The sequence below is a fragment of the Galleria mellonella genome, unplaced genomic scaffold, assembly GCF_026898425.1.
Source record: "Galleria mellonella isolate WM207_F2 unplaced genomic scaffold, CSIRO_AGI_GalMel_v1 utg172, whole genome shotgun sequence".
NCBI classification, from domain to species: Eukaryota; Metazoa; Arthropoda; class Insecta; order Lepidoptera; family Pyralidae; genus Galleria; species Galleria mellonella.
This window is the reverse complement of record NW_026442015.1, coordinates 16,969-260,934: the sequence shown is the minus strand read 5'-3', so window position 1 is coordinate 260,934 and position 243,966 is coordinate 16,969. Positions and strand designations below refer to the sequence as shown.

At 30.5% G+C, this 243,966-nt stretch overlaps 1 protein-coding gene across 1 annotated transcript; it reads left to right on the top strand.

Annotated features, from left to right (window-relative positions):
* The first annotated feature begins 13,013 nt into the window (after positions 1-13,013).
* LOC128200267 (alpha-2C adrenergic receptor-like) lies at positions 13,014-211,306 on the top strand. Its single transcript, XM_052893161.1, has 4 exons — positions 13,014-13,185; positions 106,836-108,384; positions 190,369-190,512; positions 210,844-211,306. Exons 2-4 carry the CDS (start codon positions 107,836-107,838, stop codon positions 210,946-210,948), a joined length of 798 nt encoding a protein of 265 aa, XP_052749121.1. The 5' UTR covers positions 13,014-13,185; positions 106,836-107,835; the 3' UTR covers positions 210,949-211,306.
* The last annotated feature ends 32,660 nt before the right edge of the window (positions 211,307-243,966 follow it).

The window sequence follows — 243,966 nt, the reverse complement described above, 5'->3', positions numbered from 1 at the left end:
CGGTTAAAATAAAATATTTAATGTGGCTAGGGTTTGTCTCTCGATTCTCACCATTACGATAGATTGACCTTATCAAAACGATCACACATCAATCTGTTGTGAGATTCTCTCGATCGGCCGTAAGTAGAAATAAATGGAGATACATTGCGAGCACCTTAATTGCGAAGAAGAGTCTCATCGACAATCCACTATAATCATGAACACTACGACCTCTCTGTCAAGAGTGTACAACTAAAGAGAGAGAGAGTATATGTTAATTGCGCGTAAGTGTATGCAAGTTATAGTGGTGTCTCAGAATGGTATTAGTTGGTTTCAATTCCTGGATTCATTTTCGGAGTATTTTTTACCTTTTTTATTACAATATTACATTATGTTTAAGAGATATAAAGAGTAGGGTAAAGAAATAAATGGGCAGATGGCAAAAGAATAGATTTATTAGAATAGCATGCGATCTAAGAATGTAATTTTTTTCGTTCTTTTATAAATTCACTATATACATAAGTTATTATCATAGCTAGAAGTGTATTACGTAAAAGTGTATATTATTATTATTTCAGTGTCTTGGCAAAATGACAATATAGTATAGTACATTTATTTGGTAGCAGTTTTATTTGTATACCGGAGTTTTATCAATGACGTAAAATAACAGTTACATCTATGCCTTATATTTTGTGTAATGTAAAAGAAAAAATATGGTCGCAGTGTGGTCCCAGTATAGAATAGGCCACCCCTTCCTTTCCCGTGAGTGTCATAAGAGGCGACTAAGGGGACCTAATGGTCCAGTGATAAGCAACAGTGTCCTACTTAAAACATCACTAAAATCCTTACTACAGTTGCTACCCCGCCTTCCTAGCGTGGCAATTACTGGCAAAACTCTCCTTGAGTTTTTACGGATTTAGTAGTTACTACGGAGAATGCTTATGTTCAGCAGTGGATAGTTAACGGCTGATATTAAAAGAAAAAATATTAGAAATATTGTTACAAATCTGTATGATACGTGGAACTATTCCAACACAAAACATTCATGTATTCTAAGTATACACGATCTGAGTTCTTAGTGTGCCGCCAGCTGTGATAATGCAATTAGTTCTTAAGCAATTAAAAAAGCTAGAGGTTTTCAATTTGTTTACACACATGTGTATTGTGTGAATGTTATATTTTTTTGTGTTAACTCATTTATTTCTAGAAATATTAAATAGTAGACTTTTTTGTTTAGTCCATTCCATAAAATATTTTCACAGTTTATAAGTCTATTAATTTTTACCCGCGATTTCGTTAGTATACTTATCGCATATAAACCATCTATATATATGTAGAGGTGATGAGCAACTTTTTGAATTTCTTATCAACCTTTTTTTTTTATAGAAAACGTAGTGATTTTTGTGAAATAAGTAATTATGTGTATTCATACCTTGGCACTAATTTATGCCTTATATATCTTTGATATATATCTTAGTCAAGACTGTACAGAAATAGATTGGATAGTTATTTTTAAGATATAATGAACTAATACAGTCTCTTAAATTAAAATTATCCAGGGTTATCCTTACTATACACATTATATCCTTAATACATCCGTAATACACATCCTGGAAATAATAATACACATAGCTTTTCGGGATAGACAAGGACGTACGCTAATTTTTAATATATCCTGGTCCTGAAAGATGTGAGTAAAAACTAGTTATATAAAAGATAATCGGTGAATGAAAGTATCGAATTCAGAAAATATTTTTCCAGGTTTCCTTTGTTGCGTCGACAACACTGCACAGAAGTTCCTGTTTATTTATTACCATCTTTTGCTTGTGACTTCGTCTACTAAATACACAAGGCACTTTGTTCTATATCCCAGAGGTACCCTACATATTAATGGTAGAAAAGTGAACTAAGTACCCCAGAGGATTTGCAACTTGCATCGTATGTAGACATTCACAATATCTCTAGCGTTCTAGTATTGCACTTTAGGGGGTTAGATTGGGACGAATTTATCAAAATTTTAAAATTCTTTATAATTACACTATGAGGCCCATGTTTATATGATATTAGATGTACCCGCGACTTCGTTCGCATGTTACTAAAGTAAGTAGGTAAGTAAAGTGGACTGAAAAAAAAAAACAAATTTGTGTAATTAATTGGTTGCATTGCTGTAGCTGCTTAGCAATCAGCGTATGATTTTCATTACACTATGTATTTGTCTCCAAGCCAGATTCCTTACAGAGTAGAAAGAGGGAACCTAGTGTCTGTCGTATTAGATATTAGCAAAACCTTACTTTCAGGTCGGAATTTATAGATGTAGAAGAAATAATTTTCATTTTTGTTTCTTTTTCAAATTATTTATTTATTTATATGCTTTTGTACATTCACTTATAGTATAGATATTAATTTTGATGTGTGATATTTCGATTTTTGTTGTTTGGAATTGCAATTTCTACATGATAATAGATGGTATTAGCCTTATTACGAACAAAACTAATTTTATTTCTTTTTTGCATTAATTTTATTAACTCTTTTTTGCCTATGTATCACCATGTTCATTATATTAAACTAAATATAATGTTAAAATTTCAACACAATTGGTCCTTAGTCATCACGAGATGCATATTATAAAAAATAATTTCTTACTACTCCGCTTTTGTATGGAACAGTGTGATGATAAGTAATTTTAGATCCTTCCCAAACCCTTACGCAATACATTATTGAATGTTTCATTAAATCAATCAGCGGGTTTATGCGTGATACTCAAACACAAAGATACACACATATGCAATAATAAATTAAAAAGTTTTGGGTTTATTAAATTTTAAAAAAAATATTTAATATACATACAAAGTGCAGTTTTAGCATTATTATAGTATAGAAGATGAGGGATTATTTATATTTGGACATTTTTATTGCTTTATTAATTTTATATTATATTAGTAGGTATCAGTCTAGTAGGTATCTTTCGCCTCGTTTTTTAAATATTCTTTTACCTTTGTAGACTATAAACAGTCATTATACAATCTAAGTATCGTGAGCTATTGAGAGAAATTGCAACTCGATTTGTATTCCACACAGCTAGATCAAGCTACTTAGTCACTCCTTATGTTGTAAGTAGTAAAGTTGAATATTGAATAACTTTAAGCGTCACCTCATAACAAACTGTCGATGCCTTCTTATAAAAGTATACTGATGCACTTTTCAAACCAGTATTGCCTTCGTTGTTGGATTTCAATTGCTTTACTCGCTTTCATAAGGTGGCAGTGGAAATAGTGGGAAATAAGTGGTAAGAAAATCTTAGAAACTTTCGTTTAAAACTAATATTTGTTGCTATTGTATATATGTTATTACACAATTGTGTTATGTGCTAACACTAAATTAAAAATTATAGTGCTTGTATGTATATTTTGCTTTTTTCCTAAATGATCAATAACTGTTATCCGCAGATAACCCTTGCTGTTAAACGGAACGCGTGCAGAGGCGAGTGTCAAAAGCACTTAGAGCTAGCTACAATACAATACGAGCTAGAAACAATTTTTCATTTCTACTTAAACATCAAACATTTTCTTCTAAATTGATACTGTTTCCTTATCTTTATTCAATCATAAACTTTTATAGAGTTTCACTATGTTTTAATTAGCGTAAAATTACGAAGCGAATTAATCAATAGATATAATAAAATTTTGTAAATCAGTATTGTTTGCTCCAACTTGAGAGATTATTATTGTATAATGCTCACGCCTATTTGAAATTATAGGCGTGAGCATTTTTCATTCATATTATTATATTATTATAAAATAATTATGCTAATGGCCATTTAGTATTCACCTAAAATTCTGAACTGCTTATTAAAATTTCAATTTATTTGAAAGTAACAGCTGAGTTTTTTGTCCGTTCGCGAACTCCGACCGGAATAGAATCAACTAATTGACATTCCTTAAGTATCTAAAGTCTATATTAATAAAAGGATTCAATTAGTTATTCAAATCATTTGATTAAGTATAATTTGAAACGTTGTTTAATCAATTGGGTAAGTATGTCGAGGCTAGTAATTTAATAGTTGTAAAATTGTATTTTAACGGCAATATGTAGGATTAATTACTAAAAATCTTTTTACTAAACTACTTTATTTCTGATTATATCTTATGGGAGATAATATGATTCTGTATGTGAATTGCGAGAAGCAGCTACACATGTAGACAAATAATAAGTACCTAAACTGAAGTTCTCATGTATCAAAATATTATTTTTCTTCATTTCTAAATAATAAAACTTAATCTCGACATGAAATCAGGGACCTGTGTCGTGAATTCGGATCTGTTCGAAACCTACACTAATATTATTTTAATTACTTAGTATAAATTTCAGATTAATTTGGTGAGAGTGGCTGACAAACTGGCGGCTCACCTGATTGAAAGGGCAATCGTTGCCTATATAAACACGATCAACTTCCCATCTAAGTTGATCGTTGATGTTAGAGTACACTGTGCGAATCATAGTACTAATCATGTGTTCTTGTACTTGAGAATGCAAATATTTACTTTATGTGTGTTAGAGGTTATCTAACTGCTTTCTTGCTTAATGTTTAATTATGTGCTACATCCCGGGCACTTCATATAAAAGTGGTGTGAACCATAACTATCACTACTACACTTACATGTGATATCTAAACACGCTAAAAAGACACGCAAATGCCGCACGCAAATATAGGCATTGACGAGCTGAGGTCAGTTCAAAACAGGGCAGGGAGTGGCAATCCTGTCGTACAAAACAATAACATAACAAGCGACTCATCCAGCATTGCAGCTTCATGGCAAAAATAGGACAGGTATGGTGTGGGATTATGGGGTTAACATTACTATCAATATTGAGATATGAAGAGAAATATATTAGGATTTATTATATAGTTTCAAATAAATTTTTAATAGTAATTTTTTCATAAAAATTTATTAATTTTTCATTGATGTATCCATATAAAAGTAACTATCAGTTTAGAACTATATTTAACAATTTTAAAATATATCTATTTATAATAAATTATAGTATTATTAAAATTTTACTGAGACTGAGGAAGTTAATCCTTTATGGCTCCTAATAGGGCTCGGACTTTTACCTGTTTATATATTTGTTATATGAAATATCGATATCTATCCCTGCTAACTCAATGATTTTATATTTAATTATAACATCAAGGAACTGAGCGAGAATCTGTTTTCGTTTTCATTGCGTAATTGGAAATATAATACTGGACTCCAGAATCCAGTAACAGTAAGCTTTTCAAAATATTTTTGAAAATTATGATTGATTAATAAATTAACACTCTATATGACAACGATAAAGAACTACAATGTTTATATTATCATTGCACGCGATTTTGAAAAATCGCAATTCATTGTAATTGTAGTCTTCGTCGACTTAACTCATTATTATGTGATAATTGCAACAATTATCTTTAATTACGGCTGGTTTTATGTGTTGGGACGAAGGGATTTTCTTTGTATACTGCGAATATGTGTTTTGTTCCGACATTGTATGAAATTATGTTGTTATTATATATAAATAAGTTACGAGAAGGGATAGGCGTTCTAATTTAGAATTATTATCCTATTCCATCTATTTGAAGTAGATACCTATTACATATCTATATTGTGTTGTTTATTAAGACCCTTTTTATTTAATATTTGTATAAAATTTGTAACGTGATTAGAAGGTTTAACTACAAATAACAGTGGATTGTTAAATATGAGTGCAACATTTACTTAGACGTTTTAGTAACGTTTTATAATTTACTATTGTATAGTTGTATATTAAATACATTTGTCACTTATAATTTGTTAAGTCCTTAATTTATTTATTTTGTAGATTGAAGTTGGTAATTATTTTTATGTAATTTACCCATTGCCTACCTATAGTGTACTGGAGTATATGCTCTGTAAACCATAGGTATTATTATATAATAGTAAATAAATAAATAAATAAAAATCTTTTGAATAAAAATATCGACTTAATTAAGATAAACCCAGTTATTTTTATTTAAAAACTAAAATAGTGAACCAATTTTAATAAATTTTCTATGGCACTAATCTATAAGTGTATCTCTTCGAATAAAAAACGTATTTTTTAAATCGGTTTAGAACGAACAGAGTTATGAGTGTAAAGCATAAAAAAATACATTCGAAATAAGTGAGAACTTTCTTTTTTTGACATTGGTTGAAAATATTTTGATTGCCTGCTACTTTCTTTCACATCGCAGATAGTAGTTGGGTTCGATCACGATCACGAGACTATGTACGTGACGTACAATCATCACAAATTGATATACCACTGAATAAATATTATATTATTCCTCTCCATCTACTGGTTTCCTGGAAGAAATCGCTCTTAGCGATAACTTCGTTCATTGTTTTCGCTATGTGAGTTTTTTCCTGTAGTTTTTCTATTTGCTGAGTTTAGGTACTATTGTAATCTTTTCGTGGCAACAATAAAGTGTATCTGTTCATCATGTTCTAATAACAATAACATATTTATGCTACAATAACAGAAACTGAGACAGCATTTTCATAACCCAGACTCTCTTTAAATATTTTTATTAAATTTTTTACTGGAACTAAATAAGGATAAAATGGTTCATTTTTAGTCCTAAAGGGTGTAAAAAGATTGAGAATTCATAAGGACTAGGCCTACGTACAACATGAGTGTCAAATTTCATAACAAGTTATAGACATATTCTGATTGATGTGTAATGTCAAGAAAAGATTTTTCCATTTTCGCCGATATTGTTAGAATGTTCTTTCGCACGTGTTTTGTGAAAAAATATTGAGTTTGAATATTATGTTGGAAATTGGTTGTCTTAAAGTATATTCTGATAATAAAACAATATTTTGTTACAAATGCTTGCTGATTTAGTTTCATAGAAATGAAAGAAGTTAAAACGGATATAATATAGGTAATACGCCATACTTATTTTTTAACCACATTGCTCTTGGGCAATGGGCGGTATGAATATAGTTTAATACTGACACCAGCTCTCACAAACAACGTATTGTAATAACCGACTGGTCTTTTAATGTATACTTACCTACCTTTTATATACAAATGTACAAGGAATAAATAGGTATATACAGAACAAAATATAATTTGGCAGGGGTAGAGCGACCGTAAATATCTGGATTAATTACTTTAATTAAAGGTATTTACCATTACCGGAGAGTTACTTTGAAATTTAAATTTATACACCAAAGTATTTGTTTCAGTTTGTTTATTATTCTCAGTAGTATGAACAGGCACTTTGCAAAAAATTCTTAAATCATAACAACACATCGACGAATGACGAGATGTTTCGTACATTGGATTGAAAACATTTTAATTTAGAACGCAGATTCATGTATCTTTTTACAAGTAGTCCTTACATGAAATTTCATTATTTGTTCAACAAACAAAAAGTGACAGAGTTTTATTCATCATTTGCATTTTATTATTTATACAGGTATGATTTTGATAATAACTAATTTATAATGACTTCCTTGAATGGATGTATAGCAACAATCATTAAAGCACATATTTCAGTGTTCATCATGAGTTTATAAATATGTTGGTTCTTTTTATTTATGTTGGTATTTGTTAATTGTATTATATTTAAATGAAAATAGCGTCTGTTGACGTAATGACGTAATGTGTAAATTATATTTGTGTAACAATTCACATATTTTCAATTTTCCTTTTATAAAAAAACTATAATTGTCAATATCTATAAAGGTTCATTTTGATCGTCATGGACATCCCAAATACAACATGTTTTTCGGTTTACTTTGTTACTAATTTGTTTGTTACTTTGTTGTAAATTCACTATTGGACCCTACTTTTATTTTCTACATAGAGTAATTATGTACCGTTACGTTCGTGTAGGTGCGAGCTTAAGCTTAAGTAGGAGTAACTTTAAGTGCTATAGCAATGGATTGTCCTGTTTATCTCCACGCTAGGTCCATTACGGGGTATGCAGTGTGAACCGTGTGTCAAAGTACTCTATCGTTATCGTTATTATATATATCCTCTTTTGCTTAATTTGTTTAGTTTTCATGCTGGTTCTAGAAATTCTTAACTGTTATCTACAACAGTTCATGTTGTATTTGATCATTATAACATAGCCTTGACTGAGTACTAGCATTTTTACTTACACTTTGTTTTGTGTAATCATCATCATCATCATTTCAGCCATTATCTGTCCAATATTGGACATAGGTCTCCCCTATAGACTGCCATAAGGAACCGTTCTGAGCCACCTGCATCAATTGACTCTCTGTACCTCTGTGTGTAAATGTGACCTCATTTGAGGTCATCACCTGTGTAACAAGCCTAAATCTTATTGATTTATGATTATAAAAATGTCATAAAATATCGAAATATTTAAATAAAAATACGTGTTTATATTATTATTAACTCTCATATCTTATTATGCCTTTTAAAAGGTAAGTCAAGTAAAATATTACTTTGTTTTTCAGCTTCACAAGTCAAATCGTGATTATCTGGTATGGCGTCATAATAAAAGTAATAGATGTAATGAAAGAAAACATGTTTCAAAATCGCAATCCAAATTTGGAAGTCGCGTCATTGGGTTTTGCTAAGCCATTAATTGCAACCACAAAACATTTCTACCACAAAACCAGTGAAGTCTTCCAATGAATGTCGTAACTAGAGATTTAACAATTTTAAGGGTCACATTTCCCCATCCCTTGCCACTACTAAACTGTAACAAAATAGGTCATTCGAGATAATTGTCGACCTCTATAGTATAATGGTTAAGCTATCCATACTATACGTCCTTGTTAATGCAGTCACAGGTCCTGCAATAAGGTTTGTTAAGAAAGTGATTTTGAAGCTTAGTAATTGGTTACTTTGAAAAAGACCTGCCGAGATTTCCTCTAGAGTACAGGTTTCTTAAAAAAAGTCATAACAAATTTTAATTAGGTTTGAGAAAGCGTACATGACAACCCTGGTGTTACTTACTAATCATTATTTATTTTATTTTAGAATTAAACGGCCCGTATTTTGTTTGTCATCAAGTTAGTATAAAAAGGACTTTAGTGGTCTAATCTAATAAGATTTCAGAATATCTTGTATTACTAGTGGATTTTAATTATAATATGTAATTAATAGTGGCATATTTATATATATTATTACATTATTTATATTCGTGTACTTGATGAAGTAAGCTGAAAATCATAACAATAAAAAAACATTTGGTTCAATGTTTTCAAATTTGTATACAATAATAGATTTTCCGTAAACTGTATAAGTAGCTACTAACGAGTTATTCTATACTGCTACAAAATTTACGGAGTGAAATTGGAGGATAATCATCATCATCATATCAGCCGTTAACTGTCTACTTCTGAACATAGGCTTCCTTCATAAAGGGAGAGATAATAATTAACAAAAAATAATGATCGGTTGTATTAATACTCGCTTTAATATTTTTATGCTATTAGTAGATAATAAATTAGTATTAGAATTAGTTGCACCGACAAGAGGAAACTCTTAAATGAAAAGAGAGTAATATCATAAAAAATGTGAAATTGAGTTTATTTGTTACTTCTTATGTTTAATCACCTTAACCAATCACTATGAAATTCGGTACACATGGACTATATGAGATAGTGGACATAGGCAGTTTTTTATTCCGGTCAGTAAACACATTTCGGTCACGCGGAAGAAGTCGCGCGTAAAAACTAATAAAAATATAAAAGGAAACATATTCATTCATATATTGTATCTAACATAGCTTCGAATGTTGACAAAATATGAAAACAATGTGTCGCCACTTCGTTTCATTTCGAGGGGAACAAAGTAAAATACACCCGTGCAATAGAAGGAAAAACCCGAAATAAAAACCCTAAAATATATAAACACCTAACCCATATCAAACCCCTGGTCAGGATGGTGTTAGTAGGCTATATCTTCTTCTTATCGGAAGAGACCCGTGCTCAGTTGTCGTACTATAATGGCTTGTTAAGAAAATATGTTCACGGCTGTATCCAAACGTGGGACAATCACGGACAAGTCATGAGTTTAGAGGGGAAGTGATTGTTAATAATAGCGAGGTTATTTTTTTTATGGATAGAAACAGAAAGTTATCTCCGATTGTATTATCCGTTTACTCTGGCACTTGTGCCGGATGATAGATAAACGAGGATTAAAACAGGTTAGTTGGCCCATCGTGAATTAACTATGATGTTACGCAGGTAGAACCGCATGGTGGTCTACCTGATATGGTCTATACCTGATATGGTATATAGCAATATACCATATATTGCTAGCAATGGAGCTGTAAGACCCTATTACTAATAATCCCTTTCCTCTTTAATAGCGAGGTTAGTTGAGGTTAGTTAGTGCTAACAATATACCATGTCAGGTCAATCACTATGCGGAAACATTATAGGTTAATTATTGAATAATAATGAATTAATATAATGTTAATAATGAATTACAAAATAAATGGCTTACAAGGCACAGATTACCCTAATTTGTAAGCTAGGGCAAAAAACATGTAACTGTGCAACCCTGTATTTGTTAATAAAGTTTATTATTATTATTAATTTATCACAATCAGTCAACTAAACTTACTTGTTTTTTTTATATATTTCTTACTGGTACTCCGCAAGTGAATATCGATAGAGCAGGTGAGGTCTCCATTTCATTTTCACTCCATTAAAAGAGTTTTGCTAAAAATGAGTCATGAACACCTGGTGTAGTTCAATATGTCCAGGAATTATATTTGGACAATATTTAAATAAAACGTTCTCAGTGTATCGCACTTTATTAACAAAAGTTTATTTTAATGCTCTGAAGCACGATTGTGCAACAGACTTCTCTAACTAAAAGTAACTCGTGTGCTTTTAAAACTAAACTTCGTAATGCAAACAAAATTTATTATTTATGTTATGAAAACATTTTAGAATTGGCTCAAATTTTACTGAACCTATAACGAAAGAGGTTAATGAATTTTCGGATGAATTCATATATGTGGGTGGGTATTCTGAATTGTTGTGACGTAGCCATATTTACTAGTGCAATGAATACATCTTTTTATTATAAATCTAATCTAAATTAATATTAGAGATAAGCTTGCATTTGTATATTACTTTTAAAATTGAACGTTTTGTCACTATATTGTGTATGATAATGAAGAATAGTATTATAAAAGGGAAAGTTTTGATTTTTTGTTTGTATAAATGGATAAATTAAATACTTATGTATTTTAAAAAAATCGCGCTAAGCCAGGGCAGATCACTAGTATCTAATAAGAATGGCTACAATGTGTGATTTTAATATTTTATACGTGTACAACATTTCTGAAAAAAAAACCTCGTTCTTTGAGCCATACAAACGCTGCCGGAATCTAAAGGCTCTACTATACAATTACATAAAGATTTTTGTGCGTCTATCATCAGTACAAATCGCTTTACGGTTCCATAAACAAATGACAAAAAAGTAGGTATATGTATAATACATATGGTGTGTTTATGCCAAGTTTTATGCATGTATAAAACATGATTTTTGCTTACGCAGATGTCACGGCACCGTTTAGAAATTCCTTATTGAATACATACCTATTTTAGAAATTCAATAGCAGTCAACTTTGCAAATAACATGTTTTGCGACATACATATATTTTGGTTAGTATATAGGTATTTTCTTCAGGTGAATATATTATGTCTCGAGAGATTTTTTTATGTGGAAAATTATATTGTGAAATGAGCGTGTAGTTCACCTAATGGTAAGTGATTACTTCAACCCATGAACACTAACAACACTAGAGTATAGTCGTCTATTGTAAAAAATAATACAAATAATATACAATGGCGGACTTACCGAATAGTGGGATCTTTTACCGTCAACCTAATAGCTGAAAGAAAACTATAGAATGTTCAAGGGTAAAAACAGTGCAGCTAAAGATAAAACTCAATAATATCTAGTTAAAATTAAACATATAATAATAATAAAAAGTAACTGTATTTATCTACATAAGTATCTACAATGTTAATTATTTACACTTTATTGTACATACAATATACATTATGATATATGATTTGGAACCAAAGACGTACAATAAGAGACTAAACGAGCATTATTTAAAGGAGCTATATTTATACATTTTTAACGATTAATTTAGAATAAATTTAATAATAATTCCACATGTGTTTAAATAGTACTTAGAAGTTCAAATATCTAGCTTATTTGAATGGATTTCGATATGGCAATAACTAATATTGGCGCCATTAAAGTTATGGCGTATTAAAAGTAAGTTATCTATGTGAGACAGTTAATTGTTTTAATAGGGTAGTAGCAGATGCATCGTGCAAACCTAATTCGTCACTTCGATTGGCGGTAAGTTTTCGTCGACAAAGGGGGATGGGGAAGGGTAGGGGGTCCACGCAGGCGCCAGTTCCCGCCATTTTCTCGGGATCGGGTTGCTAGCGTAACGGGAAGTGCCGGGAATGAGGATATAGGTCACGTTTCAGTTTTTGTTACAGTATTTAATAATATCTATTCTGAACATTTGTGAATCTTGCATTAAATTGATCAGGTGATGGATAAGTCTAAAGGGTTCAAAAGTATTCTTATATTTCGATCTAGTAACCATTGTAAATTCGAACGAACACTATATTGTTGTATTCTATCTTTACACCCTGTCCACTTGAATTTGTATTTGTCTTTTCATAATATGTTATTTTGTACCTCCTCAAAATTTTTATTTACTTTATTTACAATAAATATAATGTACATTTTCACCAAAACAATTTTCTCGTAATTTTTTGATGATGGAAAAATTACGTCGAGAACTGTTTACGTTGATAGAAGTCGACAATTATTATAAAATAATAGTTATTACAAACATAAGTAAGACCTTTTTGTTGTTAGTTTTATATAAAATTTTCGCATTTGGTTACCCTTAAATCAATTTAATTTTTCCTGGAAGTATCCGATGTGTGAACGGCAACACCGTCATCCCGAACGGTCAGTCGTTTTGGCGCCGCGGTCGCGTATGCCCGACGAGTCTTATTCCTGTGCTCCCGACTACGTATACCAACACAAATTATAAAAAATAAATTAAAAAAAAATGTGTTAACCATAGTGAGGTCACAGTGCAATGCTATAGTGCCATGTGATTTTATTGTGTAATCTGAGGACTGTTCGCGCGAGAAAGGAGTAAGTACTTGTTTTTATTTTCCATCTCGCGAAATGCATTTTCGTGGATTACAGTAGCTCTTTACTCAACCATGAGGCTTTATCGTTTGAAAACTTTCTGTTATTTTTCAGATTGAGCTGAGACTTACTTTGTTTTGTTATGGTTTACATACCTACATTATTGTATTTTTTTTCTGCAAATATACTGTTATCTGTAAATATACTACAGGTAGGTTGTAGGTTATCTTTTGCTTTTCAAATTAGAAGCTTTAATTCTAGCATTATTTTCTGTTTTTCTTTTCTAGAGGATATAATCTTTTTTATTGAGTTTTATTCGTAGGTATTTTATGCAAAATAAAAATATTAATATTGTTTTCTATTAATTTTAACAATTGTTGTTCATTACAACTACATATTATAATGTAAAAGTTTTAGTACATTGTGCAAAACAGTTCAGTATTAAAATTATATTTTAATAATTATAAATAAAATTTTGACAAAAAAAATGATTTTAAACTTTTTTTTTAAATCATAAATATAAAGATGTTAAAATTCATTTCTTGCTTTACCATAAATTCCCTTTTAAAGTTTTTCATATTTATAAGTAAGGTTTTGTTAATTTTTGATATATATTTTAATTTACAAGAAAACAATAATAAACGCAGATAAAATATACTTATGTTAGCAAATGTTTCTTTTTTAATTTGCAAGTTATTTGAATTTTTCATTGCAATGAGATTTTATTGTTGATTTTTCACAGAATTATCTAATTTGAGTAACATGTTATAAAAAAAATTATAAAATTAGCTCACGCCGAAGTTTATTTTGGCCAAGAATTAATTCGTGACCCCAATATAGTGGGTTATAAGCCAGAAAAAGAAAAAAAAGACACAATAAACGAAAAATATGGAGATAAGAAAAATTTAAGGTGTGTATTAATTTTACATCTATTCAGACATATTTTCGTTTTAGGAATTTTAATAAATAAATTAATGCTTCGCTTCCATTTATATGGAAATACTTGACGTAAAATAGGTTGTATTTTTGGCATTTATTACGACATTATTGTAATATCTATAAAAATAATTAGAACGAAAAATAAGAAATATATTGGTGGGAATGAGGGTCGTGACATTTATAAGTACACATAGCAAAAACATATTTAAAAATAATAATAATAATATATTTTAATTTATATGTAAAACTTGGCATTGCTAAGATCTTACCTACATTTACGCATGCTACGACGTAGCCATCAGCAAAATGGTTCAGAGAACTTTACAATAATTTTACCTAACTACGAGTGCTACGACGTAGTTTCCGTCAAATGGTTGAGTGAGAGTGATAATGGAATTTTAGATTGTATTTTATTAAATTGCGATAGAAATGGAAACATCATGATAAAATTTTTAGATGTGTGTTAATAAAGACATAATTTTTTGTTCTATAATAGTGTGTACTTTAATTAAACGACTTCAAATGTCACTAAATTTATATAAGTTCGACTTATAGATTACTAAAAGTTTAATTTTTGTAATAGACTATGAATAACAACGTCGCCATCTACTGTATTTCATGTTTTTACTATTTTTACATGATATTTATTGTACATAATATAGATGTGTCTGGTGGTACCTATATTTCTTTTATAGATTCTGGACAGTCATAAAATTTGTGTTAAAGTACCAAGTCTCTTATAATAAAAAATAAAGTTAACAAATGAATTCTAGAAATGGTGGTAGGTTCGCCCACTGACTGTTAGTTTCATATTATGTTCAGTGAAATGTGGGTAGATCGACTGTTTTATTTGATCGATGAAAATGAAATGGTATCCTCGCTTACGCTATCGGTTTACGCTGGTGGGGAACCAGTGAAGGATGATAAGTGAGGATGAAATCAGCAAAATTAGCCCATCGTGATGAATTATAAAAGAATTAATCATGGTGGTTTCTAAGGGGAACCGCATGGATGTCGACCTGTTAAAGTATACTGCTAGCAATGGAGGTATTACACATCGACACTAACAATCCTTTTTATTACGTAGGTCATGCTTTAGATACGTTTTCGATTCAAAATTGTCACACACAGTAAACCATGAGTAGCATTTTTGTCTCTGAATATCTCAATAAGCATTACAGTTCTATGTGTATTTTTATATTTAATAGTATTTTTTTCCTTAGTATATTATTATTGACACTTGTAATTCTTTGAACACATATTGATACTATTAAACAATACTTATTCCCTTCCATAAAGATTTTTATATGGCTTTCTAATAATATTAAGAGTTATTTTTTCAGTCGTTATGGAGCATCAAATAAATTTCGGTTAAAACGCAAATTAAAATACGACATGTGAGTACATTTGTATTATACCTTTTTAAAATTTAAAATAAAAATGATTGCAGGATTTTATTTTTTTAAATGTACGATGATGGTCATCAGTCTGTGCTAACGATATACAATGACAGGGCATCAGTGAAGCATATAGCTCTGAAGATGTAATCAGACCAGTTGATTCATCGTGACAAAACTTGATTTAATTACAATGATTTCCGGGGAGGACTGCAGGGGTCTTCTTTACAAACAGTACCTTCCCTTCCTTTCTTGTGAAATTTTAAAAATGATAATAGACTATTGTGGTATCAAACAACCGAGTCTTATCAGTAGTACTAGCCATTGGGTTCTCTATGAGAATGTTCGTCCACACGCTGCACAAGGGAGCGTCTCTAAATTATGGAAGTTTAGATTGGAAACTCTACCCACAGTACTCTATACCTTGCTCCCACTGATTTCCATTTTCTTTGAATTTTCAATATTTCCGAGCAGGGAACAGTTCCAACTATTCTGATGTGGCGGTGAAACGTCTACTTCAAAGAATTCATTTCCATTCATATGATTCCTGTAGCAAACGTATTATCGTAAATTAAAATAGAAAAGCGTATTGTGATTACAATATAAATTAACAAATGCTTCAATTAATTAAATACATATTAACTTTTCATTGAAATGACAGTAAATAATTTAACAAATAAACGAAACCGCAGAACTATAATTGTATTCTTTTTTTTGTGCTTTGTTGCCTCGTTTATAATGGGTTTAGTGTCAAATTGTTAACGTTTAACTACATTTACCTGCCAATACAAATATTCAACACATTCATTCATCACATTCATTCATCAATCATTATAATTTTTTATGTCAAAAATGCCATTCAAATATAGTGTCAAGCTTACAAACTATTCCCATTATAACGATAGTCTTATGCATCCTGCATGTTAATTATTATTTTGAGGTACGAGTATCACAATAATAATACTACTTAATTTTAGGTAGTAGTGACAGATATTAGATAGCACAGCACGATAGTTTGTGGTTTGGCGACGGGTTTTCAACTTAACTTGGTATTTTGTGAATGTAAATCTTCCAAGAGAGACATATGGACTTACTAAAAAGAATATTAGATAATGGAATAGTTGCTAACCTTCTTTAAATCGTCAAACAATTTTTTTTAAGATTTTGATTGACTAAGACATTGATTTATTACTAAGCGACTAAAACCAAAGATTTCGGACTTGTTCTTAGACTAAAACTCAATAAATATAGTTTATCTTTTAGTTTGACGAATTATTGGTAATTTTCACGAGATTCCAAATGAATCAGTTTTTATATTATTTGAATTAGTAAACAAGTTCGCCGTCAGTTTAATGGCAAATAAACAGTCAAATAGACATAAACGGGAATTTGTACATAGAATACATCATAGATATATATCATATCATAGAATTCAGTGTTTGATCATAGTACTCGTCACGCGTTATAATTCCTGAATTCAAAGCTCAGGAGCCTAGACCATGAAATTTTTCAAATTCGTGTTTGGATCGTTTAAATACTGACTGTTATATAACATACCTGTATGTACGTAATAATTTCTTAGATTTTAGTTGAAAGGAAATTTTATTACTTTTTATTAAATACAATTTTGAATTAATAAATGCTGTTATAATATATCCGGGAGAGACGGAAAAATTATAACTTCTAAAGTCTGCAGTCACACGAGATATATTTTCAGTAAAGTAAATAGGAATAACTTAGTTTAATATCGTAGTTAAACACAGTTACAAGTCAAACGTTAAATCCGCTTGTATGTAGTAAGATATACATTAACTCTTGGAAGTAATTGAGCTCGGTAATGCAAGCACAACGGTGCAACAGAAATGACACAGTGTAGTAATTCAAAAGATATAAAATTGAATTAAGTTTAATTGACTAACAACTATATTTTGCTCCATGAAAAGCGACTTTAGTTGAATGAATATACACCGATGAACTACGAAATATTTTAAAAAGGCATTATACTGGAAATATTTATTAATTTTATACTAAATATAATAAATATTTGAATTTTGAACGCGGAATCAATGAAGAATTTTCTTTTTAGATTTTACAACTTGAGAACCTACTTCTTTTGGCATTTAATGGAACTATAGTATATATTTCTTTGCCGTTATTTCCAGTTCTCGAAGGAGTCTCTAAAAACTTACCTACATTACAAAAGAAACCCATGTAAAAAAAAATACATTTATTGTTGCGAAGATTAAGCAGTAGATAAGTGGTACTTTTTTGCTCGTTTAATGTCTAAACTTCACAGATTAGCTGATATTTACTCCTCCTCGGTCTAGAACTTTAGGAACATTCTGTTTCAGTTGTTGTAATAGCTATTTTCTAAAGTAATAAGTTTGGTGCGTTTATAATTTTTCCTTGGTCTTAGCTTATCATTATTTGTCTCTGTTTACTTTATATTATTTTAGCATATTGTATTCGATTGTACACTTGTTTATCATATATATATATATATATATATATATATATATATATATATATATATATATATATATATATATATATATATATATATATATATATATATATATATATATATATATATTTTCAACTGACCTTAAAAAGGTGAAGGTTCTCAATTTGGTTGTATTTTTTTATGTTTGTTGCCTCATATTTTCGTTATTTCTAAACCAATTCAGAAAATTATTTTTATCAGAAAGAATGTACTTTTATATTTTTTCCATAGAAATGTCACTAAAATTGGTTTAGTGCTTTAGTTTTAAAGTAAAATTACTGGATTTTCTACAATCAAAATCGGATTTTCGTTAAAAACAAAATCTTAAATTATTAAACCTTTTTTTAGATCGTTTTTTGTTCCACTGTTTTGTTTGTTTTTTAGGAGCAATATCTTTGCTATGTCTTTCAATAAAGTTTTAATAAAGACTTTTATTGATTTCTTAATTACTATATTTTACGAAAACATTACTAACTGTAGCCCGTGACTTTGCCCGTTGTCATATCGTCATATCGCCTATAAACTTTTTAAGAAATAAGCTATTAATAGCAAAAAGATTTTTTTACATTCGACTAGTAGTTCCAGAGACTTGTTTAAACAAACAAACTCACTTCTTCGCTTTATTATATTATTATGGATAAGAGAGAACCCTCGAAATAGAAACAATAACATATGTATTAGTGTTTCACAATAGAAATAGCTATCGGTCTACCAATAGGAATATTTCTCGATCGTCTGGTCAGGCTGCATTTAGTCATTCAAAACTGTTGTAGTGCCTATTTTCTAATCACCTAAAATATACCTATTAATTTCATGGTTTGCTTCAATAATTATCTGATATTTTTCTTACGAGATTCTAAGATTTTAAGTAGATTCATATTTGCTCAGAGATAAAACTTATTATTATTTACTATTACTGTAAGCTTTGCCGTGTCAATAGGAATAAAAATTATCCAAGTATTAATCCAGGGTACGGTCCATCTGTGTATTAAATTTCATTAAAAACCGTCTAGCCATTTAAACGTGATTGAATACTAGACATACAAACATCTGTAATTTACATCCAAATATCTCAATAATATTAGTAGGATTGGTAATGTTATATTTCTAAATAGCTATTTTCAGTAATCTCTAAATTAAGTTAATGTTAATACACTGTGACCACGTAGTCTGTGTGTAACAGCAGTGCAGTATTCTACACTGCTGTGTTATTCTGCCCGGGAGTAACTCTAATCCATCCTATTTCAGTTTAACCGATTCCTAGCTTATATTGCTCCTTTGGTACGGCGTCTGCTTATTTAAATTGAGTTAACAGATTTCATTTGACTTTGCTTACTTAACAATATATTTTTATACGAGGGTATATTTATTCTATTACATAGCTGACTTTATTATAATTTAAAGTAAATTTTAAACTAATTAAAAAAAAAAAACTATTATTTTTTTGCGTACGAGTTACGTGATTTTTATTAATAATTGTTGTCTCATGAATATTATTTTTATTTATATGTAATGGTACAATTATGAAAACAGTTTATTATATAAATATAAATATAATTATATATATAATTATAAATGATTATTTAAAAAGTGAAAATGAATATTTTTATTATATCACATTTTTGTGTCGTCTCTATAGCCTGAAATTATGACTTCCAGACGTAATCACTCAAATAACTTAAAAGAACCTAAGAACCAGTCTATACGTGCTTATAACGTTCAACTAACTCCTAACCGTTAAGGAGTTAAATCTATCATCATAAACTCATTTGAATAACTTAAGGTAGTGTATCAACTAACGGGTTTACGTGTCTATACTATTTAAAGCTCGTCACATGAGTTGATGACTATCATAAGCAAATATCTTGATAAATTCTGAAAAGTGTGAATGTATGGTACATGTGTCTATAAAATTTAAGGGTTGCCCTCGATTTCTCTAGAATCCCCTCATCAGATTTGGCGACAATAAGACCACCTCAGCAGTATGCTCGAATGCAAAAAGGATTTTTAAAATCGGTCCACAATTGATGAATAAATCCATAGACATACTTAAAAAAATATACAATGGTACATGGAAACTCCTTCTTTTTTGAAGTCGGTTAAAGTTTTTAACCGATGTTAGTTATGATCCAAATAAATTCCGATATAGTTACGGTATTAATCTGTGACATGAAACAACTGTGAACTAATTTTGATTGAGCAACAAACAGTATCACAAATTGCTTCATTTATAACTGATCGTGGCTTTAGAAACAAGGTTGGTTTTTTCAGGACAGATCTCTGTAATATCGAATAGCCAAGATAAAGGTCGAATGCTTAGAAAAAGAACAATCTATTCTAAAAATATAAAGGGCGTTCCTTCACTGTTTCCACATCGCTGAGCTGTAAATATTGATGCTATAAATATGATATTTGGTCAGTATTTTTGTTGTAACACATGGAGACTTACTTAGTAGAGTTATTCCAAATTCAACTCTAACACTGTCTTAATAAAGGATCAATATTGGTATGAGAAATTTAGATGGTATTATATAAATTATATTATGTTTACCTATAAATATATTACTAACCTTTATCTATTTAATATAAAATTATCCTTTACGATCAAATAAAGTTTAGTGCTAAGATATATATAGAAGTATTGTTATTTAGATACTTGGGTATATTACAACTTTTGGTTTATTAGGTTCTCTTTTACAGGGAAAATTCGTTAAAATATTACAAAAAAAATTGGATATAAAATCTATTGAATTATTCATCTTAAGAGTACAGCTCTTAAAATGAATAATAATAATAATTATTATTACTACAGATGCTAATTATACTTTAATAGTTGTGAGTAGCAATTGAGTCAGAAAAGTATTCACTATAATTAGGAAATTTGATTTATTTAAAACTTTTATTCTTATTTGAATTATTTTAAAAGTTATCTGTACATACTTGTACTTTCGAAAGCATGTAAAAATGTTTAGGATATAGATCACGTCAGAAATCTTTATGAAAATTAGTATTCTCCGCCCCCCCCCCCCCAAGAAGGGCACCGGTTGAAGTTCTGAGGTAAACCTTTACAGAATGGCTATATCTCTATGGGTAGCTAGTTGGCCCAAATTCATTGATCTTCGTTCTTTGAGGGGACTGGTGATATCTTTGCTTTGCTCAGCTTTTAATATACCACCTTTGTGATTTGTTTATTTTTATATTAGAGAGAGAGAGAGAATAAAATACAAATAAATAATTAAAATTTTGAGTTAAAATCGAAAGCCTTACAAAATGAACACAAGTAACAGCTAAGTCTTCGTGTTTATTTTATAATAAATTCTAAGGACGTCGTGTTTCGTAAACTTATTAGTAAGGCTAATAACGCATTATCCAAGAATGGCCAGGTGTCCTAATTATGCCCTCTGCTAGTTCAGCTTGGTCCCAGAGCGCAAATGTAAATGTTTGATTATAACGGCCGTTTATAACTTAAGATAAACTAGTTGAGTGCCAGCGACTTTGTCCGGGTGATCATAGAAATAATATTAATATTATACACGCGAAAGTGTGTTTGTTTGTTACTTTTTGGTTTTTTAAGAGCTTACACATCGTCATAAAGTTTGATATACCTAGTATTTGGCATAAACAATAGTATAGACTTATTTTATCCCGGTCACTTTACATATTTCGATGAAAGAAGATAAAATTGTAAAAAAATAATTTATATATATTTATAATAATATAAGATGTTGTTTTAAATACTGCAAAATAATATAATAATTATCTTATTTTATTGAAATAAGTACGATATTAATTCTTATCGATTGCAAAATGTATTAACAATAAACGGTTTAGAATTGAAGAAAAAAATCACATTACAAAAATTACAGGCGAATAGAGAGATTCCTTATCGAAATTGTACTATTCAACTAATATAGTAAATGTGAAAGTTTGTACAGATGTTTGAATGTTTATTACTCAATCACGGTTAAACAGCTGAACGGATTTAAATATAGGACAATTCATGTTGGCAAAGCCGCGGCTTGCGTAAATCTTTTATTTATTATGTTTGTTATTTAATGACTGGTTTAATTGGAATAGGTTTTGCTATATTTTATGACAGCTGTTCATTTCATTCTTATTTTATAAATACATACATATATTTATAAGCTCTTCTAAATATTAATGCTTTCACTTAGGTTCTTAGGTTTCAATTCTTGATGTTTATGGAGAAGAACCTGTAAGAAATAAGGTTTTTTTTTTGAATATTTTATACATTTATAAATATTTTTTGTTTGAATCTTTCTCAAAAATTAGTTCAATATTATTCAGTAATTGAAGAATTAATTTCTATTTTTCAATAATGCCGATTGAATTATCAGAATTTACGTTATTAATTTTCAGTTCAACTATAGTTTCATGGGTATCAATCATGTATTAATATAAATCATCAAAATGTGACTTGAGAAAGGCTGGATTAATTCGACATTTTTTTTTTTAAATTAAAAGTCCGAGGAAGATTATTATGAATAGAAAAATGGGAATGTTTGCCAGGAAAAACGAAAGTGTTTTTTCTTTTTTCCACATTTTTTTTTCCAAATATTTTTCCGCATTTTTTTCTACATAAACGGTTCCTAACTGCTAATTCAAATGTTTCAATTAAATATTGACGTCAAACATGGTGGTAAAACAACGTTTTCCGGGTCAGCTAGTTAATCTAAAGCTAATGTCTTATATACTTAGCTATTAATCGATCTCCAAGCTAGGATCCACAAGAGTGATATTTTAAAAAGATTAAAAAAAAGGAGGTTTTCAATTCGGTGGTATTTTTTTTATTTTTAATTAAATTCTATCAATTATAGGCCGATTTGGAAAATTGTTCACATATATTAAAGTATCTACTTAAAAATTCGTTTCGTAGAAATTTTATCAAAATCGGTTCAGTAGTTTAGTTTTGTAATCAAAATAAGTGGGTTATAACACATTCAAAGTGGATTTTATTGTAGAAATTAATATTGTATTATTGATATTTCCTTTGAATAACTCGATAATCGTATATCAACCATAGTAAGTACATACACAGGGCAAACATTTCTGAAGTATGTTACTATGTAACTAAAAAAGAAAAAGAAAAGGTTACACTGAACAAAATACCGGATAAATACTGGTACAAAATAAAGCAATTATTCAAAGTAATTTAAATCAATACACAACGATGTTTTCACAGATAAAACACATTATTACACACGCCTGTCATATGTTTTTTCAGGAAAAACAATTGTTCCGCGTGTTACACGTGAAAGGAAAATCACACAGAACACAAATATTGGTACACAGAGGTACAAGTTCTCTTTGTAAATGTTGTTGTTAAGAAAAATTGTAAATTTAAGTTATTATGTTTAAATTGTAAATTTATTTTATTCATGATTTCGTCTGCGAGCTTATTTTCTTTGTCCTAAATAATTCCTTTATACTAATTTTCACAATCGTTGGTTGAGTAGTTGGTAAGAAACAAGCCAGATGGTAAGAAACATACAAATTCGTTTTCACTTTTATAATATTTCTAAGGATTACTGATTGTCTTCTATGGCTTTGCCAGCGCGGAACTTTTTATTGCTTTAGGATAATCTGGTAATTTCTTTCTTTGTACTTACTTATGATGTATAAGTAACACTCTATAAAAATTTATATTTCTAGATTCTATTTGTAGAAATAAATTAACAGAGATCTCTATGTGCTATATGGCTATATAATGGAAGCGTCAATTTGTATCTCACTTTTTGCTCTACCGATTCTGATAAACCTTTCATTAAACATGACATTAAACTATTCATTCGCTTAAATACAAAATTTAATTGAAATCTATTTACTTTCTGTACAGCCTTATTTTTGTGTTGACCTATTAATAGACAGATATTAATTGCAAATTTATTATTCAAAATAGATTATTAGAAACGTAATTAAGTATATTTTTTTTTATACAACTTAGAATGGCAAACAAGCTGACGGCCCACCCGCTGATGGAAAGTGGTAACCGTCGCCTATAGACATGAGCAGTACCATGGACATAACAGAGTATACTGTTTCGCCCATGATACCCCCCCCATGCGTTGCCATTCCTGAGGACTCAGATGTTATTCCTCTGTACCCTGTAAATTCACGCCATATCCCACCCTTCAAACTGAAACACAGCCATGCAAACAAAACTGCTTCACGGTAGAAACACGAATGGGACAGAGGTACCCAAGCAATCGACTTTTGTACAAAGTCTCCCTCAATAGTAATTTCAATATATTTAAATAATTATAACTATGTAAAGCATTTTTTGACAAAGTGATTTGGTCAGGCAAATTATTTTGAGGTATTATGGAGTACTTATATTTTAAATAAGTAATTCTATCAAGTGAAACATAAAAAAATTCAGTAGCTACAGCCTTTGATAATTTTCCTTATGTGCCTCAGAGCGCTTATATATATATATATAACATTGTTACAGAGGGTTTTCGGCGGATGTTTTAAACTGATAAGGCAATCACACAACTTCCGGTTTCAGTAGACAGATAAAAATGTGTTGGTATTAAGCCTGAACACTGTGATTAAGCAGAGGCGGAATTAAAAAAAACATCCGAGAGATGTATACTGTAAAGTGTATACTAGTGCGATCGTATTGATAACGGGTTTTATTATTTAAGCAATTCTTAAAATCTACTAGTATCTACTAAAACTATTTTTACTAGCTTTTATTAGCCACTTCTCTCGCGTTTGATATTCGATTTCTCGCAGGTATCACGTTTCTGTCTTGGTCTCATAAAATGTTAAAACTGTTGACCGCGACTTCGTCTGCATGGAGTTCAGCTATATTGAAAACTCGGATATATATATTTTTTACCAAAATACTAAATTTTTACTTTTCCTTTCTAAATTATAATTAAAAAAAAAACATACAAATTTTCATCTAAATGAGATCATTTCATATATTACTCCCTTAGTGTTAGAATTTCAAAAAACTTCTGCAAAATGTTTTATTTTTAATCAAAAGCTATAAAACTCTTCTAATTTAAAAAAAATAACAGAATACCCACACAAATTTTCATCCCGCATTTCACTCTTTTAAGGGTGAAATATCCAAAAACTCTTAAAATATTTTAATTGTTTCTAATCAGAAGTCTAAATAAAAGTTTCATACTTTTAGCTTCAGTAATTACAGAACTTTCATACAAACTTTTATACCCTATTTTACCCCGAATTCTTAAAAAAAATGTTTATTGAAACATTATTAAAGCCTAATTTCACGTGTCATAACTTCTGGACTAATTAAAATCCATATAGAATTTCAACTCCTGTTTTACTCCCTTAGGAGTTGAGTTTTGAAAATTCCTTTATTGTTTACCTACGCTATATAGTGAACTTATTTGAAAAGTTTCAAGATCCTAAATTTAGTTGTTTCGGCTGTGCGTTGACATGGGTTAGTCAGTCACTCGTCATTCCCTTTTATATATATATATGTATATAGATTATACATTTTTATAATATTTTTATCTCTTCATTCAAATTAACTCTTTTACATACTTACGTTATACGTAATTATTTTCGAAACTATATAAATAAAAATGAATCGCTAAAAGTGTTGCTAAGCGCAAAACTCATTAACTGTTAGATCAATTCGGCAAACTTTTTTTTTCCAAACGTTTGTAGAAGGTTCTTATTAAAAGAAATTGCTCGGAAAAACGTAAAAACACCATTTTTCTTTTCTCCTACAAATTGTCCATAGCTGAGACGGACTGCTACAGTCCTATAGCTTTTGACAGAACGACATCTGTCGGGTTATCTAGTACTGAAAAAAAAAATACTTCAATATTATTAACAAATTATACGACAAATGCATTTTGGAGAAACTATACATTACGCAAAAAAAAACAAAATTCTACCAAAATATTTTTTTATTTTAGAGTGGCCAAGCTATATAAATTTAAAATCTATCTAACAATGTAGAAAACTACCATATTCGGTAACGAAAGGCTTTTGGGGTTATTTTTTTATTTTAAAATTAGTTTGAAAGAATCTACTTAAATCCAACTAATATGGGTGTGGAATTTAAGAAACCAAAAAAAGCTAATAAAAATAAAGTATATATAATCAGCTATTACGGAGCGGTGGACTGTGATGAAGTGATGAAATGATGTAGACACGGAATTTAGTAGCGAAATAAATGTATTAAACAGCAAGCAAGGAACAGAACAATATGATATGTCAAAAAATATAAAATTGAAATTACAAATAATAAGAACATTCTAAAAGTAAATGTATATAAAAAAGTATAATAATGTCTAAAGAATTTGCATCGGCTGGTCGCCAATATTAGCTATATATTAACTTAAATTTCGTCGTGTTCTTTTATGTTCATAATTTGTCACAGATAAATACATGTAGATAAACTTTTATTGTACACCGTTATACTTTGGATTTACTGAAATTTGTACTCTTTTCCACTTTGGATTTACTGCAAGAGAACTCTTGTAGAGTCAAACTTGTCTTCTTTTCTGTACAATAAAGTAGAAATAAATAATATAAGAAATTATAAAAAAAAATGTGCATCATAACTCATAACTTTATCTGATTGAATAAATACAAAAAGAGGATTATTTATAAACATATTCATGATTTACTATATAATTATATATAGTAAATCATGAAGTTTGTTTAGCCAAACTTCTCATACTTCGCTGTTCCCATGACCATATCCCGAACGAAAGTATACCCTGCAAGCTCAATTTTTCACGTCTCCAAACTGTCAAAGCGAAAGGGTGTTCCGAATTAGATTCGGCCACAAAAGAATGAGTTAAGTGCTTGTTTGCTGTCACCGCATTGTAGGCACTGAGATAAAAGAGCCCGCCATTGTATTGGGTGAAATGCCTTTTTCATTAATTCTTATGGATGCCATTGGGATAATTCATTCTTGGTGTATATAGGGATAATTGTGGTCCTCAGTCCCTCGCTGGAGTATAAGCATGGTGCTAAATATGGATAGACAATGGACACGGTATTTGGGAGATTTCGTTGATTCGAATTTAGGACTCGTGCACACGCGCGGCGTTGGAATTTTTATTTGTTTCATCCAAATGTCCGCTCTTCGTAGTTGAATGTTGAGTTTTAGTTACTATGACAATGTAGGTAAGGAATTGAAACAATATTAGCTTTTTTTCATTATAATAGTAAAAAGGAGTATTTATACTATTTTAGATGATTTTGGTAATACGGTGGTTTGCACATTGCTTTGCCTATCGATAGTTGCACGTAAGATTCACGCGATGTATTAAAAAAGTATTTAAAAAATATCAGAAAAACCATTTAGAACCAAAATTATAATATAATATAACAATTCAATAATAATAAATTTAAATAATAATTTTTCTTAATCAATATTTTGTAGCTTATTAAAAAAGTAATGAATAGATAATATATTAGATGTAAAATAATATTGTATATGCTGTGGGTGAAAAGGAAGCTCTACCTTTTTACATCTCACGCGCCACGTTCTTGGCTCAGGAATATACTTAGTTCAACATCAGATGTACATACCTGTTGATTACCCAACTAAGCAACAGGCTGCAGTGCCGTGATATTTTGCGACATCAACTGTTGATGACTGGTGACATGTAGCATGCTACCGTATAAGGATCCACAGATTCTGTGATATCCTTATTACATTGAAAACATGTTATTTAAATCTTGATGATATATTATTTATTTATACTTTCTACATTTTTATAGCTCTATGGATGTGCAATAAAACTTTATGGATGACCAAAATGCGTACACATCACATAAAAATTGCTGAATAGATTTTGACAACATTTGATCTGAACTGATGAAACATATAGGACATTTCTATGTTATAATGTTTAATTTCAATAGAAAAATTATAGTCATTAAAACTACGACGAAAAAAATGCAAGTAAAGTTATTTATATATATAGCAAAGCAAAAAAAAAATATTTTCTCCTATTTTTTTTTATCGTATCCTTCAGTATTCGCGTTATATGTTTGCATTTAAATAACGATACAAAATTTCGATTCATTTATTGAAGTGATTGATGTAGCTGTGAACTGCGCGCAAACAAAACTCGTAATTTGAATCGAAAAAATCTGTCATTCCAACAAAAATAGACAACCAACTCACAAAGCGTGATAATCCAATAACAGAAAATTTCTATTTCCACGTCACAAACGTCGATCTATCAATATGATAAAAAAGCAAAGCTCTAAAAAAGACATTTTTTTTCCCCACCCGACCCACAAAGCTCGCTGGACGTAGACAAATGACGTAGAATAATGAGAAAACGTTTATTTTGGGGGCAAATTAATGACGCTTCTACGAACCTCTCCTGTCCCAGCTACTTATCGGCGCGGTTAATTAAGCCGGGAGTACGATGCAGTGAAAGTTTCCTTTCAATTCAGCGTACTCATGCCATTTAATTTTTTTTTTATGCAACGTGGAATGGCAAACACGTTGATGACCAACATGATAGGAAGTGTTCATCGTTATTTATGGGCCATATAGCACTATGGACATGGTAATATACATTGAGGCCGATTTTGAGGTGTCATTTCTTTTTTATCCCTAAAATTAAAACTACAGTTTGATATCACAGTAATCTTTATTATTAGAGTTCATTTCATAATTTCAGCCGTTAATTATGCACTGCTGAATATAAGCCTTCACTATAAGGGGAGTTTTGCCAGTAGTTGCCACGCTTGGTAGGTAGGTAGGCAACCGCAGTTAGACTTTTAAAAATGTTATAAAATGGGAAGCTGCTGCCCATTCCTCTACCATTAAGTTTCCTTAGTCGCCTCTTACGATACCCTCAGGAAAAGAAGGGATGACATATTTTATGCCGGGAGCACACGAAAAATTATATGAACTAGTTTTACTAATATGAACTATTCTCCTAATAGATTTAAGTCAAAATTATTATAAATATTGTTTATGATTGCCCACAAAATAGTAATGTCGACAAATCATCAAATTATAATATTAGGTTAAGATATAAGTTTATAATTATAAAATGGCACCCTAGAATCACTTTATTGAGTTGCCATTCCTGAGGATAAAGTTATGATTCTGTATCCTGTATTTTCACTACCATATCTCACTCTTCAAACTGAAACGAGTCTCTCTGCAGTGTGTATAGGCAGTCGCTAATCGAGAGTCTTTCATTCCCATTGATTGTGAATCCTTCCAATTGTGTGATTAGTCTATAATCATTTCAGTTTGCGCATATTTTGGGTTATATCGATCACTTTACTTCACAGTGAAACTTAGGTTTCAACATAGATTCATACATGGACTTGCGTGCTCTGGCAATGTCTTATTTGATTATTTATTTATTAACGGACTTCAAAAAGAAGGAGATTATATGTTCCACTGTATATTTTTTGAATATATCGACAAGTGTAATTTATGATCACGACATAATTAAATTTGGGTATGAGTTAATAATAAAGATAAACGTTCTCCCTTTTTTTGTCGTTTAAACAGATATGTGACAATTGGGTATATATTGCTTGGGTACCTCTGTCCCATTCGTGTTTCAACCGTAAAACAGTTGTGTTTGCATTGCTGTGTTTCGGTTTGAAGGGTGTGATATGGCGTGAATTTACAGAGTACAGAGGAATAACAGCTGAGTCCTCAGGAATGGCAACGCATGGGGAGTATCATGAGCGAAACAGTATTCTCTGTTATGTCATGGTACTGCTCATGTCATATTACCACTTTCCATCAGGTTGCCCATCACCTTTTTTTTGCCATTATAAGTTATATAAAAAAATCTACATAATTATGTCTATGGATTATAAAATATTTCGATATGTATCACTATGTAATACCAATAGTACTACGAGTATACAGTTTAGGTTGATGATAAATGGCGTCGCGTATTATAAAAATATATTACGAATATTACAACTGAAATAGCAAAATTGAGAGCTATGTATCAATATACATTATGACTTAATAAAGTAGTGTATTTACTTGGTACAGGTGCACAGAAGTGGCTATATTTTATCTCCAAAATAAACTTCGCCAATTTAGATTATTTGCCTAAGAAAATAATAGATATTTCTACATAGATTTATAATAAACAATATATATATTATATATTGTTTACAATATAGAAATTATAATAGACAGAAACTGTTCTTTTTTGTGTGGGTGTCATGTTCTTATTTATTAAATGTTTGCTGTGTCTATGGTTAACAAAATTAACTTTGTCGTAAAATGATAATAATAACTGTCAACAGTAACTCTTAGTTTATTATCATAAACTAAGACTACTATACTAACACCATCGAAACGTTTTTTTTATATAAACGTATTTACTTAATCTTACACATCTTTTCTTTAAACTTCATCGTCTTTATCTAGAGTCGCAGTGGCCGACTTGATTAGACATACGATCTATAGTTAACTGACGAAACTGTGTGCGATTTACCAATTACATAATTCTTGAAATCTCAAATGAAACAACATAGTTCAGTACACAATTATGTAGTATTGTAATATTTTTATATTAAGAGAGAAAGCAACAAAACTGAAAATTATTCTTAGTAACTACTTATTTATATTAGTGTGAGCATTGAGATTAAGCATCTTCAGTTAGATTAGCAAAATGATATATTTTTTGCCTTGACACGATCGACTAGGCTAATAGTCGCGATCGACCGGTTGGCACCCCAGGTTTAAAGTTTAAGAGCTTAAACAGTACTTTATGATTCGATTCACTGTTTTTAATGAACGATGCAGTAGCTTGTGTGTTGGTACTTATAAATATTTTAGATATTTTTACATGATGACATTATAAATACATTTCTAATGTCTATACCTAGACAGGGTAATTTTCTTGTACAAAATCCAATACGTACCTAGATTTTTCGACGCTGACAATTTCTTTATATTACACAGTAATATATATGTGTATTGAGAACAAATTAGAATCCCGTGCATGATCGACTAAAGCCAGGCACGTTTGTCTCCCAAGTACGTAATCTTTCGTTCTTGTAAGTAATAGGGTATTTCAAGATTGATATTTATATTATGTTGCTGCTCCAATATTAATGTTGATACAGATAAAAAAGAAACACCTTGACTGTATAGTGTAAAAGAATATTATTAGAATATAAAAAAAAAAACAAATTTTATTTAGTTGTTTAACACAGAGCCGACCTTTAAAAGTTAACTCTAGAAATATAAACAGAATAACTTAAAATAACCATATTATATATTAATCATGTTTTTAATTGTTTTATATATAATTGGATAGTGGAAATTTAATGAACTTGCTATGTTTGTTATTTCCGACAATTGTAAGACATAGATATTACAGACATTTGTACATTACATAAAGAAATTAATGTAAGATTTAAAAATATCATGATATAGTTTATGTTGTTGTCGTTTGTTTTTAACAGATTATTTCTATTTCTCTTGGGAATGTGGGCGGTAACAGTTTATTTATATCTAAAACAGAGTAAATATTTACAAGTTACATTTATGGACTTCATTTTAGTAACTCACAAAGTGAACACGAAGAAAAAAATCTAAAATATTAATAAAAAAAATCGTGTTCAAAATTGACAGTTTAATAATTACATAAATAACTATATTTTACAGATGAATTACTATATGTTTTACATATTTAAATATAAATTTATATTCATAATAGTGTTTATACCTATAGATATATACTCTAATGTTTTTAGGAAATAAAATTCCCGGTTTGATTGACAGCACGGCTTTATGTGAAGTTGCTAATAGGATACAATTACAAACTCTTATTTATGTATGTTACAAGCTGTCATGGATGTCACATAATACACTGCGATTCCTATAGTGCCTTTCATGTGTAGTTGTTTCTGAGGACTAGATATTATGTTTAATACTATTAATCTACACTACACTTTAATCCACACAGTAATTCAGGGGCAGCTGGTGGTAGGAATACGAGTAAGACCTTTACCCATGCAATCGACTTTCATACCGCTTCTTTTTGGCAAACATTTGCTTAAGAGTTACTTATGTACTTGACATTCACTCAATAATTATCATTATTAAGTCTTTAATTACAGGGATGTTTCAAATCAACGCCAGTGACGCTCGAGAGGAAATTAAAAATGAATCTAACAAAAAATTAACACAAATTAAATGTAAAAATTTGCGAGTTAATTAATGGTCTTAATTATAATTATCAGTGTTTAATTAAACCGAGAAATGAATGAAGACGAGAATTTAATAGTTACTTTTTCTGCTAAAGCATTTGAACTTACTTTACGTACCATCCTAATATATACCTATTTATTGTCTGTGCTTATTGCTTATAAACCATGTAGGTTTAATATTTTTTTCTTTCGCAATGAGAATTAATCTGATTAAAATTAAAACAAAAACTTTATATTTATATACAAGCACCATTCAAAGGCATTGAAACGATACGTATAAAAAACTTCTGTGGTTGGATTTCTCTCGTTTAATTTTAGGAATGTTTTTTATTTTTTATCTTTTTCTTTGTGGGGGTTTCTAAAAGCTGTTTCTTGGCTTATAATATCAATATAAACAACGACAATACAAGCGAAATAAGTGTGATTTATAGTCAGTTACGCGGCTGTAGTGTAACGCGACATGAAAAATTCAGAACCTCTAAATTTTGTAAGAGCTGGAAGACAAATCGAAGACCCTTTGGATACACCAATGGGACTGTCCCTTATTTACTTTGTAGATACAAAAACACATAGTTATAGATATTTTTATGTTTATATTGTTAAGGAGAAGTAGATATGTCTCTATAAATATCATATATACCACAGGGAGACTTTGAAGAAAAGTCGTTTGCCTGGGTACCTCTGTCTAGTCCGTGATACTGCCGTGAAGTAGTTGTGTGTGCATGGCTGTGTTTCGGTATGAAGGGTAGGATAAAATAGTGAAATTACAGGGTACAAAAGCATGACACCTTAGTACTCAGGAGTGGCAATGCATGAGGGATATCATGATCGACACAGTGTGCTCTGTTGTGTCTGTAGTGCTGTTCATGTTTGTAAGCGACCATGTTACCATCAGGTGGACCATCAGCTTGTTTGCCATTCTAAGTCGCATAAAAAAATATAAGTCGTGAGATTTATTTAGTACTAGCGGTATCCCGCGGCTTTTCCTGCGTGAATTAGTACATAAATTATGCTGTGTGTTAAATTAGAATGTAACCTATTTCATTCAAATCCGTTTAATAATTTTGGTGTGAAAGAGAAACAGACATCAATATCCATCAATATTCAGTATCCATCTATCAATCCATCCATCTTTACAAACTTTCGCATTTCTAATATTAATAGGATACAATATATATTAATGGGTGGATGAAAGCGTGGCATCAAAAAAAAGTAAATTAAAAAAACATGAACAGTCGAATATCTTGTCATTTTTTTTTACTGATATCTGTTACTAGTCTGTATGATAAGTGGTTAGAAATGTCCATTATGAATAATTGATTGATTTCTTGATTTTTATGATGAGTTTGACGCGAAACCATACTATGTGAACAAGTTTATACAAAATGCATGACAGCATTTTTTCCCTGTCTCTGATGTGTACTGCCGGGGTTCGCAACCCCTGTTGTGAAATGGCTATATTATTATTTATATAACTGACTATTCCATTATGAATCCAAAATACGAGAAAGTAATACTACAATTACGTTAAACCTTTAATTAAATCAGGCACAAAATCTAATTACAGACACAATAATTGTAAATTCGGATTATACATTCAGTCCATTGTGAAATACCCATTAACGGTCCACTATCTCCTGATTATGGGAACAAAGGACGCTATTATGTTATCTGTATGAAGATCTAAATTGGTTGTGTCAAACCTATCAATATTCGGATTTAAGGGTGTTATGTATAATGTGATAGGACACACGCAGTTTAATACCATCTGGGGCACATAATGGAACGAGCCTGTGATTACTTTACGACTAGATCTTTAACACATAGATAGTGTCTGTAAGTAGAGACTTATAAGACTAGACAAAAATAGTGTAACTTTTTTTTAGAAGAACGTTTTTTAAATTTTATTAAACTTGAAATTGAGAACTTTTATAACGAAAGCCGTAAATTTATTTATTTACATTTGATGTTAATGAATATTAAACTAGCAAAATTTTATTTAGTGCGTAATAATATTGTAGTACCTTAAAAGAATGAAAGAAAGAATTGCTAAAAATAATTTAAAAATCAGGAAAATAGTAAAGACATATAGTATTATATTATCTGTGGTAAAGATGTCACGTAGAAACACACACACATGCACGCATGCACGCACGCACATATTACTTTTTAGAAAGAGTGAATACAACGAAGGTTTCTAATGATAACATTAGAAACCTTCGTTGTGTAAATAAATATTAACATTAAGATAACTTACTATTAATATTTAATTACTATAATTCAAGGAACAGCAAAGATACTCCAGCTCTATTTTTTGAATGGCCCGGTTTCCCATTGGTAAATACAATTTTACAAAATAATATATAGCCTATGTTACTTTCTGAGAATGTAGCTTTTTATAGGTGAAAGAATTTTTAAAATTAGATTAGTAGTTTTTAGTTTATCCATTACAAATAAACAAACAATCAATTCTTTTTCTTTATAGTATAAGATTAGACAAGAGTTCTTTAATTTTTATATATGCATAGTAAATTATTCAATGGACACAGCACCGAAATGCTTTTGTGTGATTTCTTTTCTAAAAGTTTTACTTTAAGTTAGGTTTTCTTCGACAAGAACTTACGTAATTTTAAATTTGAGATATGAAGAATTTTATGAATTTTTTTACACAAAATTTGTCTACGATTATAAGGAGAAATAAAGCAAAGGTATAAAGATGAATATTGTGAGAAAGTAAATGTAAACATAAGCGTAATAGAGAGAGAATAGGGTGACGAGCTAACGACTTACCTGATAAAATAACCAACTAATATGAAATATTTACAATCTAGATTATCTATGAAATGCCTTGTATGTAGAATATCGTATTATGAACACGCAAACTTAGATAAACCGGCGTATGTGTGTCTTAATGGCGGAAGTAGCTTCTTTTGCAGAGTATTATAAAATAATTATAATTATTAGGCCTATATTCAAAAGCTCTTAGTCTAATAAATCACAACTAGTATGTGCTATAAATAAAATTATATCTGGAATGTCTATCAGTCCATGAATAATATAGCCGGAAGGAACGGAGTAGCCAACTTTCCAGTTATTAATTAAACTGCGGGCAGCGTCATTAAACTTCGGTCTCCTCCAATACTTCATAGTGCAATAAGCTGGAAAAAAACTTAGTCTTATGAAATGAAATTCACTTCAGTAGGTATGACCGGATTGAAAGGAAAATACTTAAGAAACAATAAACGATTGTGTCAAGATATTGTTTCGCAACTAATATATTTTTTTTTTGCATAAAGTAATTATAGATAGATACAAAAATAGATAGACAGATTACAGTGTCTTTTCAGTTTGATAAATACTTCGTTATTTTTTCTATTATTTTATTCTGTAACTTGATGTGTCAGATGGTGACATAAATTACTTATAAAAATGTCATAAACGAAAATAAGTGAAACTTGAGTTTTCCAAGTCATGTAACATAGTTCATAAAAATTAAAAATAGTGCTTAGTTTGTCGTAGTTTTACAAATATTTTATTTAAAAAGAGGTATTTTATAAATTTAATTACGTAAGCATTACAAAAAGTAATTAATAAAAAAATATCGTGAATTTTGTTATAATATGTCGTAAATATAATAGCTCCTTGAGATACGGCCGACATCTCGCTGTATGGCTGAGCTAATACGTTGAGTGGGGGATCCTCTTGAAGAATTGCTCTTTTAAATTTGATTTTATCACTTCTGTTTGTCTTTTATATAATTTTATTTTGATTTCCAAAGTATTGACAATTGATTATAAACATTCACTTAGATAACATATAGCTGATTTTTAAATAATAGTATGTATATCTGTATAAGCTTTTATAGATGTATTGCTAAATATAAGCTTTTATAGATGTAACAAAAAATAGCCTATGCCCTTTTCTATGCCATATAGTACGCGTATACCAAATTTCATAGTGATTGGTTAAGACGTTTGCGTAAGTATGTCGCTAAAAGGTAACAAATAAATTCGCTTTCACATGCTTTCCGTACTAATATTTAAAACTAGTTGTATGCCGCGGCTTCGTTTGTATGAATAAAGTATAAAGCATGTAAGTCCTAAGTGCTAAGTTAGACTATAACCTATCCTTGTATTAAATATCTTTTAAATCCGTTCAGTAAATTTTTGCGTAAAAGAGTATAAAAAAACCATCATTTATAAACTCTTGCATTAATAATACGAGTATATTAATAAGTTAATTTAACACATACATTTATGTACTGATTCCCGTTTGTGTCCGTCGCGTTGTGTCTGATCCGCGGGCACAGTAGTTTATAATATTAGTAAGGATAATAGTAAACTCTGAACAGATTCTAAATTCAAAATATTTTAAATCTATTTGTGAAATGTCTTGTTATCTATCGCTGCGTTTTATTCGTTTTGAAATAAGAATAGTGACTTGACCTGATTACTGTGTCAACATTAATCTTGTCGCGTTTGATGTTTATTTTTACGGAACAAAATATACAATCGTAAAATATCTTTTTAGGAACTCTATAATACCACTGATGACATATTTTTTTAATTTTTATATATCTTAATAATTAATTATAATGGACACAGAAATATTATGCAACACGATAACATTTGCTATATGGTCCTAGTATAGAATGGGCCACTCTTTCCTTTCCCATAGATGTCGTAATAGGTGACTAAGGGGACTTAATGTTCGAGGGTAAGGCATCAGACCTTCCAGTAGGGGAAGGCCTATGTTCAGCAGTGGACAGTTAACGGCTAATATGATGATATGATATGATAACATTAGTAAGTTTTATGAATTTTTTTGATGCACAAAATTTGTATATAACTACGATTTTAATGTCGAGTTAATGAAATAAGCAATATTCTGTAACAATGATGAATTATCATATGCATTTTATTATTAAAAGTTCGTAAACATAACGCAGCAACATTAGAGAGAATTTGTTGTCACCAACTAATACTTAAAGACGTTCTACATAAAATAACTTTGGTGTGGATGCAACTTTAGTTTACAGACGCTAAAATTTACATGAAAGAAGCTCCCAAGACTTCCATATTTACGAGAAAATGTCTCAAAGACAGCCCAGTTGCAAACTTTGCGAGTTACGGAAAAAGCTAGACCATTAAAACGAATATAATGTATTCTGCTCCATTCAAGACTCGTAGCAGATATTGTACAACTGTCGACGTTGATGGACTGTCCTTTGTTGTTTACTTATTTTATGGGCACTTTTTAACACTTTCAAATGTAAATCGAATAAGAAACCGTATTATAAAATAATTATTTCAATTAACAACCACCGTACATATATTCAAAAGCTACACGCAATAACATATAATAAATCGATAGTGCATTAAATATATTTCACTGTATAGTATGAATAAATTTTTTGTTTGTATTTTGCTATATCTTTGAAAAATGTTTATCAGTCCATAATAATATTGAGTTTAGGAACAGTACAGATATAGATAAAATTTCCATAGGTATTAATTAAACTGCATTCCTAAAAGTTCCACTGCTAGTCATGGGTGTCATCCCTTAATATAAGTGAAGAATTTTTTTTTTTTTTTTTTTATTTTTATTTTTTTTTTTTTTTTTTTTAAATTTTCATCCTTATATATTAGATAATAATTTAATAATATAATACTTAAGCTTATATTTTATAACAAGGCATGTGATCATAGTCTTATGGTAATATAATATATATTTATTTATGTCACTTCACAAACAACTTAAATTTACATTGAATTTAGGAAAATATTAAAAACAATAAATATACAAGATATTGTTTCAGTCCCCAAACTAATATATTTTTTTGGGGACTATGAGTGCATAATTTATTATAGATAGATACAAAAACTAAAATAAATAAATAAATAAGACTAGAAAATTACAGTGTGTGCGTTCAGTTTGTGCGTGTGCGTGTGCGTGTGCGTGTGTGCGTGTGTGTGTGTGTGTGTGTGTGTGTGTGTGTGTGTGTGTGTGTGTGTGTGTGTGTGTATTGATGTGTCAGATGGTGACATCAATTACTTATAAAAATGTCATAAACGAAAATAAGTGAAATTTGAGTTTTCCAAGTCATGTAACATAGCTCATAAAAATTAAAAATAGTGCTTAGTTTGTCGTAGTTTTACAAATATTTTATTTAAAAAGAGGTATTTTATAAATTTAATTACGTAAGCATTACAAAAAGTTTTAATAAAAAAATATCATAAATTCTTTTTTAATAGTTTTGGGTGGTCAAATGACAAAGTGAATTTTTATGACACGATTTAAAAACTTGTAGAATGTATCTCGCTGATGGCTGAGCTAATACTATATAAGTCTGTTGTAGGAAATCGAACCTCTTTTAAGCATTGCTTTTTAAATTTGATTTTATCACTTCTTCCAGTCTTTTATATAATTTTTTTTGATTTAATAAGTATTGACAATTGATTATAAAAATATATCAATCTGAGATAACATATAGGCACTGATTTTTAAATAATAAATTAATTTATATCTGTATGCTAAATTTTATAGATGAATGATAGACTCAATTTGAACACCCAGAACAAAAAATATGCCATTGCATTACACCTTGTAACATTGTGCCATATAGTACGCGTATACCAAATTTCATGTGTGATTGAGTTAAGACGTTTGCGTGAAGTATGTATTTAGCTAAATTCAGGTAACAAATAAGTCCAACCACTGTGACATGCGAGACCGTGCTCGGCTACTAATCGCTTCTTCCCATTTAAAAATAGTTGTATCATCAGCATAACAAACTATTTGTATGAATAAAGTATAAAGATGTCATTCATATAGATAATGAATAAAATCGGAGACTATAACCCATCACAATGTATTAAATATCTTTTAAATCCGTTCAAAATTTTTGCTATTTAGTAGATAGCTATTAAAAAAAAAAGCATCATTTATAAAACTCTAACTTTCTCATTAATAATTGGTAAAGACATATTAATAAGTTAATTTAACACATACATCTCTTACCATATCCAAATAGTCTGCGATTAAATTCGTCAGCAGAACAATTGCATCCTCTGTAGATTTACCTCGCCTAAATCCAAACTGTCTTTGTGAAAGAAGATTATGTTTTTCAAGATAATAGTTAACGTTTGTTCAACTTTTTCAGATTCTAAATTCAAAAGATATTTTAAATCTATTTTTGAAACGTTTTGTTATCTGTCGCTGCGTTTTATTCGTTTTGAAATAAGATAATATGGGTTAAAGGCTCATTACTGTTTTTTATACTTTTAATAAATAATCTTGTCGCGTTTGATGTTCAATATATTTTTCATAGATATCCGGAATCAAAAACATATACTTTGTGATCGTAAATTTTAGATACTATTTCGTCTTCAGTTACATTTAATTTTTTAAGTAACATTGGCTATTTTTACCACTGATGACATATGTTTTACATTGTTTTCATAGTTCTTAATAATCTAATTATAAAGGTCAGATTTTTTGTTTGGACACCTCGGAATATTTTTTAACATATAACATTTTTTAGCTATTTTTATGGTCATTGTTTTCATATTCAATTTTAATCTTATGAAGCAAATCGTTACAAAAATTTCTATAACGTTTGTAGGTTATTTCTAAAAGAGTGTCATTAGGATGTTTTTTAAGTTGACTGTGTAGTCTGTCACGATGACGTATGCATCTGATAAGACCTGGGGTGATCCATGGTCTGAGATTAAATTTTGAACGGCTTATCTTTATCTTGGACAGTTAACGGTAAATAAGTTTTCTATGATATTATGATATGATAACATTATAAGTTTTGTTTGGCTGTTTATTTGATGTCAGTTCATCAAACATAACTTTCTGCATATATAACATAACTTTTTCGTATGTCGACGTTAATGAGGTAATGCTAAGCAATATTCTGTAACAATGTTACTGGTAGTTATCATATGCATTTTATTATTAAAAGTTCGGTAAGGTTACATAACGCAGCAACATTAAATAATTTTCCGTTATTTGTTGTCACCAACTAATACTTAAAGACGTTCTACATAAAATAACTTTGGTGTGGATGCAACTTTAGTTTACAGACGCTAAAACAATTTACATGAAAGAAGCTCCCAAGACTTCCATATTTACGAGAAAATGTCTCAAAGACAGCCCAGTTGCAAACTTTGCGAGTTACGGAAAAAGCTAGACCATTAAAACGGATATAATGTATTCTGCTCCATTCAAGAATCTGTAGCAGATATTGTACAACATTCGACAAAATTGATGGACTGTCCTTTAAACCGTTGTCAATACTACTAAAAAGTCATTAAAATTATTGCAAACTTTTATATTACAGCTTTCAAATGTAAATCGAATAAGAAACCGTATCTACCATAAATACTGATAGATAACGTAATTATGTGAATCTATATATTGAGATGCTATTAAATGATTAGTATTATTTATTGATTCCTTCCTTCTTTTGTAACAAATCTTTTTCAAAATATCACGTATGATGTAATTTTTGTTAAGACTAAACTTTAGTGGATATAAATTTCATGTAGGAATTTTGAGTCTATATTCAGCCGGTGTTCAAAAAGGATCTATGAGTTTGTTTAGGTACAGAATATGTAAGCATACTTCGTAAATTAGGGCCAAATAAATGAAAATCTCATTCTTCGAATCGAAATATAGTCATATAAGCAAAACAATATGAAGTCTCCTTCTAAAAAGTTTAAAAAGGAGATAAAGAAATTCTTGAATGTATTTTAAAAAACGTGCCCTAAGCAAAAATCTACCAATTTGTACTAACAATGCATCTCTCGAGAAATGTTTAATAAAAAGTAATGGTACTACGTCTTCCCTTTGAAAAGTTGAATTATAAAAAAAACAACTCGGCTAAGTAACGTCTGAAAGAAGTTTTAACAACGTCCTGCTCTTGGACGATTTTTCCATCAATTATGATACTTGGAATAATAAATTTTGCACTCGGAAAGATTTGATTGGTTTTATGCCGTTAAAGTTATTATTACATTTTTATATATTCAAAAATGAATCGTATGCGCATTTATGCATTTAGATTCAATTTCCGTTTTTCCAGATGGAGGCTCATGTTCGGGTAACATTTTATCTGCATCTAGCCATTTCCCGCGGCTTCGCCTATGAAAGCTAGTTATCTTTTGTAACTGTGAAATTTTGGTAAATTCCTTCTTAGCACTTATTTTTCACCTGATGGAAAACTGTAGCCATCGCACCATGCATATGATTGTGATGACAGTGGTTCTTTCATTCGTTGTTAATCCTCAAGACTATTATATTATATATATAAATGTCTGTGTGGTCCCGGTATAGAGTAGGCCACCCTATCCTTTCTCGTGGGTGTCGTAAGAACCAACTGAGGGAGGGCGAAAGATGGGTATCACCGTCCTCCTTAAAACATCTCTAAAGCTTGATTGCTTCTCTAAAGACTGTTACCCATCCGCCTGCCAAACGTGGCAACTACTGACAAAACCTCCCAAGGGGGAGGCTTATATACAGCAGTGGGCAGTTAAAGGCTGATATGATGATGATGATGATGTTATACCTCTGTAATTTTATTTCTATATCCTATGTTTAAACTGAAACAGTCATGAAAGCAATTTTTGATATCATAGAGAGGCAAACGAGCATACAGCTCACCTGATGGTAAGTGATTACCGTTGCAACATCAGAGGAATTTCAGGTTTACACCTGCCTTTTAGGAAGGAATATATTCTTATAAAATTTAAATGTCATATCTGTTCGGAAATACTGCTGCTGGGAGTTGTTTATGGAACTATGCGTGCGTGGAAGAAAGTATCTACAGAAACGCGTGGTGGAGAATTGGCATTCATCTATATGGTCAGGATGTAATTTAAGTTTGTGGCGATTGTACGGTGATGAAATTTTGTAATAATAAAAAAAGATTCTTACTACCCTTTCAAGTAAAAGACGTAATAAACAATAAAGCTTGGTGCTTTATAAATAACAAAAAGTTGAAGTCGTTTAAAATTGAATTTATAAGTACAGACTTCGACGCTGTTTACCTTTGGATCGTTTATGCTCACCTTAAAAAATGCAATCAAAACTTTTCAAGTGAAGTTTCGTGGAAAAAAATGTTACGCAGACAGTTTGGAAGTTATTTATTAAGCGGCCAAGTTATTTTGTCTGCTTGTCTACTACATAGACATGAATGGTGCGGAAGAATTTTCTTAACTGATTCTATAAGTTGGGCGAATGTAATACGACATAATGTTATGATAGGGCACGATACGGTACAATACAATTAATATGGTACCGTACGTTACGATATAATATGATGCGATATCTAAAAAAACTGGTTTGGTAAATCACATTATTATTATTTTTAGCTCATTATAAATTTCTATATTTTTGAAACGTAGAGTTTACAATATTTTACATTTTTATCTATACCTACTTAGCTATCTATTTCATTGATGTGCCCGCCCCCATCTGTCCCTCTTCCGCACAGCTAAAATAGGTATCTACGAATAATATGTACAACGCGACTGCGTTATTTTTTCTATTTATATCAATTATTAAATTCGTAATATTTATTGAAGGAATAGCCGATTTGACGAATATATTTAAAAATATAAAAATTAAGCAATTATTATCGCAGACAATTTGCTTTAATCGACGTCCAAAATTAAATGACCGCATGAATGGCATAACAACATGCTTGTACTGTCAACACTGAAAAGTTTCAATTTGACAACACAATCCCCATCTTAAAAAAAGTTTTAATTTGACACAAAAATCCCCATTAACAAAATAATCCGCCATTTATTGAATTTATTTGTTACAAAAAATGTGATAAATGAAGAACCGCTCGACCGATTTTGTGCAAACTTTACACAAATCATCTACTAAATAGTCCGAACAAAGCCTAAACATTTAGTTTGGATAGGTGAGCCCGTTATTGAGTTAAAAAATTACAACGAAAAGTGGCATTAATTTTTATACTGCCCATAGGCACCCGCAACGTCAGAGAAATTGTATGTGTGGTTGGTTGGCTCTAATATTAAACCCGAAATGTTTGAATTACTTTAATTTCTATTTGCATCAGCACACCTACAATCCCTCCAATGTTACAGGTGCTCATCTGAGCTGCATACTTGTTTGCACCCTGTATTTTAAAAAAATATTTAAACTAAATTACCTATATACATGCTATGTGTATCGAAAAACACAGAGTTATCGCCTGATATAATAAGTCTGAAAATCCTCTTTATGGGCTTATATTCAACAGTGGACAGTTAATGGCTGATATGAATGCCAGATGCTATCATGTACAAAGGCGGTTTACAAACTTTCGGTAATAGAGCTTGCTGTACTTGTTTTAGGTGGATGTAATTTATAATAATTATGCTTTCACGGAGGACAATGAACTTTCTATATTAATAATACTAATATCTATTTTGTCGCGGTTCACCGGCAAGAGAGTATTATGTCGCCGCAACGGTCATTGTCATGACGGCACAATAAATCCTAGTTAGACGACATCTTATCCGGTCCACTTTGCTGTACGCTCATGTGGTAAATATATGAATAGTATTGTATTTTCAACCGACTTCACAATAGAAAAATGTGTTGAATGTTATTCGCATAGTAATCAGAGCTTGCCTCCTGAATTAGTTAGAGGAAAGGCGAAATCGCCATTGTGGTGTTATGTGAACGAGTCCTTAGTTAGCTAAGCAAAATAAATCATATTGGATTTTTCCACGGGCTGGTCGCCATCCGCTAGCATTATGATGTATATACTATTTGCGGGCTGACGTCGGTATCAATGACGGCTTTTTGCCTTTCAGTTGTAACTGTGATCACGGCTTGTTGCTGTTTTTGGTTGTCAGTTTACGTTACAGAGTTTATTTACGTTTAAATAAATCTAGAGAAATCACTTTTCAATAGATAGGTTCAATTGTAATTTATTATAGTATAAAAATTGACATGATGAAATTCCAAATATCCGATTGTCCCAAGAGAAAATTTTTCAATATTTAGAATTCGCGAATTAAATTAATGTTAAAAACAGTAATGTAGATTTTGAGAGTTCGTGGCTATTATATTTGTGTTGTTTCATCGTCATGTAGCCTTATAGCACTTCTACAATGATGAAATTTGTCGAGGCAACGAGGGATATTGGAGTCAGAAGATGCTGCTTATAGGCTTTTACAGAACAAAATATTAACTTGTCAGTATTTGTATACGTGATTTCGCAATTCATTATGTAAAGTACAATCCAGAATACATAGACTCTAGTCAATTTGGAAAGGATTATGCCCCAAATCTCTTCAAGAAAATGTCGAACTAAAGTATCGACTTCATTTATTCATTATCCACTGTAAATTGTCACAGCTATGCTAATAAATCTGTTAAAAATCCAATTATTCAGCGAACCAGTTTGGACCAGTTTGATCCGATTACGGACTCGTTAAAGATAAATCAGGATTAGTGTAACTGCATTCATTAGATTGCCGCGGGACTCGAATGGGTAATGGCTTTGTACCCGCACGCCGAGTGGGGAGTAATATTCTATTAAACTTCCATTTAACCCAATCTCCCTAGTAAGAATTTTATATAAATTTACTTGCGCGATCGGGTTGAAATAAATATTATTTTTTCGACTGTGCAGGTAAAGCTTAATACCTAAAACTCGATTAATATCGACTTTTCCTTTGAAAACTAAAAACATAGATGATATATAATTAGACAGAGCACGGAATATAAAAAAAAGCCCCAAAAGACGGTCTGTATATTTTTGGTTACGTATCGTTATTCATATTAAGTGTTCAAATTGTCAATCTAATGCCAAAATATAATAAATTATGAGAGTAAAAAAATTATGTAATAGTCAAAATAAAATAACGGTCTGCTTGATAAAAGTTACTAATAGCAAAATTAACACAATTAAAAAATTTAAGACATTAAAAAAAGTTGGTCTGTTTTTGTCGAAGCATTTGTCAGGAGACACCTATAAATGTTATTGGTCTAAGTAATGAACGTACTCAATTTTCACATTTCACAGAACACAGTAGGTACTGGGGGACGGGCCCACCGCCGTCTCTCGGATTAATTTGGTAACAAAGTAAATTAATTAAATACGAGTACTATATGTATAAAAAGTAAATTAATTGCTAAGTGATATATAATATTATTGTACAGGTACTATTTTACACTATACTAGTTGTATCTAGCGTTTTTATTCACGTAAATAATATATATTTTGGATATAGTCCATATATGTGTGCTAAATGTTAAAAAAATGTTTACTTATTATTTTTACCATCTATATGAAAGTTTGTTACATAATAATACTCTATATTACTCTATATGTTCCTTAATAGGCTTAAACCTTTGAATAGGTTTAAAAAAAGTTTAATCCATAATTATTATTTATTTATTTTATTCCTTAAAAGTTTAATAAGTATACATTATATTTTAATATAATAGCTATCGGTTTAAGTCTAATGTGCTTACGTGTCTATCAGGCTTGCGCTTGCATCATAGTCATCAAATTACACATAAGTTAATTATTACATTAAAATATTTATTAATTTATTGATATTATTATAATATCATAACCAAATCAATAATAACGATAGTGCTTATACATAAAATTATATTATCAGTATTAACGTAAATCTAAATATTTCTGAGCCATTTCTAATGTCTTTGACAGTTTATTACAAAAAGTGTAAATATTATAAGAGAAACAAATGCGTTTTAATTAGGTTAAAAGAGCAAGAGAATGTTATGTTTTGTACAACTGCATGTAATTGGGAAATTAACACATAAACAGTGTACAACTTGGGGTTAGGTACATCAAATTACGGCTTCTAGTTCGTATTTTGAGGATTTCGTTGTTAAGTTCAACTAAATAATACCAATTAGTATACATTCTTTGTTTGCGAGTACTTTGTGACGTAAACGGGAAGCTACTATTACTTTAGAACTTATCAAGAAAAATAATTAAAGTTGTTTTCAGTGGATAATGAATAAATATTCTATGTTCGGAAGAAGAAAAATGTTATAACAAGTTAGAAGAAAGTAATTTAGTAAAAAATTGTTCGTACAGTTCTGTAACTTAATAGAAAATGTGTGTGTATGCGCTTGTTCTTAACAGCGTTGAGTTTATATTAAGTTAAATTGAATCAGGTCTGTGAGGTAAATATTAAATTTGTGTTCATTTAATTAAGTACATAAGCAATCGTAAATTAGATCTAAAATTGTTAGAAGCATTTAACTAAAGTGCCTCTCTAGATGCTTCGTAAAAATGGCTTGATTTTTTTAAATAGTGTGTTTTTCGGAATGTATAATGATGACATTTATCATATATATGCAAACATTATTTTATTTGTTTATGTTATTAATAATTATATAATTATATTTTTAGACTTTTGTATAGCGTAAAAAGATAATGCGTCGACCACTTCTTACTGACCGTCCTTTGGGACGATTTTAAAATTCAACGCTCCATCTAAATGTTATAAGGACCTATGATCATAAAGACCTGCCCAGTATCGCAGCTGTGAACTGAGAGGTCTGCTCGCAAAAATGTCAATGCTCATCTTTTGTGTCCGGGGTCATGGGTCTTGTGGACATTAATGCAGGCCGCCTGTAGCTGTCGGTAGATACATTTTCGTTACACATATGAGAACAAATTAATTACTAAGTTGTTGTCTAATTCTATATGTTGCATAATGTATACAATAGTAAAATATAAGTATTGATTATTATTAAACAGATATATTGTTTGATCTCACTGGTCGACATTGAATGAGAAAAATTGTTAATCAATTTAATATTATATAATTGAATATAATTATCATATTGTATAAAACTCCATGAATAACTTTTTCTTTAAAATTATTTAAAATTTTATTTTATATGTTTACTTAGGCATATCTATTTATTTTTAATATTACCACAAAGCTGTATCCTTTTCTGATTGGCCAAACAGAATAAAACTAGCATTAATCCAACAGAATCCATGATTCTTATCACACCACCGTGCAGAGCTTCTGCATTATACGAACCTTTAATGTAAAGCAGCCCTTTAATTTGACTGACCTAGTTAGTGTCCTTTACGAGTTTGGAGCGGGCTTATCTCAGATACGTTGATTTATGTCAGAAATCAGTCAACATCCCGCAGTATATAAATAACATGATTACATTAAGGCGTCTTCCTAGTTAGTTATAGTCAGGTAGGAGTTTTCTCTTTGGTGTATCTACATATTACTAACATATATTAATTGACCTTTATTTGTGTTTGTTGTAGTGTAGTATTTTTACATGACTGTCCAAAAAAAGAGTGTAATGTTCAGGGCTCATATATGGAAGTTTTTTTATTTCATCACATCTTTTAAATGTTTGAACAGATTTGGGATATCGTTAGAATCCTTACATCATCCTAAATGATATCAGCTGCCATTTTTTTATAAAGTCCATTTTTTGGTAGGACAGTAGTATTTTATTAAATTTGCGTAGCAATATGATTTATTTAAAAAATATACGTAGGGTAAAAGTGGGAGAGACTTTTTTTGAAAAAGGGTTATAAAAAATAAAATAAAACCTATAGTGAAGTTGTTTATTTTTAATTCTCAAGGCAAATATATTTAGTTTATTATCATAGCAATACTTTTTAGTTTGGACTATATTTGAAAATAATAATTAATGAAAAATGAAAGTTAGAAACTGGTCATCTCTCCCACACAGTGTGGGTGAGAAAGAGGTGCCACATGGTGAGGGAGAGATGCCATTGGAGTCCTTGTACGTGAATTACAATTTATTCTGTTTTATTTATTCGCACTATTTCTTTTCCACGATTATTACAATACGGAGAGTACATTGTTTATGACTCATGAAGCTATTATTGACAAGAAGAACATTGAATTTGTGCCTCATTTTTTGATATTTCACCTTTTTTTACTTTTTCCATTGCCAAACCTAAGTTTTCTTCGGTCCACTGACCTCTGACCACTCTGTTGTTCCTAATATATTTTCTTGGCATACTGCATACTTGGCATATGGCATAATATATAAAAATAAAAAGAAAACAGTTGAACAATTGCATAGTAAATACAGCTCAAGTAAAGGATGGCATCTCTCCTCAGAATGTGGGAGAGATGCCACATAGCTAACAAACATGATAAAATACTAAACCAACACATTAATAACAATCTCAGCAATACATTAAACCAACACTTACTTTGTCGACTCGTTGTTTTCATGAACTATGTTCACCGAAACCATATAAACACGCAATTCTTAGCAAAAAAATTCTGCAACAAAACATTCATTCCTCAACATCCAGTTACGACCGCGTACAGCCGAATAGGTACTGACAAGTCTATGGGGTAGCGTCCAAGAGGTGTCGAGTACAGTAAGAAATATGCATTTATTTCTTTCCCACACGGAATTAGCGGGGGTATGGCATCTCTCCTCATATGGCGTCTCACCCACTTTTACCTTATTATTTTATAAAATCTTTGTGAGTACTATGCTGTATTTCATAGCTTTAGTCTCATGGATTAGGATCAGAGATTCAAAAGTATCGTTATGTTTTAATCCAGGTTATTATACTCCGATTGTGTACCAAATTTAATTTTAATCCGTATAGCCGCTTGAGCGTAATTCAGTAAGAAACATCTTTAAAAACTTTCACGTTTATAAGATTAGTAGGATGTGAAAGTTTGTGAATATTTTATTTAGATATTTATATGTATGTTCAGATATTTGGATGTTTGTTACTTAAACAGTTAAATAAATTTAAATAAAATTTGGTACAAATATTGGTAATAATTATTACAATATTGTGTACCTTATATTTTAATTTATGTAAGTAAAGTCAGAGAATAAATACAATTTATATTAGTTGAAAGTAGAATTTAGGTTTCATTTTTAACAAAAAAAATATGTTACCATATTAGAAATAGATGAACGTTATCGATTAAAATAGAATTATTAAAATCTGTTCAGTGTGAAGTGAGATATCTCGTAACATGGTAGAAAAGGCCGACTTATCGCTTAGGCAATCTCTTTCAGTCAACCTTTGGGCTTTTACCCAAAACTTTTGAAAAGGTAGAGAAAGGTAGGTGGCGCAATGTTATAAAATAGAATTATAGTATGTATCAAATGGATACTTTTAGAATTACATAATGACGGAACAGGAATTTAAAATTTAATGATATTGTCATAAAAACAAAAGTATAAAATATTTCAATTAGTTTTGCTTCTCGCGATTATATCACTAATTTTAAATACATTTTTCATTTGATAGAAATTAAGTTAATTTTTGTTCGCTTATTGCGATACAATATCCACTTGCAAGTATTTGAAGTTTGATTATCAATTTTTTTACGGAGCGAAGTGTACGTGTTTTTTAAAATGATACGCTTCATCATAAAGCAAGTTCTGCTTAAAAAGTGCTTTTCATGGCTGTAGGCGATACTACATACTTTCCATCAAGTGGCCCGTCAGCTTGTTTACCATTTTAAGTTGCATAAAAAAGTGTGGATAGCAAATTTAACTGTTGTTTTCCTTCTTGTCTTTTTCAATAAAGATTCATATTATATTCTTATTGGAAAAGAAAAAAAATATGTTTAGATTTTTATGTAAATCCAAAATACTAAGATAGCATATGAATACACTAAAGTAAACTTGTTGTATAAATATAGAGTAGCCAAATAAACAAGTGTACATATTTATTGCATAGGTGGTATTGATTGAGAGCACATGTTTATGTAAATACGAGTAGAAATGTAATGGACCTCATTACGTGGTATTGACCGAAGGAGTATTAAATTCATCCCTGAAGATTATATATAGCACAAATATATCAGTAAACATTTATATATGTCTCTTATATGTATATATTGCAAAACATTTGTCCATTATAGCAATTTCGAATGAAAGGTTTGTGACGTTTATCGCGTCACTGAAAAGTAGAAAAATTATGTTCTAGATAAATATAATTATAAGAAAGTTAAGCGAAAATTACGGGAGATATTTGCCTTTCTTGTTGGTATAAAAGGGGGGGGGGTTTAGTATTAAGCTCAATCGTTAAAGATCGTTTGAGTGTTTAGATCAAATATTTCATTTTAAATCTCTCGAGTTTTTAATCTCTCGAGTTTTAATTAATATAAATATAAATAAATATATATACGGACAAATCACACAGATTGAGCTAGTTAGACTTGCAATTTCTATACAGATTAAACATATTGATTCTGACACCAACTTAGTTTAAAACTTACGCGAGTGGACACGCGAACATTGTTACTTTCGAATAGCGTTCAAAGCTGTCCAATTTATTTTCCCTCGCCATATTCACAAATAGAACTTCTAACAACCCATATATACATTTTGGTGGTTTCTAGTTATTCAGCTGATCCAGATCGTCATAATCGAGTTACTAGAAGCGTATTTGACTGGTACGGGTGTCGTGTACACCGAGGGAAATAAATTGGTGCTCTACAAGTTGGAACTTTTTAAAAGCTAAAAATGTGGCTGACGAAATACGTTTTAAATAAAAAAGTGCACACTGTGATATGTATAGGAGTGTATATTTAACTAGTAGTTTATCACTAGTTTTGCAACAAAGTGCATACGTTTCTTTTTTATATGTTTTAGATTGGCAAAAAAAGTACGTGACACAAGAAGTAATAACTGTTTCGTTAAGTGTCTCAACTGTCACTATTAGACATTTATTTTATTACATGTATCTCTCTTTTTTATATTCACATATACCTTACAGGTTAGATAGAGAGATCCGAGTATTAAAAGCTACTATTCTTATATACATTATTTGTTTCATACATTTTCATAACTCGTCCCGTCCACGCAATGCGACACCACATAAGCGAGAAATCTCTCTATATTCTCTTATATCCTTTTTATTCAAATTAGGACGTGATACATATTAAACCTCAAAAGGTAGCAAATGTAATATAACGACAAATATTTCTGATGTAAATAGTTGAAAGGATCTAGATAGCATTCCAACTTTGCTAGATACTGGTACCGTGTTAGAGAGACGAGCAGTCACGTAACTCCGCTCACCCTAGTTGGCCGTTCACTGTATCTCACGTATTGACCCGATCTAGAGATATACATTGGATACTGGAATGGATTAGATGCTTTATTTATCTAGAGATGTTTGTTGAAAAAGTGTAGGTATATTTAATGAATAACTTTTAAGTTGGGTTTATGTATGAAGTAATGAAAACAGAGATAGCCTTTTAGATGGATCGTCGATGGATGAAGGGCGTTGTACTGCGAAATGACGAATTCGAACTTTCTACTATTCAGAAGCATTCAGTAGTTTGCACGTTTTTTATTACGAAATCCATTGGAATGTTGGATTAGACTCGCTTATTTGGTCCTACTATTATATATTAGGTTTAATGTGTCATATTGAAGAAGGGCTTCTTCAAATGTATTTGATTGGAAACATAGTTCGAATTATTATACAAAGCAATGCAACGCTCTGCGAAATATAAATGACGATAGGGTACACTAATAGTAATGGATATCTTAGGTTTCAGATTTTATTCCGCTGACACAAAACATTTGAAATAAAACATAGACAGATTTTATTTTACCTACGAATGTAGGTATGAATAATAGATTATACTTATTGTTAATGGAATTATTGTTGTGGTGAACGAAAAATTAGTCTTATCAAGCCTTCGCCGATATATTTTAATCAAACTCACCACTGTCTCACGAATTAATTAAATTTATTAACAATGTTTGTTATTATTACAGAGTAGGTTGGAAATTGAAATTGTTTCACAAAGTTTTGTGGTCCAGATTCGAACTTGCATTAGACATCTTTTTACAATGGATTATTAAATTACTACGCTATGATGTACACATCATCAAAATTTATTATTATTATTTTTACACTCATAAATATATTAAGAAAATTAATAGTGGCATTTTTTGTTATTTTGTCTCATCTACTTCATGTATTTTCTTTGTTGTAGAACTTCGAACTAGCTTTAACTAGGGCATCGAAGTTTAAATTACACGCTCTTCCATATAGATTTATGACAATGGATGGGTCTGCCCGCCGATGTGTTGTCAATGCCCTCAGTTCGACTCGATGGATGCACTGCTCATTAAGTTAAAACATTAGATATCTACCTACATATTTGATTTGTCAACATATTCAAATTCATATTTATAAATAAAAATTAACATGCTTCTAATTTACTTGTATGTAAAAAGAACATAAAAAATAAGGACATGTTTCAGAATTTATAAATTAAGCCCTCTTTTTATAATGAAAAAGTTTCATTTGCACAGTCTAAAACAAATTCTTTTTTATGGTATACTGTTTGAACTAGTATGCCAATTCTGAAATTTCGAACTCCCCTTTTGTACTTAGAGGTGCAAAAAGAGACAAAGAAAATGAAAAATATTTTTTGTATTATTTCATTTGTAGTAAAAGTGGGTCGATAATACTTAAAAATTAGTCCTTAGGAATGGTAACATTTGAAGGGTGTCATGAGCGACACAGTAACTGTTATGTCCACGGTACTGTTCATATCTAAAGGGGGTGGTTATCATTTTCTATCAGATGAACCGTCAGTTTGTTTGGCATTCTAAGTTGCATAAAATAAAGAACTATTTAAAATTTAAAATTAGTAAATTAGTTGCACTAGTAGTTACTAAGATATAAAAAGCACTATGTCATAAGGAGGAAGTCGCGCCAATGCGGTTCCTTTGGTACGGAGCCCTAAAAATATAACACCTTATCAACAATGTTTCTAGCAAATAAATTTCATTTTATTTCATTATACGTCCAGAGTTTGCCTGAAGAGACCGCTTTTAGCGATAAGGCCGCCCATTGTTTTCTCTGTGTGATCTATTTCTTGTAATTTTTGTTTTTGCTAAGTAATCTTTTGGAAGGAACAATAAAGAGTATTTATCTATAACAATAAATTTTTCCTAGAGACCACATTATAGGGCTCTTTAAATAAAACAAGTCAAATGTGAGCTGAACTCTCTAGCCGAGGGTTCCAGCTAATGAGTTCAACTGATATTTGAACGTTTTTTTATTTTTAATATTTGTACTTTTACTCTATTTACAGTACAAAAAAATGATTGGTACAAAAGGTGGATTTAATAATATATATAGTATTGTCTCCAAGTCAACTTTGGACAAAACAGAAATGTAATTATGCGGTAAAAAAATGAAAATTGTTGTAGATAAACAATAATAAACGTATCAATATTTACTTACAAATTATAAAACATGGATAACTAATGTATATAAAGTGAACAATTATTGCACATAAATACAAATACTAGTTTTTATCTTATATACGGGATACAGAAGGACATAAGCTACTTTTTATCCTGGTCAGTAGACATATCCTGGTTATGCAGACAAAATTGTGGGTAGAAGCTGGGATATGTTTATTGATCAACCTATATTCTTCTCCAATCCCTGTAGGACATGTACACCAAATTTCATAATAATTGGTTAAACCGTTAAGGTGTTATGAGATCACAAACAAATCAACTCATTTTCATATTTGTAATATTAATAGGGATATTTATTTTTTCTTGTATTAAATAGATATTTACTTTATAATAACAGTAATTGCTATTATAGTAAAGAATTTTTTATTTTGGGTTAAAAATTAAACCGCATAACTAAGTTTATTTGCACAGGTTTTTGGAAAATTTCTCAAAAACTAGGCTAGGTAGTTAAAAAATAATGATCTATTTTTTCTGTTACATATACATCTTTATGAACTGTACCTAATGATTTTAGATTTTTCTTTTTATATATTCTATTATAAATTTAAAATAATATAGTTCAAAAATAAATAAAAATCAGTTTTAGAATGTACAAGTGAAGCCCTTTCATAAGATATCTCACGAACAGAAGGACGGGCAGACCATAATTTCATTTGTACTATTTCGATACGGAATCCTAAAAGGACATTATGGTTTCTTTAGGCGTTAGTAATGTACACAGGTTACGCTTCTACTGCAGGCATCGCAGTAATAGGCATTTGCAATTAGACAGACTGTATGCTACTTTATTATCATTATGGTATAAAACAATTCAATATATGTACTTTGATTTAAATATTATTTCTGCCAAAAACACTTTTCAAAGAAGTTAAAATGAAAAAGGCAAAGATATAACTATACCACCTACAGAATGAATGTGGTTTTATAAAGTTAAATCCCCGTACGCAATAAGGTAATTCGTGTTGAATGCCTCGCTTGACTCTCGTTCGGCCGAGTTCGATTCATTTATATTGGAGCATATAGAAGCTCGCAGTTACCTTTTTTTTTCAATATTAAACGATTAGCCTTCTGATCTTTTCTCCGAACAGTTTTATTTGCAGTATTGTCAGAGTTTTTCAACTTAATTTTATTTTTCTGGCACACCTGATGAAAGTGATTTTTTTTTATGTAAAGTGGAATAGTAATCAAGTTGAGGGCTCACTTATGAAAATTTGTTATCATTGTAATTTTTGAGGACTAAGGGGCATCTGTGCTCTGTAATTTTATGCTATATCTCACCTTTCAAACCGATACAGCTATGCGATAAGCTATACAACAACCTAACGACAGAAACATGAGTTCATGGTTACTGACAGTTATTTTGCTGGTGGGTGTGAATCTCTCTCTATATATCTCATTCGCCATGTGTGCCCCGACATAGAATGGGCCACCCTTTCTTTTCCCGTGGGTGTCGTAAGAGGTGACTAAATAAGGGCGAGAGATGGGCAGCAGCGACCCTCTTGAAACATCTCTAAAAGCCTAACTGCGGTTGCCAACCCGCCTGCCAAGCCTGGACTTTACTGGCAAAACTCCTCTTATGGCAAAGGCTTATTTATTTATTTATAAATTGTTGGTATATCTTTTAAGACATACCAACAATATGTTCACAATAACTAAACAAACCGTTCAATGTTATAAGGAAGCAAGTAATGAAAAATGACTATTCAAAAATGCTTAAATCTAAGTTTAAGGCTAGATGAACACATCAATTAAAGGCATATACAGCTTTTACATATAAGTGTTAATGTATACTAAGTAACAATTATACAATTAGTGAAGACTTAATTATTAATCTATATTATTAATACGCTTAGTAAACTGTACTTAAGAATTACCATGTACAACAATGGACAGTTAACAGCTGAAACAATAAATAGTTCTCTCTTCATAAGAGAGGAATATAGCCTAATATTCATATATCACCGTGTGGCTTATGTTCAGCAGTGAACAGTTAAAGGCTGGTGTGATAATGATGACAGCCTAATATTACCATGTTGTCCAGGCGATTTTCATTTAGGTTTAATTTTTTGTCTGATGTATTGTTTTTGTTCTCTTAGTTGTTTTACGACACTTTGAGGATGAAAAGAGTGGTCAAAACTTTTTATATTATCACGACACGCATAGCAACCACGGGCATTCTTAATCTATGGATAGGATTCGCCTTTAGTATGATAGGTTGATGGTTGATAGATTACGACTACTTCAAGCTTAATGAAGTGCAATAATAGGTTGAGAAATATGCCACCTGATAGTACAAATTTCGTGAGATAATTTGTAATCGCACTGTATCTGAATAGTTGCGGGATGCAGGTTCGAATTACGTTATTTTAAGAGAAATATATTTCAATTTGTGTCGAGCAAACTAACCCCCATCAACTAAAGATAATGATATTACTTCGTTACCACTTAACCGTTTATATTGATTTACTTTTATGAATAGGGATAATCAATCAAATAATAGTTAGGAATAATCGTTTAATGTGGTTTCCGAACAATTTCGTGTGTTTACTATGTATATAATGTTACAATATTGTAATTGATTAGTTTAACAGGGTAATCGTTTTATAAGACGGGTCTCGTTCGTCATGTTGGAACAAATATTTATCTTCCTTTACAAATATTTAGATACCTTAATTGTTGGATAAACAGTCATTTGTAATGATACATATTATTTTAATTTATGAATACTTATTTTTTTTGGAGACGAGGAATCTGTAAAACGGTCGGCGTAGATACCTCTATTCCACTTGTTTTTTTGCCACTAAGTACTTGTGTTTACATAGTATTTGAAGGATACGATATGGCAGTAAAATTACAGTCTATGTATGTATAACGTTTTCACATTTGTATATTATATCTATTAATATTTTTTACTAGCTTTAACCCGCAATTTTTTACGAGTGACCGGATATGTTCTCTGACCAGGATAAAAAGTAGCTTATGTCCTTTTCTACTTATATAGTATGTGTATACCACATTTAATAGTAACAAACATACAAATTAACTTTCATATTTATATTGATTATAGTAATGATAAGGATTTATATATTATACTATATGGAGAGTTACTAGCAAACATGAGAACTCATTAATAAAACTAGATTAAAACTATATATAAAATGTCTGGAACAGCCACTTTCTACTTTGAAGCGTTAAACATTGCTTATCTCAAATCAGCAATCCCATTTCGCGCATAAACCGGCTACTTTGCATAATCACTGAGACAGTTTTTATCTTTTGAGCTTTATACAGCAAATATATATATTCAATTAGTTTTGTATGACCAGAAGCGTACTGATTCAGTAGCCTGTTTCTAGAAATTAAAGTGGGTTTAGCTTCTGGTCAAATATGTAATTTTGGAACTATAAAAATTGTTTTTTTTTTTATAATAGCTCGAAATGTGATGGTAAAATAAATGACTGCAGAAGCAAGATTCGTTGTCCAATCTACAAACACGATCAACTCGTGAGCTAAGTGAACCTAACTTACCACTTGATTCAGCTATATTGGATTTTCCTTTCTTCTCTTTAAAAACCCCAAGCAGCAAGGCAGTCACCATGGTACAGATACTAGAAGATGCTAAACGAAGCCACGTGTCTTTGTAGCTGTAGACTTTCCAGAGTTATCATAGCAGCGGTATCAACCAAGCAATTTTATCGCTTTTAGGGTAGATCAAGTACATTAAAAAGATTCTGGGATATAATTTATGACAGTCTCTAGGTGACGCATTCACAAGTCAATTGTTTCTGGAAAAAATAATAGCTAGTTATAAAACCCTATCAGGTCACTCTCCCTGTGGTTCATCCTAGAAATCATCGTGGTTAATTCTTGTTGAGTTCATCACGATGGGCCAACTGAGCTGCCATCAATCATCCTTACCTATCATCTTTCAGTGGTGCCACGTCAGCGTATACTAATGTAACTTATTACTTTTTTTACCCTTATAAAAGAAATAAACACGCAGACTAATACAAACTAATGGATATGAATATTTGTCTTGTATGGGGATCGAATTAGTGTCATTCAGACGAAGAGTCAGTGTGTCAAACTACTACACAATCGAAATAATCATAAGAGATGATGAATATATTTCATCACCATTTTTTCACTATACTATTGTAATATTAGTAAGGATTTGCTTACCACTATCATATTTTAGTCTGCCATCTTGAGTTCAAATAAGCTAAACGAAATAACAGTGGTATTTATAGTAACGACACCGGTCGAAAACACCTCTAACTATTCAGTTTGGGATGATAGTCAACTATTTTTATATAAACTTAAATAGCTTACCACTAAAAGTATCAGATATTTTCCTTAAAACCTACCAAATATTTTTAATTAACTTCAAATATATTTTATCCGAATACATATTTTTCTGAGTGAACAAGAAATAGAAATCAGTTGGTTTTCGACATACTCGTAATAATATAATGGGATGTAACATCATAGAATAATGAGACAATCCATTTTTGTTTTCATGTATATTGTGTATGTTATACGATATCTCTGCCAATTACGAATTGATTTTACTCATGTTTCCTTTATTTATGTATCGATGGAGTTTATTTTAGTGTTGTTTTGTATAAATACGAGAATGCCGTAGTCGACAATTTTTGGAATACATTTTCACTATACAAAAAAAAGCGGCTTTAATCATGTTTTTGTTTTATTGTTAGGAAGGTAAACGAGCAGACGCTTCACTTTATGGAAAGCGGTTACCGTTGTTCATGACCACCTGTAACACGAGAGAAGTTGTATGTGCGTTGCCGGCCTTTTATAATGATAAAATTAGAATGGACAAGTAATACTCATTATTTTAAGTGAATAAAATGTACCGATGGGTGGCGAAGTATTTCATAAATTTATAATTACAAATATGTTTTTTTCCACATCAAGAAGGATTTTACTCCGTAGAGAAAAATAGCAGCTTTAGTTGTGAAAAAATTAACATAAGACCCGCATGGGTCTATCGATTGTAAAAAATATAATTTCTATCGATTGTAAAGAGAAAGATTAGTTTAGATATTTTATATCAAAAGCAAAATAGAGGCGAATACAATCTCTTTTAGGAAATCGCTTAAAAATCCTATTTTGTAACTAAATTCCACTTTCGAAATATAGCAATGTCTTTCTCGACTCTAAAGCCTATATACTCACTGAGCCATATCTAACCAGTTTCTCCTAAGATGCCTTCAGAAATAATAATTGGCTTTTGCTCTCAAAACATATTTTCCTCTAGCTACCAAACTGGAACGCGTTTGGCTTTGTGCCAACCCTTGCTTGGTATCTCAAGCTAGCTTCTAACCTGTTTCAGTGCCGATGAGACAGCGATTGGTGAATAACAATTCGCCATAGAAATGTGCGATGTCGCATTTACTTGTGGGCTTAGACCAACGAAATATTACAAACCATAATAATAGTAAACCGCAAAACAATGCTCACCAGTTTAACAAAATAAATATAATAATTCATGTTTACATTTGCACAATAACTATATAGTGAGTGTCAAGACTTATTTTAACATAAGGAATATTGCTAGAAATAAGTTTTATGTAACTTGCAATTATTAAAAAAATTTGATAGCATTGGAGACATTGTTTTTTATAAAATTGGGTATTAGGGTATATAATCTTTACAAACAAAATAAAAATGGAGCAAAATGTATGCAGTTGCTTTTACTTTTGTGAAGTTATCATCGATGTGTATAGAAATTTAAAAGGGTTTCATACAGGTAGTTGCAAAATTTTAAGAAATAAATTGCGAGGTGTAGTGCTTCAACGAACTGCCTCTTTTAGTTTCCGTTGTTTGTCAGCTAATTTAATATATTATTTATTTAATCTTTATTGACCACACAACAAAAAAATTTTAGGTACAAAAGTACCCTAATATAACTATATTATATAATACTCGTATATATTCGGGCAATTAGATATATTAAGGAATTTTCTAGAGTTCATATACTTGAGAGGTATCCTTGCCAGAATTAAGAGTATCCGGAATCGACAAGGAAGCATTACAAGTAGCTATGTCGAGACAGGAGTAAGTGACATTTGTGATTTATGGCAGATATATAAAGAACTAGCTATACCCTGCAACACCGTATTTGTGGATCTCTGCAGCCCTTGAGAATTTTAGGAAATTCTATCCTATTTACGTTATATAAAGAATTTCTGTGTAAAATAAATTATGTTTTTCAGGATTCAGAAATTTTAGTAATACATTAGTTATTATTGTTATTTGCAGTTAGACTATAAAATTATATTATTTTATTATTTTAAAGATCAAACGTCTCAGGTGCGTTTGTAATCGTGGCATTATTTAGGAATCTGGTAGAATATTAGCATTGTTGCAGTAGTAACATAGGCTACGGTAGTCAGGGACCCATTAGCTCCTATTATGTACATTTACCTTCAGTATTATGTTTTTCATTGTATAATATTAAACTAAAAGTAATAAATGTTTTTCTTTTTTTCTTATTTTAGGAGAATTTGTTGGAATATCATAGAGTATATTTTTGTTTACGCACAACGTTTAATATTTACTTTATTCTTTCGAAAATACAGTGGATAGTAAAGTAATCTAAAATATAGAAAAAAATATGGTCTTTTATTCACTAGAAGCAATTTCTAGAAAGTGATTTGGTGAGCACATATCTGTATCACATAGGAAATTATTGTGATACAACACATTTTAAATCTCTTCAAGTTTAAAATTCTATTATTCATTATCTCTTTCATTTAATCAGTTTGTTTCATTATTTTATGTTAGTATAAAATGTATACTGTTCTTTTATTTTTATTATAAGATAACTATAGGTCTATAAGAAGTCACTATTCGTTATAATACCACGCAAACAAGTCCTAAGTATATATATGATTAATGCTTTCACAGAATTGAGATTATTTTTATTACAATTATTTATTTTTTGTTCGTAGTTTTCGGCAGATTAGATTATGATCAGATTGTATGACGTATAGTTTATATATTTTTTATCGCATATTAATAATTTTAAACGTTTATAATAATCCAATTTTCAAAACTAACATTTGACTAACTGTAGTAATAGAAAAGTCACTATATTGTAGTCTTTCGTCATTATGAGGTCAACACTGTATACAAAATTTATATGCTTACGTACTTATATTTTTACATAAACCAATATCAATATTGACAAAATTATATATTAAAAATAATTAAATTCGGAATAATATTGGCAAAAATAAAATTTGAATTAAATTATAATAAGACTGCAAAATTTTAATTACTGTGTGGTAATACAATAAATTTACAATAGAAATTACATAACAATGCAATACAAAGGGTAAATGAACAAGATGTTAGAAAGAGTAATGAATGAATACAAATATCAGAGGCAGATATAATATATGCTTCAAGTTTCTCAGTCTATATATGTACAATATATTATCTAATTTCTATTGGTGTAATTTATTGACAGCAAACGTACTTTCACATTATATGTATCATACAATAATATTAATAATATTATTCATATATCTACAATAATCCATTATTTGTTTATAGATTTAACCAGTCTACCTATTCACCTGCTTTTGGTAACTGTACAAATTCATTCAGGGTTTATTCCCGTATTAATTCCATATATGGTATATATCAGAGGAAAACTTTGTACAAAAGTGGTCTGCTTGGTTACCACTGTCCCATTTGAGTTTCTTCTGTGAAGCAGTTGTGTTCGTATGGTTATCTCAGTTTGAAGGGTGGCAATGAAGTTACAGGGTATAAAGGCATAACAACTTAGTCCTCAGGAATGGCCATGCATGAAGGGTTTCACGGACATTATATTTTGTTATGTCCATGGTACTGCTCATGTCTATAGGCGACGTTTACTATTTTCCATCAGGCGAGCTGTCAGCTTGTTTGCAATTCTAAATTGCATAAAAATATTAATTTTACTACAATTAATTATTATAATATGGTGTTTTGAAATGAACTAGAATTTAAATTACAGTAAGATTGTGCTTAGAAATTAAATCCGTTCATGCGATTTGTTTTGAAAACAATACAAGTATGTATGTAATTAGATTGTTTTTTGTCTATTACTACTATTGCCTATATTTTAAAATTAACAAATTTTTTTTCAGAGTAACAAGATTTTTATATAAATTATGAATTATTTATATTAATTAAGAATTTTATATTGGCTATATAGTCAAAATAATCAAGTATATATTTTTTCCATAACTTTTATTGTTATATTTTTTTCGTAAATATATGTATATTATTAGATAACACCTAGATCAATACAAAAATATATAGTCACGAATACTAATGTTTGTATTGTGCAGGATCCGAACCCGCAATCATTGGTTGATAAGGCAGTATACTTTATAAACAGCTATTGTATAATCGAGATCGTCATGATAAAAATATTTTTAACAGTATTGACTGGTGAAACTGTCCATGGAAGTTTATATTTTGGTACTGGTATATTTATTTATCTGCACCTTCTGATCACGAAAGGGTCCAACTCGATTTTATATGCCCGCAGGGGGCCGAACTTGACATTCATTTGCATAATACGGAAAACAACAGTTCCAATGATCCTTTAGCACTAAGATGGTTGTTTTTAAGAAAAACATTTTTTTTTTCTATAAAAAGATTCTGTCATGAATAAAGAGGAAATAAAAATAGTTATAGTGATTTGCAGGGTTTGGTATGGTCGAATAATCTACTTTGAAAGAAAAGAAAGAAGTATATTTATTTCAGTCATAGATCCATGGTATCAATAACATGTATATGGTCCATCTAAACATAGGTTGTTGCCGTAATTAATGTTCTCCTGGAATACTAGGGGTATCAGTTGATGGACTGACCGACGACACTGAACAACAACAATCTTATTATGCCGTTATTTTAAAATCTTGGCTTGTTGTCATTCTTGCACCTGCGTACATTGTCTCTTGCTACTGTGACAGAACTCTTAACAGTGTCTTCCAACCAAACATGGTATATTTGGACAGATGATCAAGTATATTATAAAATAAGCTTAACTTGTTGTTGCTATAAAGTACACAAATGGAGTTTTCCTCCTTCAAATCTATGGAATACCTTGTTATTTATAATTTAAGGACGTCATTTTGTTGTTAGGAGCTGGGTAGATGTAAAATTCAGTGTATATTTTGTTTGCATTATAAAGAAGATTCGTTGGGTTAATTCTTGTCGAATATAATAGGCGAATAATCAAACTTTAGGGAAATTTGACCAGGAAATATTATTTGTTGCCTTTTCCTCGTGTTGTTTTGCAGGTACATAGGATAAGCCATCCATGCCATTGTTTATCCTCATTTTAACCTATACATTGGCTTTATTTAACAAAATACACATATAACAAATAACAGAGGAGTAAATATTTTGTAAATACGTTCCTAAGCCATTTGTGTTTATTAAACATGCAATATTTTTAAGATGGGCGTTCAATCTTATGAAGGATCTCCTTGTACTCATATTATTATTGTTTGAGTTATATGGCTGGTCTATAATTTTTTCAGCTTATTAATTTTTCGAATTTTGATGATAACATCTTTTGTAGATTTTCTCATTTTAGCAGTCTTCTTGTAAATAAAAACGTTAAATGAGATTACCAAAGGGAGATTTTGTACAAAAGTCGTTTGCTTAGGTACCTCTGTCTCAGTCGTGTCTTAACTGTAAACCTGTTGTGTTTGCATGGCTGTATTTCGGTTTAAAGGGTAGGTATTAAATTTACAGAGGAATTATACCTCAGTCTTCAGGAATCATCAGGGTATCATGGGCGAAACAGTGTATTCTGTTATGTCCATGGTACTGCTCATGTCTATAGGCGACGGTTACCATTTTCCATCAGATGGGCTGTCAGCTTGTTTGTCATTCTTAGTTGAATAAAAAAAAAATATACTTAATCACAATAATAACATACGACGATTTTTAAACGAAGAAAGCAATAAAAGCTTAGTAAAATTTATGTATGGTAGGGGATCTCATAAACCAAATTGGTTTCGTGTATGAACAACACAAACAAACATGGTGAACAGTGTAAAAAATAATTATTAGTAAACGTGGTTTGTACGACGTTTAGTTTAATATTAGCACTTGGAAGAACAATTGAAATCAATTCTATCCTATTTTAATGTAAAAACTACCGGTTTAACTTACGTGTAATTTACTCGAGAATGTTCACCTATCTTCAAGACCATTCGGAGCCCTTCTTGAGTGGTTGTGATGCGAGTGTGAACCTAACTGCGTGCCTCGGCCCGCTGGGTGCGACTTGTAGGCGTTCACGGCATAATTTTTCGCGTTCTGTTGATTCCGAACTATTCGAGATTTTGCGATTAAATTACACGTAAATTAAATTGGTAGTTATAACATTGAAATATAATGTGTATTTACAAAACTATCAACAATAAAATTTATACTAGGTGTAGATACTCTATGGTTGACTGCACTGGAAGCGATCTTTGTTTAGGAATCGTATATTTATTTTCTTACATATGTGTATGATAAGATTTACAAACAAATTCTGAATTTTTTTATGATTATGCTCAATTAATCCAAACATGCAATGTTGTATTATAACACCTTTGTTAACGGCTGCGGTCACGTATATTTTGGTCTGTTTCTCCCTTAGGAAGCCTTTAACTTCTTGTGAAAAAGTACCTAATGTAAGCACAGGCTATTTGACCTTTATCTCATGGGAATGCTTCGTTTTCTCGGGTTCGAGAGTCTTGGGATCGAGTGTATCATTCAAAATAAATTATTTTACGTGCAACATCAAGATAACAAGGTGCTTACTCTTTAACTGACTTGTAGATTATTAAACTACTCATTGGGCTTTAGGACTGAATTATATGTATTTGAGTTATTTGAGCCACAAAAACAAATATATAGTTACATATAAAAAAAACAGTCAGTTACCCTGTTACTTATATTTCGTGATATATGTATACTATTGATTTATTTACTTTTTACTGTATCATTTAAAGAATAATACAATCGTACGGTTCGCCATCGACAGGGAGTTCACCCTTATATCCTACAGCCTAAATGGTCGTGTACAACGCGGTTTCGCGATCTTTTCTGCCACGAACACTCAGGTTATGTAATGAGCTTCCTGCCAAGGTTTTCTCAAAAGACTACAGCATGAGGTTCTTTAAAAGGAGGGCAAAAGAGTTTTTTTTAGGGTCGGCAACGTGCGCGTGATACCACTCGTATTGCAGGCGTTCATAGGTTACGGTAACCGCTGACCATCAGGTAGACCGTATGCTTGTTTGTCACCTCAGTGGTATAAATATATATTACAATTACTTTCAATGTGTTCTGGATCACGATGCAACAGGAGAATTTTCCATCAACTGTACATCTTAAATTGTTTGATTCATTTGCGTGTTACCAATTCTACATGTTACTGAAGGGTACCTAAAATATTGGAAACGAAGTACTAGTATACTGCAAAGTTTACTACGTATATGGATATAGTAAAGGATGTGGTGTTTATCCTTTATAAGTCATTTTAAACGGCAGTTATTCTTTGCATTCAATTGTTCTATAATAGAAAGAAGTGTACCATGTAAACGTCCATTGTGATTGATAAAAAGGAGATGCTAATATTGGTATAAGTGGTTAGTTACTAAATTTTAGCATATATATAATGAAAGTACATACAAAAACTAATTGAAAAGTAATTGGGAAGAGTTTTTTAGAGCGTGCTTTGAACAGATACCTACTAAAAGCGTTACATGTGTGTAGTTAACTTTGTGTGAATCTCTTCATATTATTTTTGTCGAACTCGTGCTCTTAGGCAGGCACTGGTACCATTTTTTCAATTTCATTATGGGTTGCCATATATAGTAGATGCCATAGGGGTCGTAATCAATGGTGTATTCAATATAGATATTAACGCTATAACCCTTGATATTCATAATATATATATCTTCATCCTGTGTACAGTTTGTTAGTAGTTCTTTCTATGTATTATAAATGGTGGCCAAAAGATGGACATAGGAATCTTAATATAAATTAAATATGACAGGAACTAGTTTCTGATATTAATTGTGTTAGAATTTATTCATGAGGAATGTTTGGTAGTTTGAATCGTGTCTTAAAGAAATCCTATAGTTCCTGTTCGCATGTAAATCACAAAAACCAAAAGCTACATCCTGTCTTAGACTAAGAATTCTAGGTTTATCTTCAAGTGGTATACAAAAAGGGTTTAAATGTGATATTTGCGTTTAAAATAGCGTTGTTATTTTTAAGACGAACTCTGGTTTCAACGTGATAAGTTTTACGTGCCTCGGCTTTTATAATATTCATATTTTGTTACCGTCGATGCTATTTTTGTTGTTTCTTATATGACTTGGGTCGTCTTCAAAGATACGATTTAAAGTCCTTTTTCTTGGCTTATATTAGAAATGTAAATATGTAAAGGCAAAGCGTACTATCAAGGCAGTAAGTATGATGATTATTAGTATTATTGATAGAAATGTCATCATCGTTATTTGAATTGAAGAAGATCACTCTTATTGTAAATCCAAATATGGTTGAAAGACACGTCTATTTAGATATGACAATCGTAGGAAACTTAAACTATTTAAGTAGTTTAATTCTAAGATTCTATTGATGAGAATACCTTCTTACAATCAGTGGAGTCGTAAACAGTTCAACAATTTACTTTTGATATCTGAATATGCTATCAAAAAAATTAAACTTAAAGCTGTGTATTTAACTATATATATGTAGAAGCTTGAGTTAAAAATTGCGTTTCCTTGATAAAAGCGCAATTTTCTCCGGGTTCCTCTGATTTACTGCCAAGCAACGCAAGCGTGACTCCTCGCTATCCTTTAAGGGTCACAATGGCGAATCGCAAAGGTATTTCTGTCTCTAGAGTGATCCTGTCTTACTCCAAATTAGGGTGTAATCCCTAGTGGACCACGTAGGTATTACCCTAAATTGTTCCCTTTTTTCTTGCTCGGACTGTCAAAATACAGTGTTACGTGTTAGGGGAATTAGTCGCACCCTTTTATGGTCCCAGCTTTTTGTGGGGTATGTAATTAATGAATTAGAGATACCTACGTGCTCATTAGAGAATTTATCAAGTCCGTGTTCTAAAAATAGATGGTTCTGTTTCGTGAGTAAATTTTACTTTAGATTACGAGTAAGTACTTACATAATATTAATGCTATTATTTAGAAGCTTTATGTATTTATATACCTGTTTATACCTTTATTAAATATTACATAAAGATCAAACAATATAATTACAACTGTATTTCTATATGGGGTATTTAGAGGTACGAGTATTATTCAATTGTCGCTGTTGTATACAGACACAAATATTGCAGGGCGTATTTGAACTTTATACGATAAAGAGTATGATTACTATCATTTTTTAATTTACAGAGTGCTCTCAATAGGGACATTATAACATACTTGGCACTATGATGAAGAGGAGGTACACCGTTAGGTTTTAGGTAAAATGGATTTAATAGTATCCACCCATTTATCCTAGAACGAGTAAATTTCCATGATATATATCTCTACGTTAAAAAAAGGATTAGTTTACCACAAGCTGTCAAATCAAAGGTATTATTATTAAATAAACAAATAAAATAAAATTTCTGTATCCGTAATGGTAAACGTTAATATATTGCGTTAACCCAAGATTTACCTCTCACAGTCTGCCCGTAGCCGCTCGTTTCCCTCGGGGTGAATACAACTCCATGACCGATTTACCCATGTTAAAAAAGAGAAAGTTGTTCACTTTGGTATACGAGTATAATTAATATAAATATTCAGTTTTTGCTGCTTTATTATACGTAGGTAATAAACAACAGAGATCGATATACTCTTTGTTGTACGAATACGCAACTGCTCGTTTATTAACACAAAACAAATTCGAACACAATACGCGTTATACGCGCCATCGCGAAGTTTTAAGGCGCGAATTCACTTACGTTTCCGAAATTACGTTTCACGAATGAATGATCAGGATACGCAGCCTGAATATAAATAAAGCCAGTTTTAATTCTATACCTCACTTTTTACACACATTTTTTATAATCCTGAGAATGGACTGATAATATCAACAACAACTGCCTACAAACACGAGAGAGACATAAGTACATTTTACGCGATATTTTTACAGAATTCATGTTACTCTTGAAAAATAAAATATTAACAAAAAAGATACAAACAAATTTAAAAAGAGTATAATTTGCTGCTATTATAGTAGAAATGGGTTATAGAATGTACTATAGAAGTAATATTTTTTCTTTGGCAAGATAGGCGAAACAATACAACATCATTAGTGGACTTTAAAATAATATATTTATTTTTTCTCAAATAAACAGCGTGTATACTAATAAAAAGAAATCAAAATATTTATAAGTAGTATTTATTTGTAAGTCAATACTATCTGTATTGTCAGTAACCGTTTATCTACAACTGTTTTTACCACATTTCTGTTTTGCCAAATATTGAATGGAAGAGAATGCTGTACAGAATTAAGTCCGCCTTTTGTACCAAAATTTTTTTGTATTGTACATGTGGATATTAAATAATTAAATAAATAGATTTATTTCAATACTTCTAAATATAATAAGGTTTGAATCATAGACTTGGAATTAAATACAGTGCATTTTTGCTCCAGGGAAGAAAGTGACCAATTGCCAATGAGAATGACGTTTAATGTCTAAATGTCCAATGTCGGAGGCTTCAAATCACACAAGTCGGAAACCATATTTTTTCCAAGTAATATATAGTACATAGTGCTATATATAACACCTATAAGGAAATGATAACACAACTCGTTTACTATACTGTTGATTATTTTGATTATGGGACAAAAGATTATTAATTATTTACATTATAAGCAATTCCTCTCATCTCATCTTCACTTTAATAATCTTCGACATGAGTGGGTATTAAATTTAAATTTTAGCATTCAAGTTCATTTAATAAATTGTTTACGAGTACCGTGTAGTATTTTTGGAATTTGTTATCAAAATTTTTATATTTTATGCATCGAATTTTTTTCACGTAAAATTATTACTGATATGATACAGTTAGGGTCAATGTTTTTTATAGAAAAAAAAAAAAAATAATCTAATAACTAGACGCGACGTGTTAGTATTGGAGGCTTTAATTTTTTTTTTATTTCATAATTCGACGTATATTTCATTGAATAATGGCCAGTTTTACTGGTAGAAAGAATGATAATAATTTTGATTTTAGCTTGTATAATTTTTGCTCCTCATTTATTTCATTCTTCCATTTCGTTTTCGTACGAATCTCTTTAATCCTCCAAACTGACGGAAGTTTTTTATATATAAATATATTTCAGCTCAATGGCTTCTGCGGCTCTGAAATTAATTAAATCAATTAATCTGCAATCGTAATCAACTTTGAATACCAAATTCCTTTATCTCCAATCGTCAACCCTCCTTCACGGTAATTTTAAAAGCGAATATTCTGTATGTATTTAGTAAGGCGTTTGTATATAAAAAGTATAAAGTGTTTAATTCACTATAAATGGGTCATTATTTTGTGATTCTGATGAAATAATCGTGGCAACTACTGGCAAATCCTCCCAAGGGGGAGGCTTTTGTTAAGCTGTAGACAGTTAAAGGCTAATATGATGATGATAACGTATTTTACATTGGACCATTAAAAATATTTAATATACAATGGCGGCCCATAGAGGGATCTCTTATAGTTAACCTGTAAATAGGAGTATCAGGTAAAAATTTTATGACATCTACTTTAAAGAATTTTAATATTATTTATTATTTTATTTTATTATACTTGTTAAATCAGAAATTTTTGTGCTCCTAATTTTTAAATTATATATAAATATAAAAGTGTTTATGTATTTATGTATTATACATTATATATAAACTGCATTTGGTTGACTCCTGATAAACTTTCTCACTAAGGTTTCAATGCTTACTTTGTAATGGATACCACAGCTGAAAACTGAAAAAAAAGCATGAATGAGGTATCATCTGTGTTTAACAGCTGCATGGAAGAATCAGAAAAAAGCGTTCAGCAGCAGGCTTCTACTTCATCAGGTACCACAGTGACGGGTCTATCTGCCGACTATCCCACTTTCAAAACATTTATATGGCAGAGTTTTGGATTACTCAAATCACAGGTGGAGCTGCTTCAAGTTGGGCATGACCATCTAGATACCCACTCCCGCAAAAAGGTCTTGCTTTTTCATGGTATCAAAAATATTCCTGGTGAGGACATAATAATATAAAAATGCAATTAATTGTTCATGTCTATAGGCGATGGTGGTAGACGCCGTGTAGTTCCGGTACGGATTAGGCCACCCCTTTATTTGCTGTGGGTGTTGTAAGAGGCGACTACTCAAAATATCTTCAAAGACTAACTGCGGTTACCAATTCGCCTGCTAAGCGTGGTAACTACTGGCAAAACCCCCAAAAGGAACGGCTTATGTTTAGCAGTGGACAGTTAAAGGCTGATATGATGATGATAACAGACGATGGTTCCCACTTTCCATCACGTGGGCTGTCAGCTGGTTTGTAATTTTTTTTTTAATAGATGGTAATAAATTTCCCCTCCTGCGCTATCGGTATATACTGGCGGGGTACCAGTGAGGGATGATAGATGATGATGAAGCAGGTCATTTGGCCCATCGTGACGAATTCAACAACAAATCAGGCAGGATGTTTTCCAGGTGTAGGTCGACCTAATAGGTAATTTTGCTGGCAATTGGATTGCTAATCTCCGTAACTAACAATCCCTTCTCCCAGCCAGTTTGTTTGTAATTAGGTATACGAGTATAAAGGAAACCATCCATTTTTATATAGTTGCTTGGGAATTTCTGTCCTTTCGTGTTTCAACCGTAAATCAGTTGTGTTTGCATGGCTGTGTTATCCCTATTCATTATTATATATATACATACACACAAACACACATACATTCATACATACACACACATTATACCTTAATCCTCAGGAATGGTAACGCATAGGGAGTATCATGAGCGGAACAGTATACTTTGTTATGTTTATGACACTGCTCATGTCTATAGGCGACGATCTTCATTTTCCATCAGGTAGGCCGTTAGCTTCTTTGCTATTCTAAGTTGCATAAAAAAAATGTAGCCCGCGAAAGAACTTTTCCGCTTAGTGTTTTAATATATTGCTGAAAGGATTTTAGAAAATATTTATTTGAGCGGGAAATAATAGATTTGTATTTACGAATCCGCGGTAAGTTATAAAACCAGAATTAATCGTGTAAGTGCATTTGCAACAAAGTTGCTAGTTCGCAATAAAATTTAACGATTGTATGTCTACAAATTTGCAAAAAGTCGAATGCGATGACACAAACTGAACGGAGTCAATAGCCGCAAAAAGAAGAGCAACGAATGCAATAACAATAACGAGTAGTGTGTGACCAGTCAACGGTGTCCATTTGTAGGGTACCGCGTTGATAACAAGCTAGGTTACTATTTCAGATATTGTTCCCAAAAACAGTTTTTAATTATTTTTTACAATGATAATATAAATATAATAGAGATCCTTTAAAGTCTTATTATTAATTTTAATAACTTTTAATAATTAATAACGAAGTAAATTATTTATCAAAATCGCATCCAAATTAGCGAAAATACGAGTATGTTCTTTGATATGAAGATAGCGCATTGGCTGTAACCTAATACAATTCTATGGGCGTTGACTTTTAAGAATATGGAATGTATCTTCTTAGGTGTACATAAAATGAAGGTAATATAAAAATTTTGCTCAAATTACTTAGTTTATCACTCAAGCTACGATAGAAAGGTAATTTTCGTACGTTACTCTATCGAAAGTGGTTATAAAGTCTGGGGTGTATACTTTCAGTATTTTATTGTATATCTAAAAGTAAAAAGCATATAGTTATTTCATTTTAAGCGACGTCGATAAAACGAGGGTTATATACTTTTTAATTTATTTATTTTCACCAAATTAATTAAACTAACACAGCATATTTACAACGAAGTTTGTCTGATGCAATAACCATTGAGGTTTTTCAGGGAATATGGTTTTCCAGTTAAACCTCAGTGGCTTTCTGCATACGGTTTCTTATACAATAATTATAGATATAACTTAATATGTAGGTAAATACAATACTAGAGTTATGGAACTGATATATAATTTTTACTGATATATATATATTTTGTACTAGTGTGTTATATTGACCGTATTTTTTCATTCAATTTTACCACTGAGGTCGACTTTTTGTAGTACAAAATCGTAAACTATTCTATGTATGCCATCTATCTAAAAACTATATATTCCACTTAAGTACTATACGTATTGTTCATGGACGTGTCCAAGGTTGATTTTGAAGAAAAATCGCAGTTTAAAATATTTTACTTTTATGCGAGTTAAATTATTATTAAGAGAGAATTTTTGACGGGCATTCATTTTTATATGTTTATTTATTTTATATTATTTATGTTTATTCTAATTTATTGATCATATTACATAAAAAATATATAGATAAAATAAATACATAATATGTATTTATTACGCCATATCTTAGCTAATCATTCATCGATTTCTATGGTTCTTCTTACAGGTGATAGAGTTTATTCCCGTATTGGTCATTTCATTTTTTTATTTTTATATAGAAAAAAAAATTATAATTCAAAATCAAAATTAATAATTATTAACAATTAATAATTATTTATATTTTCAACAAAATAATTCTGAGTAGACGAAAAACTACAAAAATCTGTGATAAATTGAAATTATATTATCCAACGCCCACGACTCAAAAGCTTGGGTCGCTAAAGTGGAATGATATCTTTTTAGCTTGTTAGATTCAACGCAGTTTGTTTGGACAAGTTTTTTTCGAAGCTGAAAGCTTTATGTTTTCACTAGCCCACACTCAACATAGGGTCACGCTTGACCGATATCGGGCTCGTATTTGGATACTGTCTATTTGCTGCGCAAACAAAGTAATGGTTGAGCATAAACGGATCGGTTTTTATTGGACCTCTGAGTAGAATAAATAATTCGATTTTGCGTATACTTCTTGATACTCGTACGTGTATTTTTATTGGTTATATACTTTTAAGCGACTTCCAAAAAATGAGTTTTCTTTTGTGATTGTGTTACGTGATTATGTCGCTAATTTTGAATCGATTTTAACGGTTCATTGAAACCGGTAAGATTTATTGCCGTGTAAGTTTTGTTGTAATGATTGACATCAATGTTTTTATTTACGGAGCAGAAAACTATTCCGAGCACAGTTTACTTGTATTTTTCTTTCTGATGGGTGTAAATGGTATGGTAACCTTGCCTGCGCTAATGGGATACGCTGGCGGAGCACCAGTGAAGAGTGATAGATGAGAATGAAAACAGGCCAGTTAGCCCATCATGATGAATTCGTCAGGAATTAACCAGGGTATAATGCTAGCAATGGGATTCTCAGTCTTTATTACTAACAATCCCTTTCCTACCAACCTTTTCAATTAGGTAGCCATTTGTAAATTGCGAGGTCAAATTAAAGTTTCGTATGTTAAATACTATTCTCAATTCTGGATTACGTTTACCGGAATAGGTCGAAAATACCTACAAATAAGTCACAAAGTATTAAATATTCATGGGAATCGCGTAAATCTTTGATCTTTATAAAACCGTTAAGTTCATGAATGATTGATTGGAGCGAGCAGTCCTCGGACCGGGATAAGTACGGACAAACAACTGGTAGGTGTTGTTGTGTAGATCGAGGGTGATAATTTTGATACATGACATGGATATACGTAGAAATGGGGCGTTTTCAAAAGCGATTAAACAATATTTAGATAATTTCCTTTATTATACTGAAAGAAAGTCTGAAAGTATAGTGAAAAATAACTACTTTACTGTTAAATTCACTAAAGGTTATTGTAAAAATAATAAGATCGACTTAGTTATATGTATTTTTATTAACAATGCTCGACTAGTTCTCAGACCATCTGAGACCATACACAAGGAGCGTTTATGAAAATTTCATAAAAAGTCACCAATTAAAATGTGAGAATTATTCAAGTTAACTACTTCTGAAAAGCGTGTAATTTTTAATTAGTCAAAGTATTCCTAAAGAGACACTATATGGATATAGGTATGTTGTTTATTATAATATAGAGTTAAGTTTTAGAAATAAAAGCTCTATTACAATATTATATATATACCTGTGATGTTTATATATATAAAAAAATATTGATCAACGCATTTGGAGATTCAATGCATCATACAATCCAAAATTACGATATCGGAAGATTAATCAAAGAGATCGATATAGTTAGTCTAAAAGATCAGCAAACTGTAACAGCAGTGAGCTATTTGCCAGCCTGTACGACTGATGAAGGGGAAGAAAGTGTCTGTAGTATACATTGCATTTACTTATATGTTCAGGATATATAAGAAAATGCAATGTAGGGTGATTCCCTACGAAATGGAGTAAGGATCTCAAATATATTGCAAGGATTAAAGGATATCAAGATCAACGTATGCGGGTGGCTCAGGACCGTTCCTTATAGCAGTCCATGGGGGAAGCCTATGTTTAGCAGTGGATAATGTAATGGCTGAAATGATAAACAATGCCCATTTCACATAAAACTGAAATTACAAAAAAAAGTTATTTTATTAGATTCTGTGTAGCTATACTTATATGAAAATGCTAGGTTGAAATGAAATTAACGTAAAAAGTGAAGACTAGGTATTTGTTTATTACAAATTATAGTACGAAGTAAACACCAATAACAAAATTGTCATGTCTATAGGCGATCGCGTTCTATCATATAGGCTGACAGTTTGTTTACTATTCAAAGTAACAAATGAAAGAATATTTGTTTTTAATGAAAATATTTATCAGGTGACCAACATCTTTATAAAATCATTAGTAATTAATTTTTTTTAAGTTTTACTTCATTTTCATTTTATGTAGAAAGATTAGCATAGAATATTAAATTGGAAGTTCAATTAAATTTTTATTAATGACTAATTAATATTGAAACAATTAAAAAAAGTTGATAAAGTAAGAGGTGTTTGTATTTAACAATAGAGGTTCTAATACTCAGTTTTATATATTCACTTCAAATAATGGAGCTAGACGATATTAATATAGATATGATTAAAGATATAATACACACATATAATCAAATAACAAAAAAGGTCAGGTCAGTCCTAAAAATAATCAGAAATTATAAAATAAAAAAGGAGAGAAAAGTGAAACAGACTGGTTGGACGGTTTGAATGATTAGGGTTGCAGATTGTTTAAGTAATGTTCGCGCAATTTTTGTTTGAAAGAATACCGAAAAAAAAACTTCAAATTATTGGGAAAATACGATCAGGATTTTTGCCATATCTAGTTTGAGTCAAAATAATGAATTCAAATGTAAATAATTAAGAAATATAGACTAAATATCCAAAATATAATTAATAATAATAATCTAAACTAATCAATAGCGGTTTTAATACATATATTTACTTAAAATTTTGTTTTGTTTTCCTTCATTAAAGTAGTTACGTATTCAATATTTGTAACATGCTGAAATATTAATGACATTTTTTTGATTTAGATTAAAAGAATAATCCATGTGCTATATCACAGTCAAATAAGTGAGATTTTATTTTTACATTTACAATAACAAGGCACACGATGAGACGTGAGGAATAATAATTGTAAAGAATTGATCGAAAATATTTTGTGGTAATAAGAAATTATATGAATGAACTTTCTTTTATTTTTCCAATAACTCTTGTATTGTTTATAATTTTTTTAGGATATTGTACTGCGAGGTCCAAAATAAAACATCTATTATATGTTGTCCACATATATTAGGAGGGCGCTTGAAGCCAGTTAATTTTTTCTGTGCATTTCATTTTATTGAAGAAATATTATTATTTTTATTTAAAAATATTTCTGTTAGTAGTAAAGCTATCACGTGATCATTGGTGTGTTTAAGATTATTTTCTAGGGGAGATATGGCATCTAAAAAATATGTACTCTTAGATATCTTTCCCATAGGCGCCGCTCTAGTTTAGGATTAAAACGATTCCGGGGTGGGCATGGTTCAACCGGCCTTTCCTTAAATATGCACGTGTCTGTACAATCAGTGCAGTCTTTGCTGTATATATTTTTATTTAGATTTTTTTTAATGTGTGTTAATTTTTTTTTACAATGGATTGGTAACTCTGCCTGTGCTATCGATATATATTGGCGGGGCACCAGTGAAGAGTGATAGGTGAGAATAGAAGGAAGTCAGTTTGTAATCGTCGTCATGATGAATTCAACAATAATTAACTACGATAGTTTCCAAGCAGAAAAGCGTGGAGGTCCACCTGATATGTACTCCATGTTGCTAGCAATGATGTTGCAAGTTTCTATTACTAATATTTTTTTCTCTCTTTTCCCCCCTAGTTTAGAATGTTATCCTGCAACGAATCTTCAGATGTAGTTCTTTTTAATTAGAAAAGGATGATTCAGTTTTAAAAGTTTTGCTAGATTAGGGATTTGACCTTTCTTGTACCTATAACAGTATAAAATCAATTAAGATCAAGAAATTATTAAATTATTATAGAAAACTAGTAATACTTTATCTTTAATTCCCAGTTACTTCTTAATTTTGATGATTTGAGAAATTTTCCTAAATTAATCTCTTTGTGTTCGCCATACTACGTCTTAACAAAGGGAGCTCCATTACTTGCTAATTGTTAAATAATTAGCAGAGTCACCATAGTTATTGTTTAAATATTTTGTGCATGTCGATTGTAGTCGGGTAGCAAAATTTTGTATAAGTAGGTAAATATGACGCCTTAAATTTTCTTATGGTATTTTCTCAATAATTTGAAGTTTTTTTTCGGTATATTCGATAATCAAATTTCTGTCTACCTTAATGGGAGACAGGCGTGACAGATATGTATGTATGTATGTATGATAATCAATTGATTGTAATGAGTGCGATAAACATAGATAGATTAATATAGCTTTGGTTCCATGGGATGAATACGTAGTATTCTTGAAGATAACGAAGTGTCCGCTATTGGATACGTAAGCTTTCTTTTCTATAAGAGAGATGAGCGAAAGTGTATGGAGTTAGGTACTAATAAATACAAGTAGGTAAGAGTAAGATGCCACTATTTAATACGACACATTATTTCTTCCACATTCTATAGGAAGTAAACGATGTTTTTTTTTCTTTTTTTTCAACTGCCCAAGAAAGGAGAATAATGTTCTTAGAATATATTCAACTAGCGACCCAATCCAGTTTAGGTAAAATATAATTTTCGAAGATAATTAATCTACCTATGTTATTTGCTGATAATATGAATAGTTGAATAGTTTTTAAGTTTATCTATAAAATAAATAAATAATAAAATAGAGAATAGATAACCACGGAAATAGAAGATAATGGATTTCAAATGAACGACAGCTAAAGACAGTGTGATATTAAATTCATACTAACATTATAAATGCGAAAGTGAGTATATTGCCTTTTGTCACATTAATTGTTCTATCAATTGAAATTTGTTATATATATATATAATATGCATCTGAGATAGAAAAAGATATACATAATTTTTATGCTAAAACGTTTCGTTAACACAAAGTCGCGGGTATAGCTTATAAGGTATAAGATTTTGTATGTGTAGTATCTATTCAGGCCTTTTCATTAAACAAGCTAATGGAAACTCCTTCAAGCTTGTAAACGGCCAAATTAAATATCGTTCCACTCGGTTCCTCTGATCTTAGAACTTCAAATCCAAATTTCCTAACTCTTCCGAAACTTCTGAATTACTATCAAATAACATGTTTCTTAAGCCGAATAACATTAGATTGCGATCATCCGAAGTTAAGTAGACCAAACAAATTGGTGCCTCTACAAGTTGAGACTTAATTTGAATTTCTTAAACTTCCCCCGTGAGTTGGGGCCACTCGCGACGGCAAATTTAATTACAATTGCAAAAAACTTGCCCGCTTCTAATGTTGGGAGTGCTAGCAAAAAAAGTGACAAATTCAATCTGGTATGCTACCCTAATATACATAAACCTTCTATTGATAGTATGTTTCCTTACCGGCATTATACAAAAGAAGATTTTACTTGACAAAAATAAACAGCGACTTCAATCATGACACAGCACAACGATGAGTGACTAGATGTTTCGTAGATACATTAGATTGAAAATATTTGAATTTAGAATACGAAGTCGTATACTTATAAGTAGACTTTTCTTCATAACAATCAGTGCATTGCTTAGTAGAGAAAGGCTGAAAATTAATATGGGACCAACACGGACCGATTTTGAATCAGTGACGAAATCGCGTAACAGAGCTACAAGTAAGTATAGACTAATTGAGAATATCCTCCTTTTAGTAATCGATTAAAAGATCCATCTTCGATTGAAGCAAAGTTAATCTAACAAACAGACTAATACCGAAGTAAATTTTATTGATTGCAAAAAATCATCAAATATAAAAATACTATCGAATTGCAGTAGATTCCTAAAAAATAATGATTTAACACTGTTTGTAACAAGTCTACTTGAATAAATGTAATTTGAATTTGAATCACGAAATTTCTAAACCATAAACCTCTCAAATTTTAAATTTTGCACAAAGGTCCCATAAGTGATGTAGACATCCACTAAAGGGTTTTGGAAATTCCCATGGGAATGGCGGGAAATGGTTTACGCGCGGGTAAAGTATCGTAGTTTCCTTCTAGTAATATGGGAATCTGTATTTGTGTTTATTAAGGAGACATTTCCCATAAGACTCACGTTGACTTGATATGTCCGATTTTGCATTAAGTATGTAAGATTTGTAAATCTTTAAATGTAACCCATTGAGATTAATTATAAGTTTATTATTTTACTATTGTGGTAATTCTTTTTATATTACAAATAGATTGATTTCGTTTTAATTAAAATATGTAAACTTACAAAATAGCAATTTTTTTTTATAAAATAATATACAGTTTAATAATATTCTGTCGACCAACGTGTTTAAATAAATGTAACTTTTTTTTTCCATTTGCCAATATGAACGAGCAAAACACTAAGCACGTTTCATATAGGTAGTGATTTATAATCACGACTCCGGATTCAATTTCGCCCGATATTTCATCTCTAACTTTCTCAATAAAGTAATACTTGTATCAGTTGTTGGGCCGTTATAAAAATTCTTAAAGAGTCATAAATAAAAAAGTTAAATTCCGGCATTGTTAACGAAGTTGTATTTCGTTTAAAAAGTAAATAATGAAGGTCTGAAATCCCTTTGACTCTGTGTCCTTCGGCATATAAACTTTTTTTTCAGTCTACTTTTGTAAGGCTCGGAAATATCAAACTTTGTTATGAAAGTGACACATAATTATAAAATAATTATTAAAATAAATTTCTTTTAAGGGAAAGTTATTATTTTGAAAAGAACGCGTGACCCAAGTAGTTTGAGACCAACTGACGTAAAAACTTGGTATTGTTAATTTAAATTTTCAATGAATTCTATTTTACAATTTCAATTTTTAACCAAGATTCATGACTTATTGAACAGATCAAATAATTGTGAAATTTAATCTTATTTCTCGTTCTTTCTGATAGTTTATCTGTTCTCCTTGTACGTACCAGATTGTACTGTTTTGGTTTCACAACTATTAGTTGAACATAAATTAGTTATTAGATAATTTATGAAATTTATATGTTATCAAATAATTATTTGGTTTATAACTGTAATCTCAGGCAGGTCAATAAAGTCTCTAGAGTGTAAACCTTTTAAAAAATAAAAAACAGATTTTTGCTGTCTCTTTCTATCTCATGCATGGACTGGTGAAAACGTATTAGTGAATGGCTTCATTTGTCACTTATTTCTGCTGTATAGTCAATGCTGCACGACCACGTTTAATAAAATCATATTGCAATCCATCCTTTCATTGTCTTATGAATGTGACAAATTTTTTGATTTTTTTTATTAGTGTCCAACCTTGTTAAAACAGCAGAATATTAATGTAAATATTGACACTTGAGAACGAAATGTAAAGTATCAGATACAAGCTCAAGAGGTTTAAGTGGTATTAAGTAATCCAATCCAATCAAAAAAACTTTGAATGTATTTGTATGCTAATTAAATAAATTAAAAAGAGATAAATATGAAATTCTTTTTTTTTTAATCATTTCATAAACTGTTATTTAGTTTCCCCTAACCTGATGTATGTAATAAATTCATAAGCTTATTACTTATCCGTATTCAGTTATTTACTAAGTCAGATTACGATATAATACTTATAGTATTATTGAGATGGCTCGATAATGGCGCCGGAAGGCAGTCATAGGAACTATGCCACCGCAACCCAAGTTCTGTATGTACAAAACGCATTACATTATGTGGGCGTCTACCATGAAACTTAATTTCAAAGTTTCGAACCCGAATTTCGCGCATGCGATTAAATACGTTTATATCAAAATCGGAACGAAATAGATGGAGAGATACTTTAGTTATCGTCTCTTCGTTTTATTTCGTTCAGATTCAAAATTGGGAAAAAAATTCATAGTCGTCTGGTTATTTTTAATGGGATGATATGATGATGGAATATTAATTAATTAAACTTTTTATTGCACTAGAAACATAAAACTATACAATGATAATTCTATAAATCTCTGCTCTTGGTATGTGCTGGTAGAGCATTAGCGAGACATGATTGGAGGGAATGAAGTTGGCTGATGGTTTTCAGGGAGAACCACGTGGAGGTTGACCTGATATTGCATATTGCTAGAAATGTAGTAGTTAGATCCCATTACTAGCATTTTTTTTTCTCTCCATGGTCGATAGGGTTTTTTCAACAGACGTTACAAAAATTCTTCTAAAATACAAGTTTACAATTTTGTGTATTTATATATTTGCTGACGGTACCATTAAGAGCTTCGTTCGTTCGTTCTAATCCGTAGTCGAGTGGGCCATTTCTAAACGCTTCGATCACTTCTCTATATTAGTATGCGTAGAAACTTTTTCTATGATATCTCCTATAAAAAAAAATAAAGAAAACAAGAAGCATATGGATGACTAACTATGTAAGTATTTATTAGCAGCAAGGGTATTCAATTTTCTATAAGAGTGATGGTCTTACTCGTAATCTAGCTAAGCGAAAAATATAGGTACAGGGAGAGATTTACACTGATCTGTTATAAATATATAACAACAATATTATAAATGTGAAAGCAAGTTTGTTCGTTTGTTACCTCTTGTTGCTTTTACGGCTTAATCAACCGTTTTCAAATTTAATATACACGTGCCCAGTATTCAGAATGGAAAATTACATAGGATATATTGATTGACCGTGAATAAAGGTCAATCAACATATCCCGATCACACGAACGAAGCCGCGGGTCGTTTATTAGTCGTGTATATGTATGATAGAAGCCTTCCATTTTCAAGGTTTCTTACAACCACGGAACTCTAATGGTGAAATGTCGTCCGACTATTCAAAGCGGTTCAACTGACATATAAATCCCAGTGGAACAATGACAGCCAGTTGATTGTTTCAGCGAACTGACTGATCGATATAATAATTGAATTTTCAATTGGTAGTGTCAATGCTTGTTGTTGCTGTTGCAGAAATTAGTGACAATTATATATATATATATATATATATATATATATTCTTTATTGCACTAAAACATACAGTAACAACAATAAGTTAATAACAATGTTAGCAAAGGCGGACTTATCTCTAACAGAGATTTCTTCCAGTCAACCTAGCGCTGTGGCATAGGAAGTAGTGAGTGGGCAGTAGTAGTGCAAGATAGAAATTAAAATAAATATTTACATAAATTATAAATAATTATATATATACATATATACACATACACATACATACATTGTTATTTTAGGCATTATTTTTTTATAACACAGGGGCAAACGGCTCACCTGATGGTCAGTAATTAGTGTTATCAGGGAAATTATGTTTTTATTAGCCAAATTAAAGAAAGGGTGGATATTCTTAATTTTCCTCCCTTAATTAATTTTTATTTATTATTTGTGTTACAAAAAGTTGACTTCCGAAATAAGTAGAATATAATATTCGAAATCCGTCGGCGGTAATATTTTTTTTCGTTGCAAAATACGTAACCCTTCAATTTTATTATAATATTAAGAACATTTTGAATATAGTCTTGACTTTCGACCTTACAACATCCATGATACAAAAATATTTTGTTATTTCTGATACTATTAATAATCTTTAGACTAAAGTATGATGAAGGTATTAGTTTTGAGATGTTGACTGTATTTTAACCATCTGTTTCCGATGAAAAAAGACAGTTCTAAAAATATTAGAGTAAATATTCTTTAAACTGGTCATTTAAGATATGGAAAATGAAGAAAAATAAACAACTAAATGTAAGATCTTACCAAATGTGAACTTATACCACGACATCCCTAAGATTCAAACTTGTACAATATTATCCATTCTAATCAAGAGTCCACACAATGCCACAGTATTGTTCTGTGAGTTACTTCGCTCAAAATAATTTAATTTGGACCCAAACTGCTAACACGATTGTTGAGGAATTAGCAATTATAATCTGGAGTCCATCAGCGCAAAGTAGACACAGAGGGACCGCTTGCAGGAAATCTCGGTTACGGGTCACGCACACTAACACGATCGTGTATTGCCAATCTTGGTTGGTGTCAATATAATTTGTTTGTGGGAGCTATGAATAAACAAGTCACCGCTGGGTAACCGTGCTGGGTAACCGTACCGACTTCAAAGAGAACTGATTCTAACTTTAAATATCTTATTTTTTCTTCAGTTCTAGTTGCGGCTAAATATTTAGTAGAATCTGTTAAATTCTGTATTAATTTTGTGTTAATATTTAGCAGTTTTTGTTTTGTGTAAAAAAATTGTGAGAGGTAATTTTTTGCTGTGGGTATGTAATTTAAAAGCAGAATTGAAAATAATAAAGATTGTGGCTCAAAAAAAACAACTTTAAACTATTGAAACAATTTTGATAAAATTCCTATGAAACTAATCCTTAAGTTTATCCTGTCAGATAAAATAAGAATTTTTAAATCGGTTTACGACTGAGTTATGAAGTAACAAATATAAAAAAAAAAAAATTAAACAATATAATTGATAACCTCCTTCTTATTGAATCGGTGAAATATAGACAACATTTTTATCTATCTGAATCTCTGGTCTGATTGTAAAACTTAGGAAATCTTTATAACATTATGTGTAAATTTCAAGTTTCGTTCATTTCGTTAAGAAGTTAAGGGCTCAGGGCAGATAGATATTGTTACAACAACTGTCAGAGTAATGGGTAACCGTTGTCTTGCCAGCCTTATTATGGCGCAAACAACAACAATATTGTTTCAAGAAACACCAATAAAAACATTTTTCTATTTTAAGCTTTAATTTCCTCTAAACTTCGTAATTTCGTTCAGACATGTCCACAAAGTTTCAAATTTATACTATTAGTAGAATGAAGACCTTGAATATAGATATTATCTCTCTGTCAATTTTCATCAAAGGCATTTTAGAAATTTCCAAGTTTGCTCCCGTTTCTTGGTAATCATCGAAATTAACTCATAAACTTTCCTCCATAATATTAATATAATGTACAAAATGCCTTTTTCTTATTGGGACAAGCAGAATCTAAGATTGCTAACAGTTATGAGCAACGGTGGACTTGTATAAAAAGTGTTTGTTTTGAAACGATCGAAAGAATATCTCATTACGACGGAAAGGTATAAATGAAAGAAAGAAAGGCACCACTACGGCTTCGCTTTGGTCGCATTTTATGTGCAACTTTACCTCTGAGGAAATCTAGCGGTTCTATACAAGGGTGGAGTGGAATAGTTTTTCGACTTTTCTGCTGAGATTTATAAAAACTTTGTTATTTCTTTTCAGTTGTGAGTTTTGAGATGTGTAGTACATTTTGATTGGTTGTTCCGATATTGTTTCTGTAGTACCTAAACTAACTGGTAGGCTCATATATTTGAAAGATATAAAATTTATAAAATATAGGCTAATTATGAAATCATCATTAATCTGGAATAATACAAATAAATTTTAAATGTTTCTCAGAGGTTCAGGGGTACCTTTGTTCAATTTTGTATTTCCAGCTATAAAGAACAGTTAGGGAACTATTATAATATTAAAGTTAAGGTAAATATCTAAATAGTATTGAAAATTGATCATAACTTATGTAGTACCAAAGCTACTAGTTTAGTATTTCAATTGAATCACTTTTAATTATTGATGCGTTCCAAGAATCGATTTAATCGACTCGATTGGTATATATTTTGCATATTTCCTACAATTATTATTCAAAATCGTTTCTAAGAATTTACTGTTGCTGATTCTCTGAATAGAAATCGATACTTCGAAACTTATTTATGACATAACATAATAATAAACTCGTAGTAAGAACAAAAGTAAAGGAGGGATGTTATAAGTCAGAACCATTCGTTTCTCGAGCTTGTTTAGAGAATGTTTGACGAAAGTCATACGTTCAACTGTTTTCAGATTATGAGAATAAGTTTTATGTAAAATTACAAAATTATTTCTTCACACACTTTTACTATACAACTCTTTTTAATATTAAATATTTGTATATGTATTTGAATTTAAATTTGTTCATTATTTTTTTGTTAGACATGATGCAAATGCAAGACGTAGTAAAAATCTACTATGATAATTAATAAGGACTAGTCAAAATCAATTGATCACTTTTTTCGTTTTAAGAGGACGGTTGAAGTTGACTTCAGCCTAATAGATTAAGACACATGTCTAGTCATGGTGGTCATAATATTTATGGGGTTGATACTAGATATCTTTTATTCGTACCTTATTTATTTAGATTGCTATTATTTATTTTTTACTTCTTCAAATTCCATTAAAGTACGTCATGGTAACAAGTCAGCTTGTCGTGTGTATGTGGTATTATGCTTTATAGAATCGCCACTGCATGAGTGAGATAAAAAGAAACAGTAAAATTGAATCTATGTATTTAAAAGAGGATGCTAAGTGACTGTTTGGTTAATCCATATGTCAACGAGAAACTGAAACCGCTGATTGTAGAATGTAAAATAAGAAAGAAATTTTGAAAATTCAACCCCTAAGGGAGTAAAACTTCCAAGGTGCATGCGTACGAAGTCGCGAATGAAGGTTAGTTTTAGATAATGTAAATTTAAAAAATTCGGAGGTTTGTACTGAAATTAGAACATCGGATTTCTGAACTATCAACTGGCTGTCACCACTTCAGTAACTTCAACCGACAGAGTTGTTCTGGCAACAAAAGTATAACAATACTCATATATTGTTATGTTATCCACTTTCCTATACAAGAGTTACATAGGTCTGATTTTATACGTATGACTTATTCGACCGGATAACAAACATATCGACGAGTTGCTATAATATTGTGCTATAAGTATGTTCATTAGATAGGGGTGTCACATATTTTGGTAGACGGTCATTCTTAGAACGACTACTTACATTTTATATGTATTAATAATAAGAAGCACATTTTGGAATTAACTTTCAGTAGCAGTATTTCCAAAACGATATGACATCGTAACCTTCTAGAAAAGAGCGCATTCCTTACTTAAAAGGCCGGTAGCACATCTGCTATGTCTCTGATGTTGTGGCTGCTCATGGGTGGCAGTACTTACTTACTATCAGATAAGCCGCATGCTCGTTTGCTTCCTGTGTTATAAAAAAAGTGCCATACAATCATACCAACCACCTGGTCCTCAAGCTATGATATCCTTAATTAGGACAAAGTAAGAAACGAATATCTGGGCGCACAACCCGTAATATCTAGACCTGAGTCATTACAGAAAAGTTAGTTTACTAAATTGGCCCGACCGGGAATCGAACCTAGGACCTTATTTGCGCAAAGCAACGTACTCACCAGTGCGTCAAAATCTAAATGTATTGTCTATATGTCCGTTATTCATCTGTGTGTTAATTGGCTGGGATAAATCTCTATGTCTTATGTGAACATTTGAGCTGTTAAGATGAAAAGAAATATCAAATAAAATAATAATAAAACAAACAAATTCATACATTAGGGAGTATGTATGAGTGTATTATTTATTTTTCAATTTAAAAGGAATTTAATAAAATAGCTGTGTTCATGATATGCACCAGAAGGCAGCAAACAAAGTTTCATATTTATATTAACAGTAACATTATAATGAGAGAACCAGATGAAAGTTTTGATCATTATAAATTCTGTTGTGTGCAATTTTATGTAATTATAATACCCGTATTAGTGCAGACAACTTTCAAGCGTAGTTTTTGTAATAATTAGGTCCATACATCGATGTAGAAAATTTCAGAGATTTTGTGTAACTGTTATAAAAAATAAAGTTATATTCTTGATGTACATAAAAGGAGTAATGTTAAGATAGATAAATCGATTTTTTATAATTAATTCTTACGCTTTTACTAATATTATAAAAGCAAATGTAAACTTGTTTTTGTTACCTATTGGTATTTTAACGACTTATAAAATCTGGTGTATGTATACTATTTGGAATAGAAAAGGATGTATGTTACTTATTCCGGTCAATCAATATATTCGAATCACGCAGCCGAAATCACAGATAGTCACTAGTTTTGTATATTATGTATGTAGATTTGTATATGTAATTACGTTAGAACTTTTAGCACAAGATGCAATCTAAAAAAAAAGGCAATCTTAATAGAGATAGTGCAGGCTAAAAATTACGGCAGCAATAAACTGTTAAAACTTGTAAATGCGAATTATTTGACAATCTTGATGGTAAAGAGGCTTAATATACCGCCTTATCTTCGATTATTAGTTGCAGGTTTGATTCCAATACTGTATATATATCTATCTATATATATATATATATATATATATATATATATATATATATATATATATATATATATATATATATATATATATATATATATATATATATATATATATATATATATATATATATATATATATATATATATACCAGTTTGTATCGATCTGGATGGTTTCTATGTACAATATCTATGTATTTTCGAAATAATATTTATGTATTTTCTCTAGTACCCACAATACAAGTTCTGCTTAGTTTGGGACACGATGGCATTACGTATTTCCAATGGTATTTATTTATTATTTATATAAGCAGTAACAAAAATAATTTTATGTTTACAGAATTCTGAATCAAACATTTTTAGAAAGTGTTAACTTTGTAGCATAACAATTTTCTGCGTATTCAACGCACGCGCTCTCTGTCGGCTTTTCCTGCGAACATCAAAGCCTTTACATCGCGTCATATTTGAACGTGGACGCTTGAAATTTCGACTTTAACTGAGGTGTTCAAATTCTGATAGGAATTTTACGTATATACTCGTAGAATGTAAAAATACTTTACACCTACACATTTACAAGAAAATTTGTTTGTACCTATGACTTTATTATTTTATTTTAATGGAAATTATTTTTTTATTATTATTAAAATATATTACGAATAGTGAATTAACACCGAAATCGAAGTGCTTTGATAGTCTAGAGGAACGAGAAAAAATATAGCAAAGTGGCTACATGCAAACAGTGTGAACTAGGCTTTAATGCCATGGGACCTACAGATGACTTTTGATACATGTTTATTAATAGTTTATTGTATTTTGTTAGTTATTTTATAATACAAGATAAAAGAATAATAAATTATAAGTGAAATACGACAAGGATGAGCGAGATATTTGTAAAGACTGTCGCATACGAACATAATAAGTCGACTAAATGGGTAACATGTTGAAAAAGGGCCATATTAAAAATACTCATAACCGGCGAGATTGGATGAGCAGATAGAACGAGGAGGAAGTGGAGGAAGTTTCTTCGAATCGGAACATTAGCATTCTGTTTCTTATTACTGTTTTCTGATTAAGCTTATGAGGGATACGTGTTAGGTGTCCACAAAATATAATAGTTACATATAGTTTAGTACCGTGTCTGACCGAGATTGTGGTCCTAGAATCTATCTCACCAAAAATTATCTATTAATTTTAAAATATGATTTTCTTCGAATGAAAAATTTCGGAAATTATTTAAAACTTAATTTTCGCAGCAGTTCACCTTCTGTTCATGATTATAGACAATGGTTACTTTTTTCAGATGCATTTCAGTTTTTTTATCGTATAATTTACTTTTATCATACTCTCGAATACTTAACGACTTGACTAATTGTAAGGAATTTCGTAGGTATACAAATATAGAAAGGAATTTTGAGTTTCTAATTAGACTATGAGACTTTAAAAAGACGCGATCAAAATGATTAAGAGCTACATGTCACTGTATTTTTATTTATTTGTTAGGATTTTCAAAAACATCAGCCACACGACTGTCTCCATTAATTGTATGCGAAATGGCAACCCTATCTGAAGGAAGGTTGTAGTTCTCATTCATCTTGTGTTTGGGTTCTTGTTTCTGACAGGCCGAATCCGGAGCGTGTCAGTGGTAAGCCGGAATAAATGAGCGCGGGCTAACTCTGAGAGTGGCGGAGCGAGTAATTAAATGAAGGCATGAAAAAATAGTTTGAGGCCGCTTGAAATTGTTTTGGTTATAGTACCGTCATTAAAGATATGTGTTAATATATATCTCCCATCGAAATTAATTTCAAGAGAGACGTCTTTTGGTTCCTTATATATATTTCAATTGTGACATTTTCTAATTTCGACATCTAAATAAATTTTCTTTTCATTATACATTGGAATTCTAAAATTTTTTTTTACACACACAATATAACATTATGGTATAATCAATTTCACGTATAGTTTTTACTTTAAATGACAGTTTCACATTAGCTACAAGTTGTTGTTTAAATTTATATATAAAAATTTATCGTAAATTAATTTTTCTGGTGCAGTCTTTTAATTTTTTACTGTTTTAGGAAATTAAACTCGACATCATTTTATGAGAAATCATGATGAGGTCCAAGATTTATCTCGCGAGCCCGTTTATGGGTCAAGATATTATAATCAATTTATAAACATTTTTACAAATTTGTATATTTACATCATAATATTGGTACGCTAAGATCAGAAAGAATATCATCACATAAGAAATTTGTATCATTTGTTTGTATTCCCTCTGCCGCTTCGCTCAACAATAAATGCAGACCCAATAAGCATTGGAAAACAATTTTTAAACTATGTTGGGAATGTCCAGATCAGTGAAAAAATTGCTATCTTTCTAGGCAATAGTGCTATCTTGGTTTATTTATCTTGATGTTGAATTTTAATTTCTTCTGTCTATGAGTTTATAATAACATGATTTTTTTTTAATTTTATATGAAAAAAAATATAAGGTATTGGTAGTATTGGAAATATCTAAATATATAGTAACCTGTATTCACTTTTTATTTTTAGAAAATTATTATGTAAAAGAGAAAAATTAAGTTTTAATCAACTAATTTCAGAATTAATGCTTATTTATGACGTCATTATTAGATAAGTACATGGCTGAATGGATATCAATGAAATTCCTCCAATGTATGATATTATGTAGAATTTACAGATCTTTATTAGTTGGTTTTATGTACATAAAATAAATATAGAAAAATATATTTTTTTCAGGTATTAAGCGGTATAGAAGCATATATTAGTTATGATATTTAACATCAATTATATTATATTTAAAAGCAAATATTAGTTTTGGAAATACAAAAGCGATGATCCACCAGAGCACAATTTAACTATACATTTATAATGTTAACCAATTTATTACTTCCACTCGTATAATTTCACTGTATAGAACAAACAGCCGTAAAGCAAGTTTCTTCGATTGTCCTCAAATCAACAACAATAGATAGCACTCCGTGGAGAGAGCTCGGTAACCACTAAATGTTCCCACCGTGTATTGATATGTCAACTTAGTTTATTGGATAATATTCTGGTAGGTATTCATATATAAATGAAGGATTAAGTACGAATAACAATATGTACTGAGAATGTACGCTGACCAACTCTGTTTGTTCTCAGGAACATTTTTTTTTATACCACTGAGGTGGCAAACAAGCATACGGCCCACCTGATGGTAAGCGGTTACCGTAGCCTAAGAACGCATGCAATATCAGAGGTATTACGCGCGCGTTGCTGACCCTGAAGAAACCTCTTTACCCCCCTTTTGAAGAACCCCATGCTGTATTTATAAGAGTAGATGGAAACTATATTTACTTTTTAATTATTTTTGCATATTGTAAAACTTACATTGTATTTTCATTGATGTATCTATTCATATACCGAGTATAACTTGATGTAGCATTTCTTTGTATCATCAGTTTTATTGTTATTCATTTATTTAAACATTACTGACCAATAAAATGTAATTCAAAAGGCGGACTTAATGATATGGACGGCACGGCTGTTTATTTCACATTCTCATTTACAGCCATTTTGTTTGAGGAGGGATTTTGTCTCTCTTTGAATGTTCTATTGCCTGTATTATGAGCATTCTTTTAAGAAATTAATTGATTTGATGATGCCCATGGCCATATTTTTCCGTGGCATTGACTGTCCATCATTAATAGAGAATTCACCTCTATACTTTCGAACCTATAGATGTATATGCCGCAGTATATGTGATAACATATAGTGCGGTTGTAATAGATATGTTCTCTAGCCAGTGTTCGGGTTTTATCATGAGTTTTCTAATAAAAAATTGTCAAGAAAATACTGCGTGAAGTTTTAAAAATGAATGGTTTCTTCAGGATCCCTAACTAACATGAAATGTTCTTGGTTGGCATCCATAAAAAAACAGAATTCCACAAATAGAAAACACACATACGATAAAATAAACCATTTATTTTATTTTCATTATCAGAAATACAAAACAAAACTTGTAGTTCATAGAACAATTAGTATTAAAGATTCTAATGTAGTTGCATTTCAACTAATGTATTCTTAAGAAACAAACAACACAGATGTTACAATTACAACATTTAGGCGTTTTATCATAAAGTTTGTTAATAACGAAGTTTTAAGTAATTAAGAAAAAAAGAGCTATAAATTTCGAAGGCATCTGGTGAAATACAGAGTTAAAATATAGAGTTTGGACTCAAATGATAAATAAGTATAAACAGGGAAACTCTATATTAAAGATTTCTTATGAACAGATAAAAACCAAATAACCAGAGAAAGAGAGACAGGGCATATAAGAAATTTTCGGATTGATCTTTAATTATATGTAAACAATACATACATACATTCATATCTGTCACGCCTGTCTCCCATTAGGGTAGGCAGAAACAATGGAACGCCACATGCTTCGATTCAAATAAACCTCTTTCGCTTCTTCCACATTCATCAATCTTTTCATACACGCTCGCCGGTTACGGGTACTTTTAATTTGGCCCTTCTTCAGCACGTCGCCTAGTAAACAATATGAAAGTTTAAAATTAATTATTGATCCTAATAAATTCCGAACTGAATTCTAGTTATTAAATGTATATTCCGTGTCCACTTTTATTTGACTTTACACGATTGTTCAAAAAACGAGTGTAATGTTTTTTAGGGGTCTTTATGCGAGTCTGTTTGTTTCGTCATAACGTCTAAATGTCTAAATAGATTTGCATCTAAGGGGTATCGTTAGAGCTTTCCTGAGTGACCCTTGTTGGATTTTTTAAATAGTTCATTTTTGGCAAAACAATCGTGTATTTTTTTTTATTTGCGGGGCACGTATATTTCAATTAAAACAAATAATGAAAAAAAAAAACTATTATATAAAATTTTATATAAGATTCTAGGGTCAATTCTAGTATAACAGAGTTACTTAGGCAGAATAATTTCATTTTTAATATGAGAAGCAAGTCAATTTTCCTCAAACTGCGCGTTAAAGCAGATGGTATAGATGAATTTACCTTCCAATATTTGCATTAAGCGTAAGCTGAATAAATTGGATTGTATTTTAGACTAACAATGCCTTCGGTTTTATTTGATTGCGTTTTTATGTTAATTGTCCGAAGTTCGAATATTAAAATTAAAAAAGAAGGATATAGGTCATATTCCCTACATATTTAATGGGTCTCGCTTCTTGTACATATTGTTGTAAAACGGGGGTCTACTATGAAACTTATTTGCAAAGTTTCGTACCCAAATATTCTTGTTTACGATAAAAAACGTTCATAGTGAAATCGTGCTTATATATGAAGAGTGTTTTTCTCTTTCGTCATAAACCCTACTATAAAATATTGTTACGATCGAAATTGTATAAATTTGTCATTTTTTTCGCAGTTTTGACTTGCAGTATGTATTTCGTTGGGGCCCGAAATTCCGGATTAACTGCGACATCATGTGAATAAATAGTTTTAAGTGACGCACTCTTATACACTGTTGTTGATTAAGTGAAAGCTAATCAGTCTTACGCGCATACAAAGTAGCTTTTAGATATATGCAACATAATAGCTTGGAAATTATCTCACGTCTATTAATTAACAGGTACGTTACTATTGTGGTGAACATTGCGTTCCATTTGTCCTTATTTTACTTTATATATATAAATTTTATATGATAAGCAGCAATTCTACCACGGTCTCTTGGATTTAGTTATTAATGCTTTTGACTTGTTTTTTAAAGGATATTTATCATCACTGATCAACCGTAGATTTATATTGACGCATTGTTTTTAGTGATGGGCAGTTTTTAAAACTAACATTCGTTAGTTGTAGTTGGGTCTTAGATAAAAAAAATATTGTTTGATACATAAATAATATTCATTCTTGCAAGCTGTATGTCACATATAGAACCTGTATATATTAGGTACTGTAACACTATACTTATGTAGGTTTAAGGTATATATGCCAAAGGTAAAATACCTGATCCTTCTCATTAATTTGGCTTCATTCCAGTAGACTTGAGACATTTGTACGCATCTGTTCTAGAACCCTGTACTATTGCTATTCATCATAATTAAATCGCTATTCGGTTACGTGCGTTATTTTAAACTAGTGATGGGAATGAGTAGATGGATAAAAATTTATATATTTATCTAATAAGCCTTATTGATTAAGAGAAAAAGGTATAGATAGAGAACTAAATAAACATCCATTATCCATTAGCTCTAAGTCATGGTGCATAATTAATATTGTTCATTTATAATCCCTTTGACAAAGAGGTAGATATTCACCATTTAATGTATATTGTCGTAATAATCATTATAAACGAGTAGATAATAACTATAATACCAACTACTACTAGAAAATATTATTTTTAATCGATTTCAAAAAACAATTTAGTTCATCTATGTATTTTTGTGGATATGTTTGTGTATGATATATTTTCGATAAACTTGAACGTGTTTTTATATTTCTTATTATAATTGATGGATTTTATTCTCGTGTTGGTCTTACGTTAATTATGTTATGATTGATTATTTTTATTTTTTACGTAGCGAAATCTTAAATTATTTAACGTAAGAGAAGAGGAGTATTATTTACAAGCAAAATAATAAAAATATATAAAATTCATGTTTTAATTAATAAAAAAAAGTAAAAAAAAAAAAAAATTTTCACCTCTATTTATTTAGTGTGAAGCACACGAAAAGATTTATGACATGTACTTATAAAAACTGTATAGTTTATACAAAATGAGATGGTTAATATTCTTGAAACAGCTGCGAAACTCATTCGCTAGCAGAGGCGCTGTTTACGAGTATGCAAATGGACAATATCCGTTTAGGACGGATATTTCCTATTTACCGAGTATCGTCACATCACTACTTTTGATGTTAAGTTATTAATATGTAGCAAACGTTCTAACAGTTAATAACAGTTTATTAGAATTTAATTCAACGTGAGTAGCGCTATTAAATATGTATGTATGTTGAATGGTTTGTATGACACGATAATTAAAATGAACTGTTATTTATTAGCTTCAAATGTGAAAATTATTGCAAAGTTTTAGTTTATTAAATCCAATATGAGGTTAATTAATTTATATTACGTTTATAATAATTTAAATTAATTCGTTTGCTATATATACAGACGTATTTATTTATTAAAATATTAGGTTTAAATCTATGACTTCATTTGTGTGTATTAGGGGTAAATATTAAGCCGAAATTAATAATTATTACTTTGTGTATACTTCATATACTATACAAGTCGTTTCCCGCCGTCTGTAAGCTTAGATCTTTCAAATAATGCAACGGATTTTAACGTGGTATTCATCTATAGACAGCGTGGTTCAGTAGAAAAATTTATATGTATAATAAAATATAAGACATGCATATTATAGTAGAAAAAAAAACCGTGTGAAGCTGAAGTGGAACGCTTTCGCGGAAGATTCGCATATTAGCAATTATATAAGTTTCTTTATAATGTTTGCATAACTTTTTTAATATTAAAAACAAACATTATCGTAATTAAAATTACCGAGGAGAGGAGATAAAAGAGAAGGTTCTTAAATCGCTTGTATTTTTTTTATGTTAAGCGGTATCTCCGCTAATTCTAAACAGATATTGTTATTTTTGCATTAAAACAGTTTGCTCCCGTGTTGATAGATATCAAAATATTTTTGTTGTTAATGAAATAGCTGTTTTTTTAATGGATTATATTTATTGTTTATAATAATTTTTTTATATATGTTCGTATTTATAAACACCTCAAGCTTCTTGTAGCACAAATAGAGAAAACAGTATGTCAAAGATTATTATCTTTTTATATATCGTTTGCTCATCCAATTTCAGAACCTCAATTTTCAAGTATCATGCATACACGCCTGTATTTCGGCACTTACTATCTTTACTTTCTCATTTATTATCAATTTTGTCATTCATTGGATTTCCTTTCATATAGTTTGGAATCTTAATAATCTTAATAGTTTATTAACTATCTATTTAAAATACGTATGCATTATAACATTTGTTAAATGATGAAACCCAGGTGTGGAACTGTAATTTGGGTTGAAACCATTTGATTATGCAGTAGAACGATCAAAGTTGGACAACCAATCTATATTATTACGCTATCTCACTTACATGTAATATACAGTATATAGTGAACTTCTGTATTAGGTAATTTTAATGAAATGTGAAGATCCCTTCTTGTTATACATTATCAACTCTCTATTACACACTTGGCTATTTTAATTTAATACTAATCGTTCCTGTGATCGTAAAGGTTTTAAATTTATGTGAACAAATTACATAAATTTAAAACTTTTACGACATTAAACGAAAAGCATATTTAAAAGACTTCCAAAAATAGGAGGACACCAATTCCGATCTGAATTTAATATTTATTTTTGAAATCGACAGGTATTTGTGTATTGGTTCTATGTCAATTTTATCACCCTTTATGTTGATTTTAGTGGTGTTTTTTTTTTTTAAACAAAAATTTCGTATATACGAATTATCTAGTTTATTAATATGTGTAGGTACGTTAGGGTTAGGTTAGGTAGGTTAAAGTCGTTTTTTTGCGCAGTGATAATATTGTATTATTTGTATTTATTTACCATCTGTGAAACTTTAAAAAATATATATTATCTTGTAATATACAATAGTGTATAATATATAAATACATATATAGTCAAAAGGTAATAATTAACTATTCGTATTAAGCCAATAATAAGTTTTCGGTAATATGGTCAATAAAGAATAAGTAAATAAAATAAAGAAATAATTATCATTACCATAGTAACTTTCGAGAAAGAAATGAACTTAATTTTTTTATATGATCTCACTTTTCATCGAATTTAAGAATTTAAAAAATCGAAACCTAACAAATTACCGTTAAAGAGTAATTTTCTGTAATAAAAAATATAAGATGATTTTTTTTGCCTACTTAATGCTAATTTTATTCGAGTCCAATAACAATGTCGCAATACTTTTTTATTTTATCGAATTAGGTATTATTTTGTGAAAGTCCATATTTACTGGCTATTTAATTAGTATATTTTTTTCTGCTCCAATTTGTAAACTAACAAAACAAATTTTCGTCAAAGTCACTTAACACGCATCATAATCGTCCTTGACATTACTGTTTTGTTTCATTGTAATACCGATGGATATATTTCATTATTAAAAATATAATATATAAAACTTGGCTATGTATTTTTAAATTTGCAAATGTATAATGAAACGAAACAACCATTTGTCGAAACTTGCAATTTTTTATTAAGTAATATATTTATCTATAGAAACTCTATTAGCTAATATAATACTTTTTGTATTTATTATATGTACTATAAATTCTGTATGTTTCTCCTAAATAAATAAGTACCCAAAATACTTTTAACCTTTAGATTAATCAGGAAGTTTCCTATCGTGAAAGTAGCATCTTAAGTGACCACTCCCTTGCGCTGCCTTATTAAGGCCGAAGCTTAAAGCACCTCAACATAAACCACAACAATACCTTCCGGCTCCCATCCATCTTGTTTATGGTTGCGGAAATGTTAATCCGTTGCTTAACCCTCAATGCCTATCTGGTTGTACGTCATTGGATCCAGTTGCCGAATGCAAGATCCATTCCATTATTTATAGGATAGTTAATGCCGAGTTGGAATTGGTTGTCTGAAGATTTAAAGCTATCGGATGTTATTGTAAATTATGGTATCATTTAGTATTAGGTATTCTGTGTCTATAGATTTATGCCTGTAAGTAAGTACTAAGTCAATGAACTATGGTTTTGGTCTGTCTGTAATATTGAATTATATCAACATTATATTTATTCTATGGACTATATAACTATATTTTTAGACGTACAATATTAGAAAATATAATTATTTTGTCTTTAAAAAGTTCTTTATGGAGAAATTTTAAAAACTTTCAATCCGTATTATATTTAATAACCGCTTTTATTCATTATATGGCAACTATCTGTATCCCGCGACGTCGTCCGCGTGATTCAATACATAATGTATCCTTTGTGCTAATTTAAGATATAATCTAGCCATGTACCTGTTCTCATATAAATCCGTTTAGTAGTTTTTACGTGAAAGAGTACCAAACATCTATCCATCGCTATAAATTTTCGCATTTATTATAATAATGAGACTTTATCCTTCACTGTTAAATAAAATACAATTGCAACAATGTAGTAATAGAATACTTATTTTTATTTTTTTTGTCGATATAATTTTTATTTCGTGATATGATTGTTAGAAATATTTTTCAGCACGAAGTCGTAGAAGTATTGACATGAAGAAGGGTTTAACGATACATAATTAACATCACATCAACAATTTAATTTATTATATTAATTATATTATGACATTTATATACATATAATCTGTAGTCAATGTTGTGTACGCCTGCTATAGGTATGCATATCAGCATACTACATAAGAAATGTTTTTTAATTTATGTATAATATGTATACTGCTGGTGTGCCTAATTCAGAATAAATAAATAAAATAAAATCACCTGAGTCGATTTAGCTCGTTCTCTAAGTTAAATGAATATTGATCATCTAATAAAAAAGTGTTCAGTACTCAAATAGCAAATGATATAGTACTTCCTACTTTTAATATTCATGAGTTAATACATCATAAAATACTGGGACGTTTCTTCGAAGTGTCAAAACTTTTATAAAATGACAAAAGATTTGACAAAGTGCGTGACGTCACTCCCACCCTTTTGGCGTCCTTGACTCAACTACATTTACGTTTGGATCAAGCTATAGTCAACAGCGGATTTAGAGTAATCAGTACATACGGGAGACTCTTTATTGGGTTTTTTTTTGCAAAAATTGACATAAGAAATTTATGTTAATGTAATTTTTTTCTTCACATGTGTCATTTTGCTATTAAAAAAGAAATCCTAGTTTGGTATTTGTAAGAAAAAAGCAGAATGCGTCTGAAGGAGCTCCATATTTGCATCTCCATACTTGTAGTAAAGTATTCACTTTACTGTAATAAAGACAACTACGGAAAAAAAAGCATGAATTGTTGATTCAACCTACTTGGCAGTGTATAGATTTAAAAAAAAAACTGTATATTTTTCGTTACTGTAATCCATTTATAAAAAAAAATTACACATCTGTACTCCATCTGGTATCAAAGTCATGAATATACATATGTCTTATGACTTGTCCAGTAATACAAGAATTCCTGCCTCCCTCTTTAACGTCGGACGATATTAAAAATGATAAGTATTCGGTTGCTCCTTAATATAGCCTTATTGGTCGAGATTGGGTCTCTGGATTTAAAAATCACCATAAAATGGATGGAGTTGCCATTTTATATTGGACATAAAATCCAGTTGATTTTCTACCCGCGCACCAATTAGGCGCTGCGCAGAGATTTATTACTATCAAGAGAATTTCATCCATCAGGTGAATTCGGAATTTGGCATTATCATCTTTAATTTGTGTAGACCTTTCTCGTCGACGAGAGCGTCGTGGCCTGGTGATTTACTATCTATATAGATACTAGTTATATGGGTACATTTCAAATAAGTTAAATGTATTATGTAGTAATTAAATATATATTATATATTCCAATTGTAATGAGCACTCAGAAGTTGCAACATTAGGAACATTTTGGATCAATATTATATTATCACTAAAATGATATTGACCTTTTAATTAGTTTATACGTAATCGATACTTTTGTCGTTACTTTGACAGGTGCGTATTAATGTAATTTGTTTATGCGAACGTGATCCCAATTGTACTCCATCCCTAGTTGTTGCGTTTTAAGACTTCTGTACAAAATTGTTATTGGACTGAGATTAATATCTGAGATTCGATTTGAGATATTTATCTTTACAGCAGAGATTTTAGGATAGGCAGTGAGAATGATGTGCTATTTCATTCATATATCTCTTGCAACATCAATTTGAAAAAAATATCTCAGGCATTCCAGTTACGAAACCTCTAGACTGTGGTTTATATTTATAAAATTCAATTACTCATTGATTCACAATATATACACTGCACTTTGAATTAGGTCGGCTCTAAAACTGTACATTAATTAAAATTTCCCATCTATTAATTTACAATATAGGTCTTTTATACATGGATTCTTAATAATCAAGCATACGACTTGGCTTGACTTTACTGTATAATAAAGTATTACAAACAAATAAACAAACAAACCCAAATGGCCTGCCTGTTCGTGATTATAACAGCTCTTGCAACATCACTTGCGGTCTATGATCTTAAATGACAGTATCCATTAAATTTCACTGTCATATCTCAACATTCAAAGCAGGAGATAACATGCAGAGTAAGTTGTTTGTCGGTAGATATAGACGACAAAGAGTTATCCATGCCAACAACTGTACAAAAGCTCCCTCTATCGTTGACAAACGTAGATAATTAATCCACGAAACGACGGTAGGGTCGTTTTGTTGTGCTTTAAATTACACATTCTGTGGTTACAGTTGGTTATGCTTGACGAAATATATCTACTACTATATAGCTATAGTTATAAATCGATGCCAACCCTACCTGGTATTACACGATTTGTAGACTGCTGGAATAAGACTGAAAGTTATTTAAATGCAGCTTCATCATTCCGATGGGTAAAAATAATAAAAGATTCATTTTGTACAGAAAGGTAGTATGAAAAATATAAGATCTAGGAAATCTACAAAGGTTGTAACTGAAACACTGAAAAATTCACAAAAAAATTCAGCGACTCTACTACTACTACGGTTATTGAAGGTCTTTCGCTCACGAAATTGTTTTAATTGTCACGAGGAAGATGATGACTGACTTCTATATGCGTGGGGATTTTTTAGGATTAATATTTGAATTTGACTGACTAGATATATTGTAGACATTTACAAATTATTAAAATGTATATTTACTAGATGTAAACTTTATACAAAAGTCGTCTTCTTAGGTATTTCTGTTCTATCCATGTTTCTGCCCTCAAACAGTTGTGCTTGCGTGGCAGGTGTGATGCGGCAGTGAAATTACAGGGTACGGAAGCGTAATAGTTTAGTCCTCAGTAATTGAAAAGGTTTGCCGTGGAGCTCTGGCATAGAATGGGCTATCCCGGCAACTACTGGCAACATCTCTTTTATGAGGGAGGCCTATGTCCAACTGTGGACAGATAGCGGCTGATATAATAATAATTATAATAAAATGGAAAAGGTACTATATGTATTACAGTGTATTTTGTGTTATTATTGCTTATAAGCGATGTTAATAATCTGCTTTAGGTCCGTCAGTTTGTCTGTAGCACTATGTTAGTATAAAAAAAAATATTAAGTTTTAAAAATATAAAGAGTAACAAGCACCAGTTTTTAGAAATTAGAAACACCTGTTCACGAGTGTGACAATTGAGTGACCTGCCATTTCGTTCGATCATATTATTCACAAATTGTTAACGCAACAAAATAAGTCAATAAGTTTATAGATAAATCTGTGAAACAAACTAAACAATGTATATACGATTTTATGAGTAAAGTTCAACATTACACCATTATTATTTTTGTTATAGTTCATAAATCATGCCATGTAAAAATATCTAAACTTGTTTTCCATAAAACAAAGTTGAGCGAACGTGTTAAGTGGGAGGCAAGGGCGAACTTCATTTTTATGTGTTATGAAATGCTCATAGAAGATAAATTACCTTTTCCTAAGCATAATATTCTCTATCCTTAAACTTGGCTGCATTATGGAGCAAAGGTAGACCTTCATAACCACAACACAATGGTGTAATTTGTTTTTCAACCGACTTTAAAAAAGGTTATTATAATAATGTTACACTATATCTTTGACAAATGTAAACCGATTCTATCTTTAATGTTCTATCTTTTTAATGTACTCCTTAATTCTATATATAAATTTTATTAACATTCAAGTAAACTTATTTCATTTATTAAAGATTGACTAGTAAATCTTTCTAAGGTATATGTATATGGTATATGTATATGGTATAACATAGCTAATGAAAGAAGAGAAACTTACGTATATATAGATCTCTGAGATCTAATACTTAGATTGTACTCTATGTACATCATTAAGGGTGCATAGGCGAATAAAAGGAACGGTAACGAATAATAATAAACAAAAAATAGAAAATATACTTTTTATTTACTTCACTAAAAGATTATGTTTATATTTATATAGTTGAAAGCAAATTTTATCTACAAACCCTCATTTATTGCAATATGCTCTTTCAGCCGGACACATTGCGTTGGTCCTTCGAGTCAGATTTGTACCCTTCCGGAAGTTATTTTAAGGCCATTCGCCTCTTCATTGGTTGTATTTGTCCTCGATCTACACCCATTTCCTGTGACTGATTTCTTGCAATAAAGAAACGTGTATAAAATACAAGATTTTCCTAAAATAAACCAATCATTACCGCAATAAAAAGGGTAAGTGCGTTCGTACACGGGTCGTGTCGTAGTGTGTATGCATGTAGTACATACGAGATTGGCGTCATCGTCTCGTACTACATACATGTAGTAACATGTATTCTGTCGGATTACGCCTACGCTACGAATCGTGTGCGAACGGACCAAGGAAGTTGATATGACGATTTGTCAGGGAGACGGGCTGAGATTGGAATGACACAAAGAAAGATGGGCTCAGATTGGATTGTTAAAGAGAGATATTTGAAACAAGGACAATTCTATCAACAACTACGTATTACTCCGCAAAGAAATATTGCAAATATTTGAATTTAGTACACTAAATTGCTTACAAGTAGATTGTGCTTCACAACAAGCGGTTTTTTGCTGTGTAAACTAAAATAATAGCTTCAATAATTACAAAATTAATATGCGACAAATATGAGAGTAAATTGTATCAATTACAAAAAGAACTGTGAAAATCATCTCAAAATTGGCCACGTAATTGTGAATACAACTACAAAAAAAAAAAACTATTGAGCACTTCCTTTTGAAAGTTGCGTCTGAAAACATTGAAAAAAAATTTGCTTCGTTTATGTTTTCATGAGATTTTAAAATTAATAGATTTAATAGTGTATAATATTATAATTTCAGAATAACTTATATTCTAATATAAAGTTTTTTGTAAGAAATTGTTTGTACTTTGATTGCCTTTTACTATTACAAATTATATATATATACCTTTTGTATTATCATATATTGCATCTTTGACGTAAGGGTATAGAAATTTCTTGACATAATATTCCAAAAATTGTTTGACGATATATATAAAATAAAACTATAATAATTAAAAAATAATAATTATACCGTGTCTGTACTGTATACATAGTAAACATTTAAAAAAATTTGATGTGAAAGAACAATAGTAGAAGCAAAAATAATATTTTTAAGAATTTTTATGTATATTTGTAAATAAAACATATGTTTTATTCGGTATGACGTAAAAACGTTGTATAGTTTTCTCAGTTAAGTTTCTAAGTATTTAATTTAAAATTTTACATAAAACATTTAGTAACATATCTGGGAAACATTTTATAAATGCTAAAATTTATTTAAGTAAATATTATATAATATACACAATTTTATTTCATGTGAAATCTTAATTATTGGACTGTTTTCACTTAAACGCCCACATTATTCAAGGCTAAAGCAAAGAAAAAGACAAATTATTTACAGATAACTTTTTTACAAAGTCGCCTTTTTATTACACAATTGTAATTTCATTTGGAATGCGAAGATACAATGTATTTAAATAAGACAGTTCTAGGGTTCCGCGTCCAATAAATACTATGTCCTGCGATTTTTAGTAGGTATCTAAAATGTAGAGATTAATGTTTATGATATTAGAATTATTAATTAATTATTCGTAGACTGTCGGGACATGTTGTGTCTGCTTAGTAATTACAGATTATATTTTTTAAATTATATATTTTGATTTTAGATTAATTTTCTCTTTGAAAAAGTTGTTCAGTTTCACAAATTTTGTTACTATATTTATGTTTTTGTTAATATAAGTCGAAATGAAGAACTTAGTGACAGTTTATCTAATAGAATAACCGTCGCCTACTGATATGAACAGTATCAGGGAACTCAATGAACAATGTCAATATAGATAGATTGGATTTCATTTCGCAACAAGCAGTTTTTTTGCTTCATCAAGAAAACAGCTTCAATTATCATAAAATTAATACAGAACCAACATGGGAGTAAACCCTGTTAATTGAAAAAAAAAAGAATTATTAAAATTTATTCAGAATATTAATACAACCACAAAAAAATCTGTGGAATTGAGCATTTCCTTTTGAAAATTCTATAAATTTTTTCAATATTGTTTTTATATAAAATACCTACGGAACTTTGTCCACTTACTAAAAAATCTGTCTATCTCCATCGTATATCATCTGTCTCTGTCATACGTCAAATGAACACAGCTCTGTGCCGTTTCAACGTGATGACAACACTCACAACACCGAATAAATTGTATAATATTTATCATCATGCCGCTTTGTCAAGTTATTATTGTAGACAGGCACGTGTAATATTTTCATGTGTTAGATATGAATTGGTTTTTAACCGTCTCCAAAATATAAGGTGGCTCGTAAACACAATTCTAAAGGAGATCTTAAATCTAAAGGAGATTATCAATTCGTTTTATTTTATATAGCCATATTATACAATTAGTTCGCCAATTCGAAACAAATTTTCAGAATTATTTTCAAAATCAATAGAGTTTTCTGTGTTTAATATGTAGGTCCCGTATTAAGTTTGTGACGACCACAGCTGCTGTTTTCTTAACAAAGCAGAAAACTGTTTATATCAACGCAAAATTTACTTATACAAACCTGTTTTATATATTTATATGCTTTGTGATAAACATACAATTTTCTGTTTTAAATTCAAATATATTAAATTTAATATTTTTACGAAATATCATTCATCAGTGCGTGTATATTCACAAAGTTGTAGTTACTTGTTTGACAATTAAAATGTTCTTGTGATATTTATCTAAATGTATTTGTTCTTACTGATCGTTAGTGTAACTATGTACCTGATTTGTAATTAACCAAAACCAGAATTGGTTTTGTCGAAACCTATGTCCAGCTCGTCACTATTCAATCAACAGGAACCGGTTGACGTTGGTCAACTGTGTCAACTAGCTAATTAATCAATTCGATCCAGCAAGTGAGCTGTGCAGTATTAGGATGATGTATTTTTTTTAAACTGAAGTATGTTCACTGTAAGTCAAAACTTTAAACTAAATTTTTGTTAGGGTTGACTTTATAATAATATTTATATGGTATTAATATTAGCAGGGTTCATAAAAATAAAGTTCATTATTGACAATAAAAATTCTCATTATTTCTGTTTTTAAAAACCAATAATAAAACCCCTAGGTTTGTAGCGAGTTAGTCTGTCTCCCTTTATGTGTTTTATTGTTCGTCTATTAAAATGTGTTTTTGGAAGAGTTATTTAACAGATGTCATTAACGAGATATTTTTCGACAGGGAATGTAACCTGATATCCTAAAACGGAAATAGTCGTGTACAATTTGGTTTATATTCATTTATTTTAACATTCATTATATAAATAGGTAAGTATCTAAGGTATAATATTTTATTTGGTTTTATATTTACTTTTCAACTTGCTTAGGTTTTGGAATCATCTATTTGTCGAGGCTTTAGTTATATATAAAGAGACATAATCTACATCTCTTCAAAAATAAAAAGACAAGGAGATATGTATAGATCTTCACAAAGTGCGTAATAATAAGGATTTGTTCAGAGTCAGAGTTTGTGATACCCTTAATGTTCAGGCTTAATGTTTCCGACAATTGTTTCGACTCCATCCGGAAGTTTTCTTCAGGGCGAGTGTGGTGCTTACGTTGTTGGGTCGCAGCGTGTGTCTTATTTCGCACGCCTATTAATGTTTATAAACATCAAAGTATTTTGCATAGAAATGCTAATAATTGTCGTAACTGGTAAGCCAAGTGGTATTCGTTGAGTAGTTATGTATTTAAAATTACGGTTCTTCATTTACTATTAATTTCAATGCAAGATTTAATAGGAACTTATTTAAATAATGACTTTTTTATATAACTCTCTTTTTGTCTATATATATATATATATATATTGTTACTGTATAATCTATGGTTGCTGCAAGGATTGTGAAGTGTGGAGCAAATTGCGCCGACTTACCAACCAGCAGCTACATTCACATCATTCGTAATATTTTACTGGAATTATATACCGTCATCTCTTCTTTTCATATATATACAAAAAATATTGTAAATTTATATATTTCCTTTGCTTACGTATTAAAATTATATCCAAATCAAGGACATATTCGTTCTTACTACAAACCCAGTAAAGTAAATTTGGAATTGCCCAATTTGCAAGGGAAAACCAATACACGAATGCTGAAATATACATTTAGAACGAGAATTACAACTTTTTTAAAAATAAAACGATATGTGTTATTGAAAAATTCTATGTATTATTACATTTTAATTTTTTTTTTATAAAAAAACATTAAAATATATTTATTGTTTTTTAATATTTATACTTTGTGAAGAGTTTATTTATTACTATTCTAATATAAAGTATATTAAGAGAATTTGGCAACGTAAATCGTTGCCAATCAAAGCACTCCCTTTGGTTTTGTTGCAATACCGAAATACCAGCTTCCAGTTTATACAAGTATCGTACTGAGCTATTGAATCAGCGGGCGTTCGATCGGTCAACTGACCAATTAATTAACGACCGACCGCGCAAGTTTTACAAGATTACCCAATCATTTGCTGTTTTACGTTGCTTTTATACTAAAAATTTTTAAAGCCTAAGTATTTTTATACTTATACAATCGAGGTGGAATAGAAACAATATTGTTAAGCGGAAAAATCGGGATTTCGTAAAGTGAGAACAATTGTAAATTTTTATTGTCATATTAATCATTAATAATCATATCATTAAATATCACAAAGCTTATTGCCTGATTCTAAAATTGCAATATTTTATTATGAGACAAATGGGCGAAAGAACACATGAGGTGACCTAAAATAGCAATAAGAGAAACTAAAGGTTTGTTTCATGAATTGGTCTAACCGAAAATTTCTTTCTTTCCATTTATGTGAAAAATATATAATAAAATAAATATATATTATCTATATTTGTTGTTATTTAATGTAGGTACATACAAATAAAATTATTATCTACCTATTTATAATAAAATTTTATTTCATAAAAAAAATACTTCAATTGTGGCAGAACAAATATTGATTTAAAAAAGAAATAACTAAACTGATTTTATTACAATTAATATTTTATTATAAAGGAATAAAATTTCTATAGGATTACAGATTAGTCTTTTCAGATAAAAAAAAATCCAAATCGGTTTACAATTGTCGGAGTCATGTGGTAACAAACATAAAAAATTACAACAGAATTGAAGAACCTTCTTTTGAAGTCGGTAAAAAAAAGAAACAAGACTTTTTTTCATCAGAGATTTTATAGAAAATATTAAATTGCAAAAACTATATATTATGTTAGTCTCGATTACAAATAAACTCATGAGTCCAGTTTTATGAATCGAGGCATTGAACTACAAAACATAGTCACGTCATTCACAATTGAATGAACAATGATACTTGTATAATTAATCGATTAAAAACTCACTGAATAAGTCAAGTTATTTTTTTCAAACAATTCACAATGGCGTGAATTTATTGCTAATAACAGATTTGTTGAAGTTTTCAATTACCGGTAATTATAAAATGTTGTCAGTCACGTAATACTGTTTAAATACTCTGTTTGTATATTAGTTGGATTTACGTCATTTTGTTGATTTTTTTTTCAAATACGTATACAATACACACTCGCTAAAAACTTTAACAACTTTGCAACCTTTTCTCCCATCTCATCCCGTCTTTTGTGGATACCTAAAAACTGTTAAATTGGAATTTGACTAAACAAACAAAGAGCTGGAATATAGAATAAAACATTTATTTTATAAATACAAAAAAAAATGCCATTCATATATAACTCTCATTGTTGAGGGAAAAAGATATTGTCATTATTGAGGATTGGTAATTTCATTACTAGCAATACCAAATTCCTAATTAAATCGACTTCTACGTGGTTTTCCATGAAAATCATTGTGATTAATTTATTGTTGAATTTGTCACGATGATCAACTGACTAGCTTTATCCTCATCCATCATTCCTCATTGGTAGCCCCCCAGTGTATATTGATAGCGCAGGTGGAATTATTATCCATAAAAAAAAAATGCTCAATGTTGTAATGAGATTATACACTACATCGTGATTTTGTTGCATTTACGTAATCAATGATGCATCTCTTATATGACTCAATAAAATTAGATATAAGTGTGTCGGTGGATGTATTATAAATAGTGATTATTAATAGTGTATAATTTTCTTCATTACAGGTACGACAACGACGCAAGCGGACAATAATTGAGAAAATAACAGTTCTCAGTCCCGTCGAGGATATAGAGGCACATTCGATTACAACTCGCGTGTTAGAAAGGTCATATTACAGAAGTCACGCGGCAGCGGCAGATAAAATGGCACTTCATTTGAAAAGGAAAAAATAAAAATGTGATAATAATATCAAATTTAAAAATATATCTTTAAAAAAAATGTTTGCGAAACAAAACCGTTTTTGGGATAGGAGAAAGGGTAAAATTGCACGATGACGCCACGATACCGGTTTAACGATTGTATAAAATAATTGACACAAATTATTATTTTAGGTAAACGCTTCACTAGTACACTAGGATTGCTTTTTTGTGTGTTGCCGTTCGTGACGCGTGTGTGCGATTAAGGTATTTTTCTTTTGCGTATTATATAAGTTATTGGTATAATTTTCGGTATCGTTACATTATTTACTGTATTTTTTTTGTCGCTGTCCAGAAGCAATATTAGGTAAGAGGCCTTTGTATACTGCACGCGTTTCGATTATTTGTTTATAAATTGTAAATAATAACATTAAAATAATTTAAAATTTATCTCCACTAATTAGAATTGATATCGGTACGTGATTAAGGTAATCTGTATATAAATATTACGACTTTTATCGATTATTCAATGCTTTGATATTAGTCTTCGCATAATATAGTTCGGAAAAAACGGGTATTAAATTTAATTGTGTAAAAATTATCCGCTGTAAAAATAGTTAAAATCTTTAAATATTTGAATATATAATATTCCGTTCCTATAGGCAATACGATTTTAATAATTTGAACCGTGCAATGTTTTTATTCTAAATAATAGTTTTCGTATTCACATTACGGGGCCAAATAAGTCTACTTTCGAATCTCAAGTTTTATAAACAATAAACAACAAATCGTGTAGTTAGTTTAATTCGTTAATCTGTCGTTAAAAACCGGTACTGCCGTTCTTAGCCTCAATAATATAGATACCAAGATGGTACCAAACGCTACAACTCTGTTGGCCGCAAAGACGACGATGAGTACACACTTCAATGGAACACTTGGGTTGAATTCCACGTTCCTAGTTCCAACATACATGAGCCAGGAGGAATTTCTGGCGTTGCAGATGACGAATGCGTCGGACGCCAATACAACAGTGTCGAACGATACCACAATCAACCAAGTGGTATTAAAAACCTGGTACCCCAGTGGGTATTCGCCTGCGCACATCATTATTGCTTCAGTGGTTGTGACAGTGCTAATGATAATGGTGGTTGTAGGTAATATGTTAGTTATAATAGCAATTGTGACAGAAAAAGCATTGAAAAATATACAGAATTGGTTTATAGCGTCCTTAGCAGTGTCAGACTTTTTCTTAGGGTTAGTGATAATGCCGTTTTCACTCGCTAACGAGTTAATGGGCTACTGGATTTTCGGGTTTTGGTGGTGTGAGATACATTCAGCCATGGATGTGTTGTTGTGTACTGCTTCGATTATGAATTTGTGTCTTATATCGTTGGATCGATATTGGAGTATCACGCAGGTATGTGAGTTTTTTTTTATGAATAGAATAGAATAGACTTTAAAATTTATAATTTTTTTTTCCAGTAATTTAGGATAGAGTGAAGCCTGGAACAATATTAAAAATTTGGTAGATATTAGTAATTTAATTATAAAGAACAGAGATAAAATCGATGATATTAGTAACTTTATAAGAAATATTATTAAAGATAACGTTACTACTATGAACTAAGTGACCATTTATCGGTAAGTTTTTATTAGTAATGAAATATTTTTTTAGACATGGTAAAACAACTCTTATGACATATTTTACAATAACATTCTCCTCTCTGGTATTACTTGACGAGTCTTTGAGAATAAAAGTGTTTTATTATAATCAATCGGCAATGTGAGCAACGTAGTAATAAAAGAATATAAACAATTTATTTAAATAAAACCTTATTACCTATTTCAATTAGGTAGATCGTCAACACCTTTTCTATTTCCGAAAATACATATAAAATAACCATTGTGCTGGACAAGCGTTTTAAAAAACCATTTTGAAGTAATGATCGTTATTATGGAAAGTTAGAAAAGAACTTGCAACTTATTTTCCAATCGGAAACTATTAGTCAAAATCGCATAATACCGTCCATCCGAAAATTAATTCCGAATTGGATTGTCCACTGATTCCGATGAATATTGAATACCCGATTTGCCATTTCCAATAGTCCAAACCACTATGAACCAGTATGTACAGGTTCCTGTCAGTTCAGGGCAGTTCAAAACAGCTTAATGCCGGTTCCTTGGAGTTTATTCTAATCTGTTGTAAAGCAAAAATAAGAGGCCTATATAAATGTTAAAATAAAGTAATGTTTCATTTACTTTAAGTAAATATAAATTTAATAAATTTTGAGAATAAAATTTAAACGTTTACCATATATGAAACATATGTGCACGTTCATGACATATTTCTAATATTATGATAACGTAATAATAATAATACTGTTGAATATTAGGCAAAGTTTGAGGGCAGGTATTTAACATTTATCTAGATTTAGGTAAGCTTATTAGAATCCAAAGCACTAGGGGGTGAATATAATGTCCTTTCATGAATTGATTAGGTTCATTAACTGTGTTTATTATATATATATATATATATATATATATATATATATATATATATATATAGGGACAAATCACACAGATTGAGCTAGCCCCAAAGTAAGTTCGAGACTTGTGTTATGGGATACTAACTCAACGATACTATATTTATAATAGATACATATATAGATAAACATCCAAGACCCAGGACAATCAGGAAAAGATCGTTTTCCATCATGACCTGGCCGGGGATCGAACCCAGGGCCTGCACGTCGCAGGCAGGCGTGTTGACCGCTGCGCCATGGAGGACGACAGTACGAGACATAATTTATGCCATGTGACATTCTATACTGTAAATCGTTTTTCTATGTATATTTATTTACCATCTTCATTTGTTTTCTGTATTGCGATTGCTTACTATTATTATTTATTTATTAACTCCTAACTATGCTCCTAAATTCATGGAATAAATAAGTTTTAAATAAAATGATAAACATTGAAGAAAATGGTGTCTGTAAAAAATATCTTTATAGAATAAATTAATTAATGACAAATCGTCTCATGCTTTAAATTATTGGAAATTTTTATTGTATAGCAAGTTAAAAAGTAATGCAACGGTATTAAATGCTTACTTGAATAATCGAGTTAAAATCATAGATTGAAAATACAGATCAAATACTCATTATTATTTTTCAACCATTTTATATTTAACACCTTAACCTTTCAATTGAATATTTTCCGCATCAAAATGTAATTCTCTTACAGCTACTCGAACAGTAAAGAAAGCTTTGTATTTTCTTTGAATTGAAATGTACGTCAATAATACACTTTGCTGCTAAAACGTTGTTCTACTATTCTACTTTAATCGAGTGCACTACATAAGCTTCACAAACGGATGTGCGATTAACGATTCTTCGACAATCACTTTAACCTATTGATTTTATCAAAGAGTTTTGTCGTCCTACATTTTAGTTTTGCTTTAATACATATGAATCGAGAACATTGCTTTTATTTACCCTGGTTGCGTCGAAGTAGAGTTAAGTATATTTTGTCGGTCGTAATGCTGCTGGCAGGGACAGGGTAGCAACTGGACTGTATCTTATCATGTTTATTGCTATTGAGGTTAAACTTCTGTGCATTTTATGCCACGTGTTGTATTGTTCTATTTCTTTTCTAATCTTACATGTAATTTATTTCTGCAGGGTAGAATTTTGATTACATTACTGTTTTATAAAATTTGCCCATTTGTAAACAGTATCGTGAGTTCGAAGCTAAAAGGTAGGTCAGGCTAGTTGCTTATTTTATCGTAGCCATTGTCCGTTCACCGTTTTACATAGGCCTCCCCGATTGACTGACATAAAGAACGGTCCTAAGTCTGCATCCATTAACTCCCTGTAATACATCTGAGGTCGTCACATGTCGTTATGTCCATGGTACTGCTCATGTCTATAGTTGACGGGTACCACATTTCATCAAGCGGGCCGTAAGCTTGTTTGCCATTTTAAGTTGAATAAAAAAAGTGATGAAAACATGAACTTTAGCAGAGAAAATATATTTATTGTACAGTGACCAAACAAGAACACATTGTCAAAAGATACAATCTGCATACCTTCTATTCGTATTTTTTTTAATCTATGGTTTTTACTTTCACTTTTGCGTAGACTTTATGACCTTCGTGATTAGGCACATGTTTATTTAGACCATTTGTTAACGTATTAGCTACTCATCAAAACAAAATTTATCTTAATATATAGGCAGTATATAGGTAGTAGGATATATATCTGATCTCGGATCTTAAAGGTCACAAGAAGGTGACAACCCCATCGAAATTGAAGTCGGGTTCGTTTAATTTAGTTAATTAAATTAAACGATCCCAATTTCGATACGGTTACCATGTTTTATTGCAAAGTTCCTATCTACATGACAGTTACAGTATTGGATAATGATATCATTGCATTGTCAACAAAGTTTAGCACGATCGAATGTCAGTAAATGCTTCAAAAATAAATTGTATTTATGTATCGAATTGATATGCCAACATAATCTATCTATATAAAATCGTTTCTCCTCATACGGTTTTGTATAGATAGATTATGTTTTTATGATTATTTTGTTATTATGACAACACCACAGGGGTTAAAAACTTGAAATTTCGGAAGTTGATGCATTATATGATGTAAACATGCACTAAGAAAGGATTTTTGAAAATTTCACCTCTAACAAGATAAAATAAGGAATGTATATATATTCTTTATTGCACTTTAACAAAAGATATCTACAGTGATTAGTTTAACAACTTGTTAGCAAGGGTAGGCTTATCTCTAAAAGAGATCTCTTCCAGCCAACCCAGAATTGGTTATGTCGAAACCTATATCCAACTTGTTACTATTAAATCAACAGGAACCGGTTGACGTAGATTGTATTATTGTATGGAAACTCATCGTTTTTGAAGTTAAAAGCATGAAATTTCATATACAAGACTCTGGTTGGAAATAAATAAATATGTATTTCAGTGTTTTTGAAAATTTTTTCTCTAAGAGGGTTGAAAGTTGACAGAGTCTGTCATTATTGAAGTAAGCAGAATTAAATTTATTATTAAAGCTTCTCAGTATTTTTACTGACTATTTATTTACTAGCAATCCGTCTCAGCTTCGCAAGAGTGCAATATTTGTTTGCGTTTATTTGCTTGATTTTTGGCCTGTGTGAAAGCATTGCACTAATATTTTTTAAAATTTTAGAATGAACGGCCTATTTAGCTAATTGATGTGCGCGCGTTTATATAGTTCCTCTTATGCCCCTCATCATTGTACCCCGTCTACGATTCTCGCACGGTCAGCGTTTACGACAACGCAATAATTTTGACGGCTTATTATTTTTATTTCGTATTATCTTCTGACCATTAACATACTGTAAAAAGTAAACTTTATCTATATGTAATATCCATATTGATTTAGCTATTTTTTTTTCTAAAAATTTGTAAAGTTGACCTATACTTTACAAATTAAAAAAAAAATATAAATAAAATAACCTGTATCCAAACTTAATCTTGTAAAATTTATTTTACTGTTAATATAAAAACTATTTTTTGTTTAAGATATTATAATTAATCACATGGTGTCGCGGAAATTTTTGTAAAGCTTTTATTTCAAACCGATCAGGTAGCGCCCGTCGTGTTTTAGAAATTTTGCTGACTTTAATTACATTTATTATGATTAGTTAATAAAAATATATACTTACTAAAATGAAAAATAACCTATAGCGTTTAGAGATAACATACCTTTCTAACGTGTGAAAGAATTTTTAAAATCGAATTAGTAATACCGGAGATTACACCAAACATCTAAACTCACAAATTTACCTCTTTATAATATTAGTATTAGTATAGATTTTAATTGTTTATTTATTAGCGAATATTAAGTTTAGTATACAAATGCTTGTTTAGAATGTAGCATTAAGCATTACCAGAGGGAGACTTTGTACAAAAGTCGATTGCTTGGGTATCTCTGTCCTATTCGTGTTTCAATCGTGAAGCAGTTGTGTTTGCATGGTTGTGTTTCGGTTTGAAGGGTAGGATATGGCGTGAATTTACTGGGTACAGAGAAATAACACCTGAGTCCTCAGGAATGGTAATGCAGGGGTATTAAGGGCGAAACAGTACTCTGTTATGTCTATGGTACTGCTCATATTTATAGTCAGCTTGTTTGCCATTCTAAGTTGTATAAAAAAAAGTTAACCATATACTCATTACAAATGTGAAACTGTTTGTTACTTTAACATTTCAAATATTCGTTTTGAAATTTGGTATATAGATACTATTTGAGATGGAGCAGGACGTAGTTTATTTCATATTGCGGTCAATTACTAGTAGGTATATCCTAGGTATGTGGACCATGTCGCAAGTAGCAACTATTTTTTTTATTAAACTCAATAAATTATCCCTTTGACAAAAAAAATAAGTCTACTTAATACCGAAACCCCCAAACAACCCTATCTTCAAAGCATAGCACTACATTATTAGTGAACTTTCAAAGAGTTTTATACATTTTCGGTAAATTAAGTGGAGTATGTTTTAAAAAGGAACGCTTCAGCTGCCCAGCGGCGTGGAATGAATCGTAATAGGACAGCCCTGGAGGCATTCCCTAGTCGATGTTAGCAGGGGAGAAGTACCACATTTCTTGTAATGGAGGTTAATTTTTAAGTGGCTTCAAAAATGAGGTTTTGTTGAGCTAAGAAAATGAAAAAACATCCAAAGAAAAGAATAAACGAAATATTGTTGCAAAGCAAGATGTATACGTGACATTAATTAAAATATTTGTAACTAGCGATTCGGCCCGGCTTCCTGCAGGTAGATAGAAAGTAAAACATCTTTAGGTCTTAAACTTTGATATTTAGCTATCTATAGATGAAAGAATTTTTAAAACCGTTTGAGTACTTTTTCAGTTTATCTATTACAAACAAACAATAAAATCTTCCCTCTTTATAATATGAGTATAAATTTAGGGTATTTATGAAATATTACATCATTTATTGGCATGTGTTCAAAATTTAAATCCAAATATCAAATAAAATATCCTTGTATAATTTATGTTGTGTTACATATACCTACATATATAAATAATATATATAAATGAGACATTTTTTAAACCTTTACAGAAAATTTGTAGTGAATTTGTGACATTAATCTTATTGTAATTTATTGAAAATAAATATACGATGTAGGTATATAAATTATAAATTTTATTAGTTTGTGCATGTATGCAGGTGATCATTTTCATTCATATTTTATTAAATATTAAATTTCTACAAAGCTGTAGGTATTATATATTTTTTTATAAAATAGTTTGCTAAAGTTTCTCCAGTTAATTGGCTTTTAAATGAACTTTATTAAATTAACTTTGTTGTAACGTTGCAGAATTTATTTTAAATAACCATTTTTATAGACTTTTATGATCCAGAGGCTTAACATACCATATGGTGGTGAGTTAGAATTTTTTTAAAACAATAAAATTTTACAGTTAGTATCTACAATTTAATGAAATGGTTACCACTTTTCATCACCTCGTTTGCCATTCCAAATTGTATGAAAAGAATAATTGCATATTTTAATTTTATCCCTGCTCTGTTATGGATATGTATTTAAAAACCGAATAAAATATGCGACTAAGTATTTAATACTTTAAACCTCTGGATAATGGGTATGCATAATTTAAACACACGTCACGTTTGCTGTCGTTGGTACATGTGACGTTTAGCTAAGTTATTCTCGCAACTTTGGCCGGGTTTTGTTTAATTTAATTTGCTTAGTTATTATTGCGTCTTGTCGTTTGGAGTCACAAAGGGAGGTTGCTTGTCACACATAACTGAATCGAATGCTATAATTTCTCTTAACAGAGTAGGTTAATAGGTAGGGTTATTTAATGAAAACTTCAGTTTGTAATTTTCTGGGTAGATTTAGCCATAATGAGATTTAAATAGTAAAAATATAGACTAAATTAGATACAGTGATAGAATGAAAATTTCATTTTATTTATTGTATAATTAACGTTAGATTTTTTTTTAAATAAATAGACGTGACAAGTGCGAGTAAAAGTTGCACTTGCAATTAAAATAAAAAAAAATATAATAACAATTTAAATAATTTTCCTTATATGCTTGTGAAGAAAAAATCTTATATTAAATTTTAAGATTTTAAAAACTAAAGGTTTGTTAGTTTGATTTGGCCATGAACTGGTGCGGAATTAGGTACGTGTTAAAAGGGCTATAACTTTTTATTGAGTTTTATGGGATTATAAAACCCTATCAAGCGCTAGGTAATGTAGTTTGTACTCTGTATCTTACTTGCCTTTATCTAGCTTGTTGATAGATATATCAAAAAATTATATTTTAAGTTAAATTTTTTGTCTTTTTTACATACTTTACGTAACCGTATCTATGGTTTTTGATGAGATTTGATATACATTTTAGTTTTATACTTTTTGATATTTTTTAGAGGAAGGATATTAGTTAAGAGAAGGAAATTAAAAATATATTTTAATGAACATAATATTGTTTATAATTTCTGATTTGCGTCATAACGGTATCTTATCTTTAATATGTTTTGAGTCTTGAATGTAAAAATTAATGATAGGCGATAATTTAGTAAAAATAGATTATTTTATGAGAAGTAGCTTCCTCCTTATAACAGTGAAAGAAGTCCTTACACGGAAAACACTATCCATCCTTTTATGACATTGACATATCGTCAAGCTGATAGCTCTGACACCGTGTCAAGCCGTCACGACACGCCATCATATAACTTATGTATATTTTATTGACCTAAAAATGTATCATACATGGCAATGAAAAATGACTGTTGTCCATATTAATAATAATTTAATATAGAAACTTGATAGTATCTGGTCATTTTATTTTATGTAGAACTTAGATGATGGAGATATTATTGCATTGGAACAAGCATTCGGACATATAAGGCATCTGTCAAATAAGTCTCTGGTGTTAGCTTATATTATTGGGTATAATGTAGTGGGTTCCTAATACAAATAATGGGGCCCTAAATGAAAAATGCCATCAAAATCAGTTTATTCATGTTTTCAGTTCTCATTAAAAGATGAGAAATTATGGTACTATGTTTGTGTCAAACTTAGATACAATATTTTAAGTACTTTTTTTTTTACAACGCAAGGGGCAAACGAGCATGCGGCTCACCTGATGGTAAGTGACTACCGCCGCCCATGATCACCCACAACACCAGCGGCATTGCAGGTGTGCTGCTGGCCTTTTAAAAAGGAATATACTCTTTTCTTGAAGGTTATGTTGTCGTATCGGTTTGGAAATACTGCTGCTGGAAGTTGATTCCAAAGAATGGTTGTGCGTGGAAGAAAGTGCCTTGAAAAACGCACGATGGAAGACCGCCACTCGTCCAGATGATTGGGATGAAACTTTAGTTTGTGGCGGGTTGTACGGTGGTGAAAATCAGCAGCAGGTATCAATCCGAACAATTCCTCAGAACACTCCCCATGATAAATTCGGTAGAAGATGCACAGAGATGCAACATCTCTGCGCAAAAACTTATTTGATTTGTCAAAATGGTTTCGATATCAACTTTATGATAAAACGCAGTAAATCAGTTTTAATAAATAATTATAAAAATATACTCTCTCAATAATCCTTTGATATTTAGAAATATTATTGACTGAAGATAACTATAAATAAACTTCTAAATATGTAGTAAATTTGGCTCACATAATCATAGACAGTATTGTATTTTTTGTTCGCTATTTTTGTATCTACTATATTTATTAAACTCGCTATATTAATAAAAATAAATTGGGCGGAAAATAACTCTAGTCTGTTACGTTGTTATGGTTATACTACTATCTATAAATTTAGGAATACGAAACTAGTATATAACATTTTTGTTTTAATTGAAGAGCAGTTATTCAGCAAAAAGTTGGTACACCATTAGCGAAAGAATAACAAATATTAGTAACGTACAGATTTTATAACCTGATTCAAGGAAACGCATAAATATAAAATAAATTTTATTCTCACACCCGTACCACCGTACCATCGCCATTACAGTGATAAATGGTGGTGTAGTGTCACACAACCGTATATGAGAAACGGGTATAAAACATCCCCACATACCCTTAACAAAGGAAGCTATCGGTAGTTGGTGGAACCCCAGGGGATTTTTTTTAGCACAATGATATACAGTATACACGTTTTTGAATTATACATGGAGTTCGCGCCTCTTCCGAGGTCCGTACACAGATGCAATAAAGTCATGATAGGTGTATTTTCAGTTACAAATGACTTAAAAACGGAGATGATGACTCTCTATCCATTTGTATCTATCGTGCAAAAGACACATAAAAATTAGATATACATAAATATTATTATTTTATCGTTGGATACAAGTTACTTCCTTGTTGGTCTGAATTTATTTTTTTAAGATAAAGCAGTTGCTTTGTACACTAATATCTTAAATTATTATACAAGATACTTGATACCTCAGTTTTTAGAAGTGACAAAGTATGCGAAATGTTAGGAAGTATAAAAAAATATACGATTAAGGTGGCAAACAAGCGTCTGATAGTACTTTATACTTTTTAATAAAGGTAAAAGGTTTCTTTGATGGCAATGGACCTCGAAATAACCAAATAAAATAAAATGATATGCCCAAAATTCACTATTTTACGTTATTCGCATTACAGACTACGTATACATATATAGCACGTATGTCGTTATATAAATTCTGTATACAGACTCCTAATACGATTTACGCCGTCACTACCGTTGAAAAACAACCAATCTCCCTATTTTGTCAGAAATAAGTTACTCAAGTACGCTCGTCGAGTCAGCATGAGTTTGAGAGTAATTTCGTGTAAGTAATCTCAAAATGTCGCCTCCAAATAAGGGTAAATAGCTTCGTAACTCGGAGACCTGATGTATGGAGACGCCATTTTTAACAGTCGAAACTTAGTGAAAGTGTGGATGTTGTGTGTTTCGTACGTATTAAATTGATTGTGGTCAGAAGCTTTACCAGTCAAATAGTTTGTTATCTGCAATTTTGTTTTCATGAAAACAATTTTTTTTTTTATTGTTAAAAGTTTAGCACACATTTTATTATAATTTAATAACTTCTGATTTAACTTACGTGTAATTAGATCGAAAAAGCTCGAGTAGTTTCGGAATCAATTCGTGATCCTTAAATATGAGTGACTGTGTCGCGAGCACAAGCCTGACTGCATGTCTTGGCGTGCAAATCGGGTCGATTTTTTTAAACAAGATATAATAAAGAAGTCGAAGGCCCACCACGGAATAATGATGATAATTATCACGTAAATAACAATGACAATTAATACGGATGGGAGCAGAATATGCTGATTTTTACTTTTGTCTTTGGTCTTTGACACCCAGTCTTCTCTGCCTACAATATAAGTAACTGGGGGGGGGGGGGGGGTTATAATAATATAGAACAATTCGAGAAATATGTCTGGGGACATCATGACCGAATCCTAGTCTAAGAATAGTATAAATATTAGCTAGTGTTAATTTTTCGATGTTGAATTCTATTACTAAAATTTACTCTTTGCAAAAGTGATCCCGGTAAAATAACACATGATAAATTTAATTAAATACTCAATGATCGTTCAAAGTGCACCAGACGTTAAATTGAATTTCTATAAGAGAACCTATTTATCGAATAATTACACAGCGAGCCTACTTCTATTGACTATTATAAAATTATCTATTATGTTTGGAAAGGTCACTTTGAACTTCAATACTCCAACTTATTATTATTAGTCGTAGATATATATAAATATATTGATACAACTAAGTTATCTTAAAAGTACATTATGCAGAAACTGATACAGAGAGTATCAACTATTACACAGAAGAAGGAATAAATGTATCAATAATATAGTATAATCCAACAGAAGAATAAAAATTACTATTTATAAGATCCGAGTCATCATAAAAAATCCAAATGTATTCCTTAAGGAGAAGTTCGGGCCAGGAGAGTTGTGTATTAGTGTTGTTTTTCACTTTTGGTCTCTTTCAATAGAATTTTATGAAAATGTAAATAAACGGATAACTGACATGACCATAAACAATTTAGCGATGTTTAATGCATAGTAGTATAAATAAAAAATTGGTTAATAGATTGAATGTTTGAATTGGTTATTAATTTCATCTGGAGAATGTTTCTATGATAATTTTAACAAAATTATATTAATTTCTATTAAAATAGTATTACGAAGAGGCTACTTCTTCACTTATTTATATTAGATAAAAGTATATGTATTACATTTTTTAGATAATATTTTCTTACAGACTTAGTTGTCTCATATAAAAAAATAAGCAAAGTAAATCCCACATAAGGTTTTTGTTATCTCAAGGATTGAAAACGCACGTGTCATGTCCCTAGTTTTAAGTGTTTATGGGCTACGATATCTGCTTACCATCAAGTAGACTGTCCGCTTGAGTGACCCCTGTTATATATAAAAAAAAAATAGGAAGACATTTCCATCAGTTTTGTATATCTTCCGTGATATACCATAATTATTAGAAACGAAGCTCACAATGTGACAATTTATATAGTTAATAATTTAGGACTATTTACTATAATTCATTTGTTGTGTGGTCCCGGCATAGGGATGGGCTACTCCTTCCTATGCCGTGAGTGTCGTAAGAGGCGGCTAAGTGTACTTAATGGTCAAAGAAATGGCAACAGCCTCCCTTTTAAAACATCAAAGCCTAACTGTAGCTGCCAACCTGTTTGCCAAAAGCGGCAGCTACTGGCAAAACTTCCTTTAAGTGAATGGCTGATATGATGACATGAGGTTATTTACTAATTTGTTAAATAGTAACACACTATTATCATAATTGTAGATAAAATTCCAATTTTAAATAATATTTTTGCGCTCTAAAACTCCTGACTAGATATAATAGTTTATAAAATATAATAAACCTTCATTGTAGCAATCCCGATTAAATATGGAAATTTAAATAAGTATCAGAATAATTTTATTAATGTTTAAAATGTAAATAATATAATATTTAAAATTAAATAAATTACAATTATTGTCTATCTATATTATGACTTCCATCGGTACAGATAATAATAATGCTAGCCATCCGTTAGCTAGTCTAGATTTCTCCATTCTATTAAAAATGTTTTACTATTTCACATCTATAAACCTTATTTATATAAATAAATATAATTTGCCGAATTTATGTAAGCACATCACTTTATAACGGCTGAAACTATTTGGCTAGTATTTTTTTTTGGTAACGCATGGGGTATCATGGGCGAAACAGTATACTCTGTTATGTCCATGGTACTGCTCATGTCTATAGGCCACGATTACCACTTTCCATTAGGTGGGTCGTCAGCTTGTTTGCCATTCTAAGTTGTATAAAAGAAATTGTAATGGTCAGAACAATGTTTGTATGAGAGAAAATGTTGGAAAAAGAAATCCTATGGGAAAGTGAAAAATTTGGAATAAAAAATTAGTGCACCCTTGCAAAGGCGGGGCGGGTAGCTTGTATAAAATATTATAAATGTGACAATGATTTTGTTTGTTTGTTAACTCTTGGTGCTTTAATAGATCAAACAATGACTCTGTATTTTGATATATATATATATATATATATATATATATATATATATATATATATATATATATATATTCTTTATTGTACTTGTAAATTATATTGCATTTATAAATGTTATGAACAAGGGTGTACTTATTTCCAGCCAACCCAATACAGTTAGAATATAGTATATGTACTTATATGATATCTTTTATCCTAACGATTATGTTGTGACTAATAAATATTTTAAATACAAAATTGAATTTACTCTTTTATTACGTCTTCGTGCTTTAACAATTCACTAATTGCTATGAAATTAGTATATACTTAGTATTTGGGATAGAGAAGAACATAGGTTATATTTTATCACGCAACGACGTCCAATTTCATTCGCGTGACAGGGAATACAGAAACTAGTACATTACGTAGAACATTAACATACTCAGTGAATAAATTAATTTAAAAAAGCACATGAATACCAACACTTTATGACGTTACGCAAACTACTCAGACATTATTTTCATAATACAAATTGTCTACGGATTCAGGCACAATATAATAATGAAAATTGGTTTTCCATATCATTATTGGACTAAATTCACCATAAAATTGATTCCAACCTTATTATCCTTGTAATTTATAGAGAGATGTAAAATGACCTTCAAATTTTAAGTTAGAGTTCTCTCGAGGTGACGATGTTCCGTATTATATTAAAAAATATTAATATTAATTTGCATTATTAAAAGTATAATTTATTTTAAAAATGTGTCATTTATACAATAATAAGTAACGTTGATATTAATAATTGATAGTTGGATATGAAGTGTAAATTCATTGTTGTATTTCGACCTATCTTTATTTGAGAAACATGTTCTGTTTCAATGCTGGAACCACGTGTATATATGTATATTATAATGTTTGACTTTATTAATTCATCACGGTTACGGTAACGATTCACTATCAATGGGACGTAAGCTTATTTACCATCAATGTTGTTTGAACTTACAAGTTATTATGAAAAATAGCCACTATTTTGATTAATACACATGTATCAATCTGTATACAAAATGTACATGTGAATAGTTATATAATACATACTAGTTTTTCTCCATTGCTTTGTACGCGTGGATTTTAGAAGTAGGAAAATCAATAAAATAGACCACTTCTAGATAGCATATTAGGATAAAATACATACTTGATTAAGATCTTCAGTAGTTTTTGCGTGATGCCAGAACACACATACATACACACAGACAGACGGACCGATGGACGGACGAACGGATGGACGGGGACGGACAGGCATACAGACAAAATTTTTCAAAATTAGTTATTTGTCTTCTATTACTTTTATTAAGACCCCTCATATAATTTTTTCTTACATATCTTCCATGTACACACATGGTCTAGTTACAATTTTATTATATTAGTAAGATGAGAAAAATTACACGCACTGCCATCCTTTAGAATCAACTCCTAGCAGCAGTCTTTCCGAACCGATCATCGTAACTTACAACAAAGAGATATTCTTTTTTATAAGGCCGGCTGCACACCTGCGGCTCCTCCGGTGTTGCGGGTGCTCATGAGCGACGGTAATCACTAATCATCAGTTCAGCTGCGTACTCGTTTGCCCCTGTGTTAGAAAAAATAAATAATTAAAATAAAACAAAACTCTTTAAATTAAGAAATTTTTAATAAAATTACAAATTTACTTGCAACGTTAAAACCATTAAAAAAAGGTTTATAGAATATCTATATAGCCTCACTATAGCATTAATACTTTGTTATTATTACTATAGTGATTTACCATAAAGTATATGTTCGTAAAACACTATGCTTTTCTGAATTTACTGTATTATTGCTAATTTTGTTGAACCCTAAAAAAGATTGACGCCAAATTCTTAAATAAAATCGTATTTCACAAAGATTCCAAGATTAATTTCAGATAAGACAGTTGATATAATAAATCTTCTACGGCCGCCACTGGTATGCCGTTCATTATGCCGACTTTTACATTTTAAAATTTACTGAAATTTAAAGATGTTTGGGTCTTCCTTTATTAGCATTTGTATAAGCGTTAGGGCCCTGTGGTTTGCTGCATCGATTTTAAATGTCAATTGTTGGAAGTTCGAATTTGACGCAAAAGATTTTCTTTGCTAATTAAAATTTTCAATTATGGTGAAACTAATATTCCAGTTAAAAATAGTAACTTTAATCTTAATCTACCGTATTGACGAATGCTTAGATATTTCGTAGATAGATTAAATTGATCATATTTGAATTTAGATTACGAAATTTTATATTTACAGACAGATTTGCTTCGTAACAAATAGTTCTTTTGTTCTGCAGATACAAATGGCAGCTTTAATCATTACATAATTATTATGAAACGAAGTATTATTATAATTGGTTCAGGATTAGGGACATAAACCCGTTATATAGTCACCGAAATTGCAGGCGAATTTTAAACTTCCATCTAGAAGTTATAAAACGGTACACAAAATAAATATTTGCAGTTTACGATAAAGGTAAGGTTTACAATATCCCATTAATTTGTCTTCCTACTTTTGCAGTAGAGTACAAAAAAAATACTTAACCCAAAAGTTCTAGACCTCATATATATGTGAATAATTAATATGAAAAGGGCTAAGTTGGGTTCAAAACATATATTTATTTATTTAGCACACATCACAAATTGAAACTTAAATGCTTCCCATGATATAATTGAAACTAGATTTATTTTATTATTTTTAATAATAAATAAACTAGGTTCCAATACTTAAATTATTTTTAGATTAATTTTATTTACATATATTATATTTATAAGACAAACTAATATAATACGTAATATAATATGTTCAAATGTTATCTATTTTGTCGTATTATCACAATAAATTTCAGATCAAAATCAATATCAAGGAAACTCTGTAGACGTCCCAGCCCCTCCTCCCCAATGGATCCGTTTACATACAAGTTAAGAATTACTGTTGCCAAATATTCCTGTTACATAATATTTCTATGTAAATCTAATCTTTTATTGCCATTTTTATGTCTAAAGCGATAAGATAGCGGGGAAATGTGCCTTTGTTATACAACTACGAATAATGTATGTGCATATTCAAATATATGAAGAAAAGTGGCAGCCGGGAGAAGGCAAACTGTGTAGTGATAAGAGTGACACGAAAACTAAATTTCCCGACTGGGATGGAGCCGAAGAGTTAAATAACCGACTATAAAAAAAGGAAGTTGCCAATTCTTTTGACAATCGTCATAAATACCTCTGAATTTGATGAAGAGTATTGTTAATAAGTTTTCCAAGTAAAAGTGTTTTATATTAAAGTGAAGGTCTAATGATGGTATCATGGAACTGGACTGGACACTTGATGATTTGTTATAATCGTGAGTACCTACACTAAGATGCATGCACTACTGTCTTATGAAAACATTTCTGCTTGTCGCAGGAAAAAAGCCGAGACTGAGAGAGAGAGTAGTTTGTATTCACATAAATTTGTAATCTTTGGATGGTTTCCCAAGAGTCTATAATAGCATGGAGTTCTTCAGAAAAGGAGTAAAGAGGTCACCAATTTTCAAGGTCACCAATGCGCCCATAATGTTCCTGGTATTACAGACGTTCATAGACTACAGTAATCGCTTATTGTTAACTAGGCCATGTGCTTGTTTGCCACTTCAGGGATATAAAAAAAAATTAAATTCAATTTTTTGAAAAAAACCAATGTTTGTTGTAATAAACTAAATTTAGTAACAATAACAAATTAGTAAGAAAATAAGCAAAAGCGAACTTATCTCTAAAAAAGATTTCTTCCATTCAATCTAACGCAGTGGCATAGGAAGTAGTGAGTAAGGTAGTAGTAGTTCCAAACAGAAAACTAAAATTCGCTTGAATAAAAATTATTCTCTTTTTATTTCAGAGTTACTCTTACAACAATTACAATAAGCAGATAGTTTTGTACAAAATCACCTTCTGGCAAAAAGCCCATGCAGTTAAGTGACTGAAGTATTATGACTACATTAGTAAGAGAGTTAAGGATTATGCGGTCTTTCCATGAAGTGAGTACTTCATATAAAATCGGTAAGGTTCTATACTATTAGTGATAACGTCAGAGTAAACCATATAAAGAAAAGAGTACCCTTTATACGTTCATTTTAACTGAGTCAAAGACAAATAAAATTTACTATCACACGTGATGTTCTTACCTGTCTAAGGTCTCGGGGGTAACAAGTGAGTTTCCAGAGATTTCAGCTATATTCAGTTGCTGTGGACAAACGTAATCCTTATTGGCTGAGACTTTCCTATGTGTGACACACTGGTTTGAAATTCGGCGAACTTTATTTCAAGCCTGATTGAATTGAATCATTGCAGTCTCATAAGGTTACTAGTTGTACATTTGTGAGATTTATTGTTAGTCAATTTTTGTATAAATTTTCGTCTTTTATATCACATTTTTGGAAGATGAACATTTAAAAATTATTTTTATGCTTTTTTTTTAATCAGTGTGATGATATAATAATAGTATCTTATAGTAAGGCAATTAAGGAAGTAAAGAATATTAAAGAAGGCTGCTTGACTATCGTAGTATACCTAATAACCTCCTCTGATGAAATTAATAGATTTTGTTTTGCAAAAAAAGAACACTGACTTTTATTGTCAAAAACAGTTGTTATGATTTAAAAATTAAACTACTGAATCAATTTTGGTAAAAATTTTATGAGACCAATCTGAAAATATATCCTTACAGTTACAAAAAAAAATTGGTTTTTAAATGACGGAGTTCTGAGTAAGAGAAAAAAATAAAGCCGAATTGAAAACCTCCTCCTTTTTTCGAGTGAATTGAAAATAAAGATTGTAATCGGTACGGGTAAGTAAATGGTCCAAGTTCGAATATTGTAATGAGCTTTTATCTGTAATAAAAATAATGCAACTTCATTGCGTTTAAAATTGATTTCTCTTGATAGATATTAATTGGAGTCTGGTTACGGAACCAGATGGGTTTTATAGATTCCATTGAAATGTTAAATTATAAGTAACGAAGTTAATGAAACATAGATCATTAAACGAACCTTAGTTTTTAGTACGGATAAAGAATTTGATTTCATCGTATATACGAAAACTCTATTTAAAATAGTCTTTGCATTAAACTATTGCAATGTTTTTACTTTGTTGTTCGACAGTTAGGCCCGTGTGTTTATTATTGTTCATACGTGTAATCTAAAGGTCAACTGTAAATATAGCAGCGGCTGGATAGCGTCATAAAATTGTAGGACCCATTTTACGAGTGTGCGCCGAATGCTAAATGACCTACGACAATCAGATGTCTATTTCTAAAAGAAATGTACCTGCAATTCCGAGTGATGGTCTTAACATAACTGACCATTATTACTGTAACCAGTATTATAATTTTATTTACTATATTAATATAAATATTTAATTAGTTTTTACTTGTGACTTCGACCACGTGATGATGTTATATTAATTTATAAGGGATAAAATTAACTTATGTCCTTGTTTAATTCAAATAATATTATGCGTAGGTAAAATTTCATGACAATTGATTAAGTAGATAATGTACCAAGAGGCAATAAATAGACACACTTATTTTGACATCTATAATATTAATTTATGTGAAATACTACTAATAAAATTAATATATGATTCGAGGTCATTATAAATACGAAAAAAAAATGCTGCTTGACGTTTACTATAACGTTAAAAACTTCGTCGTATCTCTTATAAATAAATTACGATGGACAAACATTCAAAACATCAATCTATAAAAAACATCAACCCGATTCCGCAATATTTACCAATCCGTAGCAAATAATAAAGCGTCAACGCGGCGGATTCGAACCCCACGCCCGGGTAAACGTCAACCCTCTTTTAGGTCCACAAAGAAAACAAAACACGATAACGTTGTACAAAAATGGGTAAACAGCCCGCATTCGTGTTACACTGCTGACGATTTGAGAGCGGAAAACGCGTCGGTCAACTGAAACACGAGTTTAGAATATGAAGTGATTCTTGACAAAAATCTCCCAACATTATTTTTTTATTAGAATTCATGCCGCATGAAAGACAAAAGGACTATATCTATAAAGCCATATTTAGCCTGTTATAAATACGAAAGTTTGTAGCAATGTTTTGTATGGATAGATTTGTAGTTTTTATTCTAACCTAAAACAATAGACAATATACTAAGTGAGGCCGTGGGATACAAATAGTATGAACAAAATTTTTTTTATGCAACTTAGAATGGCAGACAAGCTGACAGCTCACCTGAAGATACGAATACTACTACTACGAATCTATATCTAATACTACAATATCTTAAATGGTGAAATTTATATAATATAGAGCACAAAATAGTTCTCGAGATAGTAAACCATCAACATAGATATTGACATTTAAAGACTGGAAGAGATAAGGTATTTATCTATCACACATAAGTATAATTTACAAATATTAAATGGTTCAATAATTACGTAAAAATTTAATACCATAAAACACCGTAAATTGCCATCTGAGATACATAAAGCAGAAAAGAGAATGCAGTCTTTCGTAACTAATAATACAAGGCAATCATATGTTATAAAAAAAATAAGTTTTATATTAAAACAGAATATCAAATGTTAAAGGTACAACACATCCGTACCAAAGCATGTCTTTCGATATCTCTCTCATACCAATCAATGGACTAACACACATGCGCAGACAATACTATATTTTATCGTCAAGTATTTGCAGACATCAACTAATATCGGCAGATTCTGTCCGATAAAAAATATACGCAAAGTGGATTCATAATTTGAATCCGATACCTATTTTTTTTATCGAATATTTGATACTCATCTGTAGGTACAGCATCTTCAGATGTCTTATACTTTCTTTATAGGGCTCCAGGTCAATCTAGTTTTCAGTTTATATTAGCTGATAGGTGTATAGAAACTAGAAAAAAAAAAAAAACTATAATCCATAATGGGGTTCTTTCAATGAATAATAATGGAATGGTACTGTGCTAACGTAGCTGTACGCCTGTGCTAACGGTATACACTGGCGGGGCACCAGTGAGAGATGATAGGTGAGGATGAAGCAGGTCAGTTAGCCTACCGTAACGAATCTAACAATAAATTAATCACGATGGTATCCAGGGAGAAACACGTGGAGGTCCACCTGACAAGGTATATTGCTAGCAATGGGGCTACTAATCTCCTAACAACCCCTTCTTCTTCCTAATCCCTTATGGGGTATTCAGAGACATTTTTTATTCAATACATTTCGAATGACAATCTTCCTTGCATCATCTATGCTAAGCGAAAATGAAATAAGGTCAGTTAGCCCGTCATGACAAATTCACTAGGAATTAAACAAGATAGTTTCTAGAGGGCACCGTGTGGAGGTCGATTTTATAGATCAATTGGCAATGGGGCTATTTGATTCTATTACTAATAATACCTCCCACCAGGCAGAAGCATTCGTCGCTACTTATCATTGTGATAAACATAACACTTGACATAACTACATGTCTCCGAGTACATTAGGATCCGACGTATAAGAGAGGATTGGAGTGCTGTAATTCGGATTAATTTGATTTGTTTGGATTGACAGACTAAGTTTTTGGTGTCAGCTAGATTCGAACTTACGATCTTTGTCATTTATAAGACGTAGTAGTTATACTACAAGGTTACGTTACTCTCACAAAGCTACTCATAAATGTTATAATATTCATCGACAAAGATTGCATAAAAGTACAATAAACATACCACTCGTACAGTACAGTTATATGTAGATGTTTATAGGAACTAGATAACGACCAAACGGACAGTTTGCCGACAGAACCCTAATATTTCGAACGAATAGCCGTCATCGTGTCGATCATGAAGAATTCAGTTCAACTGATACACACCGATCCCTAAAGGTTTATTTATTGACAGTGCACAGTTGTGTACACTGACGGCCAACGTGATGGTTACACTAAATTGTTTTATATTTTTACTTAACTAAAGTGCAGGGGTGTGTTTTATTCGCATATAAAAACTGGTACTTTTTGAAATATAGGTATTTTTCGAATAATTTTGTGATTTGTTTATAATAGGTATGTATACGTATACATATGTATGAAATACAAAAGATATTTTTAAAATAATAGTAGTTATTTACTAAATAAAACAACCTAAGATATTCTGTATAAAACATAACTGATTTTTTACACGATATCGTAGTGACCATGTAAACATAATTATAAATTAATGTTCAAGATACGTGAATGGTCATTAAGCTTATTATAATTACTATGATTATTTCATTGGTTGTTGCCTAGTTTATCAATTTGCTTACATAAAGAAAAAAATTAAAAAACGAAATCGGTTACCAATTTTCTTGCACTAATTTACGCACCTTTGAGACACGTCTATGTCCCATAGCAAAACATCAGCAACGTTAAGCCTCGACCGTGACTCCACGACTTTAATCTTGATTACTTGATGTTGCTCAGTATTTTTTCATCATTTAGATACTTTTTTTATCTGACTACAAATAGGAGGAGGTTCGACTGTATTTTTGCGCAAGAAGATATTACGCACAATGATATTTTCACGATGACTCGTTTTGGTAATGACATTCCTGTGTTAAAATTGATTTTTAGTGAAACATCATTATCATCATCACAGTCATTATCCGTCCACTGCTGAATATAGTCTTGCCCCATAGGGAACGGTCCTGAGCCACCTGCATCCACTGACTCTAGTGGGGGGTCGTTCTACACAGTATTTGGCCATCGGGGTCGCCACTCAAGTTGAAAAACTCTCAAACTTTCCTTTCCAAGAATTTATTTATTTTTTGGAATTTTTGCATTATATATTTCAGTTCACAATTGGTCAGAGGCTTGATTTATCGATTACTATATAATTTGGCAGATAATGGAGGTACCTACTATTGAAGTTATTGACATTGGTCTGCATAGTATGTTATCGTAATATCATTTTTCTTTTCAAATTCGAATTTTTCTAAGAGAATTTATAAATTTTGATTGCCGAAGTGTGGCAAAATCGCAATTATCTGTCAACTTTAAAAACTGTTTAATATAATTTTTAACGTGTTTCACTTATTATTCCATTATTTCATCAATCTTAATCCTTATTTATTTTATAAATGTGAAAGTATGTTTGTTACCTTACCGCGCCTTAACGAATCCTTATGAAATTTACATATATACATATCCTATATGAGATAAAGAAGGATATAAGCTACTTTTTATCCTCGCTAGGAAGCATATCCCGATCATGCGGATGAAGTCGAGAGTAAAAGCTAGTATTCTTATAAAGCCGCTACTGAAAATTCGCAATTCGAAGAAGGCGCATAAAGTTTATATGTAACGTACTCTATATTAACGTTTTAATTGATAGCAGAGCACTTTTGAAATATTCAATTAGAAATATTGGAAAATATTCAATTGTTTCTGATTTAAAATTCGCCAATAGAAATTGCCACATTTCGGCAAGTTATGAACGCTTTTAATGGTATACCAATTGACGTAAATGAAGTTCTATTCGTATTAATTACAATCCCGTGCCACATTGAATTTAATCAATCGTTTTTACCATTATGCCAACTCCGTCTAGAAATTTTCTCCCAAAACTATTTTAGATCCAATTGAATTAGTCTGATTCGAACATTAACTTTCTAATTGGGTGTTTGAGAAGGTCAATATCGCTCACTCATAGATTTGTCCTAAATTGAAAAGTAAACTGATTATATAAACTATTCTGATCTCCGGGACGTAGTGAGTCTACATGTAATAAGGTCCAGCGTTCGATTTTCGATTAGAACTACTTGAAAAATCAGTTTTTTTTTAATTATTGCTTTTAAGTAACTTAAACTTGTGCTTCCATATATGTTTGTTGACTAGTTTCTTATGATTTATACTTATTATGCACCCTACTTTTTTACATTCCAATACTCCAATTACTGAAATGAGACATTTTTTTGAGTTTTTGATATCTCTTAACAAAGTAAAATAAAATCATTTTCAATATTTATTTATTATTAAAATAACAATTCAACTGTGAGGCAAATCACAATATTATTCTAAAAATGGATACAGATTATGAAACCGTTGGAGGTAACTAAAAATAATTTTGTATTGCTACCAATGACAATTTAACCTTTCCCCTTGAAAACGTATTCGGCAAAATCAACAAATCGGAAACAACCTTTTCTGCTTCCCGACCCTAAAGCGTGCGAATGTTAATGTAGGTTTTAACAATTTATTTTAAGGTTTAGTTTTGATTGCTTTGATTTAATACCTAATGCAACGGCTGTCCTAGAAATCACTGTGATAAAGTATTATGGTATCAAGACCCGTACATTTAATACTTGCTTTTACCCACGACTCCGTCCATGTAACCAGAATATGTTTACTGACCGGAATAAAAAATAGCCTACAATATCCTTTTCCATTCAATAAAGTACGTATATATCGAATTTCATAGTGATTGGTTTAGCCATGGAAGCGCTTAAGGTAATAAACTAACAGAGACACACACTTCAACATTTATAATATTAGTGAGGATTATTAAAATGATTATAAATATTATAATATAAATAATATAGCCGTATGGTTCCGATATAGAACGGGCTACCTCTTCCTTTCCCGTGGGTGTTGTAAGAGACAACTTAGGGAGGGCGAGGGATGGGCAGTAGCGCCCCTTTTAAAATATTTTTTTTTTTTTTTTTTTTACAACACAGGGGGCAAACGAGCATGCGGCTCACCTGATGGTAAGTGACTACCGCCGCCCATGATCACCCACAACACCAGCGGCATTGCAGGTGTGCTGAAATATCTCTAAAGCCTAACTGTGTTTGCCAATCGGCCTGCCAAGCTTGACAACTACTGGTAAAATCCCCAAAGGAGGAGGTGTACGTTCAGCAGTGGTTATTTAAAGGCTCATATGATGATGATATTATGATTAAAAATATTGCTTCACAAATGAAAAGCGATTTCATGCGTGATAAAATAAATATGTGACCAATCCAAGAGAAAACTCTATCGATAGAAAAGAACAAAAATTAAAATCAGGAAATTAGAACGGTATAGTGTAATGTATATACAGATAAAAAATAAATATAGGTGATTTTAGAACCCCTTCGTTTTTGATTTCGCCTTAAAACTATCAACATGTTTGGAAAATATTTGTTATTTTAAAATAAACTTATTATTTGTTTTTGCCTACTTTACAGGAGTGGCAGATATGTTATATATATTTTTTTCTTTTATGCATTTGGTGTTTACCAATAATTGTTAGTGCAATGTTTGTAATACGAGTATACCTGTATTGCAATGTAACACCTTTATCAAAATATCATTGTAACTAATTTTGGTTAATGTTAATCCTAAATAAATAAACAAACAAATAACTGAATAAATACTTTGATTAATATCTGAGTTCTTACTCAGAATTAATTCTTATATAAAATATGATTATGTGTTTCAATTATCAAATTTGACTACCATTTTAATTAATACATGTGTATTATTAATTTGTAAGTAATATATATATTTATATTATACCAGAAAAATACTTCCTAATTCACGTATAAAAATTAACCAGAACTGGGATTTTTTTATCTATTTACATTGTAAAAAGACACGCTTTGTTTTGGTTTAAAAAAATTGCGCAAATAATTACAAATTAGCTTACTAAATGTTGAGCTGTGTTTAACACTCGATATTTATGTGGTGAGATGAACACAGAACGAAGAAGTTTCTATTCGAATCATTTCGTCACGAATTTGAATTCAAATGAACATGTTGATGTCAAAATGATGTCATTACTTAGGATTATTATTTCTTTATAATAGAGGTCTATGGATATGTTCAACAGTAATACAATAAATGGATAAAATAATGATGATATATAGTTTTAGAAAATACTTCCGTGATAAACTTACTTTACTATTTTAATCATAGCTTTATATTGTTATTGACTCTCGGACATCTAATTACTCTAAGTGGATCTATATTAAATTTATAGTACGTATTATGAGTTCGTGCTAGGGAAAGTTTACAATAAGTACCTATAACGGATACCATAAAGTAATCAATAACCTTTTAGGCTTCATGTTATGATTTGATTGCATGCTTGATAACATTAATTATTTTTAATGGATAAACATTTAGGATAATAATAATATCTTCTAAAATTAGATAAAATATTCTAAATTACAATAAGTGTACCTTTTAATTGTCTATTGATTACATATAATATCAAGCTTTTAATTAAATATACAACACATGCATGTAAATAAATAGATTAATTATTAAATTAATCATATGCAAAACGGTATGATTTAAATTAAAATTATCTAATGAATTATAATTATAACATCTCGTTACCATATTATAAATTATACTCAATATCATTGTTGTTTTGATTGTACTGAATTGATTCCGACCTAAATCGTCGATAAAGGAATGTTCCAAATTCAAAATTTTGCAGCAAATATAGGCTTTACTCTGCCGTTCTGAATGTGCATTGGCCGAGTGTTCCGATTTTGAAATTAATGATATGTACACCACAATGTTACGGTTGAATTGGCTAATACAATAGAGGCAGAATATGAAGCGCTTGTGTGTTTTGGGCAGATAATATTTAATAGCTAGCAAGTACAAGTGACATTTTAGTCAATTTGGTCGCTATGAGAATATTTGTGTCAATATTAATGCCACTTATGTCAGAGATTTCAATAACACTGTCCTGCACACTGAATTACTGTGCATGTTTTGAACTGAATTAATGGTCCTTACTTTATGTATCATCTGCGGTTTCAAACTTAGACAAATTTATCGATAAGAGGTTTCAGACAAATTTATAAGAAAATTGACGTGAAAAAAAAATTGATAAAAGGAGAAAAGAAAAAAAATACTCTGTATTTTTTACAAAGTAAAAAAAAAAAAAGAAAAAAAAGTTAAAAAAATTAAATTAATTTAAGTAAAATATGTTATAAAACCTCTTCAGGTTTATGGTAGTTCCATTTTTAGTAACTCATCATTAGAAATATCTAGGATTAGTTATTTTATTTGAATTATTTTGTATGATTCCGCTACCATTACTATATGTGTGACCGCCAGCACTCTTAACCACCACTATTACTACCAGAAATTTCACAACCTTCCATATTAGCTATCAATCTCCGACTGCCATTTTGTTTTCGCACGTTTGAAGACACATGTTTCACTTCTAAACAAGGCATCATCAGGCAAATTATTAGACCGTTCGACATCCGAAAATGCGAAACTAATATTAGCTAACAAGTTAACATTAGGCTCCGAGCAGCGGTCTAACCTTTATATATAAATGTAGATAATTTTGAAGTTGAACTTGATATGTATAGAATTTGTATACATTTTAAAAATTGAAAGCACAATTAAATTCAATTTAATCCCAAATGTATTTGTAATTTTTATAACAGTTGGCGCTTCAAGTTTTTTGAAGTTCCCTAGTTCATACTAACATTACACATATAAAAGTGGGTTTATTCTTATCTTGGTATATTAACAGCTCAATCAATTTTCATAAAATTTAGTACATGTATGTACTATTTATTCTAGAAAAGGACACAGCATCTGCATTTTATGCCAATTAATTAATATATTCCTATACTCGTATATTGTATGGACAGAGTTGAAAGTAAATTTTAATAGAGAAACGGAGAATCTCTAAAGGATGTCATTGTCAAAAGGCATAACTGAAATCAAAAAGAACAAGTATTGTAAAGGGACCTGTTCTCAATTATTCATAGCCATCTCACAGCACACCTCACTTCGAAACTGCAAACTCAATTTTAGTGTAAGCGACAGAAGCGATAACCTTTTCGAACGAGTAATTATGCAAATTTAACGCTCAAAATAGAATAGTGAACTGGCTGCACTGATTTTGCTTTTAAATGAGCACTTTCGTTTTCAGTAGGGTTATAACGGAATTATACTGCTGTTTAGAAGGTGGCGAAGGTCGTTTCGGTAAGTACTTAAAAATGAGATTGAATTTGTCAACTGAAAGTAACTACGTGCCGGAATTGGAAATACACTCTGTGGACAGTAGAGGGTTATGCGTTTTTTTTTAATGAATGAAAATAGAATGTTTACCCCGCTTGCGCTGTTCGTTTATACTGGGAGGGTATCAATGAGGGATAGGCGATGTTAAAGTCAGGTTGATTAGCTCATCGTGACAAATTCATTACAAATTAATTTGTGAATGCATATACATAGAAAGGTATGTAACTGTTTATTCAAAATAATTTTTAATTTCTTTCATCGTGTCCGCCTTTTGTATTAATTTTTTTTGTAATGTGGTCAATAAAGAATAAATAAATAAATAAATAAATCACAAGAGTTGCCATTTGGAGGTCGATCTGGCAGGTTATATTTTAAATAACGGGGTCGCTACACTTCGTTACTTACAATCCTTCCCTAGGGTTAAATAACTTTTTCGATAGAATATGACTGTGTGAAATCAATCAAAAATGTATTTTTTTTTCAATTTTACATAAATTTTTAGAATATAGGCATATGATAGGTCTTGAATGTATATCGGGTGAAAAGAATTAATAGAAATGGAAAACATACTGTGCCGATAGCAAATAAAGGGACAAAGGCAAGACAATGATATAAATTTTTCAATTTTTTTTTTCTCTTCATAGGAGTATTTATTATATTTAAATAGCTTCTTCAAATTCAGAAACAAGTGATCAAAATTTAACAGCGACTGGAACTCTTTTCGCGGCCTAAGAGATTCGAGTCCCGCAAGATAAAGTTTTGCAATCAAATCTTCAAAATATCCAGAGTTTCCATTATAAATTCATTTCAAAGATATCTAAAAGCTTATAATCGATAGATAAACATAAAAATAATTACTGTTTACCAATTTTGATATGATACCATAACAATGGAAAAATGAAATGAAAACATTATTAAAATTTTTGTTTAAAAACCAACAAACAATTTTCATACTTATATCTTTTTAATCACTTTCTGTTTTTTAAGTAAACATAGAAAAATAATCGAAAAAGTTGTCAATTTAATGTTGCAATAGGATAACCATAATTATTGCATTTTGTGATACGTCTTAATATTCGAATGGATCTGTAAGATGAAATCATTATCATCATTTATTACTAAAAATGTTTTTTTTTTCTCCTAAATAATCATTAAATGAAATGTAAACAAAAAAATAAATAATAATAATAATAATACATAAATAATTACAATACAATAATTATTATACAAAGAAAAATTAGGGCCTCTTATAATAACTCTACATCTGGATGTGCAATATTAGTATAGATGTTTTATGGAAAAAGTCTACAGTTGTTAAAACATTCTGTTAAGAGGATGTTAAGGTTTTAGATTTCATCCTATATATCATAAACAAAAGATTATTTGTCTTTCTACCAGGACCTTTTAAGTGTCTATCCTTACCTATGTATGTTTTATATACTTTAATTTTATAATTAGAGATAACAAACTACGTAACAATCAAATTCACTTTTACATTTATAATATTGGGAAGTAAATGTAATACAAGCTATCCGGATAAATTGTAAATTTTTGGAAGTCCTACTAGTTCGATGTGAATTGTTTTATAAAGTAGCATAAACTCAAAGGCTGTTTACTTTGAAAAACTTTTCGTGTAACTCAATATTTTTCGTTTAACTTTGATAAATGTTATTCCAATTATTTTTATATTACACCATTTTTCAGTCATTTTTGAGATGCAGTAAATGATAGCTATAAGTAAATGAAATATTATGATAAATTATATATATGAACAAAATTAATTATAGAACAAAATATGTTTTTATCTTTATAATTGTACTAGCTGTAATCATGTATCAAATTTTATTTAATTCTGTTCATAGTTTTTGCGTAAAATCATTCATCCATCCATCTATCATTACAAATCTTTAAAATTATTATATTTATGTATTGAATGTCACTATTATACAATAACTAAATTTTAATTACATGAAGATACTGATAAGGTGATAATTCTAGATTCTGCATATGTGAATTATGTACATGTGAATAAAACTTTTAATTATAACTATAAAGGTTGAAATTAGCCGACACCATAAATTCAATTTTCGATTAACTCTCCTGTAATGGAAAGTACTATGGATATTATCGAACAAAATTAATTCGAGTGACAGCAAGTTTGAACAAATATGCTCTGTGAAATAAGAGCATACCGTGTCACAGTCATTACGGTAAGGTAACATTCCATAAATGCCTCTAACTATCCTATTAGGGAATATAGCTGCGCGATAATGGTGACATTTTTTTCTTTTCTTTTTAAATTAAGAACAATTCTTTAAATTAAAACATGACAATTACTAATCTGCGGTTACAAAATAAACACATATGTTTATTTTGTGCTTAGATTTATTTAACAGGGTCAAGGGTAGTGCTGATTTGACAAAAATCCCAGGCGCAGCCCGTTTTTAATGGGCGAATTAATCATTCCGTAAGAAAAGCGGACTCAAAGTAAATTGATGTTGATTAATGAGGGGTTCGGAAGATATAGAAATTTCAGCTTGAAATTATATATAATATATCATGTGCTCAACATATTATCTGAAGTTCAACATCTGCACACCGATGTGCAAAATGTTAATTAGACTTTAAGAAAATTAATATTAATATAATGTAGGTAATTAACACTAATGACTGTGAAGAGCAAATGAAGATTTAACGTCATTTTGAGTTCGTTATAAATAATTAACAAAATATTTTATATAAAAATATAATGACATTCACCGTGATAAATTTATGAAACCAACATGTTGCTTTACGGTTTACTTGCGTAGTAATGATTTAAAAAAGAATTATCAAAATCGATTCAGAATTCATGCTATCATAAATGTATAAAATAAGTATCCAATTATAGAGTTATTATCCTTATTAGAGTATAAAAATCCGCCTTTTCTTTTTTAAAAGTCACTTTAAAATATCATATGAAATATGAATATCATAATCAGAATAAGTACGTATCTATATACGTACTTATTCTGATTATGATAGTCATAAGTCTGTGCAGATGTTTTAATTATTACTCTTACCGTACGTGTATATGTATACACGTAATGTTTGTCCCACAATGGGGTAAGCGTAAACAATGGAACGTCAAATGCTTCGGTTCAAGTGGTTCCTTTATACTCATTTGTCTATTCATATACGCTTATCCATTATTAACATACACTTAATAAACACTTAACAAATAAGAAATTGCTAATTATCAGTAAATCGTGTAATTATTATCAACAAAGATATAAATAAGGCAAATTAATCCCGGATTAACATTGTTAACGATTTTGATCGTTCTTCCTTTTATTTATACATATTTTAACATAGTACAATTTTAAATACCCCCTCTAGACTAATACTAGATGGAGTGACGACTTCAAATGCATTGCAGAGAGTCAGTGGATGCAGGTGGCTCAGAATCAGTCCTTATTGCAGGCTATGGGGGAGGCCTATGTCCAGCAGTGGACGGATAATGACTGAAATGATGATGATGATGACAGTTTTAAATATTCTTTAATTTCTTATGCATTATCAACATCATACCAGCCGTTAATTATCCATTACTGAATATAGGCCTCCCCCATAAGGTTTTGCCTGTTTTGCATAAAGCAATTCTTATGCATTATGGTTTATAGGAAATGGAAATTAACATGAGCATTTCGGTAAACTATAATAATTTACCTGAATCATTTTGATGTTTCGATTAGGTCATATCGGCCGTAGTCACGAGTAGACTGGGAAAGTGTTCTCGTGTTTCAGTTTCAGAGACTGAAGTTTTTTCGTCTACCCGCTCATTGTCCCACATCACACAAATTTGACTATACTGTGGATTTCTACATACAACATTGACCATGCCTATATTCGATTCATTCGAGATAATTTAGGTAAATTATTATTATAGTTTACTATACTAAATCATCGTTTTAATTCTCGTTTCTCATGAACCATAAAATATGTAGCACTAAAATTTAAATACTTCTTATGGAATTTTTTTATGCAATTTAAAATGGCAAACAAGCTGGTGAAACACATGATCGATATGAAGTAATAACCGTAGCTTAAAAACATGAATAGCGTCATATACATCACTGAATATAATGTGCCACTTACAGTACCTCTCATGGGTTGCCATTCATAAGGACATTGTTGTTATGTCTATGTATGATGTATTGACACTGACAAATTCCAATATAAATTGAAACATAGGCATGCGAGCATGGCTGTCTCATAGTAGGAACATGAATGAGATAGAAGTACATGCAAGTGGATGATCTTTATACAGGATCTTGTAACAGTCTCAAACTGAGTTGTGTTATCTGTTCCATGAAATAGAAAAATAATATTATATTTATATATCTTTATGTCTCGTGTGGTCCCGGCATAGAATAAGCCAACCCTTACTGTCCCGTGGGTGTCATAAGAGCCGACTAATAAAGGGCGAGGGATGGGCAGTAGCGTCCCTTTTAAAACATCTCTCAAGCCTGATTGCGGTTGCCAATTCATCTGCCAAGCATGGCAACTACTGGCAAACTTTCCAAGAGGATGGGAATGGGGGAAGAGATTGTTATTAATTGGATATAATTTCCCCATTACTAGCAATATATCCTATCAGATCGACCACTACGCGGTTTCCTTATTAACTATCGTGGTTAATTGTAGTGGAATTCGTTACGATAGGCAAATGGGCCTGCTTTCATTGTCACATCATCACCCATTGGTGCCCCGACAACATATACCGATAACACTTTCATTATCATCCATTAAAAAACTCCAAGGGGGAGGCTTATGCTTAGCAGTGGGGAGTTAAAGGCTGATATGATGATGATAATGTTAACCCTTAAGGAACAGGGTAAATACACGTATTTCTATTAAAATGTTTTTGTATATGTATCTCTTTAGTTTCTAAATAGTGAAAAAGAAAATAAACATTGATTAATGTTGCATTCCTTTCTTATGGGAACGAAGGCATAGTTTCTGATTTAAACAATAAATTAACAACTATATTATAGACAAGCGTCACTTACATTTATTTCTTGAGACAAGAGTTTAGTTTTTTTTTTATAAATTATAAACATTATGAATAGATACGTGAGACTAGAAAATGATTATTGGTTCCATAGTCTATGTAAGAAAATATTAATATATTATATTAATAATAACAGTTAATTTAAGTAAAAGTATACGATGGTGCAGCGTCCGCTACGGTTGCCGGTCAACTTTTGCGTTTCCATATGACCGTCATATATTATTATACACAACAAGTGCAATTAAAATATACACGATATAGAAATTAAAGTACTTAACGCTTGCTGTAAATGTACTCTGTATCGGTTAATTTCATTTAACTACACACCAGTGTATGGCCATGTAGCCGTTACAAAGAGAATAAATTGCCACTATTTATTTTATGTTAATACTTTTATTTTCACAACATCCTTGTTCGATTTTTATGCACTTCTTTTTGCCTAGTTTTTTTTGCATGGCATTTAATTATTATTATAATTAGTTATAAAATTTGGTAGGTAATTTTTAATACTTCATTAGTATTTGTTCCTGCTAATATAATAATAATGAAAAATAGTTTGTATAAACAAACAGTCACATTTATATAATTTTGCGTATGCGTGGAAAATTGGATTTTTTTATATATCTCGTAGAATAAAAAATAATAATAACAAAATTAAATACATTAATAAAATAAAATACAACATAAAAACATCAACTGACATAAATTATTGTTTACTGAATAAGCCGAGTAAGAGAAAACAGAATAAAAATAGCTGTTCAGTTTTAATCAGCAGTGAAAGAGACCGTTTTTGAAACGAGGACTACGGGTTCGACCTCGTCCCCATCGGACAAACATTTGTGTTATATTTTAGATATTCCCCTCGCGAGGCTGGGTATAATACAAAACAAATCGATTCCACCCTTCGGTAGGAACATTGTACTCGATCGTTACTATCTATTCAGTATATTTACAAATGCCAGTGACGGGTTAATCAGGGAAAACATCTATAAATTGATATTTTTCGTTATTTAACTGTCAAACTTTTGGTGGTGCTTTGATGTTTATCTACAGAGCAACATTCTTGTTGATAATATGACAGCCTAAAACATATATCTTTATTTACATAATATATGGTATATAAGAATTTGAATAATGATACAGCGATCCCGTTTTTTACGAGTAGGTAGACTTTTCGAAAATAATATATAGTCTATGTTAGTAGTAGTATAATTTATCTTTTTATCGGTGAATTAAAATCGGTTGAGTAGTTTTAACTTTATACAAACAAACCATCAAATATTTTGTCATTAGAATATTAGTATAAATAAGTCATATTTATTGGTTACAATGACGGTGAAATGCCACAACATAATTTTTGGTTGCAGCCCACTCATACACAAATATCTCCTTTGGAAAATACACTTTATATTCTGAGGAGATAAACAACACCGCTGCTAAGAACATCTTAAAATTCCCATCAGGAATTAACAGAGAGCTTTAAAAAAGGACGAATACAATAGACCACAGACGTCGCAGTGTTACTAATTTTATCTGCCTGATAACGCCCATTTATCAATAATAATACTCGTAATATAACTTACAATTTGGAATGTATAATTTTTTTTAATTTATAATATTTATATCACTATTATTTTAATAATATTATTTTACATAATAGGTATGTAAGGTAATTGATTGGATCGGCGAAAATACTCTTAGTTTATACAGAAAGCAGTAACTCTGCAGGTACTCTGATGTTTTCTACCTATTGAACTCAAAAGATAAAACTACGCGTGTCTATTCTACATATTTTCTATGCTTTTGTCATAAATAAATGTTATAATAAGATCTCACGTGTTATAAAGTCATTAATATATTTTATTTATACTTTATTAGACTATAAATAACAAGAATACGACGGTTATAAATATTGTAAGCAAACGTGGGCTTATCTCAGAATGAGATTTCTTTCAACAAATCAAATACTGAATATAATTAGCAGACAACTGTAGTAGACGAGTGTTGTGAGAACGATATAGATATTAATACATATTGAAGACACAAATATTTGCGTTTAGGTTTAGGTTTGTCATTGTATATATAACTAACCAACTTCCAGTAGGGCTATTTCCAGATCAATATGACATCGAACAGTTTAAAAATACCATATTATTTTGTTACTACATAGACAGCAACGCAAAGAAAATTCCTCTGGTATCGTTGCGGTGCTCATGTCAATTATCAATTTACTACATATTTCGCTTGTTCACAAGCTATAAGTATATTTTGATTCACAAAAAATACAGCGATTTAATGATGATGAGACGCTATACTCGTATATGAACAACGAAATATTTCTTAGAGATATTAAAAATATTTTATTTTAAAACGCGAAATCTTGTGTTTATCAAACAGACAAATTTAGAATTTGAGAATCTACTATTTTTGAAATATATCTAAAAAAATAAAACATTAGATCGTTAGTGCGATGAATCGACTTATTTTAATATATATTCTTTAGATTATTCAGATATAATTAGACGTAGATATATGATGAAGAATATCAATTTTCTTTTGTGTTTCGCTATTTGTAAACCTTAAATATAGCAACATTTCTTCGTGTATTTTATTACCAATTATGACTGAATAATATTTGTGACAAACATAACTAAACCTACACCTGTATCAAAAATAATAGCGTACATCGCAAATAAAAAATTTAATAAGTGTAATATTTAGAATTTTATCTAAGTGACTTCTAAATTAGAATAATTAAAATCATTAATGTTACGTTGCACTTAAATTACAAATCATCTTACAAGAACATATTTCATATTCAAATATGACTACATATATTTGTCTATCGGGTTCGATTATTCCAGACGTTCAGATGGGTTACTGTGTGCCAAAATTTCATACAAAACTCTTTGGGTGTAATTAAATAATGAATCCAGTGTCTCTAAATATCTTTATAAACATTTGTAAATGGGAAGCTCTATTTTTTTTTTTGCAAATTTGGAATTTATATTAATAATTCTTTTATAATCAATAGAGCATACTTTTATGTTGATCCATTTTGTGATGATTGGGAAAATAATATTATTATTATTTCTCTGATTTGGCGCAAATTTAACAAAATTGAGAGGAAAAAATAAATAGTTTTTTTTCGACGTTCATATGAAAATATATAAAAAGCACACTCTATTCATGCAAACTGCATGAAATTATTACCTATATTTATGAACATATCGATAGATGAAGTTTTTACTGTAGAAGGTTTTTGCTGAAGGTAATAACAAATTTTTGGGAACAAATTTATTTTATTATAGTGAGAGTAGGCCATAATAATATAAAATGTAATTAATGTACATTCATATTCCTTGTTATATTCTTACGGCGTCCCATTAATTAGTATGCTTTATAATCTTTAGCTCAAATTTTACTTTTTTTACCTTGTTTCACTTGTCACGAGCAGAACACTGAAGGTAATGAAATTTACAGATGTAAAATATTGTTTTCATTTATTAATTTAACTCCATAAATGGTTATTCCATATGGAACATATCCGTATGTGACTATAATAAAATAAGAATGGCAATAAATTTACTCTTATTACACGTATTATTATTATTTATTTAAAAATAAAAAAATATTTGAAGGTGAATAGTTTCAATAAAAATTTGACGGACATGTAATTTGCACTAAATTAGAGAAATACTCGATTGGTGTTGCCGTTTTTCTTTATAAAGCAAAACACTGCCCTGATTGAAGTTACTGTTATTTTTTTGCGGAACAAAATACACTTGTTCTTTTTGCAATCGATAAGACTGACGTGGCTGTTTCTATTCAATCTCTGAATATGTATTATTTTTTTAACTATTTTTGAGTAATAACTTTTGTTTTATTTATTTAATTGCAATAAATAGATACATAAACAAGACAATTCATAGTGCTGCCATACTGCTTTGTAATTTGGCTGCTGTTCTGGCCTCTTATACATACAGCTATATGCTTACTCTTACATGCCTATAAACTTATAAGCAACCTTTTTTATATTAATATGAAACATATACTAGTAACGTAACATTCGCCATTCATTTGCTTTGATAGTGGGTGCTGTCCACAATGAAATAAAACAGCCAAAGTAACCTTTGACATTATTGGGTACTATGTATACTCTGATTCTCATGATGTTATTTTTATCACAGTTTTCACCGGTTTTCATTCAGTATCCTATTAGCTAGATTGCCACTCCCTGTATAGTAAAAGAAAATATAAAATGAACTATGAATTATGATAATTACTGAATACATTAACATTTACAAATTAGACCCTTTATTATCTAATTACTTACTGCTTCGGTTTTTATAGTTCATTTCCTCATTAAGCAAGTATTAACACATCAGTGTTAACCAATCGATGTACATTACGGACCGCAAGCCATAACTAAAGAAATAAATGATTTAGTTTAGTTTTTAGCTGATTGTAAAGTATATACTCGTATTACTAACTTTTTGTACACCACTTACTACGCGTGGATTTCAAAAATGGGAAAACCAATTACATAATCCACTTCTAGATGGCGTATCAAGATACAATATTTTTAATATATACAATATTTTAAGTTAAACCTTCAGAAACACAACTGTGAAAACCACGTCCAATTCGGTATAGGAATTTTTACGTGATACTGGAGCAAACAAACAAACAGATAAGCAGATAATAAATATTTTGTCTTAGTTCCGCAAACCCATATCACTGATTGTTTGATTAGAATTATTTTGTTTAATTCCGCTACCATTAGTATAAGTGTGACTGCTACCACTCAAAGATTGGCCGGCACTATTGTTAGAGAACCGATAATTCCTTCTAAAACTCTTCCCCCCCCCTCTATTCATGCTGTATAACTACAAGCGCTCCCTGTTGCACGAAATGCGATCGTTAGTTTTTGACAGTTAAAAAAAGGAACTCATGACGTGTGGTGTGCGTAAAAGAAGAAAATTCCCGAAAGGCTGAAAACTAGTGTCCTGGGACTAAAGAAAAGGCAGCAGACGAAATCCAGTAAGTCCTTATCCTTTCCCTTTTATTCGGTTCTCTATGAAATAAATAAAAGAGCAAAATTTTTATATGAGTCGAACAACTATTAGAATATTATATTATATTCCTAGAAGTTTCACAATCTTCCATATTAGCTATTAAATCTCCGACTCGCATTTTGTTTGAATTGCTGCTCGGAAGCTGGTGTTAACCGTTCGGTCAGTTAGTCGGACGTTTATCGCAGTTTGGGCGTTGAACGCTTAAAACTAGGCTCCAAGCAGTGATCTAATAATTTGCCTGAAGATGCTTCGTATAGAGGTGAAACACGTGTCACAAAATGTGCACGTACAAAATGGCAGTCGGAATTTGAATTATTCATTGCAGTTTAGTGTACTCCTTTGAAAAATGAATAGTGTGGTAGTACATGACCATTACAGGCTAAGTATGTAGTCCAGGTGACTAAATTCTGTGCTGCAAAAATGTAATTTATTATCTTGCTACCGATTTACAAATATCGATTTATAAACAAAATAAAAAGTGGTTTATTGTGAATATTGCTACTTAAGAATCTGTAGAGAAAACGGTATAGCAGTGGCAAATAAAACTCACATCAGGAAAACAATGCTATAAAAGTTATTGTATGAAACAAGCAGTCTTTTTTAGAAGGGATTATCCTCTTCACTCAGTCAGTTTTTCTTTTAGATCTTTAAGATTATATATATATATATATATATATATATATATATATATATATATATATATATATATATATATATATTAGTGTTTGATATTATCAACTATAATACTAGGATCAATAAATATAGAGATATACCAATTTTACTAACATAATTTTAAGTATAATAACATCAAAGAATGAGGGTTGCATTAATCTTGCGGGCAATGACTTCACCAGCCCTGATCTAGATTTAAACGAGCTATTTCGGATGATTTCTCGTTAATAAAGCCAAGTCATCGCTCGACCTAATATACTGATAAGGGTTGCCTACACGGAACGGGTGGTTTTGTCTTAGGCTGTAAAGGTTTTCTTAATTACGGAGCCGGTTTATGACGCAATAACTTTATGAGTATCTCATTGATATAGTAATTAGTGAATATTAAAATGAAATATTAAGGTTCTATGTTGGATTCTGAATTGAGTACAACTTTATAATGAATTGTTTTATCTTCTACTACACTTTCACAGACAAATTTTAATAAACGAAACACTGTTACGCCAATATTACAAAAAAATTGAGATTTTCCGTATTTTTAACTTAAAAATATAAACTAATAATAATAACTCTATTCTAATTACATTTTTTAATATTTTTATATATTAAATAATATCATTATTTTGCAAGAAGAAAAGTTTATAACAATCACAATCTATAATTCATAAAATGATATACATTCTCCATAACCCGATTGATCACAATTACCCCCTGGTGATTCTCATTCTCGGCACTCAAAGTTCAATGTTTCCAAATAACTCCCTTGTTATTTGGAAACATTGAACTTTGAGTATCGGATACTATTAACTTGATATCATATAAAAATATTGTTTTATTTACGGTTTTAAACAACAGCACTAACCCAAAAGATAGGGTCTAAACTAGATAAATATTTGAATATCAAATTTTTTTCGTCAATATTACACAATTATTTGATGGGATAAGAGATTGCAAAACAAACTTTATGGACTCGCAACGTTATAGATCATAGATGCAGCAATCCTCGCATGATTGATGATATCAGCCGTACTGTCCACTGTTGAACATAGGCCTCCCCTTTGGAGGGTTTTGAAGAGTTGCCGCGCTTGTCAGACGGGTTAGCAAGCATGGCAACTCACATGATTATTTGAGTTATTATTTCCTTTTTGATTATTTATTTTTAAGCGAATTCAAAGAGAAGGGAGTTGTAAATGACTATGAGGCTATATAAGAACTTATTTCGACAATTTGATTTGATTTTAATCCTTATTTGTTCCCGTATTATTTTTGTGATGATTACAGTTGTAATTTTTTATAGAGCAAAAACTATTATTATTGCAAAGCCAAATTAATTTTTATTTTGCTTAGTTTTAATATTCTTTAATGTTAATATTCTTAATATAAATAATGTATCTATTAAATATCTCGTTATCGTTTGTCGGTATGTTTGTGATCACGATTGAAGTAGTTGTTTTTTTGTTTTGCGGTGTGAAATTTACTTTTGTCTATTATTTTATTTCAGGCAATAATAATTGTTATTAATTCCAGTTCTTAATCCTACAATCAGTACACGAAACAAGGGGATGACTCTCTTTAATATTCTAAACAGAACGGCGCTGCTTTTAGCAAGTCGCTATTAAGTTTATGGTACACTAGGTACATTAAAATAAGAAATGAAAATTGTGGATGTGACAAAGTCACAAAAAGTAGACTTTTATTAGTATTAGTTTATGGTGAACACATTTATTATATTATTTCGTCATTAAATATATTTATTGTACACTATTTTTTTTTCAAATTTATTAAGAGACTAATATATATTTTACTAAGATACTCTCATTTATTAAAATCCACCATGTTTGCACTAAAAATCGAAGCTAAAAAATATTATATTCTTTTTTAAGTCAAGTATTTTTTATGAAGTACCTACCTCTAAACTGTTTATTTATGTATTTATTCTATTGATAAAGAAATGTTAAATATTTTAGGTGTAGGTATGCGAAAATATACGGAGAACTTGGCGCAATGGGTCGCCTAATCGACTAGGAGACTAAATAGAACATCATTAGATTTATGATTTATAAGAGACGGGAATTGATGCGATTATTTAGGTTAACTATGATCTGAGTTATCTTAATGTTTCGATCAGGTTACACGACCGGTGTGACCTAGTTAAATGTCAACCAACCAACCCGCATGCCAAGCGTGGCAACTACTGGAAAACTCCCAAATAATGGAAAGACCTATGTTCAGCAGTGGAGAATTAACGTGTGATCTGATGAAACTATTAGAATAATTTTTATATTGTGATTTGTTACAGCATTGGTATATCTATCTATATTAAAATTGTAATCATCATCATCATCATATCAGCCGTTATGTATCGAACATACACCTCCCCTTTAGAATACCGTAAGAAACGGTAATAAAATTGAAAATTGTAATATGTACTTGTAAATTATTTATAGGGGGAAGGCAACTTGAAACTTTTTGTCATATATTGTCACATATTTCGTGCTCAAATTATTTAAATTTCACTTTGGATAGTCTTGTGGATGTGATTCTTTTATATAAAAATATTATAATATTCAAAGTAGATATTAGAAATGTTTTGGATATTAACAGCAAAGTTGTTAAATAAAATAATTTATTATGCAAATTACATGAATTTGAATTCTGCCAAGTGTGCCACGGATATTACTCGCGAAATTTTGTTTCCTTAATTCAAGGCAAAGTTAAGACAATCCGATAGAATACCTAATTACATTATTTTGCCCTTTTTCATATTGATGAAGGGCCGTAAATACCTACTAAGGATATTTATTATTTATGAATAGGTATGTCTTCTTTGGAAGACGTGCAGTGTTTTCACAATGTAATTTGTTTGTGGTATTGTGAATTGCCCGGTATCACCACATTCTTCTAGTTTATTGCTTTGCGTGGCAATTTTATTAACTAAGCAAGCTGAATACAGTTCATTTTGACTTTGACCGAGTTCGAAGTTTGAATAAGAAATGTATTTTGAAAACAATAACAAAACAGTATTACTGATGATATTTCGAAAGAGCTTATGATCAAAACCGGGTTTGAAAAATGTAATAGTAATCTCGGGCTTCATTTCATATATTTGATTCCTTTGATTCATTTGATATTGATCAAATATATCAAATGTTTGATTTAAAGTAGATACTTAACAGATGTATCTACTTTAAATCTAAAACCTTTAAATAAGTCTTTTTGTGTGGGCAATAAAAGACGTAATATTGTTGTCGAATAATTTGTTTATATCAAATGATCAATATAAATTTTTAGACATTTGCCTGATTTATGATTTATAAGAGACATGAATGAACGCCGTCATTTAGTTAGTGTATGATAATTTCCCTGAATTATTTCGACATTCTGACCAGATTACAGAGTAGACTGATATAGCATGGTCATGTAGTAACCACGGCTGGTGTAATCTGATTGTAACGTCTAGATAATTCAGGTAAATTGTCATAATTTACCTAAATGATTGCTTTATTTCACGTCTCTTATAAATCATAAATGAGAAGGGAGAAGACTAGTAAGACAGAACAGGACTAAACTACTAGGACAGAAGACTAATAAGAGTGAACCTTTAATTTCCTAATGGACCATCATTATACTACTAAATAAATATATGTTTATTATCGGAAGTGGAAAATAAGCCGATATAATAAAATGACGGCCTACCTTATGGAAAATTATAATATTTCGTTCGTTAAAAATAATGATTAAATGCCTTTTTTACTATCTAAGGTTAGTGTTTCTGCAAATTTTTCATTTACTTTAAAAATGTGTTTCCTTATCGTTTCCGCAAATGAATGTATGTGTTAAATAATATACTATGTATGTTTCTATTTCTTACATAATAGACGAAATTAATCCATTCGTCTGAACGTTTCCATCCAAATAGTTCCTTTCAAAGTAAGCTTAGAAATGATTGTGGTACAAATTATAAGAGAAAGCTTCTATTAAAAATATAACATCTCATATGTGTAAAATTTGTCTGAATATTACAAGAGATAAATACTTTTTAAAATAGAAATAGAGGGTCAAATGTATAGTTAAAATTATATCAAAAACAATAAATTAGTGTTGAACTACAATGTTTTACCTATCGAAGCTTTATAACGTACTAAAGATGGTGACTTTTAAATATCGATACAGTGTTTTTTAATAAAATAACTTCGTTGATGACCGCAGTCCACAGAAGAAAATAACACAGAAAGAAAAGATAATATGTCAAGAGAATAAAGTAAATGAAGAGAGTAAAATGTGATACCTATAGGTTATAATAGATTCCTTACTAATATTATAATGTGGGTGATCATGGGCGGCGGTAGTCACTTACCATCAGGTGAGCCGCATGCTCGTTTGCCCCCTGTGTAAAAAAAAGTGTTTTTTTTGTTACCTCTTGGCGACATAATGGTTCTAGAAGTCGGTGTGAAATTTGGTATACACGTATTACTACCCAATCAAATGTAGGTTTTATTAGAAGGAAAATCCAGCTTTCTGAACTTAATAGGTTTATTTTATATTTACTTTCAACAAAGAGGCGAATAATTTGGTTGGAACATTTGTTAAGTCAAGATAACAATAAAAGCCTTGCCTTATAAAATAAGCTTAAATTCTAAAATTAAATATTGCCATAATATTTAACATTAAACATGTTCCAGTCATGCGAATGAAGTCGCAGGTAAGAGCTAGTAGAATATAAACGACATTTATTTTGTGAGATAGGCCATTTCTTGATTTATCGGTATGGTATCGTTTTACAAAGTAAGCTCTGTACTGATTCAGTGCAGATACTTTACTGAGCGCCTATAATTCAATGAGCGCTCCCTGATTGCTGATGCGTGGTAAGCGTATTAACGTGGAAGCTAGCTTACTGACTAAAATGATATCGTATTGACAAAAATTAGGAAATTATTTTAGAAAGCGAATCTGTGGTATACAATATTTTCACATCATGAAATTTATTCAATGTAATAATGTCTGAATTTGCAAACACTCAAATGTAGATTTAATGGTATGTTATATAGATTTATCAATCGCTTCTCTTGTGACTTGCGCTGTTCATTAATCCAGTTCAAAACTAGTTGCAGACGTTTTGAAATATACTATATTCTATATTTGAGACTGTATTGAAGTAAAATTTTGCTAGAATTTTTGTTAACCGATGAAAAAAAGACGAGATTCTCAAATCGACACTTATATTTTTTTCCTTCATTTACTTCTTTTGTGATAAAGTTTGTCGTACCATAAGAAATGATAAACAAGCTGACGGACTATTGATATCTGATTCAGATTGTTACTTTTCTTATAATATGTATATGTTGAGCATATACATGTTTTGTGTTTTGTTTTTAATAATGTTTCGAGCTGGACTAATGACAGTTATTTGAAAGCACATAATTTTAATAAAGTTAAAGATATAATTTAATACAGAAATATATTAAGTTTTCAGTATTTTGTAATCTAATATTTGTCTATCACAATTATACACTTCATTTACGAGTATTAAATCACAATAAGGTATCAAAGGCGTAACGATTATTCAACAGAAAGCAAAATTGAATTTTCAAGTGTTTAATTATCTGTTAATCTGTGCAAATGACGACATTCAACAAAACGCCTCTGGCTACTCTATCTGAGATAACAATACCGAACATAAAAATATCAATTTAATTTTATCTATTCTACGGAACTAAGTCTGTGTATTTAAGTCGTACTTACCAAATTTTTCTCTCCTAATGTTATGTAACCTTATATTTTTATCGGCAAAGTTTCTTAATGCCATCACTTAGACGGTACCCTAAGGCCTGAAACAACTCGGAATTATCATAAAGGAGACGATAATCGCATTTGAACGAAACCAAATCTATCGTTTCCTCGGTTTTATTTTACTTAACCTTCTCTTGGGTCTTTCGTGTACTTTCATTATTTTTGATTAGTTTGATAACAGTGTTACAAGATGCTAAAAGTATATTTATTTTAAAAATGAAACCGCTTTTGACTTTAATAAACATTAGAAATACGCGAAATATATCAGGAGACGTATACAGTCTCATTATACTTCGATAATCAATCAATTACTTGATATTGACTTCGGAAATGATTTATATTATTATACGTTTCCGTATTCGTGTCAGAATATTATCTGATGTTGATATATTTTAAAAGAAAAAAAATAATAAAGAGGATGTTCTATGAAAATTATACTATGTTGAAACAAAATTAAGAGAAAATCAAATTATAAAAAAAATAAATTAAGTTGAAAAAAATATCTCTCGTTTTTTCTGTTAGCAGTACTAAAAATAGAATTGCCTTTGATTGTTTATTTATTCTTCTTTGAATTCCAGAAACTTCTCTGTAATTTGTATCATAAAATAAAATTGTACAATATTGTACAGTAAATGGTGATTGAATTTATTTAAATGATTATTAAAATTCTAAAATAGAAAAAAAAACTAGGACACAAGTATTAGCACCGTACTTCGAGGATTGTGACATGAAAATCTCTAGTAACAGATGTATTAGAAACTACCTTCTAGTAACTTTACTGCATAAATTATTTCATTCTTCAAACTGGAGCACACCTAAAATTAAGTTGCTTAAAGGCAGAATTAATAGATGACAGAGACATGTCCATGCAGACGACTATTATTGGATGAGTTTATTAAATGCAGTTTGTCGATTGTTACTGTGTTTATTTGGACCTAAAGTAGAGGAAGCCAAGTCTATTATTATTGGTCCGAATTAAGGTTAACGATTTGAACTACCGTTGGTCGGTTTTAATTGGTAAAGTTTTGGTGGCAACCAAATTTGAACTAGCGTCTACTGAGTTCTTTTGATTTAGATTCAAGCATTAAATCCATACTAAGTTTGCAACAGAATATCTACATACATATTTTAAATTTTATATCTAGGTTCAGTATCTACACGAGCATGACCGAAGTAATTGTAATAGATTGAATAAATCCAATTGGAGGTAATGAATGAAATGAACGGAACGGAATGAGCAAGTAAAGGCAATTTGAACGATTCTTTTCCTTTAAGAGCAATGTCAAATTGAATTTCAAATGCACTGCTTGGAGACGATTTGGTACTTTACTAAGTACTTGAATATAAATGAGATGTTATTTTAAATACTGTAAGTTTGCAGTACGCAAATGAAAGGATACAATTTTCAGCTGACGCTTGAATTTAACAGACTTCATAGTCAAGTTGCAATGTACAACTGATAATTGGTACCTACTATAGATATTTTTTGCTTGCATGTTATTATTTCTTCTATTTTATGTAAATAATAACATACCTAAATTTCATAAAAATAAATAATTTTATTATTGAGAGAGTATTCCACACTGTAATGTAATTTTATAGTCCTGGTACTCTAGTACTTTTTGAGAAATTTACATTATGCTAGATATATTTTAATGTTATCAATCAATTTCAAAACAAGAATAAATTCTCAATTCGATTGTATTTTTTTGTTTGTTATTGCAAAACTATTTATTCTATTTATTTAAAGTTGTTTATAATATACTTATAAAATTTATCAAATCAGTAGTTTTTGTTTCTAAATCAAAGTAACAGGTTTTATTATGATTAAAGACGATATTTTTTTTCCGTGAAACAAAATCTTAAATTATGTATATACAAATAGAACTTTAATTTGGTTACTTAATTTAGTTTTAATTTGGTAAATTTTTTTTATTGTTTACAAATTTAAAAAGTAATGAATGTTAAAGGATTTTTATGTGACAATATATGAGGATGGAATTGACAACGTTTTATCAAGAGTTGTCACCTTGTTTACCGCTCATAATGAAATGTAAAAAAAATATTTACGCACAAATGAGTAAAAACAATAAAACAATGCATCTTCAAAATATTTACCATGTCTAATATTAGTGGCCATATATAAAAATAGTATAAATGAGCACATTTTGCTTGAATACTCTGCCAAAAAGGAACTACTTAAAATTGATAGTAATGACACTTGGGATTATGTGAGAATTATTAAGATATCATGTATTCATCTAAATTTATTGAGGTATTTAAAAGTTAGAGTGGAATAAAGAAAGTCACGCATATAATTGAACCCTGAAAAAATTACATTCCTATTTTGGACAGTCATGTAATATTACCTAATTTGCCGTGTGGTCTCGGTATAGAATGGACCTTCCATAATCCGTGTGTTGTAAGATGAGATTAAGGGGACTTAATGAATGAGGGATGAGCAGCAGCGTCTCTCCTAAAACATCACCAAAAGCCTAACTGTGGTAGCCAATTCGCCTGCCAAGTGTGGCAAATACTAGTAAATTTTTCTTTATGGGGAAGATCTATGTTCAGTAGTGGACAATTACTGGCTCATGTGATCATAATGATGATATTGCCCAATTAGAGCGGAAGCAATATAAACGTGATGAAGAAAAATATGAGATTGATTAAAGAAAATTACAAAGAATGGTTGAGAGCTATTTAGCTTCTTGACTTGTAAAGGATATAGAAGAAAAGAGGTGCCTCGTTTATTTAAAGTGTCCTCAAATGTCTTTTTGGCCTAAGGACGCGACTTGTTTTGTTAAGCGTAGGTCCTTGTCGTTAACTACGTCTTTTAAGAAAATAACGTATATTTATTGAAGAGATACTTTGAATGAGTACTGAGAATGGAACATTTTATTGTGTATGTATATTTGAATAAACATGTTTATGAGCGCTTATCAATCTTTTTTTTTATTAATGCAATATTGTTATCTCCTGCGAAGATATACAAATGGACAGTTCAGTTATATATTAATTTTTAGTCTTTCGCGCTGCATGTTTTTTGTTTTAGAAGAAATGAAATTAACGTAATCATTTAGGTAAGTTATAATAATTTACCAGAATTATTTCGATGCTTCGACCCCGGCTGTGGTTAAGAATAGACTGATGTAACGCTGTCATGTCCCCGTTTCCGAGACAGGTAGTTTCTTCTACTCACTCATCCTACTTTACAATAATCATGTCACTATACTATTGTTATTAAGTTATTTTGAAATTGTGTTTAATGTTATTTACAGGTTTTCAAATTTTACAATATTAACAAATTGTAATATGTTTATGTATTCTTGGTGTATGGTCCCACATGGGTAAAATCCTCTTCCATTTTTCATTTATCTTTATTAATTAGTAGCAATACTCTTCCAATTTTTTTTGCCATTTCTATGATGTCATCGACCCTTCTTTTATCTTTTAATCTACAGTATTAGAACTAGAACTACAATTTACATCTATTATATGATAAGTCAAGACCGTACTTAGGATTTTAATGTAGTCTTTCCCTTTTTTGACAAATTTATAACAATATGTTTTTTCTTCTTAAAATCGCGTAACGAAAATGGAAGATTATATCAAAAAGTAATTATTAAATATAGTGTTAAAACGTCCATGTTGCTATTATGTCCAAAAATGAAATTATTAAGGTCGTAGCTTTCAGTGCCATCTTCAGCACTTCATTTGTGGATTCAATAAAGTGTAATGTGATTTGTCACAACAATGAAAATAAGTGGGGCAGTTATTTGTTGAATTGAAAGACAGAATTAATATTTTTATTGTAAAGTATATATAAAATTTATAGAATAAAACGGAAATTTATCTGATTTATTTATAGTATGTAAAGTCCTTTTCTTGTCCAATGAAAATCTGTTTGTTGGTTTAAAACAGAACTTGAAAATCGGAATATATATATATATATATATATATATATATATATATATATATATATATATATATATATATATATATATATATAGTAGTATATACATAAGTCCTTTAATATCCTGGTTCAAGGCCAGAGAGGAAATTTTGCGAGATGAAATTTTATTAGGCAATGAATAATTTTCTTAGAAAAAATCACAAATACAATGGTCTTAAATTATAAAGAACGCAGAATAAGATTTTTCGTAAAGATAAAGCTAAGATGAGACTTAAGTTGAAAATTTATTTGACTTTCGAGTCGACTGAGATATTTTTAAGAAGAAAAAAAATATAATGGAAAATCTTTTGTTACTCTCGGATGGCTAACGTCATTTTATTTGGTATGTTTGCGTTCACGTCTTTCTTAGCGGGAATATTTTAATTATAGGTAATGTTCCAAATATTGGTTATTAGATTTACTGCGAACTCAATAATTTCCATGGAGATTTAATAACAAATTAATATTTAAATTAAGAAATTTTCGGGGTTGTTGACAATTGATTTTAGTCGCAGGAGTAGTAAAATCACAGTTTAATTATGTATTTTACATTTGGCACTTAGTTCTTTCTGCTTACTCCACAAAAGGCTCGGTATGAAGTTAGATATCAGTAAGTTGCTGATGTCTACTACATGATAATAGTCATATTTTTTACATATCAGTATATTTCTCTAATGAAATATTGTACTTTAGATACTAATGAGCTGCCAATAAATGTATAAATTTAATAGAAATATTTTATTTCCAGACATTCAAAGTTCAAATGGTCTACCATCAATCAGTTTAACTGGATAGGCTTCCGTCATATCTCAAATCCTATACAAATCCTATAATTCCACTTAGTACGACCCATCAGGGGTGTACTCCTCGAAATCCCTGTAAGCCACTAGTTACAATTTAATATCGGCACAAAGTCCTTGGTTGCAGCCCTAGCCGGCAAAGATTAAGTCCACATGCATTATGTATTCTGCTAGGTTTTGCTAGGTTATACGGTTGTGTAGTTTTGTGAACTTAATGACGAACTTGTTGAATTAACAATTTCGTTTTAAAAGATAATAGTAGTACGATAAAAAATTATTCATCTTTGAAAGTTTTCCTCAACCTTTGTGATACAGTAGAATATTTTAAAAAGCCAAACATGTAGGTAGTATAAAATTAAATATTGTTGCCCAATCATAAAATAGAATATTAAATAACAAAAATGGGAACAAAACCTCATTTGTCATAAAGTGTTTAATGATCAGTTATCTTATTTTTTTTCTATTGACCCTAATTATGTTTGCTACTATACATTATTTATTACTACAGATAATATATCAGTCTATTTGCAAAACTGAAGATTAGGAAATATAATTGAAAAGAGACAAAAATTTAGTTTTTTATACTATTTTAACAGTATTTAGTTTTATCCATAAATGTATTACTAATTAATAAACGTGCTGTATGCTTGTTTGCCACCTTTGTGGTATAAAAAAAGTTTAGAGACTTTCTTACGGTTTCACCCTATATATGATATGTACTCCTAAATGCTATGATAAACAATAATATAATAACATGTCAGTTGTTCGTTATACAATCTACCCGCATGTCACTTATAGTTAGCTCACTTAGCTTGTATTTGCTTTTGTTTGACTTATTGAGGTGTATGTATTATAGAATATACATATATGCAAATCGATGAAATGGATATGTATATCATAACTTGATATCTATGATATATGCGAATAATATAAATAGTAAAGGGAGTTAGTTATCTTTATCAATTTGTTTTATGATTTGCAATTTCGATGAGAATCAGAAATAATTTGAATAACTTTGATCATAATGAAACTGTCTTCATAGTAAACATTAAAATTATGAGAATCATATTGTAATATTTACTTTACGAAAACTGTTCGATCAAAGCGAATAGAGTTTGAATAATTGCCAAATTTTTAATTCATATAAATATTATATAAATGCACCTTAAAATGGTAAACAAGATGATTCTCCACCTGATGGAAAGTAGTAATCATCGCGGTAATTAATTAGTAGTATTTATTTTATAATAAAACATATTATTTTTATAAATGTAAATATTAACTATTATTAGACTCATACGTTGTTATGAATCTCATCCATTTTCAATACTTCTAATTTTCTGGCCTTTCTAGATCAACACAATTTGTAATAATTAAATAAATTATTTTTAATTTGCTAGTTATTGATATTTTGATGTTAATATGAAATTGCATTGTACTTTTATGAAATATTGAAATTTTGATGAATGAATGTATAAATGAATGAATGTATGAATGAATGATATCTATTTATTGTTTCCTTCAAAGAATTTTATTTAGTATCAATTTCGTCGAATTTATTTCTCGGGGAAATATTCAAATGAAAGTTCATGTTTAATCGTATAATCACCAGGACATTGTTTCAAACAATACGCCATTAATAAAATGTAAACAAGGAAATCGGCTAGTATTGTGATAATGCGTTCATTTAAAATAAACGTTTACAGTGAAGGTAACATTTATTAGAATAATTGAAGACATTGCTAAAATGTCTACGCTTATTTCTCTTCTTGGGTCAACGTTGAAGTTGATTTAAGGTTTTCTTTTATGCTCTTTCATTTTTCTTCAGATATTATATCTACATTTTTTAGGAAATGTAAGACTTATGACACATGTTATATGTTTACATTTAGTACATATCATTAAAGTGAGGTAAATTTTAGTCATTTATATTAATTATGTTATTTACAATTAAAATATTAAAACCAGAAAAACTATATTAATAATGTGTTGAGATCAGACAAACCATAAAAGTGAAAGTTTAAAAGTAATAATAATTTAGGGCTTCAAATTAAACTTACCTTAATATGAAAAACTCGCAAACTCAAACACGATGGCGCACTATTTATTGTTTCTTCAAATTGTTTTTTAAACAAAATTAGATAAGGTAAGACCTATTTTAGAATAAATTCATTCTTTATTTATTAAGAAAGTTAATCTAATGCCACATGGGAATTCATAATCTTAATACCGGTATTTTAGTTTATTCAACTGTTATTACTTATATTTAGGTTTATGTTTTTTTTTTACAACTTAGGCGGCCCATCTCATGGAAAGTGGTAACCGTCGCTTATAGATATGAGTAGTACCATGGACATAACAAAGTATACTGTTTCGCTCATGATACCCCCATGCGTTGCCATTCCTGAGGACTCAGGTGATATTCCTCTGTACCCTGTAAATTCACGCCATATCCCACCCTTCAAACCGAAATACAGCCATGCAAACACAACTGCTTTACTGTTGAAACACGAATGGGACAGAGGTACCCAAGCAAACGACTTTTGTACAAAGTCTCCTTTTAGTAAAAGTTATGTGGCCAGGTGAGGCATTACTGGATTCCAAATTCATTGCTTCATTGATTGGTCCAATTACTTTGCTATCAAAGGTCATCTCCATGAAAACTAAAACAATAATGCAAATAGTTCATCATATTGTAAAGACTTAGTCGCTGTAGATCAATTACATCAAGAAACGTTGATTTCAATGATTTATTAAGTAGATAAGCGTATGAGGCATTATTTACGTGACAGTAGATAGTATTTATATATATATATATATATATATATATATATATATATATATATATATATATATATATATATCAATAGCTTTCGAGCTGTTTGGGCATCTTACTAAAACAGTTTGGCTAAAAGTTAATATTATATCACCTAAGACTACGGTGGTCATTTAAACTTGCCCTGGACTCACCAATATCTCTTATATTCGATGTTTTTAATCTGCTCAAACATAGAATTACTTATTACTATAATACCTATTTAAAATACCTGCTCTAATGTTTTGATTTATTTAGATACTTTCTAAATTATTGACTGTTTTAATATACATAAACATGTGAGAAAAACAGGCTTTAATAATGAAGATATTGTGAAGTAAGTTCGCGTATATTTGAATACTGTAATAGCATAGTGTAAGGAGTCTTTAATTCTTTTTAAGAGTACTGTAGTATGAATATATTATGTAATAGAGTAAGAAAATAGGAAGTGTTTACTAAATTCTTCAGCCTACGCATTTCATTAATGTTAAATTATAAATGCAGAATATCATAAATAGGCCATACTTTTTTTCCCGTGGGTGTCGTAAGAGGCTACTAAGGGAGTTTATGGTCGAAAGATGGGCAGCAGTGATGGGCAAACATCACCAAAAGCTAAATTTCGGTTGTCAATCCACCTGTCAAGCGTAGCAACTACTGGCAAAACCCTCCTTGTGGGGGAGACAATGTCAAGCAGTGAACAGTTAAAGGCTGATACAAAAATGCGGACATTTGTATATTTATTATTGAATTAGCATTTTAATCAAATATGAGTACTTAATATCATTCTGGATATTCAGTATTACTATTATTACAATCAGTACTTATTTAATACATATAATACAAGCAAAGCCATAGAATATATGATGATCTATAATAAAGATATAAAGAGCTTAAAGATTCACTAAGTTCCTTCAAGAGGCCATGTTTGGTTGATTACTTAAAGACTATATTTTTGTATACACAAATAACAGGAAAAATTTTAAAATTTCGTTTTTGATATAATAATTACCGGTTTAACTTATGTGTAATTAAGCCGAGATAGCTCGACTAGTTATAGGATCAATTCGTGATCCTTAATCATGAGCAGTTATGATATGTGCGAGCCTGACAAACACGAATAGTAAGGATGCATTAAAATATAACGTGTTCTTACGAAACTTTTACACGATCGTTTTTCGTATGAAGGTTAATATGTATTGAATGTAATTCTGGAAAAGGACAATGCCGCGACATTATTTGAAATATGGGTGCCATTTTTTTTATAAACCTGCCATTGCTACCCGCAAATTGTGTCCGTCGTTACGGGTAGCAAAAATCTGTCCCAAATCATATTTGTTCGGGCCGACATATGTCTACAATGGATGATTGATCTGTATAACATATGTAACTGTATATATGTTGGAGAACCGTAATAACATGAAATTGTTGGGACGAGTCTGGACTATTTTGACTGCTGATTTAAGAAAGCCAGAAATATTTTTAATACACTTTATTTCTATGTTCTTGATATGAGTATCTTCGTCTATTCTAAATCGATTTTAGTAACCTTTTACTATTGATAAAGTTTATTTCTGTGTCGTATGGTATGTTTTGTAAAAGTTTTGCCATTTTGAATTCTATCCAAAAAACACAAATATTATTTTGAGATATCTCCATAAAGTGTTTGAGCAAAACCGAGCTGTTAACACATACGCACTACGCGAAAAATATGTGCAATATATTCTGAGGTGTCCATGTTTATATTTTAGATTATATAGGTAGAGCGTCACCATAGAAATGATTTATTAAAACAAGCCAACTTTTTTACCCATGTGTGCGTGAATAGGATTACCATAATGTACATTTACTATTCAGTACATGGGAGAAATTATGTTATGTGGTCAAATTGAAAAATAATAACAATACAAAATGATTATAAATATACTTTATAGAACAAGATAAAGGTACGTAAAAATTTGTAATGATGGTTATTTTCTCTGATTGCTCTTTCTCTGATTGATTTATATCTAAATACATGCGTAAAATAAGTTTTCATTTTAAAATAACTGAAAATGATCGTCATTTTAATTTATACATGTGTATTAATTTGTGAGCAATACGTTCATATGTGTGTATAATTATATTACAATAGAAAAAAATTGTTTCTAATTCCAATTTAAGAAATAAACCAGATCTGGGAAAATTGTAATCCAATTACTTTCAACACTACAAAAATTATTACACTATGATTTAGAGCAATAAAGAATATGATAAAAATGGAGAATTATGATAAAAATGGCGCGATTTGTGTTTAAAAAATATGTATCAAGTTAAGAAAGCCAAAAGTAAATTTACTTATTTTTTAATTTTTGACATTTGATACTCTATCTATATAAAGTTCATGTCTATAATAGACGGTCACCACTCTCAATCCTTTTCCAGATGCGCTATCACCTTGTTTGTCATTCCATGTTGGATAAAAATAAAACAACCGCAAACAATATTTCGACAGAAATATAGGCAACATGGTAAATAAAATGTTTTTGTTTTGAACGTGCACGGTTCAATGCATTTCTTAGCAATCGCGTCTTATGGAATTTTGTGTAAGAAACAATGGAATGGAAGGGAAAGTCTCAGTAATCCCCCTTTTCGTTTTGCTAAAGAATTCCTTTTGCCCACATATTACATTATGTAATAAATAATAGATATACGAGTATGTGTTGTTGGAAAAGACGGCCCGATTCTGTTTCAGTAGATTGAGTATGTACATATTATGTATGTTTTGAAACATTGGCTGGAATGGCAAATGAGCTAACATCCTGCTTGATGGAAAATGGTTGCATAGACAGTATTTCTACTATATACTGGCAATGTCTGTGAACATTAAAAAGTAATAAAATAATTTTATATAGATATAAAATGAATGAAAATTTGTATTAATCAATTAAACCTTGGCGTGAAGTTGCTTCATCTTTAAATGACTTCAAAATAAAGAAGAGTTTCAATTTTTTTTAACTTATTAAAATTCATCAAATCTAAACTAAATTATTTTAATTTATTTACAATGAATATACAAAATGGATAAACCGTTTTGTATTTTTTGCTTGCATTTGCAATCTGATTATGTTAGCAGCGATCTGGTTCTTATTTAATTTAGAATTAAAAAGTGTTCCCATCACTATAATCTCTGTAGAGGGCATTTGTCAACATTTTGCCACTATGGTAAATATAACATCCGATATATCAATTCGCGCTAAGAATATAAGAACTGCGAAGGGGCGAAATTATTAATGTCACTTAGACTAATTTCTATTTATTTTATCAGATGTTGTGTGATTATATCAGACAATATTAGTTTTCTGTATTGAACGAGCTCAAAATTATATTTTAGTGTAAGAAGAACCGGATTGATTTACGTGTATTTTAGTGGAGAATATTCGATTAGCCCATAATTCTTTTATTTTCTCTATTCAATACCGTATTCAATAAAATGACAGTAGATATTATATTTTATGAACTCGAAGCTTTGAAAATATATCAAATGTTATATTTATTATCAATACCACATGAAAGGACCGCAAATCCTTACGAACAGAGATGATGGAAAAGTTGTAAATGTGGGAAATAGATGGGTTCACCTAATCCCAATCACATATTTCACAAATCTATTGTACATAAAGCGATATATCTCATGATTGATGCGTGGTGTAACCAGAGGTGCTCAAATGTTATTGCATCCGTTTTTAGGGTTCTGAAGGTAAATGGAAAAATAACATGTAATTTCTACTTATTTTTCTTTTTTATAAAAAAAAACCTTTTTTTATTATGACATATAAATAAAATAATAAAAAAATATGTACATTCAAATACCATTTGGGATGCCGCACAGTGATCTGCTTATCAATAAGAGTTTTTATTAAGACAGAACTTGTTGATCGGACACAAAGATAAAATCGTGTGTAAAGCTAATTGCCATTGCGGTGAATGTAATAGTCGATTTTTTTTCTGTCACAAACTTGGTAAAAAAAACATACCGCCTGTCTGACAGTAAACGGTCGCTGTAGCCTGTGGATATTTGTAATACCACGGATATCACGCGCGTCGCCAACTCAGAAGAAACATTATTATTCTCTTTTTAAAGAACCTCACTAGGAAAAGCCTCGGCAGGGAGTTAATTCCACAATCAAAACGTTTGTGGGAGGAAACTGCGTGCCTATATTTCGCCAAGCATACTACAATTTAATGTAGCAGGGACAAACCTATGATGGTTATTATTCAATAACAAGTTTTTAAGGTTTTAAATTGTAAATTTACAAAAATACATTCTATGACGATTTACAAAATAACCAATCTACATTCACTTACTTTGAGAACTTCTAGCGTATACTATTTGTGCCGAACGATATCCACTAAAGCATCCCATTGTGACACTATCTAATAAGTGTTCTCGGTATTATGATTTATAGTATGGAATTTATATAAAAGAGAATCTGAACAAATGGCTATGGATTACAGATTTATTTCGTTGACAATTACATTCTCTATGCGGTATAATGAAAAGGTGAAACAAATTAAAACATAATAGTAGTATTAATTTATCTTTATGCAACTTAGAGTGGTAATATAGTTAAGGGTCCACGGCTCAGAGTTTGTTTGTTTATTACTTCGAAATAAAATAATAAAATATATTATAGATGTTCAGTGTATTTGGTATAGAGGAAGAAATAGTTTACTTATAATCTCTCTAATGCTATCAATTTGAAATTTGGAACAGTTTTACATATCATTAGTTTGCATATATTGGAATGGAAATAATTTAAAATCTATTTTAATTTTCTTGGCTATGGGGTCCATTTTGGACCCCATAGCCAAGAAAAATTAAAACCTTTTAGAGAAAATTAAAACCTTTTTAAAGAAATTATTAAAAAAATCTCTAAAAACAAACTTAGTTATGCGGATCAGTTTTTACCACAATTATGGCCCAAAATAGAACATGACTAATTGTAGTATCAATAATATTATTAACAATTAGATGACTATTTCGTATGAGAAATACAATAAAGGCAATTTTATATTTATGTGCGGAACTCTCGACGCTCGAGGTCAATTGACCAGTTTTTTCCCATTGTTCCTTTCCATTACAAATTTGGTCTGATTTAAAACTCCTTGATATAATTTAAGAATAAATTTAAAAAGCTTATATTACACTGCATTCTCATTGTTGTTCGTGTATAAAATAAATTCTGCATTCACACAGTTTTCATTCAGTTTCTTTACTTAATTTTAAATGCAACATTAAATTCTGGACTGAACCATTCTGCGTCCTTTCTGCTGACTATACTTTTAACTCAAAACTTCCAACAATTTTTAAAGCAAATTCATTTCTATGCCACTAGTGTTCTCGTACTTGTTTGTGTACTAGGTACTCAGGAGAGAACTGAACAAATGCTACATAATTTTGCAAATGGAAAATTTGCAATTTTGTTATTTCAAAAACTTTGTAAGTAACAATGAACTCAGTATTTATTAAACAAGAGCTCATTGTTATGTTCATAATAAACCAATGTGTTTGGTTTTTTCATCATAATGTATTAATGAATATGTCTTTTGATTAATTCATCAAATAGTTCTGCACCGAAATAAAAAAAAAAAAAAAAGAAAAAATAGTACAAACACAGAGGGGAAAAAATTTACAATTCAAATTATAAAACTAAAATTATAAATTGTAAAGTAAAATCAAGTCAGTCTTTTTCTTATAGTTATGAACAAAATTTCTTTTTTAGTATAAGTAGTAATTAATACCAGAATAATAATAATAATAATTTATGTATATCATAAAAGGGGACGACTGACTGACTGACGCATATATTAACACACAGCCGGAATCACTAAATCTAGAATCTTGAAATTTTACAGATAGGTTATTTATATAATATAAGAATAAGACAGGAATTTTGTGAACCCCTAAGGGTGTAGAACGAGATTGGAAAGTTTATACGAAATTTCGTAGTATGTTTAGAAAGTAGACACACGTTTACACAAATTTTATAAAACAAAAAATCGAATACTCACGCAAGTGAAGCCACTAGCAATAGTAGAACCTTATGTTCTAATGTCCTTTCCCATAATAGTATAAAAATAATTGAACGGTAATAAAAATATGTAATTATACCATCTCTGACGATTCCAAAAGTTATTTAAAAATTGTTCTAAACAATGTTATGTTGTAAAATATTTAGTTGGCAGTTACGTTAAACATACTACGATTGTGAATTATATTAGAATTATTGAGTATTCTAATTTTAACATCAAAGTAATTGCCTGAAATATTATTCTTTACTAGCGATTCGGCCCAGCTTCGTAAGGGTAGATACAATTTTTTAAAATGATATAAAGCCTTTGTTACTCACTGATAATGTAACTTTCAGCTTTCTATAGGTGAAAGAATTTTCAAAATCCGTTGTGTATTTTAAATATACCTATAACGGGGGGGGGGGGGGGGGGGGGGGCGATAAGTCCTGATTGTGTATTTAAAATATGTATAAACAATGCAAAAGTTTAAAATTAACTATCAGTTGAGGAATTTTTGAGATTATCCGTTACAAACAAATAAATAGACTATCAAATCTTTCCACTTTATAATAATATTACATTATTTATTTATATACATTACAAGAACAACAACTGTGTAATTACACTTCGTTCCCAGTATAGACTCCAAAAATAGCTGTATTAACTTTCAAATAACTCTTTACACACTCTACCTCCGTCAATCCAGTTCCGTCTTATTACATCCTGAGTTCTCGACAGAACGTCCATCTTACTACACCAGAACAAATGCACGAATAGTGCAAAGTAGTATAATAAAATTATACTAAAATAACAATTGTTACAAACTTAAAATTTATCATAGTACGTAATAGTTTCAAACATAAAATCATACCAACTCTTCTGAAACTTATTATCCGATTATGTGGACTCAGTTTCTAGTTCTGTGAAGTTAGTATGTAGAATCACAATTTTGTTAGGGTTGCCAAATCTAGTTTGAAACAAAGTTTCAGTGTGGAAATATTTCATATCACTTTTAATAATCACTGAATATTGGTGACATTCTTTCCGATTTCTTTTAAAACTTATTTTGGCAATATGTAAGAATTATTAGAAATTTTATTTGAATTCAAATTCCACAAATATTTATGCAAATATTTGAATCTATACAGAATATTGATTGTCTAGTTTTTACTTAACAATTTTATTTGTATTAAATTATTAGTCTTAAAACGCAGTTCAAGCTTCTTTGAACTGCATCATGGCAGAAACATAAATGGGACAGATTTACCCAAGTCTCCCAAAATTTGTTTAAATATTTGATGTTGAAAGTTCTTTTGTAAAAAGAAAAATTTTAACAACTATGTATTATAATGTGAAATTTTGTAACGTACAGACGTTATTCGTAACTAAAATTATTTTAATTTATTTTTGTTTATATACGCAGGTATTGAGTTTAATCTTAATTTCAACATTATTAAACTACGAGTACATATTATATTAAATAGCTTAGAGTTTATATGATATTTATGTCATAGACAATTAGATATTCTGAAGAGGATATAGGGTACATTCGATACCGATAACGTATTATTAGGAGATAATTTATAATTTGTATTCACGCGGCCGTAATCATAAACACAACGGTTATATTTTTTATTACTACTGATAATCATTGCAAAGTTATTAAAAAGTAGTATGTTACATTGAATTATTCCAAAGAAAATAAACAAAGTGATAGATAGAAGAAAATCTGATGAATAACGAATCCATAAACCAGATAGTCATAAAACAAAGCTAACAAAGAGGCAATTTTCTTTTCTTTGTGATTTATTATGCAGTTCCTACATTGTACGCAAAGTATTGCGGGTGGTATTAAGTTTGCGTCGACTTCTATTGTGACTCAAAAACAAGTTATTGGTAGTTCTATATAAGTAGTGTATAAGTTAGTTTATTAGTAGAGCTCCGTGAAACTTGTATGGTTAATTACCATTATCATAATTATTTATGTCGTAAATCAACAATAAATGAGGTGCTTTATTTGTATGGTTCAAAGTTGGTATAATTACACCTTTATATCTTTTAGCTGCTGAAGAAGTTTCAAATGTATATATGTATGATAAAAATGAAATCATTAGTGTCCTTTTAAGAGAATGTACCTACTTACCTGTTAAACAGATTTTTAAAGAAGCAAGAATTGAAAAACAATAAAAATATTGATCCTTCTATACCAATTTGAAAATTGGACACGTCCATGTCTCCTATACAAACATGCGTGCCTCAGAATTTGTTATAGTTCGCCGGCAGATGTTTCTTTCTATCTTACAAATATATTAATGATTCATTCTGTTTATTTAAATGTATAAGTGTAGCCGCATCTATCAGTTTGCGTCAAAGCAAAGTGAAGGCTTGTTTACTAATAGATATTAATAAATCGTTGTCTACTTCTTAAACATTATAACTCTTTTAATAGTGAGTAATGCATTCATTAGATACGCAAGATAAGATTCTTGCAAGTAAGATTGTCTGGTATATTGGGTATCGCTGTATATACTATGACATCTTTTATACTAATAAAAATTATGTCAATGGACTTTTATACCTATTGGACTGTCGGTATATTTAATTATCAAATAAAAGCAACAATGGTTCGAAAACTATTATTGACAGCCCTAGGTCGTGTAGCGTGTTCAAGTCAATATGACAGAACCATGCCGACGTATCAGGGTGCAAAGTTTGGTATACTGGTGCGGGCCTTTGCCGAGTAGCGCGGGTGTGAAATAAGCTTTGTTTAAATCCTACCATTGTTTCTAGGAACCTAGTACCATGATGTTTATTTCATCAGTTTTGATTGATTATTTTTATTATTGTTACGACAATTGATTTAGAATGATTTAAAATTTCATACAGTTGTTATTTTGTATAATTGATATAAAATCAGTTATTTTGATTAAAAAATGCGGGTTAGCAATCGTAGTTAGGCTTTGGTGATGTTGCTGCCTACCATTGTTCCTCCATGATGTTTATAAATTGTTATTTTTATTATTGTTACCAATTGATTTAGAATGATTTAAAATTTCATTAGTCGCCTCTTACGATATCCACGGGAAAGGAAGGGATGGGCTGGGACGGTATCACACGGCCAATTAATATAGGGGTATTATAGCATAGTCCTAAAAAATGACAACTTTATACTGAATCATATAGTATTCAGTGATGTTCGTGGTGGTTTTCATGACTATAGGTGACGGTTATTATAGACATATGACTTTAGATTACGTAAAGCTTGTAGGCCATTTTTATTGCGTAAAAAAATACTCGATCACAACTCGATTGTAAATGTAATTTTATTTACTAACATGTAGTAGGAACCCTTTCAGTTGACTGTATGCATGTCAAGCTCAAGTTTTGTTTGACTTGTGATATGTGCATTGGAATTAATTCTCGTTTGTCCCAACTTTAGCAGATTCGCGTAGTATTTGTAAAATCATTAGCTTGCTTTAATTTTTATTTATTCAATATACATACATATCTAACACGCCCGTTTTCCCATTAAGGTAGGCAGAAACAACATACATAAAGTTTATTATAAAATAATAAAATGAGACTTACATAATTTAAAGTTAAATATTCCGTAGATATTCGAAAAAAATATGTGTCTTGTATATTTCACGTTTGAAAAAGAGACATTTCCAATTGACTTCAATAAGAAGGTTTCTGATTTGTCTATTGTTTTTGTTAGTATGTTACACGATATCATCAAGTTTGTAAAGATTTTTATTACGTTATGTGGATAAATCTCCTGAATGATGAAATATGTGTGATCTTGGTATAGGCCCACCCCTTCTTTTCCCACGAGTGTTTTAAGAGGCGACTAAGGTCGAGGGTGGATAGCAGCGTCTTTCTCTTAAAATATTGCGAAAAATTAATTCACTTTCCAAGCATGATAACTACTGGCAACCTAGGGGAGGCCTCCCCTTATGGAGAAAGCCAATGTTCAACAGTGGACAGTTAACAGCTGACATGATGATGATGATGATGATGTGTTGAATAATAATTATTGTGAGACATAATGTATTGTAATTATTTTATAATTTTTTATAATGTTTAAATTTTGTCAAGTCGACATAAATAATTGTAAGTATTTCTTTTTTTCTGACAGGCAGGTAAATATTTCAATTATATTAATGATTTCAGTTATAATATTTTTTTTCTTTAAAAAATTCTACAACAAAATATTTATATTTACACTCGTCCGTCCGCTTTGCTTGAAGAATGGGAACGTTATTTGAAAACACAATATTAATTTTGATATTTTTCGTATCTTTAGACACATCTGGGGCAATCAGAACAATGTCCTTTATACAACAATAAGGAATGAAATTCTTACAACTTTCTTGTTAATAAAAACCGTTTCAACGTGTAATTGAAAAATGAAATGAAAAATTTCTAAATATTACAAAATGGAATCGGCCGTCATTCTCGATATTTGTCTGTATGTTTACGAATTGTAAATAGATTTTATTTAAAAAATGATAACCAAAAAAATTACAATATAACTCATTTTTATTCGCGACATCGTCTGTGTTATCGAAATATGGAGTTCCAATTGAAAAGTAGCTTATGTTCTTCTTTATTTTATATGTATAGTAAATTTAACGACGATTGGTAATAAACAAACTCGATTTCATATTTATTAAAAGATTAACGTGTTGAGAAATACCTATTCTACTTTCCTGATGAACTAAGACAAAAAACAACTTTTCGTGCAGTTCGTGTTAGAAGGAATAACTTAATCTCCTTAGTTGACTCAACCGAGAATCAAAGTCGGAACCTCATTTATTTATAATGCTTTCATTTTGATACCGTCGTAGATATATCCAGGTATATCTCTTGATATCCTTTATTTAGGTCAAGGTTGAGAGTGAAAGATTAATTTTCTAGTCTAAGACTAACTGGGCGTAGCCTTGCTCGGAACTTGAAATTGTTATGTTGTTAGTTAACTCATTTTACACTTGGGGAATATAGGTACAGATAGTTTTCGAATTGAGCTTTGTTTATATTAAGATTATGCATTATATAATATATAGAATGAGTGATATTGTATTATAAAATAGCCCACAGCTTTATACATGTTTTATACCTGAATTTTTGAGTAGGTAATAAAATTAACACTAGATTTTGAGTTAGACCTTTAGGAACACAACGGTAAAAATCGTATTTAAGTTAGTACAATTAGTTTTTTTCTGATATTGAAACTCTAATAAATATTATTTTAGATTTCATTATCTCTTAGTAGATTATTCAGTTATTTGCCACTTTTTCAAACGCATGGGGGGTATCATGGGCGAAACAGTATACTCTGTTATGTCCTGCTCATGTCTATAGGCGACGGTTACCACTTTCCATCAGGTGCGCCGTCAGATTGTTTGCCATTCAAAGTTGTATAAAAAAAATTGCCACTCCCAGATAAACAATCTATGTTCTACTTATACATTTTTTTATTTAATTTTGCAAATACTGGAAATGAAACCTATGATCTCAACTTCAAATTGATTGATATATGTGCTGAGTTGAACACCAAAGACGCGTTATAGGAGTAAGTACTATATTTATCACCAGTGACTTTCATATGGGAAGTTGGTAACTCATATCTCACATCGCATTTACAACTTTTCCAATGGTTGATAATAAAATTCATAATGTACTTGGAAATATCGAGCCGACGAGGTGAAAGACGTTTTATTACCCTACCGTGAAGCTGAAAGGATAAGAGATCCTGTGAGAGATATATTTAGTATACGCATATAAACTTTGGCAAAAGTAAACTGGTACTTTGAGTAGGACATATATATTTGAATTTTCCTAAGAGAATGAAGTATACTGTTCTTCAAAAAGGGGGAAAATGGGTTCTTCGTGGTTCGCAACACGCAGGAAAAAACTTCGGTATTGCAGGTGTCCGTAAGCTACGATAACCTCCTACTATCAGGCAAGTAATACGATGGTTTGTGGTGTAATTTTTTTTTACTTCAAACGTTTGATCTTACCTAATCTGATGGTAGATGAGGATGAGATCCCAGACAGAGCATGCTTATCCAGAAAATACTTATTCACGAATGTCTTAAAGAGTCCCGGGTGGAATTTTGCCGGAAACAGAGAAGCAGGAATGTATAAAAAAAATGATATCCGTTATAATTTCACTTCACACGTCATTTGCATATAAAATTTTTAAGCAACTTAAAAAAAGCCAAGCGGTTCTAAATTCATCGGTATTCTATTTTTTTTTTATTCTAAACAATTTCTTATAGTTTTGTTCCATTTTATTAGTATGATCGACGACTAGCTGTTTTTTTTTTATATAATTTGGTGGTAATGATTGTTACCATCAAGTGCGCTTTACATGGCGTAAAAATTGGTCTACTGACGTCTGCATAGAAAATTTAATATCAGCTTATTTCATCACAATCTCTCAGATTATAATATTTAATAGTTATTTATATAATGCCTATGGCCTAAGATTTATTAAAAAACATGATAGATGTAGATGTTTATATCTATGTAGTTTAACATAGTAAAATTCCTTGAAACTGTCACAAACAAGAAAGCGATTTAGAAAATAATTTGTCACTTACATTTGAAATTTTCTACAGTCATTCTGAATGGAAAATAAGATACTCCGATATATATTCTAAAGGTTTTTGATCAAATACATTGTATGGTTGCCATATTGATGTATTGAATCGAAATATAAAGAACTATTCAGAAGCCGAGCAACTGAATAGAATAAAGCCAGAACTACAGATAGTAAATTGAATTTTATAAATATTGCAATTTCTTACAATTCTTCTGTAGTTATTTTGATCGCTATGCAAATTCTATATAAAGAAAACAATATATGTATGCTAACGTCCCTAGCGGAAACATCAAAGGATTATTATTGACCTGTATTCATTGGAATGACCCGCGGGTAAAGTTAGAATGCAGATATGTTGTTTGTCAATTAGGTCAACCTCCACGCGGTTACCTTAGGAACCATTATAATTAATTCTTGTTGAATTCGTCACGATGGGAACACTGACCTTATTTAATCTTTACCTGTCATTCCTTACTGGTACCCCGTCAGTGTTAACCAATAGTAAAGGTGTGGCCATGATTATACGAAATATTAAATATTAATGTTTAAATGTCAGATTATTAGAACTTATAGTTTGCTTTTGTAGTTTCTAAATGATATTAAGTGTATGTTCGTGTGTACGCGCGCGTGTGTGTGTGCGTGTGTATGTGTGTGTTTGTATATGTGTGGGTGTTAATGATTTTTTTATTGTTTGTATTTATCAATGCAAACAACATTTTAATTACGAAAAAGTCATTAGCAAATTTTTCACATTTCACGTAGAAAAATTCGCGAGCGACAGTTAAGTATTTATGACCTAACTTTTCCATCACCGTTTTACTATTAACCGAAATGTTTGAAGATTTAGCACCTATTCAACTTTTGATCGTATTAAAAACTTATTAACTTGTTACAACCTATAATGAAAAACTGGTCAAGTACATGCGGTGTACAAATTATTAGAGTTCCGTATGTCTTTAAATTACTTCAAATAAAAATTATCATATCGACTGTTTCTTTTTTATTACGATAAAAAAATAATTTTAAAACGATTAACGAAGGTTTTTGTTTATTGTTCAAAATTATAAATTATTAAGCATTTAAGTACATTGCTCATGTCTTCGAGTGATTACTAAAAATTATAAGTTAAAAAATTTAGTTAAGATTTAAGGATTACTTCAGGAGAAAAAAGGGAAAAGGTTCATCAAGAAAGAAACAATAAAAAAGTGTTTATAAAATACAACACATAGTGAAATAACAAAATCACAGTTTGGACATTGAATCCTAAAAACCTGAATCCAATTTGGCATAACTCAAACACCGACGCTTCGAGCGCGGTAGGTTATAAATAGAAACTTTTAATTAAATGTATATAAAGTTTAAGGGGATTATAAAAATATTAGATTTATTTCAGCGCGCTTGAAGTCACTTTCAATCTTATTTTAATATTCTTTTGTTATTGCTTTGGGGAAATTAATACTGAGTGACAATGTTTTATAGGATTATTGTGGTTAAACGGTAGATTAAATAATTTAAAACCCTTTCAGATGAAATGGGATAGAGTTTCTCAAATTCCCGCATACGTATATAAAATAAGATTTAGGTTTGAGTTAGCCAGAAATCAACTAGATGTAATAAAATTGTACCTGAACTAAATTGATCCTAAAATTGATATAATTTGCGAGTAGATACGTGCCTATTTCTTTTTTATTTTTATACTAGAAAACGATTTTTGATTAATATTTTTTTTATTTTTACTTTTAGTAATATAATTACACGTCCGTTCCACAAAAAAAGAACAGTTGCTTTTATTATAAGTGTTTATATTTATGACAAGTAAAAATGTAACTACAACGGGAGTCAAACTTATTTATTTTAAAACAAAACCGGTTTAGCATTAGTCAAGATATAGTGTAATCATGTAATAAGCATAAATAAATGCTTGTTGCGTTAGACCATGAAATAGTGTATTACCTATTCCATCCTATCCTTAACCCCTGTTGCAACAAGGCAACAACTTGAGCGGCTTCTTCTGGTGTGGTATCCATGGTTTCACAAAAACAAGGAATGCAATTTACTGAGATGTGTACCGGTCAACTTGTGATAAGCGACTTATAAGGTAAACCGGGTGTGGGCGGGTTTTATAGCGGGGGCAGGTAGCGCAATTCGTGAATACCTTATGGAGCAAATTTTCCCTGACCCCCAATTAAAATGCGTCATTAAATTAACGCTTAAGTTTTTTTTAGGATATTTATATTATGTGAGAGCATAATTATTCAGCTTTCGAATGCCATATCATTTTTATAATTGACATTTGTTATTTTAGTAAAATCAATGCATATGTGCGCCGTTAAAGATTGAGTCGATTTGGTTGCTCGCGACTGTATTAATAAAATAAATGGAAATGAATCTATTATGAAAATAGGAAAAAAATTAATTGCCAATAGGCACCATAGATTTATAATACAACTCAATCTGGGGTAGGTGAGACACAATATTTGTGACACTGTGTACTAACACTAAGCAAGGTAGATTATCCTAACTATTACTCTGTAAGGTAGATTATTCCAAAGTAATGGTTAGGGATAATCTATAAGGATACCTTATGTTTTATTATTTTACGTATTAATGTTTTGGCAACAAATCATCGCAATGAAACTTTTATAATTTTTTTTAATATTAATAATTTCACTATATTTATGTATATACGAAGTTATATCTAAAATAAAGTAAAGGTAACAAAATAAATTGAATAAATTAAAGATCCATACCAAATTCGACTACACCGAAAGTCAAAGCGAATTCAGATGATAAGAAACATTGGTTTTGGAATTTTGTTTGTTGTTTTCCTTAATTAAATTTGTTGAATTATTATTAGACCAGCTGTGGCCACGGACTCGTTCGCGTGGAAATATTATTATGGTAGACAGTATTATTTTGATTATTACATATAATTTGATACGGCCAAAATGAATCTGTTGTCCAATGACTTATTTCGAACGAATTTATTGATCATAAAATAATGTAAATTAATATTGTTCCATCGTTTATTCCGTTATATTTATTGTAAAATTATTAAAATTCAACAAACATTAAAAAAATTAAGATAAATTCTATGAAATATGATTATCTTTTCATTTCTATTACAACAGATTCATTTTCCAGTTTCGTCAATATAAGGGCAGTGCCGACTTTTAAATAAATTTTTGCTTTTCATATAATTACGTTTATTCATTGGAGTCTTTATATTCTTCACAAAAGCAGATCTTGAATGGCAAACATTTCATCACGTGCGACAATTACAGAGAGAGAACGTTATTTTCTCAGCGGATACACAACGTATATGTGAGGAATCAATTAAACACAGTCGAGGTAGGGTGCCAACGGGATGTGGAGAGAATAATAACTTGGATGTGGTAAAATAATGCCTACAGTGTGTGAAGATCGATCGACGAATGATTATGTAATAAGGTGGAATTGAACCAAGCGAGTGAATTCTCGATTTTTCCTTACTCCACTGACTTTTTTTCGGTTATACTAGACGTAGATAATTATAATTCTTACTAATATTACAAAAGTTTTAATCACTCCAGCCCTTTTATATATTATTATAATATGCTAAAATGTCTACGTGTGTAATTGCTGTATTCGAAATATTTTATCAGTTCAAATTCAGAAATATTATGTACATTCTTTTAAAATTCACTATCTTTGAGTCGTTATAGGTGGCAAGTACTATCCTTAATCTATAAGAAGCATTTTTTAATAATTTACAAACATAGATTAAGAATAGAATAAGAAAAGAAGAAAGAAGAAGTAGTATCTGCGACTCTCTTTCTACGTTTTTAAATGTCTAGTTCAGAAAATTTACAGCAGCTATTGCTTTACTTTAGGAAGAATGCTTTTCTAAACTAATGTTATAAATAGAAAAGATTTGATTATTTGATTATAATGGATAAACTCAGAGAATACTCATTAACTGATTTAAAAAAATACCCGTGTGCATCTGGAGTGGAGCAGGCCGCTAGTAACGTTATATTGAATGAAAAAAGATCGAATGACATATACCTGATCACCAATGTCCAAAAACTTTAACCTAAGCTCCAGAAAGCTAAAATCTTAATTCTCAAATACTCATATCCTAAATCTAAAATCTGAAAGACCGTTAAAGGTTTAAGGGATGAGAATAAAATAGTATTCACACGCGTAATATTTGTATGCATTGGCGGATTACCAGTAAATGATGATAAGCGAAGACGATATCAGGGTAATTGATTTAGCGAGATGGATTCACCAGGAATTAACACGATGATTTCAGCGAGGAACGGTAGGAGTTTGATCTGAGTGTACATTGTTAGCAATGGAGCCGGTAGTCCCATTTCCAGGCGGTCTTTCCTGAAAATATTAAGGTTAATTTAGGTACTTGAAAATTAGGCACGAAATATTGAAATAAATGTAAATGCATATATTACAGCACATCCATATGTTTACTCTGTAAGTCCAAAACAACAATAATATTATTATACGCACGAGTCTGTGTTAAGGCTGAGTGCTTTTAGTTTTTATCTTAGGCCATTTACATTATGAGGCAATATTGGTGTACTTCGAATAACATATTTTCACCAACGCGCAAACATAGCCAAATTTACATTGTCTACTCGCTTTTTATACACACAAATGCGACCTAAACCTAAACTATAGTAGTTGTAAAAAGTTTTACATTGTATTCATAAAATTAATTTGAGATCAATACGGGAGTAAATGTTATCGATTACAAAATGCAAAAATAATTGACAAAGTCGGTTAAGATTTGGTGACGTATCCGTATAATGATAATATTAAAAATCAGACGACCTGATACCTCATTTTTTACAAATTGCTAAATAAAAGAAAAAAAAAATCAAAGTAAAACTGAAAAAATAGTATAAGTATTTAATCGTAAGTCATATGTAAATAAGTCACAATTTAAACATTAGTTTTGTTTATAATTTACAAAGACAGAACATTTTGTGTAAAATTACGTCTGCTTCTGATCATTAATATACCTACTTGCTTCGGAAGAGGATGATATCTGCTAATACGTCTCTTATTATAGGTAAATACACTAAAAACAAAATCTATTTTGTTTTTTTATAAGTTCTTATTTATAATTTCACTATATGTCATACTCATCGTTTATGTCAAACCTCATGAATAATATAATTATTACAATGACAATTTCTTTAAAAATATATCTATGGACTTGATAGACATAGATAAGGGATAATATCTTTTGGGGGAGGGATTTTGTATTGTAATAATATATAATTACTAATATTTACACATAATATATAGGTTTTTAATAAATCAAAAATCAAAAAGCCAACTTGCCAATAACTATGTTATGTTATATGTAGGATATGGCAATTGAAATATATTCTGTACCCATTAAGTGCAGTGTATTCGTACTCCGAAATTTTATAGCGCAGATTTTTTTCTGAATAAGGAATATTATTTTTGCGTGTTTTTTCCGCATTATCTATAGCTTTATTCAGTCCTCATTCTTTCAGCTTTATTCTTATATGTTACAGAATTGTTCGAAAATAGCCGCTAGGTAATCAGTTACAGAATAGATATAGTACCTATATACGAGTATGTTATCTTACTTCCACGTATTAGATCATTCATTTATTATCAATTTACTGTATATTTTATACATCCTCCATACAAATGCTTCATCATAATCAGTTCTACTTTTTTATCCATGTGTGCATGAAATAAGGTAACTGTAATAAACAATTATTAATCAATATATGGGATAAATTATATAGTAAGGTCAAATTGCAAAATCAAAATGATACAAAAGTCTTATGAATATATTTGAAATACCAAGACAAACAATGATTTATATGATTTATATCTGAGTAAGTTTATTATTAAAAGTTTCGTAAATACATATTATATGCTAATGTAATAACTGCCAGTTTAACTTACATGTTATTATAGTTGAGAAAACTCGACTAGTTTTGGGACCATCAGTGACCCTCAGTTATAAGCGGCTGTAGCGCGAGCGTCAGCTTCACTGCGCGCCTCGGCCCGACAAGCTTGCGCGTTGTAGGCCTACATGGTCTCGAATAAAGTAAAATACATGTAAGTCAAATTGGTAATTAGTACATTAAAACATATATGCATAAAATATATTTTTGTTTTTAGATCACTGAAAATTGCCGCCATTTTAATAAATACATCTATTAATAGGTAAGTATTACGTACATACTCGGACATTTGTTTTATATTAGTTAACTAAACGTCAAATTATCTAATTAAATTTTGACTTGTTTTTGACACTCGATCTATGTAATCTAAGACTGCATTTTAAAATTTGTTAACAGTAAAACTACTAACCATCTTATATATATCTATATACTATATACTAGAACTTAGTAATTATGTGGTGTTCGTGATTGTCAGTTGTAGAACTGTGTCAAACCCTGTATTCCTAGCTCCGGAGCTCCCATTATGTAAATCGTCTAGAAAGAGCTGTGCAAACTAACGTCACAGACTAAATTAGCAGGCAGTAGTGCCGTCTTACTGCAATCGATTATGGTAGCTTTGTGCTATCCAGAGAAGTGGTCCTCTTCTCTGGATAGCACAAATATTTTATTGATCTTTAAATTATTTATAGATCTTGTTTTTCTTTTATATGTTTTTTTATCTTTTAGTGCTAGTTTGGAGACTGACGATAATGCAATCTTTTCATGACTAAATGGAAGCTCTGGTATAAGTGATACTTTTATTCTAAGTCGCTGTTATTCCTTTTTGGTAATAAACCCAATTTTTTTACTTGTGTTTAATAAGCTAACAATACTAGTTTAATAATATTAAGGTTCTCATAAATGGTAATGCCTGAGCAAAACCATAAACATAACAATAAATTGAGCGATGTTCACGGTCTTGTTCATGTTTTGTAGGTGGCGATTATCACTTTCCATTAGGTTGACCCATTTGTTTGATTGCCATTCGAAATTGCTTTTTAAGCCTTTGTCTACAGATTTGTTTTATATTTCAAACACCTTACTTGTATAACAAAGTATTTTCTGTTTCTAATAATATTTCTGTAGTAATTGTTAAATTTTTGGAAATTTTCATTTTGAATAATTAAGTAATTAAATTTATGAAAGGAATAGCTTTTAAATTAGGAATTACAGTTAATAGTTCTACTAGTGAAACTAATAATAAAAACATCTATACTTAGGATGGTGACACGTTGAAAGTCGGTTAATATTATCAATGTCTATGCTATTTACATATAAAAATGAAGTTCATACGAAGAAACACAGATGTCTCAACTTCTTATATAAGAAGTACGTTTGATATGACTTCGTTCAAAGTCGTTTTTGGTTATGAAAACTTTATTGCCTATATTCGCCTTTAATGTTCGGGCTAATAAATGTACACTGTGACATATTCAGCACTGATGGGCCTCTTGTAGCATCGCTACAGTACCTACCACTAGCTATAACTATTTAACTATTATCTTATACCTAGTTATTGTTGGTACTTTATGGAATTTGGAATTTATCTTTGTCTATTTAATTATATCAGACCACAATATTAATATAATACTAGCGACGCGCTCCATCTTCGCATGGATAGATAACATAGAAATTTGTAATTTTTATTAAATAATATTTAGCCTATATAGTTAGTTGATAATGTTGCTTTCTATGGGTGAAATTATTTTTAAAATTGATGGAGTATTTTTTTTAGTTTATTTATTTATTCAGTAGTACATATATGTGTACATGGCGGACTTAATGCTAAAAGCATTCTCTCCCAGTCAGTCATAGGAAAGTGTCCGAATACTCGAATGCGGTACTAGTAATTATTGATATACATAAATACTAAAATTACATATATATATAATATATATATATATATATATATATATATATATATATATATATATATATATATATATATATATATATATAAATAAGAAATATACTTACTATTATATATTATACTATATATATTACTACTTATAGATTATATTATATACGAAATTGAGAATAATATAAAGTACTTATTGAAAATTTTTTTGAAAAACAGTTTTGTCATTAGGAAAAAAATCTTTCCTCTCTATAACATTATTAAAGATACATCTTAGTCGTATATGCCTACTTTTCCTATAGCGATAATAAGTCGGCTTCTTCGACGAAAAATCTAATGTTAGGTATATAATTAATAAAATTATACAGAGCAAAAAAATTCGTGTAGAACTTAAAATAAAATGTATTAATATTTGCAGAAGTTAATGTTACTTAGAATTATAAAAAAGCTAGCTACACTACGAGTATGTCAACATTAATGAGTCCTTGCTCTTAGATAAGTTAGTGCTGTGATGAAAATAGTTTGACGGCCGGAAAAATTGAGATTCGACCAAAAGTTTTGAAAGCATCCACCATTTAAAACATCTAATAAATATACGTTTTTAAAATAGAATAGAATCAATGTTTATTGGGAGCTATACATTATAATAATTCGTAAGATGTTCATCATATGTACGAGGTCTGTCCGGAAAGTTCGTATAAAAGTGTTCTGGAATGCGAGAAAGAGGAGTGGGGAGGCCAGGTAAGCGCAGGACCCCTTCCTTATGTCCCTAACAATGCTTCAGTTCTGGTCTGACCGCCGTGCGGTGCGAACTGGCTTGTCACGCCATCTGTGAAGTTACCTCTTAACGAAACCCCGTCGGCATGGAGCCCGCTTCCGTTGAAGAGCAGCGCGTCGTAATCAAGTTTCTCTCGAAACTCGGCAAGAATGGCCGTGAAATTTTTGCCGATCTCAGAACAGTTTATGGGGATGATGCTGTGAAGGAACCAACCGTCCACAAGTGGCTAAAAAGATTCAGAGAGGGCCGAGAAAGAGTTCGATGTTCGGGGGATTGTCCATCAAGAATTCGTCCCTCCAGGCCAGACAGTTGATGGAAAATTCTACGTCGATGTGCTCAGACGCCTCAAAGCTCGTGTGGCACGAGTATTGGCGCGAGAGGGGCGTTGGATTCTTCACCACGACAATGCCCCTGCCCACACCTCTCTTGTTGTCCGTGAGTTTTTGAGTAAAAATTCCATTACGGTGACCGAACACCCCCCTATTCGCCGGATTTGGCCCCGTGTGACTTCTTCTTGTTCCCAAAAACCAAATTGGTACTTCGGGGGCGGCATTTGGGGGACATAAATGAGATAAAAAAAGCTACGACGGGGCAGCTGAGAAACCTACAACCAGAGGACTTTCAAGGAGCCTTCTCACAGTGGAAACGGCGTTGGCACAAGTGCATTATGTCACAGGGGGATATTTGAAGGGGATAAAATTGATTTACCTGAATAATTGTAAAATAAAATTTTTAAAAAACATACGTACTTTCCGGACAAACCTCGTATATCATAGAAATTACAAAACATTTCAGACTTTTTTATTGATATTTAATTTGCGTATATATAAGTAATTTCAGAAACTAATATATTCATGTATATAGTGTAAAATTTACCTTTTAATATCAGTGTAATCAAAATCTATTTCTATTAATTATACACATAAGATATAAACTCAACTGTAAATATTATTTTTAGTTCCAGCAAAGTTTGCAAGTGTGATTAATTTAGATAAGCGGAGGTTGATGTTGTTGATATTATTATGTCTTACTAAATGTTATTACGATCACTATCTATCAAAGTAGGCTAAGTATTAGGAATATAGCCCACAAAACGATTCAGTTTGGCGTGTTACAAATCAAATCTTGCTATACCCACAAAAAATACGGGCATCTAAAAGCTAGCAAACTACAAAACTATTTCAACGAAACTCCTAAAAAAACGGGGCCCTTTTATTCGACCTATATTCGACGATCAGCCAACTTTTTTTTGCTGAAAGGCGTAAAATGTTGACGGCCAAATGTTGGGCACGCTAGGGAAATTTGTAGTCGCAAACTGAGTTAGTGGGAGCTGAGAGCAGAAATAAGTTCGTATTAAATTGTTAGAGCGATATCTAATTATGTAACTTCCGATGAAAGGAACTGGGACTTCTTCTGAAAGTTTAGAACATATTTGTGTTTTCTTGGTTCCAACCCCGATGGATCTGTGTTAAACACCATTGTTGTGTAATGATATTGCTCTACTGGTGGTAATTTTGTTTCAATTTTCCGAGTATTTTCCACCGTTTTACTTATTTTTTCCTATAAGCAACAATGTGTTTTGCACTTTTTAGTTTAAGTCTGTTTTCTCACAGCAAAAAGTTTAAGATATATATACCTTATATATACCTAATTGCATAAGGTATATATATATCTAATATTAAGGTATTTGATATAGCATATACCTTAATATTAGAAAACTTATATAACAAACTTCTTTCACACTCGATCTGTCTGATGTGATTATAATACCATTTTGTAATTCTGTTTTTGTCAATTCTCTGCACTTGTTATAAATCGAGAGATGAGTAGCAGCCTCCCTCTTAAAACATCACCAAAGTCTAACTTCGGTTGCCAATCCGCCTGCCAAGCGCGGTCACTACTGGCAAAGCCCCCAATAGGAAGAGGTCTATGTTGAGCAATGGACAGTTAGCGGTTAATATGATGATGATGATTCGACAATTAGCCGGAGTCATCTACGCTCTATTGTATCTATTAATACAACTAATGCACGCAATTGAGGCATTTATTTAAATTAATATCTGTGGTGACTACCTATTCTAGTTACCTAGTGTTTAATAACAATACCTATATATATTTAGTACACGATTAATCGAAATGAGGAAAAACATCTACTCTGCTATCTGATGGAATTACATTGAAAAAAATTGCCCATCTTGTAGAAAATTGCCATTCAGAATGATGAACTGTTTTTTGGATATCCGGAAAAAAAAGATTCATTGTGCCCCCAAGTTAAAGGCGTTGGTGAAGCGCCTTTTATTAGAACCAATTGAAATTTATTAGTACGGACGTATTATTTCAGAGTAGGAGGACTCTTTTGCGTTGTCACTTGGTAGATGTAGGTATATTATATATAAAACGTTCTACGACTTTTAATATACTTAATGAAGCGACTTCCGCAAGGAGGAGGTTCTAAATTTGTCTGCCTGTGTATGAGATGAGACATCTTTGTCAACTGTATTAATTTTGACAATTCTTTTTGTAATTTATTGGTTTAGTTTAAGGGTTTAATCCTGGGTAGGTATTTATATTAAGATTATGATTGTATTAAAAAAAAAACATTTTTTTTTTTTTTGCTGAAGGACATCTCGCTTTTTGCGAAGAATATGTATATATAATCTACGTAGACTCAGTGTTCTAAAAACAAAATATTTTCAAACTAAATGTCTACAAAATATCTTGTTTATCTTTGTTGTATGTTTTATTCGTTTTAAAAGAAAAATAGTGAGTTTACTAACCAATATTAGATTCAAGTATATATAGTCTTTTATATTATTAAATATCATGTAGTGAAGTGTGATTAAATATCAAACGTCTTTACAAATTTTCACAATAATAAACGTAAAATATAATTATATATAATATACTATTGTACAATTATAGTTTATAAATAAATGACTAAATGAATTGTCTTGTCCTTTCGTCCGAAGCTCCTAAATCTCCAAGCAAAGCTAAAACATATACCTGTCGCCACTTCGAGTTTCCAAACTCATTGTGACTTCGAGAAACTTTTCTGAAGGTATATTTACAGTTCACCAACTTTCGTACCTTGGGAGTGTTGCCGCTTCACGTATCAATGTTGGGATAGGTATAATGAACCTTTATATATATATGTAATGTTTATACGTAATAATAACAATTGAAGACATGAATGGATGAAGGTGATATGTTACATTTTCGGATTTTCATTATTATATGCATGAACGGAGATGTTATATGCGTCATTCATCATCATTTCAGCCATTATTCGTCTACTGCTGGACATAAACCTCCCCCATAGACTGTCATAAAGAACAGTCCTAAGCCACCTGCATCCACTGACTTCCTGCAATGCATTTAAGGTCGTCACTCCATCTAGTAGGGGGTCGTCCTATACTGCATTTACCCGTACGTGGTCGCCACTCAAGAACCTTCCTTCCCAATCGTTTGTATATGCATATAATTGATATATGCATATACTTTTATTTATACTTATAATAAAATTGTAACTGACCGATTTCTGTACATAGAAAATATATTTTATAAATACGAATCTATACTCGAATTAGTATTATAGTGAAAGAGTGTGAAAGTAGATAGAAACCAAAATGAATATTATAGGGATATTTGTATGTCAGTATGTATGTGAATTTGTGCGCAAATTACACTAAAAATAGTACAGAACCCTTGGGATGCGGCGAGATCCATTTACACTCCATTAAATTTTGAAGTACATTTACAGATTGCCTTTGATATTGCAATTCACCACTAAAACGCTGAACTGAAAGCTGTCAGCAACTCAAATAGAACGGTCGACAAACGGCACAGTTAACCCTCACTGAACTTTTGCAATGTCACAAAACAGAAGTTCTCCTGCATGTAAAACATAAGGTTGCCGATCATATACAAGTATAGACAAGAATAAACAAGTAGGGAAAGTCCTTGAGGGAGTTTGCAAGTTGTCACCCTTCGCGTCGACCACTTGCATAATGATGAGTGATACCGTGGTACATAAAATGCAAAGATACTCGTACGAGTGACGGGCAAATTTATAAGACTATTGAATTAATTTCTTATCCGTTCAATATATATATTTAACTAGCTTCAAAATTGTCCATGAGTAGCAGCCTCTTAAAACATTACTAAAGCTTAACTGCGGTTGCTAATCCGCCAAGCGTGGCAACTACTGGCACAACTCCCCTATGTGTTATGCCTATGGAATATGGGAATGCCTATGTTTAGCAGTAGACAATTAATGGTTGATATAATAATGAAATAACTAGAAGCTTCCCGTTAAACCTAGAGTGGGTATTGTACAATTCTGGGGTGGGCAAGAAATTCATTTGAATTACAGTCGTTTACAATTTATATTTAATGCATTAATTTTTGATAAATATTTATCAAATGTGTATTTGAGTGTACATACTTCAGATTTTATAGAGCGTAATTATTTTCTACTTAGCCAACTTTATTGCTATAATTTGGGAAGAAATGACCTGAAAATAGGAGATTGATATAGCGAACTGTCGTTGGAGGCTATTATTACAGTATGTTACGCAATCGGCAACAATCAACGAGGTTAAGCAGAATTCCTGTAATGGAAGTGATTACTCTCGCATTGAAATGAGCAAAACTTTTTTTTTGTATTTGTTTTTATCAAATTTTTGATAGATATTCGTCTAAGGGAGTTGTAGGTACAACTCTCTCTCTCTCTCTGGCGGATTTAGAAATTCCAGTTTATGATGGTAATAATTAGTTGATAGTTTTATTTTACGAGTATTCCAACGATGTTCTCACTTCGAATTAGTTTGGTCAGTTTCGGAAAACGAATGACTAAACTTGTTATATTTAGACAAAAAATTCGAAATGTAGAACAATACAATTTGCTGCTTCACAGTATGCAAATATACAAGAACAGTTTGTAAAGATATTTGGATGTTTTTTACTGAATCATGTTTAAACGGATGAACGGATTTATTGAATTAATTACGTTTCTGCTAGTGATTTTTGGTGAATCGATAGTTTTCTCTTTTAATGAAATATGGTACACAGATGGATCATACTCAATTTTTTTTTATATCATCTTATTAATATAATAAAATTGTAAATCTGCACATGGGAGATACCTAAAAAATAAAATTCTGTCTACCCGTGCAAAGCCGGGCCGGTTTGCTAGTATTTAATAAATCTCAAAATAGATGGCTTTGGCAACACGTAACATTACATTATATGTTAAACAATTAATAATACATTGTTGCACTCGTGAACGACTTACGTACGTACTTTTTATGATCGCATTTTATTGCGAACCGAATGCCCGATGCATATACGTGCCGTAAACATTTAATAACTGTAATTTACATAAGCGTTAAGTGTTTTTGTATCATACGACCTATATTCATCCATCAATGACAACCCATTAACGTCCTGTTTCTGGGGGTGGCTCTTCTTATATTATATTAGCAGAGTATTATTATTCTGGCTCTCACTTCACAGTTCTACTAACCCCCCCTCTCCTCTATAATACTGACATAGATTTTTTTTTATTTATGAGTATGTCTGATTGCATTATTATAGGTGTCTTTTCTTTTATAATATGTAACATTATTTTATAATATGTATATTAACAACAGAAGTATTTAAGTATGTCCATCAAATATTTAGTATCTACAGTATAAGCTCTGTTTAGTTTGGTACTACTTGTAGATGGCGCTGTTTAATTTGTCCAGTATATTTATTATTACTATACTATCAAGACAGTTTAGTATATGGTTATACTGAGGTTTCCTTCTATGTTGTACCTGTTTTCTTAGTCCTTTAATATTGTATTTTTTTTTCTTTTCTAACACTATATTATTTATTAAAATACTTATACTTTATAACAATGGTATGGTATTTTGAGGCCTGCAAAAAGAAAATGATCCATCTTTGGTAGGTATATTTACTATAATAACTTATAAAGCACCACTTGTCTATACGGACCTTTCTTGGAAGAGACGGCGAATGAGAGTGTATTATATCATCTAATCTAATAGACAGATATATAGATAATTTATTTGTACTACTTACGGCACACAAATAATACAGATTGGCATGCACAAAAAGAGAAAAGCAATTAATTAATTTATAAATAACTGACATATTTTTTTTCATTTTAGGATTATAAAGATGTAGTTACAATAATAAAGAATATTTTACACATTATATAATATTACAATTTCTGTATTTGTATTATCTTCTAATATTATAAATGTGATAGTTCATTCGTTTCTTCATTAATTCATTCGTTCGTTCTTGGCACTTTAATGGCTTTAAAAACACCTTTATATTTGGGATATAAATAGTACTTGGGATAAAAAAGGCTACTTTTCTTGATTACCCGAATAAAGTCGTTATCGATAGTTTTTAAAATATGGTAACCATAAATGCAATAATAATAACTCGATTTTTTGTGACTTTACATACTGATTTATTTCTAAAATTATGATAAATTTGAGTTCGAACTACTAAATCCGTTTGAATCCAATGTGTAACGCAAAAGATGCTATAATTACGTGATACCCAAATCCGTTGATCCATAAAACGGGTATGATATGATTTCCGTTTGATCATAACAGCATGTAACTCAATCGGAACATTCAAAAGATCGGATAGCTTAGTCCTAATTTTGGTCCAAGTAATGAGCGAAATAAATTTATCGTATTATTATATTTGTTATTTTTTACAATTATTTTATAATTTGAATAAATAATACGGAATCGACGTGAGAATAAAACCGATCGATTGCTTAAAAAAATACGACAATCAGTCCAGAGTGACAACGATACCGGGTAGTATACAAATAAATATAATTAAAAAATTTAGTTGAATTGGCAATCTCCTTCTTTTAGAACTCAATTGAAAAGAGAGTAGAAATTTTTTGTACTTAATCAGAATCTATAGTCTCTTTTCGCTTATTCCACACCGTCGTGTCTAAATTCAAATGCGAATATAATCGGAATACATCATATAAATCATACACTAAATCGATCTTTACAGATCAGTAACTGGTACTAGTTAACCTAATGCCCCATAACATACAAATATTAGTACTTGGCCAGTCGCCATAAGAAAATAATTGTGTAAATCACTTCGTATATGTAAAAGGAGAAACTAGTGAAGTATCTAGGTTTAAAAACATAAAACTTCGTATAAGAAACAGGTTCTTAGAATATAGTCCTTAAATTATAATTTAGAAATATACACAGAATTATTTTCTAGGAATTGGTTTCAGTACAAAATATTTTTGGATTGATTATAATATTCTTTTTATATGGATAATATTATATGGATTATCTTGACTTAAAATATTAAGATATATTTTTACCGGAGGGAGACTATAAAAGTCGTTTGTTTGGGCACCTCTTTCCCATTCGTGTTTCTACCGTGAAGCAGATGTATTTGCGTGAATTTACAGGGTACAGAGGAATAACACCTGAGTCTTCAGGAATGCCAACGTATGGGGGGTATCATTGGCTAAACAGTATACTCTGTTATGTCCATGATACTGTCCATGTCTAAAGCCGGTTATCACTTTCCATCAGGTGGATCGTCAATTTGTTTGCAATTCTAAGTTGCATAAAGAAAATTAAAATCTGACATTTAAAGTAAGTTTACATGAAGTTAGTAGAAAATTGCTTTCTAGACTGCTATTCAGAATTGAGAATTATTTGGTTTTAAAAATTATTCATACACACCGTTCTTAATATAAGCCCACTGAAATACTAGGTGTAGGGTATAATATTATGACATATTTTGTAAAAAAATATCGATTAAGATGAAGTGTTCGAAGCCTTACAAAATCATAATATTTGCCACCAGGACATAGTTCAAGCTCGACTTGTGCGGAACAATACAAAAACTCAGCGCACGATATTTCCAGATGGATTGATGTCAAGGAAATAAAGTTTGTCAAGTCGATTGTATGATACTTTTCGCGGGACAAAACGAGAAATATTGATTCTGAGAACAGGCTTTTATTTAAATATGGTTATTGTTATTTATTTTACATAGTAATATTTATATTTTAACATGTGTTTAGATGTGAATGTTATATAAAATAAATAATACATATATACTCGTATCTATGGACCCTAAAATATATAATAAATTCCCGAAGGCATTTAAAGAAATAGACAATTTAAATGTATTTAAGAAAAAAGTAAAGGAATATTTGACAGCTAAATGTTACTATACGTTACATGACTATTACATTGATAAATATCTATTATTACACAAAAACTTACTTTAATTTTATATTATACATGTCGATATGGTAGAATGTAGAATAATGAACATGTAAATAATATTTTCATCTAATGTATGTACCCATATTCGTGCAATAAATGATTTGATCTGATTTGATTTGATTTGATCTATACTATTTAACTACACATATCACAGCCTAACATTTCATATAGTTAATCATTCATCATCTTTCTGCTCTTAACTGTTCACTATTAAACATGGGATTTCTTATATATCATATTCTTACTATCATTCCATAGATGATTCAGAGACAAAAGAGATTCATGATAGATGACCCTATATAGTCAAACATTTTTTTTATGCAACTTAGAATGGCAAACAAGCTGACGGTCCACCTGATGGAAAATGGTATCCGTCGCCTATAGATATATATCTAACATATCATAGATTGATTCCCAGTAGACGAGTACTGACCTGATACATTACAGAGAATCAGTGACTGTAGGTTCTGTTAAGCACTGTAGGAAGACGGCTCATTTCAGTAATCTTATTTTTATCTATTCTGCCCGCTGTATAGCCTATTTATTGTTTTTTCAGGTTGCGTATATTTTGAGCTATATAGATTTTCGAGCACGAACCTTTGCATAGTTTACAAAGTAATTAAGAGAAAACGAGATTTGCTTTAAATAACTAGCCATGTAGCAACATATTTAAGTTTCGTCAGTAATCAATGGTTAAAATATCACGAAAGTCTAACTACAATACAGCAATACATATTGGTTAAAAACTTAAATTAGGATGTATTTTGGTTGGAAGGTATTTTATCTGAAATTAATTTGCAGTCTATGGGGGAAGTCTATATCCAGCAGTGGCCAGATAATGGCTGAAATGATGGTGATAATGATGATGTTAAAATTAATTTCGTTATGATCCTGTCTATATATTTGATCAAGGCATTGCTCTTATTTCATTATACTATTAAAGATGGCAAAAAAACCTAACGGTCCGATCTGCCTGAGGGAACCTTCTCCCTACAGTGGGATATTATATTATTAAAAAGGTTACGACTGTCCATCAGATGAGGTGGATTGTTATTAGTTTTTGCGGTCACTAGTGGGAAAGGAAAATAGAAGCATTGTCTTGATTTAGATCTGCTCTAGTCAACTTTAACTCTGCGTAACTAATGCATTCGAAAATGCATTCCTCTTTATACAGTAACGTGAACTGTCGTAAATCTTATGTACTGTATAACTGAATTTATTGCTGCTTGCATTCTCACTGTACATGAAGTATTTTGGGTAACAAATTTTGGAGCAGCTCGGTTAAAAATAGAAAATATTGCGCACAAAAATTTCAACCTCTGATATTATTCATTTTGACACCTCGTTTCAGCTGTACGGAATTGAATTTCTGCATTTTATTCTAGTTTCGTTATGTTTATTTTTTGTGATCTTTTCCTTTGCGAATAATTTGGTTCAATTTTATATTATGATCCTAATTTAGATATAAGTTACGCTTCGCAGTTTCACCCGGGCGTAGAAATGAAAATAAAATTAACATGCACGAAACATCCTATATTTCATTTAGTGGTACAATTAGTGAATCTGATTTTTTAATGGAGTATATTCGTGTATATATAAGTATAATAATGATTATAATTCAGAATATAGTTCTGGATATATCACATACATACAAATTTATAAATGGAAATTGATTATTTTAGTCTGAAAAATTCCAAATTAAGGCAGTTACTTGTATTAATTTTACGAGTTTGTCTATTCATGATTATTCAGTATGTAAAGTTAAAAGATGGTCAATAAAAATATTGTGAATGTTTTACCTTGTTTTTATTATTTTACATACCAGAAAACCAAACAAAATTATATGAAGAGATGCGTTAAATTTAAATATGTTTTGAATTCGCTTTTTTATGATGCAAAAATATAATGACTGGGCCCAGGCTCTTTGCATACTGAAAATCTCTTTTATCTCTTTCTAACAGAAGCGTATATTTAATTTATATTTTCTTTTGTCTACAGGCCGTGGACTACCTAAAAAAGCGGACACCAGCGCGAGCAGCGCTTATGATAGCCGCTGTGTGGCTAATGAGCGCGTTAGTGTGTATACCGCCTTTACTAGGGTGGAGAGTAAGCCGTCCGCCTGAGCAGTTTCCACAGTGCAAGGTCAGTTCGTGTAATTTGTTATAAATGTATTTATATAGGTATATATATATTCATTTTAAGGCCATGGTCACTGTGTGTGCATCGCGCTCGTTTCTTTCTCGCATGTGTGGACTGTAGAATGAGTTTCCCTCTAAGACTACGCTATATCTACACTAAAATATAGGGCTCTTCAAAACACACGCCTCCAGTTTCTTACAAGACCGGCAGCGCATTAGCAACCTCTCTTGTGTTGCAAGTGTTCATGGGCTATTGTAGCCACTTCCCATCAGATGGAACGTTAGCTCGTTTGCCGCCTTATAAAAAAAAGTACTTGACTATAGTTTTCTGATACCACTGTCTGTATTGTACTGTCTGTATTGAGTAATTCGAGGCTTTATTTGCGTAAAGTCCACATCTTTACAGATATGTACTTATATTCATAATATTAGTAGTTCTATCTTGCGACTTTGCCGGTTTGAAATAGATTAAAAGTAATCACACTCACACACACACACACACACACACACACACACACACACACACACACACACACACACACGCACGCACGCACGCACATCCAAACATATTTACTGATTTTCACACTTATAACGTTTACTTCTAACTTACTGCTAATGACGTTTACAATGTAAGTTTGGCAAACTGCGTATAGATAAATTGTTGTATTATTTTCTATTTAATGGCATGCTCATTTCTGTTTGCAAATTGTATTGTAACTTGTAATAAATAAATAAATAAATAATATTGGCGGGATTAGATATTTTGTGAATCATCAATGTTGTCATTTTAGATCCGTGAAATTAAGATAGATAAAATTAATGAAATTATACCCGGAAGAAGTTAAGGGCAACAGTCGTCGCGTATAAAATATTTTAAGAAAATTAATTTCTTAAATTAATTTCATAAAGTGTTTTATACAGAACATCTTCTGTTATTTTGCACCGTTCCTGAATATTTCTTAATAATAAGTTGTAACTTTGAGTGTATTATTTTATATTACAATTTGTCTTATATTTATTGCTTATGTTATTTTATACCTTATTTTGTATACATATATATGTATATTTGACTGAAAACATTACATACATATCTGTCACGCCTGACTCTTATTAGGATAGGTAAAAATTCCAAATGCTTCGATTCAAACAGACCCCTTTCGCTTCCACCACATTTATCAATCTTTTTACACGCTCGCTGGTTACGGGTACTTATAATTTGACCCTTCTTCAGCACGCTGCCTATTTGGTTGAATATAAAAAACATTAAACACGTAAAACCGTTGTCAGGTAACTCACGTTAGAGACCTTTAATATATATATGTATTGCGTGTTCTCAGAAGAAGGAAGTGACAATTACTATTTTTTCTTTACTCAATGTCCTCTACCCAAAGGTTGTCTGGAAGAGATTGCTTAGCAATAAGGCCGCCTTTTGTATCATTTCTCATTACAATTAAATGTATTTACTATTTTATAAATGGTGCAATAAAGTATAAAATAAATAAATAAATGAACGATTTTTAAATATAAACATTTATTTTATTTAAATTTAAATTTTATTATTTTTACGTTAAGCTGGGATTCGATCTGCCGTCTATTGATAGTTAGTGGATATATATTTTTATAACGGTAGTAGTTGCTACGTTATAACAGGATCGTACTTGCTATTTTAAGTCCAAAGTACCTTATCCAATCAGCAATAGAGTATTCAATTTAGTCACATTATGAGTTAGTATATGGTGAAATGGATAATGTAAATGCAATAAAAAGAACTAAAATGGTACAAATTTGGTAAGTAATACAAAATTTGTTCATCATTAAAATCAGAGACAACTTAAAATCAAATAAAGAATATTTAAAGGTAATTCAAAACCAAGCCTTATCTAATTAAGATGATACATAATAGAGTAGTCTGAAAATCCAAACTAGAATTGGTTTGGACTCATTCCTTCCTACAGCCAACTTCCAAAAACTTTCAACACAACGGAAGACATTACAATAGAATATTACGAACTTTCCTTCTATACTACCTAGCGCAAACAGTCAGACATTCGATGTATATAATAAAATAAACCCGTATTATTACTAACGCGAAGGACTATGTAAACATTTACTAACTCATTCAAGGGTCTGGCTAAATTTTATCCGTAGTACCAATGTAAACACGTAGAAAGTACCTAGCCGTTCTCCCACTATTTCATATTTGAGATATCGTGCCAGAAAATTATTACTACCATTAATACTACACCAGTGTATTTAGAGTGTGTAGAATAAGTTTGATAAAAAAAAAAATAAATAAATACAAAACCAAAATAAAAAAGAGGCAGTTCACTTGCAACGCCCCTTGTGTTGCAAGTGTTTATGGGCAACGGTGGCCACTTTCTATCATACGGACATTTTTTTTTAATGGATAATGAAATGGTTACCCCACTTGCGTTGTCAGTATACACGAGCAGGATGCCAGTGAGGGATGATAAGTGAAGATGAAGCAGATCCATTCCAGGTGGTAGAGCCACGCTGTAATACCATATGATATTGCAGCATGAATGGGCCGGCTCGACCGGGGAAGTACCACACCCTCACAGAATACCGACGCTAAAAGTGGTTGCACTTTCACACACACACACACACACACACAAACACACACACGGACGTCACGCACACACCATCCACACACCCATCCCACACAAACACACACCTTTCCTATTCCTAAAATTTTTCCCCAACCCCGTCCCCCTATCTTACATATTTAACCATGTGATGGAATTAAAAAAAAATAACATACATATTACCATTAACCATGTTGCTGGAACCTTCTCGAGCAACCACGCTAATGTTTACCAAGGTAAACGTTTGGCAAGATTTCTACGGCATCCCCTTCGCTCAATGTGAGCTTCTGCAATATCATTTAATGGCATGCCTAAACGCTGTTTGCAAATTGGCGCGGCCGGCATTGTAACTTGTAATAAATAGATATAAATAAATAATATTGACGGGATTAAACTTGAATCATTGTTTTGTTTCGCGTGCCGGTGTAATGTCAGAGAGGAAAATTGCTGTCGCGATTGTTTTGAAGGGGAACCTGTCTATTTTATGGCTGCGCGTATAAAATATGACCATCCTAATTTCTAAATGCAATTTATACAGGCCCCATAGCGGTAACATCGAAACCGACCAACTCATTGAGCACGTCCAAATATTTCTAATATTCCCTGCTCGAACAGATTCCTTCCGCTGAAGTCGTGATTCTTGGCGATTTTAATGCCCATATATATGATGGCTTGGTTCACATACAACCGACTATGCGGGAAGATCTGTTCATGACAAACAGAATTACACGCATCCTCGCCTACGCGAATACCTGATGTGTTTTCACCTTCACTGCTGGACCTTCTGCTGACCACCCACCCAGACAACTATGTGATTTCCGTCGAAGCTCCGTTAGATCGTCGGATATATATGTATTGGTGTTCTCAGGATGCCTCTCATTTTTTCTTTCCACCACGTTCCACGGGTTGTAGAAGTCGATGTTTGGCACTACAGGTCAGCAGACTATGAGATGCTTTTTTTTAAATGCATTTACCCATAAATGGTTTAAAGTATAACAAATGGATAAATGACGCCATTTTTAAATATTCCATTGCTATTTTATTTCAAATGGAAATTTTATTATTTTTACTCTGTGGTGCCCGTCGGCGGAAATCCCAGCCCTGGTATATATTTTGTATAACAGCATCTCGTCTGAAACAGGATCGCTTCCTAGCCTTTTAAGTCCAAAGGTGTGGCGTCCTTATCCTAACACCAGTGCTCTTAAAGAGAATTAAATTTGCCTCTAGGTCTTTCAAAAGAGTTATAGCCATAGAAATGGATAATGTAAGCATATTATTGGCAAGAGATTTGGCTAGTAACTCGAGCTTTCTGGTCTCTTGCCAAAGCTGCACATAAAGAATTTCTAAATGGCGCAGGGAGGATGACTCATTGGCCCAGAACGCTAAGGAAAAGGCCGATCTTCTTGGATCCATCTTTGCGTCAAACTCGACATTGGATGACGGGGAAAATCACCAACGACCATCACGTGTTGTACGAACTTATGTACTTAAATTCACGCATAGCGTAAAGAGTCAGACTTTTCTCCCTATATAATAAAATAAACCCGATATTATTACAATTGTGCTTAGGACTATGCGCACATTTACTAACTCTTCTGGCGCGTCTTTTTCAAGGGCATAGTCCCAAAGTTTTGGAAGACTGCTCTGGTATCCGATCCAATGTAAACAACTATAGAAATAGCTATCACTTCCTTATTCTCGAAGGTTATGGAATGCTTCGCCTAGAAGAGCACCAGCTGATCTGTGATCGCCAGTACGGCTTTCGACATACGTTCACCAGATCTTTTAGTATTTAGATGGGCAGTGGTAATCGAATAAGTTTGATAAATATAAAAAATAAATAAATACAAAACCAAAATAAAAAGAGGCTAGTTCATTTGGGTTGCCTGTGTTGCAACTGTGCATTTGGGTCGCCAGTTTTCTCAACGGACATTTTTTTTAATGGTAATGAAATGCATGCCCCTGATTTAAAACCTTTGAATGCTGGAATGCCAGTGAGGGATGATAAGTGAAGAATGATATGTTACAGATAAGTTATCCCATCGTGACAAATTTTCTAATGAATCAATCACGATTGTTTTCAAGGGAACCACGAGGAGTTCGACCTGATAGGGTATATTGCTAGTAATAAGGTTAATAATCCCTGTTACTAACAATTTGTCCATTTAACCCCAAAATCTCACAAGTGGTATTTCATAAAAGACGCTTGCGTTATTGTATCTCCTAACTTTCAACAAGAATTTAGGAATTCTGGGCGTTGATAATATTTTTAATATGAAAAAAGTAGTACGATATTTCATGATGGTCCATCTAATAGAAAGGGGTATATTTTTAGACCGCATTCAGATAATGGAATGGGAAATCGATAGTCAACGCTTTTCCGACTTGCGCAGAGATGTTGCAGTGCATCTTCATAGGTGATGATAAAAACAGCTGCTTTTTCACCACCGTTTAGCCAAAACTAAAGTTTCATCCCAATTAATCACAATGGTTTCAAAGGGTAAACGTGAACGCTGACTTGATTGGGTATTATTAGCAGTGGGGGTTGGAATCCTCGTTCTTTCCACCTGCCGTTAGTTATAGGTAAACATGAATAAAACGAGTATGACAGATATCGTAGAATATACTGTGTTCTATCACTGCATTGATAGTCTTCTTTTCATTTAAGAATTTCCTCTTGTCGGTGCAACTAATTCATGCGTCTTTCTCCAGCCAGCTCTATCCAAGGCCATATCCTTTATCTGCATTGATAGTAATAAGGATAAATTGTTATACCTATTGAACGTTATGCAAGAGAAAGATTATAGTATGTATGATCTACTGATTACTACTGATTTGTTACAGTTTCCATATATGACGCAATAATCGTAACGTCGTTGTCCTTTATGCGAGGGATCGTACATGTGACAATATCGTATCAAATTTTTTTTATCAAACGACCGACGGCATTTCGCCATGAAAAAACACAGAAGATATCTAAAGATCGTACGGTCAAGTATATGCATGGTGACCTTAGTGCGAGTTTAACACAGATTCAACGTAGTTTATATCAAGACTAGTTTTACTCGCCATTTCGTTTGTATGACCGTCATATATTAATAGAACGAGACAAAAAACGGCGTTTGCTTTCTCAGTCCCAAATATATCAATTATATTTTATGGTTGAGCTGTTAAAGCCTCAAAAGGAAGCAAACAAATAAACAAATTCACTTTTATGTTTATTATATTAGTAAGAAAAGAAGAAAGCTTAATCTATATTTATATAATCGTTTCTCTTGACTAACTATCAAGATACGGTCAAAACTAACTGTACTAAGTCTAGAAAGCTGAAATTTAGAATGTAGTTTTATTTTATAACATAAGCATCCATGAAAAAAGTTTTTAGAAAAATTTAATAAATTGGGAAAAAGACACGGGCCACAGTTAGTTTAATAGACTGACACCTATATTGTCATGGCAATTGTTTATATTTACCTAAAAAATACATTTTCTATTAGAAAGTAGTCATGCAGCGGATTGAAAAACAGTCAGTCGGTAATTTTGCAACTTCTCTATCACTGGAATGAGTTTCACTCTTTCTCATGTATTTTTTATCCTGTCGTTCCTTGTTACTCTACACTTTAATAATATTCCGCCTTATTCTGAATTTATATAGTGCAATAAAAATATGCTCATAAATGTGGGCACAGATGGAATAGTCAGACATTATGTTAATTTGAGGTTGTGGTAAACGTAACACTTGACGATAAAGTTTCGGTGTTAGTCACATATGTAGACACAGACGAGGTCTATCTGGGTTAGGGAAAGTAATCCACTGGAGTCATAAGTTACGACAATTATCAAGGCCTAGTCTTTTGTAGATAAATATTTAACATATACCTAAATCAATGAATTCTTGTCTTTATTGCTGCATAAATATGGTGTCTTTTGCATACGTCATAAAGGATAGCTTTCGAAAACAAAAATTAAAGAAACATTAACAATGAACAAGAAAGAAGTTGCTACGTTTATAAAATTCTCTTTTCAAACAACTCAAATAATGAATTCGGCAGTGAATAAACTACCTTCTCACTAAGGCGAGCCATTAAAATACCTATTAAGGCCTACTAGGAAGCGATATTTGACTTCCTGATCTTGTAATACCAATGTAAGGGTAACATTTTTACGACCCTTTTTGACCTTTTTTTTATCGTAAAATCATCCCTTTCTGAATATTAAGATACTTTATCGTGAATGGATATTCGTTGCTTGTTGTCTAAGAATTTTTAAGGCTGGCTCTAGGTTTTGTTGTATTTTATTAAAAAGATTATCGAAGGTCCGTATAACACTTTCAGTGACGACAATTAAATTTATTGTTTTCAAACATATGATAAAATTAGAACAAACAAACAGACTGCTGTCCAGTAGTGGGATATAAAACCAAACTTAAAAAAATACATAATTTTGTAATATCTTAGCATTGCTTTGGCATTAGAATGATATACTTATTGCTTTGGAATTATATATATTTAATTTTCATATTTCCATTGACTATAAATTTGTACTAGGTGAAATCGCCGAGATACGTATGTAAATAATGTTGGGTTATTACAGATAATTATTTATCGTAGTTACTAAATCACTATTATACGATTTTAATCCCAGTCTCAATAATGTTAAGAGTTACAAATCTTTTATCATTTGTCATTTCATATTCCAATTTTCGTGATTAAAGAGCTCGTTTTATCAGATAAGTACTTAATATTTTCTTATCTAGGTCATTCCATTTGACCCCCGTTTAATTGGGGTTACTAACATCCTTATTAAAACATTTATCATAACTTCGTATCTTTTGGCAATTAAGGAACAATGTCTACCACTTCACTTTGTTGGCACAGAAATTTTGTCTCGTACTTTTTATTATACTCTTTTTACTCCTCACTTCACGCAACTATTTATTGGACTAGCAAAATAGCTCGAAAATTTCAAAAATTGCCAACTAATATGTCTTCTATGTCGGGATTGGGAATAGTATATTGAACTTAGTCTAACTTAATCACCAAGTGCAAATAAAAAGTACATAATTAAACTATCATTATATCAGCTGTTACTGTCCACTGCTGAACCTAAGTCTCACTCATAAGGGAAGGGAGAAGGGGTTGCGGATTGGCAACCGCAATTAGGTTTTTGATGATGTTTTAAGAGGGACGCTGCTGCCCATCTCTCGACTATTAAGTTCCGTTAGTCACCTCTTACGACACCCGTGGAAAAGGAAAGGGTAGCCCGTTCTATGCTGGGACCATACGGTATAAAATGGGTCACCCCTTTCTGTACTGCAAAACTAAACTATACGGTGATTATATTTTTCAGTGAAAAGGCATACAAAGTATTTTTTTAGGGTAGACAACACACATGCAATAATATTTCAAAGTGACCACAGGCTAAGTTTCCTTTCACCAATAAACGGCCGTATGCATGTCTGCCAACATAGTAAAATAAAAATGTAATGTAAATCAAATTGATGATGGTTAAGATTAAAAAGTTATGTTCCGCTTTTCAAACCTTTCGAACCAATTCCCATTTTAAAACGTTCTAATCAAAGTTTATGGACAATGGGAAGATTTGGAAATGTTTTATTCCGTTGAATTTATTCATTTTAATAAGTGGAAGAGTTTTGAAGTTTAGATTGTTATAATGCTCTTGAAACCGCAAGAAGCTCGAGGCAGAAAGGAAAGTTACTGAGAAGTTAGGTCATGTGGAAGGCAAGGAGTTACGTGGTGGGGAATTTTCGTTCCCTTAATTGGCAACATTTCAGTACGTATTCCAATTCTAACTTATAATAAAACAATTTAAATATAAATTTGTCGAGACGTTCATATGAAAGTTTAAACATAATAATATTTACATAATAGACATGTCTATATAATATTGTTTTTGCATATCTATATTACTTATAAATTTACTTTGTTAATATGTCTTTTTATTCGTTTTCTCAAGATTTTTTACATGCTCATAAGAAAAAAGATATTAAAAAAAAAACACGACAGATGCTAATATAGATTTTAGTGTGCATATAGATTTTAGTGTACATCATTTTGTCATACAATTTTAAGCACAATATAAACTCATTTCAACATCCTCTTCTCATCTCGTGAACAATTTTCAATCTAAATGCCGTACGCAACCGAAAATGCTCCGTTGATTTTGGTTCCAGCATCTACCTAAATCCTTTTAAAACATCCCCTTATGAATATGGACATTAAAATTGGATTTATTTCGGGGAGTTGGACGCGTGACTGATATTTTAATCTGAAGATTAGTAATTATAATGGAGTGGCTTACTTTTTAGAAATGTTTATAGCAACATTTCATGAATTTAACTTAAGAGCGTGAAATGGACATTTTATGTACTCGTATGTATTTTTTATGGTCCTGTAGCAAAACGTACAAACAAGGACTCTTTTAATTTATTTCATATTTGTCTATCTATATGATTTATGTACTGTCTGTCTGAATGTTATATGGCAAATCTTTTTTTTTTATTAAAATTCAGCAAGAAAATAATAATGAATTCTCCTTTTCATTCTGAGTTTGCTTGAAGAGAATCCTTACAGAGTTAAGGTCGCCTGTTGTAAATCATTAAAATAATTTAATATAATGTATTCTTTGTGTGCAATATGTTTACTAGTTTTACTCACGTTTATGTCCGTAACTAAGATATATTGATTCACTAGGAATATGAAATAAGAATAGCCAATTTCTTTTACGTTATTATACGTGTATGCTGGATTTCATGACAATTGGTTCAGCAGTTAAGATGTCAAGAGGTAATGAACAAACTCATACGTACAAAGGCGTCCATATAGTGCGACTTTCCGTCCAACCGTCTATCACAGCGCTAAATCTCAGCAATTATCAATGTAATTGATTTGAAATTTGGAATAATTTTACACATTTATAAATTTACACATCATAAAATTTTGATTTAGTCTCCTATTTCCTTTCAAAATTCTTCTCTATCAAAAGGAAAAAAGACATATTTTTCAATTGTGTATTTTTCTTACAATATATATATATATATATACACAATTGAAAAATATGTCTTTTTTCCTTTTGATAGGGAGACTAAATTAAAATTTTAAAATCGATTACTAATCCAATTGAAATATCGTATGTATGAAAGAATTACATTTTAAAATTGATTTTTATTTCTTTTTTCGTTTTTACTTAAATATGAGAGAATGTAAGAAATAAAAATAATTCATACCATTTTTTAAATGACCGATTTTTATAAATGGCGATGATTAAACATTCAATAGAAAATTTTTACAATAATTATTTTGTAATAATTACTTAACTAATTAAACAGACTGCTAAAATACAACAAATCATAATAATCGCCTCTTAAATTTTGAGCGAGACTTGTGTAATGGCAAAATAAGGCTAATATTTGAATAGAGTTTTGTTTTCAAAATTTATAGCTATGTTAATTGAAATTATATTCAAGCGCTATGTAAAAGGGGCCATTTGTAATAATTGTATCCCATATTCTATATATTTATTAATGTTTATCTTAATATGTATATTTTTTAATCAACTTAGAATGGCAATCAAGCTGATGGTCCACCTGATGGAAAGTGGTAACCGTCGCCTATAAATATGAACAGTATATATATAACCATGGAAGTAACAGAGTATATTGTTTCTCCTATGATACCCCCATGCGTTGCCATTCCTGAGGACTAATGTGTTATACCTTTGTACCCTGTAAATTCATAAATTGAATTAATTAATACTATTAGGTTTATTTCAATATTAATTATATATTTATTATATAATTTGTTAAATATTTTTATTTTGTAAACAGTTTATTCATTGAGCTTTTACAATTTGTTTAGTATTATTTAGTTTACCTACAATGGATCATCTATGAATAGAACAAAGGGTCAACGATCGTATAATTTGTATTTTTAAAAGAAATAGTATAATAATAGACATACATACATACGTGTACACTCGAGTGTTGATATTCGTAGCTGCGTATTTACTCTTCTTGATTGCACTACAAATGAGCCCGTATAAACTAGTTCTTACCAACGAGGAGTATACTTACATGAACCCATCAGCGAGAGAGGTTACGTGCATACTGCCGTGCTCTGCGTGAGTGTGTCTATTTCGGGCCGATTATATGGGTACCATGGGTTCTGTAGGGATACTCAATCATGTATTGTGCAGACTTGTTGTGTATATACGTATATACTGTTGAGCCAAAACGTTGACGAACACGTGTGTGATGAAAAATTCTAAGTTTAAATTTATATCCCTTTTATAATTTTCACATTATACAATTGTGGCATCCACACTACTATGTATTGTCATAGGTGAGAGTGGACGTGTTTTTTTTAATAGATGAAAATGGCATGGTAACCCTGTCTGCGCTATCGGTATACACTGGCGGTGTACAAGTGAAAGGTGATAGGTGAGGATGAAAAAGAAGGTCAATTAGTCCATTGTGACGAATTTAACGATAAATTTGTCACGATAGTTTCCAGAGGGAACCGCGTGGAGGTCGACCTGAAAGGGTATATTGATAGTAATGGGGACTATTCTACCCTTTACTAACAATCTCTTCCCCCGAGTAGACGTGTTAGGTATATATGTGTACATTGTTGAACCTTCCAGATTACAAGTGGGTGTGTGACGAAATATTCTAAGTTGAAATTTATTTCCTTTTTACAATTCAGGCATTACATAAGTGAACATGTCATGGTCTCTATATGGATACACATTTATGTATTATCATAGCGAGAGTATATGTGTTACATTACGTATGTACAAGTACGTTGATGAGCCTACGAGGTTACAAGCGCGTGTGTGACGAAACATTCTAAGTTAAAATTTATTTCATATTTACAATTTATTCATCATTAGGGTTCTGTATCATGCAAATAGCAAATACTGCACTATTATCTACAATTTAATCTTATCATTATTTCTTTGATATTAAATGATATATGTATAAATTCCATATTCACTGAAGACTGAATAGTGTAAATAGTAGACATCTATAGATCAAGACGAGCATACCTACTTACATAGCTACATATTATGAAACCCTCTTAATTCATTTACCCACCGCCTGTAACATATCAGGTAACAGGTCACAACGATCGTAAATTTGAAACGGGTAACTAATGACTTATTATCATATATTACGGTTACATAAAATATGATTTGAGCTTATATTACGAATGAATTTGTTGTGAAATGTATACATTTCTGTGCCTTTAGATACAGGACTATTGTAGGAGATTTGTACATCTTAGTAATATAGATCCCTAAGAGACATACAAAATTCTACCAACAGTTACTTCTCTATAATATAATTACTTTTCTAGTACAGAGTTTTACTTATATTTTTAAAAGAGAGTACATTTGTAAAGGAGAATTCCAAATTCTACACAATCGCTAGCATCGACATAAAGTTATATATTATTCATTTAAAAAAAGAAAATCTTACGTAGGTAGATAAATTCTTTTACCCAAACGTTGAAATAATCTTACAAAGTGAATTGATTACGCTGCCAAATCCTGTATCTTCCCGTCTTAGACAAATGGAGGTGAAAGGTTGAATATTTCACCACTATGGAGTTTTTTTATCTGTCTATCCGTACTTACCCTTAAGCCTGGTCTATAAGCGGCATTCTTGTTCACATTCCTTCTTTTATTAAGATATGGCGCGTGATATAAGATCATAGCGTGGTGGTAAACTGTGTGGTAGTGGATTTACTTATGTGGTTTCTTTTACCCTACTGCTAAGGGAAATAATTATCCTTCTTTCAGCAATAAGTAATAGGTACCTGTATAGGTCCCAGCATATAATAGGTTACGCCTTTCTATCTTGTGGGTATCGTAAGAAACGATTAAGGGAGTTTATGGTTTAGAGATAGGTAGCAGCAGCCCACTTAAAATATTACCAAAAGCCAAACAGCGGCTGCCAACCCGCCTGCCAAGCTTGGCAACTACGGGCAAAACCCTCTTTATGTAGGAGGCTATCAGTCAGCAGTGGACGATTAACGGCTGATAGGTACAATAGGTAAAAAGTTAATAAGAAAAATACCTGTCACCACTAATCTTTCAAAAAGTTGAATAGAAAAAAAAAATTACTGTCTCTATTTATTGAGTATTATATTGCCTAAACATTGATAAATATTTCACGATTCATCCAAGCCAGAGATTTGGATTTATTTTCTTATAACGACGATATTAGCCTGTTAGTATGTATTAATACTCCTTTTAATACTGCGAAAGCTAATTAATAAATAAAAAAGAATATTACCGCTCTACGCTTAGAACTTACTACCGTTCCCTCCCTTAAATAAAAGACGGCATGCGTTCTTAACGTGCTTCGCCTTAAACGCTATCTAATATTCCTCAGAAGTAGGTTGTTGCACTCGGGGTCATAGGTTCAAATCCTATGTTAATTCATGAGCTGTTATTTTTAGCTATATTAAAAAAAAAACTGCATCAGCTATTTTGAGCTTATACTCGTTTTATGCTAAATAAACTAAAAGTATATAATATATACACAATAGTAAATACATATACTTCTGTTACTATGCTGTTAATACTGATTTAAGTATGAGTATGAGTAAAAAAGAGGAAATTTTGAGTCTGTCATAGGCATTATCTTCGCTACTAGATTTTAGTATACAAGCCTTATATAGAATTAACATAATATATTTATTAATTTAATATATTTATTGTTTTTGGCATACATTATCGATTCCATCCTTTAAATATTTTTTTAAATAAACACATATAATATATTTTTTTATATATTTTAATATATCAAAAATATGCCAATATATAGATCGGAAGGAATCACCATCATCAAAATGAAGCAGTGTATTTTTTTATGGGCGATAATGGAATGGAACCCTGCTTGTGCTATCGGTATGCGTTGGCAGGGCACCAGTGAAAAATGATAGGTGAGGATGAAAACAGGTCAATGAGTTCATCGTAACGAATTTAAGAATTAACCATGGTGGTTTACAGGGGGTTGCATAGAGGTCGACCTGATAAGGTATAGCAATAAGGATGTAAGACTCCATTATTAACAATCTTTTGCCCTTGATATAATAATATCACTAACTGCTTCTGAAATTATATTGCCATATTAACTGACACTCGGAATAATAACTCCATATTTGAAAATTGTCTATATCCTATACAAAGTAATTAAGTATTGAAAATTTATGCCCTGCTAATAAAGTTCACAGAAACTCTAAATCAGTTGAACTTGTTGCTTGTTGCTGATCTGCAAAATGGAGTAATTATTCAGCTAGGCGTGTGGGGGATTAATCTAATTTTCGTTTCAACCGCGCTGGGAATATAGAGAGTTGTCATACGTAAAGAATTCGCGAATCATAATTTTATTTAACATATATTTTATGTGGCCTTTAATAACGACTACAATATTCCTATTATTGAAAAAAACATTTTCTTAATTAAAATTAAGCATAGCTCTACCTATCAATCTCAAACATTACACAAGAAGAATATTTATCAATTAAATTAGTTACTTATTTTGTAGACGTATAAGCAAAATAATTACAATGTCGTTATGGAATAATTTAAAAATATTTGTCACTTGCGTCATGGTTCAAACGGTACGTAGGCGGCGACTCCTTTTATAATGAAGGCAATATAGAAACTCTCAAGACTTATTCGAATATTTTATCATTCGACTAGAATTGAAAATATCATTTCATCTGCACAGGGTAAAGTTAAAATTATTAATATAATTTGTATGGGTCAATAGCTTATTCCACCAGTATAATGAATAATCTTTTTTAATGAAACTTAAATAAGTAAAAATAATGTGCATTCTGAAATTTGTGCTGTTTTTGATTTGTTTCTTTAAAAAAAGTATTGAATTTCCTTGATTGAATACTATTTAAGAAGACGCTAAGAATTTAATTTTTATTTAGTACTGAAAGTAATAAAAAAAATAATTAATATTTGGGTGTATTTATTGAATTAATATTTGGGTGTATTTATTGAAATAACGAGTAACAGTAAAGGAATAAATAATTAGTTAAAGTTTATTATATCAGCCACTAATTGCTCACAGCTGAACATAGACTTTCCCATAAGGGAGTTACGTCAGTAGTTGCCACGATTTGCAGGCGGTTTGGCAACCGCAGATAGGCTTTGGTAATGTTTTAAGAGGGACGGTGCTGTCGATGTCTCGACCATTGAAATAAAGTTTACAGATAAAAAAACAACAATATAAAGGGTAATATAACAGTTATTTGTTTATATGTCAGTAGATTTTTATGGTTTTTTTTTTTATTTGAAACTATTTAATCTTAATTGATTGTAATAGCGGTGTATGTAATTAGGTCCGTATTTTAAATTTTATCGTATTTAATATAAGTAACTTTTCTCATTTCGTAAATTATAGAAATAATATACATTTTTTATTTTACGTTATAAAAATATAGCCCTTTATTTATAATATTATACACATACACGTAGGTATTCCAACTTGTTAACCGTTGGCGACCGCTGGGTCTAAAAGTACTTTCAAGGTTACAAAGCAATATTAAAATTATGTTAATCATAAATCCTATTAAGCTTACTAGTCAATATTAACAACAAGAGGGTTTCATTTTCATACGAGCGTTCTTTATATGTATTTTTTTATTATAATTGAAATGTTATCTTTCTGCTATACTCTATAGGTAACTCACTATATTTTTATCATAATAATATAATTATATAAAGTTAATTATATAAACTAACCAAACGTATCTATGACTGTTAATTGTAAAATTCAATTTGACAGATTTTCATCTCTATTATAATAAAATTATTATGATAATAAATTTATTTTGTTTAATTCCGCTACCATTAAAATGCGTGTGATTCCTAACACTCAAAGATTGACTATTACTACCAGAAGTTCCATAACCTTCCACATCGGCCATCAGTCTGCGACTGCCATTTTATTCACTCACCTTTTATGAAGTCATAAGGGTTGAAAAGTCTGTACCTAGATTTTTTAATTATTTGTTTAACTAGCGACGCTTGAATGTACTAAATTGGTTTCAGCTGTCAATTAATGTTGACATCAAGTAAAAAAGAAAGATAAAAAGGGTTATTTATTCACAGAGTTGTGAAGATTGGTTTAATAAAGATTTTATTCAGTATAAACCATACCTATGACTAGTTTCACAGTGAGCGGTTACTAATGGACTATGAACCCTGGAATACCAAGGCCATTAGATATGGATTATGTACCTTAAAAACACCCATTTAAAGAACCAATGCTATAGTAATAATTTTTATATAAGAAATAAATAAAAAAATTGTTCCTTAGTAGTATTTTGATATGAATTTATTATATAAAAAAACAACTCCATATCACTAGATTCCAGTTTGAACAGCACTAACTTTGGTAAAGATTAAAACCATATTGGTCATTACTTTTGTAATTAATTAGGTTTTAAAGATTAAATATTAATTGTAAAAGTAAAAATTCGTCAATAAAAATCTTCAAATGTCATCGTCTAACCGAACAAACTGCAATGCAACTTTTAATGTGAATTGAACTTTAATGTTTCTTGAATTAGTTTGCTTCCTCGCGGATTGAAGAAAATTGCTATAACAAATCTCTGCCGCATTTAATATCGCTGTATCTCATGACATACAGCTTGTCGCGATTTATTTTAATGTAATAGTCCTAAATTGGGTTAATATCTTCTAGATTATAAATAATCCCTAATTTTTATAGTCGTTATGGCTTTATATTATTTTTTCAACTTAATATAACTAAAAAACATTCATTTCAGGTCTCTTTTTTTCGCTAAAATTAGCTAAAAATAGATAAATAATTTTCGTGAAAAATCGTAGAAATAATATTACAGGTTCTAAATCCTAGCATTTAATTATATAGTGTAGATTTTTATATAGTTTATTAGATATATTTTAAATTATACCTGTTAAAAAAGAACATGAACATAGATTTAGAAAAATAAAGATTCGACTTTTCTTGACAATCAATCAATTTGGATGAAATAGAATTAAATAATTCAAATAGCATCGGTGGTTATTGTTTGCGACGAAAAACATCAGTCGTGATGTAATAAATGGAGTGTAATAATTCAGTGTAATTGATTGAACTTCCGCCTATTTTATTCCTCCTATTTCCTCCTGTTTTGGTAAATGACCCAAAGGGGCAAAGACTGGGTATATTTAACTTTTTGATTATTTATACCTATTCTTATTTAATTTTTTTTAAATCTGTTATAAATATAAACAACAGGTATTTAAAAATATGCCTATATTTTTATTTTTGTGTTTGTCTCTTTTATCTTTATTATTTAACAATTCCAAATCATATGTAATACAAAATTTACACCTATTGTACACAAGATCGTGTGGCCTGGCCAGCTTCTTTATATACTGGTGATGATGTATTGATTTCATGATTAGATAACTGTAAGTTATTATGAAATACAAATATGTTGTTCATATGTCTATCTCAAGGTTAGGCTTTATCCTATGCCCTACATGTAAATACAAATTTCTCCATAATTGTTTTGAAAATGGGTAAATAATATTTAATAGTAAACACAGATCCTAAGAGGAAATTCTATAACGTGAAGTAATAAAGATAGTGATAAGCGATAAACTCGGTGTTAAATCGTTGCTAACAGGAATGAACTACTTGTAAGTTAATCAACCTTTATCATCGTATACTTGATTTACTTATATCTAATCTACTCATAATATTACAGGGGAAAAGAGATTGTTAATAATGGGGTCTAACAGCCCCATTTCTAGCAGTCTATCAGTTCGACTTCTACGTGGTTCCCGCTGTTAACCTGTTAATTCTTGTAGAATTAACAGGTTAACAGCAACTCAACACAATGGGCTGACGGGCCTGCTTTTTTCCTCACCTATCACCTTTCATATTATTGAGAAGAAAGATTCGATTTTTCTTTGTCTTTACAATGCTCAAAAACTACTTAATCGAATTTAAAAAGTCACCTATAGAAAGTTACATCATCAATGAGTAAAATTTGTATATTTTATTTATGTATTTTATATATTTTTATGTATGTATTTTATTTTCTAAAACCTTGCGAAGTCGGTGCTGGTACTGGATAATATGAATATAAACAACGAAACAATGCTACCTTACATTAATGTTCTAAATTCGTCCCAGTTTAACATTTACTAAGATTAATTATTCAACTCTAATTACACGAGATTATGTTTTGGATTTCCAGGTATGTCGTATAGGTGAGACATGCTGAGCTGTTACAATATACTTCACATATTAGTTATTTATTTCTTCATATTATACAAGCATGGGTGTTCATAGTTATTCCCATTGTATATCTTGCATAGGAGATACTTATTTTAAAAAAATTACAAGATGTTTTAATAAGAAATAGCAATAGAAGCTAACTGTCTATTAGTACGTTCCAGCATCACGCAATATCTACTAAACAAAACTGTATTCATTTATCACATATTAGGATAAATAGATTTTCTTAAAATAATATACAGTCTATGTTATTCTCTGATAATGTAGCTTTATATAAGTGAAATAATTATTTATATGTAACTTCCAAGTGCAATATAGCTTAACCCGTAACATATCGCATTTATAGTCTGTCCTTCTTGAACATTACCTCTCTTAAGACGCGTCGTAATTGCAGATTTAATGTTTATTCATAAAATTATATAAAATTCATTGTGCAGATTTACTGAGTTCACTATTAACGGTTATTATCCTGACACCCTATAACTAGAACATTTAGCTTATATAGGACTGCATCAACCTCTGGCCAGGATTAAGTGCGTCATACAATGAAATTTATATGAAATTGATATAGTTACATAATTCGATATATATATATATATATATATATATATATATATATATATATATATATATATATATATATATATATATATATATATATATATATATATATTTTTACCTATAATCATTCCTCTTTATAATATTAAGATACATTTTATTTTCTGAATCTTTTTCCTTATTTTCTTCTGCAAGTTACATAAAATCTAACACCGGTATAAGTCTCTATTAATTCCCAAAAAAGAAACGGTGTTTTTACCCCTTTCCTTCTTATGGTAATGGATTGAAACGTATTTATGTTGGTACCTAAATGTTTTCAAACAATTCGGCCTTATTTTTTTGTCTGTATCCTATATGAAAATAAATTCTTTTTTATGCGAATGGGTTTGCATTGTTTGATGATCATTTTTTTAATCGTCTATTCCTTTGCTGAATAAGCTGGCGAAGATATCGTGAAATCATATACAAAATGTTGTAATCGAATTAATAACAATAATAAAGAATTTTTGTATTTCAGTTATATCTATTAATTATATATCTATTATTATGAATTAAGAGCCTAATTTTCAAATTCGTTTTTTATGTCTTTTATACTAATGTTGTGACAAATAAGCACATAGTATGTTTTATGGAAAACGATTATAGTAGTTAGCTCGTGGGCATCTACAATACCAGGAACATTTTTTTATTCATTACATTATAGAAAAGGGCATTTTCCAATAACCCTATGCTGAAAAAGGGTGGACAATATTAGCTAGCAAATATCTATCCGCTGGACAGTTTGGAATTTTAATACGTTAACGTTACTGTGAGATTGAATTTGAAGTTAAATTCAATTGTTATTTTTGTGCTTTACTATATATAGTGTATATTTTAAATGCCAAAAAAGTGCTAACAATTTAAGATATTAAAATATATATGGGTATCTGATCTTATCATAAAAATAGCCTTCTATTATTTATAGCCGTATCCCTTTTTTATTTTATGAACTAGACTGACATTATCGTTTCAATGTTCACTTTTTGTTTGTTTAGTAAGTATGTTTGTCTATATTATTTAACAACCCATACCATCCACGACTTTATTTATATATAACATTTATTTTAGTTATTGACTCACTGAGATAAAAAGTATTCTGTGTTATTTCTCAAATAAAACGCTAAATTTCATAACAAATTGTTGTGGCGTCAACTGATAAAACTGACTTACAAACTCAGGTACAACCAATATTTGGCAGATGGTATAAATAGTAAATTAATATTATAAATGTGAAAGACTGTGAGGAATGGTGGATAGATGGAAGGATGTCTGTTACTCTTTCAAGCAAAAACTACTGCACAGATTTTAATGAAATTTGGTAGGTTATATTCCACCTTAGCAGATAGTATACGAGTACTTTATGTAGTCATTAATTCACATGAACGAAACTACGACATAGAGCTAGTGTAGCATGAACGATGAATTATTATATAACTATTTTTAAATTTATGAAATTATTATCAAAAATTTTTATTGAAAACAGAAGTGAAAAATACAAAAGAAGCTTTAAAATGCCTTTGCAGATTTTAACGAGCACTTTTAAATTTTACATAAAGTTATATATAAAAAATATAAAAAAGGTTGTAACACGATCATTACTCGTACATTTTTAGTAAGATTTCCGAAAGAAAAACTAAAATTTAAAACCATCATAAAATTGGGCAAAGATATCAAGAAATACACACACAAAGACACAAAATAGAATTGAGTATCGTCTCGTTTCTGCAGTCAGTTAAAAATTCTATCAAATTCTATTAAGCGGTAGTCATAAATATGAGAGCAAATTGAAATAAATCATATTTTGTTACAGGTAAGCCGCATCAACCAGAATTTGCGAACGGCATTTTTCAAGATCAGCATTTTCATAACGAGATACATGAATACAGCTACAATAATATGTCCAGGAGTGAGTTAAACGGGAGAAGGGAGAGGAAATTTAATCACCCCGAAACGGGATTTTACATTTTAATGTGGCTCTCAATGACACCGTATTGTAATAATTATGATTATATCAATTCGCCCGCTATATAAATTTCTCCTCTAGAGACAAAAAAGTAATTTTATTACTTTAGCGGAGTTCTGTTATTCCCTTGGGTTAAAACCATTCTATTTATTTATACTTTGAAGTTGTGTGCGTTCTTAGGTTTGGATGTAAAAGTGTTGAGATGTTTAAAGGTATTAAAGACACAGTAATAGTTTATGTGCATTATATCTTAGAAAACTTTTATAAGAATGTGCTGATCTTCAAATCGAATCAAAACTGCCGGATCAAGTCGCTTAATGGATAAAGACTAAGGCTCCCAGATTAAAGCCAGTGTGAGTCTTGACGTATAGTACATGTTAGAATAAAGCCAAGAGATAAATATCCATATTGTGTTGATGTTATACAGGATATGTTTTTCTTATAGATAGGATATAGGAGTTTTACTGCAGAAAAAAAAAGGTTTGCTTAATTGGTCTCAAATGGAATAATTTGCTCAGTGCAAATTATTTATTTACTAACTAGTTGTGCTTGTGATATCTTGCTTATAATCCAAATAAAAATTTAAAAAGAATTTGAACTATGTCTTTTTGTATCTCAAATATATACATATATGATAATAAATGAAACATTAAAGTACCAAGATTAAAAATCAAACAAAAAGCTTAAAAATTAACAATTTTGACATTAACAAATAGAGTCGTTTAGAGCGGATAGGTATGAAAAGCAAAATAATCAATAAATATACTTATAATTGTATATAAATTTACATTTTCGACAAATTTTCAAGTGATGAGAAACACCGATAACAAATCCAATTAATCTAGGTGACAGCGGCAAGCTGGCCCCTGCCACGTTGGATACAAATATATCTCAGTGAAATGTATATTGGGCATATCGAATATTACATTCAATAGTCGAAATATGTCACTAATTACCCCATTTTGGAAATTAGTTGTGAATATATTTATTTTATTTTACTATAATGAGACTGTACGGTGTAAGTCAATGAATCGTTCTGAATATTTTCGTGTTGGCTTCGCTTGTTCCGTAGTGAATGAGGCGACATTTTTCTTGTAATGCCAGTTTCCGAGATTTAAGCTTTTATCGGTTATTATAATCATATTATATTTTTTTTTTTTATTTTTTAATATTCGAAATTTATTTAGTATTTTAAGCGACATCCAAAAAAGAAACACATTAAGAATCTTCCATTCTCAATATGTTTGTATTTTTTCTTGTCATTATATATATTACGAAATTACGTCATCAATTTTGAACCGAATTTAATACATCTTTTTTCAAACAATAGAGTTTACTTCTATTTTGGTTTCATATCAATTTGATGATGTTTCTAAATAAAACATTTTTCAAATTAGAAACATACATACGAAGACACGATATAAAAATAAAATATTTTCAATTCAGTGCTTCATAAATATTAATAGAATATACATCTCAGCATTTATTTGTATATAAGTACATATCAATTAATGATTGGAGCTTCTTTTTACAAAGCAAAATATTTTATCATCTTGAAACATATAGAAGGTATATTGGAAGGCATTATAGGTATATTATGGTAGATAAAATACTGTAATGATATTCCATTTATCAAAATCTATTACCCTTCTTTCTTCATCAGTCGGGTAAAAATATCGATCGATCTGCTATTCATCACGATAATCTCTAACAGTTACATTGAAAGTTTTACTTCATGATAGAATCTGAAATGAGTATATCCGTAGAAGAACTAACTGATATAATCAGAAGGATTAGCAAGTTAGAGCGGTCCACATAACTCAAAGAACAGATAACCAATGAGGAAAGAAAGTTCTTGAATGCCATGGCAGCCCCGTATAGTCCCCACTAGATAAAGATACGAGTTGAAATATGTTAGGGGAAGTCAATAGACGTAAGTAGTTGAGGAGAGTTCTGAAAGCAGTTTATGGTGGAGACCTATATCCAGTGGTAGTTAATGAAAGACTGAAATAACGACAAAATAAGACATGACATAACGTAAACAAAATTCGGTGTAGATACACGTCGTATTTAGGATAAAGAAATGAGATAAATTGTTGTTTATCCCAGTCAATCAATATATATATTGGTCACGTAAATATAGTCGCAAGTAATTACGAGTTATAAATAAATGAATAAACAAACAGGAACAAAACATGTTTATGAACTCATATCTCTTCTATTACCGACGTCTAATGTCGCGCGACAAAGCAACAAAATATTGTTTTCTGTAGAAAAGCAGGCAACTCGTAAACCTTGAAAGTAAGGGGCTGTTGAGATCGTTAAGGGGCTGTCCACATAGAATGACATTTTGAAATGTCACCCCGTAATAAATAATAAAAAATATTACTACACGTATATACTCGTAGCACAGAGCTATCTTATTCTCAAACTAAGCACAGCTTATATAATGGGTACAAGACAATTTGTAGAAAAATTTAAATCCTTTTTTGGATACATATTGTGCATTAAAAATACTTAGACGGATATAATTAGATAACCTTTGAATACAATAGCCACGAACAAAATTATAAAGAGATCGAATCGGATCTACTATCGGAGGATTTGTTAAACTGCTGTACCACCAATATATCATATCATATTATAATGTAACTGACAAAAAATCATAAATTATAAATATAAAATAATAAATTAATTAAAGCGTACTAACAAAAGTAAATATAAAGAAACATATACCAAGCACACATTTAAATGTCACGTGGACAAATTATGTAGTCATCATTATCATATCAGCCCTTAACGATCCACTGCTGAACATAAGCCTCCTCTTGGAAGTTTTGCTAGTAGTTGCCACGCTTGGCAGGCGGATTGGCAACCGCAGTTAGACTGTATAGATGTTTTAAGACGGACGCTGTTGCCCATAAGGGGAAAGGAAGGGGTAACCTACTCTATGCTGGGATCATACGGCCAAATTTGTGTTTGATGTGTTTACTCATCGAATAAGGAAGTTGATGTGATAATGGGCTGGTCACATAGCTCAAAGAACCGATAACCAATGGGAAAGAAAGGTTCTTGATTGGCGACCCCGTACTAGCCAACGCAATGTAGGACGACTCTCCATTAGATGAAGCGATGATCTCAAATGCATTGCAGGAAGTCAGTGCATGGAGGTGACTCAGGATCGTTATGGCAGTCTATGGGAGAGTCCTATGTTCAACTGACATAATAAGATGATGACGCGATGTGTAAAAAATATTATTATATATTTGAAATCATAAAAAGGGAAAATAAATTAAGGAATTTTCCGAATCCTCAGCAACATTTAAAATAAATTTTTGCCGTCCCTTGTCGTATGAACGTGCCCTTATTGCCAACAAACTCGTAGCTTATAAAATTTATTGAAGCACCGCACTGGCTTACTGGGATCCAATCGGCTAAGTTACTCGACGTAATGCCATACTGAATTTTTATGAGCTTAAAATTCTATATAGGCACAATCTCTAACGTCATTATGATTTTACGATTTGGAGCGTACCGACCCTAATTATAAATTATAGCGGGATGAATTATTATCGTGTTATAATACGAGTATAATGTGAACCTCGGATAACCAGTGGTGTCATAATATTACATATCGTCTCTGTCTGAAGCAGATGTGCTTGTTGGCCTGGGTTTTAGTTTGAATGGATATTTTTAAGGGATATTTTAGATGGAATTAAAGGATACATTTATAACACTATAGTCCTCGGAATAGCTACGCATAAAAGGTATTATACTCACAATGTATTCTGTGATGTCACCGATGCTTTTAATGTATAAAGTTGTTTTGGCATCGTAAGCATTATAAAAAAAAAATACAAGGATAGACAGAATATTTTTTGATTCTTTAATGTGATAAAATCCATCATTGAGGCCCACTTTTCCTACCGAATTCCTATTGTCTACATCTCTATGATGTTCTACCTCTTCACCCCATTATCGGAGCCAAGGTTTCTCTTTTGTATTGGACAGTAATTGACTTAATGCAGATACTGCAAATATACTAGAAACAATAAATTGTGTAAGCAATTTGTAAAAGCTGTTAGGGGAGACATTATGTTCTATACATGACTAACAAATGCGATTCAACAGTACGACGTAAGTATCGTACTCGCCCTGAAGAAAACTCCCAGATGAAGTCGAAACAACTTTCGAAAACGACATTCATATAAAATTAATTAAATTCCCGTATTTCAATTATATCTAAGGCAACAGATGTTGATTATGATGATGAAATATCGTTATCGAATGAAATATAATTAATTACACTTTTTAATAGTCATCGATTATTAGAGTTACGAAATTGTTTCAGTGGTAATTTTAGAATTTATTATCATAATTTTTATTTAGATAGGTAATAGGTAATGATCCTGTCATAAAACGAAAATGTATGAAATAATAACTATTTGAAAATTAAATATTTAAATTTTTATCATTTTTAATAACTATTACTTATTATTACGTATTTATAAGATTAGCAACATCTACACAATCTTTTACAGTAACCATTTAATATAAGGTACGCAGTACACCTGATCGCAGTGATAAAATAAAATCTATATTATGTAATAAATCAATAATTTCAAATTAAATTCATATCTATTTAATATTTCACGTATATATACATTATATATCTATACATACGTATGTTACGTATAGAAAACGATAATTGAATACTGTAGCCATAAAACCATTTCGTAATATCGATCTTAAATTCCGTTGAATTATCGGTTGAATCATTATAGAACAAATATAATTATAATTAATTTATAATTATTTTAATGTATATATAATATAATTAATTGCATTTATGATAAATAATTTCAATATATATGTAAACTATGTATTTTACTATTTATTTTCATAAAAAGAAAAAATTCTTATAATTCTTTTTTATGAAATCTTTTTTCATACAACAATAAAATCTTTCAACTATAAAATAATTTTTAAAATCCTACTACTAATACTACTATATATATATATATATATATATACTAAATAAAAAAAATTACAAACGTAGACTACATAGCATAAAAAATTCAAATGGAAATACACAGTTTAATTAAGAACCTTTTTAAAGTCACTTAACAATCATAATGTATATTTTATTTCCTTTTATTTGAATAAATAGTATTGTTTCTTATTCTTTCACTTATTTAATATTGTCTACATAGATATTAATAAACTTTGTGTTTAAAATAACTAATGAAATTCCCCGTGCAGTCTATCAAAGCTGAATATGAAACAAAGTAACTTTGAAGACCATCAATATATTTATATGCACGTCTCTATTCTTTTTCATCCCCAAACATCACTTTCTCTGCCAGACTTTACAAGAGCATAATACTATACAAACATTTATCTACAAAAGATTCAAAGATATCCTTACTACAAACGTTACCAAGGAAAACGAAAAACTATTCCCGAGCCTTCAAAGTAAATTAAAATTGAAGGAAAAACAAGGGTAAGAAAAGGTTCCAGAACCTATTTTCTTGTTGGGTAATTTAATAACACCAACCTGATAAGAGCGATCGATTTGCAATATTTACCCCCAAAACGAGTATGGTCATAGATTAAACACAGTACTCAGTTGCAGACACGAAGGATTCGTATTTTGTTTCAGTAGGTGCCTTCAGGTATTTGCATATTAGGTTTAAAGTTGTATTTATAATCGAGTGAATTCTATATTCAGAACTCTGTTTCAAACAATATATGATATGTTTGCTTTGTGATATTATATCGAATAGATAGAGTATTTTATCGAATTTGTCATGATATCTGTACGTATAAAAATATTTTTTATATAAGTTTTATAACATTTAACTTGATATACAGTATCTACAATTAGTATATATGATGTACTCGTATGTTTTGGTCTATACAGAAGACTGTTTATTTTCTAAAATGGCAGCGGTCTTTAAACTAACGCCAAAACGGAAGTGCTACTATCTACTCGTACTATATTTTTCATTTTGATTCCATTTTAATATAATTAAAGTGTTATAACTTCTTCATTGATTGTTGTTTATTACTTAAAAAGGCATTAAATTAATAAAAATATGTTAGTATGTATTATATATAGGTTTCTATTTACAAATTAAATCTGTTACATTTATGTGCTTATTGTAAGAGAATGCATATCGTTCGAACACTGAATAAGCTTTTAACCTCGTTTTGCTCCATAGATATCAGTTGAAGTGTTTACTACCGAAAACTTTTCCGTTTGATTGGCAATCGATGAAAATAAGTTTACTTGTTGACCTCAGACCAAGTCTTTATCAATCAAATTAACTGCGAAGGTTCCTGTACTATTGTTTGTAATTTATTGTATAGTTTTTAATATAAATATAAAAAAAAATCTACCGATTGTAAAAAAAGGAGGTTCTCAAGCCGATTTTATTTTTTTATGATTGAATAAATAATTTATTTTTTATTACTTAGAGATCTGTAAATTATAAATCAATTTGAAAAATACTTTCAAATAAGTCCATAGAAATAATATCAAAATCGGTTCCGTAATTTAGTTTTTAAATCAAAATAACTGGTTTTGCCACGTTTCGTCGTTTTTTTTTTTATAATAAAGTCTGTTTGCTAGTTATTTATTTATTAAAGAAAACCTAACAGCAAAAAATTTTATAATAAAAAAGATAGTAAAAACGAAAAAACCAATTATGGGTTTATACAAACAAGATTTCACTAAATGTTGACACATGACATATTATATTCTTATTAATAAAATACTCGTATATTAAATGTCAGTCTGTTTATTTGTTGCCTCTTAGTACCTTAGCGATGAGCCGTTAAGGCTGTAAAGCTGGTAGAATGAAGGTGAAGTGCGTAAAATATTTATATTGACATTTTTCGTTTTACTTTCCTTCTAAAAAATGTTTAGCCTTACTGGTAGATAATTCTTCATCCGATTACAAACTTACTAATATAATAAAATGTGAAAATGAGTTTGTTTGTTATCGCCTGGCGCCTTAACCGCTGAACCAAATTGAATGAACAAAATAACTATATAATTTGAAATACACGTAGTTTATGGTACGGAAAAGGGCATAGGCTACTTTTTTATCTCGAGCGAACATGCGCTGGTCACGCGAACGAAGTCACGGATAAAAAGTAGTATATACAATACTACTTTTTAGCTTTTACAGCCTTAGTTTTTATATAGATAGAACTTTAAAGCCTTAAATAATATAGATAGAGTGTTCTATATACTTACGCATAAAATATATCTTGACGTAATATTTAACAAATAAAATGAGTGTTTATTCATTAAAAAGATGCAGAAATGATAAGGTATAAAGGAATTACTCATAACTATTTATTACGCAACATTATATGAAAAAGTTGATCCGTTTTTCTCGAAGTAATTCTATGGAGACACTCTATCTATATAATTTAAGTATAAAGCATTATTTTCTGTAAACGAAACAAACACAATCAATTCCCGCAATCGAGTCATTTTTATCGCATTATTTGTCGTCAAACACAAGCTTAATGTTTCCCCCTAATTAATTACTCAAACACATTCTCTATTTACCGCACGGCCGGACGTGGTGACGGCTGCGATTTCCGAGCGCGGAAACTCGCGTGCCGCGATAATGGCGGTTTCCGGCGCACGTCATTACTTAATGACAGATTGATTTTTTTATTGTCCCGATCTGTAGAGTTCTTGTTTGTAGTAATGAATGTAGACGTTAATGTGAAATTTCACGCTAGCGGTATTTAGGGTTCCACGGAACTAGCCTGTCAGTTAGTTTTAGCCTTTAAAACCTGACCAAACAGATTCTTTTCCTTTGCATCTTCTACCGCTTGTATAATGAATCGTGTTTTGAAGAACTCTTCAATACGATGCCTATAGTTATCTTTCACCATCGTACTGCTCGCCATCGCCATTTATCTTTACACCTTAGAACCAGAATGCTCACGCACAGTGCAGTTTCGGAAGAGCTCCCTTCCGCAGGTACTCAAGTTGTGGAATGATCTTTCTGCCGAGGCTTTCTATAGAGACTACAGCATGGGATTCTAAAAAATAAATTATTATGGTTTTTAAGGGTTGGCAACGCTCGTGTGACATCCCTGGTGTAACAGGCATCCATACATTACGATTACTCTGTTTATCATCAGACCGGCTGTATACATATTTGTTTGTCACTATAGTTGTATAAAAAAATATAAAGTATTCACACATAAAATTACTGTAGCTTGAAAAACGGTTTGTTTAGATTTTTGAAGGTAACCATTTACCATTAGGTGGGCCGAATGTTTGTTTGCCACCTTAGTGGTATAAAAAAAATTAAAAGTTTTTTTATAGTATATTTCTATAGAAATATTGGGGCATTTTTAGGGTTAAACGTTTTTTTATAGTATATATATATATATATATATATTATATATATATATATATATATATATATATATATGATATATATATATATATATATATATATATATATATATATATATATATATATATATATATATATGTGAGCATAATATTTCTACTATACAAGTAAATACAATGCAATTTGAAATATGAATAATGTTTTCATAAAATTTAACTTATCTTTTTCCAAAGCCGAATATAATATACATAGTTTGAAATAACAAAAAAGAAACTTCTTCAATATATAAATGTCAAAATAGTTTTCATATTACAATCTTTGTCCTGAAAATGTTGTTCAGTTTCTTTCTCGTTGAATATCTATCATTTTATTTCGATTTATTATATCCATAAATTGTACACTGCATACCATTGCTGTATATTACACTTGTAGTTTTTTTACAAATATAAAATAATACCATTATACTAATTATAATAACTGGTATTGTTATGTAAATCTGCACAGTATAATCCTAGATACATTCTCTACATCCTAGATTTAACATCCATCCTACTCTTACATTTTAGACTTAAAAATCCGGCCATTAAAAACGTCTTTTCATACAAAACTCATAATATTAGGACTTATGCAAGTTGTGTCCGCGCATCTCGGCACTCCAATATGGCGAACGTTGACCTAAGTAATAAGGGTGGCCACATACTTACCTCAGAATTAATTTATTTCGAGAATTTTTAAAACATCTATTGACATAAACATACTTGTAATTATGTACTGTTACTGCAATTGTAATTTTATTCAAGCTGGCAACAATAAATGCAAGGAAATCTTTTTTTTCTATTCTCGCGGGAATTGCTAAACAGCATGTCCCTCTTCCACATTCATTCAAATCTTTATCATTTACATAAAAAAATATATATACAAATAAAATAACTACGACGCACTGTCAGGGACTAATAGAATTATTAAAAAAAACTAGTACATTCAGTCATATTATGCATTGATTTCTATTCAGTTAACAACATTTGTAGTCAAATGTGAGATTTTTTACGTTATGAAAAATAAAACTTTAACATAAAAAGAGAGATTTATGCTTTATTTCAATATATTTTAATTTAAGTCACAGCTTATTATATACTACTGTATACAATTATTTATATAAATAACGTACATATCAATGTGATAATTTACCAACATTTTTGATTAACACTTCAGAATAAAGCCATGACCTTATTTTTTATACTAAATTCATGATCATAGCTGTACAATACTTATTTTCACAGACAGCATTTTCTAAAGTCAAAAGTGTCTGCTCATAACAAAAATATTGTGACCGTGTGTAAGTTTGCATTCGGGGTACTTTAAAATGGGGGGTGTTGACCTAAGAGTTAGGACATTCACACACTTCAGATTATATACCTTGTCACAAATAATTTTAGCACACATTTCTTTAAAAGTTTTGATAGGACTGTATCTTACATACAAGACCACAGATGAGGTCCCCAATGATGAGCTACTAATTTGACATATAATATATTACTATCTGTCAACGCAGCACTCGACTTAAACATACATAATATAAACGAGAGTAAACTTGACGACATCTCTCATCAATTTACTATATACGAGTAGGTTATTTTATAAATAGGTAGTATGTGTGTAAATTTATAAAAAGAAAAAATACCTTTTTTATCGCAAACCACTGACTGGGTGGCCTAATTTTCTCGCATGGGAAACACAAACATTAATTTAGTGGTATGCACAAAAATTTTTGATTAAAAGTTCTACATTAAATCGCCTGCAATTGTTTTGTATGTTGCACTTTCTATAATTAGACATACTGTTATTCTAGTATTATCATAAACACGGGAATTTATGAGGAAATATGGATGTTTGTTATTCTTTCGCATTTTATAACTAGATAACTCATATATCATAGAACACCCTTACGTCATACTACACACCATAATAGCACCAGTTCAATGTTTAGAATAGAGGGTAGGGCTAATTGCATAATAATGTAAGTATAATTGAGTTGTTACAAAGCTAATTGGACTTTGTTTTATGCAACGTTGCTTTCCTGATTGCTGAATAATTTTATACCGAACAGGATAATTATCTTGAATAACGATTTAAAATAATAATAGGATAATTTATTCATTTACTGTACTGAAACTCAGTTGATCGAGTGTCGTTCCGAATAATTTTCCCCTTTAGCTGATTGTAGTTGTTTGATATTCCATTTGCAGAGAATGTTGGTTCATACATTATACTATTTTTTATTGTGAAATTTTTTTGTTAATTAAAGCGTACCTATACGTAATTATATCTAAAATATTTAAAAATTAAACGTAGGTTTTTCTACTTCTACATATGATAGAAATCCCATCACTTTCTATAATATTCTTTATTGCACTAAAACAATACAGTAATAATAACAATTAGAAACAATGTGAGCAAAAGTGACTTCAAATAGATAATATAAGTATAATCGAAATTTTAAAAAGATTAGATACAGTTCACCTATACGTGTGTGTATGTATGTATATATTTGATGTGTTATGCTATATCTTTCTCAATTATTTACAATCGACTTCATAAAAAGGAGATACCTTATAATTCCATCAGTTCTAAGTCCAATAGAAATTTTATCAAAACCAGTTCAGGAGTTAGTATTTAAATTAAAAGAACTTAATTTTTTAAAATAAATTAATTTAATTCACCATGTAGTAAGTGGTTTTTTTTTTTTTTGTGGAACACAATACTAATTTATTATAGAATCAATTCCAATAATTATTTTCCTAATCAATAGTATCTATAACATGTTGATCCCACGTTAATATTGCCACGGTTATGTTTTTGTTGAATTTTTTATGATGAAAATCTTAATTTATTTATTAATATGTATTTTTTACAATATCAAAAAGTATTATTAGTACTCGTGAAGGCTGGAACTAATGAGTAATAATATAATCGAACCCGATACCTCGCTCGTGCGATGCAGAGTATTGAATTAACCACAAAGATAAAGAGGTAAGTTGTTTAGTAGCTAACATTAACTAAACTGCCAAATAGCGGCACTCGATATTTATTGCATTAATTATTGAATCTGCTTAATAACCCCCCCATTTCTTGCCATTACGCCCCGTTTCTCCTCGTTTCCCTCCCACGGGAGTAGCGACATCCCGTCTCATTGTTTGCGAGGTGTTGCGAACGTTTCCTCGGGTTTTAATAAATATGATAAGATTTTTTTACTGTTTCATTTACCGTCCAAAGGGTGTACAATTCGTTTTAGATTTTACTTCAATTTAAGGCTCACATTTTTCTGGCAAAAACGAAAACTCTATAATTTCATTTTGTCTTTCTACCTGTATTTAACTAACTTTCCTTTACAAAAGAATATTTTATCATGTCCGAAGAAGAGCCCTTTAAAAACATCGAAATTGTTTTTTTTATCAACCATTTTTTATTATCTATACTAATTATAAAAGCAATACAATGAAATAATTTTAATTGCAGCTGTATACAATATGTTGAAAATAAATTAAGTTGACACATTAAATAGTAAATTTTAGTAATTTTATAGGAAATCTTAAAATCCAGATATGAAATAGGATTCTTGACGTTGAGTTTTATTCTTACTTTAGTTATAGTATGTGTATCGACTAATTGATATTATGATAAATTTTAATTTTTCTTAGGCACTAGGATGCTAGGTAAGTAGTCGTATATGCAAGTCTCTCAAAAATAAAGGAAATTTTAATAGGCAATACAAAAGTGAAATAATTATAAATAATAATTCAATTATCAAACTATTAATGGTTCATAGATTACAATTTCTGTTATAATGTTCTGCTATAATATCCCCATGTGTTGCCATTCCTGAAGATTAAAGTTTTATGCCTCTATGTACCCTGTATATTCATTGCGATATCTCACCCTTTAAACCGCTACACTGCTATGATAACACAACTGCTTCACGGTAGAAGCATGTATGGGACAGAGGTACCCAAGCAAACGTTTTTTGTACAAAATCTCCCTCTGGTTTTTGTTTACAATGAAATAAAATGCCTACCCATAAAGATTCTAGTAACTGATGTATATATGTATGACTGACACAATGTAGATATCCTATATACGCCCCATAGCGGCAGGTCCATTTCAGCAATAGAATACTTTAATACCTTAAATATTTCAACACACAATTGTTTATTGCAGTGGTCGTTAACATTTCTATTACGGGAGTTTAGTTTAAATCGGGGAACGTAATTGATCTCAGCGCTCCCATAAAATGGTCTCAACGTTTCAAAAGACTTGATTCAATAACGGAAATAAGTTATAAGTGGAAGCGATATATTAAGGATTATAATTCCCTTGGAATAAGATCAAGTACCAGGACATGTCCTTACTAATATTATAAAATGAGAAATAAGTTTGTTATCTATTTGTGCTTTAATAATATAACGAATCTTCATGAATTTGAGACGGAGAAGAATATGAAGATGCGGGCACAACTATTAACTAAAGCTAAATAACTTTAACAAATTAAAAGGAAAAAATCAGTTTGTAAATTACAGTTAAAATTGCGGATCCTAAATTCGATTGCTTGGGTACAAATTAAAAGCAGTTGTGTTTGCATGGTGTTTCGGTTTGAAAAAATCAGTTTGTAAATTGGGCGACAGTTAAAATTGCGGATCCACTTTCCATCAAATATATTCTATAAAAAAAAAAAAAAAAAAAAAAAATATTCCAGTCGGTATATTATATCGATCCATATCTCAGAGTCTTGAGCTAATCTCAACCTTGCAAACGGGTGGTCACGAAGTTTTCTAGGACCCCTTTTTTTATTGTATATATCAACTACAAAAGTCTGCCTCTGACAGTCTCTAAACTAAAATATTCATCAATTCTTCGACATTGGTTTTGATATCTATGTGTATTGATTTTAGATTTGGTATACTTGATTCATAATAATATATCGGTCGTGGTTTAACTGATAAAAAATAATGTAATGATCTATTTTTCGTAGATATATTTTAACACTATTAAATAATAATTAGAGATTATGTCTTACAACAAAAAAATACCGACTTCAATTGTAACAAAACCAATTATTTTGATCTAAAAACTAAATTACTAAACCGATTTTGATAAAATTTCTATATGACCAATTTGTATATATACCCTTTTAGATAAGGAAATATTTTCCAAATCGGTGTAGAACTGACAGAGTTATGAAGTAACAAACATAAAAAAACAACCTTCTTCTTTTTGACGTTGGTTGAAAAGTGCAAACAAAGCTCTCAAAATTAATATAAGTGAAATGAGCATCCTGTAAGACAATTTATTATTAAAATTACAGAACCGACCATTCTCCGCCATTGTCAAGTCAGTAAGCTTTCAGTACGTTACGTAATACTTGAGAATATATGTAAAACTTGCCGTTTACTGTTGACATTGTTTAATGCAATGAATATTGTAGAATAGAACACAAAGATGTTTTAATAAAATTTATATTATTATTTATGTACCTTAAATACGTATTTTGTATTTATTTTTAAAACATTACAATTTTATCATACCGGATTGGCATTACGTTTCCTAATTGAATCTCATAAGCTTTCTTCTTGTACCAATACCAAACTTCTGTCTATTATTCCACCCTATCACATTGTGTTATTATATATTGGCAACATCTGTGCCCCGTTCGCGTCGAAAATTGTCGCTTCATGTTACTGTACCCGTATTTCAATTTCAGCTTGTACAGGTATATATTTTTTGCTATATATGTAATTTGATATGACTTTGTCTATAACGACTCAATTTCTTCATGCTGGTTCATCTTATTACAGTCATTCGTATTTGAGTATATTCCGATTTGTATTGAGTTTCAATGGCATTTTGTTTGGTATGAATATTTATTGTTATTGAATAATTGGATTCGAAACGACATTTTATAGAACTTTACAAAAAAAAAAAAAGATGAAGAAGAGCCTTTATTAAGGGATGTTTTGAAAGAAAATAAAAACCAAAAATTAAATTTTTACAGGATAAACAAAACTACAATTAATTTTGTGATTATGCTTGATAAAAATAGCTACCTCAATGACAATGAATTTTGTATGTGATTAAATGGATAGGAATAAATCCTATTTAACTTAAATAAATATAAAAATAAAATAATATATTAAAATAATATAATATAATATTAAAATTGATTCAGAATTAGAGATAATATACTTTACTCTATAAGAAAAAAAAATGGTTTACACGTAATAAAATTAATGTAAAACCAAGACGGGATATATATATTTGAAAAATAATTTTAACAAACAGCACAGAAATTCGAAGATGCTTACATACTTTAAAAATTGTATTGTATTTAATTTAGTAAGGATTTTTACAAATTGGAGTTTTCAAAGTAACAGTATTTAGGTTTTTTAATAAGTGATAATGGAATGGTAATTCTGCCGGCATCTACGGTATATGTTGGCAAACTATCAGTGAGAGATAATTGATGAAAATGCAAGTTAGCTCATCTTGATGAATTCACCTGGAATTAAACATGACGGTTTCCAGGGGGGACCGCGAGAACGTCAACTTGACAGAGTATTGCTAGCAATGGGAAGCTAGCCCCCATTACTAACAATTACTTCCCCCCAATATATGAGGTGAAATTAAAAAAAAAACGGTTTTTGTATGTAGTGGTGAAGTTATATCATATAATCATAATATTTCATAAATATTATATCAATGAGTAGATCTCTCGAAAATCGAACCATAAAAAAATGTAAGCCAAGATCTTTTCAAACTTTCTACGACAAAAACAAACGAAAAAAAGTAGTTCTTACTACATTGTTATTATGAGTCATTAGATATAGTAAAAACTTTTTCAGTTCCGGACAACAACGTCCCGTCGGGTAAGTTATTTTTTCCCGAATTTTCTAAACTCTTCCCGTCTTGCAAAAAGTAATCCATATGAAAGTAATTTAGTTCTTATAATACCATTAAATTTTCAACTGTATTCCATCCTCGTAGAGTCTTTTTCTAAACATTTAGGAGGGATGAGTCGTCGAGGATTACTCTGTGGAAATTGAAGCGACCAAACTAAGCTGCTGGCTATCACAAAACTGTGGCAAATGCGAAAACTTGGCTTGAATTACGTAGTAATATGTCGCTGGAGCTAATTCACGGTGAAGTATGAGTCCTATAAGTATTTGTGACAGAGAATATAACATTATTGATGAGAGACCCTTATTACAGAAATTACTCATAGTATGTTATTAGAGTTGATATTAACATATATACACTGTACATTAACCGTTATTATTTCAAATATATATTTAGTATGTTATTAGCTGTAACTTTGCTACGTGAATTAAGTATTCTATACATAGTATTCTATATATATAATTCTGGTTTATGGTTTATCTACGTACCAAGTTTTATTTAAGTTCAATTAGACGTTTATTTTTACAAACTTTGTAGAATTATATATATATATATATATATATATATATATATATATATATATATATATATATATATATATATATATATATATATATATATATATATATATATATATATATTCTTGCACTTGTAAATTACATTATTAATGCATTTATAAATACTGTGGAGTAAGGGTGGACCTATCTCTGACAGAGATCTCCAGTCAACCCAATACAGTTTGAAAGCATGTCGTTAGCGGGCAGCTAAAGTGCAACAGCTATAAATACGAACAACTATTAATTTTACGAATATATATATGTATGTATGTATAATACTTATATAATCAGTAAAATGTTAAAGTATCACATATAACATTAATATTTAGGTAGACAGTTTTATAGGTTGACTGAAAGACATCTCTCTTTGGGATAAGGCCGCCAAATAATTCCTGAAAGATTAGAAAAAAATAAAAAAAAAAAACAAATAATAAGTATGTTAAAAATCGTAATTATCGGCATTTGGTGGAATTTAGTGAAATGTAAAAAACTTTTTATATTGCCCTATATAGCGAAACCAGTCAGGTATTACACACCTTTTTTGTAAACAGTACAAGAAAAAAAAACATTTTTTTTAAATTTATGTTAATTTTTAACGATGTTTATATATATCTAGATTAATTTAAGGCAAAGGTGAAATGGCTATTCATAAACTACATCATTGCTTTTCATCAAGTGATATAGTAATCAACCGCAAGACTCTACAACAGTAAGAAAAAAGTAACGTAAATTTTATGAATTTACTATGTTAAAACTTTTGGATGAAGTCAAAACATTTGTCGGAAATTATGAATATGCAAATAGCAAGTTCATAAAATTTCCGCCACATATATGTGTCCTGTTAATATAATAAATGTGGAAGTTTGTAACGATGGATGGATGCATGCTGTGGATGAAATGGATGGACAAAAGCTACTGAAAAGTTTTGAACGAAACTTTGTACACGGATAGACTATAACCTATCCATAAACAAAGTAAGGACATATCCTAATTTAGCATACAGGGTACATTATGTACTGAAACGCACATGGAGTCGTGAGATATAGCTAGTAGACAATATCAAACAAAAAGTACATGTCATAATAAAGCATATTTATTATTGACGATTTGTAAGATTTTCATTTCTAAAATATTTTAGTGAAGTTATCGAAATGAAGCCATCTTTATTGTTATCTCTAGCCCCATTATTAAGATAAGAATAAATAGATACACTTTTGTTAGTAGTAGTTATGCATGAAAAGTACAAAACGTTGGCCTTTGCTGTCTCTATGTCATAGATGTGGTAATGATTACATATATACCGCATCGATTGCCCTTCGTTTAGGGGGACGTGATCGTTTCGATTTATATTAGAAAAAAAATCTCTGTGTACTTATACCAAATGAATGAGTTCGCAATTTACTGTTTTTATCCAACTGGAAATGGTGAAGAGGCAAATGGACCGTTTGATGGAAAGTCGTAAACATCGAATATAGACATGAACAACGCCCATAAACATTACAGATATACTGTGCTGCTTATGGCGCCCTTTATGCGTTGTCACTTCTGATGACTCAAATATTATGCCTTTTCCAATAATTTGCATTAGTTGTTTCACCTTATAAGAGATTTGTTTGTTTTGTTTATAATAACTATGTACCGAACTGAATTTAAATCTACTATTATAAGGAATTTCTAAATATAAAATATTATAAAGAATGAAACCGAAAATCTAAAAGCAAATATAATACAGATAATCTATATTTGAATAATCTTGATTACGAGAATTCTTAAATTATATTTTTTTAAGATATTGCTGGTGAATGGGCGTGGGCGAGGTTTCCGCACTAGCAACTTCTATGTGGAAAAAGGTAATACTAAAATGAAAAGCTGTATTAAGCTCAAAAGATAGCCTGAAAAAGATTCTGTTAACCTTAACGATCTCTTATCTCGCCATAATAACCGGAACTGACGGTTCAACTTTGGAGACACTCTTCCAAAGTACGAAAACATAGACTTGTAATTTAAAATATATCCACAATAAACTGAAATACGTTATAAAAAATAAGTGGATGTGAGAATATTGCAAAAAATTTTTCAGTTATATTTTGCCATATTATTTTTTTATCATATTTTTAGGATTCCGTACCAAAAAGGTATATAAGAAAGCTTAATAGTGCGACTTGTCCGTCTGCCTATTACAGTGCTGTACCTCAGTAAGTACTAAATGCTATTGTTTAGAAATTAGGAATAATTTTACTCGTACATACTGTTGGCTCCGCTGTATTACGTAGTATCAATACTATTATATATCTATTTCGTGTAATAAATGCAATAAAGGTTTATTCTATCTTATAATTTTATTCTCTAAGATCAAATGTAGAAACCTTATTCCATAACCTGAATGTTCGCAAGAGGAATGCTCAGGTGAATGAACTCATATGAAATAGCACTGTATGCGATCATTTAGGTTCCAGAGTACGAAAGTGATTTCTTTTATTACTAATGAGAGGTGTGATGAAAAATATGGCCATGGCCATTATATTGTTTATTAATTTCGTTCCTTTATAATATCATCTTGTAGCCTATACAATATTAAAACAACTCCGATACCTACTCTCATTTAAAATCCTATCAATCTATTTAGGCCGTAAGTTCTTGCAAAGATAAGGGCATACATATTTACATCCTTTATTCGGTAATAGGATAAAAATAAAGGTGAATAAAAAAAGAAGAATTGAAAATGAACCATTTGAGTTTTAATTAATTAAGCTCTAAATTTAATCTCACAAATGAGTCGACATCCGACAGACAATTCTATTATACCGGTGGTTGAATTTTTTTATGGGAAAAGAAGGCAAACGAACATTCGGCTCAATTGTATGGTCATGGTAGCCCATAAAATATCTTTATCCTTTAGTGACAACGTATAAAAAATAGCAAGGATAACACAGTATATTCAGTTCGTGGTAATGCTATACTATAGTATCTCTTTGCACCCTCTATAAAAAACATATTTTTATTGTTTGTTTCATAACAAGAGTTGGTCATAATTTCGAAAGTAATTTTAGATTTCAAACTAATAGCATTAAGAGTTGCTGAGATATACATATATAGCACTGTAGATGATAAATAGATAGAATGGACAAAATTCCTATTCTTTATTTTTTTCGTATGGAACCCTAAAAAGGCAAATTTCCGTAGACGCAGGTAATTGCGTGCAATTACTACTTGCGGATAAACTTAATCTGCTTCTCTGTTGATATTATATCCTATATCCAGTATTATGTTACCCTGTTGCCCTTAGTTGGTAAATTGAATGCGAATTCGTAAATAGGTATAACGAAGGGAGCGCATATTTTATACGAAAAAAAATAAGCCGGAGCTCCTTGTCTCGGTTTTGATATCGCACGGGCCCCATTATTCATTCAGCAAATAAATTAGACGTCTAACATGATGGGTTAATATAGTGTGTAGTTTAAGATGAATTTACAGATATATACGAGCAATTTGTATTTCACGATTAGCTCAGGGAGTTTACCGAGAGCTAATCGAAGATTTATTGTTATGGCAACTTTGGCTGTTTATTGTCAAATGTTGCTACTTTTGACCCATTTAAAGAAAGAATTGTAATTCTCCATTAGTCCGTAGATATTGCTGATAAATTGATAAACTATTTATTATTGTCTCTAGCGCACATAAATATCAATAAAAATAAAATACACATAAAAAGAATAAACACATATGACCATAGACACCGTAATTTATGCGGTACCTATCTCAATTCTGAAACGAACGATTCTTTCTTTAATCGATAGGGTTTATTTTTCTGTATAGTCTTAATAAAATTAACGTGCAATCCTCTGTATTGTTGTTGGTTTTCATTGCAGAATTAATTTTCAAAAAATGCAAGATGAAAGAACAATAGACAGCCTTATCACTAAAAGCGATGTCTTCTACAGATACTGAGATTAGGATATTGTGTGTTATCAATGGAGTTGTTTGTGTCTATAGACGATGGTTACCTCATATCTTATTCTCGAATCGACCTTCATGCGTCCTACGCGCTCTTTCTAGAAATTACTGTGGTTAATTCCTAGTGAATTCATTATAATGGGCCAATGACCCGATGTCATCCTTCCTAATATATATAAACTTATATAACATAAAGTATGTAAAGTTTGCAATATATCCTTTTATACGGGTCCACAATAATCTAGTGTTGTATTCACTGAGACATGTTCCTTGATGTTCCGAGTTTACAACTCGGGTTCAGTACGTTATTGAATTTTACTGCCACTATTGTACTTGTTGTACATTTACTATCTGCACTTGGCGACTGTGGTTCAGAGGACGAATAAAATTTTATAGTAATAGCTCACTTTTGTACAGACTTATTTTACTGTACAAAACGTTGAAAACTGAGAGACTTTCACAAAGACGTTACATAATGTTTTGTTGTTACAGTGTATTTTTATTCGTTTTTTTTTATGTAATTTAGAAAAAAAAACAAGCTGACGGCCTACCTGATGTAAAATGATAATTGTTGCCTATAGACATGAACAGTACAAAGGACATAACCGAGTATACTGTTTCTCCCAGGATACCTCCTATGGGTTGTCATTCCTGAAGACTAAGGTTTTAGCCCTTGGTACCCTGTTAATTCACTGTCCACTCTTCAAACCGAAATACAGCTATTCAAGTACAACTGCTTTACAGTAGAAACACGAATGGGACAAAGGTACCCAAGCAAACGACTTTTGTATAAAGTACCCCTCTAGTGTTACAACGATTTTATTTAATATAGGAATACTGTCCAGAGGGAGATTTCGTACAAAAGTTGTATATATGAGTACATCTGTACAACACGTGTTTCTGCCGTAAAGTAGCTATGCTTCCATGGCTGTAAAACATGATTTGGAGGGTAAGATAAGGTAGTGAAATTACAGGGAACCTACAGAAGCATAATATAAAATTAGGCATTGGCATCACAGTGTATTCTGTATTGCTCATGGCACTGTTCTTGGTGTTGTGTATAGATGACGGTTTATATTATCGTAAAAAAAACTTAATATTAATACTTGCAAACACTCGTTCTTACAGTCTAAATTCAAGTATTGTTAATGCATTTGCAAAATATTTCGTCGTCGTTGATGTTTGCGTGCATTAAAGTCTACATTTTGTAAAGCAAAATGTAATTGTATAAATAGATATTTAGACATAAGTAAACAGTACAATAATATACTTAAAACAATTGTAACTAAAGTATGACTCAAAAATACCATAATTGCGTTCATTATTTAAATAACTGTAATTTTATATAATTAAATCATGCCATTTGTGAGTTTTATCTTGTGTCTGAGTTCAAAATTCTAATGAGAGCAATAAAACGAAACTTTATAAATAATGTTTAGCAAAGTTCAACCCACCGCAATTTTCTTCATAGAATAGGGCATTATCCCCCACTTTGTGAATCGATGCATAAAAGCGACGAAGCAGACCAGATAACTTTTTTTTTTATGCAAGTTAGCATGGTATAAGTTGACGGACTACCTGATGAAAACTAGTAAATACCGCCTATAGACAAAAAAAAAGTAACAATAAACTGTGTCGCTTAAAATACCAATAAAATGTCAAAAAAAAAATAGTTTTGTCACTTTTGTTAATGATCATGTTAGATCCCAGTTCAATACAAACATTTATGTTCGTATTTATTTTTGTATTAATCTGAGTATTTCTATGTAGACATAGTATGTATGTATTCGTGTTTATTTTTTTTTTTTTGTGTGTCTGTCTAGCACTAGGACTAGATGGCGCTGTTCTATAATGTTGCATATATAACGTATAAGAGTTTATTAATAATGTAGTGAATTTTAGTACCCTGTATAGGTACCAAATTTCATAAATAGTTTATGTCCCAAATTAACACATATCTATATTCACGTGGCTAAAGTAGCAGTATACTAATATAATATATAATTAATAATTACTTCACAATTTATATGAAGTATTGTATGTTCGTAGTACGAGCTCATCTTAGTTTAGGACTAGATGGCATTATGCGATCTATTCAATAGTGTGGAGTACAGGTCACATATATTATTTATAGCTATATATTATTATTTACCAAATTCGAAATTGACACGCATATCAATTGTTTTCCTTTTGGCTTCCCTTTACAGCCCTAATCTTCTAAGTTCCTTTGACTATTGTATACATATTTCCAATTTCCATTCCTGGTTACCTTTGTCGCCCACAAACGGTATTTTTCAAACAACTTTAAAAATGGAGTTTCTCAATTCGGTTGTATTTGTTTATGTTTGTTACATCATAAATTCATCCGATTTAAACCGATTTGAATTTTTTTTTATCTGAAAGGATATTTTTATACATTGATCCCATAGAAATTTTAACAAAATCGGTACAGGAGTCTAATTTTTAAATTAAAATAACTGGTTTTGTCTCAGTGGAAGACAGTTTTTTGTAAAACACAATCTTAATTATCAATATTTAACAAGTCCACTTGTTACACTAATAATAAAATCTATAAATATACGTACATCCCAATCATATGTAATGTCCGACCTTAACAATAGACCCATAGGAAATAAAAATAAACATATTACAGAACCCTAATAAAAGAAAATATAGCCAGTAGGCTTTCAATCAACGTAAACTTTATTAACCAATTCGTTTTCAGTGAGGCGAAGCTCGATGACACGTTATTCCTCTTTTTTTCTATAGAAAAAAAGTTATGACGCCATAACTTATGCCTTTTTATAAAAAAAAAGTTGTGACGTGTCATCCTTCAACCCCATATTCTAGTTGTGCCGTATTTATCCTATTACCTCCCATTCTATAGGAAAAATGTTCTTTTTATTCGTTCCAAATTTTATTCAAAAGTAGAGGCTATTATATATTATGTTAATACACGATAATAGTCCACTTGTGTATCAAATTTCATTCGTCCATTTAAGCATGATTGAGTAACAAATATTCAAATATATTTATAAACCTTTACATTTATAACCTAGTAGGATCTCAAGCGAAATTTTATGTTCATTATTCATCTTAAAGAAAAATTGCTAAAAACATTCACAAAACAGTGTTAGTAATTCTTACTAATATTATGAGTGTGAAAGTGAGTTTGTTTTTTTGTTACCGCTATAGCGCCTCAATGGCTTAACCAATTACTGTTTGACATTCGTGTATCATATGGAATGGAGAAGGATATAAACTATTGCGATTCCGGGTAGTAAACATATCCCGGTCACGTGGAGTAAGTCACCGGTAAAAAAGAGTATAAAATTTCGTAACAAATTTATAAACATCTGACCAATAAAATTTACAAATTGGAAAGTGTTTCTGCCACAGAAACTAAACATATTTCTCATTAATGATATGGAAGATTCAAAATGATAAGATAGGTGTCGTTAGAGGCGACTAAGAGAACTTAATATTCGAGGGATGGACGCGATTGTCAACCTGCCTTCCAAGCGTGACATCTACTAGCAAAAGTCCCCAAGGGGGAGGCCTATCTCGTAATGATCAAAATGAAAAAAACATTTGAGTCTTCCATACCAAGAGTTAATTCATTGTGGCAAATTCAAGAACAATTATTTGCGATGGTTTTCCCAGGAGGTCGATCTAACAGAATATAATTATCTCCCCCCGCCCCTACTCCACGTAACTAATAGCTCAGCCGGGATCACCATTCCATTTTCATTCCATAAAAATCCCTTTCACCAGATCTCGGTGTTATAAATTTCTGTGTATACAATAACATGTTTTAAAGTCTATGTAACATACAACAACGGAATAACAGATGAATAGGAGAACCGAATAACAGACCAAATTCCAGTTCTAAACAACGACAACTAAAATGTAGGTCATCTTGTGTTGTACTGTACAATCCGTATAGTTCTATATGATTTATTAAACTGTAAAATATTCATTAAAAAGTACTCATAACTGGCGCACATATATGAATAAATTGGTGAATGTAGAGGAAATGAAAGAGGTATCTTTATACCAGAGCATTTGCTAGTCATACGTAAAAAAAAAAAAATACAAAAATAAAGAAAGGTATTATTCAATGAAAATGCCCCATATTTCGTACCTACATTATTTAAAGGTAGAGCTAATCCACTTTCAGTCCCAGAAGATACATAAAATAGTGGTTTTTGTCCTAAAATAATGTAATTATGTACTGCCTCGCTCGCTGCTGTAATCCCGAAACGAATTAATTTTATATCATTATACGCGAACCCATGTGGAATCTAATTAACAAATTAGTTGTGATTTATTATTATTTATATGGATTTTGCACATATATTCAAGAATATTATTTTTTATTTTTTCATTACATAATATCTGTAATGTAGTTATTTTTTTTTTTACTATCTGTTGCCCATGTTCGCTAATACAAGTTTTCGTGCGATTTTTGAAAAGTTTTTCCTTTATGCAAGTTTCTTATCAGCCTGCCTGCTTGCATCACTGCGTTGACTGATAATTCTTTATTTTACAATTTGCTAAACAGATTTCTATATGAAACAATATATCAGTTTTTTTTAGTTTGGTTAATACTTAATTATTTATTTGAAATCTGCATTTTAAGCGTTATTTTTTTTTTGTAATGATCAGGCATCAATATTAAAAATAGGTGATTTAAATGTCATTCCGACCACTTACGGCAACTAAGTTTGGCAATCAGTTGTCATTAAAAAAATCATCACAACTATGAAATATTTCTAAATTTCAATCAAAGGAGAATTCATAAAAAAGTGTAAATAATAAAAAAGAAAAAAAAAATAAGAAAAAATGTGAACATAATCAACGTCACAAATTCATGTTTGTCTAATAATACAAAACGTGTTTATCTAAATGTATGACACTCCCGCAGTCACGCAATGTCTACCCTGCCTTGATTCCTCCTTGGCAGTCTGCCAGTATACACAAGGCCGTGAACTTGTCCTGCGAGCACGACCCAAAGATTTATGTGCTATTGTGTAACAATAGCAAATAATAAATCGAAGAGGATCTCGCATACTCAATACGGCTTATGGGAATGACTAAATATAGACATGCATGTATAAATCCTTATCTATACATTGATATTAAATCTCTTAAGGGCTAGACAGTGTGGTATATAAATAAATACGTATAATACTAATAAACAAATTATTTATTACGTTACACCGTCAATTATTATTTCTGTTATTTCTGTTTACGGTTGACTGGTAGATAACGCCTGATGATATTAAGTCTACCATTTATATTTCTTGTTGTATTGTATTATAAAATCTTTATTGTGCATAACTTATATTGGAAATATTAAAAGATTTAATACACTAATGGTGGAGTTATTCCATAAAGGGATCTCTTACAGTCAAACTTTGAGAAGCTGAAAGAAAACTACAGAATGCATATGGTTAAAATCGTACAGCTAAAGATAAACTCAATAATAAATTAATAATTGGTGTATTAAAGCTTAATAAATAAATAAACTATAAAATTATTCCACCAATAATACAAATTGAAAATAGAGTCTGTTAAAGCATCTCCAAAGCCTAACTGCGGTTACCAATACGCCTGTCAAACGTGGCAACTGCTGGCAAAACCACCATAGCCATAAGCCTCCCCTTATGTTTAATAGTGGACAATTAAGAGCTGATATGATGATAATGATATATTTCTAATGTAACTTATGTTGATTACCTTTTATTCTTTTACCCTTTTATTTATATGTATAATTAGACTCTACGAGAGATACTCGAAAATGTTTTTCATGGTATAAACTTTACCTACTTCTTTACTCGAGCATTCATAAAGAATAATATACACCATAATCCAGTATAAATTAGTTATAAATCAGTTTAACTCATTACACCATGAATTTAGCTTATATGGGATCCATTATTTATTGCTAGGGTTAGGTCGCTTTGAAGTCTCTATCAATGAGACCCAGCATCTATTTAAAATTGTGCTGTAAATTTTCGTCTGAATAATTTCGATTCTTATAGACTGTGATCTATGTGAAGGTATTCAAAAATAATACAAGTTTTAGGTTTTTATGTGGACATTCGTAAAAACATGTTAGCATACCGTAAAAGGCGATTAGAAGAACAACATAATATCAGTGAAGGGAAGAAATACTGAAACTCTGTATATAAAAAACTTAACTCAGTACTGACGCGGTAATGGATTGTTATAGTAGATGATACATGGTGAAGAATGTTAAGCTAATAAATTGGGATCCAAAACTTTTACTTGGTACTAAGTCAAATGCCAAACGCCTAACAACAATCTTTGTAGATTTTCGAAAGTTATGAAACTATAGAAGCATAATTATGTTTTAAAGTCAAGCAGGCTATTATTAGAATACTAGAGTTTTATATGACTTGTCGGTTTGTACCTATCATCATTATACGTTAAGCTATAGTTAAGAGTTTTATTTTATTAGGTAATTATAAAGTAAATAAAACTCCAATTATTTAAGTGTAGGCTTTTCTATTAACGTAATACGATATAAAATTCGACAAATAATTCCACTTCAACGTGAACCATTATTTAATACAATTAAGTTCTATATAAATAAATTTTAATCTTTTAAAATTCTTTCTAAAGCACAAAACTTCAGCTAGTGGATTACTCAGAAATGACACTAATGCCTTAAAATATAAGTTCTAAAATATGTCTGCCTGAAAATTGAATCTGAAAAAGTCATCATGTAGCTTTCAGACTGCATGTCCGTTCACGCCGGAAGTGTTCGTCTCAAATATCTCGATTTCTGCCTCATTTCCTGTAGTAACATGAATGGTTTTTATTCTGTCTGCATGCATTTTGTTTATGTAGGTTTGATCAACTATAAAAATACTAATGACCATGTTCTTTTAATCTTTAACTTTATTATTTTAATAACTGCATATTAATTTACATTTTATTCAAAATATGGACGGGTTTCTCATCTGTAAAATTGCTGGGAAAAAAGATGTTTTTGTTTTAATTTCATAACAAATTGTGGTGTAAACAAAGTAATCAATTCTCGAACATAATACCAAAGCATTTTAAAGTTAGTATACGACTGAGACTAATTGAAACTGTATTTCATATCTGAAAAACTCTGGCTTAAAGCTAATCTAAATTTCTAGAAATAGAATTAACATTTTGTTGATAAGATTGAAATAGAAAATAAAATTAATAATTTAAAGGCAAATTAAATACGATTTTACTCTTACTTTTATCTTATTGATGGCAAGTTTCTTACTAATGATGCCAGTATTTTTTCCTTTTCTTTGTGAAGCAAATTCAAGTTATTGTTATACTAATTAACTATCTAAATTCAAATATTATTTACTACTTCCATATGTAAGTTCCAAAAAGTTAAGGGTGCTCTATTGAGCGCCCCTATTTAAAGTCGGGCAGCTCGAATTGTTGATGATTGGCGCCTTACTGTCCGACTCGACTCACTGAAACTGCGTAGAGATGTTGCATCTCTGTGCATGTTCAACTGAATTTATCATGAGGAGTTCACCATCGTACAACTCGCCATAAACTAAAATCTCATCCCAACCATCTGGACGAGTGGCGGTCCTCCACCGTGCGTTTTTCAAGGCACTTTTTTCCACGCACAACTACTCTTTGCAATCAACTTCCAGCAGCAGTATTTCCGAACCGACAACATAACGTTCAAGAAAAAAACATATTCCATTTTAAAAGGCCAACAGCACACTTGCAATGCCGTTGGTGTTGTGGGTGATCATGGGCGGCGGTAGTCAGATACCATCAGGCGAGTCGCATCCTCGTTTGCCCCCTGTATTGTAAAAAAAAGGTTTTTTTTAAGATAATCTTTGTATCTGTACTTTGTGCTTTGTATATTTTCATATACCTTCACGTATCGTCACTTTTACACTCTCAAGCACCTCTTTCTGTAAATACGTAATTATACAATTCATTTGAAGATATTATTCGCAATAAACTTGACAACTTTTGCGAGGTTTCTACACGTTGTGGTAATATAGTGTGTTTACATAATGGAGATAACGACTAAACTTTTGTTCATTAAACTGGATATAAAATGTTTTGTTTGTTTGGCAACCACAAGGTAGTGGGGAAATAGGAGCCAAGTTCCCAACTGTCTGCTAACAATAACCTAAAACTTCGTTGTATCGAATCGAATGGTTCGGTGGATAACAATTACTTGAGCACGTTTTAATGTAGCTAGCTGCTGTCGAGCGATTTATAATGTGTTTAATTGATAAGCGGTAGCGTGCGTGTAAATAAAAATGAATAGATCGAATAAAGTTAAAATGTGAAAGCAATAAATTTAAATATCTTACATCATTTATTTCTGATATAGTTAGCTATATGTTACCTTTACAAATAAATAACATCTTACTCTTAAGAAATGGTATCTCCCATAAAACGAGGATATAGCTCATCACGAGTAATAATATACCAAGGTGAGAAAATAGTAGATAAATGCAAAAATAATTGACAGTATTTAATCAAAATTGGTGAAAATATCGTATAGTAATCATATAAGAAATACAAATCAATTGAAAACCTCCTCTTTATTGAAGTCGCTTAAAAATTATTAGATTGTTACCAAATATTCGTCTATGACTTGTACTACACGTCCACTTCAAAACAAACCCTAACTAGTTACGCACTCGCATAATACCATTTATAGAAACTGCTGTACACAAATGTTTTCATCGAAAGTTCAACAAAGTTGAGAACTTGGCATGCTTTATCTAATAGTTGTGTGCAGTTTTGGGATGCATTTGCTATTTGTTTGTTCAACAAGTACTATGAGGAAAATGTTTAACATGCCCGTGACGATGCCAAAGGGGAAACATGAGTTTAGGCTATGCTAATATTTATGTTGTTCGTCCAGCATAATATAGTACATTCAGTACAAAAAGCTTTAAAAGTAATTTAATATAAAACATAAACGGCCTATAATTTTTTTATATCAGAGGACGCTGTTGTCATACGAGTAGCTATATTATCAGCCATTATTCGTCCACTGCTAGACCTCTTCCATAGAGTACCATAAAAAATGGTTCTGAGCTACCTGCATCTACTGACTCTCTGCAATGCATTTCAGGTCGTCGTTCCATCTAGTAGGAATGATCCTAAACTGTGTTTGCCTATACGGGGTCGCCACACAAGAATCTTTCTTCCCCATCGGTTATCGATTCTTCAAGATATTTACTTCCGCTTATTAGTTATATATATATTTTGCAGTATCTATACATAGTTCTCAAATTGTGACTGATAATAATTTAGAATAACATTATTATAAATCCAAAATAAAGGAGGCATTCTTAAAAGAGGTACCTTCTGCTTCAGAATAGGTATTAATATATTTACTAACACCATCTAGGCGACTTTTGTGTAAATATGGAAATAAGCAAATAAAAATCTCTACATTTTATGCGATTTCACACGATGGATGTAGTGAGAAATATATACATTATTTTCTTCATCACCTAAGCCATTATCCGTAAACTACGAAACGTAGATCATACATATTTTATATTAATTTGTTAAATCATTAACTCGAATTTCGTTTGCTATTTCTAGTCTCCCAAGCAATTTTCTTTGTGAAAAAATCTATATAAAGATTTTCCAATCGCTACGATTTTATAAATAGATTAGTACTTTACCCAATAATAAAAACGAAATTCAGCTAAAATATCTGCATATCATCTTTTCAATTTTCTTCTATCATTTTATTAATTATTTTCATGATAGCCTTTTTTAGTGAAGTCGATTTATATCGCAATAAAAAATATATCAAAATCCATTCCAAATTATTACAATGGTGGAAGAAAATCACAATGCCTTACATTACAATAGATTATAAATGAGGAGCGACAATGGCGCGAAACATCGTCCAATACAATAAAACACCTGCAATGACCGATCTCCATTATTTAGGGTTCTTTCATTCATTTAGAAACAGCAAGAACCATTTTGTATAACGGTGATACAAAACGAATTCAATTTAAACTGGTTACAGCGATACTCGAATTAATTTACAAGATTAAAATTATGAATTATACAGATTGTAATTATTCATGCAATAAATGTATAACTGAACGATGTCTGTATATAGGAAAAATTGATATTAGATATCTTAATAAGAGCAATAGAAGTCAAATATTTAATTTTTACAATTTTTGTCTGTCCAACTGTACCTATATATTATTCCAGCATCACGCACCCAATTAATGGTCTATTTCATCGACTTACCTACTTTCAAAATCCACGTTATCGAAGTCTTAGGTAAGAGCTAGTATTTAAAAAAAGGAAAAGAAAAATAGAGTTAATAAACCTTATTTAAATATAATATTTCATTAAAATCCAAATAAACGATATCCATATAATGACATAATAGACAGACAGGTAACAATTCCAGTATTCAAATCTTATTAGTCTAATACTTAAATCAATTCTAGTAAATTTTTAAACTTAACTGTGTAGTAACAATGATACTTTTCTTTCGTTCCGTTTACCTTTATACACAAATACCTAAATCTATGCGTAAAATGTAAAGAGAAATTGGAGTGTAAATATTATATTATCGAGATGAATTAGGATCAGTCATGACCCACATAAATAATAAATTATATAATTAGTTACTTCTATCTGTACAGCTTAGAAGTTTTAAAATTAGCATAAAGTTAGTTGAAGTCCCATTTGTTAATACTGCGAAAAGATTTCTGGAAATTTCATTAATTATAATACAATTAATTTTAAAATCCATTAGTGCAGGCGACTTTGTAATTTTAATCTATGTTTGTAGAGAGATAATGAAATAGTAATTCTTTCTTCAACTGCGAAAATTAAACCAATATTTACTAAGTCACAAAATCTAGAAGTGCTTGCTCGATCTAGATCTTTAAAAACATTTGCGTTATATTCAAGAGATGGAAAATTCGAAGTTAAACTTATACTTAGTTATCAGACGTGTGTGGGAATATTTCGCCATCACCATTATTATGGTCTTCACCGTACTCCTCTAGAGTGGCATAGAATAAAGAATATATTCTGAAGCGTGCATGTCTATAATTAATAATTATTACTTTCTATCAAAAGGTTTATCAGCTTGCTTGGTGTATTAAGTATTATAAAAAGGGACATCACTTTAAGCTTTTTTCAACCAATCGTCTAGCGTAGGCTTTTCCAAATTTTTCCCTTTCAATCTAATTAGGACTATTGAATATTACGTTGTATACCACTCTTAGAGGGGAATGCTTCCACAGAGTCCAAACTACTGGGTTGTTAAGATAAAGTAAATCATAATGTGATAATTTGATACTAATGCCATCTAGGTACTTTTGATTATAAATATTTTTACATTACTAGCTACATAAATCGATAAGTACCTACTTCTAAAACAAAAGTATTTAATAAATATTCACGTATCGTGTCTTATTGTAGTAGCCCTAAATTATGTTTGGAACGTTTTTAGTATGTAACTGTTTATACTTATTTTATTTATAACTGGGTCAGATACTGCATGGTTTATTATTTTCTAGCTTCCAGAGACAATGAACTGTCTGATTATGCATCGTTTCGACGCAAAACACGTACAGAACTGGGGTTCCACGTGTTGGTTATTAAACACGACCTCGGAATAGTATTTAAAAGATGCACAATTATTTCATGATAAACTTTTGCAATTATTTCATAAACTATACATAATACATATATGTACAGAATATTATTATTATTTTTAAAACTAATGTAATTATTTTAATGATGATTATATAAATTACATTATGTACATTGGAGCAATGATCTCAAAAGTATTGCACGGAATCAGTGGATGCAGGTGGTTCAGAATCGTTTCTTATAAGTCTATGAGGGAAGCTCACATTCAGCATTATACAATTAACCGCTAAAATTAATAAATGATTTCTGAGTGACAATACCCAGACTTAATTAAACACTGCAGTGCATCAATAATTGCATTGCATTGTTATCATTTCAGTGAACTATTCTAAATATTTAAATTGCAGTTTTTCTTCTTTCAGTGTATGTTTCTTCTTGAATTTAACATTACATATTAAGAATATCGACTTTCGATTTATAATTGTTGAAGAAGTTTTTCTAATACAGTAGAGTCAGTGGAGTACATACATAAAGAAATTATTAGCATGACTACTTTTCTTAATTCGCCTGTATTTCTTGTGCACATGTTTTTAGACAAATATCTTCGTTAAATTTAAAATTATTTTGATGATTCATATTGTTATCGAAATAGTTCTATAGTTTTAGTTTTTTATGTATGAAAATGGTGTAGTAACCGCATCTACACTGGATATTGGTACCGCTACCGGATGAGAAATTATAGGTAAGAATAAATAAAAGTCAATTTTACCCATTATGAAAGAATTACCAAAGAGAGACCACGAGGAAGTCTACCTGGTTACCTAGCCGGCAGTGGGGCCGATAATCTGTATAACGGACGATCCCCTTACCTCTGTAATCTAATATTACATGCATACCTACGTACAGAACCCAATTTGTTAAAGGAGCACACTTGTCCAATTTCTTCCAACAATATCTAAAGTAATTTATGAAAATCACGTTGTATAATGAGAGGCTCACATAATTGATGAATTCGGTCGAAAAAGTTTGCGAAGCGTATACTCTGCATTGTTTAGGAATGAAAAACAGCCAGTCACTCAAAGCAAAATGTTTATTTATTAACATAAGCCCCAGCTGCTACAATATGACTTTATTTCTATAATAATAGTAAATGACATATGTTCACATTAATTTCTTGAGTCTCATAATAACGTACCTGTCTTTTTAGAAGCTAGAGGGAGACTTTGTCCAAAAGTAATCTGCACATGTACAATTGTATTCGCATGTTTGTATTTCTTGAAGACATTACAAATGATATGTACTGGCGATTGCTAACACCTTACTTCGATTGAAACATAAGCTTGTCATTCTAAGTAGCATAAAAAACAGAATTATGAAGGTAACAACTATGTATTTTAAAATAAAATCTTTTTACTTCATATTCCAGCAAGGAAGGAAACTCTTACTTTTTGTATTTTTGTTTTCTACAA

Bases quoted from the DNA above. Each gene is read 5' to 3' on its own strand.
- LOC128200267 (XM_052893161.1), top strand. From the start codon at position 107,836: ATGGTACCAAACGCTACAACTCTGTTGGCCGCAAAGACGACGATGAGT. The intron at 108,385-190,368 runs GTATGTGAGTTT...TTTTGTCTACAG, and splicing joins GATATTGGAGTATCACGCAG to GCCGTGGACTACCTAAAAAA. The intron at 190,513-210,843 runs GTCAGTTCGTGT...ATTTTGTTACAG, and splicing joins AGCAGTTTCCACAGTGCAAG to GTAAGCCGCATCAACCAGAA.